The 224800-nt window shown below is 47.8% G+C and overlaps 8 protein-coding genes and 2 pseudogenes across 29 annotated transcripts; 6 read left to right on the top strand and 4 right to left on the bottom strand.

Moving 5' to 3' along the window:
• Positions 1-7899: 7899 nt before the first annotated feature.
• On the top strand, positions 7900-34307 carry Anpep (alanyl (membrane) aminopeptidase). The gene is made up of 21 exons (NM_008486.3): positions 7900-7965; positions 13450-14472; positions 14882-15024; positions 15101-15237; positions 16582-16708; positions 16793-16947; positions 17109-17222; positions 17320-17463; positions 17632-17697; positions 17803-17868; positions 19704-19879; positions 20068-20141; positions 20690-20823; positions 20925-20980; positions 22376-22523; positions 28447-28538; positions 29129-29239; positions 29351-29518; positions 30264-30404; positions 30726-30807; positions 33734-34307. The coding sequence occupies exons 2-21, from the start codon at positions 13859-13861 to the stop codon at positions 33884-33886; spliced, it is 2901 nt and encodes a 966-aa protein (NP_032512.2). The 5' UTR covers positions 7900-7965; positions 13450-13858; the 3' UTR covers positions 33887-34307.
• An 8371-nt stretch (positions 34308-42678) lies between these two features.
• Positions 42679-45383, bottom strand: Mesp2 (mesoderm posterior 2). The gene is made up of 2 exons (NM_008589.2): positions 44351-45383; positions 42679-43581 (listed from the first exon to the last, which is right to left on the bottom strand). Exons 1-2 carry the CDS (start codon positions 45179-45181, stop codon positions 43300-43302), a joined length of 1113 nt encoding a protein of 370 aa, NP_032615.2. The 5' UTR covers positions 45182-45383; the 3' UTR covers positions 42679-43299.
• Positions 45384-62519: 17136 nt separating this feature from the next.
• On the top strand, positions 62520-63869 carry Mesp1 (mesoderm posterior 1). The gene is made up of 2 exons (NM_008588.2): positions 62520-63245; positions 63519-63869. The coding sequence occupies exons 1-2, from the start codon at positions 62583-62585 to the stop codon at positions 63585-63587; spliced, it is 732 nt and encodes a 243-aa protein (NP_032614.2). The 5' UTR covers positions 62520-62582; the 3' UTR covers positions 63588-63869.
• Positions 63870-65468: 1599 nt separating this feature from the next.
• Gm44705 lies at positions 65469-65935 on the top strand (annotated as a pseudogene).
• A 4222-nt stretch (positions 65936-70157) lies between these two features.
• Wdr93 (WD repeat domain 93) lies at positions 70158-113162 on the bottom strand. 11 transcript variants are annotated; one of them, NM_001381992.1, is made up of 19 exons: positions 112873-112961; positions 109459-109602; positions 106691-107028; positions 105953-106145; positions 103598-103662; positions 100099-100177; positions 97585-97700; positions 94612-94650; positions 89685-89720; positions 87667-87751; positions 86598-86769; positions 85062-85132; positions 84507-84593; positions 83590-83709; positions 82544-82757; positions 80535-80598; positions 79324-79480; positions 78805-78997; positions 70160-70394 (listed from the first exon to the last, which is right to left on the bottom strand). In NM_001381992.1, exons 3-19 carry the CDS (start codon positions 106988-106990, stop codon positions 70298-70300), a joined length of 2088 nt encoding a protein of 695 aa, NP_001368921.1. In that variant the 5' UTR covers positions 106991-107028; positions 109459-109602; positions 112873-112961; the 3' UTR covers positions 70160-70297. The 11 variants fall into 11 exon arrangements, 9 of the variants coding, with proteins under 9 accessions (XP_006541112.1, XP_030098714.1, XP_030098713.1 ...); XR_003946535.1 differs by lacking the exon at positions 109459-109602 and having other exon boundaries at positions 70158-70394; positions 84457-84593; positions 112927-113162; XM_006541049.4 differs by lacking the exon at positions 109459-109602 and having other exon boundaries at positions 70158-70394; positions 112820-112976.
• On the top strand, positions 112979-120153 carry Pex11a (peroxisomal biogenesis factor 11 alpha). Of its 3 annotated transcripts, none has more exons than NM_011068.2 (3): positions 112979-113200; positions 115830-115945; positions 118200-120152. In NM_011068.2, exons 1-3 carry the CDS (start codon positions 113145-113147, stop codon positions 118766-118768), a joined length of 741 nt encoding a protein of 246 aa, NP_035198.1. In that variant the 5' UTR covers positions 112979-113144; the 3' UTR covers positions 118769-120152. The 3 variants fall into 3 exon arrangements, 2 of the variants coding, with proteins under 2 accessions (NP_035198.1, XP_011249126.1); XM_011250824.2 differs by lacking the exon at positions 112979-113200 and adding an exon at positions 114974-115515 and having other exon boundaries at positions 118200-120153; NR_153403.1 differs by lacking the exon at positions 115830-115945.
• A 3052-nt stretch (positions 120154-123205) lies between these two features.
• Plin1 (perilipin 1) lies at positions 123206-134946 on the top strand. Of its 3 annotated transcripts, none has more exons than XM_011250776.3 (9): positions 123206-123368; positions 123934-124013; positions 126055-126259; positions 128058-128140; positions 129457-129718; positions 130306-130478; positions 132659-132859; positions 133257-133502; positions 134351-134946. In XM_011250776.3, exons 2-9 carry the CDS (start codon positions 123969-123971, stop codon positions 134687-134689), a joined length of 1554 nt encoding a protein of 517 aa, XP_011249078.1. In that variant the 5' UTR covers positions 123206-123368; positions 123934-123968; the 3' UTR covers positions 134690-134946. The 3 variants fall into 3 exon arrangements, with proteins under 3 accessions (XP_011249078.1, NP_001106942.1, NP_783571.2); NM_001113471.1 differs by having other exon boundaries at positions 123334-123368; positions 123955-124013; NM_175640.2 differs by having other exon boundaries at positions 123334-123424; positions 123955-124013.
• Positions 134947-140337: 5391 nt separating this feature from the next.
• On the top strand, positions 140338-158012 carry Kif7 (kinesin family member 7). Of its 8 annotated transcripts, none has more exons than XR_003946403.1 (19): positions 140338-140445; positions 141928-142279; positions 144497-144697; positions 145014-145407; positions 145546-146065; positions 146828-146944; positions 147470-147688; positions 148433-148590; positions 149006-149121; positions 149222-149374; positions 151281-151483; positions 153134-153331; positions 153532-153657; positions 153828-154004; positions 154978-155161; positions 155722-155928; positions 156525-156723; positions 156814-156960; positions 157195-158012. XR_003946403.1 is itself a non-coding variant. In XM_006540666.1 (19 exons), exons 2-19 carry the CDS (start codon positions 141952-141954, stop codon positions 157560-157562), a joined length of 4044 nt encoding a protein of 1347 aa, XP_006540729.1. In that variant the 5' UTR covers positions 140338-140445; positions 141928-141951; the 3' UTR covers positions 157563-158012. The 8 variants fall into 8 exon arrangements, 7 of the variants coding, with proteins under 7 accessions (XP_006540729.1, XP_006540730.1, XP_006540731.1 ...); XM_006540666.1 differs by having other exon boundaries at positions 148436-148590; positions 154946-155161; XM_006540667.1 differs by having other exon boundaries at positions 149225-149374; positions 154946-155161.
• Positions 157962-195914, bottom strand: Ticrr (TOPBP1-interacting checkpoint and replication regulator). Its single transcript, NM_029835.1, has 22 exons — positions 195108-195914; positions 190171-190447; positions 188212-188450; positions 186428-186662; positions 185115-185244; positions 180702-180838; positions 178665-178883; positions 176944-177095; positions 175102-175202; positions 174207-174300; positions 174041-174120; positions 173634-173861; positions 173058-173154; positions 171849-171906; positions 170172-170333; positions 167794-167884; positions 166144-166202; positions 165107-165238; positions 164131-164288; positions 160288-162409; positions 160050-160175; positions 157962-159456 (listed from the first exon to the last, which is right to left on the bottom strand). Exons 1-22 carry the CDS (start codon positions 195768-195770, stop codon positions 159347-159349), a joined length of 5670 nt encoding a protein of 1889 aa, NP_084111.1. The 5' UTR covers positions 195771-195914; the 3' UTR covers positions 157962-159346.
• Positions 220154-221406, bottom strand: Gm17840 (predicted gene, 17840; annotated as a pseudogene).

Here is a 224800-nt window from a genome sequence, read left to right as displayed (position 1 = left end):
CTGTCCTGTGTAGAACTCACAGAGATGCTGGGATCTAAAGTCAGGTTCTCAACAAGAGCAACAAGAGCCATTTCTCCAGCCTTTGAAACTTACTTTTTGTGACTTAGAAATATACTGCAGTTATCAGGCCCTGTGTTTCCGGCACTGGGAGGCGGGAGATGGGAGGCTTAAGAGTTCAGGTGAGATCACATAGGAAGGCTAAACCCAGCCACGGTACACTTTCCTGTGGACTGTTAATCGGCTGACTAGATGGCATGGTGGCTAATAGTCAACGTCACTAGACTTGGAACCTTTTAGGAAGGAGAAACCTTCAGGAGGTCAGAGGTGTGTCCATCCCTAACGTGGTTTAGTTCCCAGGAGAAAAACTCCTCCTGAATGTGTGGGCTGGAATAAAAAGTGAGAAAAGGGAGAGCAAGCCGGCTGCCAGCTCTCTTTGTATCCTAACTACAGATTCAGTGCGGTGAGCCCCCTCACCTTCCTGCCGCCAAGCCTTCCCACCATGAACCACTGGATCCTCTCTCAAACCCAGAGCCAAAACAAACCCTTCCTTCCTCCCTTCTGCCGTTCTTGTCAGGTGCTTTGGACACAGCAATAAGACCAAGCAGGTCATACAGACATTTGTAAGATGGAGCACTGGCAATAAATCTTATCCTGTCTGTTAGTCCTGGCTCCTCCCACTCCAGCATAAATTCCCCCAAACAGGGTCGCAGGCTCACAAAGTGTATGCATTTAAACTTTATATACCTTGCAGTTTTTCTGTCTCAATAGAACAAATCACTGGTCCCCTAGGAGTGTGTAAATGTTCCATACCCTGTCCAACTCGAGGTGTCGGGAATGAGTCTAAACGGCTGCCAAGCTCATAGGAGGAAGTTCATTGTTTTTGATGCACTTTCCTGAATGTAATCAAGGCTGGCCATCTTACCTGTGTCCACTGGCCTTTTCATTTCCTCTTCTGAGAACTTTAGATGCCAATCCTTTGTCCAGTTTATAATGTTCATGTTTCTCAAACACCTTGTGAGGCCTTTTGAAAATTGTTGATATTAATCTCACTATTTATGTGTGTCAAATTATTTGTGTGGGGGGGCGGTAGGGGTGGGGGGGTGGTAATGCTAGGGACCTAACCCAGAGCTTTAAGAGATGCTAAGCTTTTGCTCTATGCTCACCTCCAGTTACAAATATCCAGTTACAAGCAGAAATTTGCATATGACACAACTAACTTCAAAGCAAGTTAAAAGGAGCAACAGGGCTAGTCTGAAGTAGTGGCTAAGTGGTCAAGAGTGTAACATGCTCTTGCAGAGAATCTCAGTCACACACACACACACACACACACACACACAAACACACCCACGCGCGCGCGTGCTCTTGGCAGCTTGAAACCACTTATAACTCCAGCTCCTGGCAGGTCCAACAACATCTTTAGGCTACAGAGGGCACCTGTACTTGCATACATGAACCCACACACAGATAAGCACTCATTTACATAATTTAAAAATCAAAAAAATTTTTTCTACATAGGGTTTCTCTCTGTAGATCTGGCTGTCCTGGAACTCACTCTGTAGACCAGGCTGTCCTTGAACTCAGAAATCCTCCTGCCTCTGCCTCCCAAGTGCTGGGATTAAAGGTGTGCACCACCACCGCCCGGCTCTTTATTTTTTATTTTCTTGAGAGTTTATTTATTTACTTTTCTCATATCTATTTTATGTGTATAGCTCCTGAGTTCTCAGGTTACTGGTGTATGCTACCGCACCTGGTAGGGATGGAGCCCAGACCTTCCTGAGGCTATAGGCTATGTTCTGCCAACTAAGCAACATCTTCTGCTCCTCCTCTTTGACATAGGACCTTGCTGTGTTTGGTGTATGTGTGTGTGTGTGTGTGTGTATGTTATATGTATATTGTTGAGCATTGTGCTATGCACAGACAGCCTGGTTTCCAATTGAGGCTAGATGTTGAGCCCCAGGACCGATGGTGATAATTCACCTACATGGGACGGAAGGAGTTCTCGCATGTCTCCTGGACCCTGGCTCCTGTCGAATTTACCGCCTCCCACAGCCCCAACAAGAGAAGCATGGCTAGCAATGTCCCAGGCTTCTCACCTTCAGGCTAAACTCCTCCCCAGTTACCTTGCAACAGTAAAGACCATAAGAGGGGCTGTTTGGCCCCACCTCACTCTCTTACTCCTCACTCTCTCACTCCTCTCTTTGTCTTTTCTTCTCCTCTCTCTCCCTCTTATTCTCTAGCCTTTCTTCTCTCTCTTTCCTTTCCCCCTTCTTTCCTCTTGGCCATGGCCAGTCTCTCTCTTTTCTACCTTCCCTCTTTCCCCCTGCCTTTCTATAATAAAGCTCTAAAACCATAGACTGTCTCTGTTCATCAAGGCCCACCTCACTTAGAGGATGGGATAGGCTTTCTCCTAATGAGCCATTTCTAATCTCCCGATGGAAGGCCTTCCTGTTCTCCAGTCAAGGCCCGCTGCTCAGACTCTCACCTGTGTGGGAACCTCTCTCCCTCAGCCCTCTCTCCCATAACCCTGGGGCACAGGGTGTTGCCCCAGGCCCCTTGGTTTCGGGGGCTGCCCCTTGTCCACCCCCCATTGAGTAGGTCAGAGGCTTAGATGCCTACCTGGGCCACTAGCAGCCCTCCCAGGTCCGCCTGCCCAGAGCATATGTGGAACTCTGGCCAGATGTGGGCTATCCTCCCTCCCCGCTCTTTCCCCAGGCCCCGTTTTAGTTCCCACAGTATATGTGTGTGTGTGTGTGTGTGTGTGTGTGTGTGTGGTATGTGTGTGTGTTAGTGTATGTCATATGTACATGTGTGTGGTATGCGTGTGTGGTATATTTATATGTGGTGTGTGTGTGTATTATATGTACATTTGTGTGGTGTATGTATATGTGTGGTGTGTGTGTGTGTGTGTGTGTGTGTGTGTGTGGTGTGTGCGTTGGGACATGTGTGTGTCTCTGTGTGTGGTGGGAGTACTCTTAACCGCTGAGCCATCTTACCAGCCCATGCTCTACTATTTTTAAATGATGGCCCAGTGCCTCATTCTCAGAGCGAGGCCCATAATTTATTTAACCAAACCCTTGATCACTGAGCATTCGGCTGGTTGTTTCCCTTTGTTAAGTCAGTCATGCTGTGCCCCCTGTTTCTCAGTCCCACTTATGTCAAAGAGAAACCCCAGACATGAAGTCGCTTCATCTGTAACTTGACCATGGGCTGGGGATGCAGTGCAGTTGGTAGTGTGCTTTTTCCATGCACAAGCCCTGAGGTCCATCTCCAGCACCCTATAAACTGAGCATGGGTGCCCACTTTAATGAAGCCCAGCAACAGGGCAATAGAGGCAGGAGGACCAAGAAACCATGATCATCCTTGACTGCTTAGCAAGTCTGAGAACAACCTAGTCTATAGGAGCCCTGTCTCAAACAAACAAACAAACAAACAAACAAACAAAAAATAAACAAACAACCAAAACCTTGGACTTTCATCTTGCTGTTTTTCTGGGTTTTTTTTTTTTTTTTTTTTTTTTTTTTTTTTTTTTTTTTGGTTTTTCGAGACAGGGTTTCTCTATAGCCCTGGCTGTCCTGGAACTCACTCTGTAGACCAGGCTGGCCTCGAACTCAGAAAACCGCCTACCTCTGCCTCCCGAGTGCTGGGATTAAAGGCGTGTGCCACTACGCCCGGCTTGTTTTTCTGGTCTTATGTAGCTCGACTCTTGATTTATATATAAATAAATACTGTGCTCATCCATATGGTTTAACAAGGATGGGGCTGGTGAGATGGTTTAGTGGATAAGGCACTTGCTGCTAAGGCCAACTACCTGAGTTCAATCTCTGGTACCCACATGATGGAAGGAGAGAACAGACACTTCACACATGTATCATGATATGTGTGTCACACACACACAAATAAGCATTTTATATCCACACTTACAGATTGATGATAGATGGATGGATAGATAGGTAGATAGATAGATAGATAGATAGATAGATAGATAGATAGATAGATAGATAGATAGAGATACGTTGGGAAATCTCTGGTCTTGTTCTTCGGTTTCCCTGGAAAACAAACCATGTTGTCAGTTTCTTGTGTGTCTTTCCAGCTCTCATACACATGTATGAAAACAAGATATGAGTCTATGTATTTTTTTTCCCCTTAAAAATATCTGACTGGGTGTGGAGGCTTAAATCTGTGATCCTAGCCCTCCTGTTGCTGAGGAGGGAAGATCACTGTGAGTTCAAGGCCATCCTGAGCTACAAGTTAGTTTTAAGGCAGCCTGAGCCATAGGTGAGACTGTGTCCTCAAACACACACACACATACATATAACACACATGCCCCATACACAACACACACACACAGACACACACAGACACACACAGACACACACAGACACACACAGACACACACACACACACACACACACACACACACACACTCTTACTTCATTTATCTCTGGGATTGCTCCATAGTGTAGAGCCTGTGTGTTACAGCTGTATCCACAGTGGCAGGCAATTAAATTCATCTTACCTCTCTGATGGACATTTAGGAAACTTCCAGCTATAAATAATGTTGCATAGAAAAACCTTCTCAGTTCCTCATCTCCCGTGTGCTCCGTAGAATACAATTCTGAAAGTGCTGGGTGGAAGGGAGATATGATTGTCATGATAAATATTGCCAAACCAAGCCATCTCTGGCTGCTCAGCTGGTTGCACATCCACCAGCAAGGCTGGAGGGACCTGCTTGCCTTCCTCCCCCTGCTCTGCCTCAGCCCCAGTCCACTTACCCACTCAAAAGCTTGGGGTTTTGTTGCTGTTGTTTTCTTTATTCAAGACAGGGTTTCTCTGTGTAGCCCTGGCTATCCTAGAACTTGCTCTGTAGATCAGGCTGGCCTCAAACTCAGAGTTCTGCTGGCCCCAGCCTTCCCAGCCAGCTTTATTGTTGTTGTTGCTGCTGATAGTGTTTACGTTAAAAATCTGTGAGCTACACAGATTTTTCAGTGTCGCTCAGGCTGACCTTGAAATAGAGATCCTCCTGCCTCAGCAAGGATTGCAGACAGGATACATCACTAGTTAGTAAGTAGCCCCCCTCCCTCATCCCTTGCTTCCCCTCAGACTCTCTGGGTTTTGAGCCCCTGTATGCTGGATAAGTATTTTACCACTGAACTGGGAGCAAAAACAACAACAAAAATCTTGTAGTTAAAATCTTTATTTACTTTATCAAGAGTTATCCAGTATCTTTCCAGGCCTATGCCTATGATCCCAGTACTTAGGAGGCAGAGGCAAGAGAATTATGAATTCGGGCCAGCCTTGGCTACATAGTGAGTTCCAGCTTGGCCATAGAAGCTGGCCAGCTTGGGCTATAGGAGACAATGTCTTAAAAAAACAAACAAAACGGGCTGGAGAGACAGCTCTGCGGTTAATGCTGACTGCTCTTCCAGGGGTCCTGGTCACCACGCCTGCTCTTTACATGGGAGCCGGGGATCTTATATTTGCACAGCAAGCACACTCACCCACTGAGTCATGTTCCTAGCTCATAATGCTGACATTTTAATGTTTTTACCCCCTTTCTTCTCACGTTATTTTGAAATTTTAATTCTTTATGTAGTCAAATGTATTGATTTTTCTTTAGAGGCCTCAGATTTGCTAAAACACTTAAACAGGCTCTCTTTCTTCTCAGGTTCCCCTTTTAAAAAATCCCCCTGTGGTTTCACTGAAATATGTATGTTTTGCTATATATGAAATATTACATACATTTACTTCAGTGGTAGAGATCCATTGAGCCCAGGGCCTTGAACATTCTCTATCCATTTAGCCATGCCCCAAGCCAAAACATGACGTGTTTTTAATGATGGTATGGTATGTCACCATATGAGAGGACTATAATTTATTTAGCCAAGCCCCTATTGCAGAATGCTTAAGCTATGTTTTCCTTTCCACTACTATGAATTATACAGCAGCAAGAAGCCTATACATACATTTTCAACTCCCTTAGGCTGAGTTCCCGAAAACCACCTTCATTCTCAACCCCACAGCTTCCTCAAAGAGCAGGCGCCCTTCTCCTACTGCAGGTTCCTCTCAATACACCCCCTGTCCAAGACTGAGGTGGGAGCGTGCCCAGAGTTCACTCTCTCTTGGCCTGCCTTAGCCCATCTTTGATTTGTCAGCCATGCCAGATATGACAGAGGAAGTAGGCAGGCGTGGGTCTTGAAGCAAAAGGAAATCTGAAATTGACTCTCAGAGCTCTCCGGGGCCCACTGACTCTTATTTTGCAGGCAACTCACAACTCTAGGAAAGCTGCAATCCAGCAGAACAGTTAGAATTGCCTCATGGCTTTGCCTAAAGGCACCCTGGCCCAGCCATCTGATCCCAAAAGAAGGGACAGTTTGAGAAGAAAACAAGGCTAGTCTGGGACAAGGTGTGACTCAGTAGGAGGGCAATCGCATAGCAACCCCCTGGCCATGAGGTAGGGCAAGAGTAGAGCTAAGCTGTCTAGCAATGGAGAGGATGGGAATGTAGAGAGGACATCATTTACGATGCCTCTAAACCGGAGTTCCTACAGGTAAGTAGAGGTATGGGGTTCGACAGCTCAGGGTCTCCCTTGGAACAGGGAGATCACCTTGAATTATATGGGTGCATCGCATGGGAGAAGCCAGTCAGTATCAGAATGACAAAGCCGAGAGTTGAAGCACCGGTCACTCCTCGCTCCAAAGGTGGCCTCAAGCCAAGGAATGTGGGTGCCTCTAGCCATCGGAAAAGACAAAGATGCTCTCTCTTAGAGCTTCCAGAAGGGAAGCTTCCCACGGACACCCCGAGTTTCAGTACAGTGAGTCTGATTTATAAACAGTATGAGAATAAGCATGTGTCTTTTAAAGTTTGTGTTATTATAGCAGCAATAGGAAACTAATAGAAATGGTACCCTGAATTGCCAATAAAAAAGATGCCCAGGGAGGGAGTGCCCTGGAACACACAGTATCTCGAAGCGGAATGGGGACAAGAAGCATAAACTCCTGGATGCAATCCTTTATTTGCTAGAGGCTTCTAATAACTTTGACTTCTTGAAGACAGCCTAGGTGTCAAGAGTTAGCCAGAGCTTGGCCTGGAGAGGCTGAAGTCAAGGTCAGTCTGGGCTACAGTGAGTTCAAGGTCAGCCTGGATGATTCAGTGAGCCCTTTCCTTTAAAAAGAAATAAAAGAAAAAAGAAAAGGGCTGAGGATGTAGCTCACGGCTGAGCACTTATCTAGTACGCATGAGGCACTGGACTTAAACCACAGTACTAGAAGAAAATAAGGGAGGGAGGGAGAGAGGGAGAGAGGGAGGAAGGGGAGAAAGAGAAAGGAAGAAAAAGTTAGAATTGGTGGATGATCCAGGCTCATGGAAAAAGTGTAGCAGTGAAGCAGGATTGTTGCTAGTTTGAGCTTGGCCTGGACTACATAATAAGTTCGGAGGAAGAGGAGGAGGAGGAGGAGGAGGAGGAGGAGGAGGAGGAGGAGGAGGAGGAGGAGGAGGAGGAGGAAGAAGAAGAAGAAGAAGAAGAAGAAGAAGAAGAAGAAGAAGAAGAAGAAGAAGAAGAAGAAGAAGAAGAAGGAAGAAGAAGAAGAAAAGATAATCAGATTAAGTTCTGTGGAAAGCCTCCAGAACTGTGGGGATTATCCTGTAAACTTTTGAGGCTGTGAGCCCCTCCCTCCAGCTGCAGATGTCTCCCAGATGTGGTGGGCGAGACACTGGGACAGCGGCGGCGCGAAGTGTGGGTGGGTGAGGGCGAGAGGTCTGGGTCTGGCGCGCTGGGGGCCAGGGGCCGCACCGTCGGGGGAGCGGCTGTTTGCGTGCAGGCGGGGAGGAGCGCGGGCGGAGCCGGGTGGGGGGGGGCGGGTGTAGTTCGGGCGGAGCGGTGGTGGGCTCGGGTTACTTCCCTTTAACCCGCCAGAGCAGGCGGGCGGAGGCGAGGCAGGAGCAGCTCGGAGAAGCGTGCAGTCCTAGGCAAGTGTGGGAAGGCAGCCATGGGCTGCGGAAGTTTGGGGACACCGGGTGTGGGGCTTGGCATCTGGGGTGCGGGAGCCAACTGAAGCTTCTGCCCCTACTCAGATGGGTAAACTGAGGTCCGGGAGCTGCCGAAGCTGTTGGAGTGAGTCCCCGAGGGTGCCAGCGGCTCTTGGCCTCCAGGTGTCTGCAGGGCTCCGAGGGAAGCTCCGGCCTTGGTGACAGAAGATGGCCAGGCCTGGAGAAAAAGGGGTGGCTGGAGCCCAGGAACGGTAGCTGGAGTCTGGTGGCCAGACTCAAGGGTTAGAGGGCGGGTGGTGAGGGACACATAGAGGACGGAGCCAGAGATGAGAGGATACAGAATGGCTGAAGTATAGAGGACTAGGGATGGCGCGAGTGGAACAGAAGGTGCACGCTGACCCCTGGAAGTCACGGAGCAAAGACACATGTTTCTGCTCTACAGTCCCAGTCGGGTTAGAGCGGCGGCCCTGGCCCTGTGCCCCAGCCTCTGTGAGGAGACGGGAACTAGACTTTATCCTAGACCCTCGGTTGCTGTGCTCGTCCCATGCATAGATAGGCATGCCTCCTGGATGCGCACCAGGATTCTGCTGCGGTGGCCTCCAGAGAGCAGAGCTGGTGGCAACCCAAGCTTTTTCAGCAGAGGGGTCTTTCCAAATAGACTACCTCCAATAAGGCAGGCTGCCTGCCCTGGAGAGTCTGGGCTTTGGTGACTTAAAACCCAATCCTGCTCTGAGGATACCAGTGACATGTGCTGTTGGGAGATTTCAGGGCACTTCTGTGACTGATGGATCTGAGGTCTAGGGATGTCAGGACCTTGGCCAGTTTATTTGTGAAAGTAGAACTTGGAGCAGGTGGCCTCCCACCTCTGTCAGCGTGGGTGGCTAGTAAGAAGGAGGTGGCCCGGCACCAAACAGGAAGACTGGCCACAATTCCCCATGGGGAAGGGAGCTTTTCCTACATGTGACAGGCCAGGTACAGGAACTAGGACTGTGGCTACGGTGGATTGTGGAATACCTGAGCAATGAGCTGTATAGCTTAGGTTGGCTTGGATCTCTAGGCAATCCTCCTGCCTCAGCCTCTGGATTTGATTATGGTACTCTCCCCCAACTCCACAGGATTTGAACCTAGGGTCACATGCATACCCTGCAGAGTTCCTGAGGGGGCCGCTGCAAGGTGCTCGCCCTTCAGCCCAGAATCCCAGCAGGCTGGTAGCCACTCACCTCAGGCTGAGGGATCCTATAGATTATACCTATGAGGGCAGGGCAAGGCCTCTGCAGAACTGTGTTTGTAGCAGTTTCTGCTGACCCCCGTCTTATGAGTATCACTTCTCAGAACAGTTCCCCATTCCTGATCATGGTCTGACTGAAGGGAATCTGTCCTTCTTGTGGCCTTTAAAGCCACTTCCATCAAAGAAAGTGTGGGACTGTATGACTAGTGCACTTCGCTTGCCCTACAAAGCCCCTCTGTCCCTGCCCCACAGGGACACTGCTCTGGCTCACAAAGGTCAACCTGCCATGGGTTTAATGTGGTTCCCACAGAATGGAGTGTCCAGAGCTCCCAAAGGAAGCACCCTGGGGATTGGCCCAGCCCAGCCCAATCCAGCTGTGACATGGGGATAGGCCATCAGCCAGGATGGTCCTGCTCTGGGGCCTGGTTTTAACCCTGGCTCTATACACTGCTACTTCAGAGTGGGAAGAGAGGCTACACACTATCCCCGAATTCCCTGCTGTGTAGTCTCACAGTGCTGACACCAGAACTCAGAGAGCTTTGGAGATAAACTGAGATGTGGTATGGAGCCCAGACTACCTAGTGTATGTGTGGTGTGCTTGCCTGTGTGTGCCTATGTTTGTGTGGTATGTTTGTGTTTGTTTGTGTGTGTGTTGTATGGTTGTGGGTATATGTGTGTATATAGTATGTTTGTGTATGATATGTGTACGTGTGTGTTGATGTGTGGCATGTATGTATATTTGTGGTGTGTGTTTGTATGTGGTGTGAGTATGTGTGTGTTTGTGTATGTGTCTGGTGTGTGTTTATGTATGATATATGTATGTGGTATGTGTATGTGTGTGTTTTTGTGTGCACGTATATATAAATATATTTGTGTGTGGTGTGTGTGTGCTTTGTTTGTGTGTTGTGAGTGTGTGGGGTGTGTATGTGTGTGGTGTGTTTGTGTGTGGTGTGTTTGTGTGTGTGTATGTGGTGTTTGTGGTGTGTATGTATGTGCTGTGTGGTATATGCTGTGTGGTATGTGTGTGTGGCATGTGTTTGTGTATGATATGTGTATGTGACATGTGTGTGTGTTTGCATGTGGCATGTGTGTACGTATGTGACGTGTGTATGTGTGTGGCATGTATGTATGTATGTATTTGTGTGTGGTGTGTGTATATGTCTGTTTGTGTGTGTAGTGTGTGTTTGTGTATGATATGTGGTAAATGTATGTGTGTGTGTCCTAGATAGGGTTTGGTGGTTGAGACCTGCCAGACATGGGGGAGGCATTGGAAGGAAGGCAGGAGACTTGCTTTCTGCAGACAAGGCCTGCACTGAAGTAGTGACATCCCAGATCAGGCAGGACAGAGTGGTAGCTTCTCCAGCAGCAGCAGCAACAGCAGCAGCAGCAGTAGCTATACAGGGTAGTCTCGGGTTACCTTGATGAGTAGTTTTCACCAGTGGGATGAGGTGAGCTTAAATCAGGGGGGAAAAAAGTAACTTAACACACCACATCCAGGTCCTTATTGCTCATCAGGCTAATTAAGGTGAATTTGTTTTGAGAAAAAATATTAAGCAAATGATGTCCTGGACGATGACGAAGATGCTTCTGTGCACAGTCTCAGAGCGCAGGGTGGAAGGTGGAGCTGTCCCCAAAGCAAGGGTCTGAGTTCTTGGGTGCCTTAGCTATCATCTTGTCACTTTTGTGGTGGTGAAGCACAGGCTGTCTGCTGAGAGAGCTGCCACAGCCAGGGTCTTTCCCTAAGTGACATATGTGAAAGAGATGAGAACTGGAGGTCACAGGAGTGTGGCATTAAGGACACGGCAAGGTTGTGATGTTTTAGCTGGAGTTTGAAGTATGAAGAAGAGCTTGACTAGAAAGAGAGGAAGGGTATATCTGGCCAAAGAACCAGAGGAACAAAGGACAGAACTAAGAGGCTCAGGTGCCTGAGAAAAGCTGGCTCTGGGTGTGAAGAGAAGCAACCAGAGGGTCAAGTTCAGGGATGGTGTTGGCCTGAACTTGTCTCAGTCTCACTCTGAAGGCAGTGACAGCCGCCTCACCCACACACTCAGGAAGATCTCCCCGCTGAGCACGCTGACAGGGCAGGATAACAGGAACCCTAAAGCCTCCACAGCCTGCTGGGCGTGGAAGAGCCTGTGCCAAGGCAGGGGCTATGGAGAGAGACTTTTTTTGGAGTCCCCCCAAAGGTGAGGAACTGTGAAGCCCACCCACTCACCCCTAGCCTGGGTTGGTGCCATTCCTTGAGCTAAGCCACATCCAGACACCAGGGCCCTTTGCAGAGGAGCCCAGATTTCGGCCAGCTGGCCCTCGGTCCATGTCCAAAGCAAACAGGAAGAGACTGGAGGGCCAAGCTAGCTCTTTGTTTGGAGACGGGATTAGCCGAATGGACTTGTGGGTCTGCCTGCTGTTCAGGTAGGGGGACATGGCTCCCAGGGTGTGGACTTCAAGCTTGTAAGAATAAGACCTTGGCTATTTCTTGGCACCATCAAGGTGGCTCTGTTGGGGGAACCCTTTGAAACCTCATGTGAAACCCTTTGAGGCCTCAGCCCATATCGCTGCTATCTAGTGTATCATTGTGTACCTTTCCAACAGAGTCTCCCACTAATGCCCCTTGGCCGTCAGCCCAGGCCTGATAGGTACAGCTGTTGTTCACTGCAGTGATGTCCAGACTCAGGCCCTGGGGCTCTGCTGTCAAAGGTGGGGGAGACCAGAGAGCTCTGTGTAACCCCCAGCCTGAAAGGTAGACCATCAGAAGTTCTAGACACCTCAAACACAGATGCTGGCCTGGCTAGCCAGAGTAGACGGCAGCTCCACACACCTGATCCCCTTACCACATGCTCATCTAACACTTTCCTGGAGGCCAGGGGCCAGGGTGGCAGGTGGATGAAGGCCTGGAGGATCAGATGGGCTGGAAGAGGGCTCAGAGGATGTTAATAGTTCTCTTAAGATGCCTTTTGGGCAGGGGCAGGGTGGAGATGAAGGCTGGGGAACTTCAAAAGGGACTTCTTCTGGAATGACTTGTTCACTTGCTCAGTCACATATGTGGGCATCTATCTACACAAACAGATACATATGGAGTACCTACTAGGTGGTTGGCACAGAACCATTTCTGGGGGCAGAAATAGCCAAGGTCTTATTCTTACAAGCTTGAAGTCCATTAGTCCGTTACCTACCACCACACAGAGGGGAAACTCATGTTGAGCTATAGGGATCTGAAGAAGGGGTACACGGTGCTGTGTCTAATCCATCCGGGCTGGAGGGGTCAGGGAGGGTGGGCAGCTTCTCTAAGACGTGAAGTATCCATAGAAGCTGATCAGGTCAGAGAGAAATCTATCCAGGCAAAGGACCATAGGTAGAGGGGCCAGTTGAAGGCTCGGATGAAGGCTGATGGACTGTGAGTGTGAGTGTGTGTGTGTGTGTGTGTGTGTGTGTGTCAGGAGGCGGGTTCCTGGGGTGAGGGTGAGGAGTGGGTGGGCTGATTTCTGCATACCATGTGTGGCTCCCTTAGGAAGGTGGGGCCTGAGTTCTATTGAGCAAAAGGAAGATTTGAAACAGTGGAATGTACCGGCGACGCGTGATGAGTAGTTTTAAGGGGTCTGCTGGAAGCAGGGAATTCATGAGACTACAGCAGGGTCTGCTAGAGGCTGTGAGGAGAAGGGGGTGAGCTGGATCAACGTCGGGATGAGCATCAGCCAGGGTGGCTGTCTGGGAGGCAGGGGCCGGTGAAGGAGAAGGGAAAGGGCATGTTTGACAGAGCTGGTTAAGTAATGTGTTCATGTCTACCCAGGACAGAGAGCCGAGGGCGGTGCTGTGCTGTGGGGAGGAGGGCTTAGCTGTAAGTGTCCACCATGGGACGGCTCATGTGCCAGGTAAACCTGAATGGGAAACACTGTCATTTACTTCTGAGAGGTACGAGAGAGAGAGAGAGAGAGAGAGAGAGAGAGAGAGAGAGAGGGAGAGAGGGAGAGAGAGAGAGAGAAGGGTTCATTTCGCCTTCTTTGGAGAGCTGAGGGGAAAGAAGTTGGTCAGGAGGAAAAGGGGGCGAATCTGAAGACTGTCCCAAGGGGCCCCTGGCATCTGTTGAGGAACCCAGAGGTGGAGCTGGTATGCTTTTGATGGCCTGCTGGGAACTGGCTTCATTCTGCTCTGCCTGCCTTACCTCTCGAGCCTGGGGAATCTTTCCCTGAGTCTAACCTCTGTCCTCATGAGTCTGTTCTCTCCATTTCTCCTTGCAGGTAGATTACCGTCACTGCCTTCCCCCCTGCCTCTAGGTGCCAAGTCTGCAGCCTGCCCTTCAGCCCCCGCTCTAGCTGATTTCCCACCCCCACTCCCCCCTCTCCATCCAGGCCACCTGCAGTCGTAACCACACACTGTGTTGGTTACAGCAGGCATCTCCCCTGCCCACCCCCATCCCCCATCCCTTACCCCAAGCCAGCTCTGCACACTGTTTCATTTCTGATCTCTCCAGAGCCTGGGCAGAGCGTACCCCTGTCCAGCCTAGTGACCTTCGCCTGAGCTCTGGTTAATATTTGTCCGACCCAAAGGCAGTGGGGCTCCACCCCCTGTGAGGATATAAGCTGGCCCCGGGGCTGCTGTTCTTTCCTCTTGGCCTGAGCTATTCCGAGCTCCCTGTCCACCGGCATCATGGCCAAGGGGTTCTACATTTCCAAGACCCTGGGCATCTTGGGCATCCTGTTGGGTGTGGCAGCTGTGTGTACCATCATAGCTCTGTCGGTGGTCTACGCTCAGGAGAAGAATAGGAATGCAGAGAACTCTGCCACAGCCCCCACGCTCCCGGGCAGCACCTCAGCCACCACCGCAACCACCACCCCTGCTGTAGATGAAAGCAAGCCTTGGAACCAGTATCGCTTGCCTAAGACTCTTATACCTGACTCCTACCGGGTGATCCTGAGACCCTACCTCACCCCCAACAATCAGGGCCTGTACATCTTCCAAGGCAACAGTACTGTTCGCTTTACCTGCAACCAGACCACGGATGTCATTATCATCCACAGCAAAAAGCTCAACTACACCCTCAAAGGAAACCACAGGGTGGTGTTGCGAACCCTGGACGGCACTCCGGCACCTAACATTGACAAAACGGAACTGGTAGAGCGTACTGAGTACCTGGTGGTGCACCTGCAGGGGTCCCTGGTAGAGGGCCGTCAGTACGAGATGGACAGCCAGTTCCAGGGGGAACTGGCTGATGACCTGGCTGGCTTCTACCGCAGCGAGTACATGGAAGGAGACGTCAAGAAGTAAGGTTCAAGGGCGTGGGCACGGTCTGACACAGGGCTGCATCTGGGGCTTATGGAAAGGGAGAGGTTGGAGACTTCAGGAGACCTCAGTAGCTCCATTGCTCATCTGTAGGGGGAGGCAGTTCCTAGGGGTACTGGGTTGTGGTATGAAAGGGTTCCTTGGATGGACAGGAATACTGAGGCTCAGAAGAGAGAAAATTGTCCGGGACCCACCTCGGCTCACACTGGCGTGAAGCCTGCCAGGGCTTAGATGGCATCTGGAAGCTTTTGTCTCCCAAGGCAGCTTGTTGGTCAGGATCCTGAGGCTGTGTGGGGTTGGGTGAAGGGGAGTAAGCAGGTTGGGGCAGCCATCTTCTGTACCCTAAAACTATGCTCCTTACTCCTTCTCTAACAACACTGCTTTGGACAGAGTGGTGGCTACAACGCAGATGCAGGCTGCTGATGCTCGGAAATCCTTTCCATGTTTTGATGAGCCAGCCATGAAGGCCATGTTCAACATCACACTCATCTACCCCAACAACCTCATAGCTCTGTCTAATATGCTTCCCAAAGGTGAGCCTGGCTGTCCTGGGTTTGCCCTGAACTGGGCAGAGCAGGAAGCCCACACACTTACATATCCCATGCCCAGAGTCCAAGCCCTATCCGGAAGACCCTTCCTGCACCATGACTGAGTTCCACTCCACCCCTAAGATGTCCACATACCTGCTGGCCTACATCGTGAGCGAGTTCAAAAATATAAGCTCCGTCTCAGCCAATGGTGTCCAGGTATGAAACTGGGACTGTATGTCATGAGTTGGATCTGGCCCTGGCTTGAGGGACCTTCTCAGATCTTCTCAGTGCTAGCTTCTGAATTATTAGGCTGTTGAATCTCAGCTATGAGTGATCCCAAGAACTCTTTTGCTTTCTAGACAGTTTCTCAGGTGTAAAATTGAGGAACGTCTGTCCTGAACCTTGCTCTGTAGAACAGGCTGGCCTCAAACTCACAGACACCCACTTGTCTCTGTTCCTCAATGCCGAGATTAAAGTTGTGTGCCACCACGAATGGTGCCTTGCTTTTAATTTAGAACAAATTTATTGGCAGGGCGTGGTGGTGCACGCCTTTAATTCCAGCACTTGGGAGGCAGAGGCAGGCAGATTTCTGAGTTCGAGGCCAGCCTGGTTCCAGGACAGCCAGAGCTATACAGAGAAACCCTGTCTCGAAAAACCAAAAAAAAAAAAAAAAAAAAAAGAACAAATTTATTTTCTGTGTGTGGGTGCTTTGCCTATGCGTACGTCCATGTACCACTTCTATGCCTTGGAGGCCAGAAGAGGGCATCAGGTCCTCTGGAACTGAAGTTACAAACAGTTATTACCTATTACAAACAGTGAGTGCTGGGAATTGAACTCAGATCTTCCTGAAGAGCTCTTGACCACCGTTGTAGTTAGGGTTACTATTGCTGTGATGAAACACGGGGACCAAAAGCAAACAGAGGAAGAAAGGGCCTATTTGGCTTATGCTTCCATGTAGCTGTCCATCTTCTGAAGGAGGTCAGGCTGGAACTCAAGCAGAGCTGGAACCTGGAGACAGCAGCTGGTACAGAGGTCATGGAGGGGTGCTACTTACTGGCTTCCTCTTCCTGGCTTGCTCAGCCTGCTTTCTTTAGAACTCAGGACCACCCAGCCCAGAGGTCGCAACACCCACAATGGGCTGGACCCTCATCACATTAATATCACTGATTAAGAAAATACTCTACAGGCTTGTCTCCAGCCAGATCTTCTGAAAGCATGGCCTCAAGTGAGGTTCCATCTCCCAGATGACTCTAGCCTTTTAGGTTGACATAAAATTAGTCCGCACAGCCACTGAGCCATCCATCTACCCCTCTGTTTTAAATATTGAGACCAGGTCTACTGAGGTGCCTGGGCTGGCCTTGAACTTGTGACCCTCCTGCTTTGGCCTCTTAAATGCTGAATTTACAGGCATGTGACCGTGCTCGGTTTCCTCTGTTTAATCTAGTTGGTCTCCATCCTGACTTATCAGGGACCTCTAGCTCCCTGTATCCTGGGACTCTACCCATTTTTCTCATGATCCCAGAGGACCCTAAACCTGACCTCCTTCCTCTCATTCTGCAGATTGGAATCTGGGCTCGGCCCAGTGCCATTGATGAGGGCCAGGGTGATTACGCACTGAACGTTACAGGCCCCATCCTAAATTTCTTTGCCCAACATTATAATACATCCTACCCTCTACCAAAGTCTGGTAAGTGACCATGGGGCCTACATGGAGGTAGTGCCAGGATGCCCATTCAGACACCTCCCATTGACACCGGGATCCTTTCCACAGACCAGATTGCCCTGCCTGACTTCAACGCTGGAGCCATGGAGAACTGGGGTCTGGTGACCTACCGTGAGAGCTCCCTGGTCTTTGACTCTCAGTCCTCCTCCATTAGCAACAAGGAGCGGGTGGTCACTGTGATTGCTCACGAGCTGGCCCATCAGGTGGGCAGCTGTGGGAGCCCCAAGAAGGAGCAAAGCCTCGGGGTGGGGGGGGGTGTCAGGTCCTCACCTGGCCTGTGCCAGCAGACAGCCGGCGCGTGGTTGGATGTGATTAGTGATGGCAAGGCCTGTGAGACTCAACGGCTCGTCTGTGTCCCCTGCAGTGGTTTGGCAACCTGGTGACTGTGGCTTGGTGGAATGATCTGTGGCTGAACGAGGGCTTTGCCTCCTACGTGGAATATCTGGGTGCTGACTATGCAGAGCCTACCTGGAATCTGGTGAGTCTCCATTCTGGGAGCTGGGCCGAGGTGGAAGAGCGGGAGTGTCTGTGACACACCCCTTCTGAGCTCCTGATGGCATCTGGGGACTCCACAGAAAGACCTCATGGTACTGAATGATGTGTACCGTGTGATGGCCGTGGATGCCCTTGCCTCCTCCCACCCACTGTCCAGTCCTGCTGACGAGATCAAAACACCAGACCAGATCATGGAGCTGTTTGACAGCATCACCTACAGCAAGGTGAAGCCTCCTGGCTTCTGCCCACCCCCCTCACCCCCGGGAGTCACGGAGTTGGGGTGGGAAGGAGTGCATCCCTCAGGCAGCCTCATCCCAGCTGCCTGCCACTCTGGGAATGCTTGACCCTGGTGGCCAGCTTGGCCTGCTGAGCCCCCTCTCATCCAACCCCAGGGAGCCTCAGTCATCAGGATGCTGTCCAGTTTCCTGACAGAGGACCTGTTTAAGAAGGGCCTTTCAGTGAGTACAGCTCCAGGCGACCCCTCTGCATGGTGGCTTTCCCAGCAGAACCCTCCACAGGCCTGAGTATAACCCAGCCCTTAACAAGGTCTGTCATCTCCACAGTCTTATCTCCACACCTACCAGTACTCGAACACCGTTTATCTGGACCTGTGGGAACACCTGCAAAAGGTGGGTAACAAGCCTTCTCCATTCAGGTACCAAGGCCCAAAGTCCCTGGGGACAGCATGTGAGAGACTGTGCCCAGCTGCTGTGCTCAGTAATCCAGGCAAACTGTCTGGGTCCTCAGTGGCTTGTCTATAAAATGGGTATAAAGATGGATCCTTAAAGAGGGTGGGTAAAACCTCTGCTCATAGCCCACTTCAGGTTCTTTTTCTTCTTATTTTTTTTAAATGTGTTCTCTTCAGTTGGTTCTCCCATCTTGTTTCTGAGGCAGGGGATATCTTGTTTCTTTTCGTGAACACTTGAGTGCCATCTCTCCTTAGGAGTGCTGGTATTATAGATGCATGCCAACACATCCAGCTTTTTGTTTTTTGGGGACGGAGTCTCACTGTGTGGCCTTGGCTGTCCTGGAAATTATTCTGTAGATCAGGCTGGCTTTGAACCCAGAGATCCACCTGCCTCTGCCTCCACCCCCTCAGCATATCCCACTAGCTTGCACCACCAGGGCAGGCCCACTCAGGTTCTTGCTTAGTTGCACCATGGCGAGTTTTGTGGATCACTTAGTACTGAATATGAACTTCAGGGCTCTTATGCCCAAACTACTACTTCTATCTTCTTCCTCCTCCTCCTCTTCCCCCTCCTTCCCCTCCCTCTCCTCCCCCTTATTCTCCCCCCTTCTCCTTTTCCTCTTCTGCCAGAACTTTGGAACAAGCCATTTAACTGACACACCCTTCCCAGCTGCCCTGTGCCCCATGGCCCTCTCGACCTGGCACATCCTTGCACACACCAGCACATTGGAGGCAAACTCTGACCCTCCAATCCAGCCTGCCTCACATTCCATTCCCCAGCTTCCCAGTCCCCTGCCCAGAGGCTGCTCTCCTTCCAGCCTCTCCCTAGGGCTGGAGTCCACCGTCTCCATGAGTCCCTATCACTTTGTCTCCCCCTACCCCATGCCCTCCAGTCTTCTCTGTAGACTTTGCCCACTTCTTCTTGGCCCTGCCCACCTCTCCTCCATCTTTGTTCCTCCAGAGCCCCAGGGCTCTGTCTTTCTGTCTAACCACTCCCTGGCAGCTACACTGTGTCTTTCTGGGCCCCAAGGCCATCTTACTGGGCAGGGGATATCCACAGAGTCACAGATGGGCAGGGTCTAGTCTCATAGCCCCTACCTCAACCCTATCCCAACCCTCATCCCATCTGCAGGCACACTGGTTAACCTCTCCACCCAGATTCTGACAGCTGACTGGGTGGTACTCTCTTCCACCTGCCTTCCTGTACTTCAGCACAGCTTGCCTCCTTCCCTTCCCCATCTCCTATGGCCCCACTCACCCCCCAACTTTGCCTTCTGACAGCTTTCAGGGGTTCACAGCTCCAGTTATTACCAGACGCCACTGGCTTTTTACTGGGATTCCAAAAGCCCTGCCCAAAGCATTTGAAAAAAATAAAAAGATCTGAGAAGACAGTTAACAAGGCCATCCCGTTCTCTTCTATTGGGGGGTACTTGTCCTCCAACCCCACGGCCCTGTCCCTTGCTCCTGCCTGTGACATTGGGCAATGCTCTGTCTCCTCTCTGTTCTTCTCTAAACATTCAGAAGGCATGGGCCATATCTTGGGGCCATATACAGGTGTATCTACAATGGAGTTAGTTAGAAGCTGAGAGGTTCTTCAGCCCAGCTAGCTCTGGGCAGACGAGGAGAGACAGAGCTGGATGGGGTCCCTTGTCCTCTGCCCCACTTCTCTGTGTTGGTGACACCACACTTCTAGGCTGTCCAGAATCTGCAGAGGCTACCTGGGTGGTGGGTGTGGGAGGATAGTGGTTTGACAGCCACACTGTGTCCCTTGAACAGGCCGTGAACCAACAGACAGCTGTCCAACCCCCGGCCACGGTGCGCACTATCATGGACCGCTGGATTCTACAGATGGGCTTTCCCGTTATCACTGTGAACACCAATACAGGAGAAATCTCCCAGAAACACTTCCTCCTGGATTCCAAGTCCAACGTTACCCGCCCCTCCGAGTTTAAGTGAGCAGATGCTGCCACCAGAGTCCCCGGGAAGGGTGGGACACAAGGGAGGCGATCATGTGCTGTTAGGAGCATGGTGACACTTGATATCAGTGTTGGGCCATCAGTGGGCACCCGAGAGGGGTACCCCAGGCTGGTGTGCCCAAGAGTAACCGATCATCACTCTGGGTCACGGTCTCTCACTACAGTTACATCTGGATCGCGCCCATTCCATTTCTCAAAAGTGGACAGGAGGATCACTACTGGCTGGATGTCGAGAAAAGTAATCTAGCGCCATCTTGTCTTTTGGCTCTTGGCCTGTGTTCTTCAGGGAGTGGGGTGGGGTGGGGTGGGGTGGGGTTGTGGGGTTTGGGAAGAGCTGAGTGAAGAGTCGCTTCATTTTTTCACTTCGCAAATAGAGCTGGTATCTTTGTTTCCAGTTCTCACCTTGCTTCCATGTGGCCTCAGGCAAGTTTACTGTTCATCTCTGGTCTTCCACTCCATTGAGTGGTATGAGAATCACAAGAGAGAATGCCTGTAAAACGCTTAGGACAGTGACTAGCAGGTACAAGGAGCTATCTTATGTGGCCAGGCACTGAGGAGTCAAAGGCAAAGGCTAGTCACTCAGAAGCAGGCGAAGGAAGGCACGCAGTCAGAAACATCCAGGCACTCTCTTAACACTCAACTGTAGAGTCTGGCTTCGGTGCCCAGAGTGGTGAGACAGGAATGAAGGGGGTCACTTCCATGCGAAGGCCCAGGAAGTGAACACAGGGTCCTCCATGGCCTTCTGGGCACACTCCACCCAGACCTGTTCTCTGTCTTACTCTATAGACCAGAGTGCAAAGTTCCAGACATCCTCCAATGAATGGATCTTACTGAACATTAACGTAACCGGCTACTACCTGGTTAACTATGATGAGAACAACTGGAAGAAGCTTCAGAATCAGCTGCAAACAGACCTTTCTGTGGGTATCCCTGCCGCTCTGTGTCCCATGGTATGATGAGCCATCAGACTCAAAGTCTACCCTGTGGTGTGAGCCCAGAGTCACGCTGTTTCCCTATCTAGGTTATCCCTGTCATCAACCGAGCACAGATTATCCACGACTCCTTCAACCTGGCCAGGTGAGTGTCCTCCTGGCTGAGCACAGAAACCTGAGACTGGCGGCCAGTGACCCCGTTCTCCCCCTGCTATCCTGGGTGCCCATCGGGTCCCCCTGCTGTGTCAGGTGCTCCCGGAGCAGTCTCCCATGGTCCCCACGTGATCACGTCACAGACGAGGACTCTTGACAGCGTTAGAGCACCTTGCCCCATGCTTCACCACAGCCAAACACAGGGTTCTCCTACTCCACTGCCCACTTTCCACCCACAGCCCCAGCTTGCCCGAATGCTGTGTGCACACCAGGCCTGTGCTTGGTGCTTTAAAAAAAAAATCTGGCTTGAGAAGGGTGGAAGAGGCAGAGCGTGGGCACAATGATACTTAATGAACACCAGTTCTACCTCCCAGGATAACATGCTCGCTCACAGTGGTTATGGTGAGGCGTCGAGCGAGGTCTTTGACACGAGTGACATTTCCCAGAGTCACCTGTGGACCCAATGCCCACAAATAGCCTAAGCCAGAAGATGGGAGAAGGGTTTAGTTAGAAGACCTCAGTAGAAGGGTCTGCAGAGATGACTTGGGGCTTGTCACTCAGCATAAGAACAATGGAGTTTAGATGCCCTGAGCCCATAAAAGCGGATACGGCAGTGTTCTATACCGTAGCTCTGACCCTGATGGGGAGGGGCAGGCTCCTGAGCTTGGCCAGCCAGCCTCATGGACTCAATGAGTTCCAGGTTCAGTAAGAGACTCATGTCTCAAAAAAATAAGATGGAAAGAATCGAGGAAGACCCCCACCCAACGATGGCCTCTGGATCCACATGCATAGATACATTCACACATACCTGCAGGCACATAGGCACACATCCACAGGAACACACACAGACACACATGTAGTGCACACAAAAATAAAAGTCTCGCCCCCCCACCCAAAAAAAAAATCCAAGAGAAGTTCAGCAGAGTTAAGAGCTCTGAGCTAGGTCTCTTTTGAGTTGTGTGGCTTTGGGGAAGTCAGTATACATTATAACAAGTTGGTATAAATGGTGGAACGCCCATTTAGTCCCAGCATTTGGAAGGCGGGGGGGAGGGGGGTTTCTGTGAGTTCCAGGCCAGCATAGTCTACACAATGAGTTCTAGGACAACCAGGGTTACATAGAGACATCCTCTCTCAAAAAAATAGAAATTATTGTAGTAAGAACTAAAGAACATAAGGTTTATAAGGCAAGAGAACATGACAGGCAGTAGACTGAGGTTGGACCCCAATGGTGGCGTCACAAAGCATCTGTGTCACTTCTTCTCCCATGGAAAATACAAAAGGGTCAGGAGACATAAGAGGAGGTGTGTCTCTGAGAACCTGGGCTAGGGTCCCCAGAGTGTGGCTGTCTTGAGTGGGTGCTGATCTGGGGCCTCCTGTTTGTCCCCAGTGCTAAAATGATACCCATCACCCTGGCGCTGGACAACACCCTCTTCCTGGTCAAAGAGGCGGAGTACATGCCCTGGCAGGCTGCCCTGAGCAGCCTCAACTACTTCACACTCATGTTCGACCGCTCGGAGGTCTACGGCCCCATGAAGGTATGAGTTGTTGGTATCCTAGGGTCTAACCTGCACCACTGGGCAGTATACTACCTGGCCAAGCTCTTGGGGGGGGTGGTGTCACAGAGTAATGGATCTAAAAGGAACAGGCATGGAGACCGCTAGGAGTATGGGTGCCTCCTTCTCCCTCCCACCCCCAACAAAAAAGACAAGATTCCTCACAAAGTCTGCCCATCAGAAACATGGGAAATGAACACTTTAGGGAGGCCATTTCACAAGAAGGCTAAAGGCCTCTGTTACCAGCCTTGTGCCTTAGGCAGCTGTTCCCAGCAGCACCAGTCTCTGCTGAGGTGTGGGCTTGGCCACCATGGCATATCTCCCCATCCCACCCCACCCCCAGGCTGGCAGTAAAGCATTTACAGGCTTTGACAAGTTCATAGCACTGCCTAGATGTGTGTGTGAAGCTCCCACTGGAGAGAATAAGCCTGTAGGACCTGGCTCAGGATGAGGCCACACCCATGGGATGTTCATAAAAGAGCAAACAGCAGACAAAGAAAACAGAAATAAGTGACTAACAGCTGGGATTGGCTGAGTTATACCACAGTGCTCATTTGATGGAATGCTCATAGCTCTGTAGACCACATTTAAGAGACTTTTGTTGTTGGGAATTTGGTGTGTGTGTGTGTGTGTGTGTGTGTGCATTTATGCATGTATGAAGGCCAGAGGTCAATGCCATCTTGCCTTAGCTGACTAGCCAGCACCTGTGTCTGCCCACCATGCTTACAGGCATGTGTTTATATGGGTTTTGTGGACTTGGATTCCATTCTTCCTCCCGCTTGGGCAGCAAGCACTTTTGTTTCCTTCACCTTACTTTTTGAGCTCACTAACTCTGGGCCCACTATTCCTGGCCAGCTAGGTTGCTCAGGAAATCCCAGGGACCCTCCTGTCTCTAGCTGTATGGTGTGTGTGTGGTGTGTGATGTGTGTGTGTGTGTGTGTGTGTGTGTGTGTGTGTGTGTGTGATGTGTGTGTGGTGTGTGATGTGTGTGTGTGTGTGATGTGTGTGTGGTATGTGATGTGTGTGTGTGGTATGTGTGTGTGTGTGTGTGTGTGTGTGTGTGTGTGTTTGTGTGTGTGTGTGTGCGAATGTCCTGGGAATTGAACTCAACTCCTCATGACAAACCCTGGGTTAACTGAACCATTTCCCTAGCCCAGTTTTTTTTGGTTTGTTTTTGTTTTGTTTCTTTTTATTGTTTGTTGGCTTATTTATTTATTTATTTATTTAGATAATCTTTGTAGGTAGGTCTGGAATTCTTTTAAATTTTATTTTTAATTCCACGAACTCCCTAGGATAGCAAGTGCATATTTTGTTAAACAGCCTTTTAACTCTTTCACGATTACTCAGGATCCTCTCAAGCTGGCACAGTAGAGCTCAACAACAATACTTATCAAACCAGCAATCCAGCATACAGCTGTGTCAGTATTCGCAGCCAGCTGGAGCCCATAGGAGAGTTCATGTATTTCCCGAAGTCTTCTGTCATGTCCACGCGGAGGTCCTGCCTGAGCGGCACTCTGCTTCCTCAGCCCCGTGGCTCTCTTCTCCAGTTTCTCTTAAGGGAGAACATATTCTGAGAGTTTTGAGAGATGGTTTGTGGCCGTGGGTTTTCTCAGGCAGATGCTTAGCCAGGGCTTTTATTCTGCTTTTACACTGGACTGAGAATTGAGCTGGCTTTGGAAGTTTCTAGATTGGAAACCATTCCTCAGAATGTCTAAGGTCTTGAACTATCGACGTCAGCCTTCTCGAGTTGCTGTTGAAATTGCTCAGAGCTTTTTGTCTTTTCCGGTGCTTGGCATGTGACCAGTTTTGCTTCCTGGAAACTTCTGGGCTCTGGCAGCAGACCTGGTGGGCCAGCCTGGGTCCCTTCGGCTTGGACATAGATATGCTGTAGTCAGAACTTGTGTGCTGCCCCTCTGAACTTCTTCCCTGCCTGCTGCCCATTTCATGTCTCTCTGGAAGTCTGAGTATTTACACTTCTCTCTGGCTTTGGCCTGGCTTTCATGTCCCTCCTAGTTGCAGCTTGGTGACTCTTCACTCTCCCCCCTCCGAGGTGGTGGTGGTCCTCTAAGTGTTGGTCTGCCAATTGCAGGATGTTTTATTCTTCCCTCCCACTTCTGGCCCCGGTGTCCTGCACTGTGTCTTCTCCTCTCCCTGGGAGGGTAGTCAGTTACTCAGCTTTTGAAGTCTCCCTTTTTCCTTTGTTGACTTGAGGTTTCTGTTTGTCTTGGTCTCCGGTCAAGTAGGAGGCTGAGAGGCCTTTTTGGATTTAAGAGTGAGGCAATAAAGAGTGACCTGAAGCCACACCAAATTGGAACAGAACAGACGGCTAAGGCCCACAAAAGGGCGTGGTGGCGCACACCTTTAATCCCAGCATTCTGGAGACAGAGGTAGGAGGTGCTCTGAGTGTGAGTTCAGCCTGGTGTCTGCTCAGCAAGTTTCAGGCTAGCCAGGGCTACATAGTGAGATCATTTCTCGGTGATGACGATGATGATGACGACGGTGATGACAATGACAAAGAAGGATTGGAAGCTCATTGTAGTCTGTCACCTGTAGATCTCACTGTGGGAAGACATGGTGGCCAAATAATTCTTCACTGGAGACACTCAAAAGTGAAGGGCTGGGAGTCTGGGATTTGGCTTAAGAGAGAATGTGTGCACACTATGTGCAAAGCCTTGAACCTGGCCTCTGGCATAAAAATCAAGAAAAAGGACTGGACTTAATTATATACTCACACCAGACTGTCAAAGAACAGAAGGTTTCTTTTTCTTTTTTTTTTAAGATTTATTTATTGATTATATGTAAGTACACTGTAGCTGTCTTTAGACACTCCAGAAGAGGGAGTCAGATCTCATTATGGATGGTTGTGAGCCACCATGTGGTTGCTGGGATTTGAACTCAGGACCTCTGGAAGAGCAGTCGGTGCTCTTAACCACTGAGCCATCTCACCAGCCCAGAACAGAAGTTTTTAAAACTATGAAAAAGGAAGGAAGGAAAGAGAAAAGAAAAAGAAAAGGAAATCAAATAGATATGCATAGGTCTTGGGTTTCTCTCAAGATCATCTGGTGTCTGGTGTGGGCTTCTGTTGTGTAGTAAAGCTGGCAGAGCCCACTCTCAGGGTGTCTGGTGTGGGCCTCTGTTGTGTAGTAAAGCTGGCAGAGCCCACTCTCAGGGTGTCTGGTGTGGGCCTCTGTTGTGTAGTAAAGCTGGCAGAGCCCACTCTTAGGGTGTCTGGTGTGGGCCTCTGTTGTGTAGTAAAGCTGGCAGAGCCCACTCTCAGGGTGTCTGGTGTGGGCCTCTGTTGTGTAGTAAAGCTGGCAGTGCCCACTCTCAGGGTGTCTGGTGTGGGCCTCTGTTGTGTAGTAAAGCTGGCAGTGCCCACTCTCAGGGTGTCTGGTGTGGGCCTCTGTTGTGTAGTAAAGCTGTCAGAGCCCACTCTCAGGGTGTCTGGTGTGGGCCTCTGTTGTGTAGTAAAGCTGGCAGTGCCCACTCTCAGGGTGTCTGGTGTGGGCCTCTGTTGTGTAGTAAAGCTGGCAGTGCCCACTCTCAGGGTGTCTGGTGTGGGCCTCTGTTGTGTAGTAAAGCTGGCAGTGCCCACTCTCAGGGTGTCTGGTGTGGGCCTCTGTTGTGTAGTAAAGCTGTCAGAGCCCACTCTCAGGGTGTCTGGTGTGGGCCTCTGTTGTGTAGTAAAGCTGGCAGAGCCTACTCTCAGGGTGTCTGGTGTGGGCCTCTGTTGTGTAGTAAAGCTGGCAGAGCCCACTCTCAGGGTGTCTGGTGTGGGCCTCTGTTGTGTAGTAAAGCTGGCAGTGCCCACTCTCAGGGTGTCTGGTGTGGGCCTCTGTTGTGTAGTAAAGCTGGCAGAGCCCACTCTCAGGGTGTCTGGTGTGGGCCTCTGTTGTGTAGTAAAGCTGGCAGTGCCCACTCTCAGGGTGTCTGGTGTGGGCCTCTGTTGTGTAGTAAAGCTGGCAGTGCCCAATCTCAGGGTGTCTGGTGTGGGCCTCTGTTGTGTAGTAAAGCTGACAGTGCCCACTCTCAGGGTGTCTGGTGTGGGCCTCTGTTGTGTAGTAAAGCTGGCAGTGCCCACTCTCAGGGTGTCTGGTGTGGGCCTCTGTTGTGTAGTAAAGCTGGCAGAGCCCACTCTCAGGGTGTCTGGTGTGGGCCTCTGTTGTGTAGTAAAGCTGGCAGAGCCCACTCTCAGGGTGTCTGGTGTGGGCCTCTGTTGTGTAGTAAAGCTGGCAGAGCCCACTCTCAGGGTGTCTGGTGTGGGCCTCTGTTGTGTAGTAAAGCTGGCAGTGCCCACTCTCAGGGTGTCTGGTGTGGGCCTCTGTTGTGTAGTAAAGCTGGCAGAGCCCACTCTCAGGGTGTCTGGTGTGGGCCTCTGTTGTGTAGTAAAGCTGGCAGTGCCCACTCTCAGGGTGTCTGGTGTGGGCCTCTGTTGTGTAGTAAAGCTGGCAGTGCCCACTCTCAGGGTGTCTGGTGTGGGCCTCTGTTGTGTAGTAAAGCTGGCAGTGCCCACTCTCAGGGTGTCTGGTGTGGGCCTCTGTTGTGTAGTAAAGCTGACAGTGCCCACTCTCAGGGTGTCTGGTGTGGGCCTCTGTTGTGTAGTAAAGCTGGCAGTGCCCACTCTCAGGGTGTCTGGTGTGGGCCTCTGTTGTATAGTAAAGCTGGCAGAGCCCACTCTCAGGGTGTCTGGTGTGGGCCTCTGTTGTGTAGTAAAGCTGGCAGAGCCCACTCTCAGGGTGTCTGGTGTGGGCCTCTGTTGTGTAGTAAAGCTGGCAGTGCCCACTCTCAGGGTGTCTGGTGTGGGCCTCTGTTGTGTAGTAAAGCTGGCAGAGCCCACTCTCAGGGTGTCTGGTGTGGGCCTCTGTTGTGTAGTAAAGCTGGCAGTGCCCACTCTCAGGGTCAGTGGGAACTGATGGAACCTCCACCTCTGACCTCCCTGCAACCCTTCTCATCATGTGTAGTGCCCAGCACCCCAGCTTCTCTGGTCCAGCACCTCCTGTGAACAAGGGCAAGCTGCCACTGGACACAGGGGCCAGGCCAGAGTTCGACTGGCAGACTTGGATTCCAGCCTACCCACAGCCCAGCCTTCCCCGTGCCCTCTCATTCTGAACCTCCCTAGAGCAAGTCCTGTTCTCTCTCTTTATTTTTGCTCTTTTTCAAGACAGGTTTTCTCTGGCTATTCTAGAACTCGCTCTGTAGACCAGGCTAGCCTCAAACTCAAAGATCCACCTGCCTCTGCCTCCAGAGTGCTGCAATTAAAGGTGTGTGCCACCACCGTCTGGCTAGCAAAGCCCTTTTCTGCAGAAGCTTGGTGGCAAATCAAATTCATCTCTGCCAGACTGAGCCAATCTCCCATCTCACTTCCCAGTTGTCCTGTGTTTGTCACAGCCACTGCTACTGACATGTTCTTGAGGAGGGGAGAGGCCAGTTCCTTTTGCCATTGGATAATGACTTCAGTTTGTTACAAAAGTCAAATCAGAAGCTGAAAAAAAAGAGTTTAATTTAATGACAGCATGAGACTGATGTGAGATCAGGTTAAAAAAAAAAAAGTACACAGAATTAGAGGCAAGCCAAGAAAGGATGCAAGGGTAAGAGGGATGACATTGCTGGTCTGGGTCCACCCTCTGCCTGCCCGTGTTTCCTAGATTTCTCACAGTAAGATCATGGAGGAGACCTGGCATTATAGTCGGAAGCAGTGATGGGGGGACAAAGAGCGTTGGGATTGAGTCAGTCAGTCTTTGAGGAGAAAAGACACCAACTCAGCCATCTGTAACCTAGATTGGAGGGGCTGGCCTTGGACACACCCTGACCTCTCCCTGCCTGCCAGCCCCGACTCATGCTCACGGAGAGGCTGCCCACCCACCTGCCTGGGCCCCTTGACACGACTCTTATGTTCTTTCCACAGAGGTATCTGAAGAAGCAAGTTACGCCCCTCTTCTTCTACTTCCAAAATAGAACCAACAACTGGGTCAACCGTCCTCCAACGCTGATGGAGCAGTAAGTGCGATGCCTTGTGTGGCTTTGGAGGACCCATAGGACCTAAGGGCTGAGAACACCACCCGGCAGTGTTCCCCTCTGGAACGTTCAATGCCTGGCCACCAGCCAAGGAGAGACCCCACCTAGAAACCTGGGACCCTGCCTTGAAAGTCTACCTGGCTTGTGGGCTCTCCTGGTTTCTTTTGAGTTTTGTGAGTTTCTTTGTCACAGGGTCTTAGGTAGCTCAGGCTGCCCTGGAAGTTTTGATCCCCCTACCTCAGCCTCTCCCGTGGTAGGATTACAGGTGTGCACCACCACATGCAGTTTATACAGGGCTGGGATCAGACCCAGGGCTTCCTGACACACTACAAACATCTACGAAGTGAACTACACTCCCACTCCTGACTTTATTAACAAAGACTCAAACGGAAAGCCCAAAGCTGCCTTGGGAAACAAGAAAGTGCAGGCCAATGGCAGGAAAAGAATAGGCAATGTCCCAAAGGGTCAAGTGGACCACAGAGCCTTAGTATTAGGCCCCTGGTTGTGTTAAGAGGACAGACTTGGTGGGAGTCTGGTCAGAACGTACTAACCACATGTCACCCCTGGGACAGGTACAATGAAATTAACGCCATCAGCACCGCCTGTTCCAGTGGTCTCAAAGAGTGTAGGGACCTGGTCGTTGAGCTCTATAGTCAGTGGATGAAAAACCCTAATAATAACACGTGAGTATTCCCTCCGTGCCTCCCCTGCCTGTCCTCATCTGCCCCTTGGCCTAAATAGAGCCCCAGGCCAGTCATAGGCAACTCCTTGCTCCCCGTTCCTTGCCGCTCCAGGATCCACCCCAACCTTCGGTCTACTGTCTACTGCAATGCCATTGCTTTCGGTGGCGAAGAAGAGTGGAACTTTGCTTGGGAACAGTTCCGGAATGCAACTCTGGTGAACGAAGCGGACAAACTCCGGTCAGCCTTGGCCTGTAGCAAAGATGTGTGGATTTTGAACAGGTGAGGACCTGGCCCCACCCACAGACTCAGCCTGGCCCCACCCACATGCCATGCTCCTCTTCTTACCAGCTTCTTAGCCTCCTGATGGTGAGGACAGGGAGGCTCAGAGGCAAAATAATTAGTTGTTCATAGGCTTAGTATGTGACTAAGGCAGGGTCAGGGTCAGGGTCAGGGTCAGGGCCAGATCCCTAACTCTTAACTGCTGTGGGCTCTGTTTTGAGCCTCACAGCAGGGTCTCCTGCTCCTGGGTGAGGTCTTCTTCCACCCTGGTAGCCTTTTCATAGTCCAGACCTGCAAAGTTCCAGAGACTATAGCTAGGCATTGCTCCCGATTCCACAGGACACCCATGACCCCCAAACAGGTAAGAATCATATTCTTTGCTCCATCAGTGTTCATGAGAAACAGTTCAGTTGAGTCTCCTTCATCATCAGAGTGAGGCGCGGCCACTTCACCTGGCATGAGGGCTGGGAGGACAGGAACTCCTTCCTTCTTTTATCTGCTCTCAAGAGAGACCCTCGGGTAGCACACACTTGCATGACCAGCGACCCTGTGACCCTGTGTAGGTGATTCAGTTTTCCACCTGCAGAGGGGAGGTAGTACCAAGCGCCCCACAACTCTTCACACATCAAGGGGGATGCTGAGTGATGCGAGAGGCAGAGATTGTGTGTGTGACATCGGGCTCCCAACCCTGTATCCCGGGACTGTGGTCCTCAAGTGGCCCATACCCTTGGCCTGCTGCCCACAGGTACCTGAGTTACACTCTGAACCCGGACTACATCCGGAAGCAGGACACCACCTCCACCATCATCAGCATTGCCAGCAACGTGGCTGGGCACCCTCTGGTTTGGGACTTTGTCCGAAGCAACTGGAAGAAACTGTTTGAGAAGTGAGTCTGACTGGGGTGTTGAACTATCAAGGCCAAGACTGGGTGTGCTGGGGTGACCCATACATCTCCCCATCCCCGTGCTGAGCTTTCCCACTTAGAAAGAAAACTGTGGCCAGGGACAAGGAGTCAGGGACCTACAGCCTGAGCTGTGTTCAAGACTTGCCTCCTGCATGGCCTGGGAGGGTCTCTTGGGGTTCTGGGTTTTGTCTCCTTAGCTCTCCCTCACAGAATGGTTGTGGGGTGCTATAGTTTCCTGACACCCGCAGAGAGGGTCCCTTGAGTCTTGGCCCCTGCTCATGTCCATCTCCCCGCACCTCACAGTTACGGTGGAGGATCTTTCTCCTTTGCCAATCTCATCCAGGGAGTGACCCGGCGCTTCTCCTCTGAGTTCGAGCTGCAGCAGGTAAGTGGCCAGGCTTCTCCACGCCCTGGGCTCTATCTGGTTTTCCCCATTGAGGGTGGTGGCTTATACTCTTGGAGCAAGGACTGAGAGACTTTGTAGATATTAATGATTCCATTTTTAAAACCTTGGAACTTTAAAACTGTATTTATTCATCGATAGCCTAGAGTGAGCCTGCGCTCCTGGGCTCTAGCACTCCTCCTGCCCGAGTCTCCGAAGTAACTAGGATTGTATGCCTAGATTCCTTTAAGAAAAAAACCGAGTTACAATTCACATACCCTAAGCTTTACCATGTTAAGTGCTCTTTAGTATTTTTGCAAGATTGTACAACCGATCTTTGTCACCCACTCCCCAGCAGCAGCTAGCCGTTTCTTCTCATATTTGTCCCATTTCCCTACCCCCTGGCTGGCAACCACTAATCTACTTTATCTTTCCATTTCATAAAATAGAAGTGTAAATTCTGTGAGTTGGAGTGGAATTCTGTAATATGTGACTTGTTTGTGTCTGGCTTCACGTAGCACCTAAGGCTTAAAAGATTTGTTCCTTTGTATGGCTGAGTAGTATTCCATTGTATAGATATACCACAACTTCTTTATTCAAATTCATCAGCTGATGGACACTTCAGTTGTTCCCATTTTTGGCTGTTATGGACAGTGCTGCTGTGAGCATTCATGTATATTTTTTATTGTTTCCTTTCCTCCTGGCCATATGACTGGGAGAGGAATTGTCACTCATTTGTTCACTCCACGTTTAACTTTTTAAAGAGGCGGTTAAAATTTTGTCCTGTAGACAGAATATCTCCTGTACTGCATGGATACATTGCCTGTCAATTAAAAACCTACAGGGTAGAAAAGAAGGCGGGACACCCGGAGGCAGGGAGAATGCTGGGAGAGAGTTAGGTAAGGGAGATGTGAAGATTCAGACACGTGGTAGAATGGAGATTAGAGTAAATGGGTTATAATAAGTTATGATCTGGTCAGAGAAGAGCCTAGCTATACGGCAAAGGTATATGTAAGAATACTTGGAGTCTGAGTCTCTCATCTGGACCCATAGGGCTGGGAGGAACCAGGACATAAGTTCTCCATTACCCCGAGCAAATGCACTACTGCAACATTCCTGCTTTCAGTGAGGCCAGTTCCAGTTTCTCAGGGTCCTTGGGCAGTGTATGGATGACTAAGGGCAGGAGCTTGCTGGCTGTTTGCATATCGCTAGAATAACTTCTATTCACGTCTTTTCCCTGGTTTTAAATTGAGCTTCTGCCTTTCCGTCGCTGGGTTGTGTGAAGGCGTGTGTTGTAAGAAGGTTGTGTGAAGGCGTGTGTTGTAAGAAAGTTGTGCGAAGTTGTGTGTTGTATGAAGGTTGTGCGAAGGTGTGTGTGTGTTTTGAGATAGATGCATGACCTGCAAACATTTTCTTCTCATTCAGTAATCGTCCTGCCTCTGCTTCCCACTTGCAGAAAAATGTGTTATTTTCCCTTGCTTACACTTGGGTATCATGTAGTTTTATACCTGTGGGTTTTTTAAATGTTTTTTAAAAATTTATTTAATTTATGTATATGAGTACACTGTAGCTGTCTTCAGACACACCAGAAGAAGTCATCAGATCCCATTACAGATGGTTGTGAGCTACCATGTGATTGCTGGGAATTGAACTCAGGACCTCTAGAAGAGCAGTCATTGCTCTTAACTGCTGAGCCATCTCTCCAGCTCCTATACCTGTGTGTTTTAAAGAGTTTTATTGATATTTTTGTACATGTAGGACAATTTGTGTGTGTGTGTGTGTGTGTGTGTGTGTGTGTGTGTGGCTTTTTCGAGACAGGGTTTCTCTGTATAGCCCTTGCTGTCCTAGAACTCACTTTGTAGACCAGGCTGGCCTCGAACTCAGAAATCCTCCTGCCTCTGCCTCCCAAGTGCTGGGATTAAAGGCGTGCGCCACCACCACCCAGAGTAGGACAATTTTTTTTTTTTAAAAAATGTGTTTGCAGTGCTAGGGCTTCAACTCAGGGCCTTGCTGTTGCAGCAAGCAGATCAGCACCTACCTGTACCCCTCTACGCCTTTTATTTAATTATTTTATGTTTTGAGACAGGGTCTCACTATGTGGCTCTGGCTGGCCTGGAATTCACTGTGTAGACATAATTTTTTTGATGCTGTTAAAAATGAAAACTTCTCTGCCTTCCCTGGTTTTCATTGCTGTCCTTAGGAGTACAGTTGATGTTGTACGCTGGTTCTATATTATGAAATCTTGCTGGATCGTTAGTTCTAACCACCTTTGGTTTTTCTGGTGCTGGGGATGGAATGGAGGAGGGCTTCACATGCTGGGCAAACTGAGCTGTAGCTCAGCCTGAGTTCTGATAGCTCAGTTCTGTAGCTGAGTTCTGAGTTCTGCTTTCACAGATTCCCCCAGGACTTTGTGTGCCCTCTCCCTGTACTCATTGCGCCACTTCACTGTTCTGAAGTGATGAGACTGGAACCCAGGGTCTCCATCATTTTAGCAAGTGTTCCACCCCCGAGCAGCACCCTTACTGGTACTTTTTGTAAAAAGCCACTGAGGCACGGAAGCAACGCCATCCTCTGGGGTTCAGAAATGTCCACAGTTGTGGCTCCCATGTGGATGCCTAGCTCGTTGGCTCATTGCTGGGGTGAGCTGCTTCAGGTGAAACGCAGGCCTAACTTATTGAGATATTGCACAATAAAGCCCGCTACCCTCTGAGCAGGTCCCACTTGGGGCTGTGGTTTCACAACTTCCGGGTAGGTGAGCACTTAACCCCAAAGAGAGGTGAAGGATTGAGCCCTTTATCCGGGGAACAAGATACCCCCCCCCTTCAGGGGCGTGTGAGTGGGGTGAGAGTCAGAGGGCTGGGAAGAGCCCCTCTTCTCAGGGCTGAGTTGGAGAACCAGCTCAGATCTGATGCTTTGGTTTCCTAAACAGCTGGAGCAGTTTAAAGCGGATAACTCAGCCACAGGCTTTGGCACCGGCACTCGGGCTCTGGAGCAAGCCCTGGAGAAGACGAGAGCCAACATCGACTGGGTGAAGGAGAACAAAGATGCGGTATTCAAGTGGTTCACAGAGAACAGCAGTTAGTTCCTGGTTCTGAGAACCACTTGTCCCAGTATGACACCTCTTACTATCTCAGCAGCCTGTGCAGGGTCTCTGTCCTCAGAGCTCCAGACACCAGCATCCTACTCTCAAGGATGAAGTCTCCAGCCTGTGGAGCCAGCCTAGCTCCTAACTGTCAGGCTGACGGACACCTCCCAGGTCTTGCACCCTCATGCCAACTCTGCCCCAGGTCCAGGCCTCTGGGGCTGATCTCAGGGAAGCCCAGCTCTGAAGCTAGATTTACTGGACAAAGGGCAGCCTGGAAAGAGACTCCCTGAATGCTTTACTATCCCTGCCCCCTACCCCCACCCCTACCCCCCACGAGATCCAGAACCAAAGAATCAACAGGGCACAAGATCTATATATATTTTTAAGAGAAAATGTAAATAAAGAATTTCTAAAATGAGCTTCCAGACTTGTCACTCAGTGGGAGCATTAGATTAACACAATGGTTAGGGAAGCTGGAGAGGGGAACTGGGGTGGTGGGGGGGAGGGGAGGAAGGAGGATGCCTTCCTGTCCCATGCAGTGTCAGGCTGCAAGTTTACTGGTTGTTGGGAGCTGGGTATGAGGAACCTCCAGGAGGGGTACATATGGTGGCCCCCACAGGGATGGTAAGAGCTGGGTCTCGGGGAGCATCCACCTTACCAAATGTCAGAGTGCTGGCTGTGGGCCTCCTATTGTGTCAAAGAGGGACGGGCACCTGGGACAATGGAAGAAGGCAGTACAGTAGAAGCCCTAACCTCTACTGAGGTCATGACCAAGGGCATGCACCCCTCACCAGGTTCCAGAGTGACAGAAGGATTGGGCTGAGGGTTAGAGGTAAACGAGGCACTGGGACAGGAGAGTTTGGGAGCGGCTGGTGCTGTAGACAGCCTCCTGTGTGTGATACCTATTGCCTCCCTCCTCCCCCATGGGGGTGGGCTAGCAAATGAAGCCATCACCAGAACCTTAGAGCAAAAGTCCACAATTCTGTCGGTCCCAACACCAGGCTGGGCTCAGCTTGCAAGTTAAAAAGATGAGCAAGCTAGGCAGAGCAGTACAGTCAGTCAGTCTTGTTCCCAGCACACAGAGGCAGAAGGACCAGGAGTTGGAGCCCCAGGGAAACCCTATCTGAGGAGGGAGGGAGGGAGGGAAGGAGGGAGGGAGTGGGGGGATTCTTAAACACAACAAGTACACTGGAGGGGCAGGCAAAGGGGCCAGCGACTTCCAACTCTATCTTTGACACAAGCTTTAGGCATAAGTGAATCAAAATGAATTGAGGCCACAGGCCAGAAGGAAACGGTCATGATTAAGCAGTCTTAGTCTAGGTGTGGTCTGAGGGGCCCTTGTTTTGGTTCTTCAAGGCGATCCACAAAGCCCTTTCTGCTTGAGAGGGGCAAGCTGGTTCTGTGTAAGGGCTGATCCCCTCATACATTGACGGTCTTTGAGGTGCCGCCTGTGACCGTAGGTTTAGGACAGACAGTGACCAGATAGTTTGTGATGCCCTCTTAGGGGTCTGGAATGGGACACTGTAAAAAAGCTGAGGGTAAAGTGCCTCTGTTGCTCTCTGAGTTCTCAGCCTTGAAGAAAGATGAAAGTGTTCAGACATCCCCCAGTTTTTGTGTGGTTAGTGTACCTGTGGGCAGAGTTCAGTAATTTGACCCAAAGGGGTTTTCAAAGTGGAGGTGGGGGGTGGCTCACAAGCGGGGACCCTCCTGTGGAGGATGACTTCATGAAGCTGGTTCTCTGCTTCCGCTTTTACCCGGCTTCCAGGGGATCAAACTCGGGTCACCAGGCTTACAACGCTGCTGGCTGTCCTCCTAATTCTTCCGTTGGCACCCGGGTGTGGTGTCTGTGAGCACACACATCTCTGCATGTGTGTACATGCGTGTGGAGGCCAGGGGTATTCAACATCAGGTGTCTTCCTCTCCCACCAGCCCCCGACTTATTTCTTTTTTGTGAGAGCTCGCCTGCTGAGCCCTGCTGACTCTCCTGTCTCTACCTCGCAGAGCTGGGGTTACTGATGCGCATGCGCCACTGTGACTAGCTTTGTACTTGGGTGCTGAGGTTCGGAGCTCAGATCTCCATGTTTGTGAGGCGGGCTCTTTACTGACTGAGCCATCTCTCCAGCCCCTGGTCTGATAGCTTTAGGCAAAAAGATGCAGAAGACAGGCAGGGATACTCTTTTCTTACTCTGGGGGCCCACGTGAAGAGTCAGGTGTGTGTCCCCCGCCCCCCGGGGCAAAAACACTGTCAGAGCCTGGTTGTAGAAAGCTCACCCAGTCTTCGCCCTGACTGGTGATCTTGGGACACCAATTATTACCCACAAATATTACTTCCCAACTGGAATTTTTTTTCAAAGCCCTGGATGGCCTAGAACTCTATATGTAGCCCAAGCTGGCCTCCACTTGCTGTGTAGCTAACTAAGAGTGACCTTGACTTCCTGTACCTCCCTCCTCCACCCTGTCATTGGGTCCTTGCTGACGGAGCCTCAGCAGAGGAGATAAGGAATCTGCGACTGGAGGGGAGGGAGGAAGTCAGGGGATGGTCAGGTCAGGGGAATTTCGAAGTTCTCACTAGCAATCAGACCTTTTTTTATCCTCTAATCTGACTGACTAGCAAAGAGGTGGTTTTTTTTTTATACAAGTTTCGCAGAACAAAGAGACTATTATCCAAGTGCTACAGAGTATATGTCTGGCTTTTCATTATATGTCCAGGGTTACAAATTCAGTTACAATTAGAAAATACAAACAGAACAGGTCTTATTCTTATTATTAGCCCCATAACTCCAACTTAAAGAATCTAAGAATAACTCCTCCAAAACAAACACATCTATTACATGACAGCCTGCTTGTAGCCTGGCGGTGTATGCAGTCTTAAAGCACTCCAGACAAACAGAACATATCTGGACTCATCTTTTCATGAATAGCAAAGACTAATACCTAACTTCTTTTACAGTGTCTCATCATTTACACTATAAAGTAGGAAAAGTTTATTGTAATCCATCTATCTAATTTACTGAATTCTATTCCTCCAGGATGTAGCCTTTAGGGCCCTCTATCTGTAAACTACATTTTCAGAAAGCTGTAAGCATATGGTACAGGGAAGCCTTAAATCTGTAACCGTCTCTCCTGGCTAGTCAGGGTTTGTCAGTTGTCTTTCTTTGCCCAGCACCAACGATGCCGATGCCGTTTGAGTTTGCTCAGGGGCAGATGCCCCAAGAAGATTCCTCATCTAGCTGTGTGTTTACCTGTGCTCAGTGATCTCCAGGCCATAAGGAAAACTTCCAAATAGGGGCCAAATAAAGTTAACTTTAGGATTTTTCCTAAGAAGACTCAGACATAAGTTTTCTCAGGAAAAGACATAAAATGAATCATAATGCAGACAGTCCCCAGGAGCGCAGCATGCAGAAACCAAAACGCAAAGGTTAGAGATAAAACGACGGCCATTGCAGCAGTCCGCTCAGCTTTGCTGCGTGTGCCAAAGCAGCTGCGATGGTTTCACCGCTCTCTCTCTCCATTTCTAGTGGATAATATGGCTGTGACACTTTACACACGTGGCCTATCCTTGAGAGGCAAGTACCACCATTCCTAGCCCCATCTGGCTCCAGGCAGCCCTTCTTCCCAAGTGAGAAGGGGGTGATCAGGTACTGGGGCCAGGAAAGCTCCCAACTTCTCCCCTTCTATCTGCATATCAAAAGGCAAGGGAGGGCAAGATCCTGTATCCAGCCTCGGTGAGGAGGGCCTGCCGGAGGCTCCCTGGGCTGCCCTAGATTAAATCTCCGGGCTCCTCCACTCCAGCACCCACCCTTCCTGTCGCCAGTACCCAGCAGCCATGACTGGCACTTGACCTTCTGGCGTTCTGCAGGGGGAGGGGTGAGTCTCACCATTTTGGGTCCCTGGTGGGTTCTGGGTTCTGTGGATATCAGAGGGGAGAATTGGCTTAGGAGAGAGACAGAGAGAGAAAGAGACAGAGAGAGAGAGACAGAGACAGACAGACAGACAGAGAGAGAGACAGAGAGTGAGAGAGACAGACACAGAGACAGACAAAGAGAGATAGAGAGAGAGACAGAGACAGACAGACAGACAGAGAGAGAGACAGAGAGTGAGAGAGACAGACACAGAGACAGACAAAGAAAGAGACAGAGATAGACAAAGAGAGATAGAGAGAGAGACAGAGACAGACAGACAGACAGACAGAGAGAGAGACAGAGAGTGAGAGAGACAGACACAGAGACAGACAAAGAAAGAGACAGAGACAGACAAAGAGAGATAGAGAGAGAGACAGAGATTGAGAGGGATTCTACCTGGACCCTCTTTTCTAGCTGATGGTAAATGATCATAGACCATCTTAATCTCAGGTGTTTTATTCTGTTTTTAATTGAACCTTTTCAGTGCTGTGGATCAAGGCTAATGCACACTAGACTCTGGAGAGCCACACAGCCACACCGAGGCCTGAGAGCACAGGAGCTAGCCTCTGGCTCTATCATTGCAGGCTAGTGGTCAACTATTCTTTACTTGGAGCTGAGCTAGAGTCTGTGACACTCACACCTACAAGCTCCTGTCTCCTTAAAATACTGGCACTCATAAGGTCCTGTGTGGCCAGAGAACACTAGTCCCTGAGATGCTGCTCAGATACCCAGAGCCAAAAGCCTGTCCATGGGAGCTTGGACAGGGTCACAAGGCAGAGACTAACTAGGATGCAGGCTGCCAACTGCCCATCCAACCTCTGCCTGCCAGGAAAATGAACGCCTCCTTGCCAGCAGGGATGAAGATGCCTCCAATAGACAGCATCAGCAGTCCCAGTGGTCTCCTAATAGCATCTGAAGGTTAGGGATGAACCTGGCTGGGTTAACCTTTAGTGCAGCCTCGATTCTGAGCCAAGCATGCCTGCTGCTCCAAGCCTCAACTGCCAGCATATAGAACCAGCATGGTATCTTTTTGCAGGGCCATAAGAGTATTCAGGCAGTACTCCTCTTCTAAAGATGATAAAAGGCTCCCCGGGCATCCAGACAGGCAGCGACATTGCCATTCTTGCTGCTTTGAGATGTAGTTCAGGGCAGTCTGCATGAAACTCAAAGTCATGGGATGGGTGGGGGCACAGAGAGGTGGCTCTTGCTACACCAGGAGCATCAGGCTGGCTAGCCAGGCGATTGGTTGGGTTGGTTGGGGTGCATGGTCCCCACAGGTGGTGAACATATGGAAGGGAACTGGAAACTGAGGCTGCCAAACTCCAGAAGATGCTTGTTGTAGCTGGTAGGTGGGTCCTCTCCCCACCACCCTATGGGTCCTCAGTGCTGAGGGCTGTAGCAGGGAACACCTCCCTCCATCCCTTTGGGAACTTGCCCTATGAAAATGTGAATCGTAGGAAACTTTGGCACTTGTTTGGTTCTGCCTTGGGGTCAGATCTAATGAGACCACCATGAACACCTGCATCCTGTTGGGAACCAGGGAACAGCAGACTGGTTACAGGCGGGATACCCACACCTTGCTGAGAGCTATGGGAAGTTGTTCTCTTTCCTCAACTGGAAAATGAACGTGTGAAGAAGAACAGTTGCAGCTAACCCCATCTGGACCTCCAAGTCCCTCTCAAAGCTGGACGCTGTGTCAGGTGGCTTAAGACCCAATTGAGTTTGGGAGCCACCTGACTGGGTAATAGGGGCTGAGATCACACTCAAAGATTCCATTTGTTTGTTTGTTTGTTTGTTTGGAGTCAGGGTTTCTCTGTATAGCCCTGGCTGTCCTAGAACTCACTTTGTAGACCAGGCTGGCCTTGAACAGAAATCCGCCTGCCTCTGCCCCCCCAAGTGCTGGGATTAAAGGCGTGTGCCACCACTGCCCGGCAAAGATTCCATTTCTTGAGCAGTCACCATGTGCCAAATATAGGCACCCTGAAGGGCAGATGGAGTCTGTTATGAGCTCCATGTCACATTTGAAGAAACATTCTCAAAAGAAAATGTGTGAGTTTCAAAGCTCACCCACAGTTCCTCAGTAAGGAAGAGCTGATTTCAGTGCACTGGAATAAGTGGGGCCTGTGTTTGTGCCTAGGTGTATATGTGTGTCTATGTGTATGTGTGTGTATGTGTGTGTATGTGTATATGTGTGTATATGTGTGTGTGTATGTGTATTGTGTGCACATACACTCACACACACTGTAGAGTCTTCTCATCTTCTCAGGATGAGTGAGTGACAGTCCCTAGGGACTGTCAGACCCTGAAGTTGGAAGTAGATCACTTCTAACAGGTGAGAAAAAAGAATGGGACTGTGATAATCACCTAAGTCAGTTTTCCCTTTAGGAGAGGGGGAAATGGAGGCTCAGTAGGTCAACAGACAATGGGCTGTGACATAGGGCAAGAGTCCTCACACATGACAGACCCCCATTGTATGGCCAAGATCATGGTCAGGGAACCAATAACTTCCTCCCTTCCTTTCTCCACCTAGGGTGTTTTGGTGACTTGTTCTTGATCCAGAGTCTGATGCATCCCATGATGGCCTTGAACTTGCTATGTGGCTGAGCGTGACCCTCCTGCCTCCATCCTCTCTCCCTGCAGGGATTACCACCATATCCAGTTTTATGTGGTATTGGGGATTGAACTCAGAGCCTTCTGCATGTGAGGCGAGCACTGTACCAACTGAGCTAACCCTCAGTCCGAGAATCTGCTACCCAGGAAGGAAGTTGAGTTCCTCATCACGATCTTACAAGGTTCCATTTAATCTTGCCTCCTTTGATATTCTCTCTTCAACTCTCAGTCTCAACCAACTCAAAACATCAGCTGCAAATAGATCACCATTTCCTTTTCCCAGAGCCTGTTAGGCTTACTGAAGATGAAGCACCAGGACTGATGGTCTAGTAACTGAAGAACAAAATGGTCCCCATGTACAATCCTCTTCTTTACATTTTGTATTTAGAACCCAGGCACTGATTATGGGTCTCCCTATAATTGGCCTGATTAATGGGGAGTAATTTCCTCTGGCACTTAGCATCAGGATGAATGAGGTTCCTTAAAGCTCAAATAGAAGCCCCTTGCTCTGATTTCGATCTTGCATGTGCCCTTGCCCTCTTGGTACCCAGGATGGTACCATTGGAAGGTGAAACCTTGCTGGAGGACCCCAGGCTCCTTCTCTTTGTCTCTAGGTTCTGGGAGTGAGTGCTCTGATCTGCCATGCATCCTTGTTTTCATAAAATTAAAAGCAACTTGATCTAGACTGGAACTGCTGGAGCCTCCAGAACCACAAGCCAAGAATAATGTTCTCTTTCTAATTTAATTACAGTGACAGAAAGCAAGTTCAGTCTAGTACCTCAGGATGGGACTGACTTTGGGGAAAGTTATTTTAAGATTGAATGGGGAGGAGGGACTGGGGAAATGACTGTCAGGGTGCTTGCTCTCCAAGCAGGAGAATCCCCAGGACTCTTGTAAAAACCAAAATAAAACACAACAGAAGACCTAGGAGTGGCTAGGTGTGTCTGCTGCCCCAGCATTGATTGGCGTAGACAGTGATCCTGAGATGGCCAGTCAGGCGAATACAAACAGTGAGCTTCTGGTTCAGTGAGAGACTCTATCTCAAGGCAGTTAAGGTGAAGTGTAGTGATAGAGGAAGAGAGCCTTAGTCCTTACTCTGGACTCCACATGTGAGCGCGTGAGCACGTACGTGCACACACACACACACACTTACTTATTTAGCATGACTGGTATGAGATTATTATTATACAGATAAGAGGAGGAGGAGGAGGGTTTCTGCAAGTGAGGAAATAGCTAAACCTGCCTTTGCTTTGGTCTTGGGCTTCCAGTGTCTAGAACTAAGCTAAGTCTCTGTCCTTCAAGCTACCCAGTTGGTGGCATTTGTCATGGCAGTCCACAAAACTAAAACTGGGCCTAGTGGGGAGGGGTGACTCAGCATCATTTGAAACAAAACAAGTAAGAAAAATGTTTTTTTTTGTTTGTTTTTTTTTGAGACAACCTGGCTCTTTCTGTGCAGCCCTGGTTCCCTGGGAAGGAACTCCATATGTAGACCAGGCTGGCCTCAACTCAGAGAGCTACCTAGCTCGGTCTCCGGAGTGCTGCGATTAAAGGTGCCTAGCACCACTGTTCCCATAACTGTGAAAGAGCCCTACCGCCCACGTGTCTGGGCATCTAGTGTCCCCATGCTTGCTCATGACTGCACATACACATACCCTCAAGGCTCAGCCACTGTACTGGCTGGTTTTTTGTGTCAACTTGACACAGCTGGAGTTATCACAGAGAAAGGAGCTTCAGTTGGGGAAATGCCTCCATGCCATCCAGCTGTAAGGCATTTTCTCATTTAGTGATCCAGGGGTAAGGGCCCCTTGTGGGTGGGTTCTATAAGAGAGCAGGCTGAGCAAGCCAGGAGAAGCAAGCCAGTAAATAACATCCCTCCATGGCCTCTGCATCAGCTCCTGCTTCCTGACCTGCTTGAGTTCCAGTCCTGACTTCCTTGGTGATGAACAGCAGTATGGAAGGAAGTGTAAGCCGAATAAACTCTTTCCTGCCCAACTTGCTTCTTGGTTATGATGTTTTGTCCAGGAAAAGAAACCCTGACTAAGACAACCACCTATCACTGCAGGCCAGGTGCAGCTCCTGGCCCCTGTGCCCAGCCAGGTACAGCAAACATTGTCAAAGTGACAAGCTGGGGCCCACATCAACCTTGGCAGGCTTAGATTGCAGAAGGGCTGGAGTGGCAGATTTCTTATCTGCTCAACAGAAAAACTTTTCCCTTTAAAAAAAGGCAAGGAAACATATGTCAATTTAAGAAAAATCAGAAGCAAACAAGTTTTTGTTGGTTTTCTTCTCTTTAATAATAAAACAGTTATAAAACCAGCATATACGATTCTGGCCAGCTGTCTCCAGCAAGCAGGACATGGACCTCCTTTGTCCTCCACACTCAGGCCACCCCGTACTCAGAGCAGCTCAGCCTGTGCTCTGCAGAGTGCTGAGCCTTTAGAATAGTAGTTCTCAACCTGTAGGTTGTGACCCCTGGGGGGTGGAGTATGGAACGACCCTCTCACAGGGGTTACCTAAAACTACCAGAAAACACAGAGATTTACATTATGATTTATAACAGTAGCAAAATTACAGTTATGAAGTAGCAATAAGATAATTTTATGGTTGGGGGGGGTCACCACACCATGAGGAACTGTATGTATTAAAGGGTCACAGCATTAGCAAGGTTGAGAATCACTGCTCTAGAAGATACCTAGAAGCGGGGGTGTCTTGTCTCAGCCCCCCTCAAAACAGTGAAGGTACCCAATGTTTATCTGCCCCAGACACCGTTTCCATGAAAGGGGTCATCTGGGAAAGGGGGGCCATAGCTAAGCAGACCTCAAAATGTCACAGAAGAGGCAGATAAAGGCACTTCCAAGGCAGCCCAAATCCACACCGCAGGGTGCAGGTAAGGCCATATTAGTAGAAAATATTCAGTGGGGGTCCTTCCAGGTCTTCCTGCCAAAGTTCAGGACAGCCACTGAGCTGCAGGCCTGAGCTGGGGGTGGGGCTGGCCACAGGAAGCTGGAGGGCAGGGCTGGAACCCTGATCCTCAGAGGTGGAGAGCACCTCTGCATCGTGGCCCCAGCAGCCCCACTGAGGCTGAGGCTGAGGCTGAGGCTGTAGTCTCTGGCATGATGGGCGGGGCAGGAGAAGTGGGCTTCCCAGGGACAGGCAGGGTTCTGGAGACACAGAAAGACTCTGCAAGAGAAATAGGGGGGTTGTATGACATGGTCACTGACTGGAGATTTCAAACCTGGCTCTTTCCCCAGTGTAGCTGGTTCCCCAGTGTAGCTGGTGCTGCCTGCATAGCCTCAGGGGAACTCATACAGTGGACCATAGAAATCAAGAATCCTGGTTCTGGGGACCCACTGCCAACCTTCAAATCCTAGCTCTGCTATGAGAAGTTTCTTCATGTCAGTTTTCCCACCTGTAAAATGGGGTGCTGTATTAGCATCATAACGCATCATAGAGCTGTATAATCGGATACAGGGAAAGTACAAAGCAACCAGAGAGTGCTTGGTAAAACCCAGTCATCACTATAATCTTTTATGGGCCACAAGTCATTTATGGATGAACGCATCTCAAAGAAAACACTCAGGTCACCACTTCCAGAAGGATCTATTTAGGAGGTGCTGCCAATACCCCTGGGCCTCACTCATGTACTGAACTTAGAATTTCCAGCTAGTGAAGGCCCTCGCCTTCCACCCTGGCCTCTGTGTAAATCCGAGGGCCATCCTCTCTTCACCAAGCTGTGGTGACTGTTGCACAGCAAAGGTGGCAATTATGGCAGTGGCTATAACTTCCCGGGGCCTCATCTCTTCTCCTACAGGTGTAAATAAGGCTATTTCCATCTATCCCTTCATTGGATAACCTGGGACCTGATGAGTAGGAGACCCTGTACAAACGAGAGACCGTCCACTTTAGTTCCAAATGAAGCCATGAAAATGGCAGGGGTCCTAGGACCTACCTGATACACTTTAGTCAGCTCTGCAGGTTCAGTGGATTGTGTCCAGTGTCCAGTCTTGTTCCTAGGCTCTGGGGACATCTGCATGCCAGGACATGCTTGAGGTGGTGCCCAGGGAGAGGAGTCAGCGGCTCTTTCTAGGGACTGGTGTAAGGGTGACTGTATTTGGGGACAATAAGGAGGTGTCACCCAGGGATCCACGTTGGAGATCCTGTTCCCAAGGTTTTCAGGTGAGATCAGAGGTCCAGGACAAGCAGGCGGGCACCCCCAGGACACCCCACTACTCATGGCTGATCCCAGGCTAGGACCAAGCATCTGAGCCTGTGAGGGGCTGCCACCGTCGGGGCATTGAGGGCATCGGTGAGAGAACGCCGCGTCCGCACTCCGTCGGCGCCTGCGCCGCAGACTGTCCTCGCTGAGGCCCAGCAGGGCTGACAGGTGGCCGATGTAGCGGATGGCCAGGCGCAGCGTCTCGATCTTGGTCAGGCTCTGGCCTGCAGGTGCCACCGACGGCGGCAGGAAGCGGCGCAGTTCTTGCAGCGCGCGGGCGAGTGTGCGCATGCGCAGCTTCTCGCGCTCGCTGGCGCTCTGCCGCTGTCCGCCTGCGGGCGCTGGGCGCGTTCGTCGGGGCGCCGTCGCCTGGGTAGTGCGCGTGCTACGGGCCGGGCCGGCGGGCTGCGAGGGCCGACGGGTGGCGTAGCAAGGGCAGGAACCGGACGAATCTGAGGACGAGGCCGGAGACGTGGAGTCCGATTGCTGAGCCCAGCCCCAGCCCTGGGAGAAGACCCAGTGGTCGAGACCCTGGAGGCTCTGAGGAGGAGGCGACTGGGCCATGGCTGGTGTGACTCTGGGAAGCTGGACCGGTCACCTCCAGGTCCTAGCTTTTATCTGGACTAAAGGTGTGAGGTGGTCCCCTGCCAGGTTGCAGAGAGGTGTCAAAACCCACAGAGCCCAGGGAAGGTCTGGGCAGGGGGGCCCTGGGAAAGCGGGCCCATTTGCAGAGGTGTGGATTCTGACCCCTCGAAGGCTCTAATGGAGGCCCCTGCTGCCGGGAAGTGTGGGAGAGACAATTCGCATCTGGATGGAGTTGCTAAGCTTCTCACCGAGCCCCCACCTTCACTCCGCCCTGCTACTGCAGGGTGAATACACCCGAACCCACCACCACGGTAGATGGCTGCTGGGTACCTGGATGTCTATCCCGTGCCTCTGGTTCACTTACAGAGTGGCCACCCTTCATCATTAGCCTTTAATGGGCTATGCCTGTGCTGGTTCCGACCAGCACAGTGGGGCTTCCTCAGGTTCCCCCATTAGCCAATTTGCTGTATACACTTAGAAACTCTCACTGACCACAGTATCTGTACCCACTAAAAATGGAACCCAGCAGCCTGGAGGGTTCCAGGCTGGGAAGTGGAAATGGAAGGAGGTGGATGCCAAAGCCAACTTGAAGCTTTGTGTCACCTTGAAGCCACCTAATTTCTTTGAGCTCATCTCAGTAGGAATTGCTGCACAGAATGACTTCCAGCCCTCCCTGGATTAATCCTGAAATTGCTTGCTATGGGCTTTCATTGTGCCTACACTTTATAAAGAAGGGACTGATACAGGTGTGGTCCATATACCCGTAATTTAGCACTTGGGAGACTGAGGCAGGAGAATTGGAGGGAGGTGAGGTCAACCTGTACCCATCAAGAACTTGTTCCAGAAAAGAAAATCAATCAAACAAATAAACCCAGTACTGCCACCGGTGACCACTCATGGCTATAGTCCAAGCCCTTGGGAGGTAGAGGCCAGAGGATGAGGAGTTCAAGTCCATAGAAAGTTTGAGGCCAGCCTGGGCTACATGAAACCCTGTCTCAAAAAACTAAAACAAATCAAACCCAGGCACTAACATTTCAAAGTGTTTATGGGCACACATTTGCTTATTATATGCAGGGCCCTTAACCTGCCTGAGCTTGTCCTGATTAGCAAAACAGCTAAGTATGGCATCTGCTCCCAGAACTTCTGTGAGAAACAGCTGAGGTAATAAAAGCCAAGGACAGGCTCTCCTGAGCATCAACTGCAACTGAAACAAGGCACCCATACCCTGCATCATCTCCAGGACAGAAAGCTAAGGGTTAAATGAGCTTTTGGCGCAGTCAGGCCTTAGCCACCGAGGCTGAGCAGGTCCAGCTGGGTCTTGAACCAAGAGCATTGTTTCATTAGGGAGAGGGGACACAGAGAACATTTCCAGAAGGGAAAGGCCTGGAGGTGGGAGGGCCAGGCACGTCTGGAACCAGGCTGAGTTGGTTTTACTCTCAAGGCCACGGGGAGCCTCTTTGACTTTTGAGCAGAAGGGTAAAGTAATCTAAAATATCAGTCAAGGTGAGTGTGACAAGAATACTTTAGAGGACTGGAGAGATGGCTCAGTGGTTAAGAGCACTTGTTGCTCTTGCAAAGGACCTGGGTTCAAGTCCCAGCATCCACATGTTGGCTCACAACCATCAGTAACCTCAATTCTAGTGGATCCAACAGGCACATGTGGTGTACGTACATGCATGAGAGCATTTATTATTTATAAATAAATAAATAAATAAATAAAATTTTAAAAAGTTTTCAAGAAACCTCCCAGCACTAGGAAGTCAGAGGTAGGCAAATCTGTGAGCTCGAAGCCAGCCTGGTCTACAGAGCAAGTTTCAGGACAGCTTGGGCTACACAGAGAAACACTGTTTTCTAAAACAAACAAACAAACAAACAAACAAAAAAGTAGTTTTCAAGAATGGACTTCACTGGCACAGCCTGGAGTAAACAGTGCTTTGTAAATGTTATCACTTAAAAAATTAACTTAATTACATAACCAAATAAACATTTCACTGTGAGAGATGGAAACCTGACAGGTCTGTGACTAAAGGCCCTGTGACTCTTCAGAGTGACCGCCCTGGGTGGTTGCCCTTGGTCCAGCTCAGCCGCTGTAGCCATGTGAACTCATGAACTCAGGTCTCTTTGGGAAGTGCACCGTACTTACTAGGCTTTGGGTCAATCCCCGGGAACTCCTATGCCCCAGCTCAGCAGTGCCAAGGGCAGGAGAGCCCTTGGGCAGTGACGGGCCATGAGGGCTCTACTCTCAAAGAGGCAAGCTGTCACATGTGCTCACTCGGCCTTGGCATGTGCTGGCTTCTGCCATGGGTGAGTCTGGATGTCGGCATTGTGCTTTGGAGTGTCCCAGCCCCCAGAGCTGCAAGACATTAATTTCTTCTCTTTTTTGAGGCAAGGTCTCTCTGTTATGTTCTGGAATGTTCCAGGCGTCCTGGAACTTTCTGTGTAGACCTAAAGGTGTGTATCACCACGTTCAGCCTTTTCTTTCTTGTTTTTTCTTTTTCTTTTTGTGAACTAGACCTCTCACTCTGTGTTTGAATTGAATTTCCACATGAGTTCTATTTTCTCCATTTACATCTCTTGATTTAGCTCATTGCTTCATTTGCTGGGAGATTCCCTGCATTTTAATTCCCACCTCCTGGGGTTGAGAGGGAGCTCAAGGGTCGACCACTTGCCTAGCATGTGCCAGAACCTGGGTTTTATCCCCAGTGCTGAAAGCCAAACAACAAAACAAACTCCTCTTTTTCCTGTTATTTTTTTTTCTAAAAGCTAATTTATTTTTTAAAATGCCCCCCCCCCAACTAGACAGGGTCTCATTATGTAGATCAGGCTGGCCATGAACACTGGGATCTGCCCATCTCTGCCTCTGCCTCCCAAGTGGGATTAAAGGCCTGCGCCAACCACCACTCTTGGCAATTTTGCCCTTTTTGTAACAGCTGTCTCTGGTAGGAACTGATGTGGGCTCTGTGAGAACATATCCTATTAAGGACAACCCAGCCACCTCCAATATCTCTTAAAAGTCCCCACCATCTTCATGCATAGAGCCCAGGTTGGCTTTGAACTTGGGATTGATTCTGCCTCAGTCTCTCAAGTGCTGGCATTATAAGTAGATGCCAAACAGAATCCGTTTCGGTATCACCTCAACATTGCCATAGACAGAACCAAACTCTAACTCAGGAATGTGTGGTGACATACTCAAGCCATGTCGATAGGCCACAGCAGCCCTGAGAGGCTTGTTGACTGACCGTCCTTCCCAGAACAGCATGCTGGAAGCAGATTCTGTCTTCTCCTCAGAACTGTTATGGCCTCCTGGATGTGGTTCTCAGGTCTTCATGCTTGCAACCCATTTGCAGCCATCCCCCCAACATCCTTGTGCTGTATAGCTTGTGTTAACATGACACAAACTAAAGTCATTTGAGAAGGAGGACCCTCAAATAAGCAGATGCCTGCATAAGATTGGGCTGCTAACAAGCCTGCAGGGCACTTTATTAATTCGTAATTGATGTGGGAGGGCCCAGCCCATTGTGGGTGGGGCCAACCCTGGGCTTGATGGTCCTTTGTGCTATGAGAAGTAAGTTAAGCAAGCCACAGAGAGCAAGCCAGAAGGTAGCATCCCTCCATGGCCTCTTCAGCAGCTCCTGCCTCTAGATTCCTGCTGTACTTGAGATCCTGGTCTGACTTTCTTCCATGAGTGGAAATATAAGGAAATTAACTCTTTCCTCCCCGAATTACTTTTGTTGGTGGGGTTTCATCCCAGCAAAAGAAATCCTAATACCACCCAGACTTTTTTTTTTTTTTTTTAAGATGACAGGGTCTCAAGTCCACCTCGCTGGCCTTGAACTCCATCTGTAGCTGATGCTGACCGTGAATTACCAACTCTCCTACATTCACCTCCCAAGCATGTGAAACCATGCCCAGCTCTATCTAATTTTCTTAAGACAGGCTCTCACTCTTAGCTTAAGCTGGACACTAACTCATGAAAATGCTCCTGCCTCAGCTTTCCAAGAGCTAAGGTTACAAGTATTAGCCATCACGCTTTTCTCTTAGCTATTTGAAAATACACAATTAGCCATAGCCATAGCTGCCCTGCCATGATACAGAACATTGAATGTTATTCTACCTACCCAGCTGTGGCTCTACATGCGTATCTTGAGCTGCATCTGATATTTTAGTCCGATGTCCTGGGTTGGAGCTTACTGATAAAGCACTGGCCTACCATGGCTAAGGCCCCAGGTCTGTCCCCAGAATCACAAAAACAGTCACTTGAAATTTCAGATAAACATTCCTCTTGATCTAATTCATGCTTCTCAGAACAAAAATCCCACCTTTTATTATTTATTTGTGAGTGTTCTGCTAGTGTGTGGACAGCTAAACGAGCAGTTGTGGATTGCAATATGGAGACTGGATGGAGCTGGGCACGGTTTCACAGGCTTGGGAGGTGAATGTAGGAGAGTTGGTAATTCACGGTCAGCATCAGCTACAGATGGAGCTCACGGCCAGCCAGGTGGACTGGAGACCCTGTCATCTTCTGGCTTTGTAATCTCCAGAAAGTTCTGACTTTCCAACATTCTACTCCCCTTCCCTGGCCTGCACAGCCAGCCTAAGGAATTTCTTGCAAAAAGAGTTGGTGAGTGAAGGAAGTCTAACTCCAGCACAGAGCCCTGAACATGATTCATAGCACTGTGCCCTGTCTGGGGTAGTCTGGCCTGTTTCTTCTGTGGTGTGGGAACCCAGGTTCTAGGCTGACTGTAGGGTTTCAGGGTATATTTCTAAAACATGAAACCCTGGCTCTTCACTGGGTTCTTCAGTCAGGCCTTTAAATCATAGGGCACACTTCATGCTGGCTTTGTTTGCCCAAAGGGAGACTAAAGTCTGTCTTTCATCAGCCTCCATTTGGTACAAAGAGGCTGTGTGGATCAGTGGTTACTGTTTTGGGCTATATCATTGGTCCCTGCTACATCCCTTTTGAGCTAAGAAGACTTTAACAACTTATTTAACTTTAGTGTTTTCTTTTTCCTTCTTTCTTTTTCTATTATTTCTGTTTTTTAATTTAAAAAAATTTTTTGAGACATGCTCTTGATATATAGCCCTGGCTATCCTAGAACTCACTATCTAGACCAGGCTAGCCTCAAACTCACAGAAATTCACTTGTTTCTGCCTTCCAAGTGCTGGGATTAGAGAGCACTTTCTCTACCATGCCTGACCCAACTTTAGTATTATCTTTTATGAGGTGACAGTTCTGATTTCAGGGTGGCAATTGGGGTGAGGTAAGACAGCATGTACCCTAATATTTAGCCCAGGGCTGACCTTCCACTCAATAGCAAGTTCAAAGCAGTAGATGGGGTCAAGGGACAGACTGGACTGTGAGGACACTGGTGTCTTCTTAGCCAGCCCTGGCAGGAAAAAAGTGTTCTGGTTCTCTGGGACTCTCAGCGCTGGCCTTGGGTATCCCCCACTCCCATCCCACTATTTTCCTCTGTGAAGCCAGCATGGGGACATTCTAGGTCCTGTGGTCACCTGAGCTTCATGCAGATCTGTAGGTGTTGGCCAACCAGACCAGATCAGGCCAGACCAGAAATGGAGACTCACAACTACTTCCTGCTAGGAGTGGGGTTCTGACGCACAGGTATCAGAAAAACCTACCGCTTTCCTGAGCTCTGAAGTGTTCCTTTCAATGCAGGTGTGCCTAAGCCAGGTATTTACTGCATTGGAATCTGCTCCACAAGCAAGTTAGGCCTGAGTCTTGCCCTCTAGTCTTGTGTCTGCCCTGCTGTGCTGTGGATAAGGAAGTTGGAGTCTGGGCCTCAGGGTCCTGGACGCGTAGGCTCGCCCCTGCCTGTGATGGAGGGAGAAGAGGCTAGATCAGGCCAGCAGAATTGGTAGGTGCATGGGCTTCAGGCGTATGCACCCTGCTCATTGCCCATCCTGCCTCTGTTTCAACCTCTGGCTCCTATTTCCTTAATCATGGGAGCTGTGTTGCTATGGGTGTTGGCAAGGCCTATAGCCTGGTTTCTTCTGCATATTGAAAGGACAGCTAGATCTTAGTGGCTTTCATTGGTTAGGTCTTCTGGGAGAGCTTTAAAATAGAACAAACAAAATCCAGCTTCTTACTGTGTTACCTAGGTTGGACTCAAACTTGTGATTCTCCTGCCTCAGTCTCCTGACTGGCTTGTATTGCAGTTATACTTATCCCTCCAGGCTTGGAAAAATACCTCAAGACTCTGCCACTGCGATCCTGCCTTATGCAATGACTGCAACCTGAGCCATCGTCCTAAAATTCCAGTGCAAAACCACACAGTGAGGATGTGGGAGGCAAAAGAAACCCCTGTCTTTGACAGCAACATGGAGTGCTTGTGAATTTCTTTACTGTTAAAGAAAACAAATCACCATGTTAAGCTGGCGCTTCAAGGTTGTGTTTGGCCTTCCTCATTGACAGAGAGGAGCTGAGTCAGCTGGGTGAAGCTTGGTCAAGTGAATACAGATCCGAGTTAGTGTTCTGGAAGATGATGGGGCCATGTTCACCTGGAACAAGTCTCAGCGATAGGCTGCAGGCTCTGCGGCCCAGGCACTGACAGGTTAGAATCTTGAGCTAAGATATGGCATGATCTAATTTAGAGTGAGACCCATACCCAGTGATGGCTACCAGCCAGAACCCAAAGCCATAGAGACAAGCTGACCTGCCCCCATCAGCTGTAATAAGATGGGGTGGCCAGAACCACATGCACCCTTGTGAGAGTTCAGGTTCAGGAGGCATCAGGCAAGCAGTACTTTTGGGAAGGCTGTCAGCATGGAATGCAAACGCCAAGCTGTGCTTGAATTGGCAAGATGCCACGGCCTTCACCCAAAGAGGTGGAGCTCCTGCTACCCAGGCAGTAAGGGGCAAAACCAGAGGCCACAGTGGATGAGCCTGGAGACAAGCCCTTGCTCAGGGAAGGGAGGTTAGATAAGGGGCTCTAGGCTGGGTCACTAGAGAACTAGGTGGGGGTATTCAGTCCAATAGGAAAAGGCATGGTGGCTCAGACCTGCAATCCTAGCACTTGGGAGACCGAAGCCTAGAATGTTAAAGTTTTGATGCCAGTCCAGCCTATGTTCTTAGTTCTAGGTCAGCCTGGGCTACAGAGTAAAGGCCTATCTCAGAAAAAGAAACCTTACCAAAAAAAAAAAAAAAAAGCTGGGTGTGGTGGTGCACGCCTTTAATCCTAGCACTTGGGAGGCAGAGGCAGGCAGAATTCTGAGTTCAAGGCCAGCCTGGTCTACAGTGTGAGTTCCAGGACAGCCAGGACTACAGAAGAGAAACCCTATCTCAAAAAACAAAACAAAACAAAACAAAACAAAACAAAACAAAAAAACAAAAAAACACAAACAAACAAACAAAAGAAACCTTACAGAGGACTGCAGAAATGACTCAGTGGCTCAGAGCATCTGTTGGCGATCCCCTAGAGGCCTGGAATTCAGTTCCCAGCACCTGCAATTGGCTCACAACCATCTGTGCCTTCCGTTTGTAACTTCAGTTTTGACAGTTGTAAGCTAACTTCTGGGGTCTGGGAGCTGAATCAAGGTCCTCTCTAAGAGTAGTAAGTGGTCCTAATGTTACACTCCAGCCCATCCTCTTGCCTCCAGCTGCCTTATGAAAGAATCAGTGGCCTGACCCTGATGGTCATGAGAGGGGTGTGTGCAAGAGCTGGGTAGATGGCTGCTTTGGCCCCTGACAAGTCCACAGAGTAGACTCGTGGGTCTGGAGTCTCTGAGCTTCCCCTAGAGAAGAGGCCCAGAGCCAGAGAGAGGACACTAGGTAGTGTGTGTGTGTGTGTGTGTGTGTGTGTGTGTGTGTGTGTGTGGTGTGGTGAGGCTAATAGGTAAGGTATCTGACCCAACCTGCCCTTAATGGCTGTGCATAATTAGGGACAGATCCAGGAAGATGAGGCCATATTACAGCCTGGCCTCTGACCACAGGTCTGGCTTCTCTGCCTTCTCCCATGAGTCCCCTGGCCCAGGGTGTCAGGCTGTGGGAAAGGAGGGCAGAGGGGCACAGCATGAGCAGGTGGGCAGGGGCTGCAGGGCTGGGTGGTATTCTCATTACTGGCCAGTGGAGGGGGCCAGCCTGGGCTCCCCCTGGGCCAGGCACTGGCAGCCTTCACACCTTCTGGTTGCCTGTTGACACGAAGGCTGCCTCCCTCAGGGCAGAAGGTGTCAACTTGGGAACTGGAGTGTGCACGGGCCTCCAAAACAGCCGGCAGAGGCTCCTCAAAGCCCCAGAGAATACTTGGGGCAGGAGCCAGAGAAAAGGCAGGGTTGTGTCCCTGGACCAGAAATGGAGGGTATCCATGGGTCCGAGTCAGCCCATCTGGTCCTGAGACTGATGCTTGATGCTGGGCACACCCAAGGATGCCTGTTGACAAGGTTTTGTCTGGCAGAGTACCACAGGGAGCCCCAGAAACTGACAGCCACAGGGCAAGGCACAAAGAAGCCCAGGATCTGAGTTTCTCCTTGCCGAGCCTCAGAAGGGCCCGTCTGGAGCACTTTGCACTTCTGAGTTCAAATCCACAGTGCTGCTCTTGCCCGTGGAGGTGCCATCTCTCATGTAAGGCAGCTAGAACCAGATTCTTACCCAGTAGCTTTGATTTAGAGGCTATTTAGTACACTAGGGTCAGGGCTAAGGGACAAGTGGCCTGCTCTTGAGTCGGGAGTGGGGGGAGGAGGACGGAGAGGTCAGCTGACCTGGTGTGCAAGGTGCCCCAGGAAATCAGAGAAGGCAATTAGGGCAAGGCTCTGTGTTAAGGGAGGGTCTGAAATTGTGGATTTCCTACATATAGAGGGAGGGGTTGCTGACAAAAGGAAAAGCATGAGACAGACCCAGGAGTCTGGGGCTGGCTGGGTAGGGCAAGGGATAGTGGAACCCCAGGATGGGGTGCGGAGAGGTGGGAGATGATGTGCTCAAGCTGGGTAGGGAGTTTGCTCTCAGGCAGGCAGTGGGATGCGGCTGGAAGGGAAAGAGGGCACTGTGCTCACACTGGGCACCGACTGGAGCCAGGCCAGGGCAAGGCCCAGCAGGCCTGGGTCAGAACCAGTGCATATGTGTTGAAGGTGTGAAAGGGTGCTGTTGGCTGGGGAGGGGCTGGGGTCACAGGCATCGCAGGAGCCGGTCCATAGCTGGGGCTTGGAGCCCACTCTCTGCTTCCCTCTGACCAGAAGGCTAAGCTGGACAGGGCAACAAGGCCTAGTGGAGGCAACTCCTAATCCCGGGCCAGCACAGTCCAGGTTTCAGTCTCACCTGCAGCATCTGTGAAGTGGGAGGTGGAGCCTGCACTGGGCATCTGCCAGTGCTGCAGGGGAGAGGGAAGGACGGTGCGGAAGGGGAGGTGTCCATCCAGCAGACGGCAGGGACCGCAGGGACGGCAGGGACCGCTCTTTTCTTCTCTCACCTCTCTTCTCTTCTCCATCCTCTTTCTTTTGCTAAACTCACACATAGATAGATAGACAGAAAAGTAAGAAAACACGGAGAGAAGCGCTGTGGCCACACCTCTGCATCCCACCAAATGCAGCTCCACCTCTTCTGGCCAGCTGTGCCGCGCCTGGGCACACAGAGGCACCCAGACTCCGCACCCTTCCTCAGGTGCTTTCTGTTGGTTGGCCAGTTGGTCTACAACAGCATCTTGTGCAGCCTTCACGGGGCCTTGTGCCTCCCCGCTCCATTTGAAGTCTCAACTGCTGGGAGTACAGGTGCGTGCCACCATGTCTGGCTGGGTTTTGTTTGTTTTGTGTTTTTAACATAAGGTCTCATGTGGCGAAGGCTGGCCTCAAACTTTCTATGTACCTGAGGATGGCCTTGAACACCTGATTCTTCTGCTTATATTTTCCTCACTCATTAAACAACAACAACAACAACAACAATCAATTGTACATGTAAAAAAAATTAAAAGAAGAAAAGAAAGCTTACATTTTTTCCCTCAGTAATATACAGACAGAGTCTCTTTGTGAAAACTGTAAACATTACAATTAAGAAATGTGAACCCAGACCTGCCTCCCCTAGCATATTATTATCTGCAGCTAGGTACTACATGGTAACAGTACAGCAAACAGTGTGTCCATGGTTTATGCCACTGTATTCTGCATAGTGACCAAACTGCCTGTATCAAGTTTGGAGACCGTATCCTTACAGTTGAAGGACATATGACTGCACCCAGTGAGCCTCGAGGAGTCTGCGTGTTTATACACAAACACACTGTAAACACACAACTTCACAGGCTGCTCTCCGTGCAGAGCTAGCTGCCCTACAGGTTTGGAGTGTCTTGGCTTTGCCAGGATCCACACTCTTACACTGAATGGGTTTTTCCTCATCTGAGTTTGTCACTCAGCATGTCCACACCTGTACCTTTACCTGTCATGACAGGTTCCCATTCAGAATGGCTGGGCAAGGTGCATGGGAGACCGTTGAGAAACCTCAGGCCAGCCCAGTCAAGCTCCAGAGATGGGTGGCTGAGGAGAGTCCCAGCCCCTGGCCACCCTGTGTCCTGGCAGGGACTGAGGTAGGACAGAATCTCAGGGCTGGAGGAAGCTCCTGGGTCAGGCCCAGGGCTGGCTCTGGGCTTGCCTTGGAGAAGAGCCTTGGGAGCAGAGGGTCGGCTGCACCAGATCCTTCTTTCTAAACACAAAGTGCTGACCCCTTGAGGCCCTTCCCTCGATCATGTGGCTAGTCTACGCTGCAGCCCCCTCCCCTCTTTGTTCTCTCTCTAGCTCTTTCCTGGGATTGTCAGGTGCCCGTGGCCTTGGACCTAGCCGAGGGCCTCGGCCACCCCTGGAACGTGGTGTGGAATCCCCACTCCTGCTCCTGTCTGTAGAATACTTCCCTGCGGGAGGGTGAGGTGTGGAGGAGGAGCCACAGCTCCCCAAACCTTCCTCTTGTCTGTGTAATTCCCTGTCCCAGCTTCCTTCAAACAGCGGATGCTGGGGATCCTGTGAGCCCCACAGTCTCACGCCTCACGTTGGTAGTTGAACTGGGTCTACAGATCCTCCCAGATTGGATGGCACAAAGAATCTTAAACAGCCTGTGAGTAGAATTTCAGCGTTGGGGCTGACCTTTCACTCTGTCTGTCTGTCTGTCTTGTTTGTCTGGAGACAGGCCCAGGCTATTCTCAAACCAACACAGTTGAGCATGATCTTGATCTCCCTGCCTCTACCTCTCAAGCGTGGTACTACAGGCACGCACCACCAAGACCAACTGGTTCTTTGCTTTGTCTGGACCTAGGGCTGTGTGTGCTCCTGAGTTCCCTTCTCATTTCTCGGGGACCCTATCTTGCTCTGCTGTCTGCATATAAGAACCATTTTCCTGCTGGGCTGATGAGCAGACAGGTTCACCCGGGCCAACCCATAGACACTGGCATCCCCTCGTGATCCCAGCACCTTAAAGCATAACCTCAGATACATTTCCATCCCTAGAGGGGAAAACCTAGAGATTGGAGGAAGGTTGGCCTAGCTCAGGCTTAAAGCTTCCATGATGTTCCATGTCTGGAATCCCAGCACCCAGGAGGCTGAAACAGGAGGGATTTCACCAGAATTTCAGGCCGGTTTGGGTTGTATAGTTTGAGGTCATTCTGGCCTCCTAGGGAGATGGAGACCTCAAAAAACTAAATAGCTTTCAAGTGACTGTGCATCGCCCTCTGCTGGCAGCATCTGGGAATGTACGAACACCAGAAATTCCAGACGCGGGCAGAGATCTCCACAGGCAGAGTGCCTGAGCCATCGTTTCCTGCATTCATATGTGTTTACGTCTTTGCTTTGTGCTAGCTATCTCAAGCTTCTTAATCCTTTTATATCTCAATTTCTCCTGCTTTCACTCGAAGGATCTGAGGTTTCACTCACAGCCACCTTCCCCCAATTACCTAAATGAAGCCATGTGTCATAAATATGACACCCCTAAAGAGAGAGGTGATACCTATCCCCTCTGTATTATCAACCAGCATCAGACCCACGGGGCTTCTGGCATTTCCTCTGGAGCCTTTCCGGGGGTGGGGAGGAGTGATCTGCCAAATCTCTCTCCTCTTTTCCCACCCCCTCCCTCCTCATCACCCCTCTGCTGCCTGTGGCTGCCACTGGCTGAGCATCCAACTGGCCCAGGACCAGATAATCAGATTATCCTGAGTCCAGAATAATCTATTCCATATGGTGTGCCAGCTCGGTGGCTCCAAGAGCGAGAGGTGTGAGGAGGGCCAGTGGGGGTCTGGGTGGGAGGCTCCCCTGGGAGCCCCAGGAACCTCAGAGAGCCTTACTGGGCAGACGTGTAGGAAGGTTGGTGGGGAAGAGGAACAGGAAGGGAGAAACTGGGTCCTCTGTTGCTGGGCCTTTTAAGGTGATGTGCCTTGCATCGTCTGTGATTTAAAGGGGTGAAGGACCAAGGGGAGGGGAGGGGGTGGCCTCTCTTCTGTGCCCTTTCTGTCTCTGAATTGTGGGGAGGTACTTTAATAATTTTGAAATTTTAAAAACATTTATCCTTATTGTATATATAGGGTGTACACGCACACCCACACACGTAGGCTCACACTTGCAGGTATGTGAAGGGCCGTCTGTCAAGGACACCTTATGGGCCCTTGGATTAAGGATCAAACTCTAGCTGCCTGTCTTGGAAGCAACCGGCTTTATCCAGAGAGCTATCTCATGAGCCCAGAGTGTCATATCCGGATTCTCTGGCTCCATCTTGCAGAACTTCTGGCCACTGTGGTCCTGGCTAGGGCCTAGAAACCTCTTTCTTTCGCTGTCTTTTTCAAGGCTCTGGTATGTGAAGTAAGGCCTGCCCAGGCTGTGCCCCAAGACAGAGATTAAGAGACACCTTCTCTGGACTCTTCTAGCTGAGACATGGGAAAACCTCTCAAGGCTCCATGTTTTCACCTGTGTCCCCTCATCCCAGGATGCTGTGAGCAGGAGACCTGCCAAGGCCCGCACAATGAGACTGAAAGAACATGTGTGCGACCAGCTGAGCCCCTCTCCCCTCCATGGTGGAGGGGCTGCCTATCTTACTGGCACCCACAGTGTGGAGCAAGACGAGGACATTAACCCACATTGGCCACACTCTACCTGGGAGGCTTAGGCTTGCCCAGGAGTGATGGTGCTGAGATAGCCCACGAGTCTGACACTGTAATTAACTAGTGGGATCTGCTGAGGCTAAGCAGGCTAGTGGTGGAATCGGAGTAGCTTCCTTCTTCTTCTGGGGCCTCTGGGGCTCAGGGATTAGGGACTGTGCATAGCACCTTTGATTAGCAAGGCTGTGTCAGAAGGCCTGGCAGGGGAAATGAGGGCACTGGGGCTGCAGAGTGGGTGGGAGTATGGTGCCCAGCTCCAGCATGAAGGCTGAGGTTGGACCCTGAGCCTGAAAGGGGGCCTCCCTGTCCTGTCTGCCCCCTGCCTGGCTGAGGCTTGACCTCTCACCTCTGTTCTGATGGGGTGGCTGCAAGGCTTCACTTCCCAGCCTTACACATTGGCAACCAGGGGAGGCTCGGGCCAGGGGAGCAGAAGCCGCTGGCTCTGGCACTTGTCAAAACACAGGCCCCAAAAGTGTGAAGGCCTTGGCCCAGCGGGGAGGCTGTGTGGGCCTTGCAGCCTGGAGAACTCATTAACTCCAAGCAGCTCCCAAAGGAACCCACTGAAGACACTGGCCAGATAAGGAGATCAAAGGGGCAGAGGAAGCAGGCCCCCCCCCCCTTGCACCAGCTGGCCCGCTGAGGTAGTTTCCCAGAGGCCACAGGGGCAACAGTGGTAACAGAGGGAGGGACTCCACGTGGCACTCCAGTGTGTTAGTCTAAGCCCTCAAGACTTCTGGGAGGGAATTGGTGGCAGGACGTGCCATCTGCCTGTCTCTCATGCAGTCCCTCACCGACTCACTAACTCTGTGCCTTTTCAACTTTCCCTCATGTCTGACACCACCATCTTCCCCTGCTTCGTTCACAGCCTCCCTCTCCTGTTCCAGATCCTTCTGTGTTTCTGACACTCAATGCTAACCATTAGGCCTCAGCTCTGAGGCTTCATAAGTGTCATAAGTGTTGTGCCTTCAACGAAGTGTGGCGTCCCCCACCCCTCCCTAGTCCAAACATGTCTGCCTAACTTTGTAGTTAATAAAATACAACTTCAAAGTTCTATTAACAAGATGCAAACAATAAGCAATGCCAGTTCGGTCTGGAGTAAGCAGGTAGAAGCTGCAGAAGCAGGCTTGTCAGGGCATTTGCTGTGCCCTCTGAACCCAGACACTTTTTAATTTTAAACCATGTACATCTACTGTGTTTTCAATTTGTGAAAGATCACAAGATCTTTCAGTGAAATTTCTCAATTTTTTTTTTGATATGATGTGAAATCCTGGCCACATGGGGGTGGAGGGTATTTGAGACACTTGGGTGTCCTCAGAGCTGAGACCTTGCCCCTCCTGCCTATGGGGGCTACCGTGTACACTCCCACCCTGTCTAAGCACACAACAGGTCTCCCGCTGTTTGTTCGAGCATCAACTAAGAGGCATAATCCCTGTGCTTGAACTCCAGGCTCTTGTTCAGATAATGAGCCCCAAGAAGGCATCCATTTGCCTCGGTTCAGACCAGATAGACCTCATGGACAGCTGCAGCCCGAGAAGGGGCCTCCTGGGCCAGGCACACAAGTTCACGGCATGGGCTCCACTTCTCCACTCCACCGTGGAAGTGAGTACTGCCTCTCTGGGTGTCCTTGTGGGCATGGTCCTTCTGACAGAGAGGCAAGGATGGAGAAGTGTTTGAGGAGGTCACAGGCAGTAGAGAACAAAGAACAAAGGCATGGTAGTGGGCAGAGATGCCCAGAGAATCAGGTACCAATCCATTGAGTCTCCACCACCAGAAACCATCACCCATCTGGAAGACATTGGGGTGCAAACATTCAGGGCACTGGGAGATCTGAGTGCCCTCCTCCAGAGGAAGAAAGAGGTTCAGATGTAATACCAGACACCAGGAACCTGGTGGCCTAGCTGGAGAAGAGACAGCAGGTGTGATGTCCGCACTAGGTCAAGGGTATGAAGCAATGCCCAAGGAGTTCTCCCATCCTTCGTCTGCTGTACGCCAAGCGAGTGCTCCATCAGCCCTATTATTATTTTGAGACGGGGAGTCACTAAGTTATCCATGCTGGCCTTGAACTTACTCGGTAGCCCAGGACGTTGTGGCTCTCCTGCCTCAGCTCCTCAAACAGCTGATCCCAGATCTGTTCTGTCAGGCTCAAGGGTTTGTTTTTGAGATGTGCCTGAAACTCACTCTGCAGTTGAGAATATTTTTTCAATTTTCTGTGTGTACTAGGGCTTTGCCTCCATATATGTTTGTGCTCTGTATGCTTGTGTAGTACATAGAGGCCAGAAGAGTACAATCCCTAGAAATGTCGTTATAGACAGCTATGAGCCACCGTGTGGATGCTGGGAATCAGTCAAACCTGGGTCTCGAGGAAGAGCGGCCAGTACTTCCTTCGTTTGTTTGTTTGTTTTGTTATTGTTGTTTGTTTGTTTGTTTTCAAGACAGGGTTTCTCTGTATAGCCCTGGTTGTCCTGAAACTCACCTCTAGACTAGGCTGGCCTCAAACTCATAGATCTGCCTGCCTCTGCCTCCCCAGTGCTGGGATCAAAGGTGTGCTCCAACATACCTAGCTGAGTAGCCAGTGTTCTTAACTACTGAGCCATAACTCTAGGCCAGAGGTGATCTTGAACTTGAACTTCTGGTCCTCCTATCTTCATCTCTCCAGTGCTGGGGTTACAAGCCAGTGCTACACGTGGTTATGCAGTGTTGGAATAAGACCTAGGGCTTCCGGCAGGCTAGGCAAGCACTCTACCGACTGAACCACACCACCAGCCCTCTAATAGGTGAGACAGTCCAGTAGCATAGGATGGCTTCAAATTCACTTTGCAGCCAAGACTGGCCCAAACTCCTCTTGCCTTCATTTTCCAAATGTTGGAATTACAGGCATGTGCGTGTATGCCCAACTTCTGGAGACTTTATTAATAAGCATGTCACATATAAGTGGGGACAGGTTTGCTTTAATCTCTCAATTTGTATTTATTTCTCTTTATTTTTCCAACCTAGTCCCTTCATTCAGTACAACACTGAACAGGTATGGTAAGAGCAGGCATCCTCAACAGCCAGGCTCACAACTGCAGTAAGCTGAGGCAGCAGGATCAGGAGCTAAAGGCCAGCTGGGTTAGAGTAAGTTTGAGGCTAGCCTGGGCTACATGAGACCATGTTTCAAGATGTGGGAGGAAGAACACTGGAGAGACGGCTCAGCAGTTAAGAAGAGCACATGTTGCTCTTGAAGAACCCAAGGTTCTGTTCCCAGAAGCCACCTCAGGCAGCTTACAATTGCCTGCAAGGCCCGATCCTAAGGAACGTGACACCTCTGGCCTGTGTGGGGGCACCAGCACACACACACACACACACACACACACACACACACACACACACACATCTTTAAAAAATAAAAGGCAGCCTATGAACCTAACAGGTAGCATCCTATGAAATAGATTATAAAACTGCCATTGGGACAGATGAAGGTTTCTGCTTTTCAGGGTTTTTGGGTTTTGTTTTGTTTTGTTTTGTTTTTTCCAACACAGGATCTTATGTAGCCCATGTTAACCTGGGCCATATACAGCTAGGCCTGGCCTTGAACTCCTGACCCTCCTGCCTTCACCTCCCAAGTGTGCCACCAGCTCAAGGAGTTGAGTTTTGTCAAAGGACTTTTTACTCACTGTAGCTGACCAAAGCAGCAGAGCTCCAGTCATGGGAGGGCTGGGAAGGGGACCAAGCTCCCCATCTTGCCAAGACTAGAAGTGACTTGTAGTGTGGGGAGGCAGGCTCACCTCTCCCCCTGCCCGGACACCCCAGCAACCTCACAGGTCGGTCGGGATGGTTTCTTCAATGTGCCTCCCATAGCCTGGACATCAGGGAGGACTACAGGCCACATCCAAGCCTCTGGGAAGGACTGAACTAGAGTTCTCTCCGTGTCTAGAGGTCCCTAGTCCACAGTTGGCCAATGCAATCCCGAAGTCTCTTGTTATACAATTTGTAAATTAAAGTGATGGAAAAAAATGGCGTAGGGTCCCTAATAAATGAAGGTGTACCCTAAGCCTAGGAGCTAGACTTCAGTTCTCTGAGCATGGTTCTTTCAACTGGCAGTCCTGGCCATAGGTGCCTGACTTACTGAGGCCCCAAATATGGTCCAGGTGGAGCAGACTGGACTAAGGGGTCCTGCACCTCAGAGCCCCTGCTATGGTTCAAAGGGTTCAGGCCCTGCCCCCCTCCTGGCTCGAGCCGGCTTTGATATGCTGATGAATTCTGGAAGGGGCCCGCTTCACACCTAGGGCTCAGGATAAAGCTACAGCGGACCCAATGGTCAGGCCTCCGCTGCCATGGCCCAGCCCCTGTGCGAGCCGCGCTCCGAGTCCTGGATCCTGAGTCCCGCTGGTCGGCAGCCACCGATGCCTTCCGATGGGAACAGCGTCTGCTCCCCAGCCTGGTCCTCGGACCCGTGGGACGGTGCCCAGGCCAGCAGCCCTGCACCACCCTGCGCCCGCCCGGCCCGGCGTGCTGGGACCCCGGGTAGGCGCGGGACGCACGGTAGCCGCCTGGGTAGCGGACAGCGGCAGAGCGCCAGCGAGCGGGAGAAGCTACGTATGCGCACACTCGCCCGCGCGCTGCACGAGCTGCGCCGCTTCTTGCCGCCATCCGTGGCACCAACCGGCCAGAACCTGACCAAGATCGAGACGCTGCGCCTGGCCATCCGCTACATTGGCCACCTGTCGGCTGTGCTGGGACTCAGCGAGGACAACCTCCGGCGACAGCGGCACGCGGTGTCACCTCGAGGCTGCCCGCTGTGCCCCGACAGCGACCTGGCGCAGTCGCAGTCGCTCGGTCCCCGTTTAAGCCCGGCCGTCTGCAGCGGGGTGTCGTGGGGATCCCCGCCTGCCTACCCTAGACCCCGAGTCGCCGCAGAATCGTGGGACCCATCGTTCCTGTACGCAGAAACAGCATCCCAGGAAAGGCAGGAAATGGAGCCCAGTCCCTCATCTCCGGTTAGTAACCCCTTCCCCCACACTGTCGAGGTGGCGCCCCCTACTGTTGGTGCGCGACGCACAGCCCCACGTCGCGGACCAGCCTCTCTGCTGCACTCAGGATCTCCCTTGGGCGCATCCCCGTGTGCCCTGGGTGTCCGAACAGGGTGGGAGTTGGACAGGCAGGGATTAAGGACGCTTTGCTTGCTCGCTTAACCTTGAGCGTGGAGCGGATGAGCGCGGACCTGACCCTGGGGCAGGTGTTGATTGTGGCGCTGTTCACTCTTCCTGCAGCTCTTCAGCAGCGACATGCTGGCTCTTCTAGAAACCTGGACGCCGCCGCAGGAGTGGCCGCCTGCCTGAAGAGTGGAGGGGACAATGCAACGGATGATTGTCACCCTGTCTGAGCACAGACACTTTTCCTTTGGTCTTGGCACCTTCGGAGGGAGTAGATCCTGGAAGAGGCGGCAGTGATACCAACATGGGCATCCCGGGGTGGGAGCTGGCCCTCATCCAGACTGTACCATTCCAACCCTCCTTGGAAGGAGGCGCCCAATAGGGTACACGCTCTAAAGATGAAGCAGGCACAAGCTTTGCCTGGTGTGTATTTATTTATTTGTGAATAAACCGATTGTGCTAGTGTCATTTGGAGGGTTTATTTTTCTTTCTTCCTTATTTGGGGGTGTGTGGGAGGGGGAACCTCACACTGTACGGCCCAGGCTGGCCCAAACTCATGGTGGCACGAGCCCCCATTGCCCCATGCTCCCATACCCTGCTGGAAGTTCTGCTATGTGTCAGGGAAAGCTGACATGGGATTGTGGAGGAGGAGTCTTGTAATCTCCAGCCTGGAAACACAAAGGCCTTCTACCCTCCTTCCTGGTCAACATCTATGCTGCATGGGTCAGTCTGAAAGGGTGGGGTAGGGTGAAACGGAGTGGGGAGCTTCCTGAGAGAAGGTGACAGGAAGTAGTTCCTCTTTTTTAAATGTAGGGAGGGACTGGATAAAACCAGAAAACACAACTCCTTTAGTGTTTTTGTACCTTGGTTACCTTTGCATATATTTCACAGACACATAAAGGACAAGACTCTGAGCCATGTAAGGCTTGGGCATTGCCATGCTCAGCGGTGGGAGGGAGCAGAACGGCGTGTCTGCTCTTCTGGGCAGCTGAGCCACATCTGGGACACCGTCCCCACACCAGGGCACCATCTCCCTGGCTAGAGCTTCCCATCTTCATGTGGCTTGGAGGCCTGGCTAGGATTCGATGAGGGACCTGTTGATCGCTAACCTGTGCTGCTATAGTTCAGGTCAGGAATGTGCAGCCGAGAAGAGAGGCTCCTGGAGCCCAGAAAGAGGCTGGCATCAGCAGAGCAGGAGGTCCAGAGAACCGTCCAGTAAGGGCCCTGACTCATGGCAGTCTCTGCCAAGGGTGCAGGGGCAACTCTCTCTCCCCCTCAACTCTCAGAAGCTCAGGCCTTGGTATTCGTTTATTTCTTTTAATATGCATTTTGTTGATGTTGTTTTGAGATAGAGTCTCATTCCACCAAGGGTCGTCTCAGGGGATGCCGGGTGACACACGTGTGCCACTATGTTCTCGTGCTTCTCTAGAAAGCTCACCTCAATGACTTGGCATATCCATAAAGCTTTACAGTTATCACCACTAATTTTAGAGTAATTTTTATCACCTCCAAAAAGAAGCTACTGGCCAGATGTAGTGGCACACTTTGGATCTCAGCACTTGGAAGGCAGAAGCAGGCAGAAGCAGGAGTTCAAGGCTCTCCAGGGTTACATGGTGAGCCCTGTCTCAAGAAAAGAAGACTAAGGAAGAAGGGGCAGCTCCATTAACCCCACTAGCCTCGGTGCCCAGGTGCCCACCAGCCAGCCCCTGCAGTGGCACTTTAACTTTAATGAAATTTACCTGTTGTAAACACTTCCTATAAAAAGGAATATTCAAGCTGGCCATACACCGCTAATCTCAGTACTTAGAAAGCAGGGGCAAGCAGATCTTTGAATTTATGGCAAGCCCAGTCTACATAGCGAGTTCCAGATCACCCAAGTCTACACAGGAGACCCTGTCTCAAAAGAACAAAAACAAGAAGGAGGAAGCGGCCCCAGTCACTGAGCCGCCACCGAGGACTCAGCTGCCTCCCCCTCGAGCCCCCTCGCTTCCCGACGCTCAGTCCCCCCCCCCCCCCCCGCCCGCCTTCTCCCGCAGCCGCCTTCCGCAGGCCGTTTCCACCTAGGAAAAGGAATCGTATCGTATGTCTGCTATCCAGAACCTCCACTCTTTCGACCCCTTTGCTGATGCAAGTAAGTAAGGGTGATGACCTGCTTCCTGCTGGCACTGAGGATTATATCCATATAAGAATTCAACAGAGAAACGGCAGGAAGACCCTTACCACTGTCCAAGGGATCGCTGATGATTACGATAAAAAGAAACTAGTGAAGGCGATTAAGAAGAAATTTGCCTGCAATGGTACTATAATTGAGCATCCAGAATATGGAGAAGTAATTCAGCTACAGGGTGACCAGCGCAAGAACATATGCCAGCTCCTGATAGAGACTGGACTGGCTAAGGACGATCAGCCGAAGGCTCATGGGTTTAAGTGCTTGTGGCTCTCTGAAGCTTAAGTGAGGATTTCCTTGCAATGAGTAGAATTTCCCTTCTGTCCCTTGTCACAAGTTTAAAAACCTCACAGCTTGTATAATGTAATCATTTGGGGTCCACTTTTAACTTGGACTAGTGTAACTCCTTCATGCAATAAACTGAAAAGAGCCAAAAAAAAAAAAAAAAGGAGGAAGCATGGAGTGTGGTCTTGTGTGCCTGGCCTGTTTCAGAGTCCAAGGCTCACCCCACTATTGTGTGCCTGGCCTGTTTCAGAGTCCAAGGCTCACCCCACTAGCTCATGTTTCAGAACTGCTTTCCTTTCTACTGCCCAATACTGCACCCTTCACGGTTCCTTCGCAATTATCTCTTCTTTGTTTGAAATCCCCTGGGGGATCTTTTCCAGCCCTCTGGCTATGAGGGGGTCATGTGGTATGGGGTCATGGTCCTGTTCTGCAGTTCAGGGGTCCAGGCTTGAGCAGTCCATACAATAGCTGGTGTTTGGCTGCAGAGAGAGTGACCGTAAGGGATCACTAGGGGTGGGGGACCTCACACCTTCACTGGTCACGCCCTTTCCCACCACTTCTGTCTCCATCTGACACTCTCCTCCCAGTACCTTAACTGACTCTGAACAGGAAATCTTCCTGGCCCAGGAGCCCAACCCAGTATAGAAAATCTATTTGCAAAGTAAAGGCCCAGTGTTTTAGGATGGGGAATTAAAGTTATTAGCAAGTCTTTTCACAGATAAGTGGAACTCCTTGGCCAGCCCCTTCCCCTGAGGAGGGCCTCTCCTCCGAGGGGCCTGGGAGCAGCCCACTGTTTATTAGCACCTGGGTGTGAATTTTCATTAACAGGCCCCTGCTAATAGTGGCTGAGACAGAGGGTTGTCAAGAGTCACCTCCCACTGATCCCAGGCCCCATCCCCCCCTTCCTGGCCCAATCAGCACCTGGAGGAAACCCCAAGTGCCAGTCCCCAGGAGGACAATAGTAGTCCTGCACCCAGGAAGGCACTCCAAACCTTGGTGGGGGAGCCTACCACCCTAGTACTCAGCCAATCTAAGAGGCATCCCAATGCCAGGACATTGTAACGATGGGAAGTTATAAGGAAAGATGAGGTTCGCAGGCTCCAGCAGATGCCCAGTGTCTGCGTTAGGACTGACTGCAGAACCTGTCTGCTAGACAGCACCTCAACTCCTTTGCGTCCTTTGCAGGATCTGAAGAGGTCAAGGCTCAGGCCAGGAAGTTGGGTCTTCCAATTAGCACAGTCACATGGGCACCTGGGCCCCGGACAGCCCACTCTCAACCTTGCTGCCATTCTTCCAGGAAGGGAGCTGCTTTCTCCATCTGAGCTGGTCAGAACCTGGGTGAAGGACCAGCAGCTACAAAGCAGCTGCCAATGGCCAGGCCGAGTGTCCATGGGTTGGAACTATGTGGCGTCAAGTCCCTGTAGCTGCAGAGCCCCTGTGAGGAGGGTGGTGCCTGCTGCTGCCTGACAGGTGCAGATCAGGAAGCAGAAACACAAAGAATCAAGAGATTCCTCCTGTGAGAATTCTGGGGCCGGGGACAACCACAGTCAACAGTCCCAGAGTCATGCCAGCATGTGCACCAATGGGGCACGCAGCATAAGCTCTAGGGTATCCCAGCCAGCAGTGTGGGCAGCAGTGGGGCCGGTCCAGACCAAGACAGCAGTACTCTGTGGATGCTGATAAGCCAGTGCTTTAAGGAGCAGCAGCCAAGCTGGTGGTTTACCAGTCAAGCCAGAGAGATGGTTCCACCATTAAGAGCACTTGCTGCTCTTCCAGAGAACCTTGGTTTGATTCCCAGTATCCACGTGGTGGCTCACAACTATCTGTAGCCTCAGTCACAGCCTGTAACAAGAGTCTAACACCCTCTTCTGACCTCTGCTGGTACCAGGCATGCTCATAAAATAAGAATTCAGGTAAAATGAGCTGGAGTGATGGCTCAGTGGTAAAGAGCACTGACTGCTCTTCCGGAGGTCCTGAGTTCAAATCCCAGCAACCACATGGTGGCTCACAACCATTTGTAACAAGACCTGATTCCTTCTTCTGGTGTCTGATGACAGCTACTTACATGTAATAAAATAAATCTTAAGAAAAAAAAGAATGCAGGTAAAATACCCATACACCTAAGAATAAAAATTAGTATCTAAGCCGTTGTTGTGGAGGAAGGTGGGCCAGAGGAAGAGTGTCAGTCAACAGTGTCCCCATCAGCAGATGACAGGCAGTCCCTGAGCAGGCTGCAGAGTCAGGATCAACCTCAGATAGAAGAGAAATGGGGTTGATGAGGTCCTCAGAGAGAATGACAAAGAGGCTATGCTCAGACTAGCTGCACATGGGTTTTCTGATCACATATAGCAAACAAAGCCATCTGAGTGGGTAAGCGGGCAGCAGGCTTCTGCAACTGGAGAGTGGGAGAGCAGAGGAAAGGCTGCCTCCTCTGACTACAAAGCTGCAGTTTGTCCCAGGGCCAGGCCAGGCCAGCCCACTCTATTCACACCTTCCCTCTGGTGCCACCACAGTGAGAGTGAAGGCTGTGTTAGCTTTCCTACCTGGGCTCTGCGTGCATCACCCCAGCGCTGCTCTCTTGATTCAGGGAAATACCCTCTTAGAACCACCAGCCCCCTCCTCAGGGGATGGTGACACTGACATGGCCAGTGTGTCTTGAGCCCTCATAGCCAGGTCTGGCTCCTTCTCGCTGGACCTCATTATGGATGCCACCCCAGGACACCTTGGAATTGCAGGCTCTTTCTCTTCGCTTCTACACACTCACAGGAAGCAGAGAGGGCCTGGACATGACAGAGTAGTCTTAGCTGGCAGGACATGTACTTGGGACCCCTTCAACTTACCTTTTCAAACATAGCTCTCCCCTGGGCAGTTTGAAGTTTGAAGGGACAGACATCTACTGTCCCTCTAGGGATGGACATGGGCCACAAGCCTGTGGGGCTGACATTGCCATACGACCAGAGTCAGGCCAGGGAGAGGCAGGTTTGGGACTCTGCTAGAGCCACAGGAAAGGGACATGAGCTGTATGTGCGGTATGAATCTTTCCCTGGTCATTTCTCTGTCCTAGGTGCCAAGAGTACATTGGGTGTCATGCTGTCATGGATGCTATTTGTGCCTGAGAACTATGTGTGTCATGGACGCTCACCCCAGCTGAGAGCCTAGCTGAAAGGGAGTAGGGCTGAGGGAATCGTGGGAAACTCGCAAGCTACCCCCACACTGCTCCTGGGGCACCACAAGTGTTATTCTTGGCTGGTGGCTATTCCAGTCAGCTAGGCCCCTTCAACTGTGGCAGTGGAGCTAGGTTTCTGGCTTGTAGGAAAGTTGACCAGACCGTTTGAAGTTGCTCCAAGCCATGTAACTTGGGTCTGCACTTTCCTCTGTAAGACAAAGATGAGGCCTGTCGCTGAGCACTGGGGTCCTGGGTTAAGTCAAAGCTGAAGTCCCAAGGCTTCCGGCTCATCCGAGGGAAGCACTGTCAGGAAGAAGAGGGGAGAGGGAAAGGAGAAAAGAAGGATGGAGGGAGGAGGGAGCGGGAGGGAGAGGGGGAAGGGAAGAAGGAAAGGAAGGAGGGAACGGGGCTTTGTGCTGAGTTCTTATTCCCATGAGGAAGGGGACAGAGCAGTGTTATCCGGGATGTTAGGCCAGTCTGTACCAGTGCCAGCCAGGGCAAGACATGTGGCCCAGAAGAAGAGTTGGACGGAGTGGCAGGATGGACCTGCAAGGGTGGTTACAACCCAGGAGGTTCCCTGGGCCACCTAGGGCCAGATGGGAGGTAGTTTCCTGCAATTCTCAACTTGGCCACATGGTGTCCTCAGAGAAATAGACATTTCCCTGAGCGTCTAGGAGTGTGGCGCATTTTCATGGAAGTAGTTGTTTCTGGAATAGAACCAAGTGCCTCTCTATTCTCTCAGTTCCCCCAGGATTCCAAGCCTCTTCTAGTGGTCCATCTCCCGCCAGGCCCTGCCTCTCTGACCCATCTCTCAAACCTGGGTGGCCCAAAGCTCCATCACTCACCTCCACTCTTCTGGCCCTTTTCTCTGGGACCTCTAACCCAGGACCTTGGTCATACATACTTTCCCACCAGGCTACATTCCAGCCATTCAGAGATTCTGTGAGGAAATGCTTAGAGTCGGAGAAGTGTGTGGAAAGAGAAGGGGCCACACAGCAGCTGGGAGGCAGCCGCCTGTCTTCGGGGAAGCAGCTCCCCTGGGCCCATGTAGCTAGTGGTCCTCACTGGGCCTGGCAGAGCCAAGAAGAGCTGGGCCCTGCCGGAGTCAGGGCTGGGAAGCAAGGATGAACCGCACCCACAGCAGCTGCCAGCCTGTTTATTTAAATGACACATCTAAGCTCCACGAGTCACTCAGTATTTGAAGGTCCTCAATACCTCGGCCCCGCTGGCTCCATGGAGTCTTGGTGTCCTGAGCAGGAGCTATGGCGTCCCGGGTGCTCACCTCTTTAAGAGTTCTTTCTGGAGCATGATGGAGTACTTCCGCAGCCTGGACCACTGCTCCCGCCCTTTCATCTGGGTCTTTGTCATCTGGATGCTGAGAGCCACACAACCAGACATAATCAGTGTCACCATAGCCTCCCGGCCCAATGATCCCCTGGATGTCCCTGAGCATTCAGGTGGGAAACTCTGGAAGATGACACACTGGCTTCATCTCTGTCCCCTGGCTTCAACCTGACATGTGACAGGTATCCAGAGGAAGGCTTAAGTAAGAAGGGCAGGCCTGGTGTTGTATGGCACAGGCACCGTGAAGATGGGATGGGGAATGAGGACCTAAAAGCCCATGTATAAGCAAACTACCCAAGGCAATCATGCAGCCCCCTGAAGGACAGCAATCATGCGACAGCAGGAGTAAGCACTGGAGACCCTCATCCGAGGGACTAAAGCACAGAGACTGTGACTCACATCTGTGGAGATCAGAGGTCAGCCTTTTAAAAATGAGAACTCAGGGACTGGAGTGATGGCTCAGTGGTTAGGAGTACTTACTGCTCTCACTGAGGACCCAGGGTTCGTTCCCAGCACCCACATGAGACAGCTCCCAGTAACTCACAGTGCCAGCTCCAGAGACCCGAAGCCCTCTTCTGGCCCCGACAGACACTTGAATGAACGTGCTACTCGGACAGACGAGGACACACACACACAAACATAATTTTTAAACACTTCTTTTTAGGCCTGGTGAGATGGCTCAGCAGGAAGAACAGCACTGACTGATCTTCTGAAGGTCCTGAGTTCAAATCCCAGCAACCAAATGGTGGCTCACAACCACCTGTAATGAGATCTCATGCCGTGTTCTGGTGCGTCTGAAGACAGCTACAGTGTACTTAGATTTAACAATAAATAAATATTTTTAAAAATCAAAAGCATTTAGGCTGGGCATGGTGGTACACGCTTTTAATCTCAGCACTTGAGAGGCAGAGGCAGGCGGATTCCTGAGTTTGAGGCCAGTCTGTATACAAAGTGAGTTCCAGGACAGCCAGGGCTATAGAGAGAAACCCTGTCTCAAAACAAACAAACAAACAAACAAAAAATCAAAAATGTTTAAAGAGAGCTGTAAGGAAATGCCAAGGGCTGGGAACCCAGCCCAGGGGCAGAACATCTGCCTAGCATTCCAAAGTCCTGGGGTTCCACACCAATCAAAACAGCAAGCAAACAAAATTTAAAAACCATATATACACTTGGCTGACCTGGAATTCAGTATATAGACCAGGCTGTCTCTGAACTCATGGACATCCACCTGCCTCTGCCTCCATTGTGCTGGGATTAAAGGCTTGTGCTACCGTGCCTGGCTCTAAGAAGTTTTGCGAAAGATTTACAAATTTAGGCTGGCCTCAAACTCAGAGATCCGCCTGCCTCCGCCTCCCAAGTGCTGGGATCAAAGGCGTGCACCACCAATGCTTTCTGTATAAAGCCCAGACACAGTTTCAAAGGTCTCTGGGGTTTCCCATAGTCACCACGAGTGGGTGTCAGACCCAGACTCTGGCTTGCAGGCCCACAGCCATGTTTCAGAAGGAGCCCCAATGTGGAACCCTCAGATTCTCCAGGGTTCACCTCACCCCAGGAAGCAGTGCCCTCAGCCCCAGCCTTTGAAATAATGCTTTTTCACATGAGAGATGTTAATCCCTCAGAGTCTGATAAACCAACAGTGACTTTCACTGAGGAAAATCCCAGACAATACAATACTGATGTTCGTCAAGGCCCACCAATAGTTTCTTCTAGACCTACAGCCAGACTCAAGGCCAAGCAGGCCCCTGGAGGGGAGGTAGAAAGTGTAGTCCGTGAGGAAGTGTGCTACACTACTACGGAGCTTAGTGAGTTTGCTAATTCATTCAAGCAGAAGTCTGGGGAGTGTGTGTGGGAATGGACTTTAAGGGTGTGGGATAATGGTGGAAGGAACTGAGTTCATTGACGTGGACCCACTGTAGTCGAGATTCTAGATTTAATATGGAAGCTCCCACAATTAAAAAGGTGTCAAGGGTTTGTTTAATTGGTTGGCTGAAGCATTTATCAAAAGATGGCCTACTGACAGAAAAGGAGTTGGAGACGCCTGACATCCCTTGGCTGAGTGTTGACAAAGGGCTTGTAGGGCTCAGGGAAACTTCAATGCAGAGTGGATACATTGTGTAAAACCTCATGTCCACAATGGGAAGGCCCAGAAGACGTGCCCTTCACTAGCCCTGTAAGACACAAACTGGTGAGAGGGGCACCAGCACATTTGAAGAGCTTTGTTGTTGCCCCTTTCCCTGTGCCAGACCTTAGGGTTGGAGCTGCTACTGCTCTACTGGATGAATTCAATGCATTTAGATGGGCCCCGGAGTAGCAAGGGCCAGGTGGCAGCATCGAATCTCAGAAACAAGGTGATGGTAGTCATTATGATGGGCAGCACAGACAAGACAGCATTCATGGGGCTGGCGAGATGGCTCAGTGGGTAAGAGTAACCGACTGCTCTTCCGAAGGTCCAGAGTTCAAATTCCAGCAACCACATGGTGGCTCACAACCATCTATAATGAGATCTGATGCCCTCTTCTGGAGTGTCTGAAGACAGCTACAGTGTACTTACACATAATAAATAAATAAATCTTTAACAAAAAAAAAAAAAAGAAAAAAAGAAAGAAAGGAACAGTAGCTTGGCATTAAGAGTTTTAAAAAGGCCGGGCCGGGCGTGGCGGTGCATGCCTTTAATCCCAGCACCCGGGAGGCAGAGGCAGGTGAATTTCTGAGTTCGAGGTCAGCCTGGTCTACAGAGTGAGTTCCAGGATAGCCAGGGCTACACAAAGAAACCCTGTCTCAAAAAAAAAAAAAAAAAAAAAAGACAGCATTCATAATGACCCAGCTGGTAATGATGACAGGAGAGGTGAATTTTATAATGGCATGATACGTAGGAACCTTTGGTATTGGCTAATCAATCATGGTGTTTCCAGGCATGGCATGGGCAGGAAGCCCCCTGTATAAGCCCTTTCTTCCTACTCTTTTTGCCTAAAATGTCTGTCATGCAGGGCTGTCTTATCCTGTCCCGTGTTCCCCATTGTAATGCCCAATGACCATGAACTACAGTCTACAAAGCTAGGAGCCAAAGAAACCTTTTCTACTCACAAGTTAATCATCTGAGGTATTTTGTTACAGTGCCAGGAAGTTGACCGACACAATAATGATATCTCTCAAAACTAAAAACCAGGGGCTAAGGGGACAGCTCCATCTGTAAAGTGACAGTGCACAAATGTGATCAGTGCTGGGAAGGTAAGGGACAAAGGACCCCTGGGGCCTCAGAGGACAGCTAGCCTGCCCGGCCTGGCAAGCCCCAGGCCAGTGAAGGACTCTGTCTCAAAAACAAACAAATAGGGTTGAAGATGTCTCCGTGGCTAAGAGCACGCACTGCTCTTGGCAGAGGACCTGCATTTCATTTCCAGCACCCAAGTCGGGTGGCTCACAACTGCCTGTAACTCCAGCTCCAAGGGATCAACTCCGCTTTCCCAGGGCACTGAACTCACATGTAGATGCACCCATACACACCAGTACAACAAAATCAACCAAACAAATCAAACGGAAAAGCCAAAATAACCCGACCGGAAGTCCCCAAGGTAAGCGGTAACTAAAAATAAGAAGGGATAGCCTCGGAGGTGCTGGCCTCTATAGACACCACACACATGTCTCCTCATATGACCCTGCACATGTATGCACACATCTACAGAAAGTCATATGCTGAAGCAATATAAAGTCAGACACAAGCACATGCATGAAACCGGACCTTAACTTGGTGAAATGCCAGGCTGAGTGACCAGGAAGGAATGTCAATGGTGGTGCTGATGACTTGGGGTGGGGGTGGTGGGAGTATGGGTTATTTAAATTTACTTTTTTGCATATTCATGTTTTCCAAAGTTTTATAAATATGTATACACACACACTAAAAATACAATTCTCTTTCTGTTTTTGGAACAATGTTTTGCTACATTTGCTAGGCTGGTCTCAAATCCCCACCTTTCTGCCTCAGCACCCCAAGTGCTAAGGTGGCACGGTGGCACCATGTCTGGCTTCTCATCAGGTATCTATGACAAGATCACTTGGTTAAGGTGAAGGGAAGTGAGTTACCCAGACTGCGGTGGTCTGGTTGGTGGTCCAGGGGCCCTGGGTCAACTCCCACAGGCAGGTGTCATGTTACTGACCTCTGGGTAAAGTGGGAAATGTCACCCTATAAGGAGTAAGGCTGGCTGAGCATAGAAAGATGGGGAAGGAAGCAAGATTAAACTGGGAGGCCACAGAGCCCCGCCCACTCCAGGAGCAAAAGCAAGCTCAGACCATGGCCTTGGGAAGCACTCCACTACTGTTTGCAGTCTGTTTGCCAAAACAATGGCGGTGTTCTGTGGGAAAGCTACAGGAAAACACAAGGAAAACCACCACACCTGCTCACCGCCCCACTGTACCCATGTCCCACAAATACACACCCCCATCTTCTTCCTGACTCAAAACCAGGATGGGACTATCGTCATGGCTTATCAGTTCTCCCTGTCTTTTTCTTTTGAAAACTTCCATGCCTGTTAAAAGGGTGCAGAGTCCGATGGCCCTTCACCCACATTCGCTGACCTCAGCTCTAGTTCCCTTGGGCTCTCTATAAACATTTCCCTGGATTTCACCATCTCTTACCATTTTTACTTTCTGTCTCTATAAATACGCTCCTGAGTCATTTGGAAGTACAGTGTAGAAATCGTGACACTTTCCCCTACATTTATCTGAAGCGCAGGTCCCCAGGGTCCAGAATGCTCCTGAGCATTGCTGCCAAACCTCTGACCCACGCAGTGTCAGCCGAACAGCCCCTCCTCCAGAGTCCCTTCCTCTCCCAAGATCCATGAGACCGCGTTCCTTTCTTGATCAAGCAACAGACGTCCCCAAGTGAGATACAGAGAGCCTCTTAAGTTGCTCAGCAAAGAAGGGCAAAGCAGGCAGGGGGCTGGAGTGCAGCTCAGGGGTGGTGGCTAGCCTAGCAGGCAAAGAGGAAAGTGCAGGCTGGCCCTGCGAAATAGAAAGCAGAGGGGAACTGTGCTGCCACCTAGTGGTCATATTTAGGATTTCCCCAGGCTCCCACATGTCTGTCTCTTTCTCTGTCTCTCTCTGCGTCTGTCTCTCTCTCAACTGTTTTAGATTTATTTCACTTTATGTGTATGGGGGTTTTGCCTGCATATATGTGTGTTCACTGCATTCATGCAGTGCCCCAGAGGCCAGAAGATAATGTCACTTCCTCTGGAAGTGGATTACAGGCAGTTGTAAGCCACCCTGTGAGTGCTGAGAATCAAACCCCAGTCTTTTGCAAGAGCTCTTAACCTCTGACTCATCTCTCCAGCCCTCAGACATTCTGATTTTAACAGAAGGGGACAGCGTACCTACTGATGGGCTAAACATCATGTGGATTTGGGGCTGAACAGTCCACTGACCTCCGTAGTTTGCTAAATGGACATAGTATTAAACTGACTTCTACATACATGAATATGGACTGTTCAGCCCCAAATCCACATGTCTGTCCATGTTTGAATAAGGGTGGCCTCCACAGGCTCAGAGATTTGAAGGCTTAGTCACCAGGGAGTGATACTATTTGAAAAGATTAGAAAAATGTGGAGGTGTGGTCTTGTTGGAGAAAGTATGTCACTGTGAGTGGACTCTGAGGTTTCAGAACCCCACACCAGACCCTCACTCCTCTCTGACTGTCTGTCTCTCTCTGTGTCTCGTTCGTCTCTTTTTCCCCTTGGCGATCAAGATGTAGCTCTTGTCTATTTATCCAACTACACCTGCCTGTCTCCATGCTCTCTGCCATGATGATAATGGACTAAGCCTCTGGAACTGTAAGCCAGCCCCCAGTTAAATGCTTCCCTTTATAAGACTTGCCTTAGTCATGGTCTCTTACAGCAATAGAACACTAAGACACACACTATGTCTGGCACTTGGTATTTATTATCTTACCTAAAACCTACAAGCCCTAGAAGTTAGGCCTACTCAAAATACCCGCAACATGGCTCAGCAGTGGTAGATGCTCTGTATCCGTGAGCTTAGGGACAGGCACTGAAAGGGTGACCCAGCCTTTGTCTCCTAGCTAGTAAATGGGAGAGTCAAAGTTCACACCTAGGCCTGTCTGGTCTTAAACCTCTATATCTTGGCCATTGTACTTCCTGAGGGAGAGGTCTAAATGAAGAAAGGGGAGAGACTCTGATGAACCTCATGGGTGTTCCCCTGACTGAAGAAACCACAGAAGCTCAGAGGCTACTTTTTATGAGATAAGTCTTGGAAGGGGATAAACCTATCATCTGGGACGCTCCGGAAAGTCAGGCCAGGGATGAGACGAGCAACCCACAGTTGACCTCTTCCCACCCAAAATAAGCAGCCAGGCCACTGTGGGAACCGTCAAGGATTTATAGCGTCCTGAGATGCCCCGTGAAGTGAGACTCCTGTTCCTTCAGGGAGCCTGCGTCTGTTCATTGGGCTTTGTGAACAGAAAGGAAAGCAAGCAAAGGGTTGGGGAGGGTGAAGTGAATAAAGGATAAGACATCCACCCGCAATAGCCATCTGCGACGGAGAAGAGAATGAAATCAGTGGCAGACGGGCATTTCCTATAAACGGCCAGAGAGTAAACAACTCATACCTGAAAAGTCACGGGCTCTCCATTACAACCACTGCCATGGAGACACACAAGCGGCCACCGATTATCTGTGAAGCTGTGTTCCAGTGAGACTTTATTTAAAATCACTGGGCTCTGGACAGATAGACAGTGCTCAGGCCAAGAGCCCAGTGCTAGATGTGGGATACCTCCTTTTGAAATGTTTGTCAAGAAGGAGTACCAGATACCCCCACTCCCCAACAACACTCCGTATTGCTAAATGGACATAGTATTAAACTGACTTCTACATACATGAATATGGACTGTTCAGCCCCAAATCCACATGTCTGTCACTCCCTTCCCACCACGGCATAGGAACATCAAGGCAGAAGTGTGCAAAGTTCACAAGCGCCAGAGACCAGTGTAACACACCGTCTTCTGGACGTGACAGGGACACTGTCCCCAGGAACTCACCCCAGCTGTGGCTCCATACACAGGGACAGCACAGAGCAAGCCAATCAGCACTGCAGTGTGCGTGAAGAAGGGTGCAGAGGCCACCCTCATCTGAGAAGATACTGGGAGGGAACGTCCTTTTTCTCCTGTGATGTAGCCTCTGCCAGGTTCCCTATGCTCTAAAAAAATGGCTCCACAGCAATGTGCACATGAGCAGAACTAACTGGACCCAGTAGGTTTAAAAAACCAACAACAAAGTACACAAAGTTGGATGGGGATGTGGGGGAGGGCGTGTCTGAGGATGTGGAGCAAGGCAGTGGAAGATGAATATGATTAAAATATAATGTGTATACCCATGACATTCTCTAAGAATATAAAAAAAAACAATTATTATAATACAAAAGGAGGCGCTAGAGCACAGCCCTGGCACAAGAAAACAGTTTAATTTTCTAAGTGAGAAACAGCAGGTATGGCCACAGTCACGCGGGAAATGGAGTAAAGCCCTCCCTCCTCTCTGTCCCCCTTCCCTTCCCTTTCTTCTCTTTCTGTATGTGGTGTATGCTTGTATCTGTGTTCATACAGGTGCGTGGGCATGAATGCATGCTCTTTGAGAGCCATCTACCTTGTTTATTATAAAGATAATTTTTTATTATTTTATTTTATGTGTATAGAGCAACAGGTGAAATATTTCTCTGTCTTGTCTCAGCAGGAGCCATCATCGGTTTAACCTGAAACAGAACCCACCCTTTTTGCCCCCTTGCTGTGAAAAGCACCATGAGAAAGTATCCAACTCTGTTTCAGAAACTTGGGGTTGAGTTGAAAGGCCCCGCTAACTGCATTTTTGGGCTTCTGTTAAACTGCTCGCTCACTCGCTTGCTCACTCACTTGCTTGCTCACTCACTTGCTTGCTTGCTTGCCTGCTCGCTTGCTTGCTTTACATCCCTCTACAAACGCTCCCTGTAAAATGTGTTCAAGACTGCTTTGTGAGAAGTGGTTTTTTCTAGGCTTAATACAGATTCTCAATTTGGTCTTTGAGTCTGTACCCACAACATGTAGGGGTTTTACCTGTGTATACATCTGTGCACTGTGTGCATGCCTGAGACCAGGGAAGACCAGAGGAAGGTGTCAAATCTCCTGAAACTCTAGTTCCAGGATGGCTGTGAGCTACCATGTAAGTGATGGGAATCGAACCTAGGTCCTCTTAAAAGAACAGCCCCTTCTCTTAGCTGCTGAACTACCTCTACAGTCTCCACATTGGTTTTTGGGGGCTTCTCCTCGGCCTGGAGCTCACAGAGTAGGATAAGACTCATGTGGTAAAGTCCTTCAGTTAGCAGCAATTAGGTATAGAAAGGCTCTTAGCCAGAAACCACACTCAGTGATGGCTCACCCAGACACAACCATGCAATGGGAGGGCTCTTACCTCTTCTGGAAGACCTGCTCACATCTTTTCTCCACTGGCAACATCTGGGAGAAGTTCACAGCCATTTGAGAAATGGTACACTTTTTGGAGATATCTTTCAAGAGCAGGTAGTCCTCAAAATTAAAATAGAAAACAGAATCTGTGCTCTTCTTGGGATCTTCAGTAGACGTGGTCTGACCATGTGGATGGGCTCCTGTGAGGAAAGGAGATCGCTGTGCTCAGTGTCCTGCTTTCTCCATGGGGCTAGGGTCCTCGGGGTGTGGGCCTGCTCTCTGTGTATGGAGGCCACCTCATCTGGCTTGAGCTGGGAGGGAATTACTTAATTACCCAGAACAAAGACCTTGCCAGCACTTTCTTAATCGTGGTGGGCACCAGGCTGCAGCCTCCTTTGGCCTGGGACAGAGGAGACTGAGAAAGCAACCGAGGAGTGTCACCATGCTTTGTGAGCGTTCAGGAAAGTCAGGGAAGAGTGTAGTGGACCCTATCGCTGGGTAGCTGCCCTCATATCCCCTTCCATACCGTGAAGCAGAAAATATGGATGGTGTGGAGATACAGCAAACAGTGGCTTCCAGGGCAGCGCCTGCGGGTGGCATGTCGGGGCCGAAAAGGCACAGAGGACCTCAGCCTTGGCCACGTCCATGAGGGTTACAGATTGGCTCCTGGAAAAGATTAGCACCTGGGAAGGAAAACCATCTTCTCTCAGACTCGGCTCTCGCAGATCCTGCTCCAGGACTCCTCTTCTCATCTCCTAGCATCTGTCCCTCTTCTTACTTGTTACCACAGGAACAGTCTTGTTATCACTGCAGTATGCTGTTGTGATATTGGCCCTGAGATTGCGGGGCCCCTCCTGTCTGCCTCTGGGGTCCCTCCTGTCACTTTCTGAGCTCATTCTCCTGGTGTTGTCTCTTGGGTGTACTCATCTCCTGGAGACTAGAGAGACCCAACAGTACATTAGCTTTGAGCACTGCTCACTGTTCACTGGTGGGCACAAAATGGACATAGTAGACTCATGCACTCTAAAAGCCTCCCGGGGCCCTATGGGCCTCTTCCTTTGCCAAGTCCTATCAGGAACCACAGACTCTCTCTCTGGCCTGTCTCCATCATAGGCCCTGAAAGGGAGTCGGCAGGATGTGGCAAGATCAGCTGCATCCAGAGGCAGCTCAGCATGCAGGTTCTAGCTCCACTTGGAAGACGATGTTCCCTGTCCCCCCTCATCCATGCTGCAGGTCACATCAATAGGAGGTTTGTCCACATCCTTCTGCCACCATACAAAGGCTGCTCCCTCTGCCCCATCTCACCCTCATCCCTCTCCATCCTGACGGACCTGAACTTTGGGGAGTTTCAACGCTTTTGATTCTGCTGTCCCCTCTTGTCACACTCCCTCCCTCTGCAACCTCTGCATCAGGTGATCACTACTCTGCTCTGGGCATCCATTACATTGCGTTCTGAGGCAGCTGTTTGGTGATCTGTCTCCTGATGAACAGTGGGCACCCTAAGGGTGGGAACTTCCTCTTTGATGCGTGGTTATTATTTGATGCTTGGGGTTGAATCCAGGGCCTGTTGTCATTTACTCTTCTGCTGAGCACTACCGGAGGCCCTGGAGTCTCTCTTCTATTTCTACATACCCCAAAGCATAACTAATGCCTAGCACACAGTAGGCTGTCAACAAATATGTCTAGAAGGGATGATGAAGACACTCATAGAAGAGGAACAAGACTCTGGGAACCTACCATGCCAGGCAAGGCTGGGACTGGGGCCACGGCACAAATAGCTTCTTCCATGTGCATCACAGGCCTGTGGGACACAAACAAGGGGCATTCTCCTTCTGTGACGGTTTCAAACTTTACTCTCTCCCCCTAGGCATTTATCCTAGAGAAATGCTTGATGTGTATCCATAGATATGTGAAGAGATCATTCATGGTAGCAATAAGTAAGTAAATAAATACATACATAAATAAATACATTTAAAAATCTAAGCACAGTGGGGCACTCCCAGCAGGAGGCTGCTTAGACTGAAGACTACAATGCAAAGTGGAAGTAGAACTGGAGGCGTGTGTGCCAACGTGAGTAGCTCTCATGGTCAGTGTTACAAAGCAAGTTAGTGCCAAATAAATAGAAGGCAATTTGGAGAGCCATAGAATTCTAGTCACAAGCTTCCTAAATATACACAATTTAATATATGCATTGTTTAGAGGCAAAACCATAAATAGGTGGCTAATTTTGTTTTGTTTTGTTCTTTTGCTTTTCTTTGTTCCTCTGTGTAGCTCCGGCTGTACTAGAACTTACTCTGTAGACCAGGCTGGCCTTGAACTCAGAGATCGGCCAGACTGCCTCCTGAGCACTGAGATTAAAGGTGTGTGCCGCCGCCACCCAGCTACAGGTGGTTAATTCATAAATCAAAGGAGTGACAATAATGAAGATCAGGTGGAAACTGAAAAAAAAAAACCCCAAATATTTAGCAGCAACTCTCTAAAAAATTCGGGCTGTAGATGTGGGCACTTGCTGCTCTTCCAGAGGACACAGGTTGGTTCTCAGTCCCCATGTGCTAGCTAACAGCACCATGACAGTCTGTCCCAGGCCATCTGATAGCCGTCTCTGTCCTCTGCGGCTGCTACATGCACCACCCGGTGCACAAACACACATGCAGTCAAACACACATACACATCAAATGAAATCTTTTTGAAACCTAAAAAAGCAAAAATTCTTCCACTGTTTGGATGTGGTCGTGACAGGAGCATGTGCTTCACCAGTAAGACGTTGTTAGCACAAACCCAGGAGCCTGAGAAACAATATCTGTGCCTTGCTGCTGCCCTCTCTTAGTGCCGGGATCCTCCGACCAGCATGTGAAGACGCCTCAGGCAGTCTGAGGAGAGACCAGGAGGAAGGGAAACGATGCTTCCTGGTCAACAGCCTGCCGCTTCCAGGAGTGGGAGGGAAGCTACCCTAGGCCTACCCCCTGACTGAGCCACCAGTGGCCTGCAATCCCTTGTACAAGCTAGATAAGGCCAGTTGAGACCCGATGTGGCTATCTACAGGCATGGGAGCAATGTTAAAGAACTGCTTTCTGCAGCCAGTAATATTAGGAGAAGTTTGATCTGTGGCAGTTGATGGTTAACAGCCTTCAGGGACGAATGGGGAGGATAAGATCAGTTCCTTAGGGAATTGGGAGTTTATCCATCATCGTACACACACACTGTATAGATTCATTTGCATGCATGTAATATTTAAAAAACATTTTCGAGACAAAGTCTCACTACGTAGTCCTGGCTGGCCTGGAACTGACTCTACAGCCCAAGCTTCTCTGCCTCTTGGGTACTAACATTAAAGGTATAAGCCACCAGATAGTGGCGGGCACGCCTTTAATCCCAGCACTGGAGAGGCAGAAGCAAGCGGATCTCTGTGAGTTCAAGGCCAGTTTGGTCTTCAGAACAAGTTTCTAGACAGATCAGGCTACTCAGAGAAACCCTGTTTCAAAAAATGAAACAAACAAACAAACAAACAAACAAACAAACCCAGGTCTCTAGGGAAACTGGTGAGAGTTATTTTGGGAGAACTGAGCCTCTGGTAATATGGCATAGTAACAGAACACAGAACTGTGCCCTACCCACGTGCCACTGTGCTGTGGCCAGCAGAGTGGTGGCTATGGCAGCAGTTCTGTCAGAGGCTGTCAGTCTGACCTGTGGAACAGAGCCATCTGTCTGGCAGATTATCACCTTTGTCCTGTCCCTAAGCCACTGACCTGCCAACAAGCACCTTGCTGGTGGGTCCTTGGGTCCCGCTGGCTGTCACCAGGTGGAGGGAAGCATCAGTGCACAGCACCACACACATAACCTCAAACTTCACTGGGTAGTCAGGGTACACGTTCTGTCCTTCGTGCACCAGGAAGAATCGGAGGAAGTGGATGCTCTGGCAGAAACAGCCCTCAGGCAGAGCAACCACCCCAAAGAGGAATCCTGGGAGAAAAGGACTCTAGCTGATTAGACTAGACTAAACTCTAGTTTTATGATCAGGGAGTCTATGAGGGACAGGTGTGGTCAAGCATTGTGCTGCATCTGCAAGGGGGATGCTCATGGCCTCCAAGAGCCTCGTGCCTAGAGAAGCGTTGGAGAATAGGAGACCAAGGGTAAGGAGGAACGGGGAAAGAGACAGCAATGGCCTAGCTGACCTATGGCTGCCCATGGGATGCAGGGTACACAGACATGGCCTTAGAAAGTGCGCACTGCAAACAAGAATCTACTAATGTCCTCCTGATGAAAATGAGCTTCCGGCCAAAGGGGCTGCAAGCTGGTGCTGATTCATGCATCCCTGCTGAGGTCTGGCAGTAGATGCCCTCAGGTGTCTGCTTCCGCAAAGCTAGAGCAGGGCCCTCGGCCCCAGTCACAGTGCTGCCCACCCAGAACAGCCACTGGCCTTGCATTAGCCACCCTTTAGGTCTCTCAGTTCTAAAACTAACAGGGTTCCTGATGACTGACATGGGAGCAGAGAGGCCCTGGAAGATGACCTCTGATGCTCTTTGAGAGCAGGGGCAGAGGCTGCAGGCTCTCTCCGGCTGTGCTGGGGACAGATCATTCCCTGCAGTGTAACAAGGAAGGGTTCTGGTGCACTGCTAGGCACTGAGCACACTCCCAGAGCGTCCATGGGCCAGAGAAGCTCAGTAGTGGGTCCCAGGGATGAAGGAGGGGAAGCTGCCCCAGCTGCCCCAGACTGGGAACATGAAGCAACCGAAGGAATTCCCAGGAGGAGAGACATCAGGTGCACAGTTGAGGGGTGCGATGAGGAACTCACCTTCAGCCAGGTCCCACAAAATGAGCACACCATCCTCACAGACGAGGGCCAGGTAGGAGGAGAAGCTGCTGATCTGAGACATTACAATGGGCGCAGCACAGGGCCATACGTTCTCATACTCTAGAGGGAAGAGACCATTTGCCAGGCTCCCCTCAGCCCCTGCCCTGCCCAGAGCCTCCCTCTGGGGAAGGCTGGTTGGCTTAGCCCTGGGTCCTAGGCACTGGGAGCCCCTTGTTTAGACTCCACCTCTTCAGTGCTGAGCTCCGCCCCCAGAGCTCATGTTTAGTGGCTATTTGTGGGCACTCACAGGACACTGTTAGACTCGTTATAGGTAGCATTTCATTTAATTCCCAGAAGAGTTCTATGCAGCCGGTCCTGTTAGAACCCTACTTCACAGATCAGACAGAAGAAGCAAGTGGCTTGACCAAGGCCACAGCCAATCAGCAGACCCGTGGGGATTGGAAGCCAGGGAGCCTGGGAGAGGGCTAGAGCACTTCCTTGCATACACAACCTGACTTCTAAAGCACAGTGTGAAGCCACCCAAGGCCACACGTGGGGCTGCATCCGTGTCTGGCAATGATCACCGATCACCGCCTGCATTTCAACCTCAAAGGGTTTCCCTGGGTTTTGCTATTTATAACCAATACACTCAGCGCACAGTGATGTATAGTGACTTGGAGGTGAAGCAACTGGCCGATAGGCTGGGCTGGGCCTAGCACTGGCCTTCAGAAGGCAAGCCTGTTTTCCTTTCACAATAGATTCTGTGGGGCCCTGTGCACTTGGTGACTCTGGGACAGACTGTGACCGCCCACTGAGCACCCTATTTCTGGCTGCACACTCTAACAGCTCAGCTGGAGAAGCCCGTACTCTCAGAGTCCTGAGCTTAGGCACTGTTTCAGTCTTGGAGGTCCAAGTACCAGTTTTATCCTTCTGAGTTTTGTTCAGGGAATAGAAGAAGAGGTTGTGACGTCCATTCCAGTGTATGCCAAGGACACATGCTATTCCTGGGGCGGGGAGAGAAGGAAGGACTTGATTAGGTATCAGGAAGCCTTTGGTCTGTGTGGCAAGTGTGGAGTCTGCAGTGTCTTGTGCTAGCAGGTGCCACTCAGCAGAAAGGTGGATTTCTGGGGAAGAACAGTGGTCCCTCCATGGAAGGTGCTCCTAGGGTAAGGACAGCTGCCCTTGGGCTGTTTTCACATCTTCTGGAAAGGTCAGTATCCATACGGATCCCAGAGTTTGGTCTGATTGTTGCTATAAGGGAGTTCATAACCAGAAGCAGCCAGGCTAAGCTCACACGCCCTGTAGGGTATCCCCTCCCTGAAACTGTGTGCCTTCCATCTTAGGGAAACTGGGCTCAGGGACACAGATCAAACAGACACTGCCCAGCTACAGCTGGAAGCCTGATTTGCATCTTCACTCGGTCCCACCATGCAAGAGCTGCCCAAAGGACCGCTTCCCCAACCCCCACTTACCTGAAGAGCTCTTGACATCCATTGACATGGTTGTTAAGGAGTTAGTATAGAAGAAATGGAAGGTGGCCATACTGGAAAGACAGACAGGAGTCAGAGGCATGCAGACCCCTGGACACAATACGGAATTAAGACCAGACATGGAAAGTGGGTCTCCCTCCCAGGGACCATGACAGTCACATTCTAGCTGCTGGGGCTGGGGGCCGAACAGACCTTGGACATAGAGGAAGACAGTGCTAGTGAAGGTGGGGCCCCAGCCAAAGGAGACCCCAGCTTTAGGAGGTCACGTCTATCCTCAGAGGAGATCCCTTGAAGGCCAGATATGGGTGACATTCTCACCGGGCGGGGGGGGGGGGGGCACAAAACTCAAAGTGTACTGGTGAACTGGAGTGTTTGCAGATTCTCATGGTATTCCCATAGTGGATAATTAATATGGTCCCTAAATATCTTGCTGGGCAGTAGGAATGACTTGGGAACCACCAAGCCAGGCTAGGGTTTTAAGGCAGAGCCTTTAGACTCCTTGTCCTGTTAGGAGGATATTTAAGGTTCACTTGACAGCAGAATGGGAGGTCTTACTTTACATGTGAAAACAAAAATTTTCCAGAATGAACAAAAATGAACCAGCAAGGCAAGCTGGTTCTTAATCCCATGGCTACTTCAGACACTGGGCTCAGTTCTTATCATCAGAACTCGGGCTAATGGGATCTACCTGCTGACCAATGTGTAAGCACATGTTACTTCTAACTTATTGTAGTAAATATAGATCTATATGACATCACATTTAGAAAGACAAGAGAGGTTGGGGTGGTGCTCAGCAGCCTGTCTGGCATGCACAGACCCTGGGTTAGATCCCAGTACTACAAAACAGCAAAAAGGAAAAGGAGGAAAATGTCTGTAACAGTAGTAGCTTGTGTCCTGTTTTGTTATCTTTTGTTATAGAAGATGCCATACATGAGTCTAACGTGAACACGAGTCTACTGCTCCTCTCCACAGGTGTGCTCCTGCCTCTCTTCCCTGTCTGCAGTGCTGGGCTTTGAACCCAGGGATGTGGGCATACTAGACAGTGTTCAGCTGAGCTGGGCCAATACCCCATTCCAACTGTAGCTGCCAGCCTTCCTGCTAGCTACATTTAAACTCTCTCCACAGAGCATTTTACAGGAATCTGCTGGGGCTGGAGCAGCTGTCCTGTGGTTAACAACACTGGCTGCTCTTCTAGAGCAGTTCAGGTCCCAGCACCCACGGGATGGCCTACAGCTGTCTAAAACTCAGTTCCAAAGGATCCGAGCAAGGCCTTCCTCTGACCTCTGCGGTCATTGTACACACACAGTGCAAAATACCCATACACATAAAAACAAAAAAAAAAAACAAAAAAAAAAACAAAAACAAAAACCAACTAATCAAGTAAAATTAAAAACAACTTTTTTTAAAGTGTTGAAATTCTCCCAAGTCAGAAAGAGTATTTAGAGGCAACTAATCTTGGGTGGGTCCAGGAAGTGCCAGGAAGCACTCACCTGAGTGGGCCTCCTCCCTCAGACTCACCTGAGTGGCTCCTCTTCCCACTCCCCTTCCAGGTGCTTCTTGTAGGAGGCATAGAAGGTCTCCATGTGTTGCTCCCACTGCACATCCTTGATAAAGTGATTCTGCCCAGAGCCGAGCCCCACGTAGTCCTCTACCTTTGCAAAAACTTCCAAGGGGCTTTTAAATGTGGTCCCTGGATTGAAGAGACCCCAGAATTCAATGAAACCTTATTTCCTTTGCCCATTCTCCTGCCTCCTTCAGGGTCTCACATAGCTCAGGTTGTCCTCAAACTCATGATGTAACAGAGGATGGCTTTGAACTCATGATCCTTTTGCCTCTGCCTCCCCAAATGCTAGGATTACATATTCATCTCTTCCCGCCCCCCAACCTCGTACCCCTGCCACTGTCTTCTCCCCCCCCCCAGCCCCGTACCCCTGCCACTGCCTTTCTTTTTCTTTTGACAAGAGTTCTTCCTGCCACTGCCTTTCTTTTTCTTTTGACAAGAGTTCTTCTGTGTAGCTCTGGCTGTCCTGGAACTCACTTTGTAGACAGGGTGACTTTGAACTCATAGAGATCCACCTGCCTCAACTCCTAAGTACTGAGATTAAAGGCCTGTGCCACTAAGCCCAACAGATTCATCTTTTTCTTAATAACTGTAGTTTGCAACAAACTAACTAATTTACATCCAATTCCTGTACCTAAACTATCCTACTGTATCTGCTCTCCCTTGGCGGACCTTCAGCTTCTAGGATGAAGGACACTCATCTCTCTAATCTCCAGGCTTGGTTGCAGGCACTAAGCAAAGAAGTGACAAATGGCTCACACAGAAGTATGGGAATGTGCTAATTCTGCCTAGCAATCAGAAATGTTGTCTCTCTTCCGTCTTCTAAGTCTGCTAACTAGATCCTTATAATATTTGCGTTTTCTTTTGTTTTTTCAGTCCTAGAGCCTCTGAGTTTAAAAACTTGTCTTCGGAATTATGCATTTAATTAGCTATTACTGCTAATAAGTAGAAAACCGCAGTGGAGTGAGGCTAACAGGGAACAATGGGGAGATCAACAGCAAAGGAAAAGGGCTGCCTCCTGCTTACCTGCTATGGGCTTAGGGGGTTTAATCTTCATTACAAAAACTGGAAGACTCAACTTTAAGTCACTTTTAAAAGAAATATTTAAGTCCTAAAATAAGGGAAAGACACAGCCAATAAGCTAACAAAAGAGATTGTATGAAATCATTAAAAATAACCATTCTTAAGGATGGCAGGGAAGAAAAATGAATGAGAGAAATAAAAATAGAATAGAAAGATGGTAGACTTAAACCCAAACTTGCCAATAGCAGCATTAAATGTAAATGGCCTAAATATTATACTTAAGGGTGGATACATCAGTTCTGATTGCAAGGTAGAATTTATTTATTCCTATATCCCTGAATTATCACCAATGTTTACTGAATATACATAACACAACAATCACACAAAAAAAGAAAGACACATCTAATAAAAGATAAAAGTCAGCCATATGCTGTCAAGAAGAGACTCTGTTTAAGCCAGTATTTGGAAGACTGAGGCAACAGAATTGTGAGTTTGAGACCATGATGGGCTATAGGGCAAGTCTAAAACAGCTTTAGCTACAGAGAGACACTGTATCAAATGCAGAGAGAGAGAGAGAGAGAGAGAGAGAGAGAGAGAGAGAGAGAGAGAGAGAGAGATTCTACTTTATTCTCAGTTTAAATATAAATAAACAGGTTGAGAATACAAGTATTAAAACGTATATGTTAACTAAAAATAACCAGAAGAAAGCTGGGTGGCTATTACAAATGTCTGCCTTAGATTCCAAGTAGAACAAAGATGTCTACTACCAGGGACCAAAGAGTATATGAGTAGTGTTTTAAAAGTCAGTTTATCAGAAAGCATAGCTTCCCAAACTGGTATGCATCTACCAGCAGGGTTTCAAAGCACACAAACAAGAATTCACAGAAGTGAGAGAACAAACAGTTTAGAGACTCCTCTTCCAAAGGATGGCAGGGTCAAGTGTTGGCATCTGGGAGTCGCCACCCAAACCACTCAGACGCCAGTCTCAGACAAGTAGAGATAGTTATTGAATGCCATACCCCAAGACTGATTGATCAGGGCCACAAATCCAGCCTCAGGAGCTGGTGGTGGCACTGAGTTAAGATCCCACAGGAATTTTAAGCTTAAAACATCTGTGCCAAGTTATTCCACCAATCAGGATTTAGGGACAGGAGGTTTCCTTAGGAACAAGCCTTTGTTGTACACTTATCCTGTCGTCATTGGTGGCAGCAGACTTGCCTTGTCTGATATTCGTGTCTTGTCTATCAGGATGGGACTTGTCTAACATTCAGGTCTTAACTCATAACTAGGACATCATTTACCCAGGTACATGTCTCTCTTTGCCACGTGGGATGGCAGTTCCCAGGGAGGCCTTAGGAACTTAAACTTTACTCGACCACCACTCAAAATGGAAGTCTTATTCCAAATAATTTCTTACATTGGTGCAGGTGTCTCTCTTACGTTGGGTCCATCCCAGGGGCAGCTGATAGAAACAAATACCACAGAAGCTCACACGCAGGTGCAGAAAGTGTTGCTGGGCGGTTGGTGTGGGTCCAAGCGTATTGTGGGTAACTATACAAAGCAGTTCTACTGACTTCTATCGTGATTGGTTTCCAAGGGCACAGAACATAACAGAGTATGCAATCAACTTGGGCATGAGAAAGTTTCCTAGCAATGGCAGAAACAGCATAAGAGAAGGTTCCCTTATAATATTAGTACCAGAACAAAATGGCAGGCGAGCCAGGTAACAGTTACCTAAGTGAGTAAATGCAGGATAGATATAGGGAGAAAGGCAGTAAAGATGCAAAGGACTTAATAATTTGGCCAAAACAAGCAGAACCTACCATCTTTTCTAATGCACTTAGCAATGTAAATCACATTTCAGACATAAAACAAGACTCAATAAACTTGGAAGGTGTTGCATTGCAAATAATTAAATAAACTGTTAGAAACTGTAACCAGCAGGCGAGATCTGTGAAGACTCACTTTAAAAACAGAGTGCCACAGGGGCTGGGGAGACAGCTCAGAGATAAGGTGTTTACCTGGACTGAGTTAGAGCTGACACTTGGTCCCGAGCTCTAAAATTAAATAAATAAATAAACAAACAAACAAATAAATGTTATGATCAAGAAAGAGAAATAGACAAAAAAAAAAACCTACCCACAAAGGAAATATTCACACTCATATCTTTTTTAAAAAGATTTATTTTATGTATGAGTGCTGTATTTGCATGTACGTGTTCTTACCAGAAGAGGGCATCAGATCTCATTACAGATGGTTGTGAGACACCATGTTGTTGCTGAGAATTAAACTCAGGACCTCTGGAAGAAGAGGCAGTGTTCTTAACCACTGAACCATCTCTCCAGCCCTCACACCCATATTTTAATAAAGTAGAATGTCTAAATAAAAGAAACTATCACCACAATAGACTCAAAACATTAAATAATGAATTGAATAGTGTAAAAGTTAAAAACATAAAAATGTTTGCTGGTGAGACCGCAAGACTTACTCACACCTAAGAGGAGAAAAAAGGTATACAAGAAAGGCTAGCACATCCTGACACCAGACTGACCAGAAAACCATCCAGACAAAGCTATACAAAAACAGTAAGCCAGACTCATAGCTCATATTTAAATTTGAAAATACCTGTGAAACTAGGATTATTTTGTGTGTGAGTGTGTGAACGAGTCTATATTTGTCTGTGCAGATTATCACCCACACAGAACACTACCAAACAGCACAGCAGCACAACACTGGCTATGTTACAGGCCTGTGCTGGTTAGATGGTTTGGTTTTGCTTTGCTTTGTCAATTTGACACAGCTAGAAGTCAACTTGGCAGAGAGACCCTCAGTTGAAAAAAATGCCTCTGTCCAGTGGGTCTGGATGCAAGTGTGTGGAGCATCTTCTTCACTAATGATTGACGTGAGAGAGTCCAGCCCACCATGGGCGGTGCTACCCCTGGGCGATCTATCCCTGGGCAGGTGGTCCAGGGTGGCATAAAAAAGGCAGCTTAGCCAGCCAGTGGGGAGTAAGCTGCTTCTCACCCCAGTCTCTGCCTCCGTTACTGCAGCCAGGTCCCGCCCTGTGCTTCTGCCCTGGCTTCCCCTGATGATGAACTGTGACATGGAAGCATGAGAAGAAATTAACCCTTTCCTCCCCAAGTAGCTTTGATATTTATCATAGCAGTAAAGAACAAACTAATACAAGAAGCAATCTCGAGCCGGGTGTGGTGGCACACGCCTTTAAGCCCAGCACTCAGGAGACAGAGGCAGGTGGATTTCTGAGTTCGAGGGCAGTCTGGTCTACAAAGTGAGTTCCAGGACAGCCAGGGCTATAGAGAGAAACCCTGTCTCGAAAAACCAAAAGGAAAAAGAAAAAAAAAAAAAAAAAAAGCAATCTCTCAGCTATGGCACCTCACAGCATGCATAGCAATGACAGGAGCACATGCAGACACAAGCCAAGTAATATCTTACATGAGAGAGAAGAGCTGGGCTTCTCTCTCTTATGAGGACTTGACATAGAACACAAGAATGACCACTAGGCACCACCCTGGCTTGAAAGTCCTACAGAACTTCTCAATACTACCACCCTAGAGACCAAGCCTCTAGTTATGGTAGACTCCTGGGAGACAAACTACAACCTCACTTAATGGAGAACCTCAACAAAATATCAGACATACAGAGCTATAAACCAAACAGTGGTTGCCATGGCTCTGGGATGGAGAGGAAGGGTAGTGGGGCCAGGGACACAGAGACGCAGGCTGACTCTCTGAAGACTGGTGCACCTGAGGCAGCCGGCACAGAACAGACTTGTGCACACGACTGTGCTGAATGAACGAGTGAGTTTGCTTGCTCTGGCCACAAAGCAGCAACAAACACGAGTGTGCAGAGGTATGTTATTGGCTTCACCATGGAAACCTCTCTTAAAGATCTATATGTATCCCACAGCATTATGTTGTGTGCCCTAAATATACAGAGTTCATTTTTAATGAGAAAAATGTAGATAAAAGTTACTACCCATTCTTGGTTTACTTTTTAAAATAGTTATTTATTTACTTACTTTAGATATATGAGTGCTATCTACATGTTGGCTTGCTGAGCCATCTTATCAGCCCCCATCCTTGATTTAAATAAAACAAAACCCTTAGCAAGCTGAGGCTAGAGAGACACAGGCTCAATTTGATAAAGGCTATTTACTGCTGCTCTTCAGTAAGAAGAGACCCTGGAAAATGTAACAAACAGGCCAAGAACAATAAAGAGAAAAGGTTGTGAGGATTTAGAGCTGTGGTTATCTGTTTAGAAGATACAAAGTTATTAAACAGCACAGCATCAAAACAGGCAGCAACCTTCAGTAAAGAGAAACAGTGCTAAGGTTGGAGGGGAGAGAAGAGGGGGCTCACAGGATGGGAGGGGAGAGAAGAGGGGGCTCACAGGATGGGAGGGGAGGGAAGAGGGGGCTCACAGGATGGGAGGGGAGGGAAGAGGGGGCTCACAGGATGGGAGGGGAGGGAAGAGAGGGCTCACAGGATGGGAGGGGAGGGAAGAGGGGGCTCACAGGATGGGAGGGGAGGGAAGAGGGGGCTCACAGGATGGGAGGGGAGGGAAGAGAGGGCTCACAGGATGGGAGGGGAGAGAAGAGGGGGCTCACAGGATGGGAGGGGAGGGAAGAGGGGGCTCACAGGATGGGAGGGGAGAGAAGAGGGGGCTCACAGGATGGGAGGGGAGGGAAGAGGGGGCTCACAGGATGGGAGGGGAGGGAAGAGGGGGCTCACAGGATGGGAGGGGAGGGAAGAGGGGGCTCACAGGATGGGAGGGGAGAGAAGAGGGGGCTCACAGGATGGGAGGGGAGGGAAGAGGGGGCTCACAGGATGGGAGGGGAGGGAAGAGGGGGCTCACAGGATGGGAGGGGAGGGAAGAGGGGGCTCACAGGATGGGAGGGGAGGGAAGAGGGGGCTCACAGGATGGGAGGGGAGGGAAGAGGGGACTCACAGGATGGGAGGGGAGAGAAGAGGGGGCTCACAGGATGGGAGGGGAGGGAAGAGGGGGCTCACAGGATGGGAGGGGAGAAAAGAGGGGGCTCACAGGATGGGAGGGGAGGGAAGAGGGGGCTCACAGGATGGGAGGGGAGGGAAGAGGGGGCTCACAGGATGGGAGGGGAGGGAAGAGGGGGCTCACAGGATGGGAGGGGAGAAAAGAGGGGGCTCACAGGATGGGAGGGGAGAGAAGAGGGGGCTCACAGGATGGGAGGGAAGAGGGGGCTCACTGACAAGGGGGATGGAGAGGAGGAACTCAGGTTCTCATTCAGATGTGTCAGCTCCGCACTTGCACACATGACCCTAAGAGTCTCTCTCTTTCATTAGAATAACTTCTGAAATTGTGCATTTGTGTTGGGGAGAGTGGGGGTATGCACATAAGTGTAGGTGTCTGGAGAGTCCAAGAGACCATCAAATTCCCTGGAGCTGGAGTTACAGGCAATTGTGAATCTCCTGATGTTGGTGCTAAGAACCAAACTCAGGCTCTGTAGGAACAGCAAATGTTTTTAATCACTGAGCCATCTCTCCAGACCCTCTCCTTTTTTTTTTTTTTTCTTAGAGTATCTCTTTAAATTCTGTACCTTCATCCTAAGCAACACACAAAAATCAGTACATTAAGTATGAACCAATGTGGTGGATACTTTTTTGGTTTTTTGTTTTGGAGAGGATCTTGCTATACAGCCCAGGCTGTCCTGGAACTATGTAGACCAGAACTTGCAGAAACCCTCCTGCCTCTGCTTCCTGAGTGTTGGGATTAAGGTTGTGGGTCACCATGCCTGGCATCTTGTCATCTTTTTTTGACTTCCCAGCACTGAATGCTTCTATCTGGAGGAGACTCCCCCATTACTTAAGTCTTTCTTTTTGGTTTTTTGAGACAGGGTTTCTCTGTATAGCCCTGGCTGTCCTGGAACTCACTCTGTAGATCAGGCTGGCCTCGAACTCAGAAATCCGCCTGCCTCTGCCTCCCAAGTGCTGGGATCAAAGGCGTGTGCCACCATGCCCGGCCTACTACTTAAGTCTTGAAGAACGTTTCTTCTTCTTTGAGACAGAATTTCACGTTGCTCAGGCTGGCCTCATACTTGCTCCATATCTGAGACTGACCCTGACCCCTTATTCTTCCTGGGTGGAGCTCTTAAGTGCTGTGTAAGCACAGGCCTCCATGCTGTCGGCTGAGTGAGCTAACTTCCCAGAGTGGTGCTGCCAAGGGTTACTTGTGCAGCTTCAAACAAAAGCTCTCTAGCAAGAGACCCCATTTCGGATGTTTGTGGCTCCTCTGGCAAGCCTTAGGGAAAGGGTGTGCCCAGGCACCCAGGCCAGGAGGTCTGCCCTGTCCTGTCAAGCACTCCAAGATGAAAATGAACTGCACAGTTCACCTGTCTTGGTGGGATGCACTGATACAGAGTGGGTGGGGTCCTCTTTAGGGAAATCAGGGCATGGAGTGAGTGTTCAGAATCCTAGCACAGAGAAAGCAGTGGAAGACGGCGAGTTCTAGGTCACTGTGGGCTACATGGACACCCTGCCTCAAAAAACAAATACCCATAAAGTTACGAACAAAATGCCAAGGTTGTTCTAATACTATTCAACATGAGGGAAATTACAGCAGAGGAAAAAAGAGTCTTAAGAGATGGTGACTAAACAATACTAATTTTTGCAAACTTTACAAAAATAAAAGATGATGTAACTCCATCACTAGGGCCCCTGCCATGGCTTTGGGAGGGGCTTTGTAAGTGATGGGGCTGCAATTTAAGCTCCCTGACTTGAGATAAATCTGCCTCAGGACACATGATTAGAGGTTGTCTCCAGTGGCTGTAAGATACAAGATTAAGACACAGAGAAGCTGGGAGTGTGGGGTGAGCATTTTTACCAGGGTACTTGATCGTCAATATACTTTTCACTTACAAACATGCAGCTTTTAAATGTCTTTAAAGTTTCTTACCGTTTCTATGCTTTCTGTAACAGCAGAGTCAGGAGTGCTCTGAGGAGGGAAAAGAAAAGAAAAATTAATTCACAGTAGGTTTGATACATGTTCCTGGTTCCCTGATATCTTCAGAGAAATTCTGTCTCTCCCTGACCCATTTCCTCTTTTAATCATGGGGTAGACATGAAGGAGCAGCATTTGGGCAATTCTCCAGCCTGCAGAGTTTCAAGACACGGTGCCAACTCTTCAGAACCTTAAAGGAGCTGGAGAGAAGAGGCATTTAATCATGGTGTAGGCTGAATGGATCGGTTAGGGACCATACAAAAATCAACACTGAAGAAAGCCGAAATGAGTAGTTCTTTTCTTTTTTGATATATTAAAATTTAATATTTAAATAATATAATAATTAATTTACTTTTATTTATTTGTGAAATGGAGCCTTGTGTGCACCATGGTTTGCTTGCTGAAATAGAGGACAACTTGTGGGAGCCAGTTCTCTCCTGTCATGTGGGTCTCCGGGGCCAAACTCAGGTTGTCCAATGTGGCAGCATGTGTCTTAACCCACTGAGCAATCTCCAGGGTCTTCCTTTTCTTTGAAATTAGCACATATGCATAGAGCACCATGTGATGTGCCTGCATATAGATAGATACACTGTGCTGTGGTGGATTTTTTTGTTTTTGTTTTGTTTTATTTTCTGGACAGGATTCCTCTACATAGTCCTGGCTGTCCTGGAACTCAGTATGTAGACCAGGCTGGCACTGAGCTGACAGAGATCTGCCTGCCTCTGCCTCCTAAATGCTGGAATTAAAAGTGTAAGCCACTATGCCTGGCAGCCTGTGTTGCATTCCTAAAGTGAATATTTCTGATTGGGAAAACATAGTGATGACGCTAACAATTTACACTTAAGTAACTATAAACAAAACTTACATGTTACATGCTGGTTGATCCTCAGTGTGTGAAAACGACTGAACAGCTGGGCAGTGGTGCAGATGACTTTAATCCCAGCACTCAGGAGGCAGAGGCAGAAGCAGAGAGATCTGAGTTCATGGCCAAGGTAGTCTAGAGAGCAAGTTCTAGGCCAGCCAGGGCTACACAGAGAAACCCTGTCTCAAAACCCATAAACAAAGAAAGAGAGCGAGAGAGAGAGAGAGAGAGAGAGAGAGAGAGAGAGAGAGAGAGAGAGAGAGAGAGAGAAAGAGAGAAAGAAAGAGAGAAAGAAAGAACAAACACATCCCAGCACTTGAGGAAGAAGGGCTTAAAATTCAAGTTTGTAGGCCATGTTACACAACTCTGCTTCAAAATTAAAAAACAAACAACAACAAAAGTGTGTGCATGCATGAGCACACACACATCAAAAGAATACTTTCAACCCAATGTATTCTTCCTACCTACTTCAATTATAAATCAATCAGTCCTTCAAAAATATATTGTTTGGGCACTGACTATGACATCATGGGGCTGACTGACTAAAATCTAGAAAGCTTAACATTGTGACCTTAATCTGGAAATCTGCCATTCAGTTAGTACAAAAGAGCATTCACACATATCAGGGTGGAGCCCTATGTAAGAAGGGCCAGAAAGGATGTGTGGGTGGCAAATTCTATCAGTGTAGAAAAGGAGGCTCTGCACTCTGAAGTCACCTTCTGAGTAGACCCTATGGTGGGCTCAGCATAGGAGCATCTCAGCCTTTGTCCCCCATATTAATAAGACCATGAATTTCTTTTTGGCAGATTTGACATGGTGTGTTTGTCTGTGTGTGTGCTAGTTCAGACTAGGCTAATGTGTGCTGCCTAGATCAGGTTGGGCTAGTGTGTGTACTAGCTCAGGTTAAGCTAATGTGTGTGCTACCTTAGGCTAGGCTAGTGTGTGCTGCCTAGCTCAGGCTAGGCTCATGTCCCACCATAGAGTTACTTCCTTATTCCAGCACACTAAACACAATGTGTTTGGTTTTGTTTTTCTTGTTTTATTTGGTTTCTTGAGACAAGGTTACTCTGTGTAGCCCTGGCTGCCCAGCAGTTAACTTTGCAGTCCAGACTGGCCTTCATCTCACTGGGCTCCTGCCTCTGTCTGAGTGTGTGCCACTACCACCCAGCTTAGCTCAGTAGGTTTTAAATGGAGTGCTCAATTAATAATAGTTGATTTCCCTGGGCAGTGGTGGCACACGCCTTTAATCCCAGCACTTGGGAGGCAGAGGCAGGTAGATTTCTGAGTTTGAGGCCAGCCTGGTCTACAGAGTGAGTTTCAGGACAGCCAGGGCTACACAGAGAAACCCTGTCTTGAACACCCCCCCCCCAAAAAAATAGTTGATTTCTAAAAAGAAAACTAATACATGCATATTTATATTATATTCTTAAGTAAAATAAGCTTTAATCTTTACTGAGAAATTATATCTCAAGCCAACTGAAATAGTTAAGTTGCTACCTACTAAGAAAAACAAAAGTGGCTGGAGAGATGGCTCAGTGGTTAAGAGCACTGCTGCTCTTCCAGAGGTCCTGAGTTTAATTCCCAGCAACCACATGGTGGCTTACAGCCATCTGTAATGGGATCCAATGTTATCTTCTTGTGTGTCTGAAGACAGCTACAGTGCATTCATAAACAAACAAACAAACAAATCTTAAAAAAGAAAAACAAAGGCCACACTCTGGTAAACATAATAGAACCTGAAACATTCAAGGATTGCTTCCAACCAGGAGTAGGAAAAGGTACCTGTGAGACAGGACACAGGATAAAAGACACTCCCCTCCCACAAGAAAGGTCTGGGTGCAGTCTCAGGAACAGAAGTCCAAGTCAAGAGAGACACGGAACCTCTGTTGCTCAAGACATCTCTCCTTACTAATATTTTATCTAAAGTAATCCAGTTTTGGAAGCTGTCCACTGTTCCTGTTGCCATTTGTCAAACCTCCAGTGGCCTTGATAGTTCCATGGAGAATTTAGGCTAGATTTCAGCTAAGTGTAGAGAGAAATATATTGATTAAAAAGGCTGTTCCTACCAGTTGCAGCTGTTTGGCTTTTTTCTTTTGATTTAGAGTCGATTGGGGGTGCTCCATTTCCTTTAGCCAAATCTCCTTGGGCAACTTATACACTTCCAGCCAGACATCCCCGGCTCCTGCATTGGGAAACCAAACAAACAAGCGTTGGGCAATGGAGTGGTGTGGCAAGTTTCAGCTGGAGACTATCTGTCTCCTCACAAGTGCTGGCCTGAAGTCCCAGACCCTCTGCAGTCAGTGCCTGTGGAAGGGGCTTGTGTAAACTGAGCGATGTTTGCATGGAGAATTGAGCTCTCAAGCCACTGCTATCTAATGTAGGCAGGGGCTTCGACAACACTGGCACAACTCGGTTTTTAATCAAACTGCCATTTTTGCCAAGTCCCATGTTTTCGGTGTCGCAAATAGTTCTACTGACATTCTGCCCTAGAGTTGACATTGCCACTTAGGGGACACGTAAGCATAGTAAGAGAGGCTTAGAGCAAAGGGAGAGTTCTAATGGGACAGACCCCAAAGAATTCTCTGACCAACATAAGATTTATGGGGAGGCTAAAGAACCTCCTCTCATCACAAGATCAGGCTGAGCTCCTGTTCTGAATATAGACCCATCTGGGAAAGGTTGCTCTCTCATGGAACAGGATCCTGCCTCAATGTCCCATTAAACACATAACCATCTGGATACCTTAATTTCACACATCTTGCTCCACAACCACAAGGGAGTAAAAGCCATCATTTTAAGCTATCCACTCTGTGGTTCCTTGATATGACAGCAGAGGCCATGAATACATGAGCATTTTGCCTACACATATGTTTGCACATTATATATGTCCTTGGTACCTGCAGGGGCCTCGGAACTAGAGGTACATACGGTTGTTCCTTCCATACTGATGCTGGGAATCACACCTGGATCCTCTGGAAGAGTGCTTTTAACTGCTGAGCCATCTCTCCAGCCCCTAACATGTCCTTTGATACAAAAAGCACTACAAAATCTCTATCTTCTGCAAACACTTAGCATTTGGGGGTCCTTTGGGGTAAGAAGTATAGATCCAGGCTTATATAAACTATTTATATGTCTAAATGTGTAAAAGCTGAAAAATCAAACTACTAAACATTTGAATAAAGTGTGCTCTGTTGACATAGGCGTAACTGCAGCTGGCCAGATGAGGAAACAGGTGCTAAGACTGGCACATAAAACTTTAAGGAGGAGCCGGGCGTGGTGGCGCATGCCTTTAATCCCAGCACTTGGGAGGCAGAGGCAGGCGGATTTCTGAGTTCCAGGCCAGCCTGGTCTACAAAGTGAGTTCCAGGACAGCCAGGGATATACAGAGAAACCCTGTCTCGAAAAACCAAAACCAAAACAAACAAAAAACAAAAAACAAAATAAACAAAACACCCAAAACTTTAAGGAGAACTAAGATACTGTATCTTGTCAAAGTAGCCCCCCCCCCCCAAACATCTAACTACAGTAGTAGTTTTAACACATGTATAAATAGTCTTTGATTCTCCTGCTTCTGGGAGACACCTAAATTGCCTCCCTTGTTGTCTGGACTTGGTGGCTTGCTCCTTACAGAGGATTAAATGGGAAAAACCAAGTTAGGCATCATAATGTAGACGTGGAGTGACAACTACTCTGGAGGCTGAGGTAGGAGGATTACTTGAGCACAGGATTTTTGGAGCCAGACTGGAGGAAGCTGTGATCTAAGCTAAATCCAGCAAAAATGAGTCAACCTGGGACCCTACAGTTCTTGAGACAGAGCCTGCTCCTGTGCTAGCTTCCCCCTAAATCCTCCGCCTTGGGGGAACCATGATTAAGAAAGCAAACAAACTGCAGTGAAAGACATTCCACAGGCTATCTGGTTAGTTCTCCTGGGGAAAAAAGTCAAGGTAATGGAAACTTATGACCAGGAAATTGTCACAGGAGTACATTAGAGTGATGTGTGACTCAGTGTGATACTGTATCCTGGCCTAAAAAGGAGGGCAAAAAATAGCAAGAAAAAGAAGTGATGGGAAATCTGGCCAGCAGGGGCAGTGTCACTATTCCTGTTTTTGCCTCTCTTCTGTTTGTTTGTCTGTTGTTGTTCTAAAAGATGTTACTTATTTTCTGTGTACGGGCATTTGCCTCTCTGTATACCACCTGCATACAGTGCCCAGGAGAGGTTGTTAGATCCTCTGGAACGACAGTTACAGACAGTTGTGAGCTGTCATGTGGGTGCTGGGCTCAAAACCTAGCCCTCGGGGGAAGGGCAGTCAGTGCTCTTAACTCATGAGCCATCTTTCCAGCCCTTGCTATTCTTTAAATAGAAAGTTATTTCTTTTGTTGGTTCTTGGTTTTTGAGACAGGGTCTCACTGTATCTTTACACTCAGGACCCTTCTGCCTGAGCCTCTCTGGAGCTAGGATCACAGGTGTGTAACACCACCAAGTGTCTAAATCTAAAGTTATTTCCAAATAAAAGGTCTAGGGTGAAAGTCTGGAAGAGACACAAATCTGCACATCCGTCACAGCTTTTGGGTGACCTTGCCTTGGAAGAGGAAAGCTGCAAAGTCCCCGTTCTGAGAGATTTCCATCTTCAGACAGGTGCTCTGCTTGCTGCTATCATCCTGAAAAAAAGAGATGCCAACAGAGTGAGTGCTGTCCGCTAACGGGAAGGAACATACGGCAGGGCTCCCATGGCTCACACCAGGACACGGGTCTTCCAGAAGCTTGTGATGGCAACACGTCTCACATCAGTTCATATCTCCAGCTTTGCACAGGAATTGGACAAGTTATGGAGCTTGCTTTAGACTTAGTTCCTCGAAGGTCATGGAATGCCATCAGATCTGTTTTGCAAAGCCTAAAAAGTCGAGGCTGTACTCAATTATTCAGCTGAATCAAAGTAAGTTCTACATGACAGCAAGAACTGGTACTTTCCTGGACTATAGCAGAGGCTGGGGCAGAACCCTGGAATAAAAGCTTTTCCAATGAGGGCCAGCTGAGAAAGGCTGCGGGATGGGTATGCTACACCTTGAAGGAGCTTGAGAACCATTAACAAAACACAGTGGTAGACTAGTCATATTGGTGAGTCCCTCTGATGGATTGTACATGCTCAGCCCAAGGAGTGGCACTATTAGAAGGCGTGGCCCTGTTGGAATGGATGTGTTGTGGTGTGAGCTTTAAGACCCTCATCCTAACTTCCTGAAAGCCAGTATTCTTTTAGCAGCCTTCAGATGAAGATGTAGAGCTCTCAGCTCCTCCTGCACCATGGCTGCCTGGATGCTGTTATGTTCCCGCCTCGATGATAATGGACTGACCCTCTGAACCTCTAAGCCAGCCCCTATTAAATACTGTCCTTATAAGAGTTGCCTTGGTCATAGTGTCTGTTCACATCAGTAAAACTCTAGCTAAGACAGTCCCTAACTTATTTAAAGAACAAACAATTTTTATTTATATATCTTAATATTTATCAACTTACTATAGAGATTTTCAAACACACAAAACCAAAATGGTATGAGTCCCTGATGTAGCCATCACAATGCTCCACTGTGCTACAGCATAGCTCTACTGTGACACCGAGATGCTCAGTTGTGGTATCACAGTGCTGCACTGTGACATCACAATTCTCCATTCTAAAAACAAAATCTTGATGTTGCTTGTGATGTCACAAAGCATTGTGCCATCATAATACTGCACTGAGCCACCACAATGCTGCACTGTGACAAGACAGCGCTCTACTGTGTCATCAGAATGTTTCATTGTGACATTGCAGTGCTACACTGTGTCCTCAGAATGCTGGATTGTGGCATTATAATGCCTCACTGTATGACAGCAACACTGCTGCTGGCTATGGCAATGGTCCACTGTGCCATCACAGTTTTGCATTTCAGCATCATAATCCTGCACTGTGCCATTACAATGTTCAATTTTATTACCACAATGCTGTATTATGACATCATAAACTCCAATGTGACAAATATTGCCTCAAAATGACATCACACTACTTAATTGTGCTGTCACAATGTTGCACTGGACAATTTGCGATTGTGCCATCCACTGCTTCTTTATGCCATCACAATGCATCATGGGACATCACTGTTACCATGCTGTAAGATCATAATGATGCATTCTGACATCATCAGGCTGCACTGTAACAATACTGCCTGTGAGTCAACAATCTTCCACTGTGCCACTGACGCTGCCCTGTGACATCACTGTGACATCCCAGCTCCTGTGTGACATCAAGCTCCCTGTGTCATCATGCTGTTGCATTGTGGCATCACAATTTTAGTTGTGTTTATTTCCTTCTAAACCCAATACGTTGCTAATATTTAGTTAAGCCCAAGTTATTAATTCCTAAACAGTAGCTAATAACTTGTCTGCTTCTCAGTTTCCTCAATTGCCTCCTAGAGGATATTAATGTCTGCCACAATTGGTTCAGATTACAATCAAAACAAAGCCCATCAGACATGGTGGTACACACCTTTAATCCCAGCACTTTGAAGGCAGAGGCAGGTGGATCTCTACAAGTCCAAGGCTAGCCAGATTTACATAGTGAGTTCCAAGCCAGGCAGGGCAGCAAAGAGAGACCCTGTGTCTTAGGGTAGGAAACCCTTAGAAAGGACAATGTTTACTGGGGCTGGCTTACAGGTTCAGAGGATCAGTCCAACACCATAATAGCAAGAAACATGGCAGCATGCAGGCAGGCATGGTGTTAAAGAAGCCAGGAGTTATACATCTTGATCCACAGGCATCAGAAGGAAACTGTGTGTAGCTTGAACATAGGAGACCTCAAAACTCACCCCACAGTGACACACTTCCTACAAAAGGGCCACACCTACTCCAATAAGGCCATATCTCCTAATTATGCCACTATGGGCCAAGCATTCACATACGAGTCTGTGAGGGCCATAAACACTTTTGAGTAAACCACCATACCCTATCTCAAAAATCAAAAACAAACAAACAAAAAGCCCCAAGTCTAAGGGTCTGGAAAGATGGCTTAGTTGGCAAAGTGCTTGCCATGCAAGCCTGAGGACCTGAGCTTGGATCCCTAGCATTTATGTAAAAAGTTGGATAAATTATGAGAGCATAAATTTAATGATGATTGTGGTGGTGATGATGGTGGTGGGTGGTGGTGGTGGTGGTGATGGTGGTGGTGGTGATGGTAATAGTGATGGTGATGGTGGTGGTAAGCTGAGTATAGCAGCATGTACCTACAATCCTAGTGCCGGGGAGGTAGGGAAAGGAAGACCCTGAGCTGGCTTCCCCATCTGTCTAGTCAAATCAGCGAGCCCCGTGCAGAGTGATCCTGTACCAACACACAAGGTGGGGAGTGATTGAGGAAGACACCAAAAGTAGTCCTCTGGCCTCCACACAGATGCACACCCATCTGCACATACATGTACACACACACATACATACACTCGAACACAGAGACATATGCACATACATACGTAAACACATATACACAACATCCACTTATTTATTAAATATTAAATTAATTAACTAGTTCAGATAGGGTGTCTCTTCATAGTCTGGCCTTCTTGGAACTCACTATGGAAACCAGGCTGGCCTCAAACTCACAGAGATCCACTTGCCTTTGCCTCCCAAGTCCTAGAATTAAAGGGTACAAACTATGCCTGGCTAAGTCTCTTAATTTATACTAGCTCCCCACTTATTCCCCTGCCTAGCACTTATTTGTTGAAGAAACGGGAAATTTTGTTATTACATCCTGGCTTGTACTAACAGAGCTGCTCCTGCCTCTGCCTCTGCAGTGCTGGGGTTACAGTACAGACCATGATGCCCTGCTCCACTGAAAGTGTGTTTTGTTTTGTTTTGTTTTTTTGAGACAGCGTTTCTCTGTGTAGCCCTGGCTGTTCTGAAACTCACTCTGTACACCAGGCTGGCCTCTAACTCAGAAATCTGCCTGCCTCTGCCTCTGCCTCTGCCTCCCAAGTGCTGGGATTAAAGGCGTGCACCACCACTGCCTGGTGCTTTGTACCTTCTTGATGTTCTCCGGCTAACGGGAAAAGAAAGGAACTCACCACTTCATTGATGGCCTTGATGTGATAAAGACTGTCCTTACACAGGTAAAACAATCTCACAATACCTGGAACAGGAAAATAAGAGACTGTGAGACTGGAGAGCCAGGAAGGGCTGGGGCACAGCATCTGACTCTAATCTTCCCATCCTGCCTGTGCTCTGCAGCCCCATGTGGCCTATGCTGCCCTTGGTCTCCCAGCCTTCCTCTACCTTACTTTGAAATATTTAATCTGTTCCTCTTCCCAGTCCCCTCATACTTAGCTAGTGTTGCTCTCCTGGAAGTCTCCTATAAGCACAGCATCTAAGTGGTCTGTCCTGCGCTCCCAGCCCCCAGCTCTGCCCATCATCCCACACTTTTTCACACGCACAGCTGTTTGATGTGGATATGTTGGGTTCACAAGCTCCTTTGAGAGAAAGCTCCTCCCTTACCTTTCTGTGTGTCTTCACCCCACTAGGCTCCTCATGCGGTTAATTCTGTTGAATTCAGGATGTGACTATCACCTGCTGTGACTTCTTACATTTCTTAAGGAGCATTCCAGTTACTCATAAATAACCGGCCTTTGTACCCATGATATAGATAGATCACACAAAGACATTTGGCTTACTTGGGTATAATTCTAATCATTCTTAATAAAGATTCATGGGGCTGGCAAGATGGCTCAGTGGTTAAGAGCACTGACTGCTCTTCCAAAAGTCCTGAGTTCAATTCCCAGCAACCACATGGTGGCTCACAACCATCTGTAATGGGATCTGATGCCCTCTTCTGGTGCATCTGAAGACAAATACAGTGTACTCATATAAATAAAATAAATCTTTTAAAAAATAGATAAAGATTCATGGGCTAGTTATTCCATGCCATTGTGCAAGGGACACCAAGGTAGTCTACATTCAAATTCACCCAAAGAAGGTGACACAGACATGAAACTACTTACATAATGAATATGGCTTGTTCTTTAGCCCAATGTCCCATCATGTCCTACACAGACATCCTCCAGATACTTCAGATCTATGGGTGCTCAAATGAACTTCTTCACCTCGAATGCCCTGAGCACCTTCCCTGTCACTGTTATCAAGGGACAGCATGGCCATCCATGCAGGTATGTAACACAGATAGCAATCAGCACTGCCCACACTGCCCAGCGTGCCTCCCTCACCACAAATACGAGCTATCCTTCAGTCTCCTAGGTAGGAGTAAATGAGACAGGCTCTCACCAATTCGGGATGGCCTCAAAATCCCTACATAGCTGAAGATAACCTTGAAGTTATGATCTTCTTGCTTCTGCCTTGCAAGTGCTGGTCACATGTGAGCTGCTACTTGCTGTATCTATTGTATTCCCCTTTACATCAAATGAAATTGAAATGTTTTCTTACAACTTGTTTATCTTTAGAGGGGGTGTGTGTGCCACACATGCGTGTGGCAGTCAGAAGACAATCTGCATGAGTTGCTTCCCTGCCTCCACCAAGTGAGTCCTGGGGGTGGAACTAAAGCATGGTAGCAAGCCTCTCTGCCCACTAGGCCATCCTGCCAGCTCTCTTAAAAGCCTTTTGTTTTGAACACTTAAGAGAGAAGGTGCATAAACAGAACCAAAAATTCCCTCGTATCTTTCACCTCACTTCAGCTAAATTCCTATCTTGCGCCACAACAGTACACGTCTCTTTATTTTACCCTGTCCTGGCTCAGACCTTCACGTTTTCTCTCTTAAATGAAAAGAGCAGTACCCATCTTCCTTCTCTCCCCTTACCCTCCTCTGGTTTTGACTTTCAACATGCGTGGAGGTTGTGCTCAGGCAGGTGGTGACGTCAGCAGCGCGGCAGGGCTCAGAGGGCTGGAAGAGTTTATGAGCCATCTTGCCTGGTTTGAAATGATCTTGTAGCACTATTTACCTCAGGGAAATTATTTATCCTCTATACCTCAAGATGCCTCTTCCAAACAGGACGAGAATCAGCAGTGCTTCCTTTGGACAGGTGAAGAGCCAACTGGATTAGCACATGCAAACTGTTAGACTAGGCCTGGCACATCTTGCTTGCGTGTAGATCATATTTATGACTATATGAGCAGAGAGAACCCACCATGCCTGACTTCATGCAAAAGAGATTAAACTGGCTGGGCGTGGTGGCGCACGCCTTTAATCCCAGCACTCGGGAGGCAGAGGCAGGTGGATTTCTGAGTTCAAGGTCAGCCTGGTCTACAAAGTTGAGTTCCAGGACAGCCAGGGCTACACAGAGAAACCCTGTCTCAAAAAACCAAAAAAAAAAAAAAAAAAAAAAAAAAAAAAAGAGAGAGAGAGAGAGAGATTAAACCAAATACCAGTCTATAGGTTCCTATAGATTAGTTAAAATCAAAGAAGAACAAATACCCATTTCGTCGATAGGAACAATAAGTACGTCATTTCCCAAATCTGTGGCCCAGATGGAAATAACATCAGCCTTAAACTTCTCCAAAACATATATTCTTTTGCAATTGTGCAGATTATAGATTGAGAATCCTTTAAGGCCTCCAATAAACAGATAGTCATGTGAAACAGCCATACCACCAGGCATTTTGTCGAGCTGGGAAAACATGAGCATAAAAAGACAAAAGTTATTTTCATCTGTCAATGCCATCAATTAACCTGAGCTGGTTTTTCAGAGAGGAGTCAGGATCTTCTGAGACCTATCACTGCCAAGCACGCGCCTGTCAAAAATGCTCAACCTAAGCCCTTCACCCTGGGCGGAAGTTGTCAGAGAAGCAGCAGTAAGCCTGGGTATATATTCTGAGCATGAGCACAAACGCACACCCTGTGCTTTATCTGTCCTGGGGAAGAACAACAGCTGGATCACTGACAGTTCTCATTGCCACATATGGAGGTGGCCTAATACATTAATGAAGCTTTCCGTGTCGATAACATGACAAAGGTCCTTTGTGTAATCCTCATCTAACTATAACACTCTATTTCCCTCAGGCAACCTCAGCATGCCTACTGTCCCTCAAAAATGCACCTGTATTTCTGATGGAGAGGAGTTTCTTTCTTTCCCGAATCAGGCATTTTCATTAACGTGTAAGTGAAACAAAACAAACAAACAAACAAACAAACAAACAGGCACTCTGTTCATACCTGGATTTCTGCAACTGGATGGTAGATGGCGGGCACGATCCAGTTCTTCTCAACTTCCCTTAAGGAGTCTCTTTCTTCAATAATTTCCCATGACCGGTTAAACAGATGGTCCACCAGTTTGTTTATCATTCGATAGGGCTGAGGAAGGGAATCCAGCTCTTGATCCAAGTCCTTGAAGACAAAATCCTTTTCGTCATCCTTAGGCCAGTCTGCCTCAGTTGGAGATGGAATCTCCAGTGGTCCCTTGGGAAACACAGACAACCTGCGTTTCTGAGCCTGGTTTCCTTTAAAAGATGACATCGCAGCACGTGGCACTGAGGCCTTCTGAGAACTCAAAGCTGAGAAGCAAAGTGAGCAAAGAAACTTTGAGAAAAAGGTAAACAAGAAGCTAGAGTATCCTGTGGGGACCTTCTGCCTCAGGCTGGACTTCCTTACATAGCATGACTGCTACCACGGTCCTGGGATGGTCTTCATATTCATAAGGGGACCAGAAGGACAGGCATCTCCCAGGCTAACTCGAGAAGACGCAATTGGGGATGGAGAATTGGCATTTGCTCTCTTTCTTACCTCCTGATAGGACAAGCAACTGTCTTCTGTTCCAAATGGAATCCACTTACAGCTCATCTCTTTCCCTGATTCTCTGCCTTAGCAAATGGCTCTGTTCAAGCCATTGAATCTCCAGGTTTCTCTTCTCTCAAGCCCAATCAGATGCAACTCAGCATGTCCAATTTTTGTGGGACAACCTGTTCCTTTGTCAGTCTCATTGATGTGATAAGCCCTGCCCCTGATTCCTCTACAAGAGTCTACAGAAATGTCTGGGACATGGAAGGAGTACTAACTACAAGGCCTGCAACATCAGAACAATTAGATATTTCCAAAGTGTTTATGCCTTAGCAGCTCTCCTCTACATATCTTGATAAAGTACAAGCCCTTAGGAAGGGAACAAATTATCTGCGTTTCAAAAGCTTCAAAGGTGTGTACAATCTGTGTAAAAGGGAAGTTGTGGATTCCCTTGGTGCTGCTTGTATTTTGATGCTAATCCTGACTGACAGGAGAGCAGTGGATCACACACTCAGGTGACTCCGTGTGAACCTTCTCCCCACTTTAACTGGTCAAATAAAGGCTAGAGCCTGTGACTGGGAAGAGGAAGGGAAAGATGGGGCTGGAAGTTTTAGAGGAGAGAGAGAGGAAGGAGGAAAAAGAGACGGAGGGACGGAAAGAGAGGAGGATGGAGGAAGAGGTGGTGGAAGATGGAGCAGAACCACATGTCCTGGAGGAGCCACAAGTAGCAAGGGTTCTCATAGCTGGGGAATAGAGTAGTGCAGTGGTAAATCTGCCCAATCTAGGCGTACAGCTTATAAATAACTGAGTTGTGTGTTCTTTCCATGGACTTATTTGGGTTAGAGATTTACCAATACAAATCTGGATGGTATTAAATATTAAGGCTGTCTGGTATTTTCCATTGCAATAATTTATGTGGGCAAGAGAGAGGGCAAACCACAGAGCAGTCATTGGTGGTTGGTGTAGCTGCGGTGGTCAGGCTGGAACGAGAGTAGCACCAGGCGTTCTCTAGAAGGATGGGTTTGGGCTGCTTAGCAAGCCAGAGGAGGGAACCAGGGCCAAACGGCTATTTTTGGCATCGGGCAAGGAGGAACAGGAGACTTGATTCTAGAGCCTAGCTGGAGCTAGCATGGATTTTTAAAATTACACAAAACGAGATTTCAAATGTTATTATTTTAATTACATTATTCTATTTATTTGTGTGTGCCATAGTGCATGTGTGGGGTTCAGAGGACACGCTTTGGGAGTTAGTTCTCGCCTTCTACCATGTAATTCCTAGAGACTTAACTCAGGTCATGGGCATGATGGCAAGTGCCTTTACCCACTGAGTCATCTCACCAGCCACCGTTATAGTTTTAAAAACATTAATGATGGGGCTGGAGAGATGGCTCAGCGGTTAAGAGCACTGACTGCTTTTCCAAGGGTCCTGAGTTCAAATTCCAGCAACCACATGGTGGCTCACAACCATCTGTAATGAGATCTGACTCCCTCTTCTGGAGTGTCTGAAGACAGCTATAGTGTACTCACATGTATTAAATAAATAAATTGTTTATTATTTAAAAAAACATTTAATGAGGAAATTAGGAGGCTTTTTAATATGCTGAACTCAGGGCAGTATGGTCTTATATGGTAACATGGCTGTGGTCTATGCAAGACCTCTAAGTATCTAGCTGTCATCCCTACATATGTAGGGAAAAGAAGTACATATGTGGGCTGGAGAGATGGCTTAGCGGTTAAGAGGACTGACTGCTCTCCCAAAGGTCCTGAGTTCAAATCCCAGCAACCACATGGTGGTTCACAACCACCTGTAATAAGATCTAATGCCCTCTTCTGGTCTGTCTGAAGACAGCAACAGTGTACTTATCTATAATAATAAATGTTTTTTTAAAAGTATGTATGTCAGACGTTCTCCCAAAATATATATGAAGTACATATGTGATGTTTCTGGCACATGAGAGATGAGGGCAGTTGGTGTTGGGACAAGGAGCACTGGAGGGCACTAGTAAGGACCGTGAGCTAAGCCCACCTAGAACAAGGGCTAATGTAGTTCCGTTAACTGGCCAAACTAGACAATCTTGGAAGTCTTCGCAGTGGGGAAAATAAGCCAGAAAAGAGTGTCACACAGTATCACTCACATGGAATGATGTGTTAGAATACAGAAGACCAAACTGCTTTTGTGTAACTTAACATCATCTCAGATCACTTACAGAAACACAGAACAAAACCAAACAAATCCAATCCAGCATCACTTTGCAAACACCACTGTCCCCTGTAGCAGCATGCTGTCAGTCATGGTCAAAAGTCGCCATGTTCTTTAACATCCAGGTTGATGGCCAGGGGTAGGGGTAGGACTGCTGATGAGAAGAGAAAATAGTATGCAACCCAGGAAAATGATCTTATACAGTTGCATAAACACATACCATATCAACAGTCTAGAAGTATAAAAACCTAAACTTACACAAAAACCTGCACATAAATATTTATAACTCTATTTACAACCTTCAGATGTGAGCAATAGATGGAATGTTCTCCAGTGGATAAATGGGTACACAGAGTGAAGCACCATTTGCTAACAGTGTGGGATGGTACTGTTGTCACATACGACATAAACTAGTATCCACATCTTATTCTGAGTAAAAGAAACCAGTCTCCACACTTAAATACAGAGGGAGTCCACTTATGGAGTATTTGCAAAAATAGCAAACAAGTAAGGAGACTAGCTCAGTAGCTGCTAGGGTTATAGGCAAGGGAAGGACAGCATGAGGGGGTTGTGAGTCAGTCCTTAAGTCTCATGTGAAATTCTGTACTTAGATACAGCCATTGTAATTGCCCCAAACCAGAGACCACTCAAGTGCACCTCAGTGGGTCAATGGTTAACTATAAAAATTACTCCATGGGCTGGTGAGATGGTTCAGTGGGTAAGAGCACCCGACTGCTCTTCCGAAGGTCCGGAGTTCAAATCCTAGCAACCACATGGTGGCTCACAACCATCTGTAACAAGATCTGACGCCCTCTTCTGGAGTGTCTGAAGATAGCTACTGTGTACTTACATATAATAAATAAATAAATCTTTAAAAAAAAAAGGGGGGGTGTGGAGAGATGGCTCAGCGGTTCAGAGCACTGACTACTCTTCCAGAGGTCTGAGTTCAAATCCCAGCAACCACATGGTGGCTCACAACCATCCATAATGAGATCTGGTGCCCTCTTTTGGTGTTTCTGAAGACAACTACAGTGTATGTATATATAATAAATAAATAATTTTAAAAAATACTCCAAGTTCTTGGGCTGGAGAAATGGCTCAGAGGTTGAAAGGACAGACTGCTCTTCCAGAAGTCCTGAGTTCAATTCCCAGCAATCACATGGTGGCTTACAATCATCTATAATGAGATCTGGTGCCCTCTTCTGGGACATGCCAGCAGAATGCTGTATATATAATAAATAAATCTAAAAAAAAAATTACCAAGTACTGATATGTACAACATGAATGAAGCTCAAGTACATTATGGTAGGTGAAAGAAATCAGAAAAAAAAAAGAAACCCACACGATATGATTACATTTTTATGATATTGTTCAGAATGCAGGAATGCACTGAAAACAAGTGACGTAAATCTTGCACTTCAGGAGAAAGAAAAGCACCCATGTTTGTCTCTGTCATCGGACAGATCAACTGTGCTCATTCATTCATTGTGGTTCCTCCTGCACAGCGAGCCAAGCAGCGCGATTTGTACTTAGCCAGTATTCAACAAATGCGTACTGCTACACAACCATGCCATCAGAAGTAGCTCTGGTCAAACCCAGTATGTCACAAAGCAGCCCTCCACCCCAAATGATATAGAAGTAGGAGTGGAGAGGTGGTAGGAGGAGAGGGGGTGCAGGGTGGAAAAACGAGGCTGAGCCACTGGGCTCTTAAAGAGGATGCCCCATTCTCTCCGTAGCTCTTTCTTTTGGAAAGGAGAATTACACGGTCATGGAGCCAAGAGGATATCCTTACCTAAAACCTTACTTCCCTCTTCTAGTCAAGTCTACGGAAACCACTGCCCAGATGATACCAGGATCTGCACAAGCCTTCCCTAGTTCCTCCTAGAGGGGAACCAGATGCTAACATGAGCACAGATAGACCTAACTGTTGCCTACAGCATAGCTGTCTGCAGAGATATTCGACAGATTTTGAGTGTGGCTTGCAGTATCCACACATTCCCCCCTTTCATCAATGTAGGGGGAGCAAGAAATCAGAAGAGAAGTGGGGAAGGTCTGGGAGTCATTTTTCTCTGTACTACTACATAGTCCAGCTGTGTTTGTGGGTGTTTCAAGGAGCCTTAGAATTCTAAAAGTCAGCCTGGCTTTCTGTTACTGTGAGAATGTGTGTCAATCAAGGAACTAGAACATATTTCACAGTTTGTTACTTGTTATACAATTTTCAAATAGTTAAACATAGAGTCTATAGGTCTGGTGTGTACTTTACTTCGGGCCTGCAAGTGTTAGGGGCAGGCCCGAAGCAGGGAATAGAGAAAAGTAGGCGACCCGATTTCACAGACACACCGAGCAAGCTTATAAATTTCCTTTCAAGGAGCAGCTTGCAGAGCTTCCACCAGAGACTCTGGGTTTTCTCACATGCTGTCCGCACGCTGCTCCCACCCTTTCACCAAGCTGCTGCTTGGGAACCTCCATTGTAAAAAGCACGGCTTTCTCTTTTCCTCCTCTTCTTCATCTCTCTATTCTTGGAAGCTACTGAGATTCACAGTTTGCCCTGTTGTCTTTTTTTTTTTCTTTCAAGCTGGCAGTAAAATCGCCCTCCAGTTTCAATCTGCAACTATTTCTTTTTTTTTTTTTTTTTTTTTTTTTTTTTTTTTACTAGCCCACAATAGGGAGCCTTGCTGTCCGCAGTAACAAGTTAGAGCATTAGGAAAGCCTGCCAGCTGAGGGAGGACCATGTATTGTGCATTATTGTACAGTTAATGTGGCCCAGGTCCCTGCAGGGATCAGTGAGCGTAGCTCAGCTGGCTAGAGAGGCGTCACTGAGGGGTCCTGGCCCACAAGCTTTCAGAGAAGCCTAGGAACTCACATGTTACCCCATCCTTAGAAAAGCACCTCTGGGGCATCCCCTAAGAAGGTTGGGTGACGAGACTGAGGCTGTGTTTCAGCAGGATATTCCCACCCAAGCCATCAGAGTCATTGCTGGAATAATATCATAAAGGGGTAGGGTAAACAGAAAGACAGGGGAGAGGTAATGAGGCGAGGAAGGAGGGAGAAGCGGTGAAAAGAAGAAAATTACTAAGTGGGGCTCCATCTTCAAACGCCACAGAACCAACGATCAGCGGTGCAATGTCACTGATCTCCCTTGCCTGTGCTTTGCTGGTGTGGAGCTTGTAGGATTTCCTCAGGAATCATTTGGTTTTTCAATAATCCTAATAGAAAATTCTCCCACTTTACTCCCACTCTTCTGCTAGAAACACACCCCAGGAACTGACTTAGCTCTGTTGCCTGCATCATAAGGCCTGACACTGGGAAAGGATGCGGCCTGCAGCCTGAGAAGACCATTTAGCATTCCTGATGGGGTTCATGGGTACCTGGGGACACCTGGACGCCTGAGGCAGGGGAATGACCCACTCAGTGCCTCTACCTGGAAACCAAGACGGGAGAAGGCCACGACCTTGTGAAACTCAGCTCTACTCACAAGTCTTGTGGCTTGGCGTCGCCTTAGTAACTACCACTTCCGGTACTAACCGGAACTCCAAAAGCCGCGTTTCCGAAGGTGTGCCCACCCCCGTGTGGGCGGAGAGACGAAGTCCCACCCACCTGGCAACTAATCTGTTCCCGCTGTCCCCCGGGACCGGCGACGTCCCAGGGGACCCACGAGGGAGCGGGCGCAACGCGTGGCTGTGGGTGGGAGCCATGGACGCCTTCATCCGAGTCGCCAACCAAAGCCAGGGCCGGGACCGACTTTTCAGGTGAGTCAGGTGCTGTCGGCCTCCGCCCCCGTCCCTTCAGGACCCAGGGTTTCTTCTCGGAGAAAGAGGTCACAGCCCGGTAAATCGAGGCACGAGGCCGCGGCCAGCTCCCACTGAGGAGTTGCGAGCCGAGCCCCTCCTCCCTGTGAACCCGGAGGGACTGTGCGTGTCAGCCACCTCGGTGTCTCGGGAGGTGACAGCGGCCCATGAGTGCGATCTCCTAACTTTCCCCAGGAGAGGGAAAGTTCCCAGCCGCTCGACATCTTTCCTAGAGATTTCTTTTCCAGAGAAACTTGGAGCTTCTTTTGTAGCTAAGGAAACAGAACACCTGTAGTTTGGAGCGCTCGTGAAGTCGTAACTCACGGAAAGACAGATTTATCTTCTTTATCTTCATTTTGGTCCAGTCTGCGCCTTGGAGATATCAAGCTGTTAAAAAGCTGCTTTGTAAACTGTAAACTGTACAGCGGACAAAGTGTTTGAACAATACCTCCCAAGTACATAGTGTACTTTCGAAATCACCAATGCGTGTTTAAAACTAATCCTACTTCATTTTTTTTTAAAAGAGAAATTTGAATGCCCCTCGGTGATCATTTAAAAGAAAAGGAAAAGGGGTATGTGTGAAACATAGGAGTTTAATTTAACAACACTTCTTTTCCAGATGTTTAAGTGGTCAACCTCTAAAATTAACTAAGCATACAAGTAAGAAAAGTCCTAATGGTGAGACTTGACTGTACAGAGCCTCCATTGCAGCCCTGAGATACTTTAATATTCTAATTTCACATATAGGGAAACTGAACCAGGAGGCTAGGAAAAACTAATGTGGCCGAGCCAAAAGATGCAGGTCCACATAGTTGACTCCAGCACCAGCCCACCTCTTCACTTAGGCCATGCTGCCTTTCTGTTTAACTTGATAGAGTCTCAGAATGGCTGAGGATTAGCCATGGTTCATTAGAGGTCAACACATATATCATTTCAGTGGTCCCAGAATGTACCCTACACTGTCTTTAATTTAGGATATATGTATTCAGCAAAATTTTATTTCCCAATCTTTCTAAGGAACTATATAACCATGAACAAACAAACCAACTAGCATTCCTAAAATAATGCCCTGTTTTCAGCCACTATTGAACCAAACCTGAGAGAGGAAGCTGTATAACATAAGCAGTGTGAGCCTCTGGTCAGAGAGTGAATTCTATCTCCTGCTCTCACTCTGGCCCTCCTTTTTACTTTATTTAAAACAAACAAACAAGCCGGGCGTGGTGGCGCACGTCTTTAATCCCAGCACCCGGGAGGCAGAGGTAGGCAGATTTCTGAGTTCGAGGCCAGCCTGGTCTACAAAGTGAGTTCCAGGACAGCCAGGGCTATACAGAGAAACCCTGTCTCGAAAAACCCACCAACCAACCAAACAAACAAACAAACAAATAAAAACCAACTCATCATTGTAAAAAATGTACCACTTTGGGGAGAATTTTATTTATTTTGAGAAAGTCTTACTATGTGGCCCAGACTGCTCCCATAATTCTCTTCTCTCCATCTTCTGGGTGCTGGAGTTGTAAACAGGAGCCACCAGCTCTGTGCCGCAGTTTTACTGAGAATAATATTTAAATTGTGCAGGGATGCCAATGCAGTTTGCAGTTCTAAGAGAGTAGGGGCCAGCGCCTACTGATCTTTGTTTGTTTGAACAGGGTCTCACTATATAGCCCTGGCTGACCCAGAATTCTCTATGTAGACCAGGCTGGCCCTGACCTCAACAGAGATCTGCCTTCCTCTGCCTCCTGAGTGCTGGGAACTAAGGTGAGAGCCACCACACCCGACCTGGCACCTGCTTTTGTTAAGTTGGCTGCAGATGCATTTGGATGTCTGTGACTCTAGTTGACTTATTATATTCATCACCATGTCATTGTCATCATAGCTGGCGTGATATTAACCAATCGCTGAAAGCATTACTATGCTGGAGTGTATTTGGTCCTTAAGTTTTAAAAACTAAATGTTGAGCCTGGACTCTTCACTTGGTTTTTGAGTTTGCTTCCTGTCGCATGTAGTTAGTCAGTTTAAACTAAGTGGCAGATTTTTGTTCCTTTAGATTTTGTCATCATAGCTGGCGTGATATTAACCAATCGCTGAAAGCATTACTATGCTGGAGTGTATTTGGTCCTTAAGTTTTAAAAACTAAATGTTGAGCCTGGACTCTTCACTTGGTTTTTGAGTTTGCTTCCTGTCGCATGTAGTTAGTCAGTTTAAACTAAGTGGCAGATTTTTGTTCCTTTAGGAAATCTGAAGATCATCCTATGTAGGGGCACATAGCAGATGTGAAGGTTTGTGGAGCTGAGAGCCCATCTGGGCCAGCAGAGGGCCTTTGGGGGGAGCTGCACCCTGTGTGTGGCATCCTCTTCCCTAACCTTTGTGTCCCATTTCCACTGCATGCTCGCCCTTTGGCCCTCCTCTGTGAGGACTGTTGCAGAATGCCACTTTTGTAAGAAATTCAGCATGAGAAACTGCCCCAAAAGTTCCGCCTCAGCATGACACTTCGCTTTGCTTTTTGATGTTTCTCCTTCCCTTCATGAATGGAACTTTATTTGGTTTGTAAACTACTTTCCTCGGTTTTGTTTTTTTTTTTTTTCCATTTCAGAGCCACTCAGCACGCATGCATGTTGCTTAGATATTTGTTAGAGTCTAAAGCTGACAAAGAGGCCGTGGTACTGAAGCTCAAGAGGCTGGAGACCAGTGTGAGCACTGGCCGTAAATGTAAGTACCTGTCTCTCCAGGGACGGTGGCTTCTGCTTTCAAATCCTTAGCCTCAGACCCTGGAATTTACAATGTCCTTTCAAGGTCTTCATTTCCACTCACCCAACTCTCCAATGAAGCTGAGAGCAGCCGTGCCTGGAGACCCCAAGAAGGCCGAATGGTTTGCTGTATTCACAGGTGTCTCCCTCTGTTTGAATGTGGTGTTGTACTGTACCTTCCTGCATAGTCATAGCCCTTGGGGCACACATCACATATTCATAGCCAGTGGACACACAGTATGCCAGCTCACATCGGTTCTCAGAATGTATTGGCAATTCCCAACGTGCACTTTGGTCTAGCGTCAGCCCTTAAGTTCTATGGAACAGGATAGCCATATCCTAGACCACAGGCCTTTTCTTCCTCGTCTCTTGAGGGTTAGTGGAGGATCTAAATGAAGACATTTTCCTAGACTGTGTGCCAGGTAGCTTCATGTGAAAGGCAAAGAGTGCAGGTGGGGGTTTTCACTGATATACACTGTCATCCTCATCTTCCTGGGAGACCCCATGCTTCTCAGAACGATCGCCTGCCTGCCTGCCTCCATTGTTTGATGGAGAGCAGACGTTTCAACGGTTCATCAGCATACATATCGGGGTGAGGTGTAGATCACCCCATAGTGATGAGTTGTGTTGGATACCTACTTCATAAAGATGCATTCCTCAACTTTATGGGGCAGGTAAAATCACATGTTTTAAATTATATTCAGTGATAAATATGATGGCTGGGGCAGAGGGAAAATATTTTGAAAGGAGGTAGGATTGAAGTTGTGGCTGGAGAAACAAGTATCTGAAAGGGAGGTTTCCCCCAGCAGAGGCTCAGGACAGTTGGAAGCAAAGCTTGCCCTTACAGGATGCTGTCATGGAGGATCAGTGTCAAACCAAAAAGCTAGTTTGGTAGAGAGAGGTTTAAGTAGTCAGCACAAAGGTTGGGAAGGGTTGGGTAAGATTTCTGGATGGCTTTGAAGGCCAAGATTTGAAACTCTGTCACAAATGCTCTAGAATGTCATTGCTGATGTGTCCTTTAGAGTTTCACTGTCTTGAAAGTCCAGAAAGTACTTGCCCCATGTCATCCAGCTGGAGCGCAAGAGCTGGAATGAGAACCTGAAAGTCCAGTTTTGAAACAGCCATTTCTACTGCTTTCACGCTTTCCCCTGAAAGAAAAAATTAAAAGAGAGAGAGAGCCATTTCATATACTGCTCTGCATTAGTAGTTTGTGGTAAAATAATGTCAGGCACTCTTCTGGGATTGTACGTGTTTAGAGAGTAGCTGCTTCTGGGTGGTTATTAAGCGAGATGACCCATTTCTGGGTGCTGCTGTAAACACCTGTGCATGAGTGACCACTCGCTAATTGCTTGATTATGTAAGGACTCATTACAGTGGTTGGTTAATTCATTTAAGAGCGCCATGTGACTATCGATCACCATAGCCACTCAATCCTGCCCTTTCTCTTTGCTCTTCTTCCATAGGTGGGCTAGATGATAGACAGATGATAACGCGCTTTGCCAGAGGCTCCCTTTTAATGACTCCTTAGTCACTGTTTAGTTGCTGTGAAGAAACATGATCAAGCCATAGGAAAGCATTTAATTGGAGGCTTGCTCCCGGACTTAGCCTGTTATAACCATCATGGCTGGGAGCATGGTGACAGGGAACATGGTGGCAGGCAGAAGTGCTGCTGGAGAAGTCGATGAGAGCTATATCTTGATGGGACGTGGGGGGACAAGGAAGAAAGAAGAAGAAGGGGTGGTCTGGGGAATGGACAACTGAACCTGGGCTTTTGAAACCTCACTGCCCCACTCCTTAGTGACACACTTCTTCCAGCAGGGCCACACTTCCTAATCCTTCTATCCTATCAAAGAGTTCTACTCCCTGGTGACTAATTGCCTATTGGAACCACCATAAATGGGAAATCAAATGTCTAAGAGTGTTGAACCTGAAGGCCACGTTAACTACCCTTTAACTTCTGAAGTCTAGAGGCTCACACACATCCATGATGAACCTGGCCTGGAATAAATGCTAAGACACTCCTGGATCCGTGTGATAAGTTGTCAAGGTCACTGTCTTTTGAGCTTTTTGCAGGATCACTGTAGGGCTCCTTTCCTCCAGTAAGACTGAGCCTCAACTGACATCAGCTGCTGTGTTCTCAGTCCTTAGCTCGACACAAGACTTGTGCCTCCCATTAAGTACTAATAATGTGTTGACTCTGTGGGTTCTCTTTACAGGGTTCAGACTGGGCAACGTGTTCCATGCCATCCAGGCAACTGAGCAGAGCATCCAAGCCGCTGACCTCGCGCCCCGCTTATGCCTGACATTAGCCAACCTCAACCGCGTGGTTTATTACATCTGTGACACTGTCCTCTGGGCGAAGAGTGTGGGTCTTACCTCTGGAGTCAACAGAGAGAAATGGCAAAGGTGGGCGGCTCGCCATTACTACTACTTCCTCTTGCTGAGCCTGGTCCGGGATCTGTATGAGATCTTGCTGCAGATGGGACAAGTTGCACGTGACAGAGCAAAGAGAGAGAAATCCTCTCGGGACCCTCCTAAGTACAGCGTGGCTAATGAAGAGACTGAATGGCTCCAGTCCTTCCTCCTCCTCCTATTCCAGTCTCTAAAGCGACATCCTCCCTTGCTCCTGGACACCGTGAAGAACTTCTGTGACATCCTGATCCCTCTGAACCAGCTTGGGATCTACAAGTCCAATCTCGGCGTGGTAGGACTTGGAGGTCTCATATCCTCTTTGGCTGGTCTCCTCACGGTAGTGTATCCTCAGCTGAAACTGAAGGCCCGCTAGGGTGTTTGGAGGCTTTAAGGCTAGCAGTTCAGTGGAACAAACATTTGGTTTTGTCCCAATGTTTACTGTGCTTAATTTAAAAAAAAAAAAAAAATCATGTGAGCACCTTACCATCCTATGAGCAGAGGTAGGACCAGCAGTGGCGCATGCTACAGTAACTTCATTTCTGTTCAGGTAACATTACTGAGCATCTTTTATGTACATAGTAAGAGCCTAGTGTTGCTGGACAAATAAAGATGAAAAGGAGAGAAACCATGAAAGACCCAAAGAAACTAGAATTACAGATCAGGTTGCACAGGTCCCTGATTCCACACAAGCACACCAGGGCTGAAGCACAGCACTCCCAGCTCTGCTTAAGTTTTCCCTTTTCTCCCATCTGTTATTATCCCCCACTCCCACGGGTGTCAGGAGTGAGATGGAGGGGAGCTGGGCTCAGCGCCTGTTAACCTGCTGGTCCCGGTCATTGCTGCAGTCGTGTCCTGACCATGTCCAGTAGCCTCAGAAGAACATCAGTGCCTCTGGGGCGGAGGCTGTGTCCACAGGTAGAAGGCTCTCGGTAATGCTAGGAGCAAGCAAGAGCCACAGAAGGGACCAGAGGTGAAAGCAGGTGGGAGGTCACCGCGGCCTGTTATGTCATCCGTCACAGATAAGGACTATGACAGTACAAAACAAAGCTGATAGCACAGATTCATTGGGAGACTTTCCAGGATGATCCGCGTGATCTCGTTACCTTCAGCGGTCTTCCCGGGCTCAGAGCCCTTAGCCCCTTAACATGCCCCCGAGTCCTGGAGCTTCAGTTGATGGTTTCTGTCCCAGTCTATGAAATGCAAAGCAATCTAGACTCACCCAGGTTGGTTTGATTTAGCTACATAACAGTTTATGCAATTCCACAGTAATTTTTATCAAAATAAGAGAATTAAATTTTTTCTGTCTATAGATGTAGGAACGTCAGTTTTCTGTGACAAATCTGGTTTTCTCAGGACAACTGAGAGGGACAGGAAAGAGCAATAGGGCCAGTGGAGGGGTCGTGGGGACACCGGGTCAGTGCATTTGCCCGTGTTCACACTTCACGGTTCAGTCTTCCTGTCTTGAGTTTGGTTGGTTTAGGTGTGTGGTGTGGGAGACACTGGCCAGCAGGCGGGTCATGTCTACTAAGTGGAAATGAGAACTATGCACTAAGCAATTGTTTCCCATAAATGTGAAGGTGATTCTTGAAAAGTGGACTCAGGCCCTTGGCATTCTCTACTTTTAAAATGATAATGTGCTTTGAGAAGACTTTGGGGGCGGGGGTTGAGATTAAAGTGGCTAAAACAAGACAAATACCAGCAAATGCCTATTTGCACTGTAACTTTAATTATGTCTAATAAATTTCTAGATAAAATTGACTCCTGCGTCTGTGAGTGTGTCTGCACTGGAGTCCGTGGGAACTCAGGAATGACAAGGTGCAGGCTGGGAGGAAGGCACAGGGACTATGTTGAGGCTCTGGGTTGAGAGGTTCCCTTACAGATCTGTCCAAATCATCCCTGCTAAGATGCTCTACAGTAGCCTGGCAGGGGCTGGCCAGCTTCCTGGAGAAGCCTGCCTTCAGTGCATGGCAGTGTTGCGTGGCTGTCGCTTCTGATGCTTTGGGTCTTGCACATTAGAGACAGTGTTGGGAGGGTGGAGAACTGCCATCTTCTAGAATCTGGAATCTCAGTGGGCCCTGCTACCTCATCCTCTTATCTTTCTCCTCAGCTAACCCTCTCTACCTGGGTCCACATTTGTGAGGGATTTCAAACACTGGGAAGCCCTGGGGAGCTGTGTAGCTGGGCTTGTGGCTACTTTGTGGGTTCTTTTCTCTTCCACCCTTTTCCACCCCTCTTCCCTTTCAACCCCAACACTAGGTAGGAGAGAAAGAAATTCCCGAGTCAAGCCCAGGATAGGAAAAGGGACGACCATGTTATTAGACTACTGCCTGCTGATTCGGGGCACTGAGTTCCTCGGGGCAAGTTTGATCTTCACCATCAGGATATCTAATGTCCTCTTTTTGTCTCTTTGCACGCGACTACTTGACAAACCGCAACCAACCGCAACCAACCTCAACCAACAGCATCCAAGAATGAAGCAAATCATAGTCCCCGGCTGTTAAGCAGCCTCATATCCTCCAAACCTGGGATTGAAACGAAAACATATTCCCACACTATTTCTGTGTTCTTTAAAGAAACCAACATTGTCAGCTACAGGGCAGCACAGGGCAGCACACCAACAGTTGTGCATCACTGCTGAGCACTGACACAGCACACGTCTCAGTGCCCTGCTTGGCTTGGGGACCCACCTGTCCACAGAGTGGTCAAGACCTCTGCTCTCCTGGAGAGGAGTAGCATGAGATAGCTCCTCTGCCCATCCCCCTGTGGTGTTGGCGAACCGCCTCTCACCCTCGCCCTTAGGATCTGCCTGGCGCTTTCCCTTGTCACCTTTCACCCACATCCTAGAATCCGTACAGAAGCAGCCAAAGGACCGGCTTTGTCAGCAGAGCTTTCAGGCACAGAGCCCTATATCCTCTCTGGCCCAAAGCCACTGCCTGGGAAGGCAGGCTGCCCTTTAGCCTGGGCTGTGTCCAGATGCAAGTCTCCCAGATTACTCGTCCTGAACCTTGAAGCAAAGGCAGAGGCCACTTTACACGCTCCCCTCCTTCCCCACTGCTGTCTTACAGCCCAAAGGCTCAGACCAAGATTAATAAGTATCAAATGCATGACATATTCATTACCTCTTCTGGAAGCTCCTTGTTCCACACCCCTCCCTTTCCTGGCATCTTGTTCCCTGTTTTATTATACTGAAGATAAAATTTACTACCAAGGATCTATCGGTAGCCTTTCTCACATCCTTATTGTTTATTGCATTTATGCATTTATTTGGGGTGTGTGTGCGTGTGTGTGCGTGTGTGTGTGTGTGTGTGTGTGTGTGTGTGTGTGTGTGTGTATGTGTGTATTCGTGTGCACTTGGACACACCCGCACTTATACACATGCTCAAATGTCACAGCATGCATATGGAGGTCAAAGGACATCTTGCCAGTGTCAATTCTCTCCTTCAATTCTTTGGGACCCAGGGATTGAACTTTGCAGCCAGGCTTGGTGGCAATCACCTTGACCTGCTGAGCCATTTTGGTGACCCTACTCAGTGCCTCTCCATCCTGTTACCCATACTAACAACTTAGTAGACTCAACAACATCAACTCTGGTGAATAGGGACTAACCGTGCTGCCGTCCTCTCGTTCACTGTGATTACGAGGCCCTTTCTAGTTGGTCTAAAGACACAGCTTGGCACCACAGTGCTCCATCAACATTAATCAGAAACTAAAGTTTGAGTTTGGGCTTGAGTTCCTGTTGAGGAAGGAATAGCAACGGATAATTCTTGGCTGTCTGGGTGCTGTTGGTTGGCAAAACCAACCAACCAGCCAACCAGCCAACCAGCAACCAACCAACCAACCAACAACCAACCAACCAAACCAGCTGTCAACACCTTTACTTGTCCAGACATAAGTGAACAAAACCAAATAGTTCTCCTCCTTCTTGTTCTGGTGGCATCTCAGGCTAAGTAAAGTTCCCTCCCTCCCTCCCTCCCTCCCTCCCTCCCTCCCTCCCTCCCTCCCTCTCTCCCTCCCTCCCTCCCTCCCTCCCTCCCTCCCTCCCTCTCTCCCTCCCTCCCTCCCTCCCTCCCTCTCTCTCTCTCCCTCCCTCCCTCTTTCCTTTCCTCAGTACTGAAGATCAAACCAGGGCTTTCCACATGCCAGGTCAGAAAGCACTCTGGCATGGAGCTCCACCCCCAGCCCCTAGCTTTATGAGACACGAGCTTGCTATTTAGCTCAGGCTACCCTCAAACTGTCAATTCCATCTCAGCCTCCTGAGTTCTGGGATTACTGGCACGTGCCACAACAGCCAGCTTCAAAATGTTTTCTTTAACCCTGGGGGTTTACAGAGGATGAGACATCTCCTGCGGAGCCTGGTTACTAAGAGCTCAACTCTTACTGCTCTATCTAGTCTTTTTTTTTTTTTTTTTTTTTTTTTTTTTTTTGCAGGTAATTGATCTTGATAGCTATAGACTAACACATGAAGGTGAACCCTATCCCTGTGTGGGTTTGAATCATGCTGCTCAATAGTCATCCTTGCTAGCAAACAAGAAAGGATGGAATAATGTTTGAATATTGTTCCATAGAAACTTCTCAGGAAAGGGACCAGAGATTATAGGATGACATGTAACTTTGAGTTTAGAAGTTTAATGGCACACATTGCAGTGGCTTCTTTATGGAAAGCAATTTCTGTCCATTGAAAGCCAGAAATATTCTGGAACTTCTCTGGGCTCTGACAAATGAGTCCTTCAGCTCTGAGAACCACCTCTTTATTGCCTAAACATCCCCCATAGAAGTTAGGGTGAGCCCAGGGGACACCCTGGGTCAGACAGCTAAGGCAATGGGCCGGCCCAGCTTTCTCTTCCTCTTTGCCCTCCTCTAGCTGGGAGGTCTGAGAGGCATTGCCCAAGATTCCCTGGAGTGGCTGCAAGTGTTTCTGAGGAGGAGACCTTCCACAGCTGGGCTGTCTGAGACTGAGGTGGCGGTCTGCTGCAGTGAGTGTGGGGTCCTTGGGCGTCTGCCTTACCTAGCTGCTTTCTCGGTGTTACAGGCAAGGAGCTGGGAGAAAGAGCACCTGGGGGAAATGACCAAGGGGTGCAGAGATCTGCAGGGGGACCCCTGAGGAGAAGAATGAGAGACCAGGGGCACAGAGGGACCGGTGGCTTACCCATAAGACAGCTCTCTGAGAGAAGGCTTAACCTTGCTGGCAAGGTGAAGAAAAGACTAAGCTCTACCTAACACTCATTCTTTAGTCTCTTTCAGTCACAGATTTTTTCCTAAACCATTTCTCTCATCTCATTATCTTTATCTAATTGCCTACATTAATTTTTCTTGAGCAATTTAAAAAAACCATCAATTTTGAACAGATTATGCGGAGCTCATTTTGAGCAGACCAGGAAACTTCTTGTGTTGGGACCCCAAGGAACAATCTCTCCTATGTAACATTCGCCCTCCAACCTAGGCCAGCTGTGCTCCCAGATGGCTAGATGGTGGCCTTGAGAGGGAGGGAGGGAGGGAGGGAGGGAGCCTGTGAAAGACAAGCCTGCGGGCTTCTGATAGATCTGGGATTCTGCTTTGCAGCGTGGAGAGTAAGGATGTCAATGAACAAGGGCCCAACCCTGCTGGATGGAGACCTCCCTGTAAGTGACATGGGCTCGTGTGAGGTGGGAAATGGGCCACCAAGGGGGTGGGGGGGTGAGCAGAGAGGAAGAGTCAGGAGACTTCAAGCAAGATGTCTACCTTAGGTTCTGAACTCACTGTCTCTGTCCTTGCCACCTTTCACAGGGGTTTTGGGGGAAGGGGCGAGATAGCTATAGAGGTCTAAGAACCGTGGAGAGAAGGATAGGAATGCCGGCTGGGGCCTCGGGAGAGACAGAGGGAAAGAAGCCACCTGGTCCTAAACCCAGAAGCACAAGCTCACCACCCAGAAGGATGCGCGCGTCCTACAGAGCCCACGCATTCTGTGGCTTTGGCTTCAGCCCCTGATCCTCTTCTGCCGCACACAGCCTGTGCTGCCATGTGCGGGAATGAATTAGGAGTTTAGTCTGTTCGGGGTTTAGCTCTGGCCCAGTTCTCGCCACGATTTTGAGTAATTCTGATACTTTTACGTGTCCTTGACATCTTTTGCCAGGGCCTCTCTGATTTGGACCCAGTTCAGAGAGTGAACTTCAGGCGTATGACCCTGGAGGAGAGGACACTCATTCCAAAGTAGGCTTTAACTAAGCTCTGCACTAAGGGCGACTGTCTTCCTTTGTACTAAGTCATGAGAAAGGGGTCAATGGAGCACAAAAAACGCTAAACCTTCTAACCAACCATTAGTGGCTTCTTCCATTTCCAGACGGTTAAAGAGGGTGTTTCCTCTTGTAGTCAGAATGCCTTTCTCCCTCTGATATCTGACTCACTTGCAGGATGGAAAGCTAAAATCCGTGTGGCCTGCTCTGTCCTGGAGCCCAGGCAGGTCTATTTGATGGCTCTGTTAACTCAGCCTCCCGCAAGCAGAGCCCGACTCAGGGAGCAGCCCCAGCAAGTTACAGTGCCGATTAAGAGAGCTCTAGGCATCTACCCTGGATCCTTACAGCTTCCCACCCCATGACGAGCATCACTCTCTCACTCACAGACTGGGCCTTTTCTACTTTCTGAAATCTAATTGTGCAAGTGCTGTACAAAGCAAAATGTTTTGATAAGAGTATGGAGGCATCTGAGTAAGAAGAGATGGCCCCACTACACCCCACAGGCCGAGGCTCACCGGACCACCAACTTAAACACGGAGTGTCATATTTTAAGAAAGGCCATGCCTAGCCGGGCGTGGTGGTGCACGCCTTTAATCCCAGCACTTGGGAGGCAGAGGCAGGTGGATTTCTGAGTTCGAGGCCAGCCTGGCCTACAAAGTGAGTTCCAGGACAGCCAGGGCTACACAGAGAAACCCTGTCTCGAAAAAAAACAAAAAACAAAAAACAAAACAAAACAAAAAGGCCATGCCAAATTTTAGAGTGTCTAGAGGAAAGGACCACAGTTCTATCATGTGACCCATTTATAAACCAGGTGGTGGTGGTGCAACGCCTTTAATTCCGGCACCTGGGAGGCAGAGGCAGACAGATCTCTGTGAGTTTGAGGCCAGCCTGATCTATACAGTTAATTCCAGGGCAGCCAGAGCTTCATAGTGAGACCCTGTATCAAAAAAAGAAAAGGAGAGAGAAGGAGGGGGGGAAGGGGAGAGAGGGAGAGAGGGAGTAGGGAAGGGAGAGGGGGAGGGAGAGGGAGAAGGAGGGAGCTTAATTTACACATTTTACAAGGTGCAGCCCCATGTGTGACTCAATTCTCCAGGGTGCGACAGGTACTAGGGACTAGAGGCCACTCTACTGGGAGAAAGGAGACGTGTACACATAATCCGAGCAGGGTGGCAGAGGTAGACAGCCCAAGGACAGACAGAGCCATGATGGAAGAGAGTCAAAAGCTGGTCCTAGTGACACATGACATATGCTTGTAATCCCAGCACTGGGGGATGGAGTCAGTAGGGCTAGGAGTTCAAGGTCATCCTCAACTATATAGGGAGTTCCAGGCTCTCCAGGGCTGCATGAGATGTATGTCCCCTGTCTCACAGAGGAGGTGACAGTGAGAGAATAATAGCTCGTGAGAAGGTTGAGTGGGGGTGGAAGCATCTGATTCTTTCTTTGCTGACAGGAGCAGGAGAACGTGCTCCAGAGAGTTCTGCAGCTGCCTGTGGTGAGCGGGACCTGTGAGTGCTTCCAGAAGACCTACAACAGCACCAAAGAAGCCCACCCCCTGGTGGCCTCTGTGTGCAATGCCTATGAGAAGGGTGTACAGGGTGCCAGCAACCTGGCTGCCTGGAGCATGGAGCCGGTGGTCCGTCGGCTGTCCACCCAGTGTGAGTCCTCATAGACTCTGTGGCATCCTGCCTGTTCACTGATACTCCCCGCATGTCTGCATCTCTGCTTGTCGGTCTGTCTGATCGTCTCACAGCTTGTTTGTACACCTCCCTGACTGCTTCCCTTGCTTACCTATATCCGACCTCCTGGTCTTCTCCTCTACAGACATATATCTACACTTGCCCAGCCTGGGGTATCTTAGGCTAACAATGACAGCCAAAGAATGTTGGGAGAGGTCCGGGTGTGGTGGGGACAACTCTGTGAGCAGCGGTGAGAGTAGGACCAGTGGCAGGACATTTAGCCACTCCAACTCCAAATGTAACAGAAGCTGCAGTATCACAAACCAGCAGAAACACGCTCGAAAACTGGCCTAGCAGTGCTGAAGGCTTAAGGAGAGAGAAGGCTCATTCGCCCAGCTGCTGCTGATACTGGCTCCCGACAGGTGGGGGCAGCAGAGAGCTGCTGGTGGCAGAAACAAGGGTCCTTTCAGGCTCGCCCCGCCTCTATTATTCTGCCTCCTCCTGAAAGTCCCGTCTCTTGGCAGGGCTGAGGATACTCTCAGCATCACTGAGAAATCTTCTACCATCTTCTACCATCCTGATAGAGGCTTGTGGGTATGTGAGAATTCTACCCAAGTAACCAGGCAAGGAAGACTTAAAGGCTCCACTTAAAATCCGTGGTCACATACAAAGCCCTGGTTGAACTCTGTGAACGGTGGGGGGGAGAGGGGGGGACCAGAACAAAATGAGGAGAACATGAGAAACGAACATGGGGGTTAACAAGAGTGGGAGGGGGATTGAGAAGACGCAGGGATAAGAGTGAGAAAATGCACCATATGCGTGAATAAAGTTGTCCAAGAAAAATACACTCAATTACTGATAATAGGATAATAAAAATGTCTCAGGCTCTAGGCTAGCCCTCCTGGAAGTCCTCATTCTGTTCAATCAAAAGATATCCAAGTCCTCTGAGCTCTTTGTTACGTGAAAGAAATATGAAAGAGTATCTATAAATACCTTTTGAATCTGTGCCTTCCATGATCTTGACCATGTAGCTTGCACCCTCAGTAGACCACGGGCAGTCTCCTCTGACACGTCTGCATCTTCTGTGGCTTGTCCCACTCCCTAGGGGCAACATCCTCTTTCTCCTCCCTGTGGCTCCCTTCAGCTTTCAGCCATCTTGACAGTTGGGGGTGAAAGCTGGTTCTAGGGTCCATCTGGATTGGCTCTGTCTGTGGCTGTGGATTCGTCATCTCCAGGACTAAGCAAGCCTGCTCTCACTGGGCCAGTGCAAAGGCCCAGGTGCCACCTCCCTCACTTCCACCTGGGTTCCAAAACCTTGAACAGGGAGAAGGGGAGGGAAGCGAAAAGCGCTTGGTGATTCACAGAGCTGCTGCCATCACTACAAGCTTGCCCATCCAGACGTGGAACCACAGAGGCTGATGGTTTTGACTCCTGACAGGAGGGGGCAGCAGAGAGCTACTGCCCAGGACCCTAGAGATAAAGAACAGGGGTTATGTGAGTCTTACCAGACAGACAGAGACTTGCTAAAGCCACACGCTGTATAGGTGGAGGTGCAAGGCCTTGAGTACAGGTCCCACCGACTCCAAAATGACCCTGCTCTCAAGGAATCATAAGTACGAGATCACTATATAAGTACATGATCACTCTCTGGTCCCCAAATGCCCTGGAAGCAACAGTCTGTAATCTTGGGCCCCAATGTGCTTTCTTTGAGACGGAGGCCACTCTTAGTGCCTCACAAGCATTCAGGGATTACCCCAACATGGCCCTTCCCTTTCAGTCACAGCTGCCAATGAGTTGGCCTGCAGAGGCCTGGACCACCTGGAGGAAAAGATCCCGGCTCTTCAATACCCTCCAGAAAAGGTGAGTCCTCCCTCTTCCGTGGTGCCCCCTATACTCTATTGGGACCTCCTCCTTTCATGAACGAGGACAGCTGACGGAACTTTCTGGCTGTGGAACTTTCTGTGTTCATGGGGATGAGTACCTCTTAGGCAAGTAGAGACCCCTCTCCTTCCTGTGGGATCAGATAGAGTCGGGGTGTCTGGGATAACAGTTATATGCCTCGGACAAGCTCAGATAGACACTTTTACGGTCCTCAAAGGGAAGGGGGGGCGGCTAACCCCAACATGGCCCTCCCATAATTGCTCAGCTTTCTGATACCATGGCCCTGGAATCCGGGACTCTGTGGGCTTGCACAGGGCTACTTGTTGACAACAGCTACCTAAGATCTTGGGTCCCACTCAGTGAGACCTCAGGATTACACACATGGCCTTGAGATCCAACCTTTTATGGACCATGAGGCTAAAGAAGTCACTTTCCCCCTGGCTACATCTTTATCTACTTTTATCCAGTGCTGGCTTCAGTCAGGCCTGTGACCTCATGTGTTTTACTGGGAAGCCACCAATCTTTCTTACAAATCTCCCCTGTGCCCTGCCCTTGCCAACAGCCACAGCAAGGGCCTTCCTGGAGCCCTCGTGGGTCATCCTTGGTAACTGGCTTTGCTACCCACACTGTGCAGATGAGTACACAGCCTGAGGTGAGGACCACTAGGGGGCAGGCCTGCTCTCTAGTGCTCCTGACAGTCAACTTGTCTGCCACAGAGGTGCTCCCAGGGTCTCGGGAGGAAGAAAGCTAACTACTCCACTGTAAAACTTGGAACAGTGTGTGAGGGAAAGACAGAGGAGTGAGAGTAGGGCTTTTGAAGAGGGCATGCCTTGTGTGAAGGTATCAGGACAGGCAAAGCTTTGGGGCTATCCTCTAAGGCCAGATCTTCAGGTGGTGTGGAGAAGCCAGGAGACCCAGGTAGTTGGCACAGCAAAGGTGGGTTCTTCACACATACACACACACACACACACACACACACACACACACACACACACACACACACACACACACATCATTGCTGGTCCCTGGGTCCTTTTTTAAAATTATTATGTATTTATTTTGGCTTTTTTGAGACAGGGTCTCATTATGTAGCCCTGGCTGGTCTGGAGCACACTACGTAGCCAAAGGTAGCACTGACTCTCGGTGACCCTTCTGTGCCAGCCTCCAGCCCTTGTATTATAGGTGGATGCTGCCCTGCACGGCCCTGGGCCTTTAAATGGGGCCCTCCAGGTAGCTGCTGGGCTCAGGGCCTAGGAGGGATTCCACATAGCTCACCGCCTCCCAACACTCCTCAGATCGCCTCTGAACTGAAGGGCACCATCTCTACCCGCCTTCGAAGCGCCAGGAACAGCATCAGTGTGCCCATTGCAAGCACCTCTGACAAGGTTCTGGGGGCCACTCTGGCCGGCTGCGAGCTTGCCTTGGGGATGGCCAAAGAGACAGCAGAATATGCCGCCAACACCCGGGTTGGCCGACTGGCCTCTGGAGGGGCTGATCTGGCTCTGGGAAGCATCGAGAAGGTGGTAGAGTTCCTCCTGCCACCAGACAAGGAGTCAGGTATCTGCCATCCAGACTGGTTGGCCATCCTGGGAGCCAGATGGCCACTCAGTACCCGAGGATCAGTGGGGGGGATACAGGTCTTACTGGCCCTGCTCTGGGATAGGGGATACCCCTCAGCATCTTCAGGGAATTCCTAGGCTTTAGTGCCCCCCCCCAAATGTAAGAGAGAGGGTGAGCTTGTTGTTGGCTATCACCAGTGGGGACATGGTAGAAGTTAGGGAACTGGTTTCCAGCCCGAGGTGTCCATTTCCTTTTTTTTTTCCCCCAAAATGTCACATGTATGAGTGTTTTGACTGCATGTATCTGCTCTCTCTCTCTCTCTCTCTCTCTCTCTGTGTGTGTGTGTGTGTGTGTGTGTGTGTGTGTGTGTGTGAGTGTCAGAGAGAGAGAGAGAGAGATACTGTTGTCTGAATGCCTGAAAAAGCCAGAGGAGGGTCTTGGATCCCCTGGAACTGGAGTTACAGATGGTTGAGGGCCACCATATTAGTGTTGAGAATTGAACTCAAGTCTTCCACAAGAGCAACAAGTGCTGTTCAGGCCCCTCAGTCCCTCTCTGATCTGTTTCCTCCCATATCTTTATCTAGCCCCTTCTTCCGGACGGCAGAGGACCCAGAAGGCTCCCAAGGCCAAACCAAGCCTTGTGAGGAGGGTCAGCACCCTGGCCAACACTCTTTCTCGACACACCATGCAAACCACAGCATGGGCCCTGAAGCAGGGCCACTCTCTGGCCATGTGGATCCCGGGTGTGGCACCCCTGGTGAGTGTCTGCTCCGAGTTCCCCCTGGCCCTGCTCTGAGTTCCCCCTGGCCCTGCTCTGTGGGTTTCCTAGTCCCTTCTGTCTTGGAAACATCCTTCAAGCTGGACTGAGACTTTAGACATAAAGCCAGGGGTCCTAAGAGGCTGGTAAGCTTGTTGTCCAGGCCATGGAAGAAGAAAAGGGACATGATGCAAACTGAGGTGTGGCCCTGCCCCACCACCTTCCCTCGGAGTCTCTCTGACTCCTAGCCTTCATGACCCCATGCGGGCCTCTTATGCAGGCCTTCCCAGCCCTATTTGCTATTAAAACAGTAGAAGTGTCACCCACAAACAAAACCATAAAACCTGTTCAGTAGACAAGAGTCCTATTAGCTGTCCTCCCCAACTATGCAGATTTCCAGTCTTCCCGGGTAGGGTTTTGGCTTCCCCAGGATACCCAGGTAAAGCTGCTGCTCTATTCTTCTTGATACAGTTAGGATGAGGGGTTTTTTTTTTTAATTATAAGCAACTTAGTAAGAAACTAAATTGAAATAAAAGGAAAGAAAAAAGCAAGTCAGCTGTGTTGGAACATACTAATAATCTCCACATTTGGGAGGCAAAGGCAGGAGGATTTCTTCAAGTTTGAGACCAGTCTTGTCTATAGAGCAAGTTCCAGACCACACAGAGCTGTATGCTGAGACACAATTTCAAAAGACAACAACAAAAGATCCACAAACAAACAAACAGACAAAAAGAAAACCAGAAACAAAAAACAAAATTAGAACACGGAGGTGGGTCTAGCCTGGGCATACATGAGACCACATCTCCACGGCGTGGAAGCCAGTAGGAAATGACTGCTTTTCAGTTGTGAGACAGGTCCTTTTACTTTCATTCTCTTTCAAGCTTTCATTGATTGATTTGTTTTTTTTTTCTTTTTCTTTTTCTTTTTCTTTTTCTTTTCTTTTTTTTTTTTTTTTTTTTGAGATAAGGTCTCATTCTGTAGCCCAGGTTAGCCTTGAATTCGTGGCAATCCTCTTGCCTCAACCTTCCAGTTATTGGGATTAGAAGTGTCTCCCATCCCATCCAGATGTGAGTGGTTCTCTTTTTCAAGTTTTGCTTTATTTATTATTACTTCGAATGTCATCTCCTCCACCCTTTCTGAGATATGGATGGATGGATGTCATGGTGGCATTAGTGCCAAGGTCAAAAGACAGCTCTCAGGAATTGGTCCTCTGAAGAAGCAAGGAGGGGGGCAGGAGAGATGGCTCAGCGGTTAAGAGCACTGACTGCTCTTCTGAAGGTCCTGAGTTCAAATCCCAGCAACCACATGGTGGATAACAACCATCCATAATGAGATCTGATGCCCTCTTCTGGAGTGTCTGAAGACAGCTACAGTGTGCTCACATATAATAAATAAATCTTTAACAACAACAACAAAAGAAGAAGAAGAAGAAGAAGAAGAAGAAGAAGAAGAAGAAGAAGAAGAAGAAGAAGAAGAAGAAGAAAGAAGAAGGGCCCAGCCTGATCTACATAGTGAGTTCCAGCCAGCCAGGGTTTGATAGATAAAAATGAAGCCAAGTAAGTAAATAAATGGGCCCAGATATTGGGGGTGTGGCTCCAGCTTTGCATCGAAGGGCCCTACTATTCCATCCAACACTAAAAAGGAACGAGAGGATCCAGAATGAATGCGCGGCTGTAGAAGTCAGAAGGGGGCCACAGACCGGGAATACAGACTGAAGACCTTCAGGAGAGTTGTGGTGTGGAAATAGTCTGTCTTGAGCTGCTATGATTACATAGAGTGTGCTTGCAAAAACTCACAGAGCTCTATGCTAGAGTGATTGTGCCTTCTGTGATAATGTGCCTTCTGTGATAAGCTTTTTCCATTTAAAATGCTGGGGGAGAGGGTAGCTAGATACCTCAGTGATTAAGAATACTCGTTGCTCTTCAGAGGACCCAGGTTCAGTTCTCAGCAGCTCACAATCACCCATAACTCCGGTTCAAGGGACTCTGATGCCCTCTTCTCACCTCTGTGGGCACGAGACACATAGATGGTACACATGTGTACACATAAAACGAAATAAAAAATATATTTAAAAAAAAGCCCTGTGGGGCCAGGCTCTGCCCACTACCCTGCCCCTGTGATATGGGCTTTTCACCCTAGAGGGGTCTGCTGAGTAGCTGTCTGTTTCTGTCCCCCCTCAGAGCAGCCTGGCCCAGTGGGGCGCATCGGCAGCCATGCAGGTGGTGTCCCGGCGGCAGAGTGAGGTGCGGGTGCCCTGGCTGCACAACCTGGCAGCCTCTCAGGATGAGAGCCATGACGACCAGACAGACACAGAGGGAGAGGAGACAGACGACGAGGAGGAGGAAGAAGAGTCCGAGGCTGAGGAGAACGTGCTCAGAGAGGTGACGAAGACAGAGAGCCCAAGGCCTCACAGCCCACGGTTGGGGGGTGAAAAGGAGGGGAATGGAATAGAGTAAAGGAATCTGGCCCCAGGTCACCCCCAAACCCACAGCGGACAAAGTGTCACTATGTCACTCAGTGGGTGTCACACTGTCAATAAAAGCTGGGGCAGAGATTGTTGCTCCATTTTGCAAAGGAAGAGATTGGGGTTCAGAGAGAGGAAGTGACATGACCAGGGCCACTCCCTACAGCTAGGACAGACTCAGTCCTAGATTTTTGTCTTCCTTCTTTCCTTCCTTTCTTTCATGTCCACATTTCTTCTCTAGCTGGGGCTGGTGGTTGGGGAAAGGGTCTGAGGAGCCGATGTAGGACAGGGGCTAATGGTTCTCTGGCCCACAGGTTACAGCCCTGCCCAACCCGAGAGGCCTCCTGGGTGGTGTGGTACACACCGTGCAGAACACTCTCCGGAACACCATCTCCGCAGTGACCTGGGCACCTGCGGCTGTGCTGGGCACGGTGGGAAGGATCCTGCACCTCACACCAGCCCAGGCTGTCTCCTCTACCAAAGGGAGGGCCATGTCCCTATCCGATGCCCTGAAGGGTGTTACGGATAACGTGGTAGACACTGTGGTACACTATGTGCCGGTGAGTCCTGCCCCAGGGCCACCTTCTGACTCCCAAGGTAGATTTGACTGAAGGAGATATAAGCCCTCCTTTTGTCCAGTACCTGAAGACCCTTCTCCAATCCTCAGCGTTCAGAACCTTCTTATACACTGATCCTTCCCAGCCCAAAATACCTCCCCAGCCCAATCCCCATCCCTGCCTTTGCCTCCCACTTGATGATAGAATCATTTGTTTGTGAGTCCCTAGTGGCTCAGCCCTCCCTCTTCGAATCACGAAGGAAGAGCCTGGTAGGTTTACATCATGACACCGTCCTTTCAGGGCACCCTGAACAGCAGGCTGTGCGTCTGGGACAGCAGCTGGCTCTGTGTCAATTCTATCACCAACACAGGGGGTGGGGGTGGGGGTGGAGGACGTGGGGGGAAGCCAAGGGACACTAATGCCGTCCTTTTAAGAGTCCCTGAGCCCCTCTCCAGTGGAAGTTACAGGTTGAGCAGGCTTAAGGAGAGCTTGGTAGAACAAGTGACCCTAGATCTGGCCAGGGGAAAGGTTACTCAGTCATTGGTACCAAGAGCTTGGCAGTCAAGTTTACTTGTATTTGGTCCCAAACATATAGAAACTGGGAGATGTGGTACGCTTCAAGGATAGGGACTCCTCCCTCCACCAGAGGTGATCAGAGCCCTTAGAACCCCAGGAGTCTCCCGGATGCGCCCCTCCCCCGGTCCGTCCCCACCCCTCCCCCGCCATCCTAATGGCCTACACACTAGTCTGTGTCCTTATGATGGCAGTCCCCGGGAGAACTAGACCAAAGGCCACAGAAAGGGCGGGGACTCCTAGGAGAGTGATCCCTAACAAGGGTGCCCGGCTGTCAGCTTCCCAGGCTGTCCCTGATGGAGCCCGAGAGCGAATTCCGAGACATCGATAACCCTTCAGCAGAGGCGGAGCGCAAAGGGTCCGGGGCGCGGCCCGCCAGCCCGGAGTCCACCCCGCGCCCGGGCCAGCCCCGCGGCAGCTTGCGCAGCGTGCGGGGTCTCAGCGCGCCCTCCTGCCCCGGCCTGGACGACAAAACCGAGGCGTCAGCGCGTCCCGGCTTCCTGGCTATGCCCAGAGAGAAGCCTGCGCGCAGAGTCAGCGACAGCTTCTTCCGGCCCAGCGTCATGGAGCCCATCCTGGGCCGCGCGCAGTACAGCCAGCTGCGCAAGAAGAGCTGAGCAGACTGCGCCCCTGCTCGCCCCACGGGAAGGTCGCTTCTCGTCAAGGGCCTTTCCTTTAGGGTGGCCTGAGCCACGACCCCACGATGCTCTCGAGGCACACATCATGTCTAAAGCATCCTTTGGGGGCTTGACCATCAGAACCAATTTTTAAGGGGCACCAGAGCCGCGGTCGACTCTCCTTTCTCGTGGGCAGATTCTCTCATGGCTTCTTCTTCCTCTTCTTTTTTTAAAAACTATAAAAGCAATTGATTGTTTGGATTTCTCACTTCTTTAACAAAACTTGTTGCCAAGTGACACCTGACTAGTTCTAAAATTCCCTTCTCTGTGGACATGAATTTATGCCATAAAGTAGTGGGTCTGTTGACAGTTTCTTTTCTTTTCTCTTGCCTTTCTCTCTCCTCCTTTCATTCCTCTCTCCTCCCCTCTCCTCTTTCTCTCTCCTCTTCCTCCTCTCTTTCCCTCTTCCTCCTCCTCTTCCTCCTTTTTTTGTTTTTTTTTTTTTTTGTTTTTTTGGAGACAGGGTTTCTCTGTATAGCTCTGGCTGTCCTGGAACTCACTCTGTAGAACAGGCTGGCCTCGAACTCAGAAATCCACCTGCCTCTGCCTCCCAAGTGCTGGAACTAAAGGCGTGCGCCACCACTGCCCAGCTCCTTTTTCAATAATGTCTCCCTATTTGGTCCAGGCTGGTTCCATTTCCAGTGCTAGGTGATCCCCTCTCTGGCCAGCTCCCTCTGAACGTCAGGAATTCTCAGTGCATTTTTATCGCGGAGCTGTGAGCCCCTCTGATTACCTAGCTCTCAGCACACCGCTTTGAAAAAACAGCTGAGGTGCTGAAGCCTTTGTGTGTTTATTTAGACGGCAGCTCCAGTTTCTGAGTCTCTCTCCCCTGCACTGGGGTGGGGTGGGTGGGGTGGGGGGTGGGGGGGGTGGGGGGTGGGGGGGGTGGGGGAGCCTCCGGCCTGTCCTCTCTAGCGTCAGCTTTTTCACAGCCACTTTTCCATGTCATCACTCCTGCCTGTGTGGTCACCTTGAAATTGATTCCCCAGATGCTGGGAACCAGCAGTGGCCATCTTTTGCTTAATACGGTATATCATACATAGAGCACATATGTTCATTCTAAATCCCATTTCTGGGAATACCAATACTTGGTCAATCTAGAAAATTCATAATACATACTTGTAACGTTCAAACACTACAAAATGTGTGTGTGTTTTCCTTTATGGATTTTTAAATTCTCTCCTATAAAAACAGCCACAGTTGAGTGTATTCTTCCAGGTATATACTATACGTGGATAAGCTCATGCGTATAAACCCTTCTCTTTGCTTACTCAAGCTCTGAATGGTGGCCTTCCTGACTTTTTCCATGCTGTTCAATACAACATTAAAAATTTTTTTACATTAAAAAAAAGATTTATTTTACTTTACATGCATGAAGGTTTTGCTCACATATATATGTCTGTGCACCACCTGTGTGCCTGATGCCCACGGAGGTTAGAATATGGCATTAGACCCCTCAGAACTGCAGTTATATATGGTTGTGACCTGCCATGTGGGTGCTGGGAATCAAGCCCTGGTCCTCTGCAAGAGCAACAAGCACTCTTAACCCCTGAGCTATCTCTCCAGCTCCTCAACTACACAATACGTCTTATCCATCTTTTTGTGCCAGTATCAGAAGTCCTACTTGCTCTTTTGAATGGTAATCCATAATATAAATTTAATGTGGATAAGTTGGTGTAGCTAGTTTCCTAAGGGTGAGCTTTCAGGTTGTTTCCTCCCCCTCCCCCACTGTAAACAGTAAGGCTAGGAAGTAGCTCATTGGTAGAACATTTACTTAACATGTGCAAAGCCCTGGGTTTGATCCCCAGCAACACACACAACACACACACACACACACACACTCACACACACAATCTTATGCATATATATGGATATGTGTGTGTACAAACTGTAACCTATGACATTCTTGATGAAACAATGTATAATTTGCAATACTGATGATCACCATAGAAATGCACATAAGCTATCGGGGCACACCTGTCATTTACATATCCACATATACACCAGACCCTATCAGAATTCCTTAGACCCATGAGTACCTTCTTGTGGTACACTATGGTTGACCTCTGGGCTCTGGCAGGTCTTTGTTGTAATGAGTTTTATACCTAAATCCATGGTTTTGGAGTTCAAGGATACTACAAACAGGGCGAGGGAGTGGACAGGGGCATGTGTGCATGTGAACATGACTCACACCCCTCCTAAGAACACACCTCACTCACGAATGCTCTGGACTGTGGTGGGCGTGGACCTGGCAAGAGGGGTCCTTAGACGCTGCGGTGCAGAAGCAGCTCCTCTCTAGCAGGGCTCCATGGGCAGTGGCTGGACGGAGAGCAGACTCACCCTGGACCTCCCCCATCACCCTGGATGCCTCCTGCCCCAGTTGGACCTCGGTATCCACCCTGAGAGTCCATCTACAACAAGGCAACAAAGCAAAACAAACTGCGAAAGTCCTACTGTATTTATTGAACATCTGTATTTCCCCTTCTGTAAAGTGGCTGTCCAACGTTTAAGTACTTTTCGCTTGGTAACTTACTTCGGCATCCATGCAGCGGCCGCACATGCCGCCCTTAACTCATGCCTCATTGTTTCTTCACGATTTTTTTTAATTAGTAGTTATTTTCGAAAAGGTTTTATTTTGAATTATGTGCATAAGTTTGTGTGTCTCTGTGGGTTTATGCACAAGTGCAGTGCCCCAGGGGGCCAGAAGATGGTATCTGATCCTGTGGGCCTGGAGTTACAGTTGACTGTGAGCTAGGTGATGTGGGTACTAGGAACCAAATTAGGGTCCTCTGCAAGAGCAACATGCATGTAGGCACTGATCAACTTGACTTAAATTGATTGGCTCATAGGTTCAGCAGTTCAGTCCATTATCATCAAGGCGGGAGCATGACAGCATCCAAGCACTCATGATGCAGGACGAGACAAAAGTGCCACCTCTTGTTCCGAAGACAAACGGGAGAAGACTGGCTTCCAGGCAGCTAGGATGAGGGTCTTAAGGCCCATGTCCACAGTGACACTAACTCCGACAAGGCCAATGCCTACTTCAACAAGGCCACACCTCCAGATTGTGCCACTCCCTGGGTCAAGTATATCCAAACTACCACAGTAATGAAACCGGCTTGCCAGACCCCTTTGAACTTTTAGATCTGCCACTTTCAAAGCATCTGGGCATTTTCCTCCCCTAATCTCCTTCCATGCCATCTTCTTTACCCTCCCTCCCCTTCCCTTCCCCCTCAACACTCCTTCTCCCTCTCCCCCATCCCCTTCTTTCTTGGCTCTCATAGAGCCTAGGCTGGCCTCGAATTTGCTGTCCAGCAGGAGTTCATAGCCCTGACTCTTGTGCCTCCATCTTCTCACTTCTGGGATTACAGGCATGTTACCACACCTAACAACACCACACACACACACACACACACACACACACACACACACACCATTACCTGCCCACTGGAAAGGGTGAGGAAAAGGTTACTTCTTTGTAAAGTCATGAATTCCTATGGGCAGTTCCAGTGATGTCTAACGCCACAGAATGCCACAATTTTACCATAACATTCACAGCTTTGGTGTTACTTCCCCTGTAACTTAATTACTGTAATTGCTGTTATAATTACAGTCATAACTCCTCTGGAAAACGTGAGGTTCCATCAATTACCGTGTGAGCTTTATGCAGCTCCGCGGCTGGCTTCTTGGCAGTCACAGCCTAAATGAATCTCTTCTGTTGTCTCCGTGGCAGGCTGCTTTGCACTTTGTGTTACTCCTGCTCAGGGCTCCAACTGTTTGGGACCCACCGTGCAATTCCACAGCATGCTGAGCCTCTAGCTGCAATTCCACTCTAGCTGAGCCTGCATTGCCCTATTGCTTTATCTCCTTCACGGAACTGTATTTTATAGGAAGTGCCACAACTTCTGGTGGCTCCCAAGCATCAGCTCTCATGCATCTAACAGAGAGCTGCCTGGTGTCCTCTTGGTGGCCCTTCCTTATACTCCTATTTGAAAAGTCTAGGATATGGTTGTGGATGGCTCCTCAGTCTGTCATCTCCTGAGGCCCTATAGGGCCATCACCCTGTCGGAGCTTAGCTCAGGGATGAGCAGAGCACGTGACATACAGGAAGTGAAGGAAAGAACCTAGGGACAGATCACTTGATCCCAAGAGCATGCCACACCACGTGGTGATGCTCCCTCACTCCTCTGGGTACTTAGTGTCTGTAGATGACAGATCATACATGTGGGAGAGCAGGCACTGTTGTTGCCCCTGACTCAACCTGCTGGGGATTGTTAGTCTGGAACTCCTGCCCGTGCCCTGCACAAGTTGGGAAACCCATCTGCCCTCCTTTCCTCCAACTCTGCCCTCCCAGAGAAAATGTCTGGCTAACACATCATCACTTTATCACTCTTGGGCTCCCCGTTGCCAGCAACCCACCCAAGAGTGCCCACCCAGGGGCTCAGTTTTTGACCATGTGTGAACATCACCCCAGCTCCTTGCTGGCACTCCTCACCTAAACTCTATAAAAGCCCCTTGCTTTAGCGGATGTGTGACGTCACTGACCTCCACCTGTGAGATCGGTGAACCCACCAGAGATCTGCCTCCTAATAAACCTGCCTGTATCTACTTTTAATCTGGTCTAATCTGGCCTGTATCTGTGTCACCAAGGGAGAGAATATGCCTATCAGGGACCCCCGGCCCCTGCTTATCTTACCAATGAGACACCACATGGCCTCATCATTGGCCTCACTTCAGGCTGTGATTCTACTGTATGGGGCTGAGTGTTTTCTCATATAGATCTGGGAGAACTGGACATTTCTGCAGCCTTTAATTATGCTGCCTCTATAGCAGGCAGTCATCTGAATACATCTATCAAAATTTGTTTTTCTTTAGTGGTGTTTTAAGTGATAAATATGTATTCTGGGATGGTGGTGGTTATTCGTGGTACTTGGGATAAAAAAACAAGACTTCCCTCATGCTAGGCAAATGCCCCACTCTGCCTCTCCCAGTCTGCTTTCCAGATTTTTTATTTTTGTGTTTGTCCAGAGGCTACACCTCTGTAGCCAGGATGGTGCTGATCCCCTGCTGCTCAAGGATTCTGCAGAGTTCTGGGATTATAGGCATGGGCCACTCACCCTGGCTTGGATTCTAGATTTGAATTACAAATTCAACAAAGCATGGTGTTTCCAGTCAAAGAGATGGACAGCCAGCTTTGCCTCTCTGGATGACAAGTGTCCCTTGACAGTGACTCTAAACTGCGATTGAATCTCATAAATCCTAAAATGAGACATAGTTTTAGGAACTAAAACTTCCTAGGGAAGGTGGTTTTGTTGTTGTTACGTTTTGTTTTTAATGAGGATTATGGCTTAACCCTGGGAGCAGAAAGAAAGAAGTGGGTCTATGAGAAGACAGATGTCTGGTGCCGATTTCCCAGTTTTCTAAGACCTGAAGAGAAGCCACTGGCTGCTTCCCTGGGCCCGCCCCCCGGCAGAGGCCCGCCCCTCCCCCATAGGAGGGCCCGCCCAGCCCCGTCTGCGGACCGACTTGGAGGCGCCCTGCCTGCGCCTCCGCCCCCGAGCGCCGGGGCAGGCGGGGTTGCGGGTGAAGGGAGGGATGTTTGGGGGGGCGGGGGTCCCGATGACGGCATCGGAGCGCGCCGGGTCGGGGCGCCGAGCTTGGCTGCGCGTCCCGGGACTGCGCTCGCACTCTGGCAGGTGGGTGTGGGTCCCGAGGGGATGGAGGGCTAGACAGGGCTCACCCGGGAGGCGACTGAGCAGCCCCCCATCTGTGCCCCTCAGCTTACTGCGAGCTCCCTCACTGGGCGGGCCGGGCCAGGAGGAGCAGCCTGCGAGGGTCCACGTTTGTAATCACTTTTGCAAACTTTCCGGGAGGGCCTGTTCCCAGAGGCCGATCGCGCGGGTGGAGTTGTCAGGGCGCCTTTGAGGCTCGGAGCCTTGATTGTGGGGAAGGAGAAGCCGGGACCACACACAGCTCCAGAGTCTACCTGGGGATTGGAGTGCCGCCAGGCACTGTTACCTCTGTGTACCCAGGCTCCAGCACCTAACCAGAACCGAATGAATGAGCGGTTATACAAGCAGAGATGCTAAACAGTAAATACGAAAACAACGAAGTGTAGCGTGGGATACTGCGGTTGAAGAATGTGGTGAGAAAGGAGAAGGCGAGATTGGGGGCGGGAGGGGTCCTCACGGATTGCTAGATAGTATTGTACCCTGTGCTGGGTGCTGATGATAGAGTTCGAAATAGACAAAGAGGGTTCTTGCTTTCCATGGGGAGAGAGACTCTGGCTCTGGCATCCGTGTGGTCAGTGTCTGATGTGGGCAGCACAAAGGGCTGTCTGTAGTGGTGATGGGACAGAGCAGAGCAGCTTCCCTGGCCCTGTGGGGAAGGTGAGCCCAGCCCAAGCGTGGGTGGATGAAGATGGTAACACAGAGGTTGATGGCCTGAGAGGAAAGGCATGGTATTCAGGAGATGGGGAAGGTAGGGAGTGTGTTCTAAGCTTCCTTTATTGTTAGTGGGGTGTAAAAATGAGACTGTCACAACTGTGTTTTTGAAAGATGCTCTAGACTGCGCGGTTGGAGAGGTCGGGGAGACTGAAACTCGGAAAGGGAGCAGGCAGAAGTTATCCCTTCAGGGTGTCAGCAGCATGACTGGTTTTGGCAACAGGATGAGGAGTGTAGCTGATAATCTTGAGAGATACTTAGGAGATAGAACTGGCAGAGTTGGGGGTGGGTGGGTATGGGGGACTTTTGGTATAGCATTGGAAATGTAAATGAGCTAAATACCTAATAAAAAATGGAAAAAAAAAAGAACTGGCAGAGTTTAGTGATAGGAATTTGGTCTTGAAGGATCTTTTGGCTTCTTTGAAGAAGATGGGCAGGTGTCAAGCAGTTTCAGGGAGGAGCAATGGTAGAGACTTAGAAGGGGGAGTGGGACAGCTGGAACACAAAAACCGGAGATATCAAGTGCTGGGGCTTTTTTTATTTTTTATTTTTTGGCCAGGGGAGGATGTCAAGAAAAGTTACTGTGGCTTTATGGTTTTGTGGTTTGTGTCAGTTGGGTGCCCCTTTGGGCAGATGCTCTGAACTTTGACTACCCCTCCGTCAGTCTCCCCAAAGCTATGTGGTCTGGCCCCTGTAGTACAGGCCAGTGGCAAGGGCCTTTTCTTTTCTCTGCAGATTCCGTAGCTGCTGTCCTTCAAGATGGGGCTGGAGGCCCAGAGGCTGCCTGGGGCTGAGGAGGCCCCCGTGAGGGTGGCCCTTCGAGTTCGCCCATTGCTGCCCAAGGAGCTGCTGCATGGTCATCAGAGTTGCCTGCGTGTGGAGCCTGAGCGGGGTCGAATCACCCTGGGGCGGGACCGACACTTTGGGTTCCATGTGGTCCTGGGAGAGGACACTGGGCAAGAGGCTGTGTACCAGGCTTGCGTGCAGCCCCTCCTCGAGGCTTTCTTTGAGGGCTTCAATGCCACCGTCTTTGCCTATGGTCAGACAGGCTCTGGGAAGACATATACCATGGGGGAGGCCAGTGTGGGTGAGTGATGCTTACTATGTTTCTGAATTTTCTGTACCCCCACCCCCACCCCCACCCCAAGGCAAGGATGCTGAGGAGGGAGTGGGCATCTCCTGGGCAGAGGTCAGCACTCCATGTCAGGTGGCTGGGAAAGGCAGGAAGTGGGGTTTGTGGGTGAATGGCTTTCTCAAGAATGGGTTTTTGGCATCATAACAGGAAAACCAAGTGTGTCTTAGGATGTCACCAAGGGCTCGGAATCATGTTCCCATCGGAACAGTTGAGATTGGAGCCTCTGCATCTGGGGAAGACTCTTTTGGCCACTCCATGGCAGGAACTGTCCCCCTTTAAGGAACATGAGCCATTTTATTTTCTCCTAGCTCCTGTTTTTACTGCAGTGGGGTTGCTAAAACAATGCTATGCTGGTGCATTGTAAACAGAAATTGACTCTGGGGGCTCCAAAGACAAGGTCAAGTTGTCAACAAAATTAAAGGGCAGTAGTTTCCATATCACCTTACAAGGGAGCCTGTTCGTCTTTTGTGGCAGGGGCTTGTCTGAGGCTGGCCTGATACTGTGTAGTCCAGGTAGACTGCAAACTTTTTTCTTTTTTGTTTTTTTTTGTTTTTGTTTGTTTGTTTGTTTTTCGAGACAGGGTTTCTCTGTGTAGCCCTGGCTGTCCTGGAACTCACTTTGTAGACCAGACCAGCCTCGGACTCAAAAATCTGCCTGCCTCTGCCTCCCGAGTGCTGGGATTAAAGGTGTGCGCCACCACCGCCCGGCTGGACCTCAAACTTTCAATTGTTTCAGTTTTCCCAAGTGCTAGGATTATAGACATGTACTACCATACGTGGCTCAAGCCTTTTATTTAGCAGTAAGTGGCTCTAACCACTCGGCAACCTCCTCTCCAGCCCCACAGAGGGGTTTTGTTTTGTTTTGTCTCTCTTACATTCAATTCATTCATGAGGGCTCCAACTCCACCCTACTTCCTAATATTATCACAGGAGGGGTGAGGATTTTAATGCATGAGTTTTGGGGAGACATACACAGACCATAGCAATGGCAGAGGCATAGTTGTAGAAAGTTAAGAAAATGCAGGAGAGTACATGCAGAGAATAGCAGGCCCGATGATTGCCTTCCTGAGCATCCCAGTCCCTCTGTGGAGATGATTATACTTTATACCTCAAGCATGGCTTTTTTTTTTTTTTCCCTTCATCTTTTGAGACAGAATTTCCCTGTGTAGCCCTGGATGACCTGGCACACGCTCTGTAGGCCAGGCTGGTCTGCCTCTGCCTTCTGTCCTCTGGGATCAAAGGCATGCACCACCATGCCTGATAAAACATGCGTTGTTTGATATCCACTCTTTTCCATCCTGTTTTGTTTTCTCAATAATATGCCCTGGGGCCAGGATTGTGCGTAGCTCACTGGTAGAGTTGCCATCTCACTTAAGGCCATGAGTTTGATTCTCAACATCCACCCCCCGCCATACACACACACAGACACAAATGAACAATATTTAATTTTAAATGTTCATGGTTTATGCACCACAACACCTGTCGGCATCTGAAATTTTCTTGCTATAAAATATTACTTTAGTTTTTGATTTAATATGTGGAGCCGTCTACTTTGAATTGGGGATAGCGATAAAGACCGTATATGTGATGATATGTACGATAAGGAACATTTATCATTAACTATTCTTCAGTCATGTGTGTGTGTGTGTGTGTTGCTGTATATTGAACTTGGGTGCTCATATGTTAGGCAAGTGCTCTGCCGTGAAGCTACACCCCTAGTCTTCCAGTCTTTTTTATTTGATAACTTCCTGGCATTCTGTTGCAAGTATATTTAAGCAAACTTTACTATGGGATATTAGGATGAACACTCTACTTTTGAAGCAAATTAAGAGGCCCATCAGTTAGCTGTGCATGGGCCGTGGTAGTGACTTACTTGTCCCAAGGAGTAATCAAGTCCAGGGTATCTGATAATCTGTTGGGAATGGGATAAGGAGGGCGCATCAGGAAAGCGGTTGATTAAACCATGAGAGGTTGCTTGAAGTCTCCAATTCTGCTTCCCTATCCTGGAGCACGGCCTAGCAGAGGCTGTCTCTCCTTGGCCTCTGTCATTGTCTTCTCCACGCTACAGCCTCATTCTCAAGCTGCTGCTGCTGCTGTGGTGGTGGTGGTGGATACTTGGGCCAGGTTGGGGTGGGGCATGGCGGCAGGAGACACTGTGGTATCTCCCCAGCCTCCCTGCATGAAGATGAACAAGGTATCATCCCAAGGGCCATGGCTGAGGCCTTCAAGCTCATTGATGAGAATGACCTGCTGGACTGCCTGGTGCATGTATCCTACCTGGAACTCTACAAGGAAGAGTTCCGAGATCTGCTAGAAGTTGGCACTGCCAGCCGGGACATCCAGCTTCGGGAAGATGATCGGGGAAATGTTGGTGAGAAGACTTGGGAATCCTCTAATGACTGGGAGGGAGGCCTTTGGCAAGCAAAGCCTGCCTGTCTGCTCTGAGGGTGGGCTGGCTTAACCTGTCTGGGAGAGACACTTCCTCAAGGGAAATCCAGGCCCTGGATGGTGGGTTTGTTTGCTGTCTGCAGTGAGTTCAGTATGGGCTTCTGTTTCCAGAGTGGGAAACACTAAGGTAAGTGCGGAAAAGCAGGGACTCCGGCCACTCTGGGTGAGGAAGAGCAGGTAGGAGTCCTGGATGTTTTTGCTTGTCTTCTGGGGAGATGCTTACAGTGTTGTTTCCACAGTGCTCTGTGGGGTGAAAGAAGTGGATGTAGAAGGCCTGGACGAGGTGCTGAGCCTCCTAGAGATGGGCAATGCTGCGCGCCACACAGGCGCCACACACTTCAACCGCCTCTCCAGCCGCTCACACACAGTCTTCACTGTGACCCTGGAGCAGCGGGGACGGACTCCTAGCCGCTTGCCTCGACCCGCCGCTGGCCACCTGCTGGTCTCCAAATTCCACTTCGTGGACCTGGCAGGCTCCGAGAGGGTTCTGAAGACCGGCAGCACCGGAGAACGGCTCAAAGAGAGCATCCAGATTAACAGCACCCTGCTGGCGCTGGGAAATGTCATTAGCGCCCTGGGGGACCCCCAGCGCCGAGGCAGCCACATCCCTTACCGTGATTCCAAGATCACCCGGTGAGATGGCCCATCTCTCTGGGTTCGGGTGGGATCATGGAGCCCCCCAGGAAAGGTGGCTTTAAACCTAGGCCGATGGTGCCAGGTCAGTGCTCACAAGAGCCAAGGCACTGACGCTTATCATCCTCGTGCTCACAGGATCCTCAAAGACTCTCTGGGAGGGAATGCCAAGACAGTGATGATCGCCTGCGTCAGCCCCTCCTCCTCCGACTTCGATGAGACCCTCAACACCCTAAACTACGCCAGCCGTGCTCAGAACATCCGCAATCGCGCCACAGTCAACTGGCGTCCAGAGGCCGAGCGCGTCCCTGAGGAACAGGCGGCGGGTGCGCGCGGGCCGCCGCGACACCGCTCGGAAACGCGCATCATCCATCGCGGCCGGCGCGTGCCCTGCCCTGCAGTGGGCTCCGCGGCAGTCGCTGCGGGCCTGGGGGCCGAGTGCGCGCGCTGCCGGGCCCGCACCAGCGCCGCCTACAGCCTCCTGCGAGAGCTTCAGGCCGAGCCCGGGCTGCCTGGCGCTGCCGCCCGCAAAGTGCGGGACTGGCTGTGCGCGGTGGAGGGCGAGCGCAGCACCTTGAGCTCTGCCTCCGGACCCGACAGCGGCATCGAAAGCGCTCCAGCCGAGGACCAGGCGGCACAGGGGACCAGCGGGAGAAAGGTGGCCCTGGGGTGGGCTCGGGGTAGGGATCAAGGGAAAGGGTTTTATTTTAAGCCAAGCAGCCATGCTTGGGCTTCATTGTCACTTCAGTGACAAAAGTCATTTCCTTAACTTTGGGAAGGACTTAGCCTCTGGGTCTGTTAAATAAGGGTTTTGTAAGATCAGAAGCACTAATAGATGTCAAGCGCACTGGCAAAGACCAAGGTTCTTGATAATATTAACATTAATAAAAACATGTAGGGCATGGTAGGGCACACCTTTAATCCAAGCTCTAGGGAGGTAGAGTTAGGTGGATCTCTGAGTTTAAGGCTAGTGTGGTCTACGGAGCGAGTTCCAGGACAGCCAGGACTACACAGAAACCCTGCCTTGGAAAACCTAAATAAGCAAGGAAACACAAACAAACAAAACCCCGTGATCTGTGGGAATAGTGGCCACATTCATAATTCTAACTCGGTGAAGGCAGAAACATGAGGATCATGAGTTCTAGGCTAGCCTAGGCTATATAGCAATACCCTAACTCAAAACAGAGAAACTATTAGTGATAAGCATTATTAAAACATTATTAGTAATGTGAGAGATGACTCATATGGCTTCCAGAAGGAACCTAAGGCTGGACAGGGCCAGGAGCACCAAGGTTGCAAAGCAGATCTTGGAGAAAAGTGGAGAGTAGGACTGGGTGAGCCGGCATCAAGACTGAGAAAGTTAGGGTGTCATAGCACCTTGCCAGGCACCACCCCTAAAGCCTTTCTCCTTGCCCTGTAGGGAGATGAGGGGACCCAGCAGCTGTTGACCCTGCAGAGCCAGGTGGCCCGGCTAGAGGAGGAGAATCGAGATTTCCTGGCGGCTTTGGAGGACGCCATGGAGCAGTACAAACTGCAGGTAGGATGCCCCTTCTGCAGGCCAGGAAGGCTTTCTAGAGGAGGAAGGCTTTCTCAGGATGGAAGGAAGAGTTTGGATGGAGACCTGGGCTAAGGGCCGCTGGTGGAGGACGGTGTGGAGATGTGTGGTGCCTCACTGTGACGAGGGACAAAACAGTGGAGGAAGTGCTCTGACAGCCATGCCTGGCACCTTTGGCTGGAGCTGGCATCTGGGGGCAGCAGGATGCCACGTGGGAGCCTGCTGACAAGATGGGCATTCTGCCTGGCTGGTGTCAGGTAAGGGCTGGCATGCAGGCGTGTGGGAATGTGATGAACATTGGGCAGGATAGGATAAGAGCTTGGGTGAGAACCAGTGCGGTGTGTGTTCAGACAGAAAGGGCTCAGTGGTGCTCAAACTTTTCCATTTCACCCCTGAAGGTGGAAGGTCCTCAGCTTCCTTCTTCAGTTTCTTGTACTCACGCTGCTCAGCGGACACCCCCACCCTTGGCATCCACGACCCCATCAACTCCTGGACTGTGTCTTGCAGAGTGACCGCCTGCGGGAGCAGCAGGAAGAGATGGTAGAACTGCGGCTACGCCTAGAGCTGGCACAGCCTGGCTGGGGTGCACCGGGGCTCCTGCAGGGCTTGCCACCGGGATCCTTTGTGCCCCGGCCTCACACAGCCCCCCTGGGGGGTGCCCACACTCACATGCTGGGCATGATGCCCTCGACATGTCTTCCTGGAGAAGAAGTTAGCTCTGAGCAGGTGAGGAGGTTGGTGAGGCTTGGTACATCAGGGCAACACTGGGGCACGTGTCCTGTTTGTGTCTCCGTGGCACCAGCTGTGAGATAGAAGATTCCTATTTCAGGTGTCCCTAGAGAAAGGGACCGGGTATGAGAGACTGTGGGGCCTCTCAGAAGTGACCAGGGCCAGTGAGCATCTTGAGGCAGGTGGAAATTGCCTGGAGTGAGGATATCAACGATGACGAGGTGGCACCTTTACACACCCAAGGATGGACTCCTAACACACGGTCTGGGGTGGCTCTCTACTGACTCACTCTTCCAGGACCTCTGCTTGGTCTCTCCAAGGTTCACTTCCTTTGCCTGTAGGTTCTTCAGCTTGGAGTCTTTTTGGCAAAGTTGAGTCCTGTGCCGCTTCAGAACTCTAGGACATCTCAGCTGGGCAGTTGCCGAGGGCTTGGGTTAGGTGGGAGTGTGTCAAGTACCCATTATTTTGGCAGGGTGTCAATGATGAGAAAGGGCTTGGGTATAAACGAGCTGCCCTACTAGAAAGGGCAGGTTGTCACCTGAGGAGAACCAGATGTCAGGAGATCACACCCTTCCCTGATGGTTCAGGGCAAGAGCATTTTCCAATGTGTCCTGTGACAGCTTGAGGGTGAAGATGTGGTGGAGGAAGTTGAGGAGAGGACGGTGTGCAGGACAGGGCACACTTCAGGCTCAGAGGATGCCCTGCGTGCATTCTCATCGTGAGCCTTAATGCCCTCTTTAGCAGGTGGTGAGTGGCAAGGAAGTCAAAGCAGAGGTGTTGGCCCAGGCGGACAAATTGAGGAGTGCCTCTTCCACTACATCAGAGGAGGAAGGGGAGGAGGAGGAGGAAGAGGAGGAAGAAGAAGAGGAGCCACCCAGGCGGACCTTATACTTGCGCAGGTGAGGGAGAACCAATGTGTTGGCCTCACAGGGTCAGCTCTGGGTTGCTCTCGGCTGGAGGAGTCTCCTGGTCATCCTCTCAGCAGTCATATGGAGGCCTCTCAGCTCAAGATGCTCTTGCCTGTCTCTCTCACCATCCCTGGGAGGTCTGTGAGCTCCGTCCAGATGGGAAGGTTTCAGTGGGGTGGGTGTGATAGGAAGTACCCAGACTTCCTGATGCTCAAATTTCCAAGACGACCCATGGTACCTGCAGCTTCTTGTCATCTTCTAAGCTCTGCCCCAACTCTGTCTTGGGTAACATTGATCCTGGGGATTGGAGGGTCCCATGGCCTCTCTTCTTCTCTCCAGGCCTAAGAGGAGGCTAGGCTAGGTGAGGGGCTGGGAAGTGGTACTGACTCCTGCTTCTCCCTTCTAGAAATGGGATCAGCAACTGGAGTCAGAGGGCAGGGTTGAGTCCAGGGAGCCCACCTGACAGGAAGGGCCCAGAGGTCTGCCCAGAAGAGCCAGCTGCTGCCATCCCAGCACCACAAGGTAGGCTGGGTGGGGAGCACCCAGGGAGCCCCTCTACCCCACGCCTCTGCCTCCTCCACGCTCAGTCGGGGTGCTGATCCTGACAATCTGCATGTTGTAGCAGTCGGTAGCGGCAAGGTCCCAGTTCAGACCCGCCAGGCCCCAGCTGCCATGGCCTCTGAGTGGCGACTGGCCCAGGCCCAACAGAAAATCCGGGAACTGGCCATCAACATCCGCATGAAGGAGGAGCTCATTGGTGAGCTGGTCCGGACAGGTCAGTGGGGGCATTGGGGTGGGTTCCTCCTCGGGAAGGTCTCCCACTCAGCCTTCTTCCTGGGCTGCTTTGGAGAAGGCTCGCAGTGCACTGCGTAGCAGCACAGGACTCGGAGCGTAGCTCTGAGACCTTGCTTGGGCCTCCTCCAGCTGTCAGCTTTCTCTTGTCTAAAGGGAAACAGTACTGACTCCATAGGATGGCTGTGAAGGTGGAATGGGCTAATTCTGGTGACCTGCTTTGAATATTCCTCAGTAAATAGAGCTTCTCATCTACTGACTCTGTTATACGGGAGGCACTGTGTTGGGGTCTGGTAACAGTCAGGCCTAGTCACAGTGTAAATGAGAAAGCAGTTACCCCAGACTGTGCCACTTCTGATACTGGTGAGTAGCAGGGGACCTGGGGACAATGTAAGTGGTGGCCATTTGATAGTTTTTCAAAAACATTTAAAAAATACATTCTCCCTCTGTTTTGCTCACTGTCTCTGTCTCTCTCTGTCTCTGTCTCTGTGTGTGTGTGTGTTGCACACACCACAGTGCACGTGTAGAGATCAGAGGGTAACTTACAGGAGTCAGTTTTCTCTACCGTGGGACCTGGGGATTGAACTTATGTCATTAGGTTTGGCCGCAAGTGCCTTTATCCACTGAGCCATCTTGTCTGTTTGTTTGCATGTCTTTAACAGTTGTGGATTTATTACTAACTCATTTTTCAGACTTTGAAGTAGATGGTTAAAGGGAAAGACTAGTACAGAGGTCATTAGCCAGGCTTTGCAGTCACTGAGAGTGCCCACCCTCATCTCTGCCCACCCTCATCTCTGCTCATATTTCTTCGCTGCTATATCTTGAAGCAGATCCCAGCCACCGTGTCCTTTCCCTTGTGGCGACTTCTCAAAAGCAAACAAACAACGTGGATCTTTTCCTGCTACCCACCATAGCTTGCCCTTGGTGTCTTCTTGTCTTTTCTTGATTTGTTTATTTGAGATGGTTTCATGTAGCCCAGGCTGGTCTTTAAAGGTGCTGTGTAGCTAACACTGGCTACGAACTTCTGACCCTCCTGCCTCCATTTCCCAAGTACTGGGATTGCAGGCACATGCACTGGCTTGTTCTGTTTTGATCAGCGCTGGGGGTGAAACTGCAGACTCTCCTCCTGTGCTCTTAGTACCCAGAGCCTAGTCACTGACTCTTGACCCTTCCTCCCTTGGTCAGCAGCCAGGCAGCCACCTCTCTCTGTCCCTGTGGTGTTGAAAGCTGAGCTGATTCCAGTATGTCTATGACACCAGCCTCGATGGAGGTTAGGAGTGACTGCCACCTCTGATCGTGTTTAGCCTTTTTGGCTTGAGTCAGCCTTCCATGCCTGGGCCCTGTGCACACTCGGTTGATTTCACAGGCCTCTGAGAGGTCTCCCATCTCTCAGCTCTTGAGTCCTTCTGGCAGGATTTGTCTGTTTACTCCCATAAGTGTGTCCGGCTTCTCCTTCTGCCCTTAGTATATTCTTGCAGATTGAAGCTAGTAATATGTGCAGGCTCAGCGGACATACTGATTTTTGTCATGCACAAGGTAGAGATAAAATTTGATAATTCGGGTCACTCCTATGGGTAAAACTCATTCAAAAGGAGGAGGAGGGGGCTGGGAGTTGTGGTGCACGTATTTAATCCCAGCACTCAGGAGGCAGAGACAGGGGGATCTCTTGAGTTCAAAGCCAGCCTGGTCTACCATGAGTTCTGGCCAGCCAGGACCAGAAGCAGGATGGGCGGTGATTGAGTGGATTTAAGAAGATGATGGAGTGAGGTTGACGAACCCCACGCAGTGCTCCAGACTGACAGGGCCTGGGAAACAGACTCCCAGGGGAGGGACAGTGGCCGTCATCTGGGAGGGGTCTGCCTGTACCACTGTGGCTCCATTTCTTCCAGGGAAGGCGGCCCAGGCCCTGAACCGTCAACACAGCCAGCGCATCCGGGAGCTGGAGCAGGAGGCTGAGCGTGTGCGGGCGGAGCTGTGTGAAGGGCAGAGGCAGCTTCGAGAGCTGGAGGGCAGGGAGCCCCAAGATGCCAGCGAGAGGTCCAGGCTCCAGGAATTCCGTAAGAGAGTGGCTGCAGCCCAAAGCCAGGTGCAGGTCAGTGCTGGGGTCCCCAGCTGGGGTCCCTGGGAACAGGATTGTGGGTCCAGAATCACTGAGGGCAGTCACTCCTTCTAACCTCTATCTAGGCCGGCTTCGTGGGGTGCTAGAGTCAGCTGAGCTTTCAACACAGCAGGAATAGAGGTGGCTGCTCCCACTGACCGAGGGAGGGCAGACATCTAAAGGAAATCTCCTTCATCCCACAGCATCTCCACTCCATGCACACATGCACAGTCCCAACCGCTCTTCACTCACCTTCCATCTCATATTCTATTTAACAGTGTAGCTGTCTACCTGACCCTCGGCTTGCTTGCTTTTTGGCTCTGAGAGAAACACTGAGCACGGTCCCCAAGGCCTGGCTTAGCCATCTGACAGCTGAGTGTTCATGTGCCTATGTGGGCCCACCTTCCATTCCCTTGAGCAGTTCATATAAGTCCGCTAGTGCTGCCAGAGCAGGAGTGCCCAGGTGGGAGGGGGCGCCGCACAGCAGCGCACAGGAGGCTGGATAGGCAAGCTCATGCTGGCCACAGGTCTGGCTTTTCCTGAGGCCTCCTGAGGCTGTGGGTGGCTGCCTTCCCTCTGGCTGTGTGGCTGCCTTTCCTGTACATCTGCGTGCTTGGTGTTCGCAGGATGTCTGTAAGCTAGGTCAGGGTCACCACCAGGGGCCTCACAGCAGCTTAAAGGTAGCTTTAAAGGCAGCTCCATTTCTAAATGAAGTCACAGTGGGGTGCAGGGTGGGGGAAGAAAGTTCTGCACATAGCCCTATCCATCCTGGCTTTTGCTTCAGAGGACCCCAGCCACCTCTGCACCTGCCCACCTGCCTTTCTGGCCACGTTCCTCTTTCCTTCCTTCCTTAGTTCTAGTTTGAGAGATGACCTGGTAGAATGGTTTTCCTGACTGGAAAACCCATTTTTTAAAGACATTTATTTTTATGTGTATGAGTTTTTTGCCTGAATAGATGTGTGCTTATACTCGTGGAAGCCTGAAGAGGGTATTGGATCCTCTGGAACTGGAGTTATTGACAGTTGTGAGCCCAAGTAGGTACTAGGAACTCTACCCAGGTCCTCTGCAAAGAGCAGCAAGTGCTCTTAACTACTGAGCCATCTCTCCAGCCACTGGCTGTGGGTTCTTAATTAACCTGCCTAGCCTCTCTGTGCCTGTTTCCTAATCTATAAAGTGAGAATAGTAGTCATTTTAATTTTTTCATTATACTTTCCTTATTTTGTGTGTCTATGTGTAAGGGTGCCACAGTGTGTGTTTGTGTGTGCAGGTCAGAGGATACCTTTTGTTAATTCTCTCCCACCATGTGGGTCCCAGGGATCAAACTCAAGTCAGTCACTGGACTTGGGAGCAAGCACTTTTACACACTGAACCATTTTGCCAGCCCAGTAGGCAGACTGGTTCATGGGTTTGTTAGATCCTTTATGATAGAGCATGTAGCATAACTCCTTCATGAATAGTCAGTGTTGTGTAGCTACTGGTGTTGGGGTTCTGTTGTCATTAGCCTTTATCCACCTAGGCTTTCCCCTTTCCTTGTGCTCCTCTGTTCACCCACCTGGGCCCCACCCACCCTCAAGAAGTGCCAAGCGCTCTGCCAGGCTCCTATAACCCCTGTGCATAGCTCGGTGGCTGCTGTGTGGGTCCCAGGTGCTGAAGGAGAAGAAGCAGGCAACAGAGCGACTGGTGTCACTGTCGGCTCAAAGTGAGACTCGGCTACAGGAGCTGGAGAGGAATGTGCAGCTCATGCGGCGACAGCAGGGGCAGCTGCAGAGGCGGCTCCGTGAGGAGACAGAGCAGAAGCGGCGCCTAGAGACGGAGATGAACAAGCGGCAGCATCGCGTCAAGGTCAGACTCTGGCTGGCCTGCCGAGGGCTCTGTCTCGTTCCCACCACTCATAGCTACATGATCTTGGAAATAGATTACTGTAGGTTCTTCTCACTATCAAGAACCTAGAGGAAACCTAAGCTGTGGGCATATGCCATGCCCTGTCCCCCAGGTTTTTCTCCCCACCCTGCTTGCTCCCCTCACTGGGCCTCCTCCCCCAGGAGCTGGAACTGAAGCACGAGCAACAGCAAAAGATCCTGAAAATCAAGACAGAAGAGATTGCAGCCTTCCAGAGGAAGAGGCGCAGTGGCAGCAATGGCTCTGTGGTGAGCCTGGAGCAGCAGCAGGTGCGGCTGGGCTGAGCCTGTGTCCCAGTGAGCTTGGCAGTTGGGTGACCGTTTCATTGCCAAGGTCCCCTGAGGACTTGCTGGGGATCCGCTGCACTCCTTGGGACCTTGGGTAATGGCTGCAGCTAGAGACAGGTACTGAGGTCCCTGCCTGCTCCACTGTCCCTCAGAAGATCGAGGAGCAGAAGAAGTGGCTGGACCAGGAGATGGAAAAGGTGCTGCAGCAGCGGCGGGCGCTGGAGGAGTTGGGAGAGGAGCTTCGCAAGCGGGAGGTCATCCTGGCCAAGAAGGAGGCCCTGATGCAGGAGAAGACGGGGCTTGAGAGCAAGCGCCTGAGGTCCAGCCAGGTGAGCGCCCATCACAAGGTTCCTGGCCAAGTGAGGCCCTGCGGGGCAGGGTGTAGATAGGTGAGGTTCTTTGAAGTGATGTTTTTGCCAGGTAAGACAGGAAACTTTGCCCTTTGGGCTGTATCCTCTGGATTTCCAAGAACTCCAAGACTTTTAGGCTGTTTATGACACAAGAACTAATGTATGGGGCATGGGCACTCATCCCATAGGCCATTTCACATTTTGCCAACGCTACATTGGGTCTCACATAAGCAAAATGAGGAGCACGTGTAGTAAGTGGTATGGACACTTGAGATTGCGTTTGAAGGAGGTAGGCTGGGGGGGGGGGTCCATCAGTACCTGGCGTGGCACCTCATCTTTCATCGAAAGGACAACTACTGAGCCACTTCATTCTTCTTTCAGATAGGATTAGAATGTGGCCAAGACACTTAGTGGGACTATGTCACACCCAAACTTAGGACTCGTCTAATCCAGGTGCTTAAGCCAGATTCCTGAAGGGTTGTGGACACTCAGACCAGGATCCCTGTCACTGCCATCATGGAGCACAAGATCCGAGTCACTAGGTCGCTTGGACACAGGAACCCTTGCTTCCTTCTACATCGGCCTTTAGGCAGGGCCAGACTTTCTCATAATCCAGTTACTCTTCAGCCAAGTCTCCGTACTGATAGCATAGCACACACCAGCTGTCTTGTTCCCATCATCCCTTCTTAACATTAGAGCCTTCCTCTCTGCTTGCATGGATTCTCCTCCTCTGAGCTATCTCCTCCATAGACGTTTTGGTCTTTAAAGGGCCCTGATCCCTGAAAAAAACATCTGGGCTAAATGTAGGCAAGGGAAAGACCCACATCCTCCTTAGCATCCAGTGTGCAGTCTAGGCACTTTCTGTGTCCTCTCTGAGGACAGTACCTGCTCCTTCTGACACACTGGCTGTGCTGCCTCAGGCCCTAAATGAAGACATTGTGCGTGTGTCCAGCCGCCTAGAACACCTGGAGAAGGAGCTATCTGAGAAGAGTGGGCAGCTGCGGCAAGGCAGCGCCCAGAACCAGCAGCAGATCAGAGGGGAGATAGACACCCTGCGCCAAGAGAAGGACTCACTGTTGAAGCAACGCCTGGAGATTGATAGCAAGCTGAGGCAGGGAAGCCTGCTGTCACCTGAGGTAGGCCCACGGGGCGGGGCCACCAGCTCTGTCTCTATGCTTCAGCTCTCTGATCCACCTGTCCTCCTGCTCCCCTCTGTCCCTTGCCCTGGCTCTCCGTCAGTGGTGCCCCAATGGGTATTAAGCTTTACAAGATGGGTAAGATTGCCCCTTTGGCCCAGTTGATGCATGTGGGACTGTGTGGACTTCTCAGCTCCCTTCCAGTGGAACTAGACACCCAGCTGTATATGAACAGAAAGCCTGCATTGCAGAAACTTACCCCTGGTTGTCTGGCATCTTAGGCAGGCCCAGTTCAGCTTTCAGGGGCTCAAGCTTACCCTGACGTGGAAAAGCACCCGAGACCCCAGCCTCGCAGCACTGTCTTTAATCCTGCATCAGGCTGTGACAGAGTATCCCTGTTTCTGCTGCAGTAAGGGGCACTTTTGATATGTCGACATTCTCAGGCTGAGGGGACACTAAAGGCTCAGTTGTGTATGTGTGTTGGCTGTAGTGTATTTGCCCAGGACTCTGTGGTATTCAGAAGTCTGATACCCCTCCTCCATGAGAGCCTGTTCTTGCAGGAAGAGAGGACACTGTTCCAGCTGGATGAAGCCATCGAGGCCCTGGACGCTGCCATCGAGTACAAGAATGAGGCTATCACATGCCGCCAGCGGGTGCTACGGGCTTCGGCCTCCTTGCTGTCCCAGTGTGAGATGAATCTCATGGCAAAGCTCAGCTACCTTTCCTCCTCAGAGACCAGAGCCCTGCTGTGCAAGTATTTTGACAAGGTGGATTACCAGCACAAACTCCTTGCCTTCACTTCCCTTAGCTCGTTAGAAGGTCTGCTGTGGGTCCCTTTCTCCCAGATGAGGGGACAGAACAGGGTCAGCTCTACTCTCCAATTTTTGAAGCCATCTAGGGGATGGCTTAGTTTTCCCCAACTTATGGTCTGAAGGCCCTCACCTACAGTAATGGGATTTCAAGAGGGATAGATAGTCTTGGCACCTTGGGACATGTCTGGAAGTATTTTTATTTGCCATGGTGGAGGGGGTAGTCGGGGATGTTGTCAAATGTTGTATAATAGACAGGTTCCACAACCAGGTATCACTCAGTGTAGAGTGCCAAATGCCTTATCCTTTGGTTGAGAAATCCTGGTCTGGGTGCAGTTTCATTGTCTAGCAGCTCAGTACTATTTGGTGGGAAAGGGTTTGTGCTAAGTTCCCCATGGAGGACTGGCTGATTGTTGGGACCTCACTGTCTAGAGCTGTGCCAGAGACAGGAAAGACCTGGTGTGATTTCCTTGCCGCCATGTGTACCAAATGGCTAAGGATTATTTCGGGAAAGGCACTGATATGGTAGCTGAGCCTGGCTGATCTTGGGATAGGTGGTGACACTCCGAGAGGAGCAACACCAGCAACAGATTGCCTTCTCGGAGCTGGAGATGCAGCTGGAGGAGCAGCAGCGGCTGGTGTACTGGCTGGAGGTGGCCCTGGAGCGGCAGCGCCTGGAGATGGACCGGCAGCTGACCCTGCAGCAGAAGGAGCACGAGCAGAATGTACAGCTGCTCCTCCAGCAGGGCCGAGGTGAGGGCCGGGGTGCCGGCTGCTCCAAGCCCAAGGTGTCATCTCTCTGCCCTGTCCACAGCCCCTCACCAATCTGTCTTTCCACACCAGACCACCTTGGCGAGGGGTTAGCAGACAGCAAGAGGCAGTATGAGGCCCGGATTCACGCTCTGGAGAAGGAACTAGGTCGACACATGTGGATAAACCAGGAGCTGAAGCAGAAGCTCAGTGCAGGAAGCACTGCAGGCCAGAGCCGGGGTGAGCACTGGGGTCCAGCCTGGGCCTACACACGGGGAAGTCAGAGGAACACAGATAGCTGCAAAATCCCACTTAGCCAAAGATGATCCCGAGTTTCTGTTCTGGGCTTACAGGCCTGTGCTGTCACACCCAGATGCCTCATTTTAAGTTGCCTATTGTTCAGGGGCTTTGGGAAGCTGGGTTTGGGAACACCTCCGTGTACCTCTATGTCTGACAAAGATACTGTTGTGACAGGTTGTGAGAGGAGAAGCCTCTGCCTGGAAAACAGACAATGCCTTGGAAATGAAGATGGGCTCCATCCCGCAGCTCCTGAACCTCTCTGGCAGTCCTCCCTTCTGGAGGGGGTGTCCCGTGTGTGGGATGAGTCCCGGGACTTGGTCCATGCCCCACTACCCCTGACATGGAAACGCTCAAGCTTGTGCAGCGAGCAGGGCTCCTCTGAGGAGTCTAGGGTCCGGGAGACAACTGAACCCCCAGTAGGGCGGGTGCTACCTATGGGTGAAGTGGGCCTCTCCTGGAACTTTGGACCCTTGCCCAAGCCCCGGTGGGAACCCCGAAGAACCAGCCCAGGGATGATCGACGTCAGGAAAAACCCCTTGTAGGCCTTGGTCAGACCCTGCTTCAGATTCCAGTCCTGCTGAGAGGAGAGACTGCCTGTTTTGCTTCTATGAAGGACAGTCCTTACCTCACACTGTAAATCCAGAGTCTCATCTTTACACCAACTGGAGTCCGAAAATTTGGGTCACACCCCAAAGAACTGGATTTTCCCCACTATGGTGCTTAGCAGTCTTTTTTTTTTTTTTTTTTTTGTAATCTATGCAAATTCCTTCAGCTATAATACTTGACTGCTCCTTTTTCATTTGTGGGACAGTTCTGACTTTAAGCCTGTGTGCCCAGAGTTCTGGAGATAATCCAAGGCTTGTCACAAAACAGTCAGTGGCAAGGGGGTCACAGCTTTCAATGGTGTTATACAGATGGGAGAACTGGGAAAGTAATAAGCATTTTTAGAATTTTTAAAAAATACCATTTAATAATAAACAGGAGTAATCTCATTATGGCTTACATCTTAAATATGTCCCCCAAGAATTCCTGAAGGCTGGTCCTCAGCTGAGAGGCAGTGGAGCCTATCAGAGCTGGGGTGTGGTGGTGGTGAGGTTATTGGAGAGTATCCTTGAAGGGCATATTGGAGTCCTGCCTCTCCCCTCCTACTGCCTGTGCACAGGCTCCCAACTCAGGACAAATAACTATGAACTTAGTTAGAGCCAGCTTGAAACCCTTCCTTCTCTACTCATCAGTGTTACTGGCAATTGAACCCATGCAAGCATTCCAGGGCTGCCTTTTCTTTCTCTGAAAGGAGACATGGGAGTTTTCACCTGGCATCTGACAACAGAAAGAGCCCTGGGACCACAACAGGGTTGAATCTTCTGGGGAGACTGAGAAGGTTCCAAATCAGCCCTCACTGCAAATGAGGCTCCTGCCAACACTCCATAGCAAGTTGGTTAGGTTGATTATAGGGCAACACAGGTGTCAAGCACATACCTGGCTAAGACTGTCATGCGGTGGCTGCTTTTCAGGGTAGACCCTGCAGTATGATTGCTCTGGACCATAGCCAGTTACTCCCAGGCAGAAATGCCAAATGCTAAGTTGCCAGGATGACTTTATTGTTAGCTTGCTTCTTGCTGACGTCTTTCACTTATGGGTCTTACTTTATGAAGTACCAATTGTGTAAAAGAACTCTGGCATTGTTACTGTACCCAGAGAAAAGGCTTGGTAAACACCTCCTTTTTTTCCATTTCACAGTGTGGCAGTAGTCCTCTGAATTACCAAGATCTGGAATGGGATCTTTGGGCTGTCTGAGTTATATATAGTACTAGCTGCCCACCAGACTTCCAACCTTCCCCCTAAAGAGTCAGGGCCTGGCCTCATATGAAGACCTAGAGAGGAATTTTCAGACCATGAGGCATTCCAGTGGTAATCTTCAGATGACCATGGGAAAAAGGCTTAAGGTCTTTAATGTCTTTTGTTGTTTTTGAGACAGGGTCTCATGTAGCCCAGGCTGCCCTTGTACATGCTATGTAGTCAGAATCTTCTGTCTCCGTCTCCCAAGTGCTAGGACTATAGGCTTACTACCATACCCTGCAGAATCTTCAATTTCTTTAAGTCCACAGGGACTTTGCTGCTGTCATCTTTACTTGTGAACTTTCTCAGTCCCATGAAGTCCTGGCCACTCGTGTTCTGGGCACAATGCTAGATTGCTGGCATGAGTCTGGCATTGTTACTGTACCCAGAGAAAGCTGCTCTAGAGTACATCTCCTGAGTGCAAGGGGTCTAGCCAGGCTCACAGCGTTCCTCATTTTGAGTCCTCCAGCGCAATGCTCAAGCAGGGCTAGCTAATAAGCTTCTTTCTCGTGTAGGTTCTGAAAGGCCGTTTCCGGGAGAGGGTGTGGCTGAACGGAGACTCTTCAGCAGTAGAGGGGAACACATCCACTTCCTCATCTAGGAAAAAGCAGACTCAGTGAGGCCTAAGGAAAGACAGCATGGCCACAGAGGGTCACCTCCACTCTTAAGGGTTACACGCTGGCAGTGACAAGCAACTGAAAATTGCTTGTGTGTCCGCACAAAAGGCTTTCTTTTGGGTCTCAGGGTTTGTTACTCTGTGTGGCTGAAATGATTTTGTGATAAGAGAGCCACCCAAGTCCCTCACCTTACATATTCCTAACCCAGTGTCATGAGCAGCCAGATCTTGTGGTTTATGGAAGGGCCAGAAGATGGGGAAGCCTAGAGGTTGATGGCAGAGCCTTTGTGATGAAGGTGGATGTAAGCCTGCTGTGAGAAGTGCCTGGCTCTGATTATCCACTTGCTGCCCGAAACCACAGCCCAGTAGTGTCGTGGTGTACACACCACTTCCATCACCCGAAATAGGTGAGATTTTGCAGGTTTCTCTTCAGATGCCCTAAGTTCTACAATGAAGCCTCTTTAGGAAGAGCACATGACACTGCAAGGTCAAAAACATCTTCCCACATTCTGTACTCAAGAGAATTCTGCAAGTCACCCACAGGAGAGCTCAGCCCTGGTAGCAGGCAGATTACCTCTGGTGTCCGTGCTATGAGAGGAGGGCGTTCTTCCTTGGAACAGCAGTGGAGACTGGGTCAAGGCCTGCAGACCACTGGCAGAGAGACAGCTTCGAACCATGCAACCAGAGGGTGGGGTGGAGCCTAAGGAGATGCCAGGAGGTAAGTGTAGTCCCACAAGACTCCAGGCCACCCAGAGCTCCAAACACCTCACCGGATAAAAATGATACCATGTTGGTTTGAAAAATAAACTTACCAGAAACAAACACCTCGTCGTCCCCTACTGAGTGGAGTGGTAGTGCACTCCAGCGTGGAGAGCACTCTTTCTGCTTGCTAGCTTGGGGATCCTCACTCAGGGAATCACAGACCCTTTTGACTTTGTATTCAGATTCTTCCTTGGCGGACAGGAATCTCTTTCTGCCTAATCCAAACTGTCCCCAGGAGGTTTCCTCTGTCACAGAGGCACTGTCTTTGGGAGGTGACTGGTCTGGCAACTGACACACCCCCTCTAGTTCAAACTCCTCTGAGATGAGAACCTTAGAGAGGTCTTGTTCAAGGCTTCGCTCCTTTCCCTCAGGCTCAGGCTCAAGCAGTGACAAGGACCCAGGAAGGTCCATACTGGCCTCGCCTCTCCCAGCAGAGGGTCCAGCACTGCAATCCACTGCCCTCTTCCTGCGGGGCCAGTCTTTGATAATTTCAGGAGTGGTCTTCCCACTTTGCTTAGGGGATGGTGTCCAAGAAACCCCAGCATCTGCTTGAAATGGAGAGGGGGTACTGGGGGGACAGCGAGAGGGAGTACAAGATTGGCAGATGAAGGTTTGACCTCCATTCTTGCCAGGTGTGCTGTGTGAGGGGCGGAGACAAGGGGGTGACAAGTAAGGGTGCTCAGTTCTCCCGGAGGACTTGCTGGCCTTGGGCATACAGAGAGCAGGGAGGGCACCCTCCTCTCCCAGGGGGGCTTCCTTTCCTAGGGCCTCAGCTTCCAAAAGAACTCCAGGGTCTATTTTTTTAATCCGGAGCTTGGGAAGGCCAGAAGCTTGCATCTCCAGCTCAACTTCGTAGGTCTGAGGGCTGCTGGTGGCCTCGGAAGCTCGTGGACTCCCCTGCTGAGCAGCATCTTGCCTCTGCTTTCCGTCTGCTGTACAGCACAGGGGGTAGGGCAGCAGCTCAGAGGAGCTAGACACAGAGGAAGGCGCAGGTACAAGAATCCCAGGGTCAGACACAGAGGGAAGCTCGTCGGCAATAGTGCTCTCTGGTTCCTCACCTTCTTCCCCTGGCAAGATGCCACTTTTTACCTCTTGGTTTTTAAGCCCATGGAGTTGGGCTTCATCAATCAGTGGCAAGCACTTTGTGTCACTTGCAGTGAGCACAGGAGAGGACACATGACAGTCACTTCTGAAACCAGTGCCTAGGTAACTCTGTCCTTCAGAAAACTGAGACTGCTCCTCTCTAGAGCCTGTGACAGCTCCTGGGCTGGTGGCTGAGCTAAGCACGGGAGCAGCAGAGGGTCCAGGATGGCACTCTGGGAAGTCCTGAGGAGGACAGGACTTCTTTCTACATGATCTCCGAAGCTTGGATGGTGGAGAAGGTGGTATGGGGCAGGTCATTCTCTGTGGGGTTCTAGGAGGAGTTGAAGGAACAGGACAAGAGACAGATGAAGTTACACTGGGTGATGTCTGGTGTTCTTTCCAATTCAGTTCTCCAGGAGGAGGGGAGGCTGACAAAGAGTTCCTAGGTTGATGTGGGGAGACATCACATCCAGAATAATGTTCCTCTGGAGAAAGAGGTGAAGTACTTGTGTGTGCTGGTTTCTTTGGGATTTTGAGAGCTTTCTTCTCCAGTCCCTGTGGAGGTTCTTGTGTCTGAGAGGCCCTGGGGAGAGGGAGCTCTTGGTGCTCCTGCTGCTTAGACGTGCCAGCAAGGGCTGTACGTGGAGGGGTTCTGAAGGAGTATCTTATAGGGGTCAGACACTGACTCCTGGCCTGGCCAGCCATAGGAGGTGGGGACGCTGGGTAATAAGGACCTTCTGGACTGGAATTCACTGAGTGTGGCCATGTGCAGTCTGACGAACATTGAGGTGGCTGGACATCAGACTCTCTGGGTGTGCTGGGTAGCTTTGTGAGGGGAGGAGAGGTCTCTTCTTTTGCTGGGGAGACTGTCTTTTGAGAAGTGACTTTTGATGCAAATGGTGAGTTGTAACCGTGTGAGGAGGGGGTTTTTATGGTTGCTTCAGAAATGGTCCCTTCAGCTGATGTCATTTCTGTAGGGGAGTTTTGTAGTCTTTCTGGAGTGTATAGTAAGGTCTGTGCTGTACGAGGGAATCTTCTTGGTGTAGTTTTAGAAAAGCTTGGAGATTTCTGGTTACTCTTTTTGGGAGTCTGAAAAAAAAACTCATTTCAGAGTTTGAATATTATAATCCATATTCTCTAAAGATTGTCTTAGTAAAGTCTAAGACCACTAGAAAACTAAACAGAAGATTTAAAGTCAGCTAAAAGAATGATCTTAAGTTGGAATCTAGAATAGTGACCTGTTCCCTCTCCCAAACATAATTAGATTTTACTGGCATACTTTTCCTAGATTCAAAAAAGGAGAGGGTGGGAGGATGGAGATGGAAGAGCAGAATACATAGACATAATAATAATAACAACAACAACAACTTAGAAAGGCCACTCTCAAACCAAAAATTCCCTTCCTTTTTATTAACAATGTAGCTAAAAACTCTATAAAATGGGGAAGTCAAATACCTATCTTTCTATAACACTACTAGACTGTCTCAAGGGAAGCCCAATCTAACAGGTTTTTGTGTTCAGTGAGGTATAGCATATCGGAGCACAAAGGAGGCTGTGAACCCAACTGAGGGACAAGGAAAATTGTCTTATGAATCAGGTAGTAAAGAATGGATGCCTAGGGCCAGCAGGATAGCTCAGTAGGCAAAGGGGCTTCCCATGTAAGACTGGCAACCTAAGTTTTGATCCCTGGATCCCTCATAGAGAGGTAGGAACAAAAGACTAACTCCACAGAGCTCCCCTATGGCCTTCACACATGTGCTGTGACATATGCATATCACTACACACACACACACACACACACACACACACACACACACACTCTTAGTAAGTACTAATAGAAAAAAAGAATGGGCATCTGCAAGGGAAGGAAGAGACTAGGATAGGAAAGTGGGGCAGAGGAGATGTATCAAGTGGGGAAGGCTCAGGCCAGCATATGGGCATGGTGGAGCCCTGAGAACATGGGAGACTATCTGCCCTATGGAGAATGGCCTTGTCATGTAGCTCTGTGGCATCCTCTAACAATGAAGCAGTTTCAATGCTTTTCAAACCAAGATGATCATTTCTGACACAAGGGTTCTGCTTTAGGAAAACTTAGAGAACTTTGCTTTAGCAAGGCCAGATGGCAGATGGAGCTTTCAGAAAGACCAGTTTGACCCAAATTAAGGAAGGCTGATACAGTATTCCAGGTAGAACTGAGGAGTTCAGGGACTATGGGGACAAAGGACAATTTGGTGAGCACAAAAGTCTGTAAATGAGGCAGGAATTAACTCAGTGGTTTTGTCCTGAAAGAGACATAAAGAGCAACCGCCAGGTTTTGAACAGTGATGGACAGTCAAATGGGAGTGGATGAAAGAAGGTACAATCTAGAAGAGCCTCTATAGTGATCACACACATGGTAGATGCAGCCAAAGAAGTCAATAACACCCCTATCTCCTCCTTTCTGCCTTGACCTCAGCTAAGCCTGTTGTGTTAGGCTCCCATGCTCCCAATAACCACTCACCTGGCTTAAACCAGCCACGCAGATTCTTTTGGTTTCTCTGTGTAGCTGGCTGTCCTGGAACTCACTCTGTGTAGCTGGCTGTCCTGGAACTCACTCTGAGGAGCTGGCTGACCAGGCTGGGCTCGTACTCAGAGCTCTGCCTGCCTCTGCCTCAAGTGCTAGGATTAAAGGTGTGCCCCACGCTACTGTACCCCTGACCTTTTGCTCTCTACAGATCCCCGGTTTTCATCTCTATTCAACAGTTGCTTCCTCAGTCATGTTTCTATGTTCCCCAAGACTGCACCATTTTAAACATTAAAGATTTTTTTACCTCGTAAGATGTAGATATCTCAGAATCCAACATGCTTCTTAAGGATCTCTTAATTTGGGCTGAACCCTTCTTAGAGGAGCTGGGAATCTCAGACAATGCCCCAAAAAGAAGTGTTTTAGGAGACTGAATACTTTGAACTGGAAAATTTTCTCTTTGTTCTGAAATCAAAAATAACATTTAATTCTTCCTCAAGACTTGCCCTCCCAATATATTCTTTTTTCGGGGGGGGGGGGGGGAGGGGAGAGGCTACAGCGGGGGACAGAGGATGGGACAGGGTCTCTCTCTTTTTAAAGATTTTTTTTTTATGTATGAGTACACCATTGCTCTCTTCAGACACACCAAAAGAGGGCATCAGATCCCATTACAGATGGCTGTGAGCCACCATGTGGTTGCTGGGAATTGAACTCAGGACCTCTGGAAGAGCAGTCGGTGCTCTTAGCCGCTGAGCCATCTCTCCAGTCCAGGGTCTCTTTATATAGCCCTGGCTGTCCTAGAATTCACTCTGGTCTACAGATGTTAGGTGCTGAGGATTGAATCTCAGTTCTTTGTAAGAGCAGCCAGCATTCTTAATTACTAAGCCATCTTTCTAGGCCCTGTCTTCTTGGATTTAACTCTTATTTTAGGAAATGGGAGCAACTGAAGTAACTGATTTTAGGATAAATATACTGTATTTTTTAGTATAAATGTAAAAACTTACATATTAGTCAATCTAATCACAAATAAAAGAATGAAGAGTAAATATACAAACTGCTCTACCCACTCACTTGGGACACTGTGTGGGAGTGAATGAGCTATCTAGAAAGCAATGAGGACGGCCAGCTGTAAGAGTCCAGGGAGGAATGGCTATAGGCCGAGGACTGTTACCTAGTATCACCTTGATTATTGACTGCTAATGGGGAAATATCAAATTGTATGCTTCTTTTTCCCAAAATATTCCAAGTCAACAGAGCCATACTCGACACCCAGGCCTCCTTACCTGACTCCTGCTGGGACGAGTGGATTCTTTGCACACTTCGAGATTTCGGCTGAGATACAGAATAGAAGGAGCCAGAGTTCGTTCTGCTAAATGACAGCTGCTTGATTCGAGGACTTCTTCTCAAAGTCATTTCTGCAAAACCAGACGCAGAACTGATAAACGGGAGGACCTTCAGACTTAGCATCTTCCCACGGCATCTAAGCAGGCACCATTCTGTGACACCAGAGTCAGCAGTGGCTTTAAGAGGCATCTGAAGTGTTTCTGAACAATCTACAAGAGACTGATACACAGTCCCACAAAGATAATAGAAACCACAACCCATGACCTTGGTTGTTTTACAAGTTTCATAAATTGCCACCTCTAAGCATGACAGAAAGAACAAAAAAGTACAAAGAGTGTGATTTTCATACAAAACAAAACAAAACACTAGGCTTGTTTGTTTGCTATTTTGAGAGTGGTTCTCTCTCCTCTCTACCTGTGCTTGCTCTGGAACTCTCTGTAGAGCAGGCCTTGGACGCACAGAGCTGCACCTGCCTTCCACGTGCTGGCATTGGGGTTAAGGACAAGTGCCACCATGCCCAGCTCATCTAGGTTCTCTATACAAAATATACATTCCATATATATTGTCTAGGAGGAACACATGGTAAAATGTGAAAAGTGTTTTTGACTGATGAGATTATCAAGCCATTAAAAAACGTTTTTCTAGATTCTAATTTTTCTGTCAAAAGCATGAAATACTCAAACAATTTAAGAAAGTTTAAAAAAAACCTGCCCTTAATGAGACACATTTTAAAATAAGTCATAGCACTTTGTATAACATGGAAGTTGAATCTTGATACTAAGCCCTATTTCCATTATATAAAAGTATTTCTTCTACAGAATTTCAGTACATTTTCTGTACAGCAACATTTATTTATGTATATGTATGCTTGATCCAGAGCCACCCCAATTTCTATAAAACATTTGAGAATATGCTGAGGGACAAGCACAGAAGCGCTTTTGGAGACACTAGAAATGATTACAAAGGATGCACTCACCATCCTCTTTTTCAGGAGACTCTTCAACTACATGAATATCAGGACCAGGATCAGAAGACCTTGAAGAGCAACCAACACAGAGTCAATGCACTCATGGCTCACACACTAAAGACATGGCTGGGCAGGCTGGCTCAGGGAGTAAGGTTCTTGTGCCAAGACCAGCAACCTGAATTCTATCTCTAGGACACACATAATGGAAGGACAGAACCAACTCTAAAAACTATCCTCAACCTCCACATGCACTGCTATGCAAGTGCGTGTGCTTGCATGTGTGCATGTGTGTGTACACATGTGTGCAGGTGCCCACAGAGACCAGAGATCCTGGATCCCCTGGAACTAGAATTACAGGCTGGTGTGAATTACTCTACATGGGTGCTGGGTGTGAAGAACTGAGCTCAGATCCTCTGTAACAGACTATGCTCTTAATCATCCTAGAATTTTTTTTAATCTTTATTTATTATTATATGTTAGTACACTGTAGCTGTCTTCAGACACACGAGAAGAAGACATCAGATCTCATTATAGATGGTTGTGAGCCACCATGTGGTTGCTGGGATTTGAACTTGGGACCTTCAGAAGAGCAGTCAGTGCTCTTAACCACTGAGCCAGCTCTCCAGCCCCTTAGAATGTTTTTTACTGTAGGAAGTATGTTGACAATAGTAAAATTAGCTTAAAAATAGAAGGTTCTTTTTTTGTCCATTATTGCATTAAAAAAAAAAAAAGGTACAGCTAAGCCTTGCACAGTCCCAGCTGTAATGTTTACATTTCTGCCAAACAGGTGCAATGTCTGTCAGCTTGACAAGGACTTCCAACTCATCACAATTACCCTGTGTGTAAAATCTGTACATGTCCAGGTGGATGGGTGACAGTATATAGTACGTGTGTTTTTTCCCCCTATTTGTACTGAGATGTGGAAAGAAAGGCAAAGAAAGGGGACCTGAAGAAGAAAGGTCAGTGAGCAACCTGGGTTTTATCTTTTGCTGCTTATATCTTAGATTGGGTGCTAGGGAAGCTGACACCACAGACACCAAAAGGTTAAGAAAAGGAACAGAAATTACCCTAGTCCAACTAGTGACTTCAGAAAAACAAACCATAGTTGTACCTCTATCAAAGGTAAGCTGGATCTCCAGCCTTGCCTGGCATAAAAAAGGACTCACCTTTTCTGTCAACAGGAGAATGCAGACGATCTATTTAAAAAAATACTGACTAATAATAAAAAGAAGTGGATTGATAGAGGCAATATGCATAAATCTTAAAATAATTATGCCTAATGGAAGAATGGAATAGTGTATATCGTTTGACTGCCAATAAAATATAAGCAACAGGGTTAAGAATTAGCCAAGAGAACCCCGATGACCCAATGGATGGTGACATCCACCTGCATGGGACAGCAGGTGTTTAGCCATGCCTCCTGGGTCCCTGGCTCCTGTCACGTAACTACAGCCTCCCACAGACCCCCACAGAGAGGTGTGTGGACATCAGTCACATAGGAGCAGCCCAAGCCCTCCCACATGCAAATAAAGTTTCCCCAAAGGGAAAAAAAAAAAAAAGAATTAGCCAAGAAATCCAAGAGAAGGCACAGAGATGCCTGTGAGATGGTGCTGCAGGAAGCCTGGGAGGATGAGGGATCCAGATAGGGCTGTCACTCACCTGCCCTTGATTTGTCTATGGAGCAGCCTCCTGGAGATTTGCTTGTGGACTGGGGTCTCAGCCACACTCTTAGTCAGCAGTTTGCAATAACCTAAGATGCAAAACCAGTGTTGACTATAAACCTCACTTAAACTTCTGAGGCAGCAGCAAGGAAAAGGGCGCAATCGGAACTTCCATGAGGCTTATTAACCTAGCGAGAGGATGCTAAACTCTCAGTAGAGTCTAAGCCTTCAGGACTCAACAAAACACACAGTCCATCAGCCTGATTAAAAATGACACAAGCCTGCCTGTTGAATGTCTTAGAGGTGGATCTCTGAGTTTAAGGAGAGCCTGGTCTGCATAGCAAGCTCCAGGCCAGGCTGACCAAGTCTATGCAGTGAGACCCTATCTCAAAAGATATAAGCCAATGTAAAATATTTTAAAAATTCCTGTGGGATGGCTTCTGACATTGGATCGGTTTCAGGACTCTCAAACGACAATGGCTTTGTTCCACAGCATCTATCAGTAGATCGATTGTTAATTTTTAAGTGCTTGTGTGCATGTGAGTACTGTTCCTAGTGGTGTCCAGAGACATCAGATCTTCCAGGAGCTGGGGTAAAAGATGGTAGTAAGCCACCCAACATGGGTACAGTTCCTTTGCAAAAGCAGGAAGTGCTCTAAATCACTGAGCTATCTCTCTAGCCCTCTATCAGTAGATTTAAAGGGTCAGGTGCAGCCTTTTCTAGTCCTTTTTGAACCCAGACATCTATGAATTGCTGGTACACAATGATAAAAGACAGAAATGTCAATGTTACATATAACAGGGAATGTTTTACAAAAAAGTAGGTTGAAAAACTACAAGCAGATAGCTACATATCTCAATCAGCAAATGTCAGTAGTCTCTGAGGGACTGAAGAATCCAGTCATCACAGCAACTACATCATTATTTGTCAATAGCTAGTTCATAACAAAAGCCAAAAGGGTGCAAACAATAAAGGATATTGATTCCCTGTTAATTTCCCATTAACAGGGAGAAAAAAAAAAGAACTTGGCAGAAACCATCCCTAAAGTAGCTTAGACCCAGAAATTACAGAAATGTTTTAACAACTTGTCTAAATATGTTCAATGAGCTTATAAACCCATAGGTTAAAATAAATTAAAGGGCCAAGCATGATCTTACTTAAGACCAGCCTGGCTTACAAGCAAGATTGCTTTAAAAAAAAACAAAAGAGAGAAAGGAAGGGAGGGAGGGAGGGAGGGAGGGAGAAAGGAAGGAAGAAGGCCATATGGATGCCTAAAAAAACCTGAATAATGATAACGTCAACAGACATGCTAACATAGAAGAGGAAGTCTCACAGCCCTAAACAAGGCCTACACAAAGAAGTACTGGCAACTAAAGACTTCTGAGAGAGAATTAAGTCTCCACTAGGGAGTTGTCCCTGACTTGGTTAGCTAATACAAGGTGTTCAGCCCCTAAACTCATGCACATACAAGCAAGACTAAACAGACTGACTCATCAAGTTGTATTTATATATTTTATGTGCATATATATCTACACACATGTATGTAACAATAATAACTAAAGAAAAGGAGATCATTTAAGAGGGAGTGTGGGGAGAACATGGGAGGGACTGGAGAGAAGGAAGGGAGGAGAAATGATATAATTTGGATAAGAAGGAAGGAAGGACAAAAGTCATACATATAGCAAGCTTGAGGTTAGCCTAGGTTAAATAAACAAGTAGCCTAGGTTAAGTAAACAACAACAAAAAATACAGATGGAATAAGAAATATTAAGAATTCAATCACAGGCCTGAGCAGGCAGAATAATCAATGAATGTCAAAAAAAAAAAAAAAAAAAAATTAAACCGCCTAACCACAAAAAAGAAAAAGAAAAATGAAGAAAGACTGAGGCATGCTTGTACACTATAGCAGCATGCATGCCACCACATGCCTCATGGGAATTCTAGAAGGTGAAAAGACAAAGAGGCAGAAAACATTGCTGAAGAAAAATGGTTGAAAACTTCCTTAATCAGAGGAAAGACATGAACCTAACCACTCAAGTTTAATAGACTTCAAGAAAGATGACCCCAAAGAGATCCACAATGAGACACCTTATTGTCCACACCCTGCCCCCAAACAAAACCAATAACAAAAACTTTAAAAAAAAAGAAAAAAGAAAAACCAACAAGCTAAAACCCAAAGCAAGTAGCGGGAAGGAAAGTGAGGTCAGAAAGTCAATGGAGAAAAGGCCAACTTTCTTCAAATGATCAATAAAATTGGCCAACCTTTAGCTAAACCAGTCAAGAAAAACCAGAACGACTCAATTACTAATGTGGGAATAGAAGTGCGAACAATGTCACCAGCAGATTTGTTGTTACAAACCCTTATTTTGTAGTTACCCTGAAATGTGCTGCTTTTGGTCTTCTTGAACTTGTCCTGTTTATGGTGGAGACATTCCAAAGCAGATACAGAATGGCTGCGAGGCAGCCCCTTCTTTAGCCCCCTCTTTGAAGGAGAAAGCATTTCCTGGTTGAAGAGGTTTCTTCGAACTTTTGTTACTTCTAAAAGCAGAGAGAGAGAAAAAGAGAGATAGGAGATTAAAAAACCTTATGCTGGTGTCAACTAACTGAGCATGCCAGACCCAAACACAGAGCTGCTTAGGAAAGCCACTCTACAGCCAGGTTTTAAAATTATTCCTTTGGCTAGCACACTCCTGGGGGACCTCAAAACTACTAACCTTACAGGATTCAAAAGTTTTTAAATTGACTTTATAATGAGTTAGAGGCCCAGCATCATTCTTGTAAAGATTTGAGTACAATATAGCTGTCTTCAGACATACCAGAAGAAGGCATCAAATCACATTATGGATGGTTGTGAGACACCATGTGGATGCAGGGAACTGGACACAGGACCTCTGGAAGAGCAGTCAGTGCTCTTAACCGCCCAGCCATCTCTACAGCCCCCACTATCATTCTTTTGCTTGTGGATAAACAGTCATTTCAGCATCATTGTACATCCTCAATGAACTGTCCAGAATTATCAACTGAAATAATCCAAGCTGATGTGTTTCTTTTTTTTCCCAAGACAGGGTTTCTCTGTGTAGCCCTGGCTGTCCTGGAACTCACTCTGTAGACCAGGCTGGCCTTGAACTCAGAACTCTACCTGCTTCTGCCTCCCAAGTGCTGGGATTAAAGGCATGCACCACCACCGCCAGGCTGATGTGTTTATTCTTAAATGCCAGGTAGATTTCAGAAGTGAAGCCATCATCTAATCTTCAACATTTCTTTGTAGGAAGTATTTTTTTTAATAATGAATTCAATATTTTCTCTTAGAAATGCATTAAATGTTTCTATTTGTTAATCCTAGAGCAGAGTAGAAGTAGACAGATTTCTGTGACTCCAGGGCCAGCCTGGTTTACATAATGAGTGCCAGGCAGCAGGAACTGAAATAAGAGCTTGTCTTAAAACAAAGCACAACACAAACAGAAACTATATTATGAACTTGAGAGGAATAGTCTTCCACAGGTATCAGCCCCTGACTGGTTATGTGATAATGCCAGGCGGTCAGTCCTGGAGTCATACAAGCAACACTAGACACGCTATATATTTGTGTGTTTAGGTTTGTGCTGCACACACACAAATGTAACAGTAACAAAGAAAAAGAGACCATGATTTCCAAAGGGATGGATGGCTCATGAGCAGGATAAGAGAGTGGAAAAAGGAGAAAAATGATGAAATTACATTTTAATTGTAAAAAGGAAAGGAAAAAGTTAAGAAATGTACTTTGGCCAACATGTTTAAGCTCCTTCTGTCTAAAATAGCTTCATTGTCTTTTTTTTTTTCTTTTTTTATCTTCTTTTTCTAATTTTAGATTCCATGATAATGACACTTTAAAATATTTTAGGTCAGTAATTTACTAGATGCAGTATTTTGAGGCTATACAAACTATCTTGTTCCCTAAAACATGGAATTCGTATTTTTTTTAACCAATGATGATATAGAGCTGTAACTTACATTAAATACATCCAATCATAATTTGTCAATCTAGTGACTAGGTGTTGAAAAATGAAAACATACCCTGTATTGTGTCTTTCCTCGGGACTGGCAGCTGTATGGAAGCAGAGTGGGAGTTCTCCTGGAGATGAGAAATGAGGACGATCAACAGGCATTCATTCAAGATAAAAAGCTAACAGTTCTACCTGAAACCCTCTGCATAGTGAGGCAATTAAGAGATGCACAGCTCTGCCAGTGAAATGCCAGGTTCCAAAGACTTCCCTCTACAGAGTAGTAATCCAGAAAAGCAGCACTGGGAACACACAGACAAACCACCCAACCAAAGGGGGTGTGAGAGCACAGGGTAGACGAGTGTGGACTACAGAGAGATGGACATGTGCACTGGGAACACACAGACAAACCACCCAACCAAAGGGGGTGTGAGAGCACAGGGGAGACAAGTGTGGACTGCAGAGAGATGGACATGTGCGGCGGCGAGCACGTGCACGTGTGTGCACATGTGTGCGTAAAATTCAGAAAACTAAGCACAGTAACTTAGATCTTTGTTTTCTCTCTTATTTTTTAGTTTCATTAAAAACAAGACTCTCTATGTAGTCCAGGCTGGCTACACACATATATGAGGGTACATTATAAATAAACAAACTGTTGATGTGTATTTTAGGAATATTTTATGAAGAAAGTCTAGGATCATACACAACAGAGTATAATTGGTATTACACATTTTGAAGAATGGATAGAGAAGAGAAACTGTTCAAGTTACATGGATTCAAATTTTTGGTGGTGATAACACATACATTCTATACCTAAACAGGGGAAAGACTGATTAAGACACTGGGCTTTGCTGGGCAGCAGTGGCACACGCCTTTAAGGGAGGCAGAGGCAGGCAGATTTCTGAGTTCAAGGCCAGCCTGGTCTACAGAGTGAGTTCCAGGATAGCCAGGGCTACACAGAGAAACCCTGTCTCGAACAAAACAAAAGAAAAAGAAAAAAAAAAAAAAAAAAGACACTGGGCTTTTAGTGGTGCTTCTGCCTCAAACCACTTTTGGCTCATAAGCGCCTACACTCTAGTGCAGCCAGTGCTCTTAACCACTGAGCCATGCCTCCAACCACCAGTTTTTTGTTTTAAATTGTCATTACTCTGCAGAAATACTGCAAAATCCAAAAACTTTGAAATGCCATTTCAGATAAGGTGACTTCCTAACAGGAGAAACACCTCTGCACTGTCAGCCAGCTAACAGGAGAAACAGCCCCGATCTATTGGTGACGACTTACATTTCTTGTAGCTCTCTTGGACACTTTGGGAACTTCAATTTGTCGAAGAGTCTGGGAAATCTCTGCAATACTTTTATGTCTTATTAGTGCATTTTTCCTTTTAAAAATAGAAAATAGGAAACACACCAAACAGAGTAAATATGTAGTTAGGTTTGAGTGAAACCAGCATCTAAACTATGTTGTTTAAATACATGCTAGTTCATTATCTTGAGCTTGGCCTATATTACAAAAAATGGCTAGTACAGATTCAGCTAGCTAATAGCAATAAAAGGCAGCAAGGGAAATGTTCTAAGTAACTGAAACCATAATCTTATCTCAGGAGTTCCTAGTTCTTAGACAACCCTTATAGACAGTAAAGAGTTTTATAAACCAAAGTAAATACCACATATTCCTGGAGGAAAAACTATACAGTGAATGATGCAACTTGGAGGGAACTCCAGAGAGTTTTGCTTGATTCTGATCTAAGGGCAACTGCCAACTTAGTACATGAGATGGGCAAAGGCAAGCCTGTCTTCACACTTGCCACCCTGAACTTAACCACAGTGCAGGTGATTGCTCCGAAGCCTCACCCCTTACCTTCTCTTCTTGGCTGATCTGGTCCGAAGCTCCTCCAGCTGCTCAGACTCAGTAATGGCCGACACTGATCTGTGAGTACTTGATGAGGGAGGTGGTGACATGCTCTCTTGAGACATAGAATCATCACTGAAAAACCCTGTAGGAAGGACTCCAGCCAGCTTCTGAGGAATTTTTAACCCCAGGCTGTGGTAGAGTTGTCCAATTGTCCCGGGGATGGAGCCAATATACCTGTGGAATGAATATATTGGTTAGACATAGAACTGAAGTTACCAGCATGAAAAAATACCCTTTTAACCTTATAATTCTAAGATAACACCATGTGTAGTGGTTGTTAAAAAAAAACAAAAACAAACAACAGCAACAACAACAAAATTTTTTTAAACTGAGCCAGTACTCATTGAACTTACAATCTCAAGATCTCCTCCAGAAACTCTGACAGGTACGCTGAGTCCTTAGTGAGACACACCAGACGCAGCAAATCTGTCACCTGAAAGAGATTGCAAAAAGTTGCCACAGGCTCTGCTGGGAAGCTGAGAGAATGAGAGCATGCTCGGGGTGGCAGCCATGGCTTACCTCCTCCACTATGCGCTCCACCTCATCTGGGCGGTCCAGGACTGAGGGGCACTGCTCACACATCTCCAGACGAAGAAATACCTGAAGCTGGCACCTGGAGGAAACAAAGTACCAGGTCACATCTCCTTTGCATGCTATTTAGTGAAACTCTTTCTTAGAGCAAAGAGCTATTGATTCATGTAGAAACAATGCCCAAGAACTGGAAATGTAGCTCAGGGCTAAAGCATATGCCTCACATATAGAAAGCCCTGGATTCAATCTCCAGTACTGAAAAAGAGAGGGAAAAAAATAAAAAATAAGCCGGGAAGTGGTGGCACACGCCTTTAATCCCAGCCCTCGGGAGGCAGAGGCAGGCGGATTTCTGAGTTTGAGGCCAGTCTGGTCTACAGAGTGAGTTCCAGGACAGCCAGGGCTATACAGAGAAACCCTGTCTTGAAAAACCAAAAGAAAGAAAGAAAGAAAGAAAGAAAGAAAGAAAGAAAGAAAGAAAGCAAGCAAGCAGGGCACAGGTAGGGGGAATGGGGATGCAGCTCAGTTGGTAAAGTGCTTGCCTAGAATGCCTGAGGCCCGCCAGCCCTGCTTTTAATTCCCACAACTAGATAAACTGGGAATGGTGAAAACACATCTAAATCTCAATATTTATGAGGTGGGAGTAGGAGATGGAATTCAAGGCCAGACTCAGTTAGAGAGCAAGTTTGAGGCCAGCTGGGCCCCATAATATAGTCTTTCTTAAAAAAAAAAAAAAAGGGAAGGAATCCAGGGTTTTCTCTAAAGACTGGTGCGAGTCTTAAGAAATCAGGCGAGTCCAACTGCCCCTCAGAACATCATAAAGATCATGACAAAGATAACCTCAGACCTGTTTTAGAGTCCGGGTGAAAATAAAGTGGTTTCTTACTCTCCGACTTTGTCCTCTGTATCCATCTTTCCGGCTAGGTTCTGTCTAAGGGTCTTGCTGGTTTTTAAGAGGTTACTGTTCACATGACTCAGGCAGGCCACCTGCAATACAAAGTAATTATGAAGGAGAAAACTGTTGCCTACCTTTCCCTTTGATATCTTAAAGAGAATGTGGTCCTTTTTTTTTTTTTTTAATAGATACAGCAAGCTTTTAGATTTGAACTGTTAAAGGAAAGTTCCTTGGGCTGTACAGATGGCTCAATGGCTAGGGTTGAGAGCAGATCTTGCTCTTGCAGAGGATTGCTAGTGGGCATCAATGTTAGCCGGTTCACAACCACTTGTAATTCTAGCTCTTGAGGATCAGATACGCTCTCTGCAGTCTGCAAGTACTTCTCATGCACGTGTGCATGCATACATACATATATACATACACACACCACAAAGAAAGATCTTTTTTTTCCTTGAGACAGTCTCTCTCTCCCTCCCTCCCTCTCTCCCTCCCCCAGTCTCTCCCCCCCACCCCCCATCCTGGATGTCCTGGAACTTAACATGTAGACCAGGATGGCCTTGAACTCACAAAGACACGCCCCTCCCTCACCTCTGCCTCCAAGTGCAGGAATTAAAGGAGTATGCCACCACACCCTGCTACATACACTTACTTTTAAAAGAGAAGGTCCACACAAAGCTGTGATAATTGTAAACAGCTCTCCCACTATAGAGAAAGAGCCCTGCTTTTGCCATTAAATATGAATAAAGGCAATAAGGTATTCTAAAACTGTGGTTTTCAATAAGTTAGAGTTATGCAGGACATTTTTAAAACAAATATATGCCCAACTTCCAAAACAAAGAGACCTAGAGTTAGTCTGTCAGTATGGAAGGACCAGACACTAGCATTCGAAACAAAACAACAGGGGGCTGGAAAGATGGTTCAGTAGTTAAAAGCACTGACTATTCTTCCAGAGGCCGGAGTTCAATTCCCAGCAAAAACATGGTGGCTTACAACCATCTGTAATGGTATCCAATGCCCTCTTCCCATGTGTCTGAAGACAGCTACAGTGTACTCTTATAAAATAAAATAAATAAATCTTTTAAAAAACAAAACAGCAACAAGAAAAACCAACAGGGCTGGTGAGATGGCTCGGCAATTAAGAGCACTGTCTGCTCTTCCAGAAGACCCAGGTTTGATTCCCAGCACCCACATGGTAGTTAACAAATGTCTGTAACTCCAGTTCCAGGGAATTCAGTGCATATAATATGCAGACATAAATGCAGACAAAATACTTATATACACAAAAAATAAACAAACATAAATAATAAACAAAATCAACAACAACAAAGTCATTCTGAAGAGCAGCTAGGGTTAAAACCGCTAGTTTAATTCATATAAACACACAACACCAATTAGAGCAGTGTCATTGGACAGAAGTCCACTTGAATGTCTGGCTTCTGGTTTATCAGGTTCATATTCCAGAACCTGGAATTGTACCAATCCTCTACTCAGCACTTTTCTTTTTTTAACTATTCACATATCTTTATTTTATTTTACATGTATAGGTGTTTTGACTGCATGTACATCTGTGTACCTTTTGCATGCAGTGCCCAAAGAGGGCAGAAGAGGGCATCAGATTGCTTGAAACTGGTTACTAAAGATTTTGAGCCACCATGTAGCTGGGAGTTGATCCTGGGTCCTCTGGAAAGCAGTGCTTTTACAATGAGCCATCTCTCCAGCCTAGTCATCATTTTTCAATCATGTGCAGTGTACTGGAAATTCTTTAAGGATGTGCACTAAACCCACCAACCATCAAACACTACATTTATGGCAGTATTATCTAGACTTTCTTACTTCTAATTCCTTGATGTCCTTTGATTTTAGGAACATTTTAATGGTTGAGACCATATTTTGTGCACATGAATACAATGTGATTTCTTCCGTAGCCACAGCCTTTTGGTAGTTGTCATGTATGTAAGCCAGAAGCTCCTCCTCGGTTTTAAATTCTGTGGGGGTGAAAAAGAACATGTGGTTATCATATTCAGATCAACTCCATGTATCCTGTAAGGGGACAGAGACTTTTGTCTTCCAGGAGAAATCTATGTCTGGATGGCCGTGACTGACCCTAGAGCTTTCTAGCATGTAGTGTGTACATGTCAGGGATGACGTGAAATGTTCCACAGTGCCTAGCAGTAGACTGACTTTTAACAAAGAACAAAGGTGTGTGATACAATGAATAAAAGATGGACAAACAAACAAAACAGATCATGTGCTAGGATGACTGAACACCCAGATGGGAATGTTAGGTTCAGACACAGCCTGTATGCTCCAGAGGAATCCAAGTGAGTCAGTCACAGTATGAGAAGAAAAGGTCTCGGACTGCTACAAGATAACAAAGACACCTGGGTGATCTGGAGAAAGGGATAGGTGGGCAAGGCAGGACTCAGCCACATAGTAGGCTTGAGATTAGCCTGGGCTACACATGATTTTTTTATAAAACCCAAACATCCAACCAACTAAAAATAAAATAAATACTAATGTTCTACCAACATACTGACAAGAGTGTAAAAGGTAAACCATAGATTTATAGAAAATATTTACAAAGGACATCAGATAAAGGCCCATTATCCAAAATATACAGAGCCCCTTTAAACTTAGTAACAGGCTAGTAAGGGATCCACAGCTGAGGATAATCCACAGCTGGGGATAATCCACAGCTGTGCCAAGCCTAATGACCTGAGTTTGATCTCTAGGACCCACAAGGTGGACAGAGAGGATGAGCTCCCATGAGCTGTCCTCTGACCTCCATGTGACCTTCCATAACATGCACATGCATACATGAGCATATAAATACAAATTAAAATATTGTAAAAAAATATTTAAAACTCAACAATATGGCTCTGTTAAGCTATGGGGACCTGAGCTTCCAGCACCAGCATTTTAAAACGCCAGATGTGGTGGACCACACTTATACTCCCAATCCTGGGGGAATGTAGACAGGTGGACCCCTAGGGCTCGCTAGCTAGCCAGCCTACTCTCTCAGTAAGCTCCAGGTCAGTGAAAGATTCTACTGGGCTGGTAGCACATGCCTGTAATCCTAGTACTGGGGAGGTAGAGGCAGGAGGATCAGGAGTTCAAGGCCAGTTACATAGAGAGCTTGAAGATAGCCTGGACTATATGAGACCTTAGTTTAATAAAATTAATTAAGAATTTTTAAAAGGTGGATGGCGCCTAAAGAATAACAACTCAGGTTGTACTCTAGTATTCAATTCCCCAAATAATCTATTTCTCCTCTCCCTCCCCCTAGCTCATTTGATTTGTTTGTATATTTATTTACACGAGGTTTCTGCAAATTTATTACATAGATGCAATGTCACCAAAATTCTGATCCTCCTGCCTCTGTCTCCTAGTGCTGAGATTATACGTATAGCATGCTAAGTGTTATGTGGTTCTGGGGAATCATCCCAAGGACTTCATGAATGCTAGGCAAGCACTCTATCAACTGGGCTAGATTCCTCAGCCTCCAGACCTCTTATATAATAACAGACACCAGACGCTCTAGGGTGAATGAATACCTTTAAGTTTAGAACTTCTTAATATCCTTCCTCTATCTTCCAATTTGTCTGCTGTTCTGCCAATGACAGCTTTCTGGAGCCCTTTCTCTACAGCCGTGTCTGGACTACCATCTGGATGTAATTTCTGAGCCTTTACATTTAGCCTTGCCACATTCAACATCTTCAAGGAGCGGGACATGGTATTCATCTTCTGTCTCACTGGAGTTCGAGGGATACCACCTGCCAAAACATCAGCATGGAAAGAAAAGTCAAGTTTCACTTCCATGGAATCAAGAACTAAGTCTCCAAATGCTATGAAAGAATACTAAAAAGAAATAGCTTCCTTCAGAAATTATGTAAACCAAGCAGTTCTTTTATCTGTTTCTACCTACAATACAGAGTAAACATGTTACTTTACTGAAGTTTAGAACTAAATATCTCAACGACCCTTTTTTTTTTGTTTAAAAGATACCCAAGGAGATGAGAGCCTCTTCACTGGACCCCCTGAACTAGTTACAGATGGCTGTGTGCTGCCACGAGGGTGCTGGGAACTAATCCCGGGTCCTCTGCAAAGGCAACCAGTGCTCTTAACTGCCGAGTGGTCTCTCCAGTGCCATCTCCACGTTTTACACAAAGCCAGCACCACACACACTTCTCCTGAGTGGGAGTGGCGAGGAGACGCTTCTTCTTTGCAGTGCTAGGGATGGATAGAGCTCGTAGCTCATGCATACAAGGAAAGCACAAGCCTTTTCTGAAACAACTCAGCACTCCACATCAAAAGCCAATTTTCATGCTATATTATTTATGACAGAAATTGAAAACAGTCCACATGGCCAACAACATGAGTGAAGCTCCTGAAGATCAGTCAGGCTGGGGATGTTGCTCAGGGTAAAGCACTGCCTAACATGCCTGATGCCCGGGGTTCAGTTCCCAGCATGGGAGTTGGGATGAGCAAATATTTGTAAATAGTTTTTTAAAAAGCTGTATTGATATTTGTATTATAATCAAAATGAGGATGCTCAATTCATTAGGAAGGAAGAACATCAGTGACTAAGGCAATGTCTGCCTCTGCCTCTTATGCCACACCCTCACAAGGATGGACTATCACTCTTTTGTTGTTGATCTTAGTCATTGTGACAGGTATAAGATAAAATCCCAAAGTAGTTTTTATTTGTAATTTTTTATTTGTATTTCCTTCATGGCTAAGGATATCAATATTTCTTTTTTTCTAAGATTTATTTATTTATTTATTTACTTATTATATGTAAGTACACTGTAGCTGTCCTCAGACACTCCGGAAGAGGGAGTCAGATCTTGCTACGGATGGTTGTGAGCCACCATGTGGTTGCTGGGATTTGAACTCCTGACCTTTGGAAGAGCAGTCGGGTGCTCTTACCCACTGAGCCATCTCACCAGCCCTCAAATATTTCAAGTGCTTCTCAATCCCTTGAGTCTCTATTGGGATTTCTTTCTACGCCATTTTTAAATTGGGTTGTTTTCTTGATATCTGGTTTCTTGAGTTCTTTATAGATCTTGGCTATTTTCTTTGTATTAGCTGTATAGTTAGTAAAGCATATTTTTCAGTTTTGTAAGCTGCAGTTTTGCCTGAATGATGGTGTCCTTTGCTATGCAGAAGCTTCTCAATCAGTGAGGTCCCATTTATCAATTATTGATTTCAGTGCCTGTGCCCATATTGAACTAATACAATTATTTTAAAATATAAAATATGGAAATTTGCCTTTAGTTTCCATTTCAATCTTAATCAAGCTTTTATTTCTTTTTTAGAAAGAATAACAGTCTTTTAAAATGTACATTCTTGGTCAGGTGTGGTGGTGCATGACTTTAATCCTGGCACTCAGGAGGTGAGGCAAGTGAGACAGGTGGGTCTCTGTGAGTCCAAGGCCAGCTTGGTCTACAAAGTGAGTCCAAGACAGTCAGGGCTCTGCACAGAGAAACCCTGTTTTGAAAAACAAAAACAAAATAAAATAAATTAATAAAACGTACAGTCTCAAAAGGAAAACAAGACTGCCTTAAGAAACAGGCTTTCTATGTGCATACGTTTCTTTCTGCTGCGTTCTTGATTGACTACAGTAGATTCTTCGTGAGATCTCTGGTAGAGCTCAGAGAGGCAGCGTGTTAGTTCACTTTCGGTTTTGGAGGATTCATCATTATCAGGTGAGGCAGCGTGTAACAACCTGTAAGACAAGATGCATAGTATAAGGCCAAATTCTAACTCTGCAAACCATGAGAATCAGAACACGTGCAGAGCTATCAGCATCATATGTACGGTCTAGACTTCAGCAGACACACTGTCCCATGGGAGTTGGATGGTAGAGAAGGTTTGTCCCCAACTCTCTTTTTTTCTTTTCTAAAGTTTTGCTATTAATTTGAAAATATGAATTTTTCAACTAGAAAAGTATCAAGATTAAGTTCTTGTTAATAGTTATAGCTGCTTCTATATTTAAAAGAAATCAGACATTGTAGACACAGTCAAAGCCCCGCTCCATTTTTCCCATCCCCCCTTTTTAGATTTATTTGCATTTTATGTATAAACACAAACACGATTTCTATTTCCCACACTGTAAATTTTATATAAATGTATCATAATTTTACCTTTTACAGTTGCTCATACTCAGCATATTTTTCATTTGTATATAAATAACTTTAGTTTATTCATCTTTACTAGTTGTTTTGTTTTGTTGTTTTTTTGAGACAGGGTTTCTCTGTATAGTCCTGGCTGTCCTGGAGCTCACTCTGTAGACCAGGCTGGCCTCAAACTCAGAAATTTACCTGCCTCTACCTCCCAAGTGCTGAAATTCAAGGCGTGCACCACCACGCCTGGCTCATCTTTGCTAGTTTTAACAGAAGTACATAAGGGTTAGGGAGATGGCTCAGTGGTTAAGAGCACTTAATGCTCTTTCAGAGGACTCAGGTTTGATTCCCACAAGGTGGCTCAAACCACCACTATCTTCAGTTTCAGTGGACAACTTTCCCCCCTAGGGCATTTGCATTTATGTGACATAGCCATATGTAAGCACACACACCTACACATAAGTTATCCTGAGTTGTATCTTTCTAATAATTTTAAAGTGCTTTTCTTATTATTTTTAATCTACTAGAAACTTACTGTGTTTTCTGAAAGATTAAAATTTAATTTTTATCTTTTAGATAGTCAACTGTCACATGATTACTTTAATAACTGAATCTGCCTTTCCTGGGGGCTCACGCTGCCACCCTTGTCCATTATATATCACATCCCCCATAAACGCAGGAGTCACTTTGTAGGCTTGTCTACATTCTCCCACTGGTTTGGCTTACCTGTGTGCTAATGCCACACTGCCTTATGTACTGTAGTTTTACAGAAAATCTGCATGTCATGAGAGGAGGAACTTTTGTTTTGATCTTAAACATTTCTATCCATCCTCTCTTACATTTATTCCTAAGCACTTTAGTGTGTTTTCCAGGGCTGGGTGTCAAACCTGAGGCAGAGCAAGCACTCTACCTGTGATCTATACCCTAAGTCTTCTTAGTGACTTGTCAATATAAGTTTCTTTTCTTGGATATTATAGTTTTTAAGACCACAGTCTCAAGGGATTAAATCTATAGACTTAATAAATAAATAAATATCATAAATGATAGATTCTGTTTATGATGGGCATACTATTAACTTTATACATTGATTCTGTATACAATAACATGGCTGTATTCTCTTAAGTTTCATCATTTACCTGTAAAATCTTTAAATTGTCTATGATAATACCTGTACAATCAATATTTAGAGATACTTTTCAGGAATAATGCAGAGTAAATTTGTACACTGAAAAATACAAAATACCATGGAAAACTAAAGATCTAAACAGATAGGCGTACCAAGTTTATAGATCAAAAACTAAACATGCCAGTGCTTCTCCAAATTTAGCTATGTGTCTATACATACATACTCCACCAAAATTCCAATAGGCATTTTTTGAGAAAAATTAATAAGCAGATTATTTGCCTATTAGTATTTTGAGAGTGTGTGTGATGAAATGTAAACACCTATGTGCAGGCATGCAGAGACCAGTGGAGGATGCTAGGTGTCTACACTTTATTTATATTATTTATAGATCTAGTGCTCTACACTTTATTGTATTTAAGACAGTGTTATGTGTGGCCAGCCTGGCTTTTATGTGGTGCTGGGGAATTGAACTCGGGTCTTCTTATTCTCATAGCACCTGCTCTGATCTACTAAGCTGTTTATTTCCCCAGCCCCAATAGGCAGATTTGAAACTTCATATGGACATCAAGAAATCTGGAATCAAAGTAAGTAGAAAATAAACAAAATAAAGTTGACACTACTTAACCTACCTGATTTAGACCTAAGCTATAAAGCTACAATATATGGTATCTTGGCACAGTGCTTTAGACAACATGGTATAAACAGAGTTTCTGGGCTCTTCAGTCTAGAACGGTATCTGAACAATGGTGGTCAACTGAAAGAAATTCACCTGGAAGAGAATTCTTCTAGCAAATGACTTTGGAACAAACGGATAACTATACGGAAGAGCAAAAATACCTCAACTTTAATCATTTGAATTTCTACTATATCTTCTACATTTCTAAAGCTGTGTATTGGGGTAAAACCTTTGTCTTTTTCAGTTGTCCATTGGTAAGGCTTACTTTGACTTTTCTTTATTTTTTTGTTTACTTTTGAGTGTGCAGACATAGGTGCCTGATTTGTGTGGTGGTCAGATGACAACTTTGTGAAGTCAGTTCCATCTTTCCATCTTTCCACAGGTTCCAAGGAGTGACCTCAAATACAAAGTCTGTGCGGCAAGAACCTCCACCTGCTGAGCCATCTTGCTGGCCCTTACGTTTAAAAAACCACCTTTATCTGTTGACCACCATCTTTTATTTTCTATGTAATTTTCTATGTAATTCATGCCTGTTCTTATCCCGATTACCTCCTCCCTTGAGGAGGGAGGTAGTTGTGATATTTGTCTTTGCTTCTGGACAAGTCCTGCAAGGCAGCCCAGACGGGTCTCTAACTCTGCATCTCACAAGTGCTGAGATTACAGAAAGCAACACCATTCCCGGTTCTTTGCCCTGACTGTACTTGATTCTTATTAATTGGTTCTTCGTTTTCTCTTTAGAGAAATAACCAGTGAATTTATAAATATTTCTTTCAGCATAAATTAATCTATTCCCTTAATCAGTGTTCTCTTGCTGTGGAGAGATAACTATGAGCATGGCAACTCTTATAAAAGACAGCATTTAATCCAGGCTTGCTTACAGTTTAGATGTTTTCAGTATGGTAAGGCACATGACTGCACACAGGCAGACATGGCAGCTGAGTGTTCCAGATCCATATCCATAGGCCACAGGCAGAGAAAGACACTGGGACTGGCTTGGGCTTTTGAAACCTCAAAGCCCACCTCCAGTGACACACTTCCTCCAACAAGGCCAACCTCCTCGGTCCTCTCAAGTAGCACCATGTCCTAATGACCAAAGCATTCTAATATATGAACCTATGGGGGCCATTCTTAGTCAAATCACCACACGTGTATTACAGTTTAAAATTTTCTTTGCGTGTGTGTGTGTGTGTGTGTGTGTGTGTGTGTGTGTGTGTGCACGTGTGCCAAAGCACACATCTGAAAGTCAGGATAACTTGCAGAAGTTATCCATTTCTTCAACCATGTAGATTCAAGAGACCAAACTCAAGTCATCACGCTTGGCAGCTGATAACTTTACCCAAGTTTGCTTAATTCCTGCTGTAATTGATACTAAGTTCTAAATGTTTCCTGATTCTCATATATTTTATATGGATAGATAGTGTGGTGGTTTCAATGAGAATGGCCCCCATAGGTGTTTATATTTGGATGCTTGGTACTCAGTTGGTGGACTTTTAAGGAAGGATTAGGAGGTGTGGCTTTGTTGGAGAAGATATGTCACTTAAAAAAAAAAAAAAAAAAAAGCCTAGACCTGGGTCTCATCTCTCTCTTGATCTGCCTCCAAGTTGTGATCAGATGTAAGCTCTCAGCTACCACTCCTGAACTATGCTTGCCTGACTGACTGCCACCATACCCCCAAACTATGGTGGTCATGGAAACTAAAAACAAGTAAACACTTTATTTTATAAGTTGGCTTGGTTATGGTATCTCTTCAAAGCAACAGAATGGTAAATGAGATGTGTGTTTATATACTATGTGAGTGTTTATTTACATTTGACTGAAAAAAATCCTCTAAATGCATTTAATGTAGTTTATTCTAAGAAATCCACTTCATTTTAAAAGTGCCTTTTAGTAGAACAACACAGTAATGTTAATGCAGACTAAAGATGCAGAATCCCATCATACTGCACCGAGCTGGTAAATCTGCAGTGTAAGAGGTGACACTGAGTTATAGGATAGGCTTGGTCCTTCAGAACAAGCCTGTTCCCATCTGACTATTGACTTCAAAGACCAATATACAAAGACATGTATAAAGCGTTACCAAAATGATTCCATCAAGTCTGAAGTAGCACCACTGGCGTTGGAGAAAGGAAACCACTTTTCGACAAGAGCTGGACTCCAGGAGCTGGTATGACTAAGCTCCTGCTGGACCCACTCTGGAACACAGGGGGCTAAAGGAACAGAAAGCAGAAGACATCAGAGCCAAGGGGAGAATCCAAGCTTATGCGTTTCCCCCGGAATGACTCCCTCTCTCCAAATGCTCATTGTTACAGCATCTGCATTCTGCATTTCCAGCTCCTCCAGGTCTACCTTGTCTGGGGCAGGGATGGAGGGTGGGAATGTGAACATAATTTGAAGCTCTTTGCTCCTATTACTAACACAGCCCTTCATCTTATTTCTGAAATATTCTCCTACATGTATTTAACATTATGCTATTTCTCTTTTTCTTTTCTTTCTTTCCTCCTTCCTTTCTTTTTTTTTTTCAAGACAGGGTTTTTCTGTGTAGCCCTGGGTATCCTGCAAGTTGCTTTGGAACTCAGATCTACCTACCTCTGCCTTCTGACCGGTGAGATTAAACATTCACCACCACCACCTGGCTAAATCTATGCTAGTTTTCTCTTCTCGAAAAGTTACTACAAGAATAAACAATGTGGGCCAGGCGAGGTGGCGCACGCCTTTAATCCCAGCACTCTCTGTATAGCCCTGGCTGTCCTGGAACTCACTTTGTAGACCAGGCTAGCCTCGAACTCAGAAATCCGCCTGCCTCTGCCTCCTGAGTGCTGGGATCAAAGGCGTGCGCCACCACACCCGGCCTATGACACTTGTATGTATGTATCATTGCGCCTTGTTCATATTTACCCCTCCCTTCTTAAATTGTCCCAATTCTGCTGCTTCCCTTTCCACCTTCAAACAGTTCTGCTTTCATGTCACATGTGCATACGTATGTAAGTATGTATACAGAGAAATTGCACATGAGAGAAATATGGAATATTTTCAATATTTTGATTCTTTTCCTAGTACCGTTATTACCCATGTCCCTTTTCTTTAAGCCTCTTTCCCTGGATTGTTTTGAACTCTCCCTTCTACTTTTATGTCCTAGCCATCTACATTTACAGTCTGAGCTACATTAGGAGCCAGGCTTTATCTTACGACGTTTCAAAGTGTTCCACAGCGCCTTTAGCTGGAGACCTTCAGGATTTCTAAAACTAGCAACCTAAACGGCCGATAGCTTCTATAGAGCTCAGTTTTATTTGACTTACAACATCCTGGGATTCCACTAAACACGTGATGAAAAAGGCTAGAAGAGACTGCAAACCACCCTGTGCTATGTTAATTACTGGTGGGAAAACTTACCAGAAGACGCAGGGTCTTCAAATAAATTATGACTCTGATTCAGGACACTATCTACAACATCTGAGAAAAGGGAAGCTGTATCCTGGGAACCTTCAGTCGCAGCTGTTTGGAGAAAATGGCTTTGAAATTCAGCTTCTTTGGCTCGGAACACTGTGAGAATCATGGCATTGGCAGAGAATGGGGAAATAATTCCCGTTATGGGGGGCCAGCCTTCACCAGGATCCACACTGGCAACCTACAAAGAAATGCTAATTAGTTGAGAATATTATTGTCAAAATGCCTAAAAGAATGTGGCCTACTAGAAGACTGAATAATAGCTGTCTATCAGAGGCAGAAGAGAATTTACTAATCATATATATAATCCCTAAGTTTCAACCTGTAAAAAAAAAACTTACACTGCTGGTGATGTTTACTAGGTGTTTTTTGTCTCTGCATCTTTCCAACTATATTTGTTTTTTAAAAAGAAAAGAAGGAAAATAAGATTTATTCAAGAGGGAAAAAGAATAGAGACCCACATCCACCTTTTCCAAGTCCAGTACATGGCAACTAAAGCAAGTACAGCTATATAGCCATTACACATTTGTTGACTCTTACAACCACTTCACAGAGGATGGACTGAGACAAGGAAAAAGCTCCTTATTCAAGATCACCTGTTGGTGCAGGAAGAAGTTAACAGATACACCTGACTTAGTTAAATGTACTTAACTGTGAGGCAACAACAAAACCACTGAAGGGATTTAGCCGGCTCACATCTGGGCACCAGAGCTAAGACCTAATTTAGATGACCTGAGTCCCCAACCTTGTCTACATAGTATAAGCAAGGTTTGTGTCATATTAGGAATAATGCATTGTGGTGTTCTTTTCACTGGAGCGTGTAAGACAGTTTCCAGACAACACAAGAATCTCCCTCTGGAATCTTTTACTACAGGATCCAGAATAAGTATCTACTTTCTGAGATTACAAAGGCAAAGAAAGGTAAAGAGTTTAAAAACAGCCATCACAACTGGGGGTGGTGCCTGTCCATCATTTATCCCAGCACTGCAGGGGCAGAGGAGGGCAGGGCCTATGAATTCAGGGCCAGCTTTGTCTACAAAGAAAGTTCCAGGCCAGCTAGGGCTGAAACCCCATCTCAAACAAACAAGCCATCATTTTAAAGTCAAAGCTGGGTGTATCTGTGTTCCTTTTCAGAAGACAGCTCCAAGTTTGAGTAACTAATCTTGTGCTATTATGCTGTTTTTACACTGCAGCAGCTTTTTCTTAAATACATTAAAATCAGAGTATATTATCACATATTAAATAGTGAGAAACCACCCATCATTTCAGTCTCATATGACCATCCTATTTGGCCAACTACTTTTCTCCTATGTAAATTCAGAGTCTTTAACTTAATTGGATACATGGTATATGCAATTTTACAAATTGTTTCTTTACTAATAATCATTTTTTTAATTAATTTATTTATTATATGTAAGTACACTGTAGCTGTCTTCAGACACTCCAGAAGAGGGCATCAGATTTCATTACGGATGGTTGTGAGCCACCATGTGGTTGCTGGGATTTGAACTCCAGACCTTCGGAAGAGCAGTCAGCGCTCTTAACCACTGAGCCATCTCGTCACCCCAATAATCATTTTCATATGCTTCGGTGAAAACAGTATTATCTGAAAACTACCACTAGTTTTAGTGAGATTGTATTAGAAAGGTGATCCTTAGCATTTTGTGAACAAGTATATCTCATCTCACCAGTGTGCTATCAGAGATCCCCAACATGTGGAGGACACCTACCAGATGGAATTCTTCAGCAGTCAGCCTGCTTACCAGCTCCTGAAACAACAGCCTTTGAGTTGACCTGTGTTCCTCTGGACTTTGTAGCATCCAACTGTCAGTGCCTAAAGCACTACTCACTGGGAGAGACCACTGTGCCACTGAGCCTCTTAGGACAATTCTGACTGGCTTTTGAAAATGTCTCTGATGCATGGCTAAAGGCTCCAGGGAGATTGCCCATGTTTCTTCAATTTCTTTGCCTGTTAGAAATAAAGAGTATTAAAATCCTAGCATATGAAAGTTTCTAGAAGAGATGTCAGAGTAAGAATAAAAGAAACAAGATTTCCAGTTCAGACAGTGGGTACTGTCTACCACTCAATTCATATCAACCCTTAGTCTGCAAGCTATCAGAGAAGATTCATTAGGCATTATATACATGGATATAGTATAAGAACTTCTCAATCATGATTTGGAAATATGTACTCAAGTAGTACTAACAAAAAATAAGTCTCTGATTGGTGTGGTGGTAAATGTCCATAATCATAGCACTCAGGTGCCTAGGTGGGAAGATGAGAGTGGCCCAGGCCAATCTAGGCTACATACAGAGATTCTGTCTCAGAAAAGACTCAAAAGCAAAACTGAAATAATACCTACTTTGGCAAGATTAGGGATGGTTCAGTAGTAAGTAACTGTGTAGTATGTAGGCTCATAGCTAAATACCAAGGTACCCATGAGAAAAATAATTCTGTAGAAGCCAGTATATTATATATTATGAAAAGGATATATTCTAAAGATGAATGGAAAATTACTCAAATAAAAGCACTCTTTAAAATTTTTTTCCTTTTATGTGTATGAGTGTTAATATATGTTGTATGTATGTATATGTGCCACATGAGTGCCTAATGCCCTTGAAGAACAGAAGAGGACATGGGATCTCCTGGAGTTAGAGGGGTTTTTGTTTTTGTTTTAATGTATGAGTACTCTGTCTGCATGTACACCTGCATCCCAGAAGAGGGCATCAGATCCCTTTACAGATGATTGTGAGCCACCATGTGGTCACTGGGAATTGAACTCAGGACCTCTGGAAGAGTTAAGACTAGGCCCCAAACTACTCTTAAACTGGCCAACTCTTGAATCATACACCTGTAAGCCCACCACTTGAGAGGTGGAGGCAATATGACCAGAAGTTCAAAGCTGGTGAATCTAAAGCCAGCTTGAGACCTTATAAAACAGAACAAAACAGAAAACATCAAACCTAAAAATCCTTAAGAGGCTCATAATTACAACATAGTTTAAAGTATACATCTCTATACAGTATTTCCATGTGAATATATGATTTACTCAGAAATGAGCTTCACCATGTAGCAATCATGGCAAACAAATTTGTGAAGATGTTGGCTTTTCCTGGTAACAACTATCATTTGGGGGGTTTTAATTTCTTTCTTCTTAAATCATTCTCTTTCTATATGATCTCTAATTTATCAATTTCTTCTACAAGGCAATGATATCTTAATACCCATGTCCTTGGGTATTTGACCAATATTACTCCTCTTTTGGTAGGACTGAAAAACCCTCTGTAATCACAGTCGTCGTGTCCCCCCCCCACCGCCCCCTTTTAACACATGAACTGGCAGTTGCACCACAGTTCAGGCTTGGTGTCTGATTTTTGCTTACAGATCTTTTAATCCTTTCAATTATAACCAATCAGGCTATAAGAAATGCTAAAGAAACTGGAAGTATGCCTTAAAGAAAAAAAGTAAGATTTAAAAAAAAAAAAAAAAAAAAACGGGCTGGAGAGATGGCTCAGTGGTTAAGAGCACACTGTCTGCTCTTCCAGAGGTCCTGAGTTCAAATCCCAGCAACCACATGGTGGCTTATAACCATCTGTAATTGAATCTAATGCCCTCTTCTGGTGTGTCAGCAACAGGATGCTCATACAACATTAAATAAATATTTTTTAAAAAATACTTATTTGCTTACCTTGAACAGGGAGAAATAATGTTCCTTCAATTCGTGGAAATGAGGCTTCATACTCAGAATTATACAGCAAACAGTTTACAGTGGCATCTATTGGCAGAGCTGAGATCCACGGGGAGGGGTGAGGTTTGTGTGACAGCTCGCCACCACATGGCAGCACTGTTTCCCTGGCTTTAGTAAATCCCAGGCTCCAAGTTTCAGCTGGCAAGATGGTACCTCCTCCATGGTGTAGCAGCTCACACACTGTCCAGTATCCAACATGGTCTGGGGAAGCCCACAACTAAATAAACACAACAAAGAAACACATTAGTTATAAAGGCATTTATGAATACACTAGAGGAAATAGAGAAAAATTATTAAAGGGTCAAGTTATATAATTAATGTACCTGTTGACCTAAGTACAAATAACACCTAGTATCCATTACTACATAGCTTAAGAAGATAATTACCACATAATATGCCTTCAAGAAAATGGAATACCAGGGAGATGACTATCAATCAAGTGCTTACTTATAAGCACAGGACCTGAATTCAAACCCTAGAACCCACGTAAAAAAGCCAAGCACAGGGACACATGTTTATAATCCCAGCACTGAGCAACAGAGACAGATGTATCCTTAATATGCTCTGGCTGGCTAACCTTCTTAGTGAGTTCCACTTGAGGAACGACACCCTGTTGTCTTCTGCCCTCCTACACACATGATACACAAATGAGTATAGGACTTGGCTTTTTAAAAATTAGTCCACTTTCTACTACTTTTCATGTTCTAAAAGACTTCATTTTTATTTACATGTAATACCTATATGCAGTGTATGTGGGTGTCCTCAGAGGCCAGCTAGTACTATATACAGTTATTAACTGCCTTACATGGGTGCTGGAACCTGAACTCAGGGAAGAATAGCAACCATCCTTATCCTCTGAGCCGTCTCTCCAGCCCAACTACTTTTCATTTTAAACAAAGCCTCATCAAGTTACCAGGCTAGACTCGAACTCACTATATAAAGCAGGAAGGATCTGAACTTTACATCCATCTGCCTCGAAAACAGGATAGACTACAGGCCCACACCATTAGGCTCAACTAAACTTTTAAATTAATCAATATTAATTTATTTAGGCTAATTCAAGTCAGGGTCTCCTCTATATAGTCCAAAAGGGCCTAAACTTGAGGTCCTCCTGCCTCAGCTTCCCAAGTGTTGGGATTAAGAGCACACACCTGGCCTTGACGAACTCTTACACAGATAACCAAGGCTGTGTCCTGCTTCTAACTCCTGCCTCTATGACTCAAGTGTGCTCATCCAGATCTCATCAAGCTGGCCTTTATGCTTCCTGCTCCTGGGATGAAGCAACTCTAGCACTGCCATAAAGCCCTTTAAAACCAAACTCAGCAACTCCTCCATCAGCCATCCCACCTTTTAGGAACTGTAAAGCTTTGTCTTACATGTGTCACATTTTACCTTATGGGAATGTATAGCATGGAAATGCCTTTCCCGTTGTACCTCCTGTGCCTCTTTACCAGCTGGGTGCTTAGTATACTTCTCTATCAATGGCAAATCCTGCTCTGTTAAAGCATTGCCTCTTTGCTTCACTCAGAGGATGCTGATATTCAAGCAGCATTTTTCAACAAACTTATTGTGCCACCTCTGAGTGACAAAGAATGGTTGAGACAGTGTCTTCTAGTTCCCTTAAGACTGATGAACTCAGCGGGTCCTGACCGCTCTTCCAAAGATCCTATGTTCAAATCCCAGCAACCACATGGTGGCTCACAACCATCTGTAATGGGATCTGATGCCCTCTTCTGGTATGTCTGAAGACAACTACAGAGTACTCATATACATAAAATTAAAAAAAAAAAAATCTTTGGAAAAAACAAGGAACTGGAAGGGTCTTCAAGGTTATCCAGGTCAGCCCCCAACTATACATTATATTCAAGTTCAAAGAGGTGCAAGGATTTGGGCCACAAATACAGCAAGGCAATGATAGAGACATCAGTCCAAGAATGAAACTATCTTGATGTTTTTAAAAATGACACTTTCATGAACCTTGATGGATCAATTAAATGCCACAGCACTAGGGAGGCTAAAGTAGTAGGACTGAATTCCAAGCTATATACCACAACCTGAGCCCTGTCTTTAAAAACAAAACAAAACAGAAAACCATGATGTATTATTCTGAAAGTTTTCCTTCAGTCAGGCACAGCAGCCATCTTGGAAGTTTTGAGGTGCTGTAACAGTAAATTAATTAATCGATTAATCTGTTATCATCCATGTAGTTCACTGCTATGCGGAAGAACAGCAAACTGGCTCAAATGTCACAAGAAACAAATCTATTGAAACTGATTCAGCCAGAAGAGCAGCTTGGAAGGGTAGGGTGTGGGCTGTCTACTGATGAAAAACAAAACTTAAGAAAGGACTTTTCATTTACATGTGTTAGTTGCACACAAATCTCCCAAGCACTCCACTATACCCAATTTATATTGGAAATCTTTATGTGTGTGTGTATAAAATTTATTATATGTATATAGGTGTTTTTCCTGTATGTCTACGCACCACTTGCTTGTCTGATGCTCTTGGAGGTCAAAAGAGGAGGTGTCAAATCCCCTGGGAGAGGAATTACAAAGGTTGTAAGTCACCACTTTGGTGCTGGGAATTGAGTCCAGGTCTGGAAGAGCAATCAGTGCTCCTAACCTCATCCATCTCTCCAGCCCTAATACTTAATACTAAGTGCCTAATGTTTGTTTGTTTGTTTGTTTCAAGTCAGGGTCTCACTGTCCTGGAACTCAATATGTAGTCCAGGCTGGCCTTGAACTCAGAGATCCATTGGCCTCTGCCTAAGTCTGAGATTAAAGGCATCATTCAACCAGCTTTAACACTATATTTCTATTAGAGCCGGAGGGGTGGCTCTGCAGTTAAGAGTATTGTCTGCTCTTTCAGAGGAACTAGATTTAATTCTTGGCACCCACATGGCAGCTCAAAACAACAGATAACTCCAGTTCCTAGAAATCAATCTCTTATGGCCCTCATAGGCACCAGCCTTGCAGGTAACTCATAGAAGTACACACAGACAAAACACCCATACACGCAAAATAAAGTTAAAGTTGTAAATTAATTCTTGGAGCTGTTCTTACAATATATTTTGATCATATTTATCCCCCAACTGTTCCCCTGAATCTTAACATTCTGTATGACCATTGTTAATTTCTCATCTGTAATCTTGCTACTTAATCAACTCCTGGTGCAGAGCTATGTAGTTCTATTACCTGTAGCTCTTCACCTATTTAAACCACTTTCTAAATCTTCTCATTGATCTGTTTCAAGCCTGGCCTGGAGGACTGGCCAGTTCTTTCTCACTTTGTCCTCCCCATTGCTTTCCTGGGTTCAGAGCTCCTCGCCTTTCTACTGTAATACAAAGTTCACTCCCAGCTCATACCCTTTACACCCACACCTTTGCTAAGTCTGGATTAGTCTTCCCGGCCTTCACATTCTTCCTCATTCACTGTTCAAGTCTGTAAGAAAGGCCTTCTTCCCTAAGTCCACCTTTAAGTACAATAACCAGCTGCTCCCTCACTCAGTCTTTTTTCTTTGGAGCAAGTTTTGAAATCATCGTTGATTTGCACATCTGTTTAATATATCTTCCAAACTAGAAAATACACTTTATTTACCACCATATCTCCAGCACCTAAAGCAGGGTAGGATGTACTCAATGGAGTACCTCAGTAGTGCATATATCTTTACTAAATGATGTAACAGGAAAAAAAATCTTTATATACATATGAAAGCAGGAGACCAAGAGTTTATCATCCATTACACAGAGCTCCAGGCCACTACACTACACTAGTCTGTTTCAAAACAAGCACACACACACATTTATCATAGCACTTACTCAAGCAAGAAGCATCACTGCTTCAAAAAAATCCAAATTAGCTGTTTTAAGACTAAGTTTGTAAAAAGTGATTAATTTACACACACACACACACCCCGAAAATAGCCAGGCAGTGGTGGCCCACGCCTTTAATCCTAGCACTTTGGAGGCAGAGACAGGTAGATTTCTGAGTTCAAGGCCAACCTTGTCTACAAAGTGAGTTCCAGGACAGCCAGGGCTACACAGAGAAACCCTATCTCGAACCTCCCCCTCCCCCCAAAAGTGATTAATTTAATCAGCAAATATTTCCTCAACACAATGTTAAATTGTGGGGAAATACAAAACGGAGTTAAGACCTGTAACTGTGAGATTTTTGTTGTTTGCTTTTTTTTTTTTTTTTTTTTTTTTGAAACAAGATCTAGCAGCCCTGGCTAGCCCTGCACTGTGACAGTCCTGCCTCAGCTTTCCATGGACAGTCATTGAGGTGGTGTTTTTAGAATAAATGGAAGATGACAGGTGTGTCTGGTGTGTCCAACTGGAACACAATAGAGAAAGAGCACAGGCCACAACAACAAAGGGGTTTGCTTTTGTTTTGGAGATGGGGCCTCTCTGCATAGACCTGGATGGAGGCTAGAACTAGAGAGAGACCTGCCTCTCTGCCTCCTGAGGGCTGGGGCGTCATCAGGCCGGGCCAACAACAAAGGTTAAGAGAGGTTTCTACTGCCTCAGAGGGAGAGGATTAGAGGTCCAGGAAGACACAGCAGCACTAGACAAAACAAGCGGCCAAGTCCTGTAGCCTGGCTGAACCAGGCTTCCACCATGCTGGAATACAAGTGCTGTGTAGCAAAACTAAGGACGCAAAAGCACCCAGGTACCAAAGCGCAGAGGCTCTTCCACACTCGGATTTAATAGGTACCCAGAATCTACCCATTTTGTTGGAGGAACGCTGTCCTTTGCGACCCGCAAGGGTTTCCCTCGGAAGGCACACGGGGTTCATTCTGGGTCTGTGGCACTTTACGGAGCCTGACAAGTTCAGCTGTCGGGGAGTTGCGGACCGGATCCAGACTGCTTCTCACCTTACCTTAGATCGCTCGGTGGTGTCCACCCAGTACAAGGTGATATTTCGGGCGATCATAACCTCTTGGACTCTCTTGGGCAACACCTTCTCCATCACCTGCTTGGGGGTGAGCGGCACGCGTTGAGCCTGTGCCTCGCACCCGGACACGAACTGAAGCAGCTCCCTCTGCGAGTGAGGACAGGGCGCCAGGAGGAAGACGGCGTTCCCAAAGCCCCCGAGCGCGGCCTGGGCCTCCCTGGCCTCGCCGTCGGCGTCCAGCAGCCTCCTGCCGCTACTCCGCAGGATCGGCTTGGTGGGCGACGTGATCTCCGGCCGGTCCCACTGGTAGTCGAGCAGCGTCTCCATCAGGGCACCGTGCGTGTGGGTGGCTCTGGGCGTCGGGCCCGGCAGGTGAGCTCCGGGAGGGCGATCCCCCAGCCTGGCCTCCAGCTCCTCCTCGAAGTCCTCCCAGGAGCGGCTCCCCAGCTCGCGGAAGTCGGACACGCGGGAGGGCCGGCTCCGTGCCCCCTGAGAGTCGAAGAACTTGAAGGTCCAGTGGACCCTGGCAAGGCCGAAGCGGCAGCTCAGGTAAGTGAGGAGCCGGAGGGCGGCGCGTCGGGCCGGGCTATGAGGAGCAGAGACGCCCGCTGTGTCCACCAGCAGCATCACTTTGTGACAGCAGGCCATCTCGGCCGCCACGGGACTCCCTCTGCCCGGCCGCGCGTGGCCCTTCCTGAGGTAAAGCACTCTCTTCAGAGAACCAGCGCCATTGCCCGCTTCTCTGAGGCCCTGCTCCGAAGGCTCCCGCGCTCTCCGACAGCTGCAGCTATTGGAGGAGCTGGTACCCAAACTCGGCTCCTATTGGCTGCAGGCTGAACGTAAGTTACGTAAGCACTTCCCTCTTTAACCCTAACTGGAAGGCGTGTGGAAGACCTCCGCTTGATTGGTGGAGGGTGTGGCGGTGGGCGGGGCGCTGAGTTCCGGGAGAAATGTAGTTCTCATTGGCCTGAGCCTTCGTTTTAAAATTTAAAGAGGCGGTACTTCGGGGGCGTGGCGGTGGGCGCGGAAGCCTTCGTTTGGGCTACTGTGCGCAGATGTGAGTGTGAGTGTGAGTGTGAGTGTGTGAGTGTGAGTGTGTGAGTGTGAGTGTGAGTGAGTGTGTGTGTGTGTGTGTGTGTGTGTGTGTGTGTGTGTGTGTGTGTCTGTACACGCGCGCGCGTACGTGAGTGTGTGTGTCGCCTGCGGAAGGCGGGGCGTGTTTACTAGAACCCTGAAGCCTGGGATGTGCACAGTGAGGGGTTTAGGATGCTTGAGTCAAGTTCACTTTAGACTACTCTTAAGTCTTTTAGCCTATGACGGAGGGCTTAATTTTTTTTTTCTGTAAAAGACGAAAGGAACATTTCATAATCCTCAAACTCGAGGGACGGAGGTAGGAGGATCGCAGGTTCCAAGCCAGCAGGGGCTACTTAGCAAGGCTGGAGCATAGTGGAAGGACCTCGGATACTCTATTGTAAAGGTCTGGAAGGCAGGGAAGTGTTTTCGGGAAGAAAGAGAAGTGACAGAAGAGCAATACGGGTCCTAGGTAGGAAAATGTAATATAAAGATACCTAATCAGACGTCTGCAGAGCACCTGGGGAGGCTGTTTTACAAACTAAGGAGTGAACACACCAGAGAGTACGCAAGCCAGTCCAATGGGTGCAGAAAAAAACACTAGAACGTCCGATTTCCAGCACCCGCCTTCTTACAGCTCATCCATTCAGTAGATTAGTGTTTTCTGAAGTCTTGGTTTTGTTTTACTTGTTTTTGTTGTGTGTTTGTTTTTGTGACTTTCTTTTATATTCCAAATTGGCCTCAAACTGTACCTTGTACTTCTCTGATCATCCTGCCTCCACCTTCCTAGTTCTGGGACTGTAGACATGCCCCTGCACCAAACGCAGTTTATGGGGTATTGGGGATCAAACCCAAGACTTCCTGAATGCTGGACAGTCAAGCACTGAACCAACATCTCCAACACTCATTCGTGTCTTCCTCCTCCCCCCTCCCGCTTTCTTTTTAACTTTATTGTATATGGGGGCAGGGAGGTGTTGCTAGGGATGGAACTCCCAGCCTGGCATGTTGTTAGCAAGTATGCTCCCTCTTGGTCTCATCTCTGGCCAGTGGATTTTTTTTTGTGTGTGTGTGTGTGTATGGGCGTTTTGCACATGTGCATGCCTGTGCTCAGAGATCAGAATAGGGTGTTGGATCCCCTGGAACTGGAGTTGCAGCTGATTGTGAGTCAGCCTTGCATGATGGGAATCGAACCCAGATCTTCTGGAGGTGCAGCAAATGCTTTAATCCACTGAGCCATCTCTTCAGCCCCTCATATGTGTTTCCTATTGGTACCACAGTAAGAGGATTTGGGATTATCTGATTGAGTTTTAACTTAAATGACTTAAAAAAAAAAGGACATGTGGCCTTATGAAAGTAAGTAAGCCACATATTATTAATGTTCCTAATATAATTATAAATCAATATATAAAAATAATGGAGACGACACCATTTCTAGAATGATAGCTTGCCAGCCATATTTTGAAATAAAAAGAACAATCTAATCAAATCTTACACTTAAGTTGTCTAGATAAATCTTGGAATTAATGAGGATTATTAGATTTCTGTTGTCAGTATTCTATTTTTAATAAAAGGCCTTACTCTGTAGCCAAGATTGGCCTCAAATTCTCTTAGGTCATCCTGCCTGAACCTTCACAGTGTTGGGATTGCAGTGTGTATCAGCATGCCAGGCGAGGTTATTTGAAACAGATTATTTTTTCTTATCAGGATAAAGAACCATGGACCGTAACCTAAATGTTTATTGTATTTTGATAATATGAAAACGAGTCACATTGGCATGTTCTTATAATCACAGTGCTTATGAGTCAGTCCAAGACCAGAGGGTCCACAGTTCTTGAGCTACATGGCAAAACTGTGCCTTAATCAAAGATAACAATTAATTAAGCAGGCAAAACCTTCTTCCTACCTGCTTATGTCTATGTCTCTGTTGTTTCTATTTTTACTTAATTAAGTATGTAAGTAGTAATGGAAAAGAACTGGGCATGTTGTTCTACACCTTTAACCCAGCACTCCAGAGGGGCAGAGACAGGCAGAGAGCTCTGTAAGTTCAAAGCTAACTAGGTCTATACAGTGAGTTCCAGGCCATTCAGGGCTACATAGTGAAACACTCAAAAAGGTGGGTGGTGGGGCTGGAGAGAGGATTCAGTGGTAAGATCAGTACCCATGGTTGGCTCACAACCAACCATAACTCCAATCCCAGAAAGTCTGATGCCATTTTCTGACCTCAGTACAAGGCATGCATAGGGTACATATACATATATGTATGAAGAACACTTGTATGCATAAAAAAGGATACTTTTTAAAAGTTGCTATATGGGCTGGAGAGGTGGCTCAGCAGTTAAGAGCACTGACTGCTCTCCCAGAAGTCCTGAGTTCAGTTCCCAGCAACCACTTGGTGACTCACAACCATCTGTAATGGGATCTGATGCCCTCTTCTGGTGTGTCTGAAGAGAGCTACAATGTTCTCATATACATAATATAAATAAATAAATCTTTTTTTTAAAAAGTCACTATACATCATTTGCTGGTTAAATATCCATTTGTTGGGGATGCAGGTTCAACACCTTTCTGTATGTGTTTTGTAAAGATCCATTTTATCATGTTTAATCATGAGTAGGTGCGTATGCTTGCATGTGGGTGGGTATGAGCACATGAGTGTAGATGCCCATGGAGCCCAGAGGCTTCAGATCCCCTGGAGCTGGGACTACAGTCATGAGCTGTCTGATGTTGTTCTGGAAATTGAGCTCTGGTTCTCTGGAGAATAGCAAGTGTTCTTAGCCACTGACCCATCTCTCCAGCTGCTCTATATGTACTTTAAATTATTTAAAATATAAATCTGTGTTCCTAAGGGGAAATTTCAAGTAAAAGTGGAAATTACTGGACCACACTGTATGGCTTTGGACCTATGGTAGGGATAGTAACTCATGACTGGTGTTAGCCGTGGTGATCCAAGAATATATTGTGAACAGACACCATGACCAAGGCAAGTCTTATAAGGACAATATTTAATTGGGGCTGGTTTACAGGTTCAGAGGTTCAGTCCAGTAGCATCAAGGCAGGGGAGCATGGCAGCATTCAGGCAGGCATGGTGCAGGAGGAGCTGAGAGTTCTACATCTTCATCTGAAGGCGGCTAGTGGAAGACTATCAGGCAGCTAGGGTGAGGGTCTTATAGCTCACACCCACAGTGACATACCTATTCTAACAGGCCACACCTCCTAATGGTGCCACTCTCTGGGCCAGGCATATACAAACCATCACATTCCACTCCCTGGGCACCATAGGCCTGTTCAAACATGAGTCTATTGGGGTCATACCTAAATATAGCATAATGATAAATATGTTTAGTCTAACTTCTAAAGTTCCCATAGTCTATAGCAGTCTCAATAGTATTAAAAGTCCAAAGTTCAAGGTCTCTTCTGAGATTCTTTCAATCACTTAACTGTAATCCCCAAAGCAAGACAGGAAACCAGGTGGGCAAACTCCAAACTCTGCATCTCCATGGCTGATGTCAAAGCAGTCTTCAGATCTCTAACTCCTTTTTCATCTTTGTTGACTGTAACAAACTTCTTTCTCCTGAGCCACTCCCTGTTAGCAGCTTTTCTCAGCAGATAGCTCACCGATCTGGCATTTTGAACATCTTGGGGTCTCCAAGGCCAAGATGTTATAGCTAATTGTTTCAATGTCTGGGCTCCTCCAAAGGGGTCTCCTCCAGCTCTGCCCTCTGTAGCACTTTAAGCTCAGGTTGATTCACTTCATTGCTGTTGCCTTTCTTGGTGATCATCCCATGGTACCACCGGTACCTTCAATATGCTGGGGTTTTCTGATGCAAGCAGGCTTCACCAATAGCTTCTCATAAGCTCTCTCTCTCTCTCTCTCTCTCTCTCTCTCTCTCTCTCTCTCTCTCGGTTTTTCGAGACAGGGTTTCTCTGTATAGTCCTGGCTGTCCTGGAACTCACTTTGTAGACCAGGCTGGCCTTGAACTCAGAAATCCGCCTGCCTCTGCCTCCTGAGTGCTGGGATTAAAGGCGTGCACCACCACACCTGGCTTTATAGGCTCTCTTTATGGTGCCAAGTCTCAACTCCTTTTCATGACCCCATCAGTCCTGGGCCGTCAACTACAACTGAGGCTGCACTTTCAACAGTGGCCTTCCATGGCCTCTCACAGTGCCAAGCCTCAGCTGCTCTTCATGAACCCTTCATACCTTCAAAACCAGTACCACCTGGATGACTCTTACACATTATCGAGTCCAGCTGCAGCATGAAGTACAACCTTGGCTGTAGTTCGAACAAAGCTTCTTTGTGCTCTCAGAAAACACTTTCCAGAAGATTTCACCTCAGCGATGCTGGTCTCCTCTTTTTTTTTTTTTTTTTTTTTTGGTTTTTTGAGACAGGGTTTCTCTGTATAGCTCTGGCTGTCCTGGAACTCACTTTGTAGACCAGGCTGGCCTCGAACTCAGAAATCCGCCTGCCTCTGCCTCCCAAGTGCTGGGATTAAAGGTGTGCGCCACCACGCCCGGCTGGTCTCCTCTTAATCACCACTAATTTCTTAGCTCCAGCTAACCAGCCTCAATTGTCCCAGTAGTCTCCTTCCCTCTGGACTATAAAGCCACATGGCAGAAGCAGCTGAGTTCTGCTGCTTGTAGGAGTTGGAACATGGCCCCCTTGTTCTATTACATTATCACTAGCTGCTTTCCAGTTCATTCACTGCCTAAGCTTGGCTGTTCTAGATCTTGCTCTGTAGATTGACCTTGAAATTAGAGATCAGTAGGCCTATCTTCTGAGACTAAAGGTGGGTACCACCAGGCCAGGATCTAAATTTAGCTGGATAGGCTCTTGGCTCAAAGTCCCACTCCCTTAATCTGCTATCTCCTAGAACAATGGATTCGGCTCCATTTCACTTCCTGGTGCCCTTTAATATTCAAACCATGTATTTAAAATTTTCCTTCTTAAGCTGACTACACTTGTTTAAAATGCCCTTTAGGAGACTTAACCAGAGAACAAAGTCTCTGCTGAGCTTCTATGAGGCTTCCTTTGTCAATGCAATTAATCTGAGTCTCTTCATCTTAGCCTCAGGCAGCCTCTTTTGAAAGTAGTCACATTCTTCATCAAAATACCACAAACCAGTCTCTAGGCCACGTATTGAAATTCTCCACTGAAACCTCTTGAGCCAGGTCTGCACAATTCAAACCACTCTCAGTAACAAAGCCTTCCATAGTCCTACTAGGATAGCCCATTAAGCCCCATTTAAAGCATCCCACTGCTTCCCAAATCCAAAATCCACAGTCTTCCAAACAAAAGCATGATCAGGCCTATCACAGCAATGCCCCAATCCCTGGTACCAACTTCTGCCTTAGTTAGAATTCTACTGCTGTGACCAGACACCATGACCAAGGCAAGTCTTAGAAGAACAACATTTAATTGGGGCTAGCTTACAGGTTCAGAGGTTCAGTCCAGTATCATCAAGGCGTGAGGGGGAAGGAGCATGGTGAAGGACCCTAAGGGCTTTTTCCAGTCCCACACCCTCCTTATAGCTTCCCCCTCCTGCCTTGGGTCAAGGCTAGGTCAAGTTCCATTCTCCACCCACAGGAACATTCTTGAGTAAAAAAGTCTCAGATAAACCACAGAATGCACTGATAGTCACCTGACCTTCTAGAAAGTCCCAGGTAGAGTTCAAGTGTGTGTCATGATCTGCCCATGCTTGCTAGCCAATAATATAAAGGTTAATATGCTTAGCTAATAAGTTTGAACTGTAACCTTGCTGATGTAACTTGTATCCCTAAAAAGTATAGAAACCGCTTGTAATAGCCATTTGGAGTCGCCTTCTAGTCACTTGCCTTGAGGGACTAGAATCGACTTGAAGGTTGATTCTGAGGCACCGGAAAATAAACCTCTTGCTCTTGCATCAATCTGTGCCTCGGTGTATCACTATGGGGTGTCTCAAAGTAAGTACCATTGACCAAGTGTCAGGGCCTTACAATGGCAACATCCAGGCAGGCATGGTACAGGAGGAGCTGAGAGTTCTACAGCTTCATCTGAAGGTGGTTAGTGGAAGACATACTTCCAGGCTAGGGTGAGGGTCTTATAGCCCACACCCACAGTGACACACCCACTCCAACAGGGTCACACCTCTTAATCATGCCACTCTCTGGGCCAAGCGTATACAAACCATCACATAGGATAACCCCCAAGTGAGGAGGTTTCAGGTATGCAGTTAGATATAGGAGTATAAACAGTGGGAGAAATAGGAGCAATGAGGTAACTTGAAAATGATGGATATCTAGCTGCCATTTAAAGCCCTAGGTCTGGATGAATCTACCAAGGTGTTTCCATCTTATGCGATTGGAAAGAGAATGGGGAGGGGGTAATGAGGGGGCGGGGGGTGGAAGGCATTCAACTTTGCTGGAGGATGATATAAACATGACCCCCAAATTCATGTCGGAACTTAATCAGGAATGTGTTCAAATTAGGAGGTAGGGCCTTTAGGGAGATGACTGCATGATGGAAGCTCACTGAAGAATGGGATTAGCATCCTCATGATGCTCATAGGCCCAGGAGCTCACCTGCTCATCTACCAGCTTAGTTTCCGGATAGCTTGAAGGTGCTGCACGTCTATGACCAGAAAGCAGTTCCTCGTCAGACCTGAAACCTGCTGGGGACTTTATCTTAGACTTCCTACCTCCAGAATTTTAATATATGAGTTTTTTTTCTGTTTATAAACTGCCTGGCATGTGGTATTATTATGGCGGTACAGATGGATCAAGAAAAAAAATTAGGGTAATTTTATAAATGTAAATCAGTAAAAAAAGGAATAAAGGGATTATCTAATTTTTCCCCCCTCAAAAATAGGGGAGCTAGGGATGGATGGACATTCTTGACCACAGGTTGCTGGTGGTGTGGTGGGTGGTATGTATGTGCAGGCTCAGTGCCTACTTCTGTATATGTTTACAAAAATTCTCTAAAAAAAATGTGTGTGTGTGTGGGGGAGGGTGAGGCTTGAGATGGCTCAGCAGGTTAAGGAGCTCACCACCAAGTCTGACAACCTGAGTTCAATCCCTGGGACCTGTCTGATCGAGAGAGCCAACCCTGTAAGTCGCACCATGGCCTATGTACACACAGAATAAATAAATGTATCTTAAAAAGTTAAAGATGGCTGGGCGTGGTGGCACATGCCTTTAATCCCAGCAGAGGCAGAGGCAGGCGGATTTCTGAGTTCGAGGCCAGCCTGGTCTACAGAGTGAGTTCTAGGACAGCCAGGGCTAAACCCTGTCTCGAAAAACCAAAAAAAAAAAAAAAAAGTTAAAGATGATAGAAGGCAGAACTACTGTATGTACTTTAATTTTATTTATTTAATTTATTTTAGTAGTTTCTCTATTGCATTCTCTACACACACAATATACAATCCACTGGTAAAGTGTAGTAAGAAAGTCTAGAAAGCTGGATGGGGGAGATGGCTCAGTCCGTTAAGTGCTTGCCCCACAAGCAGGTAGACCGGAGTTTGATCCCCACTGCCCATATTTAAAACAAAGCAAAACAAAAACAAACAAACAAAAAGCAGTGTAGCAGGGCCAGAGGACCTGGTCTTAGTTTCCAGCATCCATGTGGGAAGTCAGGACTGCCTGTAACCCCAGTTCCAGGGGGATCTAACCCCTCTTCTGGCCTCTGAGGGTACCAGGCACCCATACAGTACATAGACATAATACAGGCAGAACACCCATACACATTATAAAAGTAAAAGCTAATCACAGTGGTATTGATTTGTAATCCTATCACTGGGGCAAACACAAGTGGGTCCCTGGGCCTGATGGGCAGCTAGCCTAAACAAATTAGTAAGTTCTAGGCAGAAGCGAGATATCTGGTTTCAAAAACCAAGAAGCCTGGGGGTGTGGGGGGTAATAAGCAAAGCTGACTTTTGATCTCTACAGGCACACTCACCCATGTATACACATGAGCATGCACACAGACTACATACATGTAAATTATATATATATGGAGGAATAGAAAGCTTATTGTAAATACCTTAAATATTTCCTTTGCAAATATCCATGTCATATCAGACAACATTATAATTTTGTTGTTGTTGTTTTTTTCAGGGCAGAGTTTCTCCGTGTAACTGCCCTGGCTGTTCTGAAACTCACTTTCAGGCTGGGCTCCTGAGTGCTGGGATCAAAGGTGTGCACTACTCTTGTGAGCAAGAAAGTAGATACACATAGTTAGTATAACAAAAGTTGTGGTTTATTATGCGGAGGGTCATCACAAAATGTTCACACTGTAAGTTTCTTACCACGGTCCTAAGCCTGGATGTATCTTAGCTGAAGGTCAGGTCCAGTCTCTAACAGAAGTCTTCAATTCCAGGGTCAAGGTCTTGGGGGAGACACTCCAGCCACAGAGCAGACCAAGGTAGCATCTCTTCAGATGTACAAAGTATTTTTCTTGCTCTCTGCTTATGTTTGTCCAGTGGGCATCATAAGGTTCTAGGCCTGTGTCAGATTATCTTGAGTGAGTGATGTCAATGAATTCTAGTTATCAGGTCCAGCCTTGGGTGTAGTGGGGATCCTGACTAACCTATTTTTACATGTCTAAAAGCTGTTTTTACTATGCTCAATACAGCCACCATGCCAGGCTCCTTTTCTTTAAAGAGAAAACTTTTTTCTATCCGGGTGTATGGTGGTGTACACCTTTAATTCATGCACTCAGAAGGCAGAGGCAAACGGATCTCAGAGTTTGGGGTCAGCTTGGTCCACATAGTGAGTTTCAGGACAGCAAGAAAAAAATAATAATTTCAGCTTTGTAGGGGCTGTAGTTGTCATGCTCTACAGGCAAACAAACAACCCAAAAGCAAAACCGACCAGACAAATCCGCCCCTTTAGAATGCCCCAGGTTGAGGCTGGTCCTGCCAGTTCTTCGGGTGATGGAAAGAAGCTTGAAGAAGAGGGGAACAACATATGGGGAAAAAAAAAAAGCAGTGGTACTTGTTTGCTTTCAAGGTGAAGGATGGCCCTAGGGGTGAGGCTGAGGGTAGCCAGGGCTGAGGAGTAGGGGGGAAAGGAAGGATGGCAGTGGAAGTCGCTCCCCGACTCAGATGAGAGGGCTGACCGCACGACACCCATGGCTGACTCAGACTTGCTGGCTCTGATGACCAGTGACTCCTCAGTCGGCCTCCTTTCAAGGAACACTGAAAATCGTGTAACGTGGGCTTACAGTAAGAGCTAGTAAGAGATAGGTAGGTAGGTATCCATGTCTCATTATCAGAACTTAGACTGGCACATCCCAACACTCTCACTCTCTCTCCCTCCCTCCTTCCCTCTCTCCTTCCTTCCTTCCTTCCTTCCTTCCTTCCTCCCTCCCTCCCTCCCTCCCTCCCTCCCTCCCTCCCTCCCTCCTTCCTTCCTTCCTCTCTCTCTCTCTCTCTTTCTTTCTTTCTCTCTTTCCTTTTTTAAAGAATTATTTATTTATCTTATGAGTATATGAGTAGTACATTGTAGCTGTCTTCAGACACACCAGAAGAGGGCATCAGATCCCATTACAGATGCTTGTGAGCCACCATGTGGTTGCTGGGAGTTGAACTCAGGACCTCTAAAGAGCAGTCAGTGCTCTTAACTGCTGAGCCATCTCTCCAGCCCCATTGAGTTTTTCTTAAGCTATGGTGTGAACTGGGCCTGCTGGACTACCAATGCTGCTCTGAGAAGTGGGGTACAACTGTGCATGGCTAACTACTATTGCAACAATGGTTTGGGGTAAGTTTGAGTTTCAGAGTAAAGTTAAGAGTGATAAAATCTAAAACAAATAAACAAATAAAAATAAAAACTCATTTTTCTGGTCCAGTGAGATGGCTCAGTGTATGTGGAGACCAGATGACCAGAGTTCAGCCCCTTCCCAGCCAGAAGCCTTGGCTCTGTCTGCCATCCCAGCACTCCCACAGAAAAATGGGAGGCAGAGACGGGAGAATCCCCTGGGAGCTTAAAGGGCTGCTAGCTTGGAATACACAGCATGGTGGACACAAGAGAGACCCATCCTCAACATGGTGGAAAGAGAGAGTCAACTCCCCACAGTGGTTCTCTGACCTCCATACAACTGCCCACACACAGCCGTACAGTGGAGAGGATCTGGGCTGGGACAGCTCAATGCCTGGCAGCAGGAGCTGGGGAGAAACTTACACCTCACTGAATCAGGAAGCAGTGTGCTTAGGTAAGAAATGAGAGAGACCCTAGTAAGCCACCTTGTTCTACAATCTCTAAATAAATAAATAAATAAATAAATAAATAAATAAATAAAGCCACCACTGAACTGGGGGCTAACTGTTCAAACACAAGACTGTAGTGAACACCTCATTTTCTTTTAAAACATTATTTATTTATTTATTTAGGTTTTTCGAGACAGGGTTTCTCTTTATAGCCCTGGCTGTCCTAGAACTCACTTTATAGACCAGGCTGGCCTCGAACTCAGAAATCTGTCTGCCTCTGCCTCCCGAGTGTTGGAATCAAAGGCGTGCGCCACCACTGCCCGGCACACCTCATTTTCTTTTTTTTTTCCTTTTTTTTAATTTTAATTTTTATTTTTTTTCTCATTTTCAAACCTTAACAAGCAACGTCTTTCTCTTTGTATCCTTAGGACCTAGCAAAATGCCTATCCTGAAAATTTCATTAAAATACAACCAAGAATTTATTTCTCCAGTTAGAAATGAAGGCCGCTACCATAAAGTACCAGCAGGGGGCGATGGCAGCCCTCCACTAAGGGCTCTGACTTCTGCTTTCCAAAGAATTGCTTGTCCTTAGTTTGCCTGTGAAAAGCAGAAACCAGGGGGTTTTTGAAGTCCCCCAACCCATCCTCACACTCCCCAAAAGACCTTGGGTGCACTTGGGACATGTGAGTGCCCTTCTTTTGGAGAAAGATGGATAATTCCTTTTCTCCTCCACAAATAGAAGAGAAATCGAGTATTTCTAGCACTTAGTGGGACATCTGGGTATGCCTTGTGGTATTCTGTGTTATTTGTCTTATTTTCTTCCTTTTACAAATGAGGAAACTGAGGCTCCATTTAATTCTCATAGCTAGCAAGAGAAACCCAGGCCTGAGTCTAGTCTCTGCCAAAGTCCCCACTGCTTCCCTCAAACCATGCAGGCAGCCTCCCCTCCAGTCTCTATCATCCCACCACCACCCAGCCAGCATGGGAGTGGCCATTCAGTGCCTCAGAGCCTTGGAGGGGCTGGCAGTGGATGCTACTCAGGGAAGCTGTCCTGCCTTTATATCCAGTGAGTCTACAACATGTATGTATCTCCACCTTTCCCTAATGGAGGATTATTCACTCTGCCACTCTAACAGCTGGGTAGTCAGGGGCCAAGACTAGCTGTGTAACTTGCATGCACCTCTGCAAAATAAAGTGCCAAGCCCCTTTAAGAAAATGGGGAAGGGGCCATGAAGAGATGGCTCAGCATTTAAGAGTACTTGCTGCTCTTCCAGAGGACCCAGGTTCGAATCCCAGCACCTACATTCCCATCTCACAAGTGTCTGTAACTCTAGTCCCAGGGTATCTGGCACACTCTTCTGGCCTTCTTATGTACCAGGCTCACATGTGGTGCACAGATTTACATGCAGTCAAAACACCACACACATAAAAGTAAGTATTCTATTACAGTTGAGTGAAAGAGAAGGCTCAACAGTTGAGAGTACTTTTTGTTCTTGTAGAGGATCCAGATTTGGTTCCCAGCACCCACTTAATGGCTCAAACCATTTGTAACTCCAGTCCCAAGAGATCTGATGGCCTCTTCCAACCTCCACAGATACATACACACTTGGAGGCAAAATATTCATACACTTAAAAATAAAACAAGGTTAAACATTTTTTTTTTTTTTTTTGGTTTTTCGAGACAGGGTTTCTCTGTATAGCCCTGGCTGTCCTGGAACTCACTTTGTAGACCAGGCTGGCCTTGAATTTAGAAATCCGCCTGCCTCTGCCTCCCAAGTGCTGGGATTAAAGGTGTGAGCCACCACCGTCCGGCTAAACATTTTTAAAAGATTTATTTATTATTATAAGTTCAGTGTCGCTGACTTCAGATGCACCAGAAGAGAGTGTCAGATCTCATTATGGATGGTTGTGAGCCATCATGTGGTTACTGGGAATTGAACTCAGGACCTTCTGAAGAGCAGCGTCAGTGCTCCTACCCGCTGAGCCATCTCACCAGCCTGAGTTTAAACATTTTTAGTTAAGAATTTCAGCCAGACATGGTGTTCTACACCTGTAAATTCAGGTTGAGACTGGAAAGATGAGGCAGCAGGATCATTATGGGCTGTGGTACAGTGAAATAGTGTGTGTGTGGTTTACAGATGCTGTGAAGGGTGGGGTGGGGGACATTCCTGCAAGCTAGAGGCCAGACCCTGCTCTCCTCTCAACCCCACCCCCTCAGACTCCAGCAGTACTCACTGTACAAACCCTGTCCACAGGCTGGTGTGGTCCCAGACTTCTGTGGGCCTAGCCCTCCCTTTTCTGGCCAGAGGAGCAAGCTGTGACTGGAGGTAGTGAGGCATGACCTAGTCCTGCTTTATCAGGATGGCGCAGAGCCCAGAAACCCCTCATATCAGGTGCTATAGACATAGCCTGGAACACTGTGTCCCTTAACAGATGTGGAGGTTCAAGGGCTAAAGGTAGGGGAGTGGGGGCGGCATCTCGTTCTGGAGCCCATCACAAGAGACTCCAGATCAGATGGGCAGCATGGGACCCCTGAGCAGAACTAAAAGTCCTTATGAGGCTAGACCCCTTGAAGAGCTCCCCAGCCTGGTCCTCGTCGGTCCTTGGTCCTTCCCTGTAGAGAACAACGTTACCCTAGAGGAAGGGGCTGAAATACATCTGCAGGTGTTATAAAGACTCAGAGAATGAGTCTGGCACCGAGAGCAGGAGTGAAAAAGAATGGATACCTCAGATAACTGGAGACTGGGCAGAATCGCAATCTCCCCTAACGAGCCTTGGCCAGAGCCTGGGGAAGGGCTGAGTGAATCGGGCATCCTAGTGCGGTGCAGAGGAATGCATGTCCCCCCCTTTCAAGAGTAAATCCCTGCAATTTCCCACCCTGGAGCAGGGCCCAGCCAGCGAGAGCTGAATCAGTGCAGAGGGCCCTGAAACCCAACTGCCATCAAAGTCTGAATCCCATGGCCACCAGGTGGTTTGGAAGCAGGGGCTGGAAAATCCCTTTTCAATTCATTCTTCAAAAGCATAGGCAAAGCCACTGGGAACATAGCTCAGTTTGTAGAGTGCTTGTCTAGCTTGCAAGACAGCCCTGGGCTCAGTCTGCCTTGGCTCTCCTCCTCATGGCTCTCCAGCACCCTGGCACCCCGCAATGTGCATGTAATCTGCAATCCTAGCACTTGAGAAGTGGAGGTGGGAAGATCAGGAGTTCAAGGCCATTCTTTTTTTTTTTTAAAGATTTATTTATAATGTATACAATATTCTGCCTGCATGTATGCCTACACACCAGAAGAGGGCACCAGATCTCATTACAGATGGTTGTGAACCACCATGTGGTTGCTGGGAATTGAACTCTGGAAGAGCAGTCAGTGCTTTTAACCGCTGAGCCATCTCTCCAGCCCCCTCAAGGTCATTCTTAGCTATGTAGTAAGTTCAAGGAAGGGCGGCTTGAAGCCCAAAACACTAATATATGGTCACATTTTGTGCAGTCTCTTTCCATCTCTGGAACTACTTCAGCCTTGGATATCAGTTTCATCTTAGAAAATATGTGCTCTACACACACACACACACACACACACACACACACACACACACATACACACATACACTCAAGCACATGTGCATACACAGATGAAACGGTGATATAGAAGGCTAGAGCTGTTCTGAATATGGATAGAGGATGGTGGTTGCACAACAGTGTGAATGTTGCCATGGAACCAAAAGATACCCCTAAAACAATTAGGTATTGGGGGTGGGGGTGGGACAGGAAAATGAATGGAAACAGGCAACCTCGGGAGGTGGGGGTACCCTCTAGAATGTACCAGAGACATGGGAGGTGAGAGACTCTCAGGACTCAAAGGGAGCGGCCTTAAATGAAATAGTGGAGACAGGGGACTTGTAGAGTCCACCTCCAGTAGAAAGACAGGACATCAAGTGGAGGAATGGGGTTGCCATCCCACAGACAAAAACTCTGACCAGAATTGTTCCTGTATGAAAGAACTTCAGGGACAAAAGTGGAGAAAAGACTGAGGGAAAGGAGGTCCAGTGACTGACCCAACTTGGGATCCATCTCATGGGGAGGCTCCAAGGCCTGACCCTATTACTGATGCTATGGTGAGCTTACAGACAGGAGCCTAGCATGGCTGCCCTTTGAGAAGCCCAGCAAGCCCCTGACTGAGACAGAAGCAGATACTTACACCCAACCATTGGACTGAAGTTGGAGACCCCTGTGGTTGAATTAGAGAAAGGCTGGAAGAGGTTGAGGAGGAGGGCGACCCCATAGAAAGACCATCAGTCTCAACTAACCTGGACCCCCAGGATCTCTCAGACACTGAGTCACCAACCAGGCAGCATACACTAGCTAGTCTTAGGCCAGACACATGTATAGCAGAAGACTGCCTGATCTGTCCTCAGTGGGAGAAGACACACCTAACCCTTGAGAGACTTGAGGACCCAGGGAGTGGGGAGGTATAGTGGAGGTGGGGTAGGGATTTGGGGACATCATCTTGGAGGGGGAGAAGGGGCAAGGAGGGAGTAATGGGAAGAGGAACTGTCGGAGGGCCAACCAGGAGGGGGATAACAGCTGGACTATAAAGAAAAGATAAAGATAATAAAATGAAAGAAATATAAATGCACACTTTATCATTCATAGACACATATGTATCTGTATAATTGACATTTCAAAAATGTGGTGCCCTGAGTATGATTCTCAGAATTTGGAAAGTAGGAGGGAGGAGGGGAGGAGGAGGTGGGAAGAGGATGGGTGAGGGAAGGGAAGGAGAGAGGGAGGGACAGCATTCAAGATATACAAACAATCTCATAGGGTTTAAAGTAGAGACTGACAGTGTTGGTGGGGGCTGGTGGGGATCCTTGAAAACCTAGAAGAGGAAATGTGAAGGGGGCTGCTTCCAGCCGTAGGGAGGCTCAGAGCAGGCTGTGGGCTCTGGCCAGGCAGATGCATGCAGGCAGGGGAGTGGGGAGATTGTCTTCTCAAGCCCCTGGCTGGGCATCCAACTCCCCTTCTCCTTCTTGAGCTTGGATAGGTGAATCATATTTGGACAAGGTCCTTTCAGAAGTGCTCTCCATAGCCAGAAAAACAAGGAGGCAAAATTTAGACAGGAACAAAGATCTCATTGATAAGGATTGGAGGTTCTAGCCGGACGTGGTGGCGCACACCTTTAATCCCAGCACTTGGGAGGCAGAGGCAGGCGGATTTCTGAGTTCGAGGCCAGCCTGTTAGTTCCAGGACAGCCAGAGCTATACAAAGAAACCCTGTCTCGAAAAACAAACAAACAAACAAAAGAATTCGAGGTTCTCTTTAATCAGTCAGAGCATCTACATTAAACTTTGTAAACATTTTTATTTGGATTCAAAAAATACATGTTGTCTCTACTCTTGTCCAGCTGAAGGCTTCATGCCAAAACTAGTTTAAGCGATGTTTTATGAAAGAAAAGACATCTTAATGTCTGTTTGATGAATTTCAAAATGCCAATTATTTTATTTTATTTTTTAGTGAGTGAATGTGTGTGTGTCCAGTCCCGCAAATCATTTTTAAAACCATGAAGAAATAAATGAGCTAAACACTGTTATTTAAAAGTTCAGATTTTAATGTTATCAATAAAATGACTACAATTCTGCCATTGACATGTTGATATGTGTATTTTTAAAAAAGATTTATTTATTTTATGTGAGTACACTATAGCTGTCTTCAGGCACACCAGAAGAGGGCATCAGATCCCATTACAGATGGTTGTGAGTCACCATGTGGTTGCTTGGGATTGAACTCAGGACCTCTAGAAGAGCAGCCAGTGCTCTTAACCACTGAGCCATCTTTCCAACCCACGTATCTGTTTATATAGCTTTTTTTTTTTTTATTTATTTAAAAGGCAGGGTGGGAACTGAAAATATGATTAAGAGCACTGACTACTCTTCCAGAGATGCGGATTTGATTCCCAGCCCTCACATAGTGGCTCACAACCACCTATAATTCCAGTTCCAGGGAATCCTGCACCCTTTTCTGGCCTCCACAGGCACCAGGCACACACATACATGCAGGCACAAACACCTAAACAAATAAAATGTAAAAATAAGTCATATTATATCTACTAATTTTATACCTTTGAATTTTAAATTTAAAAGCATTAGGGGCCAGGCACAGTGGCTCATTTATAGCTCAAAATCCTAGCAATTAGGAAACAGAGTCAGGAAGATTGACACCAGTTTGAGATTGACACAGTAAGCTTCAGGATAGCCTAGGCTGCAGAGTGAGACTTGCCCCCCCCCCCCCAAAAAAAACAAAACCAACAACAAAAAGCCCAAAATTGTTATGATGAAACTGGGCTTTAAGGTTCATGTATGCAGCAGTCCAGCACTCAGAAGGCTGAGGCAAGACATTTGCTATGAGTTATAGGTTGGATTATCTTAGACTGCAATATGCTCTGTCTCACATTAAATCTAAGCAAAACTTTAAAAGTTTTACCTACTGTATTGGCTGATTTTGGGTGTCAACTTGACACAGGCTGGAGTTATCACAGAGAAAGGAGGTTCAGTTGGGGAGATGCCTCCACGAGATCCAGCTGTAAGGCATTTTCTCAATTAGTGATCAAGGGGGAAAGGCCCCTTGTGGGTGGGACCATCTCTGGGCTGGTAGTCTTGGGTTCTATAAGAGATCAGGCCAAACCAGCCAGGGGAAACAAGCCAGTAAGGAACATCCATCCCTCCATGGCTTCTGCATCAGCTCCTGCTCCTTGCCCTGCTTGAGTTCCAGTCCTGACTTCATTGGTGATGAACAGCAGTATGGAAGTGTAAGCTGAACAAACCCTTTCCTCCCTAACTTGTTTCTTGGTCATGATGCTTGTGCAAGAATAGAAACCCTGACTAAGACACCTACCAATAAACAATTCCTCATTATGCTTTTTTAAAAAATGAAAAGGAAGCTGGATATGGGTGTGCACACCTTTAATCCCAGCATTCCAATGATAGAGGCAGGCTGATCTCTGTAAATTTGAGGCTAGACTGGTCGGCATAGCTAGTTCCAAAACAGCCAGGGCTACTTTAAGAAACCCTGTCTCACGAAAGAAAAAGATCAATAAAGAGATGGATGGATGATAGCTAGATGTAGATAGACAGACAGACAGACAGACAGACAGACAGGTAGATAGATAGAAATAAACAGTCAGACTGGCAGACTGCTTGGAGATAAATTCCTCCCAGGCAGCAGGCTCAGGTGGGACCACCCCAGAGCTGCCTTCATCTTCAGGCCCAGCTTCTTCACCTTCTTTCCTTTCCACCCTGCCTTTCCCACCCAGCCAGCCTTTGTACCCTTTTGCTCACTCTGACTTGGGTAAGAATTCCCCTGCCTCTCTCCTCTCATGGTCTGGTTTGAGACCTTGTCTCAAAAATAGATAGGTCTATAACTCAGTGATAGAGTGTCACCTAGCATGCACCAGGCCTGCATTCCATCTGCAGCACTGCCCACAGGAAAAACATTGTTTCTTTTTCAGTTTTCTTTTTTGTTGGGTTTGTTTTCTTCCCTTTTTTTTTTTGGAGGGGGTGTCTCAGTCACATGGACCCCAGGCTTCCTTCCAATTCCCTATTGAATAAAAAAAGAGAATGAAATAAAAGGAGGATGCCACGACTATTCCTAAAGTGTAGAGAAGGTTCTTATTGTAGGTATAAGAGAGAAATTCGGCAGAGGGAGGCGTCAAGGCTAAACATGGCCGGCAGACTAAACCTTGACCGTGAGAGGAGAAAGGAGGAGGGAGAGCAGGAGTGGAGCTGACAGCCAAGAGAGGTGGCCCTGGCCAAGAGATCTGCATAGTCCAAATGGCTGAGGTACATGGGTAAACCTAGGGGAAGGGAAGCAGAAGCCCAGTCCCTGGGAGGGAGAGGTCAGGGTAAGGAGCAGGGGCAAGAAGTGCTGGGAGGAGCCATGGGCACTGAGTGTGACTTGAAACCTAACATTCCAGCCTTTTGTTGATGATAAGGGCTGATGTAATCTTTTCTGTAACTGCTTCCTACTGAAATTGGGGCAGCATTATAAGGGTCCAGAAAAGCTGGAATGATGGTCAAAAAAAAAAAAAAAAATGGGAATTGTGGTGGTTTGAATACGCTTGGCCCATGGCAAGTGGCACGTTAAGAGGTGTGGCCTTTTGGAATAGATGTGGCTTTGTTGGAGGAAGTGTGCCACTGTGTAGGTGGGTTTTGAGGTCTCTTACTGCTCAAGCTCTGTGTAGAGCAGAAGAGAGACTCTCCTTCTGGCTGACTGCAGAAGAGAGGTCCCTTCTGGCTGCCTGATTCAGATCAAGATCTAGAAATGTTGGCTCCTTCAAAATCATGTCTGTCTGCATGTCCAGCCCTGATGATAATGAACTGAAGCTCCGAAACTATAAGCCAGTCCCAGTTAAATGTTGTCCTTTGTAAGATTTGCTTTGGTCATGGTGTGTCTTCACAGCAATGGAACCCTAAGTGAGACGGGAAGTGAGAAAGGAACACAGGCTGGGGATATTTGCTTACTCACTGCTCAGCTTCTGCAGAGCACCTAGGATGAGTGAAGCACAGGCCACTTTGGAGCAGTCTAGGATGCAGGACCACCTGTGGCTAGTTGCTGTGGAGGCATCTAGGATACAGATTCTGAAGGTACTGGCATGTCCTAGGCAGCCTAGAAGCAGTCTGCAGTTGACTTGAAACCTGGGGCAGATAGATTAGGGAGAAAAGGTAAAGTTAAGTAGTTTAGGTTAAAAAAAAATTATCTTTGGTGCACATCTGAAAATTGGTCCATGCGAGACCCAAGAGCAGGGAGAAAGAGCGAGAGATGCCACCCTCAGGAACAGACAAGTGGGGAAACTTCGGAGTACTTATCTGGAGTCTATTTAACCTGGGAGAAGTGGATCCAAGTTGACTCCCTGAAGCTTACACGAAGTTTTTTTTTGTTTGTTTGTTTGGTTGGTTGGTTTTTTGAGACAGGGTTTCTCTGTAGCCCTGGCTGTCCTGGAACTCACTTTGTAGACCAGGCTGGCCTCGAACTCAGAAATCTACCTGCCTCTGCCTCCCAAGTGCTGGGATTAAAGGTGTGCACCACCACGCCTGGCTTTACACAAAGTTTTTTAAGTTTATAAAAAGAGATAAAAATTTAGCTCTATTAGTATTATACTGTTTCTAGTTTGTACTGAAATCCACCTTGTAGGAAAAAAAAAAAACAGGGCTGGAGAGATGGCTCAGCAGATAAGAGCATTGACTGCTCTTCTGAAGGTCCTGAGTTCAAATCCCAGCAACAACATGATGATTCACAACCATCTGTACATCTATTATAATAAATAAATCTTTAAAAAAGAGGAACCAGCAACCACATGGTGGCTCACAACCACCCATAATGACATCTGATGCCCTCCTCTAGTGTGTCTGAAGAAAGCTACAGTGTACTTATGTATAATAATCTTTATGTACTTATGTATAATAATCTAAAATAAAAAAGATTTATTTATTATAATAGAGGTACAGATGGTTGTGAATCATCATGTTGTTGCTGGGATTTGAACTCAGGACCTTTGGAGGAACAATCAGTGCTCTTACCCACTGAGCCATCTCTCCAGCCCCCAAATTCTGGGTTGAAAGCATGAACACTCATTTCAGCACAATAAGAAGCAGGGTTTTTGTTTTGTTTTGTTTTGTTTTGTTTTGTTTTGTTTTGTTTTGTTTTGTTTTGTTTTGAGACAGGGTTTCTCTGTATAGCCCTGCCTGTCCTGGAACTCACTCTGTAGATCAGGCTGGCCTTGAACTCAGAAATCCGCCTGCCTCTGCCTCCCGAGTACTGGGATTAAAGGCGTGTACCACCACACCCGGCTCATGAGAAGCAGTTTTAAGTCAGTACTTAGATGACAAGCAAAGGGAATTCAGAATCTGTGACTTTGATAGTAGTAGCAGTGCTTCACCAGAGCCCAAGAGCTTATCAGGGCTCCATTGATTAATGTTAACTGTCTGAGCTTTCAAAGTCTTAGTATAACAATAGCACAGAGAGAGAAATTAGCCTGCTACATTTTAAGCCTGTGTTGTGAGTTTATCTATTTCAGTGTGAAGTTTGTCGAGAAAGTAAACCATGACTGCCTTTCTCAGCAGGAGACCTAGTAGTTACAGAAAAGTGGAGGCTAAGGCCTGACTTTACACAGGAACTGAATTGGTGGCTGCCACCTTGTGGGAGGGGCTGGTTTGCTTGCTGTTGTTAACATAAAGCTACAGTTAGCTGTCAATATCATCAGAGAACTGAGAAGGATAAATTATAGCTGGAAGTATAATCCAAATGGCCTGTGTCAGTTAGAACGGCAGACTTACTGCCATTCTGGCATTCCTGGTCAGTTACCCTAGGCTCCTGGGTGGTGTGGGTGGCTTTATTACGGGAAAGCCTGCTCTTGGCTGTCACACTGGACAGCATTTCATCTTCAGCTGCTGCACAGGACAGAACTGGCCTTTGGCTATCAGACCCAGAAGGTCTCCTTTCCTGTGGAAAAGGAACTTGGGAAAATTGAGCTACCTTGGGCAGGCAAGGTAGGATAATCAGCCCAAAAATGTCCTCAGTATGGGCAGAGCTCTGGTGGCAGGCAAGGCATGGGGCAGTTTTCCCCAGTGGTTAGCGTCTCCACAATGCAGGTGAAGTCATAGGGTCCCCATCTGTTTACTTTGGAGACCTTAGGGTTGCCCCTTGGAGTTAGTATCTGTCTATCATGAGAAGCTTCCACCATCCCCATCACTCCCCTCCCCATCCCCACAATGCAAGCCAGGGTTTCTCTGTGTAGCCCTGGCTGTCCTGAAACTCACTCTGTAGACCAGGCTGGCCTCGAACTCAGAAATCTACCTTCCTCTGCCTCCCAAGTGCTGGGATTAAAGGCGTGTGCCACCACCGCCCGGCGAAAGCTTTTTTATTAAACACTTTAAATGCCATATTCAGCAGATCTCTAAAGAGTTTCAGAAACATTATCTATTAAGTATACAAGATTGTAAACAAACCTTATTTGTTTTTAGTTACTTGCTTTAGGCTTACCCTTGAAAACATTAAGAAGGTTATCAAAGACAAAGAGGCTAGACATAAATCTTCAAGTCAGTTACTGTTAACCTGAGTAGACCTTAGGAATTTATAAACCTTTTTGTTTTAAATCAAATATATATTATTTATCAAACATACGTTGTTTCTTATCTAAAATTTCTTAAAGCCTGGTGTTGAACACAGTTGGCATCAGCGGTGGTGGCAGCGTTCACAGCAAATGCTATGAATTAAGTCTTGGCTTCTTTGTTTCTTCATTGGCTGGGTTGAGTGATGGTCAAACAGTGATCATGCAAATTCAGTTTAAAATTGTGCTGCTCTGTAGCAATAGCTTCGTGACTAGTCAAGTGTTCTCCCGATCAAAGATCACTCTCTGATTCAGCAAAGGTGTACCTTCCTTTTTAGCTAATGAAGCTCCAACCAGTCCAGTTGTCTCATTTCCTCTTTCTCCAAAACATAAAAGTGTCAATCAATGTTTGTGTGAGAATGAAGATGAGTAACCAGGGGTTGGTTGCAGGTACAAGAGTTGGGCAATAAATAAATAAATAAATAAATAAATAAATAAATAAATAAATAAATAAAGTGTATTTGTAATAATCAGTTTTCCATATATTTTATTAGTATTATTTGCAAATGTCAAATGGCTTTATATCGATAAGATTGGTATGCACATAGGCACATACCCGCCCAAGGCATTCATAAAAATACAAGTTCAAGGTCTCCAGCATTCTGTCAAATCCTTAGATGACTGGCTAGATTTAGGGCTCCTTTGCCCCAAATTATGAAGTCAGTGGATGACACACTTCTGTGTCATTTAAAAATGTAGCTTTTCAGGGGCTGGAGAGATGGCTCAGTGGTTAAGAGCACTGACTGCTCTTCCAGAGGTCCTGAGTTCAATTCCCACCAACCACATGGTGGCTCACAACCATCTGTAATGGGATCCGATGCCCTCTTCTACAGTGTACTCATTCATATACATAAATAAATCGTTAAAATGTAGATTTCCAGCTGGATGGGGTTACACACACCTTATAGCACTGAGAGGGCAGAGGCAGGAGGATGTCTGTGAGTTCAAGGGCATTGTGGTCTACACAGAAAGTTCCAGGATAGCCAGGGCTACAAGACTAGAGAGATGGCTGGTACAGGGAGTTGGAGCTCTTTCTGCCATTCCGAAGGCCTGGAGTTCAGTTTCCAACACCCACATGTAGTAACTCACAACTGTCTGCAACTCAAGCTCTAGGGCACCTACACACATGTGGCATACACACACACACACACACACACACACACACACACACACACAAGAATAAGTATTAACATAGAACACACATTTTTTTCAGGGTGGGAGAGATGGATCAGAGGTTAAGAGCACTTCCTGCTGTGCCAGAGGACCTGAGCTTGGTTCCTAGCACCTACAATGGGCTCTGTAACTCCAGCTTTAGAGGACCCAGCTTCTGGCCTCCAAGGGCAACTGTACCCATATGGCATGTGTTCATGCACACACATTCATATGAAAATTTTTAAAATAAATCATACATATATATATATATGCACATACACTTTGCTTACTGTTTTATTTGTGCTGGGATTAAAGGAGTGCACCACCATGCCCAGCTCTCCAGACCCTTAATAGAGTTTTCTTTAAAATTATGTATATGAGTACACTGTAGCTATCTTTAGACACACCAGAAGAGGGCTTTGGATCCCATTACAGACGGTTGTGGAACACCACGTGATTCCTGGGAATTAAACTCAGGACTGGAAGAATAGCCAGTGCTCTTAACTACTGAGCCATCTCTCCAGCCCTTAAATAAATAAACGTTTTATTGGAGAGAAATAGAACCACCGCCTGCACAGGAAAAAGAACACAGAACTTCAGCTGATACACAGTAACTAACATTCATAATTATTCAGAGTAGTTTGTCATGACTTTTTAGTTTCTTTTTTTTTAAAGATTTATTTATTTATTATATGTAAGTACACTGTAGCTGCCTTCAGACACTCCAGAAGAGGGAGTCAGATCTTGTTACAGATGGTTGTGAGCCACCATGTGGTTGCTGGGATTTGAACTCAGGACCAGTCAGAAGAGCAGTCAGTTCTCTTACCCACTGAGCCATCTCTCCAGCCAGACTTTTTAGTTTCTTAATAAGCTTCTCTTCACAGTGTGGCTAATTTTTTGGCTGAAACAGCATCAAGTTTTCAAAGAATTAAGACCTTTAGAAAAGAGACCCTCTTTCAAGAGGAGGATGGTACCAAGATCCTCCTAGTAGGAACAACTCTACCTAAAAATTCCTTGAGAGCAACTAGTGAGTGATGAAATAGTCTCCATATCCCAAAGACCAAGAGGGATGGGCTAGAGCTGATGCTGATGGTCCAGTAAGCATGGCAGCCATGTTTCCTTCTCAGAAGAACTGCTGTAAGGAAATCAGGGGGAGCTGGAAAAATATCAAAAATCCACACAACTCTTACCATTACACTGCTTCATTTGGCCATGGAAAGCAGAAATGAAGTCAAATGAACTTCAACAAGTTAGACTTATCCACTGGCTACGGCATGTGACAACAGATGTTCCACGGCCAACGGCTAAGGTTCTCCGCTGTATAGTTGTCACTGGTTCGTGTTTTCCTTATCTCTTTCCACGTAGCCTGTCAATTAGGGACCTGTTCTCTTCTTTAGATCTACCTGACTCTGCCTGCAGAGTACTGGGACTAAAGGTGGGCACCACCACCACATGGCTGGGTATCACCACCACATGGCTGCTCAACTTTGTCTTTAAAATCCAACCATATTTGAGCCATGGTTTTATTTTTTTCAGGATTAATAGCAATAGACTTTACAGGACCTTGATAGAGTCAACCCACTGCTGCAAGAGAACCTGAACCCCCGCCCCCAAACTCTACTGAAGAGCTGACAGACAAGAGACAAAGCTTGAATTTTGTCTTGGTCAAGGTTATTTAACCCTTTCTAAAGAATTGCCGTTAAATGTCCACCTAAAAGTTGCTTTTCAGCAGAAGCTATTTGTGACTTGTGGGTGATCTGATCTAAGTAGGAAGTCTGTGTCTGCTTCTGCTAGGTGTGTATGAACATGTCGAATATACTCAGGATCCTCTTTCTTTCATTCACGGCTGACCTTAAGCTGCATAGATCCAGTTAGTTTCTTCCAAAAAATCATTGTTCAAAAGACTCTTTGTAAGTCTGTAAATCAGGTGGCACGCTTAAAAGGCGTCAAAGCAACCTTCTATCAATTGCTTCGAAATTCTGGTCTCTCTGAATCAAGAGAAGGATGCCATCAATTTTCATCTTGACTTTTTGATCACTTAGAATATGAGCCCTCAGCTGGGCATGGTGGTGCATGCCTTTAATCCCAGCACTCGGGAGGCAGAGGCAGGCGGATTTCTGAGTTCGAGGCCAGCCTGGTCTACAGAGTGAGTTCCAGGACAGCCAGGGCTACACAGAGAAACCCTGTCTCAAAAAATAAATAAATAAAAATAAAGAATATGAGCCCTAAATAACTCCAATTTCATGTTCCAAATAGAGAGTAGCACTGAATTCTAAAGAACATAAGTTCTACCAGAAACAACCACAAAACGCTCCCAGTCATTATCACTGGCCTACAAGGATACTTTCCCAGCACCGGTGAATTGTTTTCAGAAAAAGAACCCCATCCAATGAACCCCCCGTAAACTGACAAAGCTATGCTTGGATGTGATCTTCACCGATCTGTCTCAGTTTCCTGGATACACTTGCAGAAATCTTGTGGGAACAAAGATTTTCTCCAGCCTGGTTGAGTTCTAAGTGGTGCTTAGCTGAAGTACTATTCTGAACAGCTTCCTCTGCTTCTTCTGGTTGCTGATTTCTGTCATCAGCATAGTTGAAGGCTTGTCTTTAGGGTTCTGCATCACTGACTTTTAGCAGAGCCAGGTTTGCTGTCAAAACTGGAGACTATGGTAGAGGATTCAGCCAGGCCATTTGTATTACTTACTGAAGTCATAAAAGAAATTAATTCTCTCTCTCTCTCTCTCTCTCTCTCTCTCTCTCTCACTCTCTCTCTCTCTCTCTCTCCCCTCTCTCTCTCTGTTTTCTCAAGACAGTGTTTCTATGTAGAACTTGCTTTGTAGACCAGGCTGGCCTCTAATTCAGAGATCTACCTGCTTCTGCCTCCCAAGTGCTGGGATTACACACACTCACAACTTCTGTGTGTTTTAAAAAGATGTATGGGTATGGGTATTTTGCCTGCATGTATATACATGTGCACCAAGAACATACCTGGTGCCATGGACCCCCTAGAACTTGAGTTGTAAGCTGCCATGTGGGTGCTGGGAATTATATCCAGTGCTCCTAGCCACTTAGCCCCAACGTTCAGCTTTTCTATTAAGAGCCTCTCACATAGTCAGTCCGGTTTGCTATGTACCACCAGCTACGAGGGGCTTGACTAAGCCTTAGAGGCCAGGGATTCATAGACTAATTACACGTTCCCAGGGATGCAGTCTCACCAAGTCAGTACGTGCAAGCTAGCGGACAGGTCCTGTTGTGCAACTCTCTTCTCATGAGAAGTGTTTAGACTGTGGGTGTGAGGTCTGGGGCGGCTCCTTCATCCTAAGTATCTTTTATTGTGTTTTTGTTTTATGACTGTTGCCAGCAGCCTTGGCTACCGTGAGTGAAAAGCCATAAGAACTGTGATGGCAATGATGATGGCTTTTCTGGTTATCCCCTAGTCCTGACAGTTTGAGCAGATCAACAATCCACAAAAAGAGATTCGTTCATTTGGTCAGCATCTCTGGCCATTAAGCAGCTGGGTTTTGTCTCAGCCTCCTCTAGTGACCATAGTAAAATACTGCTTACTGGGTGGTTTAAGCCACACCCATGTATTCCTTATAGCTGGTGTCAGCCCATCCAGTTCCTCCATGAGGGCTTTCCTCCTGACTTCCATTGTAGTAGTTGGTCTCCCACAATTGTGAGTGAGGCAGCCAGTTCTCTGGCATCTCCTCTTATAAAGATGCTGATTCTGTCAGATGAGAGCTTCATCCTTTGGGCCTCATCTAACCTTAATGACTTCCTTACTCCAAACGCAGCCTCACTGGTTTTAAAGCTTTCATATTTAGATGTGTTTAACATAGCAGGTCCTCTGTTTGAGCCAACGGACCCCATAACCCACTCCTCAGTACCCAGCCTGGCCTTCTTGCCCCATGTCTGGATGATGCCAGGACTTGTGTGGGAAACCTTTGCCGGGCTAGTGACAGCCAGGGGTGTGTGGGGGTGGATCCAGGAGTTCCAGGCTTTCTAACTTTCTTTCTTTCTTTCTTTCTTTCTTTCTTTCTTTCTTTCTTTCTTTCTTTCTTTCTTTCTTTCTTTCTTTCTTCCTTCCTTCCTTCCTTCCTTCCTTCCTTCCTTCCTTCCTCTCTCTCTCTCTCTCTCTCTCTCTCTCTCTCTCTCTCTCTCTCTCTCTCTTTCTCTTTCTTTCCTTTCTAGGTAGGGTCTCACTAGGTAGCCCTGACTGTGGACCTCCTTCTTGGCCCTGGCTCCTGACCTCAAGTGAAGTATGGCTACACATCCAATGTAGCCCAGAGAACTGGCCAGGCAGCATATTCCCTAAAGGCAGGAAATTCTGTCCCATGTTTCAAGTGAAGATCCTTTTTCCTTTGTGGACCCTTAACAAGTTGAGTGTGGTCCAGAGATGCTCTAGGGAGTCTGGCTTGTTCTTACTTCAGGTAATGGGCACACTCTCTCTTTACCTATGGCTTTCTCATCTCTTTCTCTTGGTCCTCTGTGCAAAGTACCCATTTCATCTTTACAGGTTTTATCAGCATTTCTTTCTAAGTGGCAAATAAAGCAGGCAGTGTAGAGGAAAACTGTCCCCTTCAGTCACCAGCCAGCACAGCACCTTGCCGTACAACTGTTGTGAGGCAAGCAGAGCCTGAGTGTAGCCAGGTGAGAGACACAGAGAGGGTGCGTCCAGAAGAGCAAGCCTTTCCTCGAGGCTGTGGGATGAGCACCATAGGCCGGATGTGTCAGTTCCTCTCTTTGGGCCTCAGTTTCTCCAACTGGAAAGGCTGTGGTTAGAACAGTGCTTTCTAAGATCCTTTTAAGAGTGAATGACGCTGGGAGGTATTGACTGACGCCTTTAACCTGGTTGTGAGAGTGACTAAGAGGCCTGCTCAGAGCTGTACAATTTTAAGGATTTGTTGATTGATTGATTGGGGCACCACTGCTATCCCACTTAGATTATTTACTTTTATTTTATGTGTATGAATGCTTGCTTGCTTGTATAGATGTGCACCACATGTGTGCAGTGCCCATGGAGAACGGAAGAATGTGATGAATCTCTTATGCCAGAATGAAGGAGCAGTAAGTGAGGCAGTGGAGAGCTGGGATTAAATGCCGGTGGCTGACCTGTTGGTTCCCTGACCCTTCCATTTCTGAAGGGAAGCTGGCCCAGAAGCTCTGCTACACCAGGTTACCCAGTTAAAATACAACTGGGCATTTCTTAACCCTACCCTGCCCCCACTGACCACGCCTTCCCGTCGTACTCCCTCCCTCTCACCTCCCCACCTTTTCCTCTCTCTCTGCCCTGCTCTTGCTCAGGGCGGGAGAGAGCCCGCAGGCGACTTTACAGATGCGATAGTCTCAGATGACTGCTTCTGGGGCCCGCAGATCTTACCTTATCACAAGCCATCAAAATCTTTCCTGCCACCTGAGCTCCCACTCAAGGTCACCTCCAGCAAGGATCCCTTCCCCACTGTATAGACTCCCTGCCACTTACCTGGAAGACAGAAGGGTGGGGGCGTTTAAATAGCAGGATTCTAGCTTAGAGCCTCCATGCAAGCAGAGCCTGAGTGTAGCCAGGTGAGAGGCACAGAGAGGGTTCGTCCAGAAGAGCAAGCCTTTCCTCGAGGCTGTGGGATGAGCACCATAGGCCGGATGTGTCAGTTCCTCTCTTTGGGCCTCAGTTTCTCCAACTGGAAAGGCTGTGGTTAGAACAGTGCTTTCTAAGATCCTTTTAAGAGTGAATGACGCTGGGAAGTATTGACTGACGCCTTTAATCCTCCCACTCAGGAGAGAGGCATGAAGCAGGCACGAGGATCTCCTGAGTTTGGTTTACAGAGCAGTTCCAGGACAGCCAGGGCTACACAGAAAAACCCGTCTCAAAAAAACAAAACAAAACAAACAAACAAACAAACAAAAAGAGTGATATATATATGCATATATATGTGTGTGTATATATATACATGTATATATATATACACACACATACATATATATTCAAGTTATATATATAGTGATATATATAACTTAATAGAAAATATAAACATGTATATGTTATATATTGTTTATATATAATTATGCAAAATTATATAGTCTACACATACATAACTATATATCATATTATTTTTCTCTAGTTAGAA

This window comes from Mus musculus, chromosome 7 (genome assembly GCF_000001635.26).
Source record: "Mus musculus strain C57BL/6J chromosome 7, GRCm38.p6 C57BL/6J".
NCBI lineage: Eukaryota > Metazoa > Chordata > Mammalia > Rodentia > Muridae > Mus > Mus musculus.
The sequence above is the reverse complement of the archived record's forward strand: the minus strand, read 5'-3'. Positions and strand labels throughout refer to the sequence as shown.

What these genes read in the sequence shown, in the direction of transcription:
- Anpep (NM_008486.3), top strand. Translation starts at nt 13,859, where the DNA reads ATGGCCAAGGGGTTCTACATTTCCAAGACCCTGGGCATCTTGGGCATC. An exon ending in CTACCCTCTACCAAAGTCTG is followed by an intron (nt 16,709 to 16,792) that starts GTAAGTGACCAT and finishes TCCTTTCCACAG; the next exon opens with ACCAGATTGCCCTGCCTGAC. An exon ending in CTGGCTGGATGTCGAGAAAA is followed by an intron (nt 20,142 to 20,689) that starts GTAATCTAGCGC and finishes CTTACTCTATAG; the next exon opens with ACCAGAGTGCAAAGTTCCAG.
- Mesp2 (NM_008589.2), bottom strand. Translation starts at nt 45,181, where the DNA reads ATGGCCCAGTCGCCTCCTCCTCAGAGCCTCCAGGGTCTCGACCACTGG. An exon ending in AGCTGACTAAAGTGTATCAG is followed by an intron (nt 43,582 to 44,350) that starts GTAGGTCCTAGG and finishes TTTCTCTTGCAG; the next exon opens with AGTCTTTCTGTGTCTCCAGA.
- Mesp1 (NM_008588.2), top strand. Translation starts at nt 62,583, where the DNA reads ATGGCCCAGCCCCTGTGCGAGCCGCGCTCCGAGTCCTGGATCCTGAGT. An exon ending in AGCCCAGTCCCTCATCTCCG is followed by an intron (nt 63,246 to 63,518) that starts GTTAGTAACCCC and finishes CTCTTCCTGCAG; the next exon opens with CTCTTCAGCAGCGACATGCT.
- Pex11a (NM_011068.2), top strand. Translation starts at nt 113,145, where the DNA reads ATGGACGCCTTCATCCGAGTCGCCAACCAAAGCCAGGGCCGGGACCGA. An exon ending in GGCCGGGACCGACTTTTCAG is followed by an intron (nt 113,201 to 115,829) that starts GTGAGTCAGGTG and finishes TTTCCATTTCAG; the next exon opens with AGCCACTCAGCACGCATGCA. An exon ending in TGTGAGCACTGGCCGTAAAT is followed by an intron (nt 115,946 to 118,199) that starts GTAAGTACCTGT and finishes TTCTCTTTACAG; the next exon opens with GGTTCAGACTGGGCAACGTG.
- Wdr93 (XM_030242853.1), bottom strand. Translation starts at nt 113,158, where the DNA reads ATGAAGGCGTCCATGGCTCCCACCCACAGCCACGCGTTGCGCCCGCTC. An exon ending in GACGCCAAGCCACAAGACTT is followed by an intron (nt 107,029 to 112,926) that starts GTGAGTAGAGCT and finishes TTTGCTTCTCAG; the next exon opens with CTTTGAGTTCTCAGAAGGCC. An exon ending in TCCATATTTTCTGCTTCACG is followed by an intron (nt 78,998 to 79,323) that starts GTATGGAAGGGG and finishes CTTTCCTCACAG; the next exon opens with GAGCCCATCCACATGGTCAG.
- Plin1 (XM_011250776.3), top strand. Translation starts at nt 123,969, where the DNA reads ATGTCAATGAACAAGGGCCCAACCCTGCTGGATGGAGACCTCCCT. An exon ending in GCCACCAGACAAGGAGTCAG is followed by an intron (nt 129,719 to 130,305) that starts GTATCTGCCATC and finishes ATCTTTATCTAG; the next exon opens with CCCCTTCTTCCGGACGGCAG. An exon ending in AGGAGAACGTGCTCAGAGAG is followed by an intron (nt 132,860 to 133,256) that starts GTGACGAAGACA and finishes TCTGGCCCACAG; the next exon opens with GTTACAGCCCTGCCCAACCC.
- Kif7 (NM_001291222.2), top strand. Translation starts at nt 141,952, where the DNA reads ATGGGGCTGGAGGCCCAGAGGCTGCCTGGGGCTGAGGAGGCCCCCGTG. An exon ending in AGATGATCGGGGAAATGTTG is followed by an intron (nt 144,698 to 145,013) that starts GTGAGAAGACTT and finishes TTGTTTCCACAG; the next exon opens with TGCTCTGTGGGGTGAAAGAA. An exon ending in GCTCCTCCAGCAGGGCCGAG is followed by an intron (nt 156,724 to 156,813) that starts GTGAGGGCCGGG and finishes TTTCCACACCAG; the next exon opens with ACCACCTTGGCGAGGGGTTA.
- Ticrr (NM_029835.1), bottom strand. Translation starts at nt 195,770, where the DNA reads ATGGCCTGCTGTCACAAAGTGATGCTGCTGGTGGACACAGCGGGCGTC. An exon ending in TGAAGACCCTGCGTCTTCTG is followed by an intron (nt 185,245 to 186,427) that starts GTAAGTTTTCCC and finishes CTGTTCCTTTAG; the next exon opens with CCCCCTGTGTTCCAGAGTGG. An exon ending in CTGGAGGAGATCTTGAGATT is followed by an intron (nt 173,862 to 174,040) that starts GTAAGTTCAATG and finishes TTCATTCCACAG; the next exon opens with GTATATTGGCTCCATCCCCG.